The 288,358-nt window shown below is 42.4% G+C and overlaps 1 protein-coding gene across 1 annotated transcript; it reads left to right on the top strand.

The window, feature by feature from the left end:
- The first annotated feature begins 77,434 nt into the window (after positions 1 to 77,434).
- BRINP1 (BMP/retinoic acid inducible neural specific 1) lies at positions 77,435 to 224,111 on the top strand. The gene is made up of 8 exons (XM_047769258.1): positions 77,435 to 77,554; positions 77,639 to 77,760; positions 153,065 to 153,255; positions 162,478 to 162,647; positions 166,124 to 166,229; positions 189,263 to 189,499; positions 194,802 to 195,024; positions 222,538 to 224,111. Exons 1-8 carry the CDS (start codon positions 77,435 to 77,437, stop codon positions 223,676 to 223,678), a joined length of 2,310 nt encoding a protein of 769 aa, XP_047625214.1. The 3' UTR covers positions 223,679 to 224,111.
- Positions 224,112 to 288,358: the final 64,247 nt, after the last annotated feature.

The raw sequence follows: 288,358 nt of genomic DNA, 5'->3' as shown, positions 1-288,358 counted from the left end.
ACCTTACACCTGTCAAAATGGCCATCATTAACAAGTCAACAAGTAACAAATGCTGGAGAGGGTGTACAGAAAAGGGAATCCGCCTACACTGTTGGTGGGACTGTAAATTGATACAACCCTTATGGAAAAAAACATGGATGTAACTCAGAAAACTAATTATAGAACTACCACAGGACCCAGCAATCCCACTCTTGAGCATATATCTGGACAAAACTTTCCTTGAAAAAGACACATGCACCCGCCATGTTCATTGCAGCACTATTCACAATAGCCAAGACACGGAAACAACCCAAATGTCCATCGACAGATGATTGGATTAGGAACATGTAGTATATATACACAATGGAATACTATTCAGCCATAAAAAAGAACAAAATAATGCCATTTGCAGCAACATGGATGGAACTAGAGACTCTCATACTAGGTGAAGTACGTCAGAAAGAGAAAGATAAATGCCATATGATATCACATATCTGGAATCTAATATAAGGCAAAAATAAACCTTTCCACAGAAAAGAAACTCATGGACTTGGAGAACAGACTTGTGGTTGCCAAGGGGTAGGGGGAGGGAGTAGGATGGACTGGGAATCCGGGGTTAAGAGATGCAAACTATTGCATTTGGAATGTATAAGCAATGAAATCCTGCTGTATATCACTGGGAACTATATCTAGTCACTTGTGATGGAGCATGATGGAGGATAATGTGAGAAAAAGAATGTATATATGCATGTGTGACTGGGTCACTTTGCTATACAGTAGAAAATTGACAGAACATGGTAAACCAACTATAATAGAAAAAATAAAAATCATTAAAAAAAAAAAAAGAATTTAGAAGAATACAACCCGAATGCCTTCCATCTTGTGTGAAGTTCTACTTCACCAATAGCCTGTCTCCTCTCACACCATGGATGTGTCTCATCCACATTGTCCAGCCTATCTCCTCCCCTGCCTATTACCTGAGCTCTCTGCCCCCAGTCACATTGGGATTTTTATCTGGACTAAGTCCCTTCCTACCTCCAGGCCTTCTTAAAATGTTCTTCTATTAGCACTTCTGCAGCTGGCTCTTCCTAGTTTCTCAGGTCTTGGCTCAAAAAGCATCTTCTCAAATGGACCTGTTCTGGTAACCTGCCACTTTTTATCATGTTTTTCTGTTATTGTTTCTCTTGTTACTCTTTGTAATGTGCTTTTGATGTTAATTTATATAATGGTTTAGTGTCTAGAACTCCCCAATGAAGTGTAATTTCAGCCATAGAAATCTATGAGTAGTGGGGACCCCCCCACCCCCCTCCCCAAGAGGCTGCTCTCCTCAGATGCCTCAACCTTGCAGAAGAGAGAGTTTGGATTATTCAGTGGTTTTACTGCAGATGTCAGTGTTTAGGGTCCAAGAGTTATTTCTAAATCTATCATCTGTACTGGAAAATACTTTAAAGAGCAGCAACTGTTTCCGTGTCTCCTCCAGCTCACGGCTGGAGAAAATCATTGCTCAGTTGGTCAGATTGATAAGGAAATGTGAGGGGGAGGATTTCGAATCACTAACTTTTTCATCCAATTACTTGAGATTATTTTTGCCATTGGTATTCTCTCTGGGAGATTCTTCCTTAGCTCTTCTCTTTGTAGTTAATTTCTTCCTCCCTCTCTCTCTCCCTCCCTCCCTTCCTTCCTTCCTTTTTTTTTTTTTTTTTTGGCTGCACCCACATCATGTGGAAGATCCCAGGCCAGGGATCGAATCTGTCCCACAGCAGTGACCCGAGCCGCTGCAGTGACAACACTGGATCCTTAACCCACTTTTCCACAAGAGGACTCCATGCAGTTAATTTCTTTTAACTGTATGTATTGGAAAGGGAATTCTAAAATTAAAGGAAATCGATGTAAATTCCTTTCACTGTACCCTAGTTCTAAACCAAGATGCAGGCTGCTTTTTGGGAGAAGAAATGAGCTTGTGCTACATGACATTGGGAGAGAAGGAGATGGATGTCAGGAAATAGGAAGTATATCATTGTTTGATGTCAGAATTCCAAGTCCGTTTACATATATTGTCTCACCTAATCTTCAAATCAAGCTAGAATAGAGGTTATCATCTGTGTTTTCTGGATGAATGCTGTGGGGCACAACTACAATATACTAGATACACTATAGAAAGTATAGGCTTAGAGTTCCCGTCGTGGCACAGCGGAAATGAATCCCACTAGGAACCATGAGGTTGCGGGTTCCATCCCTGGCCTTTCTCAATGGGTTAAGGATCCGGCATTGCCGTGAGCTGTGGTGTAGGTTGCAGATGCGGCTCGGATCCTGTGTTGCTGTGGCTGTGGTGTAGGCCGGCAGCAGCAGCTCCAATTCAACCCCTAGCCTGGGAACTTCCATATGATGTGGGTGTGGCCCTAAAAAAAGAAAAAAAAGTATAGACTTAATTGGGAAGACTCTTGGGTTGCTATATGTACCATAAAGACGTGTGTGTGTGTGTGTGTGTGTGTGTGTGTGTGTGTGTGTGTGTGTGTGTTTCAACTTAAGGGTTGGTCTAATCTATCAGTAGGGACTATGAAGGGAACCAAAACTGTTAGGAAGGATTCTGAGGCTGTGTCAGAGTTTAACCTGAATGGGTGATGATTGAGTAATAGTATCTGTCAGGGGCATGGCCATGGCAGTAAAAGGGCAGAACACATGCCATATAATTTAAAACCTTAGCAAATTTCAAGTTCCAAAGTACTAGACATCTGTGTGATCTGGATTTTTTGAGTCTTTGAGACACTGGGATTCTATTTTTGACTCCTCCAATAATGAGCCGCTTGGTCTTCAAAAGGTCGTTTCCTTCTCAAAGGTCATTGTGTGTCTGTAAAATCTGAATATTGTAGTAGATAATTGATCAGGTTTTATCCAGCTGAAATCATCTTTGATTTTACAGGAAGTTTATAATGACTATATTCTCAGAACATGCATACTCTTATATCATGGCATATTCCATCCGGATATAACTGCACATTTTTTCTCCGCTTTTTCAGTCATAGAGGTTACTTAAATAAGACAGTTACTTGTACAAACAATGTAGCAATTTAAGATGCCAGTATTGATTTGTTTTGTGTAAGCTTTGAAGTATGGAATGGGTTTTCTCTAGCACCAATAGGGAAGTGTTCAGATTCTCATTTCTTATTTTTCATGGTGATAGTCATTGACCAACATGACACATTCTGTGCACTGGACATAGGCTAATGATAAAGAACGTGGCACAGTAGAGAGTCACAGAAGCCAATGCATGTGAAAAGAGGATTAAGAGACACTATAATACTTGAAGTTATGAGGAATTTTCCTTCTTCCTATAGCAAAAATAAAACATGCTCATCCAGGAAAGATTAAAACAGAGAAGAAACAGCTTGTACGTACAGTCCCTGATAGCAAAAACTATGTCTATCTTGCCAACCATTGTATCTCCAGTGATTTGTAGAATGTCTGGGACTAATTAATACATAGATTCTGAATAAATGAATAATTAAATGAATGCTGGTAGAAGAAAAAAATAAACACACCTACCTAATCCTGAACCACAGAGATAACCACCGTTAACATGAAGTGTAGCTCTGCCTAAACTTTTCACTGACAAACATATACATATTCATTTTTACAAGTCACCCGTCTCATAATAGGCACCAAGTTTAAGGTACAGTTCAATGAGTTTTGAGAAATGGATACCGTCATGCAACCACTACCACAGTCAAGATCAGAGCGTTTCCCTCATCCCCCACAAATCTCGTAGTCAATCTTTTCTCACTACTCCTGGTCCCTTGAAAGCCCGATCTGATATCCAACTAATCTGGAATCGCACAGTATGTAGCATTTCATGTTTGGCTTCTTTCACATGGCATAAAGGCTTTGTGCCTTTGCGATTCATCCATGTTGTGGTATATCATTAGTTTGTTCCGGATTCCTTTTTCAGTTACACCACAATTTGTTTATCCATTCACCAGTTGATGGTCGTTGAGCTTTCCAAGTCTGACTATTGTTACACAGCACTTAACAGTCCTGTACAAGTCTTTGGACATATGTTTTCCTTTCTGTCGCATAAATAACCTAGGGATGGAGATGCAGAGTTAAATTTTAACTTTATACAAAATTGCTGCCGATCTTCCAAAGCCATTGTATTATTTTGCATTCCCACCAGCAAAACTGTGTGAGAGCCAAACTTGCTGTTGTCTTTCTTAATTTTCGTCATTCTAAATGGGTATGTAGAAGTATCTCATTGTGGTTTTAAGCTGTATTTACCTTATAACTATTGATGCTGAGTAGTTTTCCCATGCTCATTTTAGCCATCTGTATATTGTATCTTAGCGAAATGTCTGTTCATATTTTTTTTCTTTCTTTTTCTAAAAATCTAGTTGTTGATCTTTTTGTAATAGACTTGAATGGGTCATTTATATATATTGATTATAAGTCCTCTATCAGGTGTATCACATATTTTTTCCCAGTGTGGAATTTGCCTTTTTGTTTTCATTATAGTGTCTTTCTTCTTTATTTCTTTTTTTTTTGTCTTTTTGTCTTTTTAGAGCTGCATCTGCAGCATATGAAAGTTCCCAGGCTAGGAGTCGAATCAGAGATACAGTTGCTGCCCTACACCACAGTCACAGCAACATGGGATCTGAGGTGCGTCTTCAACCTACACCACAGCTCATGGCAACACAGTATCCTTAGAGCACCGAGTGAGCCCAGTGATGGAACCTGCGTCCTCATGGATACTAGTAGGGTTAGTTAATGCTGAGCTACAGCAGGAACGCCCATTACAATGTCTTTTGATGAGCGAAGAATTTTAATTTTGATGAAACCCTATTTGAAAAGTCTTTATGGTTTCTCTTTTTGATGTCCTGTGAATGCAATTTTTCCCAAAACCAAGGTCACACAGATTTCCTTGTGTATTGTCCTCTAGAATTATTCTTTAGCTCTTACATTTAATTTTATGTTTCATTTTGAGTTAATTTTTGTGACTGGCATGAAGTAAGGGTTGAGGTTCATTTTGTAACACGTACATATCCAAATTGTGCCAACACCATTTATTCAAAAGGATACCTTTCCCCATTGAATTACCTTGGCTCTTTGGCAAAAATCAATTAACCAATTATGTCTGCATCCATTTTTGATATTCTAGTCTGTTCCATTGATTTATATGTTATACTTATGCCAAAACAGCCCTGTCTTAAGTCTGCAGCTTATAATATGCCTCCCTAAAGAAGAGTTTAAGTCTTTCAACTTCTTTCGTTTCCAGAATTGTCTTGCTTATTCTAGGTTTTTGATTATTTTTGATTTCCACCAAAAACTGCTTATTGGGATTTCTATGAATCTATTTATTAGTGTGGGGAGAATTGACAGCTTAAAAATATTGTCTTCTGATTTATGAGCATGATGTATGTCTCCATTTATCCACATCTTGAAATACTTTTCTTTTGGCAATATTTTCTGGTAGTCAGTGTACAGATATTTCCATGTTTCATTAAATTTATCTATAAATGCTCATGCTTTTTGATGCCATTATAAATTATAAATATATAAAAATATGTATATAAATTTCACTTCCTAATTTTTCATTACTGGCATATAGAAAACTATAAAAACTATTTTGGACATTTGTCCAGTATTATGAAATCTGCTAAACTCACTTATTAGTTCTAGTAGCTTTGTAATAGTTCTTTGGGATTTTGTACATAGATAATCATATTATCTGCAAATAAAGACAGCTTTACTTATTATTTTATAGTCTGTATTTCCTTTCATTTGTTTTGTCTTATTGTACACTCTAAGAGCTCCAGTACAATAATGCTTAGAAGGAATGTGAGTAAACATTTTTGCCTCGTTTCTGGCCTTACAAGGAATACATTCAGTCTTTCACCAATACATAAGCTGATAGCCATAGGATTTTTGTAAGTGCCCTCCATCAGATTAAGAATTTATTTTTCTTTTCTAGTTCGCTGAAAGTTTTTTTCTATCACTAATAAATATTGGATTTTTTCAAATGCTTGTTCTGCAGTGGTCAAGATAATACGAATTTTCCTGTTAGTCTATTAAGATGATAGATAACATTGATGGATTTGGGAATGTTGTTATACAATAAAGAATTTGTCTGATCACAACACTGAATCAGCTCTACTTCAATAAAAAAAAATTACCTGATTCCTGGGATGGAACTTTTAAACTTTTCCTTCGTAATTTCCCAATTGATAGGAACGTCCTGTTATTCACAGCAGGTGCCTAGGGATTTACTTGAATTTTTGCTAATGAGATGATCCACAATGAGTTCCTAGATAGTTTCAGGATGGACGTGGCTTTGATGGAAAGACACACCATGTTATTAAGGGGCCTGGGATTTTGAGCCAGATGATATCAGCCTGACTTCTGAGGAGAGAACAGGAGCTGGAGATTGAGTTCAATCACATGACCAATGATTCCATCAGTTATGCCTGTTGAATGAAACGCCAGTAAAAATTCTGGACACAAAAGTTCAGTTGTGCTTCCTGGTTAATTAACACATCAGTGTATGACAAGGGTGATGTGCCCTGACTCAATGGAGAGATGACATGAAAGCTCATGTTCAGCATCCTTCCAGACCTCAGCCTATAAGTCGCTTCCTTTGGCTGGTCCTGATTTGTATCCTTTATAATAAAACTGACATTAGAAAAGCACTTTCCTGAGTTCTGTGAGTCATTCTAATGAACTGTTGAACCCAAGGGGATAATGAAAACCCTTGAATCTGCAGCCAGTTAGTCAGAAGTACAGGTGGCCTGAGGACCCTGGAATTTATGGCAAGTGTCTGAAGTCATGGCAGTCTTGTTAGGGACTGTGCTTCTTACCTGTGCAGGCTCTGCTAATGCAGGTAGTTAGCATCAGAATTGCATTGTAATATGGCAAATGTTAAACCAACTTTTTATTCCTGAAAAAAATTTTCCACCTACTCATAAAGATTTATCCTTTTAAAATATCACTGAATTCATTTTGTTCATATTTTATTAAGGAACTTTTCATCTCTATTCACGAGAGATATTGTTCTATATTTTTCTTTTTCTGAGTCTTTTAATGGTTTTGATGTCAGGGTATGGCTGTATTCATAAAACACTTTGGGAAGTGCTATCTTTATCTATATTTATCTGAAGTTTGTGTGGGACTGGTATTATTTCTTCCTTAAATATTTGGTTGAAATCATCACTGAAATTATAGGGGCTTGGACTTTTATTTGTGGGAAAGTTTCCAAGTATGGATTCAAACACTTTAATACAGTGTTCTAGTTGTCTATTTTTTTTTCTTTTTACAGATGTACCTGTGGCATATGGAAGTTCCTGGGCTAGGGGTCACATTGGATCTGCAGCTGCTGGCCTATGTCACAGCAACAACAAAACCAGATCTGAACCGCATCTGTTACCTATGCCACAGCTTGCAGCAACACAGGATACTTAACCCACTCAAAGAGGCCAGGGATTGAACCTGCATCTTCATGGACTCTCTGTTGGGTTCTTAAACCACTGAGCCACAATGGGAACTCCTAGTTATCTATTTCTTCTTCAGTGAGCCTGTAGTTAGTGTCATTCTAGTACTTAAAATATTTCACCTTAGTTATCAAAATTTTTGTCACAAAGTTATTTGTGAGGTAATATTCTTTTATTATTGATTTAATATCTTCAGGGTCTATAATGATGTGCCCTTTTTCATTCTTGAATAGTGATAATTTATAGCTTTCTCCATTCCTATTAAATCTATCTAGAGTTCTGTCAAATTCTGCTCTTTTCAAAAAAATCAGATTTTTGTTTTATTAATTTTCTCAGTTATTTGCTTGCTTTCTATTTCTTTGATCTTCATTCCTAACCTGAGTGTTTCTTTATTTTTTCTACTTACATTAGATTTTCTTTGATCTTCTTTTTCTAGTTTTCATGTATTGTTTTTTATGTATTTTTTAGCTTTCATGTATTATACATTGATTTGAGACCTTCTTTTCTAAAATAAGTACATAATTGCATAAATTTCTGTCTAAGCACTGGTTTACCTGCCTTCCACAATTTTCTCTTGTTTTGTGTGTGTGCGTGTTTATCTTCACTCAATTCAGAAAGTTTTTTAACCTCCTCTGTGATTTCTTCTTGGACGCATGGATTATTCAGATGTGTCTAGTTTAATTTCAAATATTGAGGATTTTTTTAACATTTTGTTTTCTAATCTCTAGTTTAATTTCATTTTGGTCAGAGAAGGTACTCCGTAAGTTTTCAATCACTTTAAATTTATTTATACCTGGGGGGTTCCTAGAATGTTACCTAGAACCACATTTTTACTTGAAAGAATATGAATTCTGTTGCTATCCTGTGCTAATATTCCTTATAAAGCTACTTTATTTTTAATATAGATACTCCACATTTTTTTTTTCTGTTTAATGTTAGCACGGTATATTTCTTTCTGTTCTTTTACTTTAACCTTATATTTGACTTTATAGTTGAATGGTTGTAGGCATCAGACAGTTCAGTCTTGCTACTTGCTATGCAGTCTATTATGCCTTTTATTTGGAATTTGATTATTTATATTTAATTATTCATATGTATGCATATATAGCTTGTGTTATGCTATTTACTTTCTATTTGTGCCATCTGCTTTTTTGTTCACTTCCTCTTGCTTACTTTTCTGACTTTCTTTAATTGAGAATTTTCTATTATTTAACTTTGTCTCTATTTATTTACCAGTTAATCTTCTTTTTCATGTTTTTAGTAATTAGGCTCTAGGTTTCACGGTATATATTTTTAACTTAATACAGTCTATCTTCAAGTAATGCTATATCAAGTTACCTTGTATAAAATCTTTGTAACAGTATACTTTCTTTTCCTTATTCCGGCCTTCATGCTATTGTTTACATAAACTTTTACTCCTACATGTATTGCAAACTCCATAAAACACTGCTAACATGTTTCATTTTAAACAGACAGCTATATGTTAACAATACTTAAAATCATGAGAAAAAAGGACATACATGAAGATAATGTGAATTATTAATTTTAAAATGTATCTCCTATGGCAAAAATTATCACAACATTGTAAATAAACAACTTCAATTAAACTTTAAAAAATAAAAAAAGTCTCCTATGGTATGACCTTGAATTATAGAATTAATTTAGTATCATTACCTTCCCATTACTCATCTTCAAATTCATGACTTAGAAAAATATTAAAGGGCCTTTTAAAAACATTAGTCTTTTTTTTTTTTTTTTTTTAATGGCTACACCCACAGCATATGGAAGTTCCTGGGCTAAGGATTGAATCTGAGCTGCAGCTGTGACTTATGTGGCAGTTGTAGCAACACTGGATCCTTTAATCCACTGCACTGGGACTGGGGATAGAACTTGAACCTCTGCAGCAACCTGAGCAACCGAAGTCAGATTCTTAACCCACTGCACCACAGCAAGAACTCCTAAAACAGTGGTCTTGATAGTATTTGATTTTTCCAACATGTGGAAGTTCCTGGGCCAGGGATCAAACCTGTGCCACGGCAGGATCCTTAACTGCTTGGCCACCAATACCCTTGAAAGTACTTTGGATAATGCCCCCTAACAGTAAAAATATCATAAATACATACCTCTATATGTAGCACATTTATTGTAAATGTCATACTATGCTATGCCTATAGAGTATATTTGTAATCAAGCACCTACATAAGAAAAATAAACTCCAGGAGTTCCTGTCATGGCTTGGTGGTTAACGAACCCAACTAGTATCCATGAGAATGTGGGTTCAATATCCCTTGCCTATTCAGTGGGTTAAGGATCCAGCACTGCCATGAGCTGTGACATAGATCGCAGACGAGGCTCGGATCCCGAGTTGCTGTAGCTGTGGCTGTGGTGTAGGTCGGCAGCTACAGCTCTAATTCAACCATTAGCCTGAGGACCTCTGTATACTACGAGTGTGGCCCTAAAAAGACAAAAGACAAAAAAATAAATAAATTAAAAATAAATAAAAAAGAAAAACAAACTCCAAAGGATAAAAAATAGACATAGAATTCTAATATATTCTCAAAACCCGTAATGGATTATCTTTGCATCCCTAAGATATATGTTTATCTAAGTTGGAGGCCACTACTCTCAAATATAAAATAATATAAAATATGGCATGGACAGGCAAGATAATGGACTTATTGAACTGACATATAGCAAAGTTATCATTCCCATGAATATATAAGGAAACTGAGGCTTAGATGGGTAAGAGATCACATATAGCTTGAGAGGTGTCCAGTCTAAACGCAAGTCTCATTTTGAATGTAATTAGCTTTTCTTTCCACATCCCCTCCCCCACTGAAAAATAGTACATTATGCCTGAAATGTATGGACAGCATCATCAAGCAGCCTAATAACTGTCACTAACCCAACAATCCTTCATACCATGATTAAAACCTTAAATCCCAAAACAAAAGATGTTTTATTAAATTAATACTATTTATCAGTGAAAGAGCAAACATGTTAGACTACATAGATGACATTTAATCCTGTGTTTCCACATCATTTGGTTTTTGTTCTTTTTTTAAGGCTACACCTGTGACATGTGGAAGTTCCAGGCTCGGGGCTGAATCAGAGCTGTAGCTGCAGGCCTAGGCCACAACCACGGCACACCAGGCCCTAGCCACATCTGCAACCTATGCCGCAGCTTGTGGCAATGCCTGATCCTTAACCTGCCCCTGACCAAGGCCGGGGATAAACCCGCACTCGCAGGGACAAGGTTGGGTCCTTAACCTGCCGAGGCACACCAGGAACTTTTCTATATCATTGGATTTAAATTCTTTCATTTCAGGTATGAAAGCAAGGTCAGTGGGAATTAACTTTCCATTTCCAATTAATAAGGGGAGGTTTTGGGAGAAAAGTTGGCCTAAAAGAATGACATGGACTTGGGCTAGAAGGAGGGAGGAAGAGTATTTGGAGAACAGGCATCTTTAGTGGAAGTCCCAAATCCCAGATTCTATCCACCAAGTAATCATGTAGAGCAGACAGTGAAAGACTGGACTAGATTCAGTCACTGACCTGCAGATGAAATTCTCTGTTTTCCATTATCAACTTGGCCAGAAATCCACTCCCCCTGGAGCCACACTTAGCCGACTTGCTATCTCCCTCTACCCTGCCTGGTTCTTAAGCACAGATACAGGCATGGAGGTGGGCAAACCCAACGCTCTCTTCCCCAAAGGGCAACCTCTTTTTGTACAGCACGCAGCAGAATGCAGGAACCAGAAATGGTTGTAGTAACTAAAATAACAATATTAAATCCTGTTTGCAGTTCTGTGAGTGATGGGTAAAAGGAGATGAGAATAGAAGCTAAAGAATCAGAACTGAAAATCCTGAGCCCACTGGCTATAGTAAAGTAAATACATTCTAGAGTGGTGCCATTTGGTAAAGGAGAAAGGGCATGAGATTGGCAGTGGCAGGGACCTCGGTTTATGCCTCCAGTTCTACTGCATCCCGTGGCTAGATTTTTAGCACACCACCTCAACCTTTCGGCCTCAGTTACTTGACATTTCAAGGGAGAATGCAATTATTGATGTCATCATAGAGTTATTTTGGATATTAATATGAGCATAAATATGAGACTGCTTAGTTAGCATTTATTATTTACCTCTCCTTATTCTCCAGGGTTGGGACAAAGTGACTCTTCCTTCTTAAGATCTTATCATTCTATTACCTTCATCTAAAGTGACCACTTCCTCTCCCTAAATCCTTTGGAACCATTAGTAGCCCTCTAACAAAAAGTGGAATGAAGTGAGTGAAATTCATGAAGCATTTCACATATCAAAAATACCAGCATTTTAGCATGTAACTAATATAAACAATATTAAAGATATTTTTCCATTCCTTTCCCATGATCTCTTGATACACAGCGTGTATTTAACACTAAGAGCACATATCAGGCCAGACTAGCCATATTCAGGTTCTCATTAGCCACATGTGGCTACTCACTGCTACTTCTAAGAACTAGTCCAAGAGAAAACAGCTTTCCTCCTTTCTGTGGACTGCGTGCTTTCTACCCACGCCTGCTCCAACCTTTTTAGGGTCACACCTGTGGCATATGGAAGTTCCCAGGCTAGGGTCGAATCCGAGCTGCAACTGCTGGCTGACGCCACAGCAACATCAGATGTGAGGTGCATCTGCCTTCTATGCCTCAGCTTGCAGCAGTGCTGGATCCTTCACCCACTGAGTGAATCCGCATCCTCATGGATACTAGTCAGGCTCGTAATCTGCTGCGCTACACAGGAACTCCGACTGCATGCTTTTTCTAAGGGCACTCGAGAGTGGTCACAGCCATCCAGTGACCTGGGAAACACGGAATAAATACCAATTCAGTTTTGAGTTTTAATCATTTTAACTGTCTTTCCTAATAGCTGAGATTCCAGTATCAGATTGAAAGGGGGGGCTTGACCTCTAAAGGTCATGTTCACCCTGATTCAGTGTCCCGTGGATACTTTTAAAGGCATCCTCAGTTGTTCAGATAAACAAAGCTGGGAAAAGAGATTAGAAGCCCAGTGCTCTCCTTTGACACTCCGACAGTGTTCAAGGGCTGCAATGTTATTGGATTCCAAGAGTTCTGTTCGTGCTGCATGAATGCAGAAGTGCCCAAGTGTGTAAGACCCTTGCTCAGTCTACCATATCCTAAATTTGGCAGGCTCACTAAGGCATGGAGGATTAAGCAGCTGAAATTGGATGAGAATGGTAAGGGCCGTTAAAAAATATCATTAACAACAACAAAAATCAACGGCAAAAATCAAACAGAGACTTCCCCATTCACCTCTGTAATAATGTTTTATCTCAAGTCTTGAGACTAGACCAAAGATCTCTTAGAGGCAGACAATCTCAAGTGAATCTGTTAGTCCTGAAATTTCATAGCTATTAATGTGTGAAGAAAGTGCCCATGGATTTCTAAAAGCACAGAAAAGCTGAGAGGGGTCTGCATTCCCCTATGTTTCTGCAAAAGCCCATGGGAAGGGCCCAGACCTATGATCATTCAGTAGGCAGTGGGCACACACTGGTTCTCTCTAAGGTAGGTGGCATCTTCCCAGCAGACAGATGTTAGTGCAGTGAATTCTGGGTACAGTCAAATAGGATCGGCACTTAGAAAGGTACTTGTTTGCAGAGGAGAAATGCAGTTCACATTCCAGGAGAGACCCAGAGAGCAGCAGAATATCAAGGCAGTTCTCCAGCACACACAATCTGGTTTGAGCTTGTGATGAACAGGCATAACTATTTGAAAATAATGCATGCTGCAAGTGTTTGAAAATGGCATGGAAAAACACCTCCCTGCTTCCTCCCAGTTCACAAGCTTCATTCTGTGAAAACAGGAGGAGGAACAAGGAACCAGTCTGATTCTAGCTCATTGATCAAGGGATTTTGCAGCTAGTCTTGTCTGTGAAATATCCATGGGAAATGAAGGGTCCTTTGCTCAGGGAACCCCTTGGCTGCCTTCAGAGGAGATTTGCAGAGCAGGCAGGACACATCTTGGCTCACCCTAGGTGGCCTATCAGGGATTTGGGGAAACAGCTAGTGCTGGAGGCTTGCTGGGCCTTTTTCCAAGTCCTAGGTTCACTTCAACTTACAAGTATTAAGGTTTTTTTTTTTTTTTTTAACCAGAGTGAATGCTAAAAAGAAAAAAATGCCTCCTCTCACTCATATGCTTTACCTTTCCCACTGAACATGTCTTTTTAAAAAAAAAACAAAAACAAAAAAACGGTAACATTGTACATTCTAGGAGAATATTTTCCACTGTTTAACTGGTTCATGATCCAGGTTAATGCACCAAGCAGAAAACATTCCAATTGCTCACTATATGTTAGAACTTTTCATTGTTGGATGCAGAAACAAAAAGAGAAAAAAGAAAAAAGAGAATTGGGGAGTTCTCTTGTGGTGCAGCAGGTTAAGGAGCCAGCATTGTCACTGCAATGGCCTGGGTTGCTGCTGTGGCATGGCTTCCATATCTGGCCCAAGAACTTCTATAAACTGTGGGTGTGGCCAAAAAAAAAAAAAAGAAAAAAAAAGATTGATTTGGAATAGGTGTTGGTGAACATAGATGTACAGATGATTCATTCATTCACTCAATACCATTGGCTAAAGGCATGTTCTATGTCTGAGGATACCCAGGTTCTGGGTTTTAATTCTAAAACTACCATGAGGTCCTGGCAACTTTCTGAACCTTAATTCTCTTGCCAATGAGATAACACACAATCTGATTTCATCACACATTGGACTGAGAATCACATAATATTTTTCTTACTAAATTCTCTAAGCTAAAGATTTTGGGGCCAGTTTTACATATGAGTAAAATGAAACTCAGAGGAAAGAAATACTCTGGCTCCATTGGACTAATGGCAGAGGTGGGATTTGAACTCTAGTTTGCCTGGTTCCAAAGATGATAATTGGAAAAGCCTTTATAACCACACAGAACGGTTCTCCCTTAATTGTTTTATTAGGATAAAGCTAATTTCACGTATTAACCCGAGGTATCTCTATGGGAGATCGGGACCTTTGTGACTGCTTTTACCAGCCAGCTTTTGGAGATGGAATTGGAGTTGACCTTTTGGTTAGAGATGGTCTGGTAGGATCGAAAGTGGATCACTATCATCCTTGGGCCCAGTTTATCAGAGCAACTTATCAGACGAGATTCTGTTGCCATAGAGCTGAGGCTGGGCAGCAGGGTTTGTGCTGCACCTGGCCTTGGATCTATAGCTCCTGGATGTAATACAGAAGGTTGCCATATAACAGTTAGGTCCCATACACACCAGAGCCCATGGGACTCATAGGCAGGCAGACTTGGAAGGTGCTATTGAGATGTTTTCCTTCAGTCTTCTCAAAACTGAGGCCCGCAAGAGTTAAATAATTTCCTGAAGGTCTGTTTTAGTAGGGTTCTCCAGAGTGACAGGACTTATGCTATCTATCTATCTATCTATCTATCTATCTATCTATCTATCTATCTACCTATCATCTATCTATCCATTTATCATTCTACCTAAAATAGAATATAAATATATATTGTTATATTATTATAACTATATAAATATATAATATATATTTATGTTTTATTATATCTTTATATATAATATATAAACAATAAAATATAATATGTCTATGACATCATTCAGAAAAAGCTGATGCCCCAGTTGGAAGGCAGCTGTGCAAGAAGAATTCCCTCTGACTGAAGGGATGTGGAGGTCAGCTGTTTTGTTCTATTCATGTCTTCAACTGATTCTGGTCATCAGGACCCAAGTTTCTTCAGAGGAACCATCTTTGCCCCCTAATCCATCTGGTTGAGGGGATATTGTGTCATTTACTGAATTTGGAGCATAAGAGGTCCATAATGGGAACACAACCCTATCACAGCCAATTGGACCCAATCTTAGCACTTTGACTGGGACTGGGGGAGCAGCTAACACTTGTCTTCCAGCTACATGTTGAGAAATTCTGTCTAAGCACTTAGCCAACCCAGAGAAAGAACTGAGGGAAACAGGATGGGTCCCAGTGACATGGAGCCAAGCCCAACGTTCTATGTCTTTTTTTTTTTTTTTTTCAGTTACATGATCCAACAAATTTTCTTTCTTTTTTTTTTTTTTGCTTCAGCTGGTTTCTATGAGTCTCTTGTCATTTATAAGCAAGAGAGTGCTAATTGATACAGCAACTTTGATTAACTACTCCCGTTCAAAGCCTGTCTGAAGTTGCCGTAGCCCCCTGGAGTGTAGAGCGAAACTGCAAGTTGATTAGCATAGAGAAGTATATGGCTTGGTTGTATCATGGTCTGATTATTTAACAGTGTTATTATCAGCACAATCTAATACAGGCAAATGTCCTAGCAGAGAAGAACAATGATTAATTCATTAACCGTGGCTTTGTTTACCCTCTTGTTGTTTAATCAAACAGGCATTAATTTGTTTCTTGGGATACCTGCCCCTAGGAAAGCCTGCAGTGCCTGCATATCAATGACGGAGTTTGATATTTACAAATATGTCTGGATTCAATAAATATTGTATTTCACACAGGCAGCAGCAGGGACCCAGGCTCCATAAACCATTTTCTGTGCTGACATTTGTAACAGAATCCAGAGAATGGGAAACCTTGTGCAGTGTTTGACCGTCGGAGGAGGAAGGAAAAGCTATCCTCAAGCACAATTAGATAATTCTTTCTATTTAATGTTGCCATCAGACAGGTCTGCTTTTATCTCAAACCTCCTACAGAGGACCTTCACCTGTCACAGGGAGAGAATATTCAGGGCTGACACTTAGGCTTCATCTCTAGTGACAAATCTAATTGATTGGTATTTGTTGCCTAGAGGGCTGTGCTAAGAAGAGTTTGGGGATACTCTAGGAGAGGGTTCCATGATCAATTAACAATGGCTACCCCAGGCAAGAAGTGGACAAGGAGAAATACCAAGGAGACACCAAGACATCTTGAAACTCTAAGACTAGCTGGTGGTTTGATACAAAATAAAGATTAGCCACCGGAACTCAAAAAGCTAATTGCAGTAGAAGTCAGTTACAATCAGTGACTAAGGGATATTTTTGTCATAAAATAACAAGTTAACCATACCTTCTCAAAAACAGTAACCCTGAGCCAGAAAGAAAATGTGATTATATGCCACTGTAATACCATTACGGACTCAAGTAGATGAGACTTGCAGCAATCTTGTGTCACAGCTTCCAAAAGTGTAACCCAGCTTGGGTGAACACTGAAGAGCACAGCAACTAAGAACACACACTTACAGGGATGGGTTTCAAGCTAAAATTCTGCTCTTTCTAGGTGTGTGTCTTTTTTTTTTGGCGGGGGGGGGGGGAATGCTGCTCCCATGGCATGTGGAAGTTACCGGGCCAGGGGTTGAACTCACACCACAGCTATACCCAGAGAAATAACAGTGACAGTACTGGATCCTTAAAATGCTGAGCCACAATGGAACTCCCTAGCTATGTGTTCTTAAGCAAATCATTCCACCTCTTGGAGCCACAGCTTCTTCATCTGTGATAGTGGTGATTACCTGTGACTCACGGCTTTTTGGGGAAGTGCAAAAAAATTAATTTATTAAATTAAATAATATTTGTGAAAGCTCTTAGCAAACTGTCATAAGCATGAAACAAGTGGCAAACAAACAAACACACAAAACAATGGTGCTAGTGATATCATTTTGTCTAACCTTATCAGTGATGGTAATGTGGTAAAAATCTATTATGCATGGGGTATTTACAGTGTGGAAGTAGCATAAACAATTGGGGTATAAGGGAGTTTTCACCTTTCAAAAAACAAGCATATAGACAAAAGCTTTCTGCTCTGTGTCCTCTATTTCACTTTAACAGCGTCAAACTAGAAGTGGTAAGAAACCGCTGTTAAGTGCATTGAATTGTGAGCTCAATTGTATGATTTTAATTGCAGTCTGGTACTTATTAATTCTTTTCTCATTGGGGATGACAAACACAGCATCTACCTATTTGGGTTTTTGAGAAGATCACATGAAAAGTGTGGAAAGTAGCTGTGGAGACATGTCTGGCCTAAAGTAAGTGCTCAATAAATGCTGTTTTTAATAATGATTAATTCCTATTCTGAGGTATGACACCGCTAATCATGCTTTCAATTGATTGATACTGACTGCATGTCAGGCTTCATGATAAATCATTATCTTGTTTAGTTAATACGGTAATCTTATTGGGATAAACGTTACTCTCTAAGGAGACTATATGTTCCCAAGGGTAATAGTACACCCACTGCTATAGGCTAGATGTCTGACTCAGAGATGGTGCTCAATAAATAAGTTCTGGATAAATGACTGGATACCCATTTATTAATTGAAGACATTGAGACTCGAAGGGGTTAATGTTATGTGTATGGTGTTCTTGGCCAGGTGTATGATGTTCTGTGTGTCTTCTTGGGATGTGGTGATGCCAGGTTTAGTCCCAAATTGGTTTGACTCCTCAAATCTGTTTTTCATATGCACTATGCTTACTGACTTGAAAATACTTCATGTTTATTCACAAAAGAATGTCACCCAAAGGGGAGACCATCTTACTGAGAGCAAGCTGCGGGCCACAGGTGAACTCATATTCACATATCCCATGCACAGTAACCATGCTTCTTGAGATGGAATTAACTTCAAAATTATCCCATCGACAGGGCAAGGCGTAGAAAATAAGTTGCTGGATGAGACAGTGTTGCAAGCTGAGTGAGAGAGATTTCTCAATTTTCTAGCCTTGGAGATAATTCTTCAATGGAAATGAGCTAAGCCACCAGGGATTGAGAGGCAGTATAGGAATCCCCAAATATTAAGCACAAATGGTTATTGCCACTTGATCATGCCATGTCAGAGCTGACTGGAGAGGGGGTTTGGTCCAACTACCTAATTGATAGACTATATTAATTTTCCATTGCTGTGCAACAAAGTCCCACACATGCAGTGCCTTAAAAAACAGCTATTTGTTGTCTTATAGTTCCTGTAGTTCATAATGGCATAGAGGGACTTGCTTCTTCACTCAGGGTCTCATCAGACAGACATCAAGAGATCAGCTGAGGTTGTGAAGGCCATGTGGGGCTTAGTGTCCTTTTCTAAGCTCAGAAAGTATAGTCAGAATCCATTTTCCCTGTGGTTGTAGGACTGAGGTTCCTGGTAACCTGCTAGCTGTCAATCAGGGACACTCTCAACTCCTAGAGACCGTGCCCCTGTCCCTTGCTATATAGTGTAACTTAATCACTAGAGTGATAGTTTATCTTATTCACTGGTTATGCCCACACTCAAAGGAAAGGCAATTATACAAGGGCAAGGGTCTCTGGAAGGTCAACTATAGAAATTCTGCCTATCAAGTAAGTTCAGACCACATAGCCCAGGAGGACAAATAGACTTGATTTGTTTGGGGAACACAGCTTACTAGCGACAGAACTGAATTAATGGCCATTCTTCTGGCTTCAAGTTCATCTCTCTACTCTACTTCTGCTGTCTGTAAATCAAATGCTTCAAAGTTGTGTATCTAAAAGTCAATCACCTTGATTTATAATGCTATATTATTCAGTATACATTTGGTAGCAAGTGACAAAAACCCAAATCAAAGCAGCTTAAATAGAAAGGAGAGTTACTCAGAAACAGACTCACAGACATAGAGGACAGGCTTGTGGTTGCCAAGGGGGAGGGAGGAGGGAGTGGGATGAACTGGGAGTTTGGAAATAGTAGATGCAAACTATTACACTTAGAGAGTGGATAAGCATTGAGGTCCTACTGTGCAATACCAGGAACTATATCCATTCTCTTAGGATAGAACACAATGAAAGATAGTATGAGAAAAAGAATGTATATATACATACTATACACACACACACACACACACATAGTGACCCTTATGTATGTATGTGTGACCCAGTCGTGTGTGTGTGTGTGTGTGTGTGTGTGTGTGTGTGTGAGAGAGAGAGAGAGAGAGAGAGAGAGAGAGACTGGGTCACTATGCTGTACAGCATAAATTGGAAATTGGCGCAACACTGTAAATCAACTCTAATTAAAAAATAAAAAGAGGAGTTCCCATCGTGGCGCAGTGGTTAACGAATCTGACTAGGAACCATGAGGTTGCAGGTTCGATCCCTGCCCTTGCTCAGTGGGTTAACGATCCGGCGTTGCTGTGAGCTGTGGTGTAGGTCGCAGATGCGGCTCGGATCCTGCGTTGCTGTGGCTCTGGCGTAGGCTGGCAGCTACAGCTCCGATTCGACCCCTAGCCTGGGAACCTCCATATGCCGCAGGAGCGGCCCAAAGAAATGGCAAAAAGACAAAAAAATAAATAAATAAATAAAAAGAAAGGAGAGTTACTGGCTCATAATCTGTCTATAACTTCAGGAACCTCTGGGTCTATTTTGTGGGTAACTTTCCTCCACGTTACCTTCATTCTTCATCAGGACTCCTCGTCAGCATGGCAAAGGTAATCACTCCAGGCTTGGATTCTGCCAGCTAAGTATGTCCATTATTATTATTTTGGTTTTCGGAATGCTTTTAGTAATGGTTTCCATAAATGTTATGGGGCTGACTCTGTACCAATCTGTGTCAATACCCATCTTTGAACCAACTGCAGTGACCACTGGGATGGAATACCCTGAGCGGGCAGCCTTGGTTAGGTACCCTAGAGCTAGGGAAGTAGAATCAGCACAAAAGAACTGGTTTCCCAAAGGAAGATAAAGGTCCTTTAGCAGAGGAGGAAAATGGATGCCAGGCAGTCAAACGCTACCAATAGCCTATGTAGGGCTCCCCCTGGTGGAATGTGGCAGCGAGTGAGAGCGGGGGTAGGGCAGGCCTATTAAAAGGACGTGAGAACAGAAAAGGGAGTGGAACAGATTGATCATTAAAGTATCAAAACAGTGTTTAACAGAGAAATAAAGAGCTGCCTCAATGAGTTTAAATACCTGGGTTGAAGTTGTGAGTCCTTTGTTACAAAGTATTACCTTTTTGCAAGTCACACTAAGTCCTTGAGCCTGTTGCCTTTTCGGTGAAGTGGGGCTACCTGCGGTGCCTACCTCATTTTTCAGTCATTGCAAAAAATAAGGTTCCAAAAAACAAAGCAAAACAAAGGAGAGGCTCTCTGAGATTTCAAAAGGGCTTACATATGCTGAATTATTAATTCAAATAGAATACTGAAATTTGCAATAAGGTTTATGCTTTGAACCGGAACCAACAGTATAGTATGTTTCTGAATACTGTTTCTAAAACCTATTTTAAAAATTATATTCCACCAGGGTCACGGTGGGGGAAGCTCAGATCTAAGGGGGCTAAAACTTTGGCAATATGGAAGAAACAGGGAGTAGAGAGAGAGAAAGCTGGTCACGTCTAGCAAAACCAACCTGTACGTGCTCGTGTCCAAAGATGTTCAGTGTCGTGGCTGGGAGAGCCAGCTGATAGACCATGAAGGGTGCAACTCCTGGTCCAGGTGTTTGTAGTTGGTGGCATGGCTCCAGAACTGCAGTGCGTTTGCCGGAAGAACACAGTCATAGCTGAGGATACCAAGAACAAGAGGGAGTCACACACACAAATAAGCTTCATAAAAGGCAGAAAGGGAAGGCGTTCCCGCTGTGGCACGACAGGACTGGCAGCTTCTCTGGGGCATTGGGATGCAGGTTCGTTCCCTGGCCCCCACAGTGGGTTAAGGATCCGGAGTTGCCACAGGTGCAGGTTACAATGGATCTGATCCCTGGCCTGGGAACTCCATATGCCACAGGGTGGCCAGAAAAGAAAACAAAAAGGCAGAAAGTGAGGAGTATCAACAAACTTAAAGATTGAAGGTCTTAGGAAGAATTCCTGTTGATTCATTAAAGGTAAACTGGGCTCCTTGCATGCAAAGGGCTAGTAGCATGGTGACAGTGGGTTTGGTTTGTGCAGCAGAGTGACTGGGTTTGAATCCTGGCTCTGGCAGGTAGGTGATACTGAGCAATTAGTTTAACCTCTTCTGTTTTTCTCATATTAAAATGGGGGTTATAATCATAATGATAGTATTAATGGCAAAGGACTGTTGGAAAGATTAAATGAAATACTATTTGTGAAACTGTGAGGTTCCTAGGACATAGGGCATGGCTGATACACATTCACTGTACTTGTATATACCAAGGACTCATAAAAAAGTATCTTTTGTCCCTGAGTTTCAGTTCTAGCTCAGGAAACATATATTCAATGAATAATATCACCAATAATTGTTTAATTACAATGATGATATATGTTATGAAGGAGGCATTGAGGGATGTGAGAGAACTGATTATCTACCTTGGTTGGGAGACCAGGTAAGTGACTACCCTGACATATACAGGCTGAACAGGACTTTGCTAGCAATAGAAAGTGGCTTCTGACTGAGGGAACAGCAAGCACAAAGACCCAGGGATATAAAGGACCTGTGTAAGCTCTAGTAATTGGAAGGGGGTCGGTGTGGTTCGAGTGGAGGAGACATTCAATTAGGGTGAAAGATCATGTGTAAATTTGTACACATCATCTTAAATTATTTTATACAAATTGAAATGGTAGAGTGAAGTAAATATTTAAGGAAGGGTCAGATTTGGTTATGCAGAAGTGAAAGGTTGCTGGGGAAAAAAAAAGACATGGCAGTGGAGGGATCAGTCTAGCTAAGGGCACAGAGAGAGGGACACTGGGAACCAGATAATTAGGTATAAATAAGATAGTAAAGAATACAGGGGCCAGATGATGCGGAGGGCTCTGAAGTCTGTGCAGAAATGTTCTGACTTTGATATTTTGGTATGCAATAAATATCCTCCAGACTCTGGACAGGTAGAATGGTGGATAAGAGTTGTGTTTTAAGTATGTTGCACCAGCAGGTTTGGGAAAGGGTATGGATGGAAAAGGAAGTGGGGGAGAGAGAGAGAGGGACAGAAAAGAAGAAGAAGGAGGAGGAGGGGGAGGGGGGAGGGAGACAAGGGGGAGGAGGGAAGGAGGAAGAGGGGAAGGGGAGGGGAGGGGAGGGGGAGGAGGAGAAAAAGAGGGAGGGAAGGAGAGAGGGAGGGAGAATTTTAATTTTTATTCAATTAGAAGATATTCATAAAGGACATGGAAGGCTTGAATGTTGCTCATTCATGGTAATCACTCAGTAAATATTAGTTACTATCAATTCAACTGCCTTTCAAACAAAATAAAAATAATATGATAGGTACAAAATGTTATGCTGCCTATAGAGGCAAACTTTTCCTCCTCTTAGCTCTTGTAGCATCTCCTATGGACCCTGTACACACCAGTTACATTTTATGGTGTACTGTGACTGTTTAGGGGTAAGTCTGACATGGCAATGGATTTCTGACTCCTAGAAGACAGAAGACAGGGAAGATACTTATTTCTGCATCTTTCACATCACCTCACATTCAGTAGGCTCTTAACAAATGTGAACTTTTTTTTTCTGCATTTGTTCAGTCTATTCTGAACCCAAAGCAGCCCAGATTAAAGGATTTTAACCCCCTTGAGATTTGACAGGAGTAGTAAGCTTAAGCTTTTGATGCAACAGCAGGTGGCTCAGAGTCCTGCACAAACAGGGCCAAATCTTATCTTTATTGTAGGAAGGGGAAAGTGAAACTTCCATTTCAACCCAGAAAATTTATCTATAGTCCTTGTCTATTTGAAGAGAAAAGGCTGTTTACCTGTTTTCATTTTTTTTTTTTTAATTTCTCTGTTGGCTTCCCTTTTCCCATTTGTTAAGCTCAAATCTAAATGAAGCAACCTATCACATCTAAAGTCAGGTTGGAGACCATAAAAACCTATTCTATATGCCCTGAAGCTGGGGACCAGACATAGGCATCCATGAATGAGATTGGCAAAAAGAGATGCAATGAAATTTCATGCAGGATTTCGTGGGTATTTTTGAAAATGTATGTTTCACAAGAGAGAAGGTCCATAGGAATTGGGAGGTTCTCAAAATGGTCTATGACTTTAAAAATATAATTCAATGCTTATAAAACAAGCATGTTGCTAAGATGAAAAAGGAACCATCTCATTGTCTCATGAAATGTCCTTGGAAAAAGGTCTGCTAGTATTACCCAAGATATACAGACAGGAAGTTCCTTCTTAAGTCTACCCTAATCCTTTGGTGCCTCCTCCCCATGCAAGCCCTTGGTAAATTCAGTGGAAATAGCAAACAGCTGCTCACCAACACCCACCCCAAAGAAAGAACAAGACATTTCTCACATATCTCAAGCTGCCTTAAATGTTCTTTCTTTGGCAAAGGAGAAAAAAAAAGAAGTATATTTTTGGCCTCTAAACCTTTTCCCACCCGTGTGTATTTCTGCAGAAATGTTATCCATATGGTTCTGATTGCTTCCTCCATAAGTCATTAGGAATGCTTTGCACTGAGAACTTTTCTGATGACCAAAGAGTATTTGGAGACCTTTTAAAATGGCCCTCTTAGCCTTTTTTCATGGAAACGGGGAAGCTGAACTGAGCCAAATACAAATGAACTAAGACCTGGAAAGGTTGAAGTTTTACTCAAAACTCAGAAAGCATAAGGCTTGGGTGAATCTTAAATGTGTCCATGCAAAGTCTTCACCCCCTCCTCCAGGGACAAGAGCTGATAAATACTCCATTGGCACAGAGGATGCCATGATCTTAGCCATTTAAGTTGATATTTAGGGTTGGGGGCAGTGAGGTCAAATTCTAAGCTCTTTCAATCCCTCCAAAGCTTCCCCATTCTCCCCAGAGGACACAGTAAAGATTTTGATCATAGATTTCAGTGTGGGATTCCTGACTCCAAAACCTACTAGCTGTACCTTGGCATGTTGTAACTATCTTATACCTCACAACATTTTTTTAAAAATTATAAAATATTATATAGGGAAGCCCCAAATGAAATACCTGATGTACAGTAAAAGTTCAAAAAAATCTTTCACTCTTTTTTTTTTTCCTGTCTAAAGTAATTGGAACTGGGAAGGGTTCTAGGTTTCCTGAGGGAAATCTTGACTGTGTGAGGCACAGAAGGGGAAGAGAGGAAACTGTTCCATAGTGTTAAGTCCCCTCTTTCTAAGGCACCTGGGCCACAACCCATTTGGGGAGAATGATTAAGAAAGGAATGCGAAGAAGAATCAGTGCGCAGAAAAGAAACACACTCATAGACTTGGAGAACAGACTTGTGACTGCCAAAGGGCAGGGGGAGGGAGTGGGAGGGACTTGGAGTTTGGGGTTGGTAGATGCAAAGTATTGCATATGGAGGGGATAAGCAATGCTATCCTGCTTTAGAGCACAGGGAACTATATCTAGTCACTTGTGATGGAACATGATGCCGGAAAATGTGAGAAAAAGAATGTATATGTATGACTGGGTCACTTTACTGAACAGCAGAAATTGACAGGACATTGTAAATCAACCATAATAGAAAAAATGAAAATCTTAAAAAAAAAAAAAAAAAAGAATCAGTGTGTACCTTGGTCCTCCTCTGAAGCTGCCTAACTGTGTTTCAGACTGATTTTAGAACTCCCAGCAAGGCTTTTGTAGCCTAATGTCACTCAAGGAGGGATATTTGAGCTGGGGGATAATGGAGAAGCAGAGAGAAAGAGAGGAAAAAATAAAGGAATAGGTGGGGTAGAAAGAGAAAGAGAAAAGAAAAAAAAAAAAAAAGCAGAAGAGAAGAAGGAAGAAAAAAGCAGTAGGAACCTGGGTCTGCATACAGAGATGGATGGGAGAAGCATTGTGTGTGGTAAGGGTATTTCTTTGTGGTCAGATGAAAGGCAGAATTATCTCAGGAGCCACTGTCCAGGATCTGAACATGGGCCAGAAGCCGAGAGAAGGAGAAAACTCTCCAAGCAAAAAGGGAGAAGTTTCTTCCAGGCGCAGAAAAATCCCTCCCTTGGCCAGTGGCTGGAGAGCTGTCCGTGGTGCTGACTGCCCATCATTTGGAACAGAATGGAGAAGCGGAGAGATTTGAACTGGCTACTGCTCCCTCTTCTCCTCCTCCTCTCCTCAGTCTCGCATTGCTCAGACCCAGGCTCCTTCTCTTTTCATCTTCACCTTTCCTCTTTCTCCTTGCCAATTAAATGTTTGTCTGTTTGTTTGTTTTCTCAAGTCCTCAGTTCCTCACTCAAGGATTTCTCTTCCATTTTGTTTCAAGTTTCCTCTTCCTCTAATTAAGTCACTAGCCCCTAGATCCTTCTAGGTCTAATTATCACATCTCTCTCTTTTCACCCTTTGGATAATAATAACACTAGCAACAATAGCAATTGTAGTTACAGATTACACATTTTGAGCACTCAGTAGGTGCCAGGGAGTATTCCAAATGATCTTACATACATTAACTCACTTAAATTTTGCACCAACCATGTTAGATAGGTAGTTTTAGTATCCTATTAGATAGATGAGGAATTAAGGCTTACAAGGTAAGTGATTTGGCCAAGATCACATATCTATAGGATTCTAACCTGTCTTGAACCTGTGCTTTTACTGAATCTGTGTTCCTTTAAATTTCTCATCACTTTTTTTCTTATTGCTCCCTGCCCCTTCGTCTGGAACCTCCACTGATGCCCACCCTTGCCTAAGCTTCCAGGGACTAGGAACCTTCATCGCTGATTTGGTTTAAATTTTGAAAAAGGAAGCAAAGTAAGCAGACATGCAGAATATGCACTGTGTGAGTGTTTCGGCCTTCTTTTCTGCTTTAGGAAGAGGCCCCGTGTCAGCAACCCCAGCCTGCATCTCAGGCTAACGTGGGGGTCTTTGGTTCTCTACCCATACGCTCACCCCTTTCCTGCCTTTGGTGGTATTCAGAGAACTTTGTGTCCCCTCAGCTTCTCACTCCTACATCTGCCCACGTAGAGAAGCACTTGCTTAATTCTGGGCGGTTACGTGGGCTCATGCCTACACATACAGAGAAACAAACAATCTTAAGTACTCATAGAAGGAACGCAGATACAAACGTACCCACACAGGCACCTCCCCGAAAGAAAAAAAAAATGCTCCGATAGGAACGCACAGACAACACAAGCACCCGCATACCCAGAAACACTCAGATACCCGCGACGCACAGAGCTACAGACACGCTTTAGAGCATCATGATGCGGGGTCTGCGCACACGCACCACACAAAATCCCCTTGGGTGCTCAGTCTCGGAGACACGCCACCCTATCCCCGACCCACGAGACGCCCCACTGGCTCAACCTCAGCCCACCCAGGCTGCCCCTCCCTCCGAGGAGGCCTCCGTTTCCCCGTCCTCTCTCTTTTCCTCCTCCTCCGCCTAAAGATGTACAAAACACTCCTCAGAATAAACCCCCGGCTCCTGGCTCCTCCCGGCCCGCCCCCCGGCAGTCGCTCCCCCATTCATTTTCGCCCGTCGCCGGGTAAGTCCCTCCCCCCGCGTAGCCCTGCCTCCGCTGCTCCCCGCCCGGAGACCGCGGCGCACTTGGACTTCCCTCTCCATTCGCTACCCGCCTCGCTCCCGGGCCCCACGGCTGCGAACTGATCTGGCGCGGGGGGAGGAGGAAAGCGCAGGCGAGCGACGAGCGAGAGAGGGAGAAGGCGAGCGAGCGAGAGACCCGGAGAGAGAGCCAGAGAGCCGGGGGGCAGAGGGAGTAGTGACCGCCTTCCGGAGCCGGGATTCATGCCTGTCCTCGGGACCAGCGAAGGGGACTTTACGGCTGAGTATGAGCCAGGCTGCTAGGAGCCAGGTACCCCCACGCCTGCAGTCCCCGCGCCGTTCCCGGTATGCGAGCTGGACGCAGGGCTCTCCCAAGTTCCCTCCGAGCCGAATAAAAAGCGTCCGCCCGCAGCTCTCCGCCAAAGACGGACATTGACTCCAGGTAAGGCGGCGCCGGGCGCAGCGCCGGCAGCCCCGCTGCCCTTGGAGACCAACCGGGACCGCATTCGGGGCGCCCCCGGCCGCCCCGCCCCTCCCCCTCCCGACACCCTTCCGCGCCTCGCTCCGCCGCCCCGCCGACTGCAAGTCCTCTCAGGTTCCCGGGAGGTGGGGGCGAGGGGTGCTCTGTATTCTGGGGCGCAGAGGGTTAAATGCGGGTCTTAGTAAGTGGCGTGTGTGCTCCCCGCGCGCTCCCGACGTGTGTACCATGGTGGGAACTTGATGTGGTGCTAGTGTGTGTTTGCGTGTGCGGCGTCGTTTGCGTTCGATGCGTGTATTTGTGATATGTGTGTGTGTGTGTGTGTGTGTGTGTAGGGGAGGGGGTGAGGAGAGGTCCTATAACCTACTTAAGGCACGATGTGTGTGTGTGTGCATATTTGTATGTGTGTTTGTGTGTGTGTGCTTGTGTGTCTTTTTAATTAGGTCTCTCCAGCATACACGGAATGGGATCCTTATTATAGGATCACGTAGCCATCGGGAAACCCGCTGTGGACTCCTCTTGGGGCTCTGGGCTGGGGTTTGGGGAGGATTATGGGGATTGGGATGGTACCTTATTTAGCCCAATACTGGTACCCTTGAAGGAAGATTTCTCCAAATGATGGAGATCTGCTACACTTGGATTCACCGTTTAATGTGAAAGAGAATTGGCCCAACCTGGAGGCAGTGAGACACTGTCGCTTTAAATCCCACACTGGGCAGACTCAAGGATTCTGATGGGAATTTGGAGTCCCTGGGTAGTGGGTGACAGAAAGAAGTCAGTGGTGGACTCATCTGGGGCTTGGCAAGTCCAGGACAGAGTCTACGCTGCCTCTCCAGCTGTAATCACAACAGCATTACAGCATATCCTGCTTCTGGTGCTCTTGGGGAGGATCCGGGCAAGTTCACATGGAACCCCCTCAAGGGAAAGGAGAAAGAGTCCTCGGGGACTTGCTCATAGCTGCACGGAATTGCAGAAAAAATTTCATTTGGGGGGCAGCTCTGGATATGATGGAAGGAGATGGATGGGGCACTTCCCTAAGACAGATTCCTCGCTCCCTTCCTGGTTTCAGACAGGCTTGGGGAGTCCCAAGAGGATCTCTTCCTAAACTGTGCTTCTTCATGAATCCCCTAGACTTAGGAGGATAGTGGGAGAAGCAGAGAGGCTCTGTGTGTGTGTGTGTGTGTGTGTGTGTGTGTGTGTGTGTGTGTGTGTGATAAAAGACCTACAATTTGAGAGCTGGTTGTGGGTGGGGAACTCATGGCCAAATGTGGCGGTAATTGACTTAAACTGCTGTTGATTTGCACCTCACATCCTTTGCTTGGCTCCAATATACTGCCAAGGGCACACGGGGGTGGTGGGAAGAATCTCAGTAAGGAAGACAGTTCAGGTCAAGTCCCTCCTTCCTCTTTCCCCCACCTCCTAGGAGGCTCTCTAGGTAAGTCCCTTGGCCTCCCTGGCTAGGTCCTGCCAGGCTTGGACTCCAGGGCCAGCCATTGATTTGATTCCCGGATGCCTCTTAAAGGCTTGCCCTACTCAGCAAAAATGCTGAGTTTTACTGCTGTTAGCATGGCTTCCAGACTCGGCAGCTGTTACTTTCCCAAGGTAAGAGGCAGCTGTTCTTAGGCAGTGAGGCTCTGGTGGACAAGAGCTGAGACGTTGGGACCCAGCCTCTTGTCTACCTCCGCAGGAAGGGGCCACTGAAAAGGCCTTTTAGGGGAAAAAAGTAAAAACGTTCTTGTCTTAAAACAAAAATATGTGAATATGTCCATGTACATCTCTCTCTCTCTCTCTCTCTCTCTCTCTCTCTCTCTCTCTCTCTCACACACACACACACACACACACACACACACACACATTTATCTTCTGTGGAGAGATAAAAGCAAACGTGTTTGCAGAAACCTGCCCTGGCGGGTGGGTGACAATGCTACCTGCAGGCACTTGCAGACACACCATTCTCTGGCTGAAGGCTGATACCTCAGGCTGAATGAAGCCTTCACACAGTCACAAGAAATCTGCTTTGGGAACCTCATGTCAGAGCAGAGATCCCCATTCAATTGGGTAGGGTGTGTGAAGGCACAAGAGGAGACTCCATATGTTAGGAACTGCTCTCATTTTCTCTTTTTTTTTAAATTCGTAGACAATCGAAGCTGGAAGGAATATTAAAGAACAGACAGGCAGGACTCTGCAGCCAGAGAGGACATGAAAACTCCCCAGCATTGTCTAATGCGTTGGTGGGATGCCCAGGGCTAGAACCTATGATGCCTGACGTCATGATCAACGTTCTTTCCACCATACCACTCTGCCCAGGACTGTGTATTGCTCTCTGCCTTTACCCAGCCACCATGCTCCCATCCAGGATAATCACCTGCCTTCCCATCTCAAACTTCTCATTTCAGAGATGCATTTCAAAGCTGTTCTACCTAGAAACTTGACCTGGAGAGAAAGGGTCCAATGTCTTAATCACGCTCCCTATTAGATAGAGACAAATAGACAGACAGACAGGCATACACAGAACATACATCCTTTCTCCAGTACCTTCAGAGAATCACACACAGCCAGGGACCCAATACTGACCATAACTAGTCAACAGAAGCCAGAGAGCATGGGGACTATACCTGAGCTCCTTATGAAGAAATGCTTTGTGAGAGAGCCAAGTGTACACCTTCTAGCCAATACTTGAGACAAATTCATTTCTTGATGTTAATGAGACTCTTACAGATCCTATACAGTCATACCTATGGCTGTCACAGGAGCATGCACAAGCACACACGCAGCCATGCGCTCACATGCACACACACGGATTCAAAAGTCTTTTCTACATGCTATATTCCCCAGAAGAGAAATGCAACCTCCGCACCAAATTGCGACCCCCTATATAAAAGCATCACCCATGTGAAAACTGGGACACGTAGTCCCAGGGGATAGGAGATCTAAAGCCTTGTGAAAAATGTGCTCTTAAGAAATCACAACCAGGCCCACGCAGAAGTGTGCTCCCGGAGTCCTAGATGCTCATTTCGGGGTGCAGGAGAGTATGGAGAAAAAAAAAAAAAACATGGGGGTTTTAGGCCCATCTGCAATAGAGCCTTTCCACGCAGGCTTTTCCAGGGCTGGATGGCACTTTAGCTCCCAGAAGGGGGAGCTGTGACTCCATTTCAACTAAGGAGACACTGCTCAGAGATTCCAAATCTGCTCTTGGGCCCCTGTTGAGTTTAGACAGCCCAGCTCAGGCTGCAATGAATTTATTTGAAATGGTACGGGCGGGGACCTTAAAGACACTCTCCCCTGGTCAGTCCAAATAAAACATCTCCTTCTTAGTGCTTACAAGAGTTTATGCTTTTGACCAAAAGTCCTGTTTTTCTCTGGAAAGATCTTTGCCCCAGGGGTCTTCAGTTGTGGAAAGAGACAGTTTCTGATTGACATCCACTGGCTTGTCGCCTCCTGGGTACCTATCACCAGAACAGGCCACTAAAGTTATATATGTATCTCCCACTCTTCTCCTCCCCCTGTTTCCCCCTTGCTAAAATCTAAAAATTAACGAATTGGCCACTGAACTCCTGGTACTCAGGGCAGATGAGATGGGGGTCCTGTGTAGTGGACAAGCCTTCAAATGACATTCTTCAAATACCTCCCCTCATTTTCCATTCTCATGCCTTCTGCAAAGAGTACCTATGCCTTTCTCCATCTCCCAACATCAGTCTCACCTTTTTAAAACCCTACCTGTATTGCCACATCCAGCTCAAATGACCCTTCCAAGAAGTCTCCCCCCAAATCTTACTTTGTAATTAATCTCCTTTCACCCTGTTCTTTTGCATAATTTTGTCTGAAATTCTATTTTAGCTTGGATCTCTCTTTGCCCCGCTTTACAACTTTGCATGTGTGTGTCTCGCTGGCCCTCTTTAATATGGTCCAAGATCCTAGGAGCATCTGTTTATCCCCACAGACTGACTGAGAGGAGTTGTACTGGAAAAATGTTTGCTGTTAACATTGGAAGCCCTGTCTCAGCAGCAGCTGTAATTTCTCTCTTTCACTTTCTTTCTGATAACTGTTTCATATTTACGCAAAGCAATGAAGGCATGGCCTCAAAATTACACCACCTATACCAATAATGTAAGGACACCAATGATGATGCAGACAGGTAAATTTAGGTCTTACCCAGAAGTCAATATGACCCTGCTGGGTTCTAAGGTCTTTAGTGTTATTCTCATTTAATCTTCCCTCCCACCCAGGGAGGCATATACAACCCCTTTTACAGAAGAGGAAAGTGAAACTCAAGGTGACTAGGTCTTTTGCCCAAGGTCACAGGGCCAACAGAGCTAGAATTTGTCCTAAGTCCCCCTTGCTTCAGCGTCTCTGCCCTTTCCAGGGTACCACTGAGTTAATGGTAACCTTTGTGGATGGCCAACGGGATTGCGTTGTTCAGAAAATGTTAGGAATAGTCAGGGGCATATTATTAACTCTTTGAAATTGATGCTTCATGACATTCATCACAGGATCTCCGTGTTTGAAGATTTCACTATACCCTAACCTTTCTCCTTATTCAAGAATTAAGTACTCATTTTTAGTACTTTTAGCACCAGTGAACTCTTGGCCATGCAGGCCAATCTACATTGTCCTGGGAGAGCTTTGTTGGAATGTTTTCTCACCTTGACGCTAAATCTGTCTTCTGTCCGTACGTCTCTAAAATCATAGAACACAAGTGTAATTCTCTTCCAATCTTATCACCACAGGTATTCCCTTTCAGACTAGATGGGCCTAGGTTCACAGCCCTGTCTTCTGTAACATCCATTCAGCCCCCTCACCAAGCTGGATGTTGTCCTGTAGGCACTGTCCACTTCATGTCACTTATGGGGTGAGTCACAAAAGGGAGAAGGTGCCCTGAAACTGAGTGACGATTAAAAGCGGCATTCATTCATTTATTGATTCAACCAATATTTATGGGATGCCTACTATTTTTCAAGCATTGCCACAGCCCCGTGCTGTCAAATAGAACTTTCCGTGATGCTGGTTGTGCTCCCCCTTTCGTCCCGTATGGTTGCCGCTAACCACATGTGACTGTTGAGCCCTTAAAACATAGCTGGTGTTACTGATAAATGGGCTTTTCCTCTGATTAAATTTTATTCATTTTTATTTCAATTTAAATAGCTGTATGGGGATGGTGGCTACCGTACTGGACCACAGAGATCTAGGCATTAGAAATATAGCATGAACATGGTCCTGTTTTCATGAAGCTCTTAGTCTAGCAGGGAGAGATTGCTGATAAGGGAGTAACCAAAGAGATAAGCAAAAATAATTTCCTGTAATAGTAAATATCATCCAAGTAATCATTGGGAATGATAGGCTAGGAAGGAATATAGGTCATGTAACATTAGATAGGGTCATCCGAAGGGACTTGTCCTTGGAGGGAGTGCTATTAGAGCTGAGATGTAAATGACAAGGTGCCAGCCACTTGATTATGTGGGGAAAGAATATTGGGGGCAGGGAGGAGAAGGATGATGAAGTCACTAGGCAGGGTCAAGTTTAGCAAATCTAAGGGAGGGTGTGGCTGAAGCTTTTGGAGGAGAGAGACTGTTTTCAGATGATAATAAGATAGGAGGAGGTCTGATAACAAAGGCCTTGCACAAAGTGAGGGATGAGAAGTCACAACATCTGCCCTTTGGAATCTCCTTGCCTGGCAGCTCTCTCGGAGCTGAAGACAGTCTGGAGATGGACAGAATCTCATCATTACAGACTCTCTGTGGTTTTTCATCATGTCCATTTTTAATCAGTCATTTCAGTGAATTCTTCTAATCTTAATTTCTAGTTCTGCACTGAATGCTACACCTTCTGGAAGTATCCAAATCTAAAGGAAGGGAGAGGCACTGGAGAGGGGGCAGGGAATGGCTAGAAAGGGAGGAGGGGAGTGAATACCTGGGGAGAAGGTAATTGAAATGAAGTCTGGTGGAAACAGATGAAAGCTGGAATCAGTGTGGATCAGCAAATATTTATTGCATATCTTGTGTGGGAAAGGCCTTGAACAAAATGGCTTGGGGGTGGGGGGTGGGGTGATGAATCCTGCAAATCCACAAGTAATGACCATTCATGGGAGACTGATAATTGTCACTTCAGAATTTCCATGAGAGTTTGGGGAAGGGGGAAATTAGAGGAGGACAGAGAGGTGGTGATGGTGGGGAGGAAGGAGGCTGAGGGCCATGACTATAAGGTGTTGGAGATCAGAGACTATGTATCTTTTCATCTTATAGCTTCATGAATTCCAAGTTTTGTGTAGTCAGAGCTCCTGATTCTAGTCCTAGCTCCTACCACTGTGTCTCTGGACCATCTTAAGAATATACCTGCTCCTCCCCGGGCTTGACTTCTGCAAACTGAGAAGGACCGCAAGGTGGCCCACCTTCTCAAAGGGATTTACCCATCTCTATCGAAATGGCACATGACAGAGTTTTTGCAGAGGTAGAGAGAGAACCATACATGATGGCCACACTTCATCCTAAGATTTAGATGTCTTCTCAAAAATGAAAAAATCCCTAAGAAGTCACAGGGCACAGATTGTGACTCAAGACAGGGTAGCTGAGTGGGATGGATGTATCATTCTTGTAACTCTTAATATCAAAGTGGTTACATAGTAGCGTGAAACCCACTCTCCTTCTGGAACCTAGCAGCCTAGAAAGGCTGCCTAGAAATCCACAGACAGTCCTTGCTACTGAGGGGGCAAGAAAGACAATTAAGATAATGAAGCTGAGGAAAAGTGAAATTAATTTCTTTTTTGCATGTGAGGGTGCAGGGGATCTTTGTCTCTCAAAGGAACTACCTTTTGGAGATTGCAGGTGCCCTTAAGGAGAATAGATTGAATAAGACTGGGTGTGAGAAAGTTAAGGGTGGTAAATTACCAGGCCTGGCTGCTATCCATTGGAAAACATGCATAGGAAGAGAAAGCCTGGTGCAGACCTAAAATATATCATTCTGAACAAGTCTTGTTCCCAGTTTGCTGAGATTTTTTTTTTTCCCCACAGGGTGCAGAGTGGCAAACAGCACTGTTAGGGCCGTCTTGGGAACAGCTGAGAGACTGTATCCGCCCCCCCACCCAACATCCCCATCCCCCACCCCAGGATGAGGAGGTAGATTCATAAGGCAATTAACAAAAGCAACATGCAATCCGTTTTTGTGTGTAAATTGCAAAGATTGGAGCCCATCTGAACAGCTGGAACCCTTGGTAAGGGTTAACCCAGTACTAGCCCCAGGGGGTTTCTGAGATGTAATTTATCTAACCTTTCAAAGGTCCTACAAATGAACCAGTGGGAACCTGTCTGAGAAATAATAGACCCTGGGGGTAATGTGGAGCTGCTGAGTTACAGATGCCAGGCAGCGTCAGATGGAGGAAGGGCAGCCATCCAGGATGCCTTTGCCTTTTAGAGGACCCACAGTTCCAAGCGCCCAGTTCCTATGTAGAGGAATTTCTGGTGGGCAGTGGGATTCCAAGAAACCCCAGAAACCCCAAGATAAACCTCTGAAAACTGCGACATGACATCTGCCTTAAGTATGTTTCGGTTTATGAGGTAGTGGATAAACTCAATTTCTCGTGGCATTTGATGGGCTCTGAGTTTACAGGCATATCCTAGGGGAAGGACTCACAAGAAGCCTGAGCTGGCATTATTTAAAAGAAAAAAAAAAAAATCTGCACAAAGCACAGGAGCCATTAAAAAAAGAAAATCAGCACTTTGGTTTGTTTGGGACTGTCAGGAAAAATTGAAAATTAGATGACCCGGTGAGGTAGGGTGGGGGTGGGGGGAGGTAATCTGATTTTTCTGCTGGGACAAGTTTGGGAGGCACGACTCTTTGAGATGCAGCAGTCCTCATCAAATGCCATGGCCAGAGATGGCCGAGGCAAGGGAGGGTTGAGAGGGGTCATAAAAATTTTTATTCTGCATCCGTATCAACAGGATAGCATCATTCAAAGTCCAATGAAGGCTTTCAACTTATTCCTAAAAATATGAGTAGATCAGCCATGGTTTTACATGTTCTTTCTTCTTGTTTCTGGCAATGGGAATTAAACATCTAGGCAGAGTGCACATAGGAAAGAATTCGAGGAGTTCTGTAAGGGTCTTCACCCACAGTATTTAGAGATGGCAGAAATGTCACAATTTTAAAACCATTCTCGAAGTGGAACAGTGTTTGTGCCAAGCATGTCACAAGTTCTTTGTGCTGTAGTGGGTACTTGATGTAGAGATTGTTTTGCATATTCTCAACAGGCTCCTGCAGAAGCCTTATCATTCCCTGGTCTAGAGATGAGAAAACAAAGGCTCAGGGCTGTGATGCTGTACGTTCAAGGCCACACACTGAGTTGACCACATGTTAGGATGTGTAGTATTTCCCTTGAAAGTATAGTGGTTGAAAGCTTGGATGCCGGCATCTGAAGGCCAGCTCTGCCACTGGCTAGCTCTCTGACCTTGGCCAGATTACCTAATGTTCCTGGGCCAGTTTCCTCATCTGCAAAATGAGGATAAAAGTAGTCCCTTCTCACAGAGGTCTCATGACGTTTAATGAGTTTGTGTGATGGGTGCTTTGAACAATGCTTGGCAGATCATCAACACTATCTGAACATTAATTATTATTACTTTTTTATTACTACGCTATCTAGTTGCCTTAGATGAAATGTTACTCACCCCCCAGGTATGTTCCCCAACTGGAAATGTCCTATAGGAAAGAGATTATCGCCAGGTTCAAGGCCCTGCCTTGCAAACAAGCTTGCTCAATCATTTTTACCCATCCCATCCCCTAATATGGCAATGTCATCCCAGCTGTTAGGAGAGATGTTAAGAGTGTGGGAAAAGAGGAGTTCCTGTCATGGCTCAGTGGTAACGAACTTGACTAGTATCCATGAGGTCTCAGGTTCCATCCCTGGCTTCGGTCAGTGGGTTAAGGATCTGGCGTTGCTGCGAGCTGTGGTATAGGTCACAGACATAGCTCAGATCTCGCGTTGCTCTATCTGTGGTGTAGCCCATCAGCTACAGTTCCAATTTGACCCCTAGCCTGGGAACTTCCATGTGCTTCGGGTATAGCCCTAAAAAGACCAAAAAAAAAAAAAAAAGAGTGTGGGAAAAGGCACTGAAAGAACTGAAAGATGCAAAATGATTAATGATTGAGGGTAGATTTTTTATTCTTTATATCATCATGCCTCAGAAACCAGATATAGCCATATAATAATCAACCATCAGAGCTGAAAGTCCGCTTCAATATGGTCTGGGTAAACTTTCTCATTTTTCTTTACATATACACTTTTTCCTCTTTAGGATCAAACTGTATCTGAGCTGGTTGTGGCACCCTAGCCCTCTACAGCCCATGCCATCCTACCTCTTGATGCGGTATTCTAATCTATAAGGCCAGGGTATTCAGCAGTTGCCTATGGGGGAGCTACTGATTGACAGCAGGCGGCATCCCCTCCTGGGAACCATGCTTATCACCTGCTCCCCACCTCTCCTTGACACAACTCCCTTCTTCCCCATTTTTATCATTTATCTTACCAACTGCTTGCAATGTCTTAACATGTTTTATCTTATTCAGTCTTCACAGTCACATTCCAAAGGTGGAATTACTCTCCTCATTTTCCAGATAAGGACCTTAAGAGCTCAGAGGTGAATGGATTTGCTCCAAGATAACACAGTAAAGCGGTAGCATCAGATCTCAAACCCATATCTTCAGACACTAAACTTAAGGTTCTTCTACTGAACTGCCCTCCCTCCATTCACCTAGCAGCTTGGCAGCTTCCTAGAATCAAGGTGTATTCTTGCTATTTGGTTTCTATTCTTTAAGGCAAGGTCCATTGCTGAAAATCTTCAAGGGCTTTGGTCATGCAGACCCTGCCCTCAGTCCCAGGCTCATACCTAAATGAGAAAGACATCTGTCTTCTACGTTCCAGGAGATGTTATAAATGGCGCCACTGAAGGGAGGCTTCTTAAATCTCCTTAATAACCTGCATGTTGCTCTCTCTCCTTTATCTGTCAGCATCATGAATATCTTCCACTCTTCCCATGCTTTCTGGCTGCCAACCTCATAGCCTCTTAAAATAGCAATTTAACTTCACAATGCCTCTGCAGGAAACCTTAGCTTAGCATGTTTACTTTCACCCTTAAATTGTGGAAGTTCAAATGTTGCTGAGATCAGGACCAGTGGTCATATAATAAGCTACTTTCTATCTCTGGGCCAGAGCCAACAGCCAAGATCTTACTTTTCTTCAGAATAGAATCACCAAGGCCACCTCTGGTAACAGTAGAGGTTAAAAATTAGAGGTTTAAAAACAGGAGAGGTTTAAAATTAGCTCAGGAAACAGCAGGGTGGAAGTGGCATCAATTGTGACAACCAGATGTTTCAAGAGAAAAGTGGTAGATAGGTAGATGGATAGATGGATAGATAGATAAATGGATGGATGGATGGATAGGTAGATAGATAGATAGATAGATAGAATATATATCATATAAAATACATGTATATATAAAGAATACATATGTATATATAAGTTTTCTCTATATAGATAGGTATCTATATATAATCCTTCTTTACATGTGTGTGTGTCTGGGTGTGTATAAAGGAATATTGAATGTAGTCAAGAATAGATAGGAAGGAGAAGGGAACAGATGCAGGGGAAAATGTCCCAGGCAGAGTTCTCCATATCTATTAATAGAACATGAGCCCAGATGTGGTCATAAGATCCTCTGGTATCAGAATGTGATCTGGGGATGGGACTTCCGGCTACAAATGGGAGGGGTCACACTAAATATTTAGGTTCCCTGGTGATCAAGTAAATGAACACAGCAATGTGATGCCATGTAGCATCATCAAAATGTGTTTTGTTTTGTTTTGTTTTGAAATGCTAGTATCCAGTCTTGGCAAGAATGAAGGGAAAAAGACTCTCCTGTGGCATGGATGGAAATCTTTATTGAATGCAATCTTTTGTGAAATTCGACTTTCATTCTTTCATTTAAAAAATAAACCCTGTTTATCGAGCCCTTGTTCTGTGTAAGACATTGTTCTAGGAGCTGTAAATACAGCAGTGAACAAAATGGACTAAGCCCCTGCCTGCTTGGAGCTGACATTCTAGGGAGGAGGAGGAGACATGAATAAACAAGTGCACATGCAGAGTGTCACGTGGAGAGGAGTGTGACAGAGGTGGCGGGGGAGAGGGCATGTTGTTTTGTACAGATGGGCGATGGAGATGCTAACTGAGATGCTGACCTTGGGCGGAGGTCTGTAGGAAGTGGGGGGAGAGCCACGTGGACATCCAGAGAAGACTGCTCCAGCAAGAATCAAGTTCTGAGGTTGGACTATTTGGTGTGTTAGAGCAACAGTGAGGAGACCAGTGTGGCTGCAGTGAGGTGATTGAGGGGGAGGAAGGGAATGCCTTAGAGCAGGATCTGTTTCAGTTTACCACTGTCATTATCTCTGTCCCTATTTTTTAATATTTTTTATTTATATATTTTGGCTGCACCCGTACCTGTGGAAGTTCCTGGTCTAGGGATTGAACCTGGGCCCCAGCAGCAACCCAAGGTGCTACAGTGACAACACCGGGATCCTTAACCCATTGCACCACAATAGAACTCCCTGTCCCTATTTTTATTTTTATTTTTATTTCGTCTTTTTAGGGCCGCACCCGAGCATATGGAGGTTCCCAGGCTAGGGGTCTAATTGGAGCTGTAGCTGCCGGCCTACACCACAGCCACAGGAACGCCTGATCCGAGCCATGCCTGTGACCTATGCTGCAGCTCACAGCAATGCCAGATCCTTAACCCACTGATCAAGGCCAGGGATCGAACCTACAACCTCATGGTTCCTAGTTGGATTCGTTTCCGCTGCACCATGACAGGAACTCCCCTGTCCTTATTTTTAAAAGAAGGTGCAAGTGTTCCTGCTGTGGTCTGACAGGTTTAGCGGCCACTCTGGAGCCCTGGAATGGAAGTTTGATCCATGGCCAGCCCTGGCACAGTGGGTTGAGGATCTGGTGTTGTAGCAGCTGCAGGGTAGGTTGTAACTGTGCTTCTGATCTGATCCCTGACCCTGGAACTCCACATGCCTTGGGTTAGCCAAAAAAGGAAAAATTAAAAAAAGAAGGTATAAATCCTTGTGTTTTAAGAAATATCCCATCCTAAGGAGCAAATTAATTATTTGTGTGAGAAGAAGGAACTCTATTTGAGTGTTTGGGGAAAAAAAGAAACAACAAAACAAAGCATATCATGGAATATCTAGAGTCATTCAGAATGATGGTAGGGGGCACATTTATACGTTAGAAGGTGGGATAAAGGTAGGGAACATCGTCTGTAAAACAGGGCTAACAAGAGTACTTCCCTGATAGTTTGGCTCTTAAGAATGAATATCACGTGTATAAAGCACTTAGCAACATGCCTTGCATACAGTAAGCGCTCAATTAATGGTACTCATGATGACAGTTATTGACATCTACTAAGTTAAAAAGCATGTGATACAGAGTATGGTGCATGGCATGCTATTTTAAAAGCTGTACCCTAATATTCGAGTGGTTATCTGGGGATGATAAGCTGTGAGTGAATTTCAGTCTCTCCTCTATACTTAACCTGTATGGCCTAATATTTCTTTAACAAATGTGCATTACTTGGATGCTGAACATTTTAAGTAGTAGGATGTGGTAGATCAGTGAACAATTCTTGGGAGAAAAAAGACCTGAAGCAGAGACACGTGCTTTAATGCAGTTTGCTAAATTTGTTCTAAAGTCATTTGTTCCAAATCAAATTTAAATGGACTCAGTTTTTTTTTTTTTAATTCGTTTGCTTGACCTTGGCCTGAGCGATAATACTCATAAAAACCAAACATGTACAACTTAGAATAGATTTACAAGGAGATCCTGCTGAATAGCATTGAGAACTTTGTCTAGATACTCACGTTGCAGCAGAAGAAAGGCTGGGGGAAAAATGTAATTGTAATGTATATATGTAAGGATAACCTGACCCCCTTGCTGTACAGTGGGAAAATAATAATAATAAAAAAAACCAAACATGTGATAAGTACTTTCTACTTTGCAATGCACCCTAAACTAGTGATCATGCCCTTAAAAGAAAAGCTGGACCACCTTTGAATCACCTGGAATCATTGCACATACTTGTGGCCACGATTTTAAAAGGACAGGTTGAGTGGCTGCCACCTGGGAATCACAGGACTTTAGCTTTGTCTCTAAGATAAGAGTCACTTTTTAATTTGAGGGTAATCACATCCCTTCTCTGCATCTCAGTTTCCTCGGTTTTGAAATGAGGGCTTGAGATTCAGTCGGGGTCCCAAGCAACCCTCAGAGGCCCACCGTGGCAGCAGGAGGGCTTCAGCAGGTGGGACGGACTTCGTGTCCATCTTCACCTTGCTGTGCACCCAGAACAGTTCTACTTTATCTGCTTTGCTTTATTACTCTTGGACAAGAGCAGAGTAAGGGATGGCAAGGCTTTAAGAAATAATGACGTGATAGCACTGGTTTCAACGCTCAATGGTCTCTTTTTAAAGGGGACTTACAAATGGCAGAGTTTGTCCTAGATTAAGGCCTTGTCCCGAGCTCTTGGGAAGACTGGATGACTCTGACATATTCCCAAGGGCTTGGTGGGAAGCAAGGCATCCGTAAGACTGTACCTTAACCATCTTTGTAATCACCGCACATGACATATAATTGCCATCACCAAAGTAAATGAATTCAAGAAAGTTTGAGCTCTAGTCAAGGGAGCCTTCTATAGAAGCGAAATGGTTTTTTAAAAATGATTTTTGTTTTTTCCATTATAGTTGGTTTACAGTGTTCTGTCAATTTTCTACCGTACAGCAAAGTGACCCAGTCACACGTACATACATACATTCTTTTTCTCACATTATCATGCTCCATCATAAGTGACTAGATATAGTTCCCAGTGTTATACAGCAGGATCTCATTGCTTATCCACTCCAAAGGCAATAGTTTCCAGGAAATGGAGTGTGTTTATAGGAAACCTCAGGAGGGAAAATGTGCTAAGCCAAGTTGCCCAGGAAAGACTTGGCACAGGCGATGGCACAGGAGGGAAGGGTCTGTCCTCACAGATGAGGCAAGGGGGCATAGAGGAAATGGGAGGCACCAAGACACGACCCCAAGCATGTGTCTGTTTTTTTGTCACAGAACCATAGGATGTTAGAACTGAGCTACAAGGGACCTTAGTGGGATCCATCGTATCTGACCCTCCCTCTCTTTTTCAGATAAAGAAACTAAGGTTCTGACATGGGAAATGTCCTGACAGTGGGCTTATTAAACCTAAAACGCCTGACGCCTGACTCCCAGACAATAGTTTTGCTTCTGGCTGAACGTTTTCATGTTATTTTTTAGGGTGCGCAAACGCTTCTAAAACTCAGAGAAAACAGTGTTGTGTGGTCAAATAAATTTGGGAGTGGCTTCAAATGAGTTGCCCTCTCTGGGACGTCAAATTATGTATAAGCACATTCCAGGCTCTGACAAAGTCTTGGAATAGAGACTTTAAAATCTAATTCAAGCTTTTTCAAAATGTAAGCACATAGTTTCCACTTTCTATGTTTTTCACTTAATTCTTAATAATGTTCTATATTGCTTACTTAAGGAATCTCTACACTAGACAAACCTATCTCTCAGAAAAATAAGAATATGATGTGTATGGTAAATTTTTATTTTATTTTTATTTTTATTCATTTATTTGTTAGAAATTTTACGGCCACACCTGCCACACATGGAAGTTCCTGGGCCAGGGAGTGAATCCAAGCTGCAGCTGTGGCATAGGTTGCAGCTGTGGCAATGCCAGATCCTTTGACCTACTGCTCCAGGCCAGGGATCGAACCTGTGCCTCTGCAGTGACCAGAGCCACTGCACCACAGGGGAACTCCAGAAAATTTTATATAAGCAATTCTGGCAGTCCATATCATTTCAGAGATGATGGCCATATTAAGAAAATTATTATCAAAAAAGAGTAAGAAGGGAAGTTTCCCAGATTTAATGTTTCACCTTCCTCTCCCCCTTCCTCCTTCTCTCTCCCTCCCTTCTGCCTTCACCATCCTACTTTCCTGCTTTTTGTAAATCTTCCTTCTTATTTCCCTCCTGTATCCCTCTTTCAGCTTATTCTGACTTCCCCCTTTCCTTTTTTTTAAGAGTTGCAGTGTTTCAGATTTGGGACTGTCTTCAGTGAATTGGACTTTTTCCTGATCTGAAGTTCTGCTGGTTTGATAAGGAGACGGATGCACATCATGAGGTCACACAGAGTAGCTGGTGCTGAAACTGGAGCATCACGGCATGTTAGGGTGAAGAAAGATCTGTCTGTGTGAACCGTGAAGGTTGACCAGCCAGTTGCATCGCTGGAGGAAGGACATTCTAAGGAGAAAGTGGGAAATGAAATATTTCAGTCCGAGAGTACTCAGGGGTGAAGCTAGAAACGTAAGCTAGGGATGGAATTTATAAAACCTTCGAACCACTACTAAGTAGTCTTTATTGAAAACATTGCTGAAACTCTTAAGAAGAGGGTGGACTTGATCAGATCTGGGATTAAGAAAGATGAGGAGGAGGGTGAGAGGAGGGGGGAGGGAGAGTCTGGTGGCCCCATAGCAGGTCATCATAATTGTTCAGATGACAGATAGAAGGTATCCTTCCAGGCTAGGGCAGTGGCAAGGAAGTGGATGGATGGGGGACCTGGCAGAGGGAGGGATTAAGAAAGGATGACTTCCTCCAAGGTTGTGCCAGATCTAGGCTGCTCTCTCTAAATAGTGCTTCCAGAAACAGCAGGGTCTCAATTATCTCACCGTGGGCTGTGAAATTCTAAAAAAAGAAAAAAAAAATGTTCTCAAAACAAAATTAAGTTTAATTTGCCTTAATTGAAAAATAAACACATGCCATGTACAGCACTCTCAGAGGAGGAGAAAAAGCTAGAAAATGAAAGGAACAGTTGGGTGTGATAGGTCCTCAATTATTAGAAGTTCTGAAAGGAGGATCGGTATTGGTGGAGAACATTCATCCAGGGTTAAATTCAGGAATGGAGAGTGTAAGCCTTCCCTCTCTGCATTGGTTTTCTTCATCTCATCTCTCATGAGGTTATTATTTTTATTATTATTAAGAGTGTTATAATGGACGAGGATCTGCAAAAATACTGGATCATTGGAGTTCCTGTTGTGGCACAGTGGAAATGAATCTGACTAGGAACCATGAGGTTGCGGGTTCCATCCCTGGCCTCGCTAGGTGGGTTAAGGATCCGGCGTTGCCGTGAGCTGTGGCGCAGGTTGCAGATTCGGCTCGGATCCTGTGTTGCTGTGGCTCTGGCGTAGGCCAGTGGCTACAGCTCCAATTCAACCACTAGCTTGGGAACTTCCATATGCTGCAGGTGAGGCCCTAAAAAGACAAAAAAAAAAAAAAAAAGAATCATTGTGCTGTACACCCGAAACTAACACAATTGTACATCAGCTATACTTCAGGAGTTCCCGCTGTGGCACAGTGGGTTAAAAATCCAACTGCAGTGGCTTGGGTCACTGCAGAAGTTTGGGTTCAGTCCTGGCCTGGGAACTTTCATATGCTGCAGGTACAGCCATTAAAAAAATACTATATTTCAATTTTGTAAAAAAAAAAAAACACACACAAAAAAACAAAAAAACCCATTAGAAGGCAGTTGTGGAAGTAGTCCTGGATAGAGAGTCAGACAGTGGGCTTGATCCTTTTTGTTTTTTTTCATGTTATTTGAGTTGTTTCTTTTCTTGGCCTCAAGCTCCTCATCTGTAAAATGGGGAATGTAGTAATCCCTACATTATTGGATTCCTATGAGGTCTGTATACTTAATATACCTGGAAGTTCTAACATACTGTTAAGAGATGATGGAGAAGGAGGAGGAGAAGGGGAAGGAAGGCTGGAAGGAGACAACGGGAAAGAAGACAGAAGAAGAATACTACAGCCAGTCCGGTTGACATATTCACTCACACAGGATTTCTTAAGAGTCTTCTGTATTCCATGCTGGGGAATATAAGGGCAAGAAACAGCTCTGAGCTCTGCCTCTGCTGGCACCTCTGTTCTAGCAACTGGTGTTCTCACCCTCTAGGCCATAGAGTCAAGGAGGAAGACTGGGTGAAGGGAAGTGTTTGGAAAGCCTTGAGATGTGGTTTTCTTTGGTGTTTTTTTTGCTTGTTTTTTTTTTTTTTGTTTGTTTGTTTTGCTTTTTAAGGCCACACCTGCGATATATGTAGAAGTTCTGAGGCTAGGGGTCGAATTGAAGCTGCAGCTACCTACCTACACCACAGCCACAGCAGTGTGGGATGCGAGCCACATCTGCAACCTTTACCACAGCTCAGATCCTTAGCCAACTGAGCAAGGCCAGGGATTGAACCCACATCCTCATGGATACTAGTGGGGTTCATTTCCACTGAACTCCTGAGTGGGAACTCCTGAGATGTGTTTTTAAAGTCAGTTTTCTCAATTGGACATCCTTCTCTCTTTTCACCACCATTCTGCCTTCCCCCTTCAAGCACAGATGCTGTGACCCTGACACAGGTTCCACTTATCTCATGGGGAACATAGTCTGACAACCACATTCACATCCAGGTGATGGTGGCTTGAAACTGTAAGGCATAAGGGTCTGACTCTTATAAAATGGGCATCTCAGAATCATAGTGGTAGAGTCTTAGGATATAAAAACTGAGAGTCAGAATCTCATGGACTCAGGATGTGATATTTATGGAAGATAAAACCAACTCTTAGGATCACCAAATCTTAAAAATCATAGAATCATGAAAATAGAGGCTCTTGGAGGAGATTGGCGTTTTCTGGTTACCTGGTCCACCATCCTTCCTAGTTCATGGAAAACACTAATAGAGCATGAAAAATATGAATCTTCTTGAGGATCTTTAGATAGGAAAAAGTTGGCCATGAAGGAAATACAATGTTAAGTAACATGAATGGTAAATATATTGGTCAAGGGGCACCAATGGTGGAGACGGATGGAGTTTCTGAACAATATAAAAGTTCTTGGTGGAGTTCCCATTGAGGCGCAGTGGAAGCGAATTTGACTAGTATCCATGAGGATGCGGGTTCCATCCCTGGCATCTCTCAGTGGGTCAGGGATCCAGCATTGCTGTGAGCTGGGGTGTAGGTCTCAGATGTGACTTGGATCCCACGTTACTGTGGCTGTGGCAGAGGCTGGCAGCTGTAGCTCCTATTGGATCCCTAGCCTTGGAACTTCCAAATGCCACAGGTGTGGCCCTAAAAAGCAAAAAAAAAAAAAATCAAAAGTCCTTGGTGCTGGCGCTTGGGGTGGGGCGGGGGGGGAGGTGAGGGAAGCGATTGATACCCTAGGCAAAGAAGTTATAGAAAGCTTGAAGCAAAATAGGAATCAATGGCTTTGCTCACCGACCAGCCCTGCTGCAATTATTCCTGCCATTTTAGAAAATAGTCCCTTAAGTATCAGTCTTCTTTCTTAGGACTGTAAGCTCCATGAAAGTAGGCGTGATATATGGTTTTATATGAAAAAGGTTTCTAGAAAAGTGCTTTGCATGGCTGGACCCTGCAGGCTTCCTGTTTATTTTCCCCTCCTTAGCTTCCTCTTATTTACACATGGCCAATTATTGTTGATCCGTGTCCTTGCTTATGTTCCCTTCTGAAGTGCAGGCTTATGGGGCCAAGCCATTTCTTTAAAAAAAAAACAAAACAAAAAAACCTGGTACCTATTTTGTGTGTAGTAGTTGTTTCCTCCACATCCTCTCACGCAGGTACAGAAAGAACCTGGCTTAAGGAAGTGCACAGAGTGTAAGAGCTCTTTGCTTTAGAGCATGGAAGCTCTGTGTGTGTGTGCGTGCTGTTCCCATAAAAGGTGAGTTTGGATGTTTTGCACACGAGTGTGCCAGTGTACTTGAAGGTACTCATGGAGTCCCATGTGCATTCCTATATAATAAACTGGTGTGAAATGAAAATGCGCTGACGAATAGGTTAAAACTGTGCGTGACTCTATGATCCTTGACATCTGCGTGCTGAACATCTACCTTGGACCTGACGATGAAGTAAGTGCTCTCATAGATGCTAATATATTGGATTTTATGACTATGAAATAGGTGTGACCGTTTCTATTTTGAAGATATGACATCTAAGGCTCTTCAAAATGAGGTGATCAGGGCTGGTGTTTGAAATGGGGTCTCTCTATGAAAGCCTTTTATTTACATGTTTTTGTGTTTGCGTGTGCTTGGTGTGTGAGTTCAGGAGAGTGTGTGTGTACGCATTTGTTCATGGGCATGAAAGTATGTTTACATTTTTTTTCTTCTTTTTCATTTCTTTAACATACATTTCTTTTGTTAATTTTTGTTTTTTGGTAGTTTTTTTTTTTTTTTTTTGGTCTTCTTAGGGCTGCACCCACAGCATATGGGGAGGTTCCCAGGCTAGGGGTTGAATTGGAGTCTCAGCTTCTGGCCTACACCACAGCCATAGCAACCCCCAGATCTGAGCCACATCCACAAATTGTGCGGCGGCTTGCACCAATGCTGGATCTTTAACCCACTGAGCAAGGCCAGGGATTGAACCTGCATCCTCATATCCTCATGGATACTGGTTGAGGTCCTTTTTTCTTCTTTTTTTTTTTGGTGGTGGCAGTGGGGGGCACATTGTGGCATATAGAAGCTCAATGCCAGATCCTTCCTTAACCTACTGAGCGAGGCCAGGGATCGAACCCACATCCTCATGGATACTAGTTGGCTTCGTTATCACTGAGCCACAGTAGGAACTCCCTAGTTGTGTTCTTAACCCTCTGAGCCACAGGGGGAGCTCCTCTTTTGTTAATTTTTAAAAAACATTTATTAACGTATGGATGATTTACAGTGTTGTGATAACATACATTTCTTAATACTTGTGGGTGTCTCTCTACATATGCATATGTCTGTAGTAAATATGATGCATCGGCTGAAAGCATCATCATCCACCAGAGCACATCTATGTCTTTGGTTTTTGGGAGTCAGGGGAGTGTGGACTGTGGGAGCTGTAGGGGAAGAATATCCAAGAGACAGAGGATGGGTAACTTAGTATAAATTCATGCGCAGTGCTGACCTGACTGTGTGCTTTGTAGGGAGATTTCACTACAAGTTATTAACTCCTGAGATCTTTTTATTTATTTATTTATTTTTTTAATAAGCATATCCAGGAGTTCCTGTTGTGGCTCAGTGGTTAAATCTGACTAGGAACCATGAGGTTGGGGGTTCAATCCCTGGCCTTGCCCAGTGGGTCAAGGATACAGCATTGCTGTGAGCTGTGGTGTAGGTCGCAGACACGGCTCGGATCCCACATTGCTGTGGCTGTGGTGTAGACCAGTGGTTACAGCTCTGATTAGGCCCCTAGCCTGGGAACCTCCATATGCCACAGGTGTGGCCCTAGAAAAGACAAATAAATAAATAAATAAAGTTTTGTTTCAAAACCTATCCTAGATGTTAGTGGTGACCTAAAAATGTAAAGAAAAAAGAAAAAAATAAGTACATCCAGGCCCAACCCAGACCCACCAAATCAGATTTTCCTTGGCTGTACCATGATTTGACTATGTTGAAAAGTGTCCTCCAGCAGGTCTCAAGAGCATCCTTGTCTGACAACCTCTGCTCTGTGGCAGCCTGCATCCCACAGTGGTTCCCAAAGGCCAGGGTGTGTCTTTGGGGAGGCTGATTATCAGGCAGGATCCCAGCTTCTACAGCGTGGAGCTTCACTCAGAAGTCTGTGGTCTGGACTCAAGATGCTTTTTAAAAGCATCATGTGTGTCCATTTGAGGTGATCCTGAGACCCCAGTTAGTGAAATATGAAAGTAGGCTTTAAAGATGGAGATGGATATAAAAATATAAATATAAAATAAAAATATAAAAATAGGCTTTAAAGGAGATGGAGCCAAAGGAAGCAAATATCAGAGGGCATTCTTGATACAGAAACTTAAGGAGGGCAAAGAGAGAAAGAATTGGGAGGAGGAGTTCCCTTCGTGGTGCAGTGGAAATGAATCCGACTAGGAACCATGAGGTTGGGGGTTCGATCCCTGGCCTCACCCAGTGGGTCAAGGGTCTGGCCTTGCTGTGAGCTGTGGTGTAGGTCTCAGATACGGCTCGGATCTGGCATTGCTGTGGCTGTGGCTGTGGCTCTGGTGTAGGCAGGCGGCTACAGCTCCGATTAGACCGCGAGCCTGGGAACCTCCATATGCCGAAGGTGCGGCCCTAAAAAGACAAAAAAAAAAAGAATTGGGAGGAAAGAAATGCAGAAGTTGAGGAAGGTGGCAGAGTGCTCTTGGGGTGGTCATTTTAGAAGGTGCAGGAAAAGTTAAAACCTGCAGTGCCGGGGCCAGCTCAGCAGGATGGGGCTGAAGAACGGGTGCTGTGGAACTTAAGGAAAAATAGTTAACACAAAACAAGACACAGAGACATTTATCTTAGGTAAAGGTGGGAGCCGGGGAACTCAAGGTCTCAGGGACCAAGCGCGCCCTGCCTCAAGAAACCACACTGCTTTTATTCTCAGATCAAGTGAGGAGTGGCCATGGGTGGATGATACAGGGTTTGTTTAAAGCCACTTAGGTGGTAAAGGGTTAAGCTCTTACTCTGACCTCTAGGCACATAACAGTTCTTAAGCTTAAGTCACTTATGCCTTTAGGTCTTTGTTCTTAAGCTTAAGTCATTTACCAGCACTGTGACTGTTTTTCAAAGCAGGAAGATGGGATAAAGTAAGTCAAGAAGATGGGATAAAGTAAAGAAGGACAAGATGGAGTTTTCAAGGAAACATGTCTTGCAACACTGCAGGAATTATTTTCTGTGTGCGGCACTGACGTTGTTTCACCAAGAGGCTGCAGGAACTCTCTGAGGCAGGCCCTGTGTTTCTGTTTTGCAGATGATCTGACTGAGGTTCAGGCTGAAGTGATTTTTTTGAAGTCGCACTGGAACAGAGCTGGGGTTTGAACCCAGGTTTTCCTGTCACGTGTTGCCTCTCCCCATCCCTGCATCTCCCATCGCTGTTTCCTATGCTGGGGTTTTGCTCAGTCCCCGACCTGATCCCACATAAATCTCAAGCAGCCTGACCCCCAGCCAAGCCACATAAACATTCCAAATTCACTGCGCTGATGCTCCAAGGGGTTGAAATAGAACTTTGAAATTCTCCTTCACTTTTAATTAAAAAAAAGATTTAGGCCAACCCTGGGTTCCCAGTTCTATTTAACTGCGACTGCTTTTAACCGTTGCTGTATTTTTATTGTTGCAAATGTGACGCACCGATCCATCTTCCTTGTAATGCTTCTCGGTTTCTGCTCCATCTGTTGAAGAGAAAACATTTGCAGAAATCTCTCGGCTTCTCTCCAAGGGCTGAAACTTCACTGGTAGCAAGGAAGGCAGTGCAGGAAATGGACTTGGCCATCAGCGAAATCAGGAAATTGGCAAAATCTATTTTCCAGTATCTTTTCGATGATCATTTCCCCAAACTAAAGGTTCACCCGTGTGCCCAGTCAGTGCCATTATGTTCCCCTGTGTGCATCTAGGGGTTGGTGAGGCACCTCCCTCACACTTACAATAGAACTGTCAATTCTGTTCTAATTTTTATCTGTCTTCTCTTCTACGCTAGGCCCTATGCTGGGGTTTTTCTAATAATCTATCATTAGTTCTTAATAAGGACTATGTTTGGTGTACAAAGGGTTTTGGACTCATGTTGGATGATTGCGTTCAAGTCCTTGCTTTGCTATGGTTTAACCTGGCAGATCACTCCAACTCTCTGAGCCTGGATTTCCTGGGAAAGCCCCAGAATGTTGTAAGGATCAAATGGTTTAATTAAAGCCCAAACACTCTGCCAGTTGTGAGATGCTGCACTCATGCTATACATAACCAGTCATGCCACTAATTTGTCAGTTCATTCTGTTTGTTCATGCTTTCATTGACTCATATATGGGATGTTTGTTGAATGAATGCTGTGCACCAGGTCCTGCTTTGGTGTGAGTGATACTAACATGAATAAAGCAGAATCCACACCCTCCAAGTGCCTGCATGTAAGGCAACATAATAAGTGTTGGCACACAATTATGAATAGGCTGTCATTTCTGTTAAAGTGGAAAATCAAGAAGAGGCAGGAGGCCAGAGCACTGAGACTTCAAGTAAGTTTTAATGACCAACAGATTGGCTAGGAGCACCAAGAAAGAACCCGGGCTCTCCACGCTTAGGACACCCTTAGTTGTGTAGGAAAGGAGGTAGTTTCTTTTTCTTTTTTCTTTCTTTTTTTTTTGGTCTGTTTAGGGCTGCACCTGCGGCATATGGAGGTTCCCAGGCTAGGGGTATAATCAGAGCTGTAGCTGCCAGCCTATGCCACAGCCAAGGATCTGAGCCTCGTCTGCAATCTAGGCCACAGCTCATGGCAACGCCAGATCCTTAACCCACTGAGCGAGGCCAGGGATAGAACCTGCGTCCTCATAGATACTAGTCGGATTCTTTTCTGCTAAGCCACATGAGAACTCTGATAGTTTCTGCTTTTAGCACAGGTTTGTTCTTGTGCTGAGTCAATGGTCAAGGGTTGGAGGAGGCAATGTCCTTAGGCATGTGGGTAATGGCTTTGGGTAGGGGGTAGAGGGAAGTTGTAATGGAACATCCCATGAGGAATGACTGATTAACTGGTCTCCAGGGCAGCTCATTGTCCCAGGGGATCAGGCTTTTAGATTGTAAGTCCGATTAGAGTTTTGGCAGTGCCTAGCAATCATGTTCTATTCCCCAGGGAAGATTTTCCTCTTCCTCGGGGGTCCAGGGATTCTTCAAAGAGGGGATTACTTTGAATATTAAAGAATCAGGACTTTGTTAGGTTTGGGATGGGGAGAGAGTAAAAAGAACATTCTTGGTGGAGGGGTTAGCTAGGGAAAAAGTAACAGAGGTGAAACAGGTTGAGACTAGTGGAAAATATCTGTAGGGAATCTAGAAAGTAAAGGTGGAGATTCCGGACAGAGACATGGAGAGTAAGCTATGGGGAATAATGAGGTGAAGTGCCAGTAGCTGATAGGTGGCCTCTAGCAGTGGGAGGAAGCCATTAATAGATGGAATCAAGGAAGTAGCCCAGGGTGATACTGTGATTTGTAATAAGAAACATTTTTTGGTTGTCATCCCCCTTTCTGGCTCAGAGCTCTGAAAATCCTTGGAATTTCCTAAGTGATTGAAGCTATAAAAAGTGTTTTTTGTTATGTTAATGAGATACTTTTTCAAAGGCACCTAAAGGTGGGGGCAGGATGCCAGTCGAGCCAACCAGGAAATCACTTTTGGTCCCATCCCCCCCCCCCACTTCTGGGGGAGGGAGAAGGGGTAGAGGGTGCATTTATCACCAGTGGTCATTGATTTCATCAGTCATGCTTATGTAAAGAAGAGGCTTTTGGTGAGCTTTGGGGGTTGGTGAACTTGTGAAGCTTTGGGGAGAGTGGCTCCCCAAGAGGAAGCCCTGACCCCTTTCCCCTTCCTTGCCCTTTACATCTCTTCCAAGTGGCTGTTCCTAAGTTATATTTTCTTATAATAAGCTGACAATCTAGTGAGTAAACAGGTTTCCCGAGTTCTGTTTCACTGCTCTAGCAAATTAATCAATCCCCAGGAGAGGGTCATGGGGACCTCTGATCTATAGTCAATCAAAAGTATAGGTAATCACCTAGGCTTGAAGTTGACACCCTGAGTTAGACGGGGCCATTGGAATCTTGAATCTATAGGTCATTGATCAGAAGCATAGGTAACAACCTGGGCTCTTGAATGACATCTGAAGTCCGAGGAGGGGCTCACTGGGACCCCTAATCTATAATGATGGGTCAGAAACACAGGAGATAACCTGGGGTTGTCATTGGCATCTGAAGTGTGTGTGCTTGGGTTGGGGGACAGTCTCTGGGTAGATAGTGTCAGAACTGAGTTGAATCTGGGGACACCCAACTGGTGTCTGTGCCTGGCTTCTTCTTGGTGTGGGAACCACCCTCTATCCCCAACCCTGGTCACATTGAAATTGTTCTCAGAACACCAAAGACTCTATAATAATGATAGATACCTTTTACTGAGCACTTCATCATTTCATTGAATGCTCAAAACACTAAGATGCTGTGGAAGAGGTTCAGTTCAACTGATGTAGGAACTGAGGTTAAAAGAGTTGATAGGACTCATCTATGTAGACAGTGGTCCCCACAGCTTGCCAGATCTGCCTGCTTATAGCCTCTGCTCTTAATTGCCTCACTATCCAGATTAGCATTTTAGAAACATCTGATTGATTAGCTCTAGGAAGGAGCTGGTAAAGAGAGAGTGGCTGAACAAATAACAAATTGTGGTTACTCCAGAGGGTAAGAAAATCCCTTAGAACTCTCAGAAGTCACTCTGAGAGTAGAATTCCAGGCATCATTCCCAAATTTGTCAGGGAAGCACTTTGAAACAAGGAGGAAAATCTATGTGGGCAACTTTCTGGGGCACCCATGGATTGAGATATGAATATGGGAAGAAGTCAGGCCCTCTGGCTTCTGTTCTTTAACATCTTTCCCCTCAATTCCAGTGAATTCTTAGGAAATACCTAACATTTCTGGATAATGTCATGGCAAGATGCCTTCTTTGGCAATCCACCAGAGACAGAACCCCGAAGTGAAAAGGCCATAAAACAACCCATAAACTTTATTTTTTTCTCCTCTATAATTACATTTTTATAGCATTTTAAAATTCCTTGAAGGAAGAGCCATAGAATCACAAATTCTGTGTCTGAAATGTCTGAGATTTTTAGCCTCTTAATCTGTGAATGGCTACACCCGCTCCCTCGATTCCACCTTATTCCATTATTGCTAAAAACCTTTGCCTGTTGGCTTGTCTTTCATGTATATGACTTTCCCCGCCATTCTTCTTTGGTCATGACCTATAGGTTGATGGCTTTCCGTTGCTGGCCTACAATTTGGTATTTAATAGATGATGCCTTCTCTATTTTCTGTTGCTGGTTGAAATGTTCTTTCTCTTACAAAATGCTGGTAATAGAACTTGTGATTTCTTTTTTTTTCCACATTGAATGGATTTTATTTTACTTATTTTTTTAAATTAATTTTTTTATTTGTGATTTCTATTTCACTAAATACATTTAGCTAAATGTATACTTTCATATAAATGTATGATACATTTATATAAATAAGTGTATCATACATTTATACACTTATATAAATGTAAATACTTATACATTCATGTTGGTCCCCAAAATTGCTTTTATAAATTTGACTTGGCCATGGAACTGGAAAGGTTGATGTTGACACTATAGGTCCCATAGAATCTGCTTTTCATTCAATGTTTGACTGCAGAATCCTGTTATCATACCTTTGTATATTTCATCATCTCCCATTATACTTTAGTAATATCTTGCCTGTAAGAGGTCATTAAATGTTTGATATATAAGTGAAATTCCAGGTAATCAAAAATGTATTGAGTCCTTTTTCTGTGTAAACAGCTGCTTAACGTAATCAAGCATGGATAATTATAAAAATAAATTTCAGTCTGATACAAAGCTGACAGGTAAGACTTCAGAGTTGGGTAAGCTTAGTGGGTTAAGGGCTGAGGTTCTGGAACCAGACTGCCTGAGTGTGGGCCCATTAACTTGCTCTCTCAGGCAGTATACTTTACATGTACTGCCTCAGTTACCTATCTGTAAAGTGGGTATAATAAAAGCCTTGCAGAGTTGTGAAGATTGGCATGAGATTACCCAGGTAAAGATTTTAGAGCAGCGCCTGATACATAAAAAACACTCAGTAGATGTTAACTCTTATCATTAAAGCTCACTTTGTTAGAAATGATGCAGTAGGGAGGAGTTCCTTTGTGGCGCAGCAGATGAAGATTCTGATGCTGTCACAGTAATGGCTTGGGTTGCTGCTGTGGCCCAGTTGCAATCCCTGGTCTGGGAACTTCCACAGCCCACAAGCACAGCCAAAAATAAAATATATATATTAAAAAAAAAAAGTAATGATGGATTAGGGAGCCCAGATTGACCTGATTCAGGAGATCAGGGTACGTGTTCCTGTTCTAACAGCTTATTAGTTGAGTAAACTTGGAAGAGTCATGTAACCTTTTTGTATAAAACCAATTCAGAATAATTGGTAAGACTTTAGTAAGTTACTGAACATAGGATGGAGAAGTCGAGAAAGATCCCATGAAGAGGAACTTTAAAGGATGAGCAGAGTATTGCCATGAAGAAGGCAGTGAGATGGTGACTGAAACGTGGAAGTGGCCTTTGGAGCCCCCTAGTTTCCTCTTTCTGGAAAGTTCTCGCAGAATTAATAAGACAATTCTTTTTTATTAGGGTGGGGGGATAGTGAAACTATTACAGCTGATGGGACATTCTCTTTCATGGAGACACCTAGAAATAGAATTTCCATTCTCTCCCTAAATTCACAATGTTCATGAAGCCTTTTCTGATCCCAAGGGAGCTGATAAAAAGATGAAACTAAAGTTGAAAAAATGGAATGAAGGGAACTCAAGAATGTTGAATGTTAGGATGTGGTTCGGGGCTGAACTGTTATCAAGTATATTTAAGACGGGATCATGCTGGGGGGGTTTGCTGTATGACACGAATGGAATCAGATGTGTGCTCCTGAATATTCAATGAGGCAGAGGTTGTAGGTGCTTCTGGCTCTCTGGGCTCTCTTGGTGCCAGAGATTAGGCTGCCATCTGGATCATACCTACATCCAAGACGTGGCACGGATTCTTGCTGATTTTCAGAAGTTTGTCAACAATGTCTTTTGTTTATTTTCATACAGAGAAAAAAAATTAATGCTAGAGCATAAGGTTATGAGAGGAGACTGGTCATGTGGGGGTGGGGCAGGAAGTCTGAGGATTTTTTTTTTTTTCTGTGCATGGGGGATCTTGGTAAGCCACAGCAGGGACTGAGTTTTAAAAAAAAAAATCAGGCATGAGCAGAGGATTCTGAATGCATAATCTGTTTGAATGGCTCTGTTAGTAAAACAAAGGTGTTCGCACAATTGGATGGGAGCTGTGGCATTTGAGGCTGACTGCAAGGCCAGGAACTGGGAGGTGGAGGCAGGTGCACAAACTCAGAACTGGGTAAGCATTTTAACTAGAGGATCTTGGAAATCCATCTATCTGCTTACACATTCTTCCATTCATGCAACACGCATGTGTGAACAGGCTCCTTTTTGTACTAAAGGCTGTAGTTAAAAATGATGAAGTAAATATGTCTCTGCTCTGGAGGAGTTTAATCAATTGATAAATATACGTTATGTACCTCCAGTGTGCTGAGTGCTGGTGGTATAAAAGTGAACTAGATGGTATGGCTTTTACTTTTAAGGAGCTTACGATTTAGGAGAAAGATTAATGTTAAGCAAATACAGTATAAAATGAGCATAATGGAACGTGTGTGTGTGTAAATATATATGTATATTCCAAATAATAATAACGATGATAATAATGATGACGATAAGTACAATGTATATTTATTGAGCATTTACTATGTGTAAGGCACAGTACTAAAACATTTTATTATATGCGCTTCTCAAATGATTCTTCTTGCTACCCTCTGAAATAAAGTAGAGTACAGTTACTCTATAAATTTTACCAATGAGAAAACGGATTCAGGGATGTTAATTAGGTTGCCCGAGGAAACAAAAGAAGAGCAACAGAGTGGGAAACAGACTGAAGTCTTCTGACTCCAGCACCCTTCCTCTTCTTTCCATCCATTCCATCTCTCCCAGCACTTGATATGGGCATTGGAAGAAAGAGCAGGTAGCGTAGCTGATTGGAGAGGTGGTGTGGAGGCAGGGAAAATGCCTTAGCTGGGTGTCCTGGGTCTCGTGAGAGTTCCTTAGGCGAACACATCCAGGAAGGGCCTCTCCGGCTGTGAGAGCAACGTGGCCTCAGTCATCACAGACAATTGAGGAGGAATAATGAGCTCCAAGGAGATGGGTTGGGGGCAGTCAGGAGAAGGTGGAATTCTGCCACGAGGCACCTCCTTGGGCAGGAAACAGTGTCCCACATCTCGGTACAGCCGGCCCTCCGGATCTGCGGATGTGGCGCCCGCGGATGTAGCATGCGCAGTGTGACACCCACGGGTGCAAAACCCGCGATTCTAAAGGACCAGCTGTACTCTGCCATTTTAACTAAGCGGCTTGAGCGTCCATGGATGTTGCTATTCAGGGAGTGTCCTGGAACCAAGCACCCACGGTTACCAAGAGACAACTGTATCTGCCAAGGATCAGTTACTTCGCAGGGACTGAGAGAGGGAGAATTCACTGGCCTGATTAGCAACCCACCTACAGAGATAAAGAAGGAAGAGGCAGGTAGTAAATGTAGAAAGATGGGCTTCCAGGTTTAAGAACCCCTTTGAGGGACATGGGCAGCTTTCAAACAGGGTGCTGTGCAGGCGGAGTAAACATTTTGAAAGAGCCAGATCCGTCAAGTTAAATGCAAATGCAGTCAATGTGGTAAATGCTAGCAGATGAGTAGGGAGAAACGCTGCCTGGTGCCAGGCGGGGAGTGGAGCCGTTAAGTTCAGGGTTTATGACTTGAGGAACGTGACCCATATATAGCCGGCTTTCTCTTACTGATGTGTTTTTAATCGGATGTTCTTCTAAAATTCACCCTTCACTGACTCCATATCTCATTTCCCGAAGGCAGCGTGGAGCAATCTGTTTGCATCTGCACTTTATACAGCTGTGGATCCTTCTCCCGTCACACCTGGAGGGTCCCATCTTGGCCACAGCACAACAGCCCAAGTACCATTGTGCTGAATGATCTGGAGAAAGCTCAGCTTGACGTTGTGCCCTAATAACAGTAAGAAGCCCACTTCCTATGTTCCAGGCATGCCGCTGCTAACTGCTTTACATGCATTCACTGGTTTGATCCCCGCAGCAGCCCCGGAGCTTATGTTCATCTCTATTTTATAACTGTGTAAACTGAGGCAAAAAGAAATAAAGCAACTTGTTCAAGTTCTGTAGGTAATTAATGGCAAACCTCAGATTCGAACTGTGGATGCCATAATTCCAGAACGTAGTGCTTCGTCTCTCTAGTGTATTGTTTGTTGGCTGCTGTACATAGATTTTTCCAGCACAAGCTTAGGAGCAGTTTAGAGCCAGTGCTGTAATAAGAGTTACGCCTTCCAATAGGAATGGAAGTAATATCAGGCCATCTCTAACACCATTGAGTTAATTTGGCCCACACGTCACCTGTCACCCATGGGAGATTCTTATTGGACGTGTGTCTGGAAGTCTCCCAGGTGCTGAACATGCTAACCCAGATCTAGCTCCAGCCATGATACAAATGCAAGTAAAGGTCCCACTTTGCAGATCCATAAATGGGGATTCGATAGCTGATGTAATATTCCCAAGGTTAACTGTCATAGTTGGCCAATGAGGGCCTCAAATTTAGGCTGAACTGGCACCAAAGTCCTTGTTCTTACCAGAGATTTTTGCGCAGGCCATTTCCCTTCTCTTTGTGTCTGTTTATTTGTCCTAAAACAAAGGAATTGGATTAGTTCAATGTTTTGGAAATGTCAGTCTTTCAGGTACCACCTTAACACTTTCTGCTCTATTTTTGTTCCATCTTTGCTGCTTAATATCTTCCCTAAATTAATCCTCTTCTTTTTTTTAATTAAAAGATTTTTTTTGTTTGCTTTTAGGGTTGCACCCTCAGCATATGGAGGTTCCAAGGCTAGGGGTCCAATCAGAGCTGGAGCAGCTGGTCTACGCCACAGCTACAGCAACACCAGATCGGAGCCACGTCTGCAAGCTACACCACAGCTCACGGCAATGCCAGATCCCTAACCCACGGAGCGAGGCCAGGGATCAAACCTGCGTCCTCAAAGTTACTAGTCAGATTCGTTTCCACTGCGCCATGACGGGAACTCCCATACTACCACTAATTTCTTTTTAAAAAAATTGTATCCATTAAATAGACAGTAACTATACGAATAATACAATGAACACAAAAACAGTGGGATGATATTCTAGTTTATAGTCTAGGTTATATGTTCAGCTATGTTCTTGCCTGCCCAAGTCTCTAATCATTAGGCCTGCCTTCTTGTGGGCAAAATAAATATTTTAAAATGTTAGAGAGAAGCTAGAGACATAGTAATGTTGAAATGAGTCTTTCTCATTAACTTGAGAGAGACTTGAAAATGGGCATTTTTTTTCACTATATGAGTTAAAATTACTTTATGAAAAATTGTGTCTCTACTTAAAGCCATGTCTCTTATGGCCAGCATTTCATGCTGGCCTTGGGGAAACCATAGTATTTTTCCAGCTCTTACATTCTTTAATCCTAAGAATCTTTCAAAGCTCCTCCAATAATTAGCGATCCATTTTGAGAGACTTGATTGGTTGGTGAATTAGAAGGTAGCTAGACTGAATCTAGATGGAACTATGGAAGAAGGAAGTACAAAGAGAGCTCTCGCTATGTTATAGCTACCCTGAAACATCCAGAAGGGAGGTGAGAATTGGAGCCTCTGAAAAGCTCAGTGCTAGAAATTTGTTTCCGGAGCCACATCCCGCCGCTGCCGCCCCCCACCTCCGCCCAATTCTAACATTTTCAGTCTTTTATCATTTTGCTGTGAGGCCCATTCATTCCTCACTCCCCAGACTTTTCCTCGATTCTTACCTACTGTCTCTCTTTTTGCTGGACAGTGGAAAGGACTGACTTCAAGGTCAAGAGCCATGTCTAATGAGGGTTTGCCTTTTAACAAATCTGTCAGAGGAATAAACAAGAACCTCCATGAATCTACTCTGTCCCCATCATTGGTTGGACATTTGGCACATGTCATTCCACTTACCCCAACAAATTCAATGAATGAGGTAGGTGAGAGTCAGTGTCTCATTTGCACATCAGAAGATGAGATCTGGAGAGGACCATCAGTAACTCAGTTAAGTCCCTCAGCTTCCTGTAGAGTTGGACTGCCTCGAATTCTGTGCTTCCCCTTCTGGGGTGGTGAGGTGCTGGAGGTTTTGCTGGGTTGGCAAACAGGAGGTGTTTGGATTGGGGGCAGTGCCTGGACTCACCCTGCACACTGGGGGTGGGGCACTGTCACACCTTGCTGCTCAGCCTCTCTTTGTTCCCTGATAGACTGGTGATGCTAATGAGACCCTACTCTTGGATTTGAGCCCCTTGGGGGCCAATTAACTTCACTTTACTTCAGCTGCCAGGAACCTCAGCACTAAATCCAGATCAATTAACTCTTCCCAGGTGCCCAGTAGCATCTCTTCCTTCACTCATTTGAACTCTTCTTTGTTCCCTTTTTATTTTTAATTGTCCTGATTTATATCTTATTTAACTTTGTAATATTCCTTTAGCTGTGTCTGGGGGGAGTTGGGGTAAGGATTCTAGACAAATAAGTAAAATCACTTTAGTGTTATCTCGACAGAGAATGGCTCCTGGGTCCTCTTCTGAATGGAAAAGCTCAGGTTGTTCCTGAGAATGTGGCTTGGAGAGGTGAATCCTTTTTTGGAGGGCACTAGGGGCATGGCTGAATCTGGCCCATGATCTGTTTTTGCCAATAAAGTTTTATTGACACATGACCATGCACATAAAAAAAAATAGTCTGTGATTGTTTTCATGCTACAAAGGCAGATTTGAGTAATTGAAGTGTGGACGATATGATCCATCTACCTAAACTATTTACTACCTGACCTTTCAAAGAAAAAGTTTTGTATTCTTGTCCTAGTGGAAAAGAAGATTAGTAGGAGCTGCTGTCCCGGTAAACAGAGTAGCTAAAGTTTTCTTTGTTTTCCCCCTTCATTTAGTGCCTCATGTTTTCCTTTCCTCCCTCATTTCTTTTTCTTCGCCTTCCCTTTCTCTCCTTCCTTCCCCACCTCCCTCCCTTCCTGCCTGCCTACCTTCTTTCCTCCTTCTCCTCTTATTTTGAGCTGAAAAATCCTTTCTGGTCCAGGCTTTTCTATTTATGAAGAGAACACTGAACTCCAGAGACCAGAAGTGACCATCCAGATAAGGTGGCCAGAGAGCGGCTGTGATGTATCCACCACTTCCCAGCTGGTGCTTTTCTCCCTCATGTCTTTTACTATGTATTAGCATATGGTGGAGTTCCCATCGTGGCACAGTGGTTAACGAATCCGACTAGGAATCATGAGGTTGGGGGTTCGATCCCTGGCCTTGCTCAGTGGGTTAAGAATCTGGCGTTGCTGTGAGCTGTGGTGTGAGTAGCAGACGGTGGCTCGGATCCCGAGTTGCTGTGGCTCTGCATAAGCTGGTGGCTACAGCTCCAATTATACCCCAAGCCTGGGAACCTCCATATGCCATGGGAGTGGCCCTAGAAAAGGCAAAAAGACAAAAAAAAAAAAAAGAATATGGTTAGGAGCTAAGAGGAGATGAGAGGTATAAAAATATAGGAAAAGCATCTAACACAGTACCTGGCACATAATAAATGATCAGTAGGGCTTATCTGTTTTCTAGAAAAGGCCCAGTCTGATTGCAGAGGCAAAAAAAGAATGCCAGAAACTAGTCAGAGCCTTAGAGGTTGGTGTTTGTTTTTTGCTTGTGTGTTTGTGTGTGTGTGTTTTCTAATATACTCTTTTGGCACAGAATAAGATACTCTAATATACTCTTAAGGCTCCAGCATTGCTGCAGCTGCTCTGAGTGTTTGATCCCTAGTGCAGGAACTTCCACATGTCTTGGTTGTGGCCAAAAAAAAAAAAAAAAAAGAGGTTGGTGTTTTTTAAGGCAGCAACACATTGGCCTGGAGAGGCTTCTGATCCCCAACATCCCTCCCTGCATCTTGGCTGCCTCTGAGCCCCCTTTAAAAACTCCTACCTTAAGCCAAAATCCTTATTTCAAAAGTGGCAGAAATTGAGTCTCAGTGAGAAAGGAGTTAACTTGCCCAAGGCCACATAGTAAGGTGGGGCGAAAGCCAGAATTAGAACCCAGGTATCCTGGGTCCCCAAACACTCTTTCCACTGCAGGATTCTGTTGAGTAACCATGGAATGGGGGCAAATGATTTAAAGGACAAAAGAACAAGGTTTAGGATTTGAGAAAGGGCTGATGTAATCAGGAAAGACTTCCTGGAGGAGGCAAGGCTTAGGTGGGACAAAATGCATAGAGAAAATGTTCTGCACCAATAGGACTGCAGTGCATTGCCCAAAGTGTTAGGGAATTAGAGGTGTGGTTAACAGATCTGCACTGCTGTATAGAAAGCAAAAATGAGGTTAGGGCATTAGGTTAGTTCTAGTTAAGGGCGAGATTAATTAAGATATTTGGGCTTGATCCTGTAAACTCAGATGTACCTGTTAGCACATGGTTCTATGGAAATGGGATGGAGTGGCTTTCTTTTTAAAAGGAGGACTATGAGGGTGTTGTATTTGACCCTCACAGGTAAAGGGTAGGGGTGAGATCATCTGCAAGTGCTTAAAAATGGAGAGATGTCACATAAAAATCTGGATTTCCTTCTGACTTCTGAGAAATCAGGTGACTCTAGCAGTCTAGAGTCAGCATCCCTACCCAGAAGTAGTCTGCTGTCCTAGGCTGGTTCCCGTGCCTACCAGCCTACCATTTATCACTACGCCTCTTCCTTCCGTCCTTTCCTTCATTACTTCCACCTTCCCTCCTCCCCTCCTCCTTCCCTCCTTCCCTCCTTCCCCCTCCCCCCTCCTTCCCTCCCAGCTCGCTCCCTTTCCTTTTTTTCTCCCTGTCTTTCTTTCTTCCTACCTTCCTTTCTTTCTTTCTTTCTTTCTTTCTTTCTTTCTTTCTTTTCTTTCTTTCTTTCTTTCTTTCTTTCTTTCTTCCCTTCCTTCCTTCCTTCTTTCTTCCTTTCTTTCTCTCCTTCTTTCTCTCTCTCTTTCTTTCTCTCTTGGCTGCATCCCTGGCATGCAGAAATTCCAGGTCAGGGTATTTAGGGGTTGAACCCACGCTATAGCAGTGATCTGAGCCACAGCAGTGGCAATGCTGGATCCTTAACCACTAGGCTATCAGGAACTCTTACTATGCTCCCTTCTTACACTCTGTAGAGGATCACTGCTTTCCCTCACGTTTATGGTCTAGACTCTGTAGGCTTTTGAGTTTATATTCCCTGAAGATCTGGCAATGCACTAAAATCATTGTTGTGATGAAATCAATGTTAGAGGGTGTTTCTTTGCTCATCAAACATTTATTGAGCATCTCTTTCCTGCAAGGCTTTAGAAGGGAAGGATTGTATTCAGAAGATGAATTAGGAGGCTGGTCCAGTGGTTCAGACAAGAGAGGATGAAAATTGCTTAGGGATAGAGCCTTGCATCACAATGGGGAAGAGGTTGGACCCTTCTCCCTCAATCCTCATAGTCCTCCTTTTAAAAAGAAAGCCACTCCATCCCATTTCCATAGAACCAGTTACCTGTCCTTTTATACTTTTTCACCTGGCTTCTTTTATGTTACATTTATCTGGGAACTGGAGATTTGTCCTCCTTCCTTCTCATATTCTTTCTCTCTCTCTTTCTCAAATGAACACTTGTCAAATGAACACATCCCATATGGTCCTGGCTCCCTGTACTTCACCCCTCACATACAGAGTAGATGGTTCCAAACCTCCGAGGGTGGGGCTGTGCCTTCGCAGACCTGCCTGGAGGAGGTCTGACCAGGGCTGGCAGCATCAACCTCACCCTGCTGCCTTTTCCAATCAATACAACTGCTTCCTTTCCACCTCTGCATTTGGCTGCAGCATTCTTGTTCCCTCTGCTCCCCAGCACTGTCCACCTGCTCTCTCCTGCATTTTGCTCCCATCCTCAGAGCCCACCCCCTTCCAATCCCCTCTCCCCTGTGTTCCACAAAGGCTTCCATGTCTCTCCATCCCGCACACGCATTACAGGATGATTGCTTTCAGAGTAATGAGGAGCTGTATTTGAAAAGTCAGCTTCACTGGAAATGGTCCTAATGCCAAAGCAAAAACAAAACAAAATCTTACCCCCCACCTCAAAAAATCAATGCCTATAGGAATAGGAGAGGATGCTTGGAGAGTTAGTAAAAAGTGTGTGAAGGAGGAGGCAAGAAGATGTGGTCTTTATCCTTGGTTTCTGCCGTTAACTAGCTATGGGACCTTGGGCAAGCTTGGGTTTCCTTCTTCCTAAAATGCAGCAGTGGGACTTGATTCTCTTTAAGGACTGTTCTACCTAAAATAGGAGATCTACCTAAATAGGACATCTCTCATGGGTTCTTTTCAACCCGTACATGACACGTGATGCCAGAAGACACTGGTATACAAACCAGAAGGCTTTTGCCCATGTCTTTCAACCTTAGTATGAACTCCCTCTCTGGAGGGCAGGCAAGGCTTGGGTGAGACTCAGTGGAAGAACTTGCTGGTTGTCTAAGATTTTGGTGGTTCTTAAGAAAGCTCTTCTCCTTCCCTATGGATCATCAGGAATAAGGTGGACATCAGACCATGCCACGTTAAGATTCTGTACTCCCCAGAGATGGAAGCCTAGATCAAATGGCACATTTGGGTCCCTCCCCACCTTGGGAGAGTGTCCCTAATCTCATAGAATGTCCATTTTAAGTTTATGGATGTCAGTTACCTCATCCTCATGCATGACACCTGGGCACACAAAAAAGTGTCCAGTGAGGACCTGTTGAATGTGTGAAAGTGGCTGATATTTAATCATAGTATGTCATTGAATGCTTGAGTCAGAAGAGCCCTTAGGGATCATTTTAGCTCCCTCCACCCCACACCTGTTTTCTACCTGGACAAAGTGAGGTCCGTGGTCAGGATGAGCCTTGTCCTGGATCACACAGTGAATCAGAGGTCAAGCTGGGCTTGGAGCTCAGGCATCCTGGCTCCAAAACCAGTGCTTTTGCACCGACCAACACAGGGCATCCTGCATTGTGACTCGGCTCGGACAATGGTAGGTTAACCATTTCCAGAGACTCTTGTGAGTTTTGTATAAATTATCCGAGCCTTCTGGGGAAGGCCCAGTGGGAGCCTTCTCTCCTCCCCCCTGGGCTGGCTCCTTCTGTTGGTCTCTCTCAGGAGAACAGGATAATTTTCTCTCTGCTCTCCAGCAGCACACGGCCACCCCATCACTCATTCTAACAGACCCTGCTGAGCTCCCACAGTATATCTGGAAGCCATTTTCTGTTTGGAAGTCAGTGGCGGTCAGCCAGCATTTCAGTAATATTTGCTTTCCTAAGGCTTAGACAAATCAAATCCCTTTACTTCCTTAGACTCCATGCCTCTTGTCTGGCATATTTTTCCCCTCATCCAAGGCAAGTCAGAGACAAACATGGTAATATCTCTCCCCACCCTTCTCTCTTTCACCCCTTCCTTCCCTCCTTCTCTTCCCCCTCCCCCTTTTCCTTCACCCCTCCCCCTCTTCTTCTCTTCCTCATTTTCTTTCTCCTTCTCTTTCTCTCTGTATAAGTTCCTTCTTCACTTCCCCAGTATAGAATCAAAGCCCAAGACAATATTTGGAAGCAATCTAGGAAAACACCCAAGACGAACTTCTTGATTCTATAATTACAGAGACTAGATTCCAGAGATGTGAGGATAACAGGATATCAGTTACCCTGTCTGGCCTCTGCAGTGGAAGCAGCAATGGGCTAGAATGTAGGCACCTGACGTAGCCTAGTCCAATGTCAGTTAAACCTCCTAGCACCCTCTAATGTAGCCTCCATAAATAAGTCTGCTTCAAGCTTCAACTGTGCTGATGGTTCTGGGGCTGGGGTTGGATCTAGGACGGAGTGGAGCACCATGTGTGGGTTACATAGGATCGCTGCTTCAGCTCTCTTGGAACCCAGTTTCCTTGCCCAGGAAGCAAGTTACTTCTCCTGCAGATGACACAGTGTGGTTGTGGGGATCTAAAGAGGTAATGTACCCTCTCAGTTCTGGGAGGCTAGCTATAGGCCTTATTCCTGCTGCTTGCTATTATTAACCTTCTTCCTGGAACGGGAACGTTCAGTATTTCAAAGGCGCGTGTTTATTCTATCCTGAGCATTTGGGACATCCTGGCTAGGAAGCAGGCATGATATTTTGGGGCAAAGGATCTCTTTCAGGAGTTCTCCTCTTCATCTCCCTGCCCCCTGTGTGCTAGGCCCCAGGCCCAGCAGGGCCTCAGCCATCTTCTGGGACTGCCTTTAAAGCCTCCTCGCTTAGGGAGTGTACCTGCCAGAAATAGACCAGGCTTTTCCTTTAGAGTTGCAGGAAAATGGATCCTTTGGGTCAAAGGCCCCTTAATCTGCAAAACACAAGCTGTTTGCCTGACTTGGGGCCTCAGCAGACTTCCTAGGCTTGAAGGGGCTTTGGAATGGAAAATGGTTTGTGTTTTGAAGATTAAGGGCCCTTTCATCTAAAAGATGCAGTTTGTTGGTTTTTTTTTCTTTCCCCCTTCTTCTTTCCTCAAGCTCCCAATGAAACACCTTGTTCCTTTCTGGTTTAAAACCTGCCAGGCTCTCTTCTTATGCATAGATGGATTAGGTTACACTGCACATTCACAGCCTCTGAGAGGGAGGGAAGCTCAGTGAATACCCAGCGCCCCCCTCTTTCAGGACCAGGCCTCCTCTCTTACTCCCAATATGGGCCAATCATCCTTATAAACACATTAAAATCATCTGTTTTTTGTTTGTTTGTTTGTTTGTTTGTTTTTAAGACTACAGCTTCTAGGATTTCACCTTCAGAGTGTACGATGACGTCTGGAAGGGAAAAGTGCATTTTCAGAAGAGACTGCCTAGGATGTATGAACCACGTTACCTTAAAGTCCTGGCTTGGGGACCAGATTCCCCAGCCCAGTCACTGGCAGTGCAGTGTGGGGGTGAAGAGCCTAGGCATTTAAGACATCTGGAATTACATCTCAGTTCTGACTCCTACTATCCATGAAGTGACTTAGCACAAGTTGCTGAACCTCACTGACCCTCAATTTCCTTGTCTGCAAAGTGGGACTAGTAATATTAACTAACTAACTAGGAAATTAATTAATTTCCTGCAACTCTAAAGGAAACACCTGGTCTATTTCTGGCAGGTACACTCCCTAAGCGAGGAGGCTTTAAAGGCAGTTAGCTACTCTCCTCTTCACTCCCTACCCGCACCCCATCACCAGTGCAGTAGCTTTAAACGGCTGGCACTTATTATTAAACTCTTGCATCCATGAGTCAGCTAAGGGTCCATTGATCTAACCCAGGATCACTGATCCAGGCTGGGCTCTTCTTGCTCCTGCAGTTCAGCGGGGACTCAGCTCTCAGCTTGACTTGGCTGTGGCATGGTAGCTGGACAGCCTGTTCCCTATGGCTTTCGTCTTCCTTCTGAAACACCTGTCATATCCATTTTGTGGCAGTAGCAGGAACGCAAGAGGTTAAGTGGCATCCTGTAGGGTCTCTTGAGATATGGGCTCAGAATTAGCACCATTTCTGCCTCATTCTAATGACCAAAGGGACTTAGGAAGATGAGTGTGACTTAACAAAGATGAATGAGAATTCAAGGAGTGGGGAATAGACTCCACTCTTTTAGCAGAAGAGCTGGGAAACTCCACAAGGAAGTACTGATTATAGGGAGGGGTGATTTGGGGTCATTCAAGTAACCTACCCCATCTATCCCATTGGTGTTGGGGATGCCAACCGAAATAATGTCTGTGGCGTTCTTGATGGAGCTCCTGTTGCACACGAGATGTTTATAATTATTTTCGTCCTGATCATCAGTGTAGGAAGGACTCCAAAATGGTGGCTCGGGTGATTAAATCCAGATTTCCTAAATATAGCAACACAGACAGGAAAACAGATGCTCAGAAAGGTAATGAGGCTTTCTCAAAATCACACAGAGGGGACCAGTTGGGCCTTTAACAATCAGACAGTGCAGTGTTTTTTACTCGGGATCTGAAGGACAGTAGGAAGGCTCCTGATTCTAGCTCATGGTGACGCTCGACATTCTGACAATAGGGAGGCATTCTGTAGAGTCAGGCAATGGCCTCAGAGAACCCTGTTTGTGCCCCCATTCCCCATCCCTCTCCCCACCCCCGCCCCCGTACAGCACGGTGGGTCTTACACTTTACCTACTGTGCATGATATTCACTTGGAACATTTATTACAAGTGCATTTTTGTATTGAGAAATTGCTGTTATCTGGTAGGGCATTGTCTGTTGCTTGCAGTAGAGGACCAAACTCACACTGGATTAAGGTGTGTTTTTGTTTGTTTGTTTTGGCTTTTTAGGGCCACACCTGCGGCATTATGGAGATTCCCAGGCTAGGGGTCTAATCGGAGCTGCATCTGCCATCCTATGCCACAGCCACAGCCATGCCAGATTCAAGCCATGTCTGCGACCTACACCACAGCTCATGGCAACACTGGATCCTTAACCCAGTGAGCGAGGCCAGGGATGGAACCCTCAACCTCATGGTTCCCAGTCAGATTTGTTTCCACTGAACCACAAAAGGAACTCCTGGATTAAGATTTAAAAAAATAAACAAAAAAGCAAAACAAAATAATACAGTAGCCTCAAGACCATGGGTAAATTCCTGAACCTTTCTGGCCTCTGTTTCCTCTCCTGTTAAATGGGAATAATAATCATACCTTCTTTAGAGGCTGGTTTTGAGGGCTAAGTGATTATGTATGTCATATTAAAATGATTTACTAATGTTCCCTTGATGAATGCTAATGTCTCATTTCAGGAATGGAAGGGATATATCTCTGCTCTATCTATGTTAAAAGTGGCTGTGAGATCAAATGAGAGGTTGACCCCTCTGCAACATGAAGCTTTTCTGGAATGCAAGGATGGAATGGGGGGCACCTAAGAGAGGGGGTACTTCCAGTCTCCAAACTGACATACTTTTTAAAATCTGTAATTGCCTACCCAGCACCTGCTTAAATGCTCAGATATGTGTCCCCTGACTTCTTCTTTGGGTCCCATGATTGTCATGGACAGACAGCAATGGTAAGTTTTAATTCATTCTTTTAAAAGCACTGGATAAAAGAATGACGCCATTGCACAAGAACTCTCAGAGCCCCAGGAGTTTCTATCCAAATGGATCCACCAGGAACCTTTCATCTGCTTTCATTAATGACCTGTTGGAAACATTAAGCCAAGGGTCAGAGCTTTTGATGAGTAAATGCTGAAGTTTAGGTTCAAATGGAAACTTAAGTGTTTTATTTATTTGCTCCACTGAGTATTAAGAATAGATTAGACACAGGGAAGAATGAAGAGCCATTAACTCCACAGAGCACTTTATTTATTAAACAGTTATATTTGGAGCACCTGTGTAGTTCCAGCTGCCATCTTTGGCATCCCTTTCTGACTCCAGGATCTTCGGTACAGGGAGAGCAATCTTTTCTTACTCATCTTTGTATCCTATGCAGCATCCACTTTAGTCATTTGCACTCATTAGGTGGGTTTGGATGATTCCATGCCTTTTGCTTGAACTGATCCCACTACTTGAAATTCCTTCTTCTATTGTCTTTTTTTTTTTTTTTTGCCATTCAGCTGGAAATTTTGAACATTATAGCCCAAGAAAAATTGCAGCACCTCTGAGAAGTCTTCGTGAACTGGCTGTGTTTGAGTTACTTTTCCCCTGCTTTTGTTCCAACATCACTTTAGTCAGGTGTCTGATAAAACTCAATCCGTTGTTCTGCATTTTAGGGTATACAGATTTATCTACCTCACCAGCCTATAGCTTCCTAAAGCCTTGGACACTTTCTTTTCTTCGATTCCCAATGACTGGGGGAGAGTTTGCCCTTCTACCCCAATCCCAGATCCCATTCTATTCTTTCAATCAGTCCTAATTTCCTTTCTCTCCCATATTTTTCTTTTCCTCTTTAATTCTGTATCTGTCCTCTGAGTTCATAAATATCCTCACCTTTCCATTGACTCTTTGCTTCCCTTCCCAGTGGACTGAAAGGAGAAGCATCGACTACTGCTTTTTTGATCTTTCCTTCTCTGCCAAGTACTCTATATTCTGTGCCTCTATTATTCATGTCCCATGCATACCTGAATCTCTTTCAATGAACTTTCAGTTCCCATCAAGGCAGTGAAGACTGCTGATCACCTCTGTATCCTCAAGTTCAATAGAGAAATTTTAAGACCTTATCATGTTGGACCACTCTGTAGCTTTTTTGAACTTGAGACTCTTCTTAAACATGCCCGCTCCTGTGGCTTTGTTGGTGTTATTCTCTCATGATTCTCCTCCTCCCTGTTTACAGTCCCTTCTCCTCCTACTTCAGAGGATTCCTCCCTCTTCAGTCTGCCCATGAGCATGGCTCCATATTTGTTTGCATGACTCTTGTATCACACATGTTCCCTGGGTGTTCTTATCCAATTTCAGAGCTCTAACTACCACTAGTTCACATGGATTTACAAATCTCTACCTCTAGTCCAAGCCTCTCTTGATTTGTACTAAAGGATTCTATAGCCTACAGAAAATTCTGATTTAATGTACAACAGACACCTTGAACCCAACAGGTCCAAGTGGAATCTTGTTATTAATCACTCTAAATGCATTGATTTTTCACTCTCGTTTATTATCATGAATGACACCGTCATCAATCTAATCATCAAGCCAGACGTAGGCGTCATCAGAGACACTATTATTGCTTCACCCCATCCTCCCAGATAGTCACCACATCTTGCTAATTTTGCCTTTCCATCTTTTTGACTTCCTGTCTCTCAAATACATCTTGTTTAGACCTTATCTAGCCTAGACTATTAGAATAGCCTCTTCAATTTTATCCTTGCCCTTTCTTAAATTTATCCACTGCCCCACTGAAAATGAAACTCTAACATAAAACTCCTCTGTTTAAAAGCCTTCATTGGCTCACTGTGATTCCACAGGGCAAATCTTAGCTCTTGATAAGTTCAGTTGATTCATTCAATAGATATGAATGAATATATGATTGGTTCCATTTCCTAGGCATACATGGGGGGACAGAGGAAGAATCTATGTCTTTAAGAAACCGGCTCTGTATAAAGACACGATTATAGGGAATTCCCATTGTGGCTCAATGGGTTATGAACCCAACTAGTATCCATGAGGATGCGGGTTCAATCCCTGGCCTCACTCGGTGGGTTAGGGATCTGGTGTTGCCATGACCTGTGGTATAGGTCACAGATGAGGTTAGGATCTCACGTTGCCATGGCTGTGGTGTAGGCCAATAGCTGCAGCTCTGATTTGACTCTTAGCCAGGGAACGTCCATATGCTGCAGGTGTGGCCCTAAAAAGCAAAATGAAAAAGAAAAAAATTAATAAAGACATGATGATAAAAAAGGAACATCATTTAGCTCTTCTGCTTCATCTCCTGCCACTCCTTTCAAAATTGCCATTGTAGTGACTTTGAAATGTATGTAGATCTGATACTCACAACAACAACCTTCATTCCTTTTACGTGCTTCTTTCCTGGCCTGAAATGCAGACCCCACATTTAGCTACCTCACAAAGGCCCCTCTACGTCTCCTTGATGTCATTTCCAGGAAACATACTCAGAGACCCTAGCTTGGGGTTCCATGCCCCACAGAATGCTGTGGATATCCTTTTTTGCCCTGTTATGTGATATTTCAATGACCTCTTTCTGTATCCACTTCCTAGTCCGGGCTGTGAGAGCCAATTAAAATAGAAACTGAACAAATACATGTTATATTTTACCACACTGGCTTGGAAAAGACAGTCCAAAATGTGAATTTCACTTTCCCTTTGGAACGATCTCCTGCAGAGACTGATGACAATTTTGAAGGAACACTTAAAAGGCAGCTTCCCTGAATTTAGATCTTCACATTTCCAGCGTGGCCCTAAGCAGAATATTTAGGAAAGAAAAGATGCTATCCATAACTTGGATGGTTAATTACCCCCCAGATTTTGTATTTACGATCCTCCCCAAATCACTAAAATAAGTATTTCCGCATATTTTCTTTCAGATCATTACGGCCTTCCCCAGATTCAGCACATCCAGAGGTTTCACACCTCAACTAGACTTATCAGCCCTTCTCTTCATAAACATATTTACAGTCCATTTGTGGTTGTTCATGATTGTCAAAACAGGAAAACTACAGCTAAGGATGGTGTGGGTTTTTAACTTAGGATATTAAAGCCCTGCGTCATAGCATTTAGTTAGTATTGGTTTAGACTGGAGTTCAGACCTGCCATTTTAAAATAATTGGACATGGCAGAAAGAACCATGTGTTTTTAGAAGAGTCTCCATTTTATCATTTGCAGAATAGACCTAATGCTATATAGCTCGTAGGATAGGTCTGTGGATTTAATGCCATGGATATGTGAAACAATCTGGCATGTTATCTAGCACATGGGAAGAGTACAGTCATCATTCACTCCCCCTTGCTTATGCATTTAAAACATAAGGTGAAGTATGAGTAGTTCGCTGAAGGGGCACAGTGGGAATGGACATTGTAGGAAACAGGAACAGAATAAGCAAAGGCAGTGAAGCATGGTGATTTATCGTGTATTCAATCAGTGCAAGTGGGGAGAATCTAGAAAACAGGGTGATTTGAGGGTGGGATTGAAACGGACAGCACCAACGGCCTGAACCCAGCCAGAACACAGTTTGAGACTTGAACCCACGTGCCGGGACTTGAACCCATGGTTTTAAATTAGAGTCACTCACCCGGTGTCTGGACTCACTGGGGTTCAGATTCTTCATGCCTCCGTGCAGAAGGAATTCGGTAAGAGACAAAGTGATAGGCAAGGAATAGATTTATTAGAATAGGACGCTTGTGAGAGATGCAAGAGGCCAGGCAAGGAGGCTCTGCCCCTGGATCCAGTGGGCTACAGTGTTATCCTCCAAGGGGAGTGGGAGTCGGAAAAGACTGCCTCTTCCCCTTTCTCCCAGCAGTAGCTCCTCCTTAGTATCCAATAAGTTGTGTATTTAAATCAGCAGAAGGGCAGTTCGCAAACTCTTGCCTTTCTTTGGTCTGGATCTGAAAGCAGACCGCATCCCATCCCCCACCCAACAACCTCTGCTAGTCAAGCACCTCCACTAGTCAAGCAAGGCTGCCTTGTTCTGATGGCTTTTTTGAGCACTTTATCAACTTACAGGGATCTCCCGGCTTCCCCTAGATTTCCCTCTCCATCTTTCTTTGATCCTTTACTGGGACTTCTACAACTACCTGTGTCCACTCCATCCCTATCAGAATGTGGAAAAGTTAAGTAGAAAAGCTGAGTATACAGAAGATCTTGCTTACAAGAGGCAATAGGGAATTGTTGAATCGGTTTACTTAGGGGAGTGTCATGGTCACATCTGTATCTAGAAAGATCACTCTGGCAACTGGAGGTGGATGGAGGTGGTAGATATCCATGAAACAGGAAGACCAGTAGGAAGATGGTTATAATAATCGAAGTGCGAAAGCCACGTTTAAATGACATGTCAAGCGAGAATGTGTTTCCAAAGTAAAATGTATCACCTCTACAGTCTTCTGATCTACCGGCTGAGCTATCAAAGGGAGTTCCTGTTGTGGTGTAGTGGAAACAAACCCAACTAGTAACCATGAGGATGGGGGTTCCATCCCTGGCCTTGCTCGGTGGATCAAAGAATTCGGTATTGCATGAACTGTGATGTAGGTCACAGATGCGGCTCAGATCTGGCATTGCGGTGGCTGTGGTGCAGGCCTGCAGCTGTAGCTCCAGTTCAACCCCTAGCCTGGGAACTTCCACATGCCATGAGTGAGGCCCTAAAAAAAAAAAAAATTTATGAAAAAAAAACAATAAAGCGTATAAGGGGTGGGGGAAGTACAGGGTCACAATGGAGTCTACAGGGAAGAGAGGAGAAGGATAAAGTTGTCAAGAGAAGCAGGTGAATATGAAAACGAAGGAAATTGATGGGATGTGGAGATGGGCTGTGATGGTGGTGGTGGTGGTGGTGATGGAAATGGTTGAAGAGGGTGTGGAAGAGGAATTTTGGAGAAGTCCCAGCTTCTCACAGGCATGGTTTTGCAGACTGTGTGGCTCACTTGAATGGGGATGACCGTGAGAAGAGGAAATTGTAGAGAAGTGATGGTGGCTTTCCTTTGAGATACTTATTTTTGAAGAACGAGGGGATTTCTTAGAGATATTGATTATGTGATTGAAAATAAGAATAGAAAACCTTGGCATCTAATACAATGATACAGAAATGTATTTGTAAAACAGAAACAAACTCAACAGATTTCAAAATCAAACTTGTCACCATAGGGGAAACCATGTGCGTGGGGAGAGATCAATTAGGAGGATGGGAATAACATATAAACTGTATATAAAGTAGATAATTAACAAGGGCCTACAGTATAGCACAGGGTAATCTGCTCCAAGGTCTGTGATTACATATATGGGAAAAAAAGAATGGCTATATGTGTATGTATAACTGATACACTTTGCTGTGCACCTGAAACCAATACAGTATTTTAAGTCAACCGTACTCCAATAAAATTAAAAATAATGAAACTAAGATAAAATATTTAAAAAATAGAACATAAAACATCTCACATTATAACGAATACTCATTCTAGTGGTTTGTAGGCTTTTTGGGAACCCCACACATAATACCCAGTAAATTTTTTTGACTGTAAACTTCCCTGTGAATGTATGTATCTGAATTATTTATGCATATTACCTTCCCTAGCTGATCTCACAGCCCCCCCACCCCTTGCCCAGCCTTCACTTAGAGCAAGGGTCACCATTCCTCATTGTATATGTAAATATGTAAATTCCTCTTGTAATTAGTCCTCTTGATCATCTCGAATTGTTTGGGCCAGTTCTTGAAAAATACGATTTGACCCCTATTGTTTTCATGTGGCATTGTGATGTGGCTGGTCCCCAGCCATTGGCTTGCTCGTGGTGGTTTGAATTCTTATCATCTGTGTCATCCACCATTTGTTTTTAAGCCTCTTGCTTGTTTTGTTAGAATTGGTTTTCTTAAAATCAGATGACATAATTCTAACCTCCCCATCACTAGGTGCAGATAAATGCCAAGGCATCACAATTTACTGAAAGTGAAGGAAAGGGGGAACCCACCTTCTTCATGCAAATAGGGGTCATAATTCTTCGCTTCGGTGTCCTTGGACTTGTGACGGATATCCGGGCTGAGTGTCGAAAGTAGGTAATAAACACAATGCTAGAAGTTCTGATATTTTTTCCCTGCTTGTGTGCTCTGATAGCACATTCTAATTGAAGTTCATTGGGCTTTTACATTGAGTCGGGCACTGAAGTGTTTTAATCCCTGAAATCTTTACTTGGACCAAACAGGATTCATAGAAGAAGGTCAGGAATAAAAAGAAACAAACAAACCAACCCCCCCCCCCCGCCCAAAATACTTAATTCTGGTCTCACTCACGTTTGTCAGGTTCCCCCTGACATTTGCTGGAAAGTTAAGGCAAGTCCATGGATGTTTCCAAATGTTGAATGGGCAACATTTTTTTCATTTTTACATTTTTTCAAATTTTTAAAAATTACAGTTGATTTACAATGTTATATCAATTTCTGCCATACAGAAAAGTGACCCAGTCATACATATATACACATTTTTTTCTTATATTATCTTCCATCATGTTCTATCACAAGAGAATGGATATAGTTCCCTGTGCTATACAGTGGGACAGTTTTTCTGTTTACCTCAACTTCTCATATACTGTCTCAGTTCAGTAATTAAAGTGTCCAGTTCGGCATGTTACAAGAAATAAATGACATTTTATTTAAAGTGCAAATCACCTTTCCTCTAGTTTCTTCTGTGTTTCCCCCATGTATGATCTGTTCTGTCTCCTCCATCCTGCTAACCTTGATTTTGATTTCTTCAGGTGTAGGGTTTGGTCAAGGATGGGGAGATAGATAAGGAGGAAGTAAGAGTCTTCCTTGACTCCTATTTTTGGCAACTTAACACCAGTTCTTTGGGCTTAGGAGGTGTTTAGTGCTAACTTTTTAAACCTGCAGCAATGCAGCATTTGAGGGTTGCGTATCTTGAGTTTTCTTTCCTCCCTGAGATCTCTCACTTGTGATTCCTCTGATGAAAGAAAATGCATGTCTTTTTGGCTGGGTGCTGACCACTCCATCCTTAGACTCTTGGCAAACGTCAAGGCAATTCCAGTTTCCTCTTGCTCGTATCAACTGAAAAAAAGAAGGCATAACCTAAAAGTTGGGAATTAGGTTTTATTTGGCAGACAAAATTGAGGTCTTATGCCCTGGACAGATCTGAGAGTCTGCTCCTAAGAGCTAAGGGTGGAGCCAGAATGGATGAGAGTTTTTGCAACCAAGACCAGGTAGTTGCCCTTGAAGATTACTGTTAAAGAAAACCTTCCATCTCAAACTAGTAAATTTAGCACTTTTCTATATATGGGAAGGCTCAAGAGTCCAGGCTCATTAAAATCATTCCTTTGATATGCACCTCAGCTCTCAAGGAAGGTTATCTTGATCTTTCCCATCCTGAAACCCCTCAGGGTGCCAACACTGTTGTGGGGGAGGGAGTGGGCAGCTGCAGGGGCCTAGGGCTGGGCAGCTGGTGTTTGTCTCCATCCTGAGTTCCCTCAGGGCTCATTGTCAGTTAGGGGGCTGTGGTGGCTTGATGGCTGCAGCATCCTTTGTTTACTGATGTGGCAGGCAGCATTTTTCATTTTCCATTCACACTGGTCTGCCTTTCCCTCCAGTTCCAGAGGAGGGAACCTCTCCTGGCTTTCCCTTGCATGTGGTCCACTTCCATCCATGGGAGACATAGTCCCTTTTTTTTTTTTTAATAATGTTGAATAATCTTCATTTTTAATGTTTTAAATACATTTTTATTGAAGTGTAGTTCATTTGCAAAGGTGTGCTAGTTTCTGTTGTACAGCAAAGTGACTCAGTTGTATACATACATATATTCTTTTATTATGATTTTTATTCCTTTCCATGATGGTCTATCCCAGGAGATTGGATATAGTTCCCTGTGCTCCACAGTAGGACTTCCTTGTCTCACATTCCTTTTACACATGAGCTTAGCACTTACTTCCCAATTTGCAGCCTCTACTCTGCCACCAGTTTTCAGCCCTCTGTAGAATTCCCTCTTTAGAATTCTTTTTTTAGATTTCTTCAATATGAGTCAGACACCAATCTGCCATTTTCCTCCAAGCTCCTGGGACATGTTTCATGTTCTTGGTGGGGTCTTGTTGAAACCTGAGGCACAGGGCTTCTCCCTGACTGACCCCTTGAGCTGTGTGGGAGTGGCCAGGGGTTCACAGCAGGCTGTCAGTTCCCCCTCAGACTCCACTTGTGATCCCAGCATTTCATGCTATGTCATCCTGTGGGTGGGAGGTTAAGACTCTCAAAAAGTACTTTTTGTATTAGAGTATACTTGATTTACAGTGTTGTTCCTTTCAGGTACACACACAGCAAAGTAATTCAGTTATATGTGTACGTATATCCATCTTTTTTTCTGATTCTTTTCCATATAGGTTATTTTAGAATATTGAGTAGAAATCCTTGTGCTATGCAATAGGTCCTTGTTGATGACTTATTTTACGTATAGTAGTGTGTATATGTTAATCCCAAACTCCTAATTTATCCCCCCACTTTTCTCCTTTGATAACGATGTTTGTTTTCTAAGCCCACGAGTCTGTTTCTATTTTGTAAATAGACGCCTTTGTATCATTTTTTAAGATTCCACACATAAGTGATACCATGTGATAGTTGTCTTTCTCTGCCTGACCTACTTCACTTAGTATAGTGTTTGGGATTAGCAGAGGCAAACTGTTATATATAGAATGGATAAACAACAAGGAATTACTGTATAGCACAGGGAACTATAGTCAGTGTCCTGGGATAAACCATGATGGCAGGGTCATTTTACAGTAGAAATTAACACAATAGTAATCAACTATACTTCAATAAATTTTTAAAAACATGTAACTTGAAAAATAAAAAGTACCTTAACTTAAAACGTTTTTTTTACAACTTGCCTTTTGGCTCTCTTTTTTCTAAGTCCTGTATAGTGGACATGCACCTCTCTTGAGACTATAGTAGCTGTTGTCTTGGTCTATGGCTCACACGGAGACAAAAATAATTGTATTTAAAGTCCTATTTAATCCTGATCTGAGCGCTACAAGGTACTCCTCCTCCTGGGACTGCCAGGATTTTACACATGAGGAAACTGAGGCCAAGGGCTGTATTTCTGTGTTCAGGGTCGCCCAGCTTTGTAGGTTTGTAAGGCCCTGGGAGATGTCTTACCTGGAGATCCAGGTTTAGAAGTTGAAGCCTGGCTGAGTTCCTCGGGTTGACCCAGGTTCAGGAGGCAGGGATAGTGGATGATCTGGGCCATCACCCTCAGAGCCCTGAGGGGGGTGAGGGGGCGGGAGGCATTCCTTTCCACTCTCTGGCCCGGGAATGTGGGTGATGGTGACGGCCCAGCCAGCCATGCAGAAAGCTCCAGAGGAGGAGCTTGGCGAGCCCTGCGCTGGAAGTCCCTTCTCTTCTCTGTCTCTGGCGTGGGCTCCTCTGATGCAAGTAATTTACAGTGGCAACAATTAGGGAATGAGCTCTGCGTGGGATGAACCCGTTCCCTTAATGACACTGCAGGCTTATATATAGCACCATTCAGCTGAGGGCCCTGCGGGCACCCCGAGCCACAGCCCACGTCAGCAGCTCCTCGCTGACCAGAGCGTCTCAGAGCAGCCAGCCTGTGACTCCCGGAAGGTCACGGTCGGGTCAAGGTTGGTGCCCAGAAAGAACCAGCTTTTCTTTCACAGGCTCTAAAGCCCAGTAGAAGGAAGTTCCCTTTATGAAGGTTGGCAGAACAACAGTTCTGTCATGCATGGTGATGGACATCCAGGGCTGACTCTGGGATGGGAAGGTGGGGAGACACGGCCATGAGCATGGGAATTTTTATTTGAAATCTATTCATTGTCCGTTTCTTTGTTGATTTTGAAGGGAGGGGACAAGTGCTCAACTCTTCATAGTGGAGAAGGAATTGGGTTCCAAGATGTTAATAAAAACGAGGAGATGAATCATTGACCTTCCAAGGTGGTGTCGTAGAGCAGAAAAGGCTCATTCTACCCCTGCAGTGCCCAATAAAATAGAGTACCAGCCACATGTGTAATTTTAAGGTTTAAGCAGCCACATTAAAACAATTTAGAAATGGGTAAAATGAACTTTAATAATATATCTTATTTACCCCAGTGCATCCAAAATGGTACTGTTCCGACATGTAACCAATACAAAATACCAGCAAGGTTGTTTACGTTCTGTTCCTCTAAGTCTTTGAGATATGGTGGGCGTGTATTTTACACTTGGAGTACATCTGGATTTGGACAAGCCGCATGATAGCTGCATGTGTTCGGTGGCTCTCAACATGGACAGCGCCGCCTCCAATTCCAGCTCTGCCATTGGCCAGCCTTGTGGTGTTGATCCAGTTACTTATCCTTCCCAGGCCTCAGTTTCCATCCCCCCTGCCGCGTATAAATGGGGACCATAACCTCTTATGATATTTCGACACCATCACATGTGTAAAGCGACCAGTGCAGGTTTCTGGCACAGAGTAAATGCTCATTTAATGTGTGATCCATTCCTCAAACCAACCTGCGTCACAACTAAACTGCAAGCTTCCTTCAGGAGGTTGAAATCCAACTTGGCCTGGGACTACATCTAAATGCAAACCCATCTCTCTCCTTTCCTTCCACTGGCGTTTCTTTTTCCCCAAGGCCCAGCAATGTTCACTCCATCACTTTCTTCAGGTCTCTGCTCAAAGAAGACTTCATCTGAGAAGATTTTCCCAAACACCTTGTAGGTACAGTGACAGCCTCACTCTCAATCCTGACTTAGCAGCTTCCGTTTTCTTTAGCGCATTCTTCACCATCACACATATACTTCCTGCTCATTGGTTTGCTTCCCCCAGCCCCACAGAAGAGAAGCCCTATTCCCTGTTTAATGTCCCATTCAGTACCTTAGTGGATGAATGAATGAATTGACTGAACATCTACCATGCTTTGCCCTCAGTGTGTAGCACGGAAACAATACATAGTCTTTGCTTGATGAAGGATTCAGAGAGAGAACTGGGTGACTGAAGGCTGTACACGGGTCCTCAATTCTCTCTAAAACCTCTGCCTCCCTGCATGCCTACCTGAGCACACAGCCCATCACTCTGCCCTCTCCCTCGCCCCGGACTCATTTTATGCTTCTTGCTCTGCTGGAATTCTCTTTTGTCCATCTCTCCTTACTAAAACCTTACCTGCTATGTAAGGCCCTGCTGAAAACCCACCTCTCCTATGGGATCCTTTCCAGATCTCTTGGTTGAAAACATTCTCTCTGGCCTCTATTCTTCCATGGGAATTTTTTTCTTTCATTGTAGTATTTACAACAGCCTATTTCCTATTAGAATTCCTCAGGCATGGATGTGGCTTCCCTATGATATTTTGAGTCTCGAGAGGGTGGGATTTAATTTTAGCCAATGAAGTGAAGAGTGGGGATGTGGTGGAAGGTATCCATACCTTGTAATGAGATTTACATGGGTTAGAGTCCTGAATACTTGGGACTTTTGAGCTTGGGGAAGTTATTTAATATTGCTAAGTCTCGAGGTCCTCGTCTGTTAAATGGGAGAACCATACTCACCTCAGGGAAGAACCTTTGTTTACCTCTAATTTGTACTGGATGCTTTGGTTACGCTTAAAAGAACAGACATTTTTAGTTCCAATAGATGCTCCTTAATATCAGCCTAATGGCCTCTTATTAACCCAAGTCTCTAGTACAATTGGTGCTAATTTGCGCTCATTTACAGAATGGGAATCACAGTGTCTGTCGCAGTAGGTAACCTATATGCCAATCCTTGTTCTTGCTCAGCAAAATACCCATTTCTGTTCAAATGCACCCTATAGAAACCTTCCTTTTCATTCTTAGTGCTCTGTGGATTATTGTGATTTTCTAAGCCAACAGAGATAGATTGACCTCTTCCGTGAAGCGCTCATCTGTACTCACGGAGATGTTGATTGTACCATAGGCCACAACTCCAAAGAAGGTTCAGGAACAACTACATTATACCTACCACCCTGCCGCCGAGATAATGTGGCAGCACAGAAACCAGGAGCTGAGAGATAGGAGTCCAGCCCCGGTGGCCACTCAGGTCATGGTCTTGGACGAAGGAGTCAGATAAGGGCAAGGTTTTGCTTTTGCACCACGGACATTCTGGGTCCCCTATTCTTTGTTGTGGGGTTGCCCCGTGCACTGTAGGATGTTTAGCAGCCTCGTTGGTCTCTGCCCACTAGATGCCAGGAGCACCCCTGTTGTGACAGTCAATCCAGGGTGCCTCTGAGAGGGCAAAATGGCTGCCAGGAGGGAAATAAGCATTGCATTAGATCCTTCAAATTTCAGCTAATTCTAGGACTGAAGGCTGCGATCTCTCACTGTCTCACACACACACATGCTGCTGTGCAGTGTCTAGCCTTGTTTCGCTTTTGAAAGCTGCAATGTTCTGAATCCTGTTTCCTTTGCAAACAGGCTAACAGCCAGGCGTTCTCGCTGAGGCTCCCACCCCGCACCCACTCACAACAGAAGCCCTGCAGAAGGGCTGGATGGGTGACACGCTGTGATTTCAGTGTGTTGTAGCTCCCTGCCGGGATCTCTGAACAATCGCCTCCACCCCCCCGCTTGCCACTCAGGTGGGCTTCAGCAGACAGCTTTGGCAGCTGGAGCTGTTACAGTTCTGCACTCCACACGTAGGGCTTTGTTTTAGGCGCGGAACAGAACTTCAGGCCACTGCTTCTGCCAGCCCACCCCTCTGCTCACGTGCCTTTCGCCTTGGCCCCTGACAGCTGGGGCTTGTGGTGCCAAGCAGATTTCTGTAGCTACTCATTAAAAAAAAAAAAAAAAAAAACGGTGCAATTGGACCACAGAGGGAAAGAGCCAATTGGACCAGAAATTCACATCTCTCTTTGATCTTTCTCTTTCTTAGCTTGACTTCCTTCCCACTTTTCAACGGGAAGAGTGGACAAACAAGGGATCGTATTTCTTTATATTTCTACCTAGTTTTACACCCTTTGTCCTCGCTGCATTTTTAAATGGTAGAGATAAAAATCGCATCGAGAGAGAGGCCGTGAATGTTCAGAGCCACGCAGCTAGCCATGTGCAAAAACAGTCTTTTAAGGGTTCTTTCCAGTTGTAGGCTCACAACTCAATGAGCAAGACGGACACAGAACAAAGAAGTACAGTAAAAGATAGTAAATGCTAGCATAGGGCTATGTAAGTGAGCAATGAGAGCTGAGAGAAAGGAGCCGCTAACACTTTTGGGGAGGAATAGAAAAAGGAAATGATGTTTGGGGGACCTGACCTGAACTGGCCACTGAAGGATAAACAGTGGGTAAAAAACTTGGTGGGACAATGGAGACAGTAGGGGCAAAGATGCTCCCGGAGTTCCCATCATGGCTTAGTGGTTAATGAACCCGGTTAATATCCATGAGGACGTGGGTTTGATCCCTGGCCTTGCTCAGTGGAATAAGGATCCAGCGTTGCCGTGACCTGTGGTGTAGGTCGCAGATGTAGCTTAGATCTGGCGTTGCTATGGCTGTGGTATAGGCCAGCGGCTACAGCTCTGATTCGACCCCTAGCCTGTGAACCTCCATATGCTGTGGGTGCAGCCCTAAAAAGACAAAAGACAAAAAAAAAAAAAAAGCTCCCAGCAGGGAGTAGGTAGACCTCAACTGTATCAACATTTGTCATTATCTTTATCCTCATTATCACTGATGCCATTTCTTGAGCACTTCCTAAAACCGTCAGGCATCGCGTGGGCGTGGGACACGACGTAAATGGTGTCATTCCATTCTCACGCTAGTGCTGGGCGTAGGTGTGATCATTAGCCACATTTCACAGACCAGGAAACTGAGACTCAGAGAAGTGAAATTGCTTGCCTGAAATAATATGCTGTTTCTAACGGGTGGAACCTGCCTTCCAAGCTACCTTTCAATATACAGTAAGATAAGCTCTTCCAGAATAAGTGGGGATGGGGGCCATGGACAGCCCACTGTTAAAGCAGCAAGCACGAATAGTGATGTGATAACAAAACAAAATTTGTGGATTTTCCCAGAGCTGGGTATGGCCTTTTATGGTTCCTCTTCCCTCCTCCTCACAAGGAGCCCTGACCTAAGTTCCCCCTTAGCTTTAAGCGTTTCTCCAGCATGGTACCGCAGTGCCATACCGCCACCCACAAAAGAGGCAGGCAAGACCCTGCTAGTTCCTTGGCTTTTAGTTTCCCTTCTGAGGGCTCAGAGTCACTGACAGATGGATTTTCTGGTTACGTTTCCTTGGGGTAAAGCAGACATCTCACTGAGCGTTGTAGAAGTGGATTCTAATGAGCTCCACAAACTCTCCATCTGTAAGGTATCCAACCCAGACAGTCACGATCATAATGCATCCTAAGACTTCTGTGCTGTCACCTGCTGATGCAAAAGCAAAGCATCAGTGGGTCCATGTCTATGTGAGGGGGGGAGAGAAAGGAATTCTCCTTTCCTGAGTCCCTGTTATGACATTCAGGTTGTCCGTGAAGCTGGCAGGGGGGAACGAACAATGAAGTTCTACCTCCAGGTCCCTTCCTGGCTGTAAGAGATGCTCTTTTTGCATTCTTTCATTTCACTCTTTCTTTCAACACATATGGCTTGAATACCTATGATGTGCCAAGTGCCAAGACAGAGGTGCTTACATCCGCCCTCTGTTTTACAGATGAGGAAACTGCATCCCTGAGAGGTTAAGCTGTACGTGTTCACACATGTGCATACCACATGTGAACAGCAAAGCAGCAGTGTGAGCCTAGGTATCCATAGATGCCACGCTCTTAAACAGAAACGGCACTGGTTTTTGTAAACCCTGACACATGCTACTGATATAAAGTATGATGCTGAAGGGGTGTTAATATCCTTCTTAAATTGATCCTTTGTCTTTCTCTCTCTTCCTTTTATTTTGCTTCCCCCTCCACCCTTTCCCTTCTCTCTCTTTTGCTTCCTCCTTCTTTCTTTTTTTCTTTCTTTCTTTTTATTTTTTCCTTTTTTTTTAAAATTCTTTTCTCCATAGGACTCCACAGAATGGAGCAAGAATGAGAGGAAAAAGGCCGGCAGAAAAGCATGAACTGGAGGTTTGTTGAGCTCCTCTACTTCCTGTTTGTATGGGGCCGTATCTCAGTGCAGCCCTCCCACCAGGAACCAGCTGGGACAGACCAACATGTCTCCAAGGAATTTGATTGGCTTATTTCAGACAGGGGGCCTTTCCACCACGCCAGGAGCTATCTATCCTTTGTGGAAAGACACCGTCAAGGATTTACAACCAGATATAAAATATACAGGTAAGATCTGGGCTATGCTAGTCCTTGCCTTTCTTTCATTGAGTGCTTTTTGGATTTATACATTGGCACAGACCTTACCATACGGAGAAGTGTCTGGGCCAAGGTTGTTATGCATTTTTCCATTATCTGTCTATCTATCTATCTATCTATCTATCTATCTATCTATCTATCTATCTATCTATCTATCTTTATTACATTGCACAAGAGATTAACAATGACAAGCAGAATGCAAATGGTTAACATTTTTTGAGTACTTAACTGTTTGCTGGGCATGGCGTTTAGTATGTTGCATACACTATCTCATTTAAACCTTATAATACCATCAGATATAGCATCTATTTGTTTTCTCTACTTTATAGATGGAGTAACTGGGCTTCAGCTAGGTGGAATAACGTGTCTAAAGTCACATAGTCATTGAGTGGTAGGACTGGGATTCAAACCCGGGTTTATCTGCGTCAGTAGTCACAGATGGTATTTTAAGTCAATCACATCAGACATCAGCAATATTATTTTGCAGATGCTACTAATATACCACAGATGCCACCCAAACATATTCACACATTTGGAAACAAGTAGGGACACTGAAGGACCAACTCTTCTTGAGCAAGTCTAACTGGTCTTTGGCCTGTTGGGATCTTACTCAACCCCAGAGGACTTAGCCCAAAGCTCTTCCTCCTTGAAACCATCTTAGACTCTCCCCGCTTCCACTTGATCACCTTCTCTGATATTTGCACACCTCTTTGCACTTGTACCTCTTTAGCTGTCAATGATTTGGAATTAGAATGCCTTCTTGTATTTTCCTTCTCACCTGACTGGAACCCCCATGAGGCCAATGGCTTACATAGAAATTCATTTCTGGATGCTCAGAGTGATTTTTGTTCTGCCTTGTATCATAAGCGTGTGTGCGCACACACACACGCATACACACACGCACAATGTTGTGGACTTAAATCAATTGGAGAATGCAAAAACAAAACAAAACAAAAACAAAACCAAAAAACCTTTCTGGGGCTGTAGCCTTGTCTTCAAATCAAGGAAGAAAGGAAGCGCTAACACTTCTGAACCCATAACAGTAGGAGAGCGAGGAGGAAAGGTGAAGGAGGGAATTCTGACCTGCATCTGGGAAGCCATGAATCCAGGTCTAGGTCTTCTCTGGATTTGCTATGACAGTGGGCATGTCTCCTTTGCACATTGTGTAGCACTATGGACTGGGGATGGATGATTCATAAATTGACGGATGCTTCGTGAATTTGCTACCTGCTATAAAAGCCTGTGATTCTGTGCTGACTATACAAATCTGAGTTTGAAAGTTGACCCTCTAGTGATTGGCGCCTTGCAGTGGTTCCATGGGTGAACTTTTGGTACACCTCGAAGAGTGGTAAATAGAGAATTACCAGGGAAAGCTGCTCTGGGCAGGATGGATGATAAAAATACAAAGGAAAATGAATAGGGGGTGGGCAAGAAAAGGCGACTAAAGCACAAGAATGAGGAATATGGGGCATTCTTTCAAAAGAAAAGAATCACAGAATTCTAAAAATATGATTGGTGTAAGGGGCCACCTCTTGGGAGAACTATTCCTAAGGTACCCAAGAACAATAGTCATTTACTTAACATTTGGATCCTTAATATAGTTTCTGACCATTGCTCTTTGTGAATATGCATAAACCAAATATAGGTGCTCTTTGATTACTCAACAGAACATGCAGATACCTGTAGCCTCTGGTCCTGGCAAAGATGCAGGCTTGAGATGTCAGACTTAGGGGAACAGAAAAAGTAATAAAGATCTAGATATCATATTCTGTTTGTGTTTTGTCAGATAACAATATCCCCTTGGTTTCATATGTGGCTTTCTCTTCCATTTGAGCCTCCTGAGGACACTTGAAGGTTGGGGTGACCAGGGCTCCTATTTCCATTTTAAAAATCAGGAGAGAAGTGACTTGAACAAAGTTGCATAGCCAAGAAAAGGTGGTGCCTGGACGGGAAACAGTCTCATTATAAGTCCATAACCACACCAATGAATTTGACAAAACTAAAGGCACTTGTTGTTTACAAATATTTTCTAGCAACTGTCATGTGCCTGGCCCTGTGGCAGACACTGGAAAAAAGCCAGCATGAAGACAAGCAGTCATGGTATGGCATGGTGATGGCTAGAATGGAGTTTCATAAGGGAGCTCTCTTGTGCATGTCAGATGATTGTGATTTGTGTTTGTTGTTGAAATAGTGTGTATTTAAATGGAGACACAGGGTAGAACTGAAGATACAGAAAGGTTGACAGGAGTGACCTTTTTTTGAGCACTTAGCATGTGCCGCGGTGAGAGGGAGTTCAGTTCTCACGGCCTCCTCTGTGAGGTGAGCAATGCCTTGGCAGCTTGAAAGCTAAGACATGGGGTGGGTGAGTGCATAGCCTTAGCTCAGCCATCTGTAAGAAGTGGAGCTGGGGTCCAAACACTGATCCATCTGACCCCAAAATGCTCCTTTCAACCGCCGAGCAACACGTCCCCCATGCAGCCTGGCTTCCAAATATAGCGTGTTCCAGAGCTCTGAAAGGGCTCTTACAAACATTTTCCCTCCCGACCACTTGGTCAGAATTTTGGGGTTGGGTTTAGAAATGCTGGGAAGTGAAAGGTGGTAATGAGTTGGGGGGTGGGGACATCTGGGTCCCGAATCCAGCTCTCTGGGCACTGGTCTTGTGACATTAGGCAAGCTTCCTCTGCTCCCGAATCCCACTGTCCCAAAGCTAGCAAATGATAGCTTTGATGTAGATCAGAGTTTTTTCAGCCTGTGCTTTTTGAAATCTTTAGGATGGATTAAAGGATTCATAGAAGCCACAGTAGTAGAGGAAGAAGGGGAAAGTGAGAGGGGTTAATCAAGCAGGAGCCCCAGCCTTGCACAGCCCTTAGATAAGAGAAGGTTTGCATCTGTTTCTGTGTTCAGATTGAACTTACACTTTTCTTTGGATTCCACTGCAAAAACAAAGTTCGTAATCATCCAACAAGCTGATGTCTAAGACCCTTTTCAGCTGGAAAATTAAATGTAAGATTTAACTGAGGTCACATGGTTAATTAAATGATGGAGTTCGATCCAGAAGTCAGGCCTCTGTCATCTAGTTATTCCTTCCTTCCTTTATTTAATCCTCAAATAATTATTAAGCACCAGCTAGAGGCCCAGTGCTGTGTTTAAGGCAGAGGACACAATGGTGAGTAAAACAAATATGGTCCTTGTTCTCATAGGAGCACATTAATTAAAGACACACACACACACACACACACACACACACAAAGAAATGCTACAGAATAAAAAGTGCAGGATAGGCATAACTGGGAGATGATAGGCCTTGATTTGAAACTTACTATGTGCAAAGATAGGTGAGGATCCTGTTGTAATTCTCACCTGGACACATGTGCAAATAGGTACCCAGAGGCACAGGTGCTCATCCAGGCCAGGTTCAGACCAGGGCAAAAGCCCACTAAGATGTGCTCACTGGGGCAGTTGTCAAGTGACCCCCAGTGTGTCTCCCTGTGTGCTAACATGGACATAGCACATTAGAAACTGGACTTTTGTGCCCTGAAAGAAAGGCTTTACTACCAGCATGTGCCACATTGTCTGAAGCTAGCGAGCCAACCTTTCTGAAATGTCCTAGACCTCAAGCTTTGGCCAGTTTCCCCTGCCATGCCCACCCTAGAATCCAGGTTGGAACCCACGGTGATCAGGGAACTGCAGAAAGAGGAGGAGGAAGTCTGGTCTTCTTGCTTAAGTGAGTTAAGTCCATCTCCATCCTCATGCATATGCAGGCAGAGGAAGGCTTCCATGTCAATGGCGAGGAGAGCCTTTCACATTAAATCCCAGCAGAAGTCCTTTCTCATGTTGATTCACAGGCTGAGCTAGAGTCTGTATCCGGACAGTAGTTTGGGTGCAGGATGTTTGTGCTCTGTCTGCGCTGACATGGAGAGGCTGGGGGACTTTTCTGCTCTCAGATCTGCCAGGGTGCGATGGCCGCATCTTAAATCCTGGAGGCAGAGAACTTGGGGGCTGGTTCAGCTCGCCCACCTCCCTGATGTGTGATTTTGGTCAAGTAATAGAACTTCTTGGAGTGCCTGTTTTCTCATCTGTAGAATGGGAATGTTCCCTCAGATGGTCTCCAAGGTCCTTCTCTTCTCTGAAAACCTGTGATTCTGTGGAATGGTGTCCTTTGGAAATACAGCAGGTGGGACCGGAGAGGACTCTGAACTTGGAGTCTGGAGACTCGGTTCCGTTTCTTTTGGAGCCGCTTTCTAGCTTTCTCCTCCTGGGTAGATCTGTTGTTCATGCATCGTTCACTCATTTGTACATCTATTGCTTTGGAATTTAATGCCAGTCATATTCTGTGAGCTGTCTTCTGATTGGGTAATACAGGGATGACCAAAAGAAAACAGTAAAGCTTCCACACATACACCCCCACTGCCACCTGCAGTTATCCACCCCCTCCTTCACCAAGCTCAGAGTTGGGGGTGGAAGATTGAGGGAAAAAAGAGTGATTAAGCAAGTAATCATCATTCCAATGACAGGAAGGAGTAAGTAACTCCTCGGATGCTCCATAGTTTCCATTGTGGGAAGGCCTAGTGATGTCTGTCCTACCTTCAAAGTCAAAGGAGATCAACCTGGTGTGAGATGCTTTGTAAAATTTACATTTTCTTATATGTGGAGGTTCTTTTTTTCATTAAGCTTCTAAATCATCATTCTAATACAGTCATTTATTTTCACTTTCTGGTGAAATACATTGATCGTTAAATACTCACCTCCCTTCTGTGAAGGAAATACGAATGTTGTCCATATTACGAATGAGAAAATTAAGGCCACAAGAGGTTAAGGATACTGTCCACCTCACTCACCTGGGAAGCAGTGCAGCTCAGAATCAAAAGCAGGGCTCTGAGACCATCACAATAGGAGCCCTCAACTCTCTGGTGTTAGAACTCTTAGTTCTTAGTTACCTAGTTTATGACAAATACCAAGAGACGTCCTTTGACCATGGACAAGTTGCCACCTGAGACTTGGTTTTCTCATGTGTAAACTGGAGATCCTATTAAATGCCTTGTGCAGCTCTGGCGAGAAATAATTTAGGGATCAATGGGGGAGCGCTTGGAATTTTACAGGAGCTACATACATGCTGTTCCCTCCTTGACCTCGGACAGCTGATGGTATTGCTAGAAATGATTTCTTTTCTTCTCACGGTGATTTAAAAGTCAGTTTGGTCCAAAGGATGGTTTCTCTGTTCCTGCTGCCTTGCTGTGTTTTATTTTTCTATCCTTTCTGAGATCGTCAGTAGTTGCTGTGAATTTGGCAGTAATTTCAGAGGTGGATTTAAAAGGAGAATTGTGCTGTCCTTGGTAAGCTTTGGTTTTAGAGAGTCAGGGCAGGGCAGCGAACAGTATCCCTGTCCCCCACTGTTAATGGTCACTGTGCCATGAGCAGTGTGGTTTCATATTGAGTGGTCTTCCCTACAGGTTGTGGCACAAGAAGTTTGTGGCTTCTGGGCTCTTATTGGAACCTTAAATAAGAACCTGAAGGTTGAGTGTAAGTCAGATCCTGGGAAACCGAGTCTGATTGCCTAACCGTCTTGCATATTTATTTCAGAGTTACACAGATTTAATTCTAATCTGCCATCCTTCCTGTTTCACAAAAATATCTGTAGTAGGTTTGTGGCAAAGCTACTTCATTAAATGAATGGAGCTGGGACTGGATGGATGGTTCTCCTGAGATGAATGAGAAGTGGTCCTCTTTGAGAAATCTTTCAAGAGTATATATGGGTTTGCCAAATGCTGTGTCTTGGGGAGTTGATGAGCTATCAGGTAAACAGTTTCCTGCTTTCAAGGCGCTTCAAACATGTGGTGGTGAGGGAGAGGTCCCCCACTGCACCACTCAGGATGCTTGTGGTTGAACCTGAAAGGAAACCACTGACCTCTGGATTCCAGCTAGAATCTTGTTATATTTCTTTAAGGGTGGCTAAAATTAGTCAAAATCAGCATTTCTTAAAGTTGGAACTGGAGTTCAATGTGTTGTTAAAAGGCCCTTTCTGGAAAAACATAATCTCATGATCAAATAAATAATAGTATTAACAACAGCCTTAGTGATGAGCTCATGGCTAACACTGAAAGATTACTAAGTATCTAGGAGCTCCTGGTGTGGATCAGTGGGTTAAGAACCTGACATAGTGTCCGTGAGGATGCAGGATTCAGTCCCTGGCCTTGCTCAGGTGCCAAAAGCCATGGTGTAGGTTGCAGATGTGGCTTGGATCTGGTGTTGCTGTGGCTGTGGTGTAGGCTAGCAGCTGTAGCTCTGAATCGACCCCTAGTCTGGGAACTTCCATGTGCCACAGATGTGGCCATAGAAAGAAAATATAAATAAGTAAATAATAAAATAAAATAAAAAATACTTCAGAAAAATCAAAATGTTAAAAAAATATATTTAAAAAATATTATGGCGTTCCCATTGAGGCACAGTGGGAAACAAATCTGACCCATATCCATGAGGAGGCAGGTTCAGTCCCTGGCCTCGATCAGTGGGTCTGGTGTTGGCGTGAACTGTGGTGTAGGTTGCAGACATGGCTTGGATCCTGCAGGGCTGTGGCTGTGGTGTAGGCTGGCAGCTGTAACTCCAATTTGACTCCTCTCCTGGGAAGTTCCATATGCAAGGTGCGGCCCTAAAAAGAAAAAAAAAAAGATTACCAAGCATCTAGCATGGAAACACAGCATATAAATTATTCCAATGTATTAATCCTTATAATAATCCTCTGCCTTAGGAATTGCTATCTCTGTTCGCATAACTTATATAAGGAGGAAGAGCTCCTATGATAGGTAGGATGGGTCACAGGCCAGCAGAATCCAGAGCCTGCATGTTAAACCACGCCATGCTGCTTCCCAGATGACATAAATATATTTGTTTGGGAGACCAAAGTTATACAGGCCTCATGAACACAGGGCTTTTGGAGATCTGGGGCCAGAGATACTAGACTCATTAAACAATATTTAAGCAAACCTCTTGGACCCTACATCCTCTTTTTCTGGAAGAGATGGGAACTCTGGTGAGCAGGCTTAAAGAGGCACTGACTCCCCCTAGCTTTGGCAGCTTGTGTGTTGCTGCTGCTGCTTCTTTTTTTTTTTTTTTTTTTTTTTTTTGCTATTTCTTGGGCCGCTCCCGCGGCATACGGAGGTTCCCAGGCTAGGGGTTGAATCAGAGCTGTAGCCACCGGCCTACGCCAGAGCCACAGCAACGCGGGATCCGAGCCGCGTCTGCAACCTACACCACACAGCTCACGGCAACGCTGGATCGTTAACCCACTGAGCAAGGGCAGGGACCGAACCCGCAACCTCATGGTTCCTAGTCGGATTCGTTAACCACTGCGCCACGACGGGAACTCCTGCTTCTTTTTTTTTTTAATCTTGCGAATTTATTTTATTTTTTAAAAAGCAATAGAAATGAATAAATAAATAAATAAATAAACCAATGGGATCTAATCAAACTTGCTTCTACCTGCCAAGCTTTTGCTTTGAACACCTCAGTCTAATTCTACCTCCTGGTTTAGAGTGAAAATAAGTGGATTTAGTAGCTTCATTTTTCCTGTCCCAAGTCATAACCTTATATTTTCCCTCCCCCTTCTAATTTTTTTAAAATTTTACACTACTATTTCTTATTTCTAAATTTGGCATTCTACCCTGTGATATTGGGCCAGAAACGGAGGCCAGAGCCACAGTTGAAGGGGAAGGTGAAACCCGGAGTCAATATGCAAAGAAGTGGCTGCACAGCTGAATCGTCTACAAAGCTTTTAAAAAAATACCAATGCCTGGGTCCTTCTGCAGATATTTGGATTTGTAATTGGTTTAGTAGAGACATGAGAATCACCAGCCTAGGGCAGTGATTATCAATCAGGGGCAATTTTGCTTCTTTTTTTGTTGTTGTTGTTGTTGTTGTTGTTGTTGTTGCTATTTCTTGGGCGGCACCCGCGGCATATGGAGGTTCCCAGGCTAGGGGTCTAATCAGAGCTGTAGCCACCGGCCTACGCCAGAGCCACAGCAACGCGGGATCTGAGCCGCGTCTGCAACCTGCACCACAGCTCATGGCAACGCCGGATCATTAACCCACTGAGCAAGGGCAGGGACCGAACCCGCAACCTCATGGTTCCTAGTCGGATTCGTTAACCACTGTGCCACAACGGGAACTCCCAATTTTGCTTCTTAATGGGACATTGGAAATGTCCAGAGGGGGGCATTTTTGATTGTCACAGCTGGTTGCGGTGGGGTTGCTACTGGCATTTGGTGGGTAGGGCCAGAGATCAGGGAAACTGCTAATTATCCTATGATGCAGATTCAGCCTCTGTAGCAAAGAATTATCTGACTCACAATACCAGTAGCATTGGGCTTGAGAAACCTTGATTTAGAGCAAGTATTCTGGGGACAAAAAGAATAGAGGTGGTGGAAAGGATATTAGAAGAAATGGTTTTAGATTTTGGCTCTCATGAGTTTGAGCTGGAATGGTTGAAGTGTAAGCACCCCGGCAATGGCCAGGGTCCTCAAAAATCTGGCTGCAGGACCAAAGGGGAAGGGATTTTCTATGTTTTTAGCCATGACCTCAGACCAGGGTGCAGTTGATGCATTAAGGAAAGTAAATCCATTTTTTTCTTCCTGCTGTGGAGAAGTCACGTTTTAAGGGAAGATCGTTTTCTTATCCAGAAATAACTATCCTCTACCCCTCCGGGAGTTCTGGGAGATTGGGTGAGTTTCTCCTGTGACTAAAATATTCTGTAGGAGGTAAGATGTTCAGGCATTGTTGTTAGGTTCAGACACACAGGGCCTGAATCACTTAAAACCAGCTTGGACAGCGTGTGTTAACAGATACTTTTTTTTTTTTCTCCCTTTAAGTGCATGCCAAGTGGGCTCCAAAGAAGATGCAACCGGGACGATGTCCCATGTTTGTTGTTGTCAGTTTCAGCCACTTAGAGATTGGCATTACTGCTGAGAATCAATACCCTGTGCTCTTGCCCCCACCTTACCCCCCTTTTAATACAAATTTCTGATCAAGCCCTCCCTGAAGAGCAAGAAATAGGGAGGCATAGCCAGCAAACATCTCCTGGGCCACTTGGTGTCAATTCCAAGATAATCTTCTGTGTTGATTATTTAAAATTGATCTTTCACTTCCAAGACCAATAGCTTTATTGCCGCCAAATTGGTACCTTTGCAGTACTTTTCCTCTTTGCTCCTATTCCATTACTGAACCAACTTCTGTAAGCTGCTAACCTTAGTTTGCTTCAATCTCTGCAGAGCAATTGTCCAGCCTTAGTCGGGAACAATGTCTGAAAATGGACTGGCTTTTGCGTGTCTCCCTCCAAGGACAGACTGACACAGGGTCTTTAAAGTGACCTAAAATCTGGCGATTGCTATGACTGGGGAAATTGGGAGGAGAATGAAGACAAGCCTTTGGGGCTTTAGACTCTTGGCCAAGGAAGAAAGAGAGGGACCGGATCCATGATCTGGAGCACCTGCCACTCATTCATTCATTTGAAAAATGTTTACCAATCTCCCAGTGCCTACCAACTCATCTCTACAACAGTTCCCTGGAGATAGAGAGAGGAAGGACTCGATCCCTGACCTTAAGGAACTCAGGGCCTCTCGGGGAAGACTGACTGATGGGCAAATAACCACAAGACCATGTATTAAGTTCCCTGAGTGATCAGGGGGCTGTGTTTGTGGTGGGGGAGGGTCAGAGAAACAAACCTAGGGAGACATCTTAGAGGAAGGGCGTCTGGACTTGGTCTTCAAGGAGGATTAGGATTTTATGTGAAGGTAGTGGGGAGAAAAGCAGTCCAGGTAGATGGTATAGTGCCTGCAAAGGCAAAGGGACAGAAGAAGGCCTAGAACTTTAAGTCTGTGTGTGTGTGTGTGTGTGTGTGTATGCACACGCTGGGTGGGTGTGTATTTTGAGTAGTAGAGGAGTTTCCTCTTCTCCAGGGTTTCAGTTACTCATGGTCAACTGCTGTCCAAACATATTAAATGGAAAATTCTAGAAATAAACAACTCAAAAGGTTTAAACGGCAGACCCTCTGAGAAGCCTGATGAAATCTTGCACTGTCCAGCTTTGTCCCTCCAAGGACTGGAATCATCCCATTGTCCAGTGTATCCTCTCCCATTAGTCAGTAGCCATCTACTAGTTATCAGATCAACTGTCTTGGGATCTCAATACTTGTGCTCACGTGGCCCTTCTTTTACTTTGTTTTCCCCTAGGGCTGTACCTGTGGCATGTGGAAGTTCCCAAGCTAGCAGTCGAATTAGAGCTGCAGCTGCTGGCCTACAACACAGCCACAGCAACCTGGGATCCAAGCTGTATCCACGACCCACACCATAGCTTGTGGCACCATTGGATCCTTAACCCACTGAGCAAGGACAGGGATTAAACCTGCATCCTCGTTCATGGATACTAGCTGGGTTTGTTACAGCTGAGCCACAATGGGAACTCTGCCCTTGTTTTACTTAATAATGGCTCCAAAGTGCAAGAGTAGTGATGCTGGCATTTCAAATATGCCTTAGAGAAGCATCAAAGTGCTTCCTTTAAGTAAAAAGGTGATAGGTCTTGACTTAATAAGGAAAGAAAAAAAAAGAAAAGAAAACATATGCTGAGGTTGCTAAGACCTATGGTAAGAATGAGTCTTCTATCTGTGAAGGTGTAAAGAAGGAAAAAAAAAATTCATGCTAGGTTTGCTATCACACCTCAGGCTGCAAAAGTTATGGCTAAAATGCCTGGTAAGGGCTTAGTTAAGGTGGAAAATGTATTGCATTTATATCATAAGGTATTTAGAGAGAAAGAAAGGGGGCGGGGACCACTTTCATATAACTTTATTACGGTGTATGTTATAATTGTTCTAGTTTATTACTGGTTACTGTTGTTCATGTGTGTTAGCTACTGTTGTTAAGTGAATATATAACTTACTGTACCTAAGGTATATATCAAACTTTATCAAAGATAGGTATGTATAGAAAAAACATAGAGTATGTATAGCGTTTAGTGCTCTCCCTGGTTTCAGGCACCCCCTGGGGGTCTCCTTCACCTCCTCCATGAATAGGGGGTATTACTGTTGTGCTGCTAGGAAATAAGGCTGAATGGCAGCTTGGAGCCAGCAACGAAAGGAATTTAGGATGGCAAATCGATTTCAAGCACTCTTCAAACTCTCATCAATTTTCAGAGCACTAATACATAGCTTTATAGAACAGTGGGTTTTGTTTGTTTCATTTTTACATTTCACATGTCAACTTGTGAAAAAATACATTTTACATGGACACTCAATAAACCTAGAGATAAGAAGATAGGTTATTTAAAAGAAAACTTGGGGAGTTCCCGTCGTGGCGCAGTGGTTAACGAATCCGACTAGGAACCATGAGGTTGTGGGTTCGGTCCCTGCCCTTGCTCAGTGGGTTAACGATCTGGCGTTGCCATGAGCTGTGGTGTAGGTTGCAGACGCGGCTCGGATCCTGCGTTGCTGTGGCTCTGGCGTAGGCCGGTGGCTACAGCTCCAATTCGACCCCTAGCCTGGGAACCTCCATATGCCGCAGGAGCGGCCCAAGAAATAGCTAAAAAGACAAAAAAAAAAAAAAAAAAAAAGAAAAGAAAACTTGGAGTTTGCTGGTGGCCCAGTGGTTAAAGGATCTGGTGTATTCACTACTGTGGCTTAGGTCACTGCTGAAGCTTCGGTTTAATCCCTGGCCCCAAAACTTCCATACCCATACTGTGGGTGTGGCCAAAAAAAAAAAGAAAAGAAAAAAAAAGAAAGAAATGAAAACTCATGAAAAAAACTACTATTTAACCTTAGGACGTGATGCATCTTGATATTTTCTACGCTGTTCTATCTTAATATAATCTATTCCTTTCTGATCCATTTTATTTTTTCTTTCAAATGCTGCTGTCTACCAACTAAATTGATTTCAGCCTCCACTAATGGGGGCCTTGCAGTTGGAAAAACACTGACGTTGAGTCTATGTTGTGGTTACATTTTGACTCAGAGAAAGATTGCACCCTATTTGATAAGCAGAGTTTGCCATGGGTTCAGATTAAGAAGGTTAGAATCTGTGCCTTGTCTGATGGGGCAGTAGAAAAACAATGAAGGATTTGAAACATGAGAGTGTCACGGTCTGGTTAGGGGACCATTAACTGAAACTGCTCACCTTGGCCAGACATAGTAATAGTCTGATAATAGCTGCTTGCATGGGATGTCTTACAACTGGAGGCCTTGATAAGGAACATGCCGCTGCCCTGAAAACTATTCTTAACTAGATTTGGGAGGTGCCAATAGGAGGGAGGAGACAACCAGCCTCCTAGGATCCTTGGTGTTGGAGCCCATCTTGGCTGAGAAGTGGGTGGGCTACCAAGAAGGACTGTGGGCCCGACCAGGTACCGGCCGAGCAAGATGATTGGCCAGAGACAACCCCAAAACTAACCCCATTCCCATAAAACTGGAAACTGCAAGCCATGTGCAGAGCAGTTCTGGGTTCCCTTCCCCTGCTGCTCTCCGCCCTGGGTGCCTCCTTCCCAATAACGTCTCTGGCTTTGTCAACACATTTGTCACTTCAGGCGATTCCTTTCCAAGAGTCAGACAAGAGCTGAGCCCTGGAAGGGGTCCCCTTTCCTGCAACAGTCTGATGTACCTTTAGAAATGGCTCTGGCTGCAGTGTGAGGAATGCTTGGAGAGAAGTGAAAGAACAGGGTTAGGAATCTGTGGCAGTAATTCAAGGGGGCATCGGAGCCAAGAGAAAGGCAATAAAGATGGAGCTCATTAACTCCCAAGTACCACCCAGTTCCCTCAACAAATCTGCTGCGGACCTACCTGTCAAGCAGCCCTTTTCCTGGGCTGCATCCAGGTTTACCTGCCCCCGTTCCATTCTGGGCACCCTGTGGCAGCATGCATTCCTTTGTGTAGAGTTCTGACAGCTACTGGATACCTTTGCATCTCCTATGAAAGGAACCAGAATGCCCAGGTTTCTGCCTCCAGGCTATTTCTTTATCTCTCAAGGCTTTCCTTCTGGGCATGAGAATGACTGGGTCTCATTAGCCTTGGATTCCCAGACTGGCTTGGAGGAAGGCTTTGCATCCCACCCTTTATCTGCATCTGACTTGTCTTGGCAAACCCTGATGGAAACTTCCAGCTGCAAGTCAGTGTCTAAAGCCTCTGCGAACCCTAACACGGTCGCTAAAGCTTAGCAAATATTTATGCTCAGGTGGAACTTGGTTTGAATCCTAGCACTTCCCATCCATGAGATCCTGACATGTTACTTAAACTTTGTAACCTTGATTGCTCTACTTGCAAAATGGGGATACATTGCAAGGTTGCTAGGAAGATTTAAGAAGATAAGATATCTCATTTAGCAGAGAGCAAGTGCTTGCAGACCAGTAACTAAGGCATGTACGCATTTGTCATGTGTACCTGGCAATTCAACCATAAGAAACTCTGAGAAGGCTTGCGGGAGACCTCCAACTGCAAGAGGGGTCCCTGACTTATGTTAGGCTCTAGGAAGGCAGCTCCATTCTCATACTAAGAGAACCCTTAGGAGGAAGACACAGAAAGAGGACCGGAGAGAAGATTGCCAGTGCCTTGTGGCACGTGTCAGGAATCCAGAGCCCAATCCAATGGCAAATTTATCCTTAAGCGATTAGCATGCATTGATTCTGGTAAACAGCACACGTCCCATGATTTGCAAGCACCTAATTTATTAATTAGCCCAGGTGATGGGAGCAGTCTTCGGCGTCTCATCTTCCACTTTCCGATGCACAGGGCCTGCCAGGTTGCCTTTGATCTGTATCACTCAGGAGACGTTGGCCCCCAGGATGGTTTCTCACCTGAGCACCATCACAGTAGTCAGCAGCATCTCAGGATGGGGTGTTGTACCTGTGATGGGGTAACTCTGCATTTTCTCAAACCGCAGCTTTGTTGTTGACGGAAGGCCAGCAGCCCCCATCCCTGAGCACTTGTGATGGCCTCTCTGTGACTCTCTGTGACACCCAGCTTTTTATACCCCGTTGATGGGGGAGTGTGGTGTGTGTGAGAAAAAAAGAGGTGACCATACATGGTATGGAAGTCTCTGCACTGCTAAATGGTTTGGGGTTGTCTGATTTGGGAAGGAATTGAGCACCTCTGTGTGACCTCAGCAAGGCTGTGTTGAATTCCTACGACATGCAGGGACTGTGTTAGCCTCTGATGACACCAGAGCATTTCTGACCTCTGCCGTTGGGTGCACAGAATGTAGATGGGGAAAGAGATAAGCAACCACATTTACGCTATTACCGAAAGTGGGGTCCAGCTGCTCGCCACACTAAAGCCAATAAAGAGGCAAGGTTGGTGGAAAGTTTCCTTTATATCTGATGCCAGCAACTGGGAGTAGGAGTGGGAGGTAGACTCCTGTCCAGAGGTTGACTTCCCCCCTCCCACTGACAACCAGAGGGCAAGAGCTTTTATGGACAGAGGAAGGGGGCTGCAGGCAGAAACAGTCAGCTCTGACAGTCATCTTGCAATTGGTCCTGTGGTGGTCTGATCAGCATCATCTTGATTGCGTTAAATGCAGTTAATCTTCACTTCCAGGGTCAGTTTGTTCGCATTTCCTTGAGGCCAGTTCTTGGAATTGTGGCAGCTTATGCCATGGCTATCGTCTGGTCATGTTATCAACTTCTTCACCTGGTGGGGGTTTCAGTGTTTACCGACAGCTCCCAGGATGTGGCTCAAAATATTATCCACAGCTCTTGAAAAGGAACTAAAGGTTCTTGACTTTGCTTACTGGCTAAACTATTATTATTTGGTCTGGGTTTTTTGGGTTTTTTTTTGTCTTTTTGCCTTATCTAGGGCCGCACCCACAGCATATTGAGGTTCTCAGGCTAGGAGTTGAATTGGAGCTGTAGCTGCCAAGCCTATGCCAGAGCCACAGCAATGCGAGATCTGAGCCGTGTCTGCAACCTGCACCACAGCTTATGGCAACGCCAGATCCTTAACCCACTGAACAAGGCCAGGGATCGACCCCGCAACCTCATGGTTCTTAGTCGGATTCGTTAACCACTGAGCCACGACGGGAACTCCTATTTGGTCTGGTTTGACTGTTTTCCTTTGCTTCTTCATTTTCTCAGTACTCTGATTGAACTTATTTTTTTAATTTATTTTTATTAGGGTATAATTGATTTACAGTGTTGAGTCCATTTCTGCTGTACAGCATTGTGACCCAGTCATACAAATATATACATTCTTTTTCTCATGTTATCATCCATCATGTTCTATCCCAAGAGGCTGGATCTAGTTCCCTGTGCTGTACAGTAGGACCTCATTGCTTATTCATTCTAAATATAATAGTTTGCATCTACCAACCCCTAACTCTATCCATCCTGCTTCTTCCCTCCTCCCCCTTGGCTACCACAGGTCTGTTCTCCATGTCTGTGAGTCTGTTTCTGTTCTGTAGATAGGTTCATTTGTGCCATATTTTAGAGTCCACATATAATTGATATCATATAGTATTTCTCTTTCTCTTTCTTACTTACTTCACTTAGTATGAGTATCTCTATTTGCATCCATATGGAAATAACCGAAATGTCTATCAGCAAATGAATGGATTAAGAGGATTTGGTACACATATGGAATGGAACACTACTCAGCCATAAAAGAAAATAACCTTTTTTTTTTTTTTGTCTTTTTAGGGCCTCACCCACGGCACATGGAAATTCCCAGGGTAGCTGTAGCTGCCAGCCTGTGTCACAATCACTGTGATGCCAGATTCAAGCCACAACTGCCACCTACGTCACAGCTCATGGCAACGCCAGATCCTTAACCTATTGAGCAAGGCCAGGGATCAAACCCATATCCTCACCGATACTAGTCAGGTTCGTTAACCACTGAGCCATGACAGGAACTCCTAAACTTTTTTTTTTTTTTGATATCGCTTACTTTATTTTTTTAATTATTTCCCCAATAAATTTTTTTTTATCTACTGTACAGCACGGTGACCCAGTTACATATACATGTACACATTCCATTTTCACACATTATCATGCTCCATCATAAGTGACTAGATATAGTTCCCAGTGCCATGCAGCAGGATCTCATTGCTAATCCATTCCAAAGGCAATAGTTTGCATCCATTAACCCCAAGCTCCCAATCCACCCCACTCCCTCCCCCTTCCCCTTGGCAACCACAAGTCTATTTTCCAAGTCCATGATTTTCTTTTCTGTGGAAAGATTTGTTTGTGCCCTATATTAGATTCCAGATATAAATGATATCATATGGTATTTGTCTTTTTCTTTCTGACTTACTTCACTCAGGATGAGAGTCTCTAGTTCCATCCATGTTGCTGTAAATCTCATTATTTCATTCTTTTTTATGGCTGAGTATTATTCCATTGTGTATATATTCTACATCTTCCTGATCCAATCATCTGTCGATGGACATTTGGGTTGTTTCCATGTCTTGGCTATTGTGAATAGGACTGCAATGAACATGTGGGTGCGTGTGTCTTTTTCAAGGAAAGTTTTGTCTGAATATATGCCCAAAAGTGGGATTGCTGGGTCATATGGTAGTTCTATGTATAGATTCTTAAGGTATCTCCATACTGATCTCTATAGTGGTTATACCAGCTTCCATTCCCACCAACAGTGCAGGAGGGTTCCGTTTTTTCCATACTCCCTCCAGCCTTTGTTATTTGCAGACTTATTAATGATGGCCATTCTGACTGGTGTGAGGTGGTATCTCGTGGTAGTTTTGATTTGCATTTCTCTAATAATCAGTGATGTAAACTTATTTTTTGATTAAAGTTTTTCTACAGGCAAAAGGTAGGCAGAGGACATGGTGGAAGAAGGACCATAGGGTCCTGCTTTGTTTGAGGAATTTGGGGAAAGAAGTATAAAATGAAGTATTAGTGCAAAGGAAGGATGCTAAAATTGGTCTTGCAAGATTAAGAAAGGCTTTAAAGAAGAAGAGTTTTTTTGTTTTTGTTTTAATTTGAGATCTGGACTGTAGGAATTAGGCAAAGGAAGGTAGTTTGTGTGTACGTGTGTGGGTGTGGGTGTGTATGGGTGTGTGTATTGAGGGGGTATCCAGAAAGGGACAGACTTGTCCTGGGACCTGCATGTAATTCAGTATGAGTGATAGGGAAAATGTTAGCATGCAGGCCAGAGAAATAAGAAGGGGATCATGTCACAAAGCCCTGTGGATATTATAGAAAAGACTTTGCACTTCACCCCAACGTGATGGCTCCCACACTATCTCATTTCAAGGTGCTCTTAAAGTTTCAGTGATTTTATTTCCCTGGGCCAGAGAAATACTAATAATTCTTTTTATTGAGTAGTTAGATACAAACAACTTAATGAAGTATTTATGTTCCCCCAGTTTTAGTGGCCATTTGGGAAATAGCACATGCAGAAGGAAAAAGCAATATCGTAATTTTTTCCTGAAATATCCAGTTACAAATTCTCAACCCTTGCAGTTGGGTACAGCCACCCTCCTTTCCTGTTCCTTGTTCATTTTCCATAGTTTGATCATTGTGCCAACTATCCAAAACCCACCTTAATAAAGATATGTCATTATTGAAAGGAAGGTAGTATGTGTTTAATGTTGAGACTGTGAACTACCTGAGGCTAGTAGTTTTTGTGGTGCCCAGTAAAGATCAATATCCCTCATTTCCCTTGAATGTTAAAAACATCCTGCTGTGTTCCTGGGAGTTTGCTAGGGTACTCTCAGCATCTCAGCACACAATTTAGGTACCATATTCTAAGGACAGTGGTGGGTCTCTTTAGAGGATTTTGCCCAGGATTTTGTTCAGGTTGTCATCTTAGAAAGATCAGTCTAAAATGGAAAGGATGGATTGATGAGGAAGTTGGGAGAGGATGCAAAAATGTATGGCAGGGAAACGGAATGCTACCGTAATGACCCATGTGACAAAGGAGAATATTGATGGGGATTTAAGATATATTTTTTAAATTTTAAATAATTATAGATTAGCAAGAAGTCACAGAGACAGTATAGAGAGGTCCCACAGACCCTTCACCCAGTTTCTCCCAGTGGTTACATCTTAGACAATTATTGTGTAATATTCAACCCGAGAGGCTGACATTGGTACCCTGTGTTGTATAGTCTATGCCATTTTATCGCCTGTGTAGATTCATGCATCCACTGCCACAATGAGGACACAGAACAGTTTCATCCCCTCAAAAGTTTCCCTGGTGCTGTCTCCTTAGAGTCACACGTCTCCTTTTTTCCCTATCATCCCGAACCCCTGGCAGCCACCCATTCGTTTTCCATCTCTGTAATGGCATCAGTTTGAGAATGTCCCATACATGAAATCATCATTTGAGATACTTTAAGGAGACCGAAGACTCAGTATTTGAATGTGAAGGTTGAAAGAGAGAGAAGACCCAAGATGCAAAGAACTTGGTAAGCTCATGCCTTAAACAATGGATCACTCGATCTAGATTAAATAGGGAAAACAGAGGGGGACATGTTTAACTTGGCCACTTGGTGGGTGGTGGTAATTTTCATCAAGGTAAGGAGCCTGGGAAGGCAAGGGGATTGGAGGGGTTGTTTATGTCTAAAGATGATGAGTCAGCTTTGGAAATGTTGAATTTAATCTACCTGGAACATCCAAGGGGAGACGCGAGAGGCAGTTGTTTTATAAATGGTCCTGACCTTCAGCTTGGATCAAAACAAGTACAAGATTCAGAGTCATCAGGTTACCCGTGGTAACTGAAGACATTCCCTGGGGGTCTTCACTCCTGGAAGAACGCTGTTTAACCTGTGCAGAGAAAAGCATCGAGAAGTTGAGGACTGGCCAGTGGGAAGGAGGAGAATCAGGACAGTTGGCACCATGGAAGCGAAAATCAGTGTTTGAGAGGGAAGTTGCGGGTAATCGGAGGCCTTGGTTTCTGATATATCATGTAAGATAAGAACTGAAGGTAGTCCTTTATACTTAAAATCTTGACCTTGGCAAGAACTGCTTAAATAGAAGGTTGGAGACAGAAGTCAGGCTGCAGTGGGTTGAAAAATAAGTGGTAAGCAAGAGAATAGGGTGGTTTTCTTGTTTGTTTAAGAAGCATAGCTATGAAAGGCAGCAGGAAGGTGAAATAAAGAGAAGGGTTTTTGTTGTTTTTCTTTAGTTTCTAAGAGGGGTGTGACTATTAAGAGAGGAAGAGATTGATGTTGATGGGCTGAGAGGGGTTATTTTTGAGGAAGTGATTCCTGAGGAGGCAGGGAGGGATAGGGGAAAGTTTAAATGAAGGTAAAAGGAGGGATGCCTTTAAGCGGAAATAGGAAGAACAAAGAAGGGAAAAGGAAGTATGGGTATAAATCCGTTGATTTTACCCACCGTAACTTGAAGGGGCTTCCAGTGGTTTTTGTTCTCTTTGTGAAGTAGGATGTGAAACCAGATGCTGAGGAAAAGGGTACTCGGGCATATGCGAAAAATGTTTATAACGTGGAGAAAGAGTTAATCTGAAGAATGGTAGAAAGATTTGATCAAGGAACTAGAAAAGAATCACCAGGGAGCAGTTAGGGCTCCCGCCATGTTTGTCACCATCATTTCTAACAGTTTTCCTCCGTGCAGTTGGGATGGTATTCTCCAAACGAACTAAAAATTTGAGGTAGGATCATGGATAGTGGATCTGGGTTCCACCAGGGTGTAGGGTTTGCCAAGGGGATGAGATGCAAAGACAGTTGGTTTAAGGATTTACAGGTGTGGGCCAAAAGTAAACATAGGGATGGATCATGGGATCTCAGTCAATCCAAATGGAAGTGAAGAGATACAGGGAAAGGAGGAGTTCCCATCATGGCTCAGCAGAAATGAATCTGACTATGAGGTCGCAGGTTTGGTCCCTGGCCTCACTAGTGGGTTAAGGATCCAACAATGCCATGAGCTGTGATGTAGGTCACAGGTACGGCTTGGATCTCACATTGCTGTGGCTCCTCTACCTCTTCTTCCTTCAATGCGTAACAAACCATACAAGTGGTGTAGGCCAGCAGCTACAGCTCTGATTCAACCCCTAGCCTGGAAATTTTCATATGCCACAGGTGTGGCCCTAAAAATATTAAAAAAAAAAAAAGGTGTGGGGGAAGGATATTGCCATGGGCCCAGCCATCCTACAGAGGTAAGGAGCAGGTATTTCAATAGACAAGTCAGAGACTGCAATGTTGTAATATAATATATCAGACTTAGAGGGACTTTGGGAGATGACACGTTTTAGAAATAACTGTGGTTGGAAGTAGATGGCTGGGAGAGGGCGGAGTGAAGATTCTGGAGATGAATAGGTCAAAGGGCTGAGAGGCTTAGGAGTATTGGAGGTTAGGGATAAAGACAAGACGTGGTGTGATGGTACAGTCTGAAAATCACACACTGAAGTATTCAGTTAACCTGAGAGAATATGGTGGAAGTTGGTTATTCAGTACAACAAGGAAGAGAGGAAGGAAGAGGATGGGGTAGAGAATACAGGCAACAGAAGATTCGCATTGACATCTTTGTCCCCTCTCCATCAAAACTTTGAATAATGAGCTGCCCCCTCTGAGCCTCAATTTCCCCCTCCTTCAAAAGGAGCTTATCGCCTTTACCTCCCCACCAGAGATATAGAGTATGATGCTCAAAAGCGGAAGTGGGAATAAATGTGCTTGGTAAACCTTGCACCTCTGTGTAACTGTAGGCCCTATTGTTCCTGTTTAATGGCACCTAGGAACTGACTTTGGATTCCTTCCACTTATCTGATGGAAGATAGTGCTTCAGGATCTAATCATTGCATTTGAATAGCCTGATTTCAGAATATCATTTTAGGATAACAAAGTGAACGGCAGCTATAATATTGGAGACGGACTGCTAGCTGTCCTATCTTTTAGATATCCAGAGTAAATGTGCAAGAACAGTTGACCCAGACAAATTGACCGATGAAAGGATAACCTGTGCTTCAGCATAATGAGTTCAATATTCTTACCAAAAAAGCACTGGGGCACCCAGGCTCAGGATGCTTGTCAGCAAAAGGAAAATGTGGATGGTATTGCATTTGCTTTTAATCAGCACAGAATTCTCACTAACAGCTTCAGCTCAACCTGCTTTTCAATTTAGTAGTAGTGGTAGTAGTAAGGGCAAGGGAAAAGTCTGTTAAGAGAGCAGAGACTTCCAAAGAGACAATGTTCAGGAAGGGGAACCTCCTTAACATGTAAGCTCTCCCATCCTCGGTGTTACAAGTTGAGCTGCAGTGAGCAATGGGAGCAATTCCAAAACAGAATCCAGTTGGAATTCATTCCAGAACAACCAAGAACGATGTTGAAAAATAAACAAAGCACACATAGAATGGAACAAATAAACTCGTGTGACATGATGCTGAATGTATTAATAGTTGAATAACCAACAGCCTTATTAAGTAATTTGACCCACACAACAACCCTACGTGACAGCTACTACCTTTAACCTCCTCTTACATGTGAGGGAATGGAGGCTCACAGAAGTATTTTGCCCAAGGTCACACAGCTGGGAAGTCCCAGGCAGTCTGGTTCCAGACTCTGTGTTTGTCACCACCAGCTCTACAGATTGCTGGCGAGGTGAAGGGACAGCAGCCATGGGACTCAAGGAGCCTGGGTCCTACTCCACCTTGACACTGGGTCAGCTTGTACCTGGAGCAAATTTTCCTTTTCTGATATTCCACAATGGTCATGTCTCTTCTTTCTCTGTGTTCGCCCCCTTTTCTCTTTCCCTTTTCCATTCTTCTTTTTCCTGCGCCTCTTCCTATTCAAAAACACTTTCCCTGGGTAATGCTTTAAAATTCACAAGGAGCTTTCCCCTCTAAGGTAGATAATACTATCCCATCTTAAAGATGAGGTAGGCAAAGCTTTGATCAGCTAAATACCATGTCCAGTGCAATCAATAAATATACCTGGTAAGTGATGGAGTGACTGACTTGCATCCGAGCCTTCTGACACATCTTTCAATACTCATTTTAACTGTCCCATGGCTGCCTTTTTGTGTGATGAGCCCCGTCTTATCACTGGGACTCAGCGTAGGTACATCATTCCAGTTGATTGCAATGCTTTGTAAGAGAATGGAGAAGATTTTTGCAAACATGCAGTACTCCATCTGGTACACACAGAAAGATCCCAGAGGTGATATTTGAAAGGAGAAGTGAAGTATATGCCATTCTTACATGGTTCTGTGGGTCCCTCGACTTCTCAAAGATTTCAGAAAATTAACTCTCATTGAGTGGCATCCCTTGACTCCAGGAACAAAGTACTTTTTTCAGAGATTGTTTTCTTAAAATTAGCAGATTGATGCAGTATCGTTAAAAACACCCAACTCTCCACACTTCAGTGTAAAGAGTCTTTTGTCTCTTGCTGAAGGAGGATGGTGGAGAGAAGGTGCAGGGATGTACCTATTATGCCATTCTATTTTAGTCTACTCTATAATTCACTTCCTTTTTTTGGATCTTTTTCTTTTGCTAAATACCACCCACCTACCTCTGGGAGACAAGGCCAGGTGAAAGACATCTTCAGATGTCTCAACTTCCTCATCTGCTTGTCACTCACCGGGTTCTGGGTTTTCAGTACTAACTGGAAAGCCTGCATCTCAACAATAACTAGAGAAAGTGGCCCCTGGCCCTGGACAGATACCTATTGTGGCCAGGAGGCTTATGAACATATACATACAAAGGCTGCGCTGGGGATCAGAAGTTCCTTATAGGTTAGCTCCAGAGAGAGAATTAGTAGTAGTTACTAGAAGACAATCTTCCAGGTGAGACTTTTTTTCCGGTGGGGGGGGAGGCGGGAGGGGGCAGGTACACCCATGGCATACGGAGGTTCCCAGGTTAGGGGCCTAATTGGAGCTGAAGCTCTCGGCCTACACCATAGGCACAGCAATGCAGGATCCCAGCTGCGTGTGCAACCTACACCACGGCTCACGGCAACACCAGATCCTTAACCCACTGAGCAAGGCTGGGGATCGAACCGGCATCCTCATGGATGTCAGTCAGGTTCTCTAACCACTGAGACACGATGGGAACTCCTGGGTGAGACATTTTTAATGGTCAGAGTTGCATAATTACACCTCCAGGGAATACTTTCCTGTCCTTTGTCTGAGTGGAGAGAGCACCTTTTTCTAATTTTCATATGGAATCGGTTGTATGAATGGCGGCTCTGAGAGTCTGATCAACAATAGGGGACCCTCCTACTGTGTTGTGACATTTCCTCTAAGTCCCCTCTCTGGGGCTCTCCTCTTGCAGATGTCAGTCCCATGCTGCTCTTCCTTCCGCTCCCCCTGGATAATCACACTCACTCCCGTGTCTTCCATGATCCTACATTCCTGCAGCTCCCAAATATCTGTCTTCAGCTTTTCTCTCCTCCCCCAAACCCCAAAATTCTTTCACACAACTGCCAAAGGAACATTTCCCCTGGAATCCTCACTTTCTCCCTTTGTGCCGGTCTGCTTCTCTTCCTGTGTTCTCTGTCTCAAATAATGGCAGCATCATCCGTCAGAGGTCCATGTGAGAAGGAAGGTTGGACAGTATTCTAGAGTCATTTCTCTTCCTTACCCACTAATAATAATAGGAATAATAAGAGTATATAGTAACTGCCATATGTTATGGTAACTATTATTTGAGTGCTTACCATGTTTCAGACTCTATACTAACCATATTACATGAGTGATATCATGTAAGCCTTCTACTATCCCACAACTCTCGCCTCATATCATAAACAGAAGAGATAAGTAGCTTGCCCTAGATTAGGGTTAGTAGGTGGAGGGGCTAGGATTCAGGACTCCAGAATTTGTGTTCTTAATCTTGGTTATACTCCTTTCATATCTAATTACTCACCATTCTCCCTTTCTCTCAACTTGTATATGTCTTCCAATTCATGTACTTTTCCCTGTTCGAGCTTCCCTATCTTGTTTCCTATATCTATTGATGTGTTATAAATATGTAACATATCTATGTTCATTTGCATTTTATAAAAAAGAACTAGGAGTTCCCATCATGGTGCAGCAGAAACGAATCCAACCAGGAACGATGAGATTGCGGGTTCAATCCCTGGCCTCGCTCAGTGGGTCCAGGATCCAGTGTTGCCGTGAGCTGTGGTGTAGGCTGCAGACATGGCTTGGATCTGATGTTGGTGTGGCTGTGGTGTAGGCCGGTGGCTACAGCTCCGATTTGACCCCTAACCTGGGAACCTCCACATGCCATGGATGCAGCCCTAAAAAAAAAAAGACAAAAGACAAAAAAAATGTAGCATTCATTATTATACAAGCACAAACATAGATATTTTAAGATACAAAGGAATAAATAAGAACAGTTAAATTTAAAACAATTATTTTGATTTATTACTTAACAGTGTATTGTTAGCAGTTGTAGACGTGTAAACTCTAACATCAGTCTTTTTTAATCATTTTAAATTTGGGGAAAGAAATTGGCACATAATATTACTTCATATGATTTTTTTTTTTTTTACTTTGTGCTGTGATTGCTGGATCATATCTCCTGAGTAGAGGAGAAATACCAGCTCTGCTATTTTCTTTTCCTTGTTTTATCGCCCTTATCTTCAATTGGGAGTTTCTTTGCAGGGTACTTGCACAGCTATTTGTCCATTTTAGGAGGGTTGGCTTAGTTAAAACTAGATGAAGAATTAACAATCCCACCTGACCAGGCACAGGTAAACTGCAATAGGTTACAATGAGCTGAAAACAGAAAGATGAGCCAAGTCAACACTGCCCACCCTCTTGGTCAGATACATACATGTACAGCCTCTGACATCTGTCTTTTCCAGTATCAGATACTTAATAGATCTCTGCTGCCTGGGATGATTCATTTCAAGTTAAATTTTGTGTATGGTGTGAGGTAAGGGGACAATGTTTATTTTTTTCCAATATAAATATCCATTTTTCCCAACTCTATTTGTTGAAAACATATTACTTTCCCCATTAAACTGCATTGACATCTTTCTTAAAAATCAATTGACCATTTATGTGTGAATACTGTATTATATTTCTTGCACTAATATACTTTCCTGATTACTGGTTGGCATTTTGATTGGGATTTTGTTGAATATATATAAACTTGAAAAGAACTGGCATCTTAACAACATTAAGTCTTCCAATTTATGAATAAGGTTCACTGCTCCATTTATTTAGACAGTCAATTTTATTCAGTAATAAATTATAGTTACCAGGGTGTAGGTGTTATGAATACTTTAGTTCATGTTTTTGTTTTTGTTTTTGTTTTGTCTTTTTGTCATTTATAGGGCCGCCCCTGCGGCATATGGAGGTTCCCAGGCTAGCGGTCGAATCAGAGCTGTAGCCGCCGGACTACACCAGAGCCACAGCAATGCAGGATCTGAGCCGCATCTGCAACCTACACCACAGCTCGCGGCAACGCCAGATCCTTAACCCACTGAGCAAGGGCAGGGATCGAACCTGCAACCTCATGGTTCCTAGTCGGATTCGTTAACCACTGCACCACGATGGGAACTCCTAGTTCATGTTTTTGAGTGATATTGTAAATTAAGATCTAATTTTTATTTTACTTTTAAATATTTTTGTTACTCTGTTAGAAACATAATTGAATTTTGCATATTGTATTCTCCTTGCTACCTTCACGGATTTCTTCTAGTAGCTTTTTTTTTTTTTTTGTAGACTCCTCAGGATTTTCTACATACACTATCATACCATCTGTGAAGAGTTTTACGTCTTCCTTTCCAATCTGTGTGCCTTTTGTTTCTTTGTCTTCCCTTATTGCATTGGTGAGAACTTCTGGTAAAAGGCTGAGTAGAAGTGTTGAAAGCATAAATCTTTTCCTTGTTACTGATTTAGGGAAGGGAAATATTTAATCTGTGATGTTAGCTAAAGGTTTTTCTTGTTGATGTCTCTGTTTTTATCCTGTTTGAGGTATGTCTGCTCCATACTGTAAATTAATGTTTTTAACCAAGTTCAGGGAATTTTCAGCTATTATTCCATTAGATATTTTTTTCATCCATATTCTCTCTCTTCTTTCCCTTTGGGACTCTTACTATGTATGTCTTGGAGTATTGTTGCAGGTATATCTCTAAGGTGCCATTCATTTTCTTCAATCTTTTTTCTTTCTATTCATTTGGTAGTCTATTTTCTTACGCTCTATCCTCAAATGTACTGTTTTTTTCTGTGATCTCAACTATGCTATTCATCCTGTGTTATGAACTTTAAAATATTAATTGTTATGCTTTTCATCTCCAGAATTTTCAATTTTTGTGTATAGTTTCCACTCATCTGTTGTGTTTCTCTGTTTATTCATTGTTTTATTTCCTTTAATCATATACATATATGCATATACATTTATTTACTATTTTAAACACATTTATAATAGGCATTTAAAAGTAAATCCAATGTCAGGACTTATTTGAAGTCATTTTCTTTGGTCTGCCTCTTTTTTTTTTCTCTTTTTTTATGTATTTCCTTTTTTCTTTGCAAGTACGGTGACTTTGGGTTGAAAATTGGACATTGTAAATGATATGACAACATCTCTCAGGAGTATGTTGTATATTTTTGATTAGTTGTTGTTATTGTTGTTGTCCTAGTATGAACTTAACTTACCTGGACTTACTGCTGCAAAATTTATCTCAGCTATGGGATGCAGACACTGATACCTCTGCTTTGTTTTCATGACTTCCAGCTGCTGCTTTTTCAGCTTAGCCGCTGCATGTCTTGTCTATGCCTCTGCAAGTTTTGTGGTCAGCCAAACATTTGGGGAGAGATTATAATTCAATTTGAAGGCTTTCTCTCTTTGGTTTTCTTATTTCTCTGGATTCCCGCCACACCTTAAATTTTTAGCTACCTTACCTACCTTGGGTTTTGTCTTCTAAAGCTTTAACTGATAAAGATTCCACCTTTACCACCCAAAGTATGCCCATCTAGGGTATGTGCTCAGATTTTTAAAAGCAGCAAACATGCAGACCTTTTCCTGTGCAGTTCTCTAACTGATGGCAGATTCTTCTTCTGTCCTCTTCCTCCTCTTTCACCAGGTACCCTAGGGTTTCTCCTACCCATATGGAGTTTTGCCACAAGCAAGTGGTTTGGGCAGGGTTTTTAACTCAGAATTTAGTTTTCACTCTTTTTGCAGTTCTCTTGCTGCCAAGACTCTCCTTCATAATTTTCTTCCACTTTTTCCATTCCTGACCCTTGTTCCCTGCTACTCCAAGCCTGTGAGGTTGTAGATTTCCACCACTGTTTATTGCCTTGGGGTGAGGAAGCATCCTGAGGCCAGAAAGCCATAGACTTGCAGTTCTCACATATTCAAGTCATAGTTTTTCATGAATAAACTCTCGTATGGTTTCTCTCTGCTTTGGGGTGCTTTTCATTACCTCCAAATAGTTTTTGCTATTCTTGTTGTTGTTGTTTTACTTTTAAAACTTATCTGGATTTTATAACTGTTATCTGTAGGAGATTTTCTTGACCACTTCCCCCTGATGCTTTTCCCAAAAGTTCCTGATTTACCTGTTAAAGGCTCACTGTAGGATTGGTCAGTAGGGGATGCTAGAATGTAAAGTCTGGACCAATAAAGAGGGTATCAGAATCCCCTTGGCAAGAGATAGTAATGGTTTGGATGAGGGGATTGTGAAATGAGGTGTAATGGAGTTTGTGAAAACCATCCAATTCAGGAGGTTACAGATGAAGGGATTGTGCCAAGCCATGTGGTCTGTCAAGGATGGAAGACACCATAGTCTTCAGACTTATGTCAATGCATGGATTCTTCTATGTGTCTGAACTGATGAGAACCTAGAAAAGAATAACTATTGGGCTGCTCAGTACTCTTCAGGCATCATTTCTGCTGGTTGGGGCTCTGTAGGAGCTTAAATTCTTAAGGTGGGTTCTCAGCCAGCTTAAAGGGGGGTCTCAGACACATCTCTTCTCACTTTCCAAATATCAAATAGCTCATCAAACACTACTGTTTCCAATTTATCCTTTCTGCTCTCTTATTTCTATTCTCTACTACACACTGTCAGTTCTCGTAATCCCATAATTGTGATTGTCCCCTGATTATATCTCCCCCTTAGAGAGAACAGCCAAACTTACTGATTTCCTAAAATAAAGATCAGACCATACTATTTCTCTTCTCTATCATCTTGAATGGCTTCCAGTACCTACAGATTTAAAATTCAGATACTCTAGCTTCTTTTTCCAGTTACTGCCTTACTGTTTATTTCTTAACAAGGGCAAGGCCACACACAGTTATTTTTTACCCCCTTGAATTTCATTCACGCTGCCCTACCTCTGTGCCTTTTCTCATCCTATTTTTGTTCTTTCTCCTTCTTCTCCATCCTCTGCCTTTTGAAACTCTATTCAGACTTCAAGAATTGGTTTAAAGGACACCTCCTCTTGGTGCATTCACCTCTTTCCCTTGATTCAGATATTTTTATTGAGCACTTACTATGTGCCAGGCATTGTCTTATAGCCTAAGGCGATGAGGTTGAGTAAGAAGTCTTTCCTCACCTCTTACTAAAGACATCACCAGCAAATGGTGTGATCCCAGTTGAGATTTACCAATTCCCTCTTCCAAAGCATATAACTCGCAGCCTTTGTTTTACCTTTGATGCATAACTTATATTGGCACTCATTGGTTCTTGCTTAATGACTGCTGAAAGATATCTCACTTTCTGTATTGTAGCCAGTCCTATCCACTTCTCCTCAAGGAGTCTATTGGTTAATGAGGTCAAGACGCATGTTCTAGGTGTCTATTCTTTTTCCAGAGCATTTAGCATTATAGGTTGCATGCATCAGGTCACCAGTTTATGTCTAAGGTATGCAAAGTCAGCTAAAAAAAGGGGGGATGACAAGTAGTGAGTGGTGACTGTTGCCTCTTATATATCTGATATCCAAGAGCCACATACTGACAACATCATTCACAGTGAATTATTTCTAGATAGCGACTGTGAGGTTGAAGTTATTTGTCCTCCTGAAACGAATCTCTCTGGGTGAGATGAGAAGAGAGAAGGATGAGAGGAAGAAGTCCTTGCATGCAGACACACCAGACATTTAACAACCACCCCCACCATCTGTTCTGGTCTGAACATGTGATATATAAACCTTGGTCCAACAACAAGACATGTTCTTACTTAGCCTATAGTGAGTTTTTAAAAAGAAGGATGGGTCTCTGTCTTAAGAAAAAAAAAAAAAAGCAATTAACAAATAAGGAATATTTCAGAGAAAAATCCAAATAGCTGGTTTTTTTCTTGAAAAATTTAAAAAAAGTCTGGTAAATCTTCGCCATCATTTGTATAGGTCAACAATGGCTGGAATTGCATCACAGCTGCTGCCTTCAAATGTGGATGATAGTCAGGCTTTACCACCAAGACCATGTAGTAGAGAGAGATGCACTGGAGCATTACTTCCGTGGCCCTGGGAGCTTGTAAGATTTTCATCCCCTGGGTGATTGCTATCGCCTTATTCACATGTCTGTTTCTCAGATCTTCAGGGAACAAGTTCAGAGTAGCAGGCTCTGTATTCTGATGTACCCACTGGTCAGATTATCATAACAACTATTTCACCATAGAGATGTTCCTATCCCATTTAGGTGTATGTGGCTAAGCAAAGTTAATGGACTTGCCCCAGGAAACACAATGATGAGAAAAGCTAGGATTTAAATCTGGAGCTGTCTACTGCCAGAAGAGTATGTGGAATAAAAGTAACCCCCCCGCCCCCAAAAAATGTGAATTGTCTCCGAGTAGGGATAATGAGGAAATTTCATCCTGCAATGATATATTAAGGATGTTATTCAAGAGCCGTTCCTTGGAACAAGGTCTCTCTTGTGATGGAACACTCTCAAAAGAGAGAGCTTAAAGCACCATGTGAATTATTTAAAACTAAAGTGCTCTGTACTCTGTAAACTGAGCATTTAGAATAATCCAAGATTGGGTCCTCAGAGAAAAGAGAAAAATCAGATGAGATTTGTCAGGTGAGTTTCCCCCATCTCAATTTTCTCACTGCCTTTGATTTCCTCAAGGTGAAATCAACCAGTCTATTTGGCTATTTGGGGGAAAAAAAAAAACAAAGGCAACCACAGGATAGTACAATTCATGTGTTCAAAGACACTTTAGGCCTGGAAAAGGGTTTAAGAATCATCTAGCACTACATTTCTATTGAATAAACTGACATAAGAATGATTAGTTGACTTGGTCAAAATTATGCACGCATTAATGATGGCTAGAATTCCCTGCTCAGTGAGTTCTCTTTCTCCTCTTGTCTCTTGTAGCATGGCTGACTATCTCTGATCCTGCAAAATACCAAATGACACTCTTTTGGTGGCATTTAAAGTCTGAGCCTTGTGTTGTCAGGTGTCTTGTCTACCAGCTATATCAAAAGTTCCTATATGCAAAGGCTGTACTGTTTACTCTTTGTATTTCCAGTAAACAAACTTGTTTATCTTTGTTAAAAATGATGATGGTGGAGTTCCCTTGTGGCGTAGAGGGTTAAGGAACCAGCATTGTCACTGCAGTGGTTCATGTTGCTGCGGTGGTATGGATTCAGTCCCTGGCCCTAGGAACTTCCAGTTGCAGCAGGTGTGGCCAAAACAAAAGCAAAAAACCAAATGATGGTGGTGATGACACTTTTGATGCCTTCAGCTCTGCGAAGTGCCAAAGATCCATGATGACAATTTTGCTGGTGATGACAACAATCATATCTCCAGTTGGTTCCAGTGCTGATGTTTTAATGATGATGAAGCTATTGGGGTGATGATTTTGGAGGTGCTGCTAACTAGAAGAGAAGAAGTACTATTCTGCTTCCAGGTTGCTCAGCTTTTTGCCAAAAGAGAATGGAGAGTCAGGGAAGGAGGAAAAGTAAAGAGAAAGAGAGGATAGATAAATAGAAAGAAACTAGGAGTGGTGAAATGTAAAGAGTTTTGGAGCCAAAGGTCTGAACTTGAAGTTCCCTGGATGGTATTAATCCCTACATGCTAAGCTTTGGCCGTCAGATGAGTCATTAGATTAGGGTTTGTAGGATGGCCTCTGTAGTCAGAAAGATCTTAATTGAAATTGTACCTCTGCCACCTAGTTGCGTAGACCTTGGGTAAATCTGTTGCCTTCTCTGAGCGTCAGTGCTACCCTATCTATAAAATGGAGACATTCCGATTTCTTTTACCACTGGCGAGGGTTAAATGCACGTGACTGCCTGAAGTCAAATTCCTGGGGGCCTGACACATGTGTGCACTTCCCTCATTTGCTGGCTTCCTTCCCACTGTGGTCCTTGTTGCATTTTGAACGTGTCACTCCATTCAGCACCAGCCCCATGAGAACCAAGCTGGTCTTTCTCACTGGTTTGTTCCATGTCCTGATTTCAGTGATTCTCTAGAACTTTTTTTTTTTTTTCTTTTCCATGCCTGCAAGAACTTGATTAGTATGCGAAGGAGTGGCTGATCCACTCCCCGCTGCAGCAGGAGCCCAGCACAGAGCATAAGGCCTTGGGAACCAGGCGATGCATTTCTCCGCGGCAGGCGAAATGAACCTGGGACAAGCTAAGCTTTGCTTGTTTCAAAAACTCTGTCATAAATTAACGCAAAGATGCTCTTTTTCCTCACCAGCCAGAGGACGGGTGCGTTTCAGGCGGCAATTAATCTTGGCTGATCTATATTAAATATTTATCTGCTGAAATGAGCCCAGTATTGTAGTGGTATTTTTCATTATAGGACTTTATCATTTCCAAAGAGATTTCCATGCGCCGGCTCCCTTGTACGTATTAAACCCAAATTTCCTGTGGAATGACACATCTTTCTTGGCGGCGACCTTTTCTTTCTGTAACAAGCTACTGATATGTCGGAATTTACAGGGCGATAAACACTTTTATTGAGAAGGAGGGGAAGGAGCAATCCAGTATTTGCTTTCCTAATAAAAACCCAGGGACAGGGAATGTGGAAATTGCTGCCCGTTTTTCTGCAGCATCTGGCGAGGGGGCCAGAGTCTGAGATCTGCTTTGGAGAAAGCTCTGAGGAAGGGGGAGGGGAGGGAAGGAGTGGCTTTGCGTTTGAATCGGGTCTTTTACCTTGATTTCCATGATCTCAGTTGATCCAAACAAACAACCCAAGAAAAAACGAGCATCTCCAATTTTCGAAATGAGGCTCTGGAGGTCAGATTTTGTCCAGCACAGTTGGGATTGGGACTCTGATCTATAAATGGCCCCGTTTAGCACTCTTGCCTCTACCACACTGCCTCCTACAGGGAGAAGAGAAAAGTGCAGCTTCATTAGCTGTTGGCTCTGAATATGAAATTTGATAGCCAAGTGCCTGGGTAGGAGGGTTTGTTAAATCTGATGGTCAGCCTAGGTCTAAGCCATGCCTCTGGAAAGCACAGGCCTTTCCAAGGATAACTAGAAGAAAAAGAAGACTGATGGCAGACCTTGCCAACAGAGAACATTCAGATCAGCTCAGGATCTTAATTGAAAATGCGGATCTGGATCCAACATGTCTGGAGTGGGATCTGGGATTGTGAATTTCTCCGGAGCTCCCAGATGACACTGATACTGTTGGTCCCAGGACTACAGTTTGAGCAGTCTGGGGGTAAGGAACAGCCTAAGGAGAAAATAGGCGGGGTGATCACTTCTCATGACTTTGTAGCCCTTTGCTTTGGAGGATCGGAGAACAGGAAAGTGTTGTTTAATTTCACTCCCCCTCTTTTTAATCCTTAGGGCTAAGCTTGTGTCCCATGAAAGTAGTGGATACTTCTGTGATCTTTGGTTCAGTGATTCTTAAACTTAGACCTGCCTCATAATCACCTGGCAGACTTGCTCAGATTGCTGGACCCCACTCACAGAGTTTCTGAGTCAGTAGGTCTCGGGTAGGGCCAAGGGTCTTGCACTTCTGGGGGTTTGCAGAGGGTGCTGCTGCTGCTGCTGCTGCTAGTGGTCCAACCAGGGACTTCGAGGGCCACTATTTGGTTTCAATCCTTTCATTTTGCAACCTATCACAGGAGTCCCAGAGAGGGCAAATAGCTTCATCGCAGTTAGAGAGCCAGTGAGGGGCAGATTTCAGCCCCAAACTGTTAACTCCTAGTCTAGTGTCTTTTCTCCTTCTCCATAGCTCTGCATCGGCGGTCACATCCTATTATCAGTTTCTGTTCTGAAAAAGGTTGGAGAGGAATCAAAGAAGAGAAAGACCAATGCTATCACTTATACGTGGAATCTAAAGTCTGACACCAGTGAACTTGTCTACGAAATGGAAACAGATTTGCAGACTCAGAGAACAGACTTGTGATTGCCAAGGGGGAGCAGAGGAGGGGAGGGAAGAATTGGGAGTCTGGGATTAGTAGAGGCAAATTATTATATATAGACTGGACCAACAACAAGGTCCTACTGTACACACACTGGGAGCTCTAGTGAATATCCTGTGATAAACCATCATGGAAAAGAATATGGAAAAGAATGTGTATATATATATGTGTGTGTGTGTGTGTGTGTGTGTGTGTGTGTGTGTACGTACAATTGAACCACTCTGCTGTACAGCGAAAGTTAACACTGTATCGTAGATCAACCATACTGCAATAAAATACAATAGAGGACTCTAGGAAGTGATGGTCAGTGAGGAGGATGATGAATGGCTGTGATTAACACAACATTGAAGAGAAAAGAACCACCTTCTTCCCAGGGGCAGAGAGTTTTTTGGGGTTTTGTTTTGTTTTGCTTTCTCTTTTTGTCTGCGGTGCACATGGAAACACACAACCCGAAGAGCAATCTGTCACCTTGTCTGCTCTCTCCCCTGTGACCGGCTCTCACTCTCCACTTGATTTCACTCAATATGGGAAAAAAAAAAAATTATTTCTGGGCAAAACTAAATTTGGGGGATTTGAAAATAAAAGACTAACATTTTTGTGTCTCAGTTCCCTTTCATCATCCTTCCTCTTTCTTCTCAAGGTTATAGCTCCTGGGGTTGCTATTATTGAATTTTTAAGACTCTTCTGTGATGACACGTGGAGAGGGGTTTATTCCTGGCTGCATGCTTTCTTTGGTTTCTCTCCTTTTCTTCTGTTCCCCATTTTTCTTCTTCCTCCTCATTATTTGTCTGTCTTCCCTCCCTCCTTCCCTCTATTCTTCCTCCCGTCCCTACCTCCTTTCCTGGAATCACTGGATGTCAAAAGAGACCCTCAATCACCAAGGCCAATTTGTTTGTCTCCCAGTTAGAAAACCAAGGTCCAGAGAGCCTCAGCCCCATATTGCTGGGCCCTAGAGGAAAGGCCAGGGTCTCGGCATCACAAACCACAGGGCCAGGCTGGACCCAGGTGTCATGGTGCCTCCTCCTTGTGAATCTCAACTAGTTTGCCTCTCAGCACACACTGTTCCTGAGTGTAGCCTGCTCCTCAGCAGTGATGTCTCCTCTTCAGGGAAGAAGTCTCAGGCAAGGAACGAAGTGGGGGTGAGGTGAGGGAGCAAAAGGCCTCGGCAAAACTGTCCAAACCCTCCAGAGGATGTGGAAGCCATCACTTTCAGACCAGATGGATGGAAGTGTAAATCTGTGGTTTTGAGAATTCTGTATGTCTATGCCCTATGCTCTGTAATTCCTCTTTAATAATTGTCTTCAAGAAATATCTCAGTGTGGTTCCCATTGTGGCTCAGCCAGTTAAGAACCCAACTAGTATCCGTGATGATGCAGATTTGATCCCTGGCTTCATTCAGCGGGTTAAGGATCCTGTGTTGCCTTAGCAGACATGGCCAGGATCTGGTGTTGCTGTGGCTGTGGGGTAGGTCTGCAGCTGCAGCTCTGATTCAACCCCTCACCTGGGAACTTCCGTATGCTGCAGGTGCCCCCCCTAAAATAAAAAAAAAATACTCTAGTGTGTACGGAGGTGCACTGACAAGGGCATTTTCTGCAGCCCTGTTTGTTCTAGCTAAAAAAATACAAAAAATTGAAATGACCCTATATCTATCAATAAGGATTGTTCATATAAGTTAGAGGACATCCTTCTAATCCCACAAAGCCACTGAAAAGAACGTAGACAATCGATAAGTACTAATCTTATATCAGTATATCAAAAAAACAATATACTGTCATGAAGAACATAAAACAATTTGCATATATACACACAGTATGCAACTTTTGCTTGAAAAAAGTTTGTGTGTCAATAAGCATAGATGCCAGATTTAATAAAGCATAAGTAAAAGAAATAAAAGTACAAATATATACAGTGAACTAGTGGAACAATGAGTGATTTTAAAATCTCTTGCCCCAGTCTTCAAAGTCCCTGTCAATGCTGAGTAATGCCCACTGGCCCATAGAAAATCCCGCTCAGCCTTAATCAATCTCTCCTCTCTGTTTCTCTCTGTATCTTTCTCTCTCTCCCTGCCTCTTCCCTCCCTCCTTTGCTCCTCGTACAACTGCATAAGTGAGTTGGGATTTTTGGTTGTTTGTTTGGTTTTCTTTTTGGTTTTGGTTGTGTTTTACTTTGTTTTGTTTTGTTTTGGCTGTGCCCACAAGTGTGTGGAAGTTCCCAGGCCAGGGATCAAATCCGCATCACAGCAATGACCTGAGTCACTGCCCTGACAATGCTGGATCCTTAACCCACTGCACCATAAGAGTGAGTTTTGAAAGCTTACATCAACACTAAAATCCCACGGAGGTAGAAGGCTCCTGGTAGTTCTTTCGCAAAGCCAGGCTGATTGATTGCCGATTGCAGCCAGCTCCAACTTTCTGTCCCAAATGACAAATGAAGAGCTCTTAAAAACAGAATAAAACTCCCCATCTGAGGAGAAGTATCTTGGCCAGGCTGGGCATGAAAGGCAGTGAGCAATGAGGACTGTGTGTAATTCCTGACCTATCAGTAGCCTGTCTCATTTCTACCCCCACAGAACCAGTGTAAGCAGCACTGGCTGGGCTCCTTGGCTTGGCCCTCGAGGTCCCTCCATCATCCATCCCAAACCGCAGTTATCACCATCACCTCCCTTCCCTGTACCTCCATGCTGGTGGCCCTGAGTGTGTCCCTTTTTCCTAGACACACATCCTGTGGCTTCGCTTTTGTTTCTGCTGTAGGTCAAACCCCTAAGCAGTCTTCGGGACCTGGCCGAATCCTTACTCCTCTGGAAAATCTTCTTTCGTACACCCCTCCTCTTTCTGCATTGATTACTCCTCCTTTGCTCAGTTATTTGATGTGGTGTGGTCCTGCACTCAGTTGGGGCCAATACTTCACGCCAGAGTGTGCTTGAGGACAAGAATCATGTCTTTTTCTTGGTCTCATAAGTTCCTCCTCATGCAGAGTAGGTGTTCAATGAATGAAATAAAAGATGACTGGGGGAGGGGGGCGCTTAGGCAATGAGTTGACTCATGAGATTCTGGATCCAGTTAGGCTTCCTAAATAATTACTATGAAATCTCAATTGGGCTTAATTCAACTGCATTTCAAATATCTCGTCTGTTTCTCACTGTCTAAAACATTGCGTTTTTCCTCTCTTTATACGTTACCATGTATCCATTACTCTAACATTAATTTTCTAAACACTTGTCTGAGTCCCAAGAAGTCTCTCTTGAGATCATCTACCATTTTCCTTATGTTGGACATTTTATTTTATTGCCATCTTTTCAAAATTATATCCAAGGCTGTTATGATCCTCATTGTGCACATAACATTTTTCTTCGTTTGAATTATTTCCTTAGGATAGATTCCCAGGAGAAGGATTATTAGGTCAAAGCATATGAACACTCTTCTAAGCCTCATTAATTTTGACCCCACTAATTCAGAATTTGTGCTGATTTGGGCAGGTAGTGAGCTTTCTTTTATTCACTCTTTGAAAGGAAAATTGCTAAATCATAAATTGATAGGAGCACCATTTCCACGGTGTCATTGACAATCTTTCACGCAAACATTTTAAGCGTTTTTGTAGGCATGTTTTCTTGTCTATGGAATATAAATACGTTAATTATAATTTATTCTCAACAGCTCATTTGTGCAGGTTTCAATGATCAATGCTTGTTGAACTAATTTCCACCTTTTTTCTGCACCATTGATGTGAGTGAGATACTGGCTACCTCTTAAGAGTCCCCCACTGTTTTCAGTTGATACATATGTGTTAATTACCTGTTATCGCTGGATGTTATTTTAGATGCTGAAAACACTGCTAGATTAGACACAGCCCTTCTCTCTAGACCTTCAAGTCTCAGATGGCACAGTGGGTCGGGGGATGGTGGATGTGTGGATGGGGGTCCTGGTAGCCCCTCAGGGTGGCACCTCACAGGGCAGAATACCAGCAGTTAATCATAGAGCTAAGATCCGTTCTTACAAGGTGGGAGTTTACCAGCCCTGCCTTTAAATAAGGATGGATGTTTTAGTTACTCTATGGGCTAGGTGATTTGTTTTCAAATTTTAAATTACTCAGCCTTTTCCTTAATTCAGACTGAACTTTCCCCAAACAGCCTGAATGTGTGTTGCTTTATTTCTCTTCTCTGCAAAGAACATTAGGGAGTCCCTACAAAGATCAGAGCTAAGCTCGGCTCTGGGACTGCTTCCCTTTGAGCCCTGGCATATCAGTGTCTGTATCCGAACCTCAGTTTTCTCATCAATATGATGGAAAGAAAGAGTTATATCTGTTTCCTTCTTTGGGATGTTATGAGTATAAAAAAGTCAGTTGACTGAAAAATGCTTTCAATGTCAAAAAAAAGATGGAAGGTGAATGAATTTGTCTTATTCAATTACTCAGTTCTTACAGGACCTTCCTTAGCTGTTTAGGAATCCCTTATCCATCTCTTTGTTTGAAGCTCCCCATTGGAGGCGAGTTGAACATAATCTGTGGAAAATGAGAGAGTGGTTCCCGAATAAGCTCTATATGAAGCCAGAAAAAAAAAAAAAAAAGCCAAACAAGATCAGCAAACAGTCAGGGAGGCAGTGCTGGCTCTCACTATGTGAGGAATGGTTTGGCACACAGGAAGATTAGGCTCTAAATACAGCCGGTGCCCTTGGTACAGCAGGGCTACAGGAGGGGGTGAGGGGAAGCTGAGGGCTGGGTGGGGGGCGGTCCATGAGAGAACTGGAGTGGGAATTCAGGGGAGTCAGGGGTCCTGGAAGAGACATGAGACATCATCTAGTACAAACCCAGGGTGGATTGAAAGAAAATACAGAAGAAAACTCCAGAGAAGGCAAGGAACACGGGACAAGGTTTATCTACCTCGCAAGCAGTGGGGGGAGAAACAGTGGGCGGAGGTGCATGGGGTGCAGCTGAGGTTATTAGAGATGAGGACCAGTCCCCAGGAGGTGCTGGGCTGCCAGCTGCTGGAAAGTCCTACCCCCCTCCCCAGCTTTATTGAGATAAACTTGACAGCAAAAAAAATTGTCTATATTGAAGGCACACGACGTGATGTTTTTATATAGTATATGTGATGAAATGATTACACAATGACCAAGTAATTAATCCTCATATTAATCATCAAGTAATCACCTCCTATTGTTACCATTTTTTTCCCCTGCCCTCGGCATGTGGAAGTTCCCCAACCAGGGATCAAACCCACTGCAGTGACAACGCTGGATCCCTAACCCACTGCACACCACAAGAGAACTCTTTTTACAACTTATTTGAGTGTTTGTCTGGCAGTTAAGATGTACTGTCCTAGCAGATTTCAGATATAAACATAGTATTATTAACTCTTGTCAAATGGGCTGTGCGTTAGGTCCTCAGAATCTATTCATCATAAATCACTGAAACTGTATACCCTTCAGCTAACATCTCCCCATTTCCCCTGCCTTCGAGGCCCTGGCAACCCCCATTCTACTCTCTGCGTCTGTGACCTCTTTTGCAAATCTGTCCAAGAGGGGAATTGGGGAGTAAGGCAGGAGTGGGAAGGGGTGGGCTGTCTTTACAGTGAGAGTCAGAGAGCCTTTGTCACAGACAGCATACTTCCTGCCTTGAGAGAGTCCCAGTAGGCTTCTGGCAACCTTTCTCTTTTCCCAAAAAGTTAGAAACTTTTTTTCCTAGCTCAGGATGAAAGGCACCTAATTCTGGCCATCAGCATCACCCTTCCTTTGTATTAATCTGTACCACTCAGTTGGGACCATTTCAGTGGCTTTGGGCTTCTTCTCTAGTGTTGCCATGATAGGGTCTTCTCTTAGAATCGGGGGTATGCTGGTAGATGTCTAACAGCTGTTCCCAGTGTTTAACGACCACTAACAATGTGGACCCTTCCCCACTACAAAAACTCTGATGCATACATAGTGTTTGCCAGTTTCCATGGTGGGAATATTCTCCCCATCAAGCTATCAGCTTAAGGTCACTAAATGTAGATCTTAGGAGGAAGGCCACATGATCAGCTTTAATGAGTTGACATATGCAAATCAATGCCTGGAACTGCCTTCTCCGCTTCCTTGATGGAGGTTCCATTGCATCTAGTTTGTTGCAGAAGTTAATGCACTGGGGGAAAGGGAGAATGAAGGGAAAGAGAAAATGATATAAAAAGAAGGGGAAAGTAAAGACAGGGAACGACTCAAATGTCCTTTGGCAGGGTGAATGGATAAATAAACGGGTGTATCCACAGATAATTGGAAAAGAAATAAAGAAGGAAAAAAACATGTTTTTACAACTGCTTTGGAAACAATCGGGCAATATCTATTATCATTTATTGTTTTTTTTCACTTTTTAAAGTTTTATTAAAGTATAATTGATTTACAATGTTGTGATAATGTCTGCCGTACAACAGAGTGATTCAGTTATGCATGTACACACATCCATTTTCTTTCAGATTCTTTTCCCACGCAGATTATCACAGAATATTGGGTAGAGTTCTCTGTGCTATACAGCAGGTCCCGTTGGCCAATTATTCCATATATCTCAGTGTGCTAATTATATCATTTAATATGTGCAAATCCTCTGATCAGCAATGCCCTCTCTTAGTGTCTTTCCTAGCGACAACATACCCCCTTCTTCTAGGAGGTATGGATCAGGGAGTTCACTGCAAGATGGTTTGAAAAATGATAGTGAAAGTACTAGAAGCAGCTTAAAGATCCACTCGGTGGTTAATGCATAAATGCACTGCAGATTATTGATAGTACAGAACGCTCTGAGGCGATAAAAAGAATAAAGCACAATAATACTTATATCCGGAATGTAATATATGGCATAAATGAACATTTCCACAGAAAAGAAAATCATGGACATGGAGAACACACTTGTGGTTGCCAAGGGGGGTGGGGAGTGGGATGGATGGGGAGTTTGGGGTTAATAGTTGCAGACTATTGCCTTTGGAATGGATAAGCAATGAGATCCTGCTGTATAGCACTGGAAACTATTTCTAGTCACTTATGATGGAGCATAATAATGTGAGAAAAAAAGAATGTATACAGGTACGTGTAACTGGGTCACCATGCTGTACAGCAGAAAATTGACAGAACACTGTAAACCAGCTGTAATGGAAAAAATAAAAATTATTTTTAAAAAAGAATAAAACACAACTATTCACAACTATTTTTAGTGATATAAAAAGTTCTAAAGGAGAATTGTTGGGATAAAAATTCCAGTTACAAAACAATGCACAGGATAGTGTTCCCCACATGTATTAAGCACACACACACACACACACACACACACACACGATACTTATATTTTCCAAAAATGTATTTGTACACTTGTAAATGGAAAAAGAGAAATCAGGAAGTTTTTACCAAGATGATGGTGATTATCTATAATTAAAACTTTTTCAAAAAACAAAGAAACTGCATTCACGTATTGCTTGGATAATTAACCATAAATGAACTGTCATTAGGAAATATTATGATGGAAACTTGTGGACCTTGTTTTGGATGTGTTTAGGAAAGTACCCAATTAAGATGACTGTTGTAGATATTTCAGGAAAATGAGTCCTCGAGTAAAGATGTTTTATCTGACTGCCGCAAGGGATGGAACTTAAAAGAGAAGGAAGAAGAAGATAGCGAGGGAGAAAAGATAACTGATAAGAAGTAAAGGAGATAAGCAATAAAGAAAAAGTGAAAAGAAACAGAGAAACTGGAGGGGAGGGGAAGGGGTGAGAAGGCAAAGAGAAAAGGGCAGAAACCTGTGGGAGCTCGGACGGGGAGGATGGGAGAGAGGCTATGGCTCTGTTCTCCTCTGCGCAAGCTGGGGCTACCTGACACCCCTCCAAGCTAATAGGCTCGGTTTTGAAATACCTTACTCCCTGGATCCTACAGCATGTGGGCCATTGGTAGGATAGGCTCCATCAAGGGAATAGGTGCTCAGAGACTCACTAGTCTTGCCTTGGGATGAATGCATCTGGCAAAACCCAGTGAAAATAGCACTGCCGGTGTGACGGGGACTTGCTCCTGATGAGGCTGCAGAAGACCTCATGGTGTGGGGTGGACCTGACTACAAGAGCTCACTGTGCTGCCTTGGACCTGCCCAACAGATCCATTTCAGGGGTTCATTTCAGGATGGGGTTCTTTTCAGGATGCGTCTTGGAGGGTCCATCACATTAAGACTGTGTGAAACCTCCCCACCTCTCTTCTTAGCACCTTGGGGTCATTTAAATTCATCAATCAAAACAGAGTACTTATGTGGTGCTAGTGGATTCAGCACATGTTTCACGAGCAACTACTCTGTGCTGGACACTATGTAGTACAGAGAAAGGGGGGACAGAGATGAACAGAATGAGGCTAAACTCCTAAAGCAGCAAGTTCACAGTCTGGTGGGAGTCCTGACTATGTGCAGAACTCAAGGTAGGACAAGTGAGCACAAAAGAAAGAGATGATTTGATGTTAACTAATGTAATGCTTTCTCGTAGATTGGACGGTGTCCTATTCATTGGAAGTGGAACTCATATAACCCTAAAGTATGTATTAAAAGAAAAAAAGTTAAGCTAGCGTTATGAACCCCAATCATCCATTATCAGGAATCAAGTAATGAAGTAGTTGAGGTGCACAACTATGCAAGGTCCAAAGTTCACATCCAGCTCTAGGTTTACTTATTAGTGACCTTGGGCAAGTGATTTTTCTGTCTAAGCCTCCATTTCCTTGCATATAAATGCAGATAGACTTTAACTCACTGGGTTATTATCAGCATTAAATAATGTAATAACATACCTAGCACAGTGTATACTTTGTATGTGTGTATGTATATATATGCTACATAAATATCTTATAGATACATGTACATGTATGTATATGTACACAATATATATCGTGTATATATGCATATGTATTAGAGATATCTATACAATTTAATTAGAAGATCTTTCAAGGTAAGTGCCAAATTTATTCTCTGTGACCTGGAACCAGCCCTTGATGCTTTACAATTCTGACAAAATCACTTACCTCTCTGAAGCTGGTTTCCTAATTTGTGGAATGGGCATGCAATTGATTCTCACATGGGCTCTGGGGCTGACCTGTGAGGGTGGCAGGGCTGGGACTACCCCTCCCATTTTGCAGAAAAAGACTCAGGTGCACAGCAAGTCAGAGCGACTTTCTCAGGGCTGCCCAGAAAAAAGAATGTGTGTTGCTCCAGCTCTGTGCCTGGCCTCTTGCAAATCAAAGCCAGTGGGGTTCAAGCCAGTGAAATGAAATGAATCCAGACCAGCCCCTTGGCAGAAGCACATGAGCTCTCAAAGGTTTTCTGTAATCTCCACCAAATCCGTCTCTTAGTCGCTATGGTGGAGCCATTTAACTCTGTTTACTCTTCATTTTGTTTTTCCTACTCAAGTTTGCTTCTCCCTCATGTGCCTTCACATCTTTGTGTCCTGCTTTGTGGGGCTTGATCACTCAAGGCCCCAGAAGGGAAGCTGGCTTCTCCCTTCATCCTCATTTTCTGTGACGTGCTGTTTGTTTCACTGAGCTGGGGAACACCTGCTGTTAGGAGAACACAGGCAGTAGGTGGGAGGAGAGAAGAGGGCAGAGGTTTCCTTGGCTGGGCAGCCTGGGGGATGACTCAGGATAAACAGGATGTGGTTGATTCAGTAGAGAAAGGTTGCCAAGGGCATTCACTCTCCACTTTTAGCTCCCTGGCCTGCTACAATCTGTATCTGAGCCTGGGCATTTGAGTTTACATGTTGATAGTCAGCTTTAGCTCTGTGTCAGGACCTGAGAATACAGAGGTAGAGATGACTTGTCCTTGGGAAGCTCTTCATCCAGTAGGAAATGAGCAGTGGACAAATAGAATGAAATAATGGCAAAGAGATTTGGTCTAGCTGGGTGCCCTTGGGCAAGCAACATAACCTCTCTGAGCTTGATAGTTTTGCATCTTCATCTTGGTCTTTGAAAGAGTTGAGTGAGATGGTATTTAAAACATGCAGTTCAGGGCAGGTGATCAATAACTGGTATCTATAAATGAGTCCTAAGGAGGTCATTATAAAGGACCAACGAATTCAAGCTGGAGAGGCAGGGTAGATATTGGAGATCTGGAAGGTTCCTGGAGGAAATAGAGCTGGCTGTGGTGGGCCTTGTGGGATGACCTGGGTTCAGTGAGCCAGTGCTTGCCTGCCCTTCCCCCCATCCCTCCTCCATGCTGAGCTCAGTCCAGCCTCCATCCTGTGCTCACAGGGCTCCCCACCCCTGGAATTCCTTTATCCTTTTTCTTTCTCACTCAAATCCACACCAGTCCTCAAACCCAGCAAAGTCCTGTCCTTCCATTTGCCCAGCTTCTCTGATCTCATTTTGGATTCAGTTTAAGAATCAGCCAATGAGCTTCCTATGGAAAACAGTACGGAGGTTCCCTAAAAAAAATGTAGGCGTACCCATTGTGGCTCATCAGGGTAAGGGCCCAATGTTGTTTCTGTGGGGATGCAGGTTCAATCACTGGCTTCCCTTAGTGGGCTAAGGATCCACTGTTGCCCCAAGGTGTGGCATAGATCACAGATGTGGCTTGGATATGCTTTGTTGTAGCTGTGGCATAGGCCTTAGCTGCAGCTCCAGTTCAACTCCTGGCCCGGGAACTTCCATATGCTGCACATGCAGCCATTAAAAAACAAACAAACACTAAAAATAGAGTTACCACATGTTCTAGCAATCCCATTCCTGGGCATATACCCCAAGACAACTATTAATTTGAAAAAAAATACTTGCACCCCTGTGCCCATAGCTGTATGATTACAATAGCCAAAACATGGAAGCAACCTAAATGTCTCGAAAGATGAATGGATAAAGAAGACGTAGTACATAATATACACATAGGAATATTACTCGGCTGTAAAAAAGAATGAAATAATGCCACTTGCAGCAACATGGATGGACCTAGAGATTATCGTAAGTGAAGAAAGTCAGATGAAAACAAAAATAATGTGATATCACTTATACGTGGAGTCTTCAAAAATGATACAAATGAACCTATAAAAATACAAATAGAATCACAGTTGTAGAAAACAGATATATGGTTACCAAAGGGGAACAGGGGTGGGGGAGGGATAAATTAGGAGTTCGAGATTAGCAGATACACACTACTATATATAAAATAGGTAAACAACCAAGACCTACTATATTGCACAGGGAACTACATCCAATATCTTCTAGTAAACTATAATGGAAACCAATGTGAAAAGGAATAGATAGAGATAGGAGATGTAGTTACAGGTATAATCGAATCACTGTGCTGTAGACCAGAAACTAACACAACACAACATTGTAAGTCAGCCATACTTCAATTAAAATAATAATAATAATGATAATCCGTCCAGGTTCACACTCATTTGTCCTCTAGTTGGTGCAAAGAATCGTAGCATCTATTATCAAGGACTTCAGGAAAATAGTGTTCAAACCTTCTATTTTACAGCTGGGGAAACTGAGGCCCAGAGAGGAGAAACAAGCTTGCCCAAGTTCACAGAATTCTTTGATGATAGAAGCAGAAATGGGATCCTACTTTCATTCTGTTTTCCAGAGTTCTCTGAGTTTTATCTCCTTGCGTAGGTTATCAATGTCTGGAGGGACTGCTGTTTTCTACGCCCCTGCAATGGGTGCTGATAGCTGTGCTGGAGAGGCCGCCAGCCCCCTGGCCCCAGCTGTTGTGGGATTCCAGCACCGGCTGGGAGGGCACCAGGGGTTTTGTATGCACTTCTTTCCCAGGTCCACATTCTCTGACCTGACAACCACCTCCAAAGACAGAGAGACTACCCAACAAGGCTTATCTCACACTGCTCTCTATTTTACTTATAAACGTGAGTAAATACAACCTAAATGCAGACTACCCTGGGTTATTCAATGAAGAAGAGAGGGAGCTGGTATGGAGAAGCATCTGCTTCCGAGATGTGGCTGCGGGGGCCAGTTTGGCCACGGGGGAAGCTGGTCTTTGATGTTTGTTGCTAGAGCAAGAAATGAGGTGGAAAGAAAATGCCTGGAAGGAGCGAGTTTGGCACACACAGGGGCTGTGTCCCCTCCGGGCTGCCCTCAGAATCCGGGCTATGCCTGGGTAGCTGGCTTTCCCTCTCCTTGGAACTGGCTTGTGGGGACTTGCAGGTGGTGACCCTGAGGCATGTTCCAGAGCGTTCAGGGAGAGAATGGTTTCATCTGCTCCTGGAATTCAGCATCGACGCACTCGCTTCAACACGGATGCCCCAGATCAGCGCACCCAGCAAGACACCACTTTGAGTTGCTGTCTATCATCTACCGTCTGTCATCTGTCGATACACACACACACATGCACACACACATATACATGTATGTTTGATATGTTGCCAAGTGCAATATTATATATATGGTAGCTTTAAAAATAACATCCCCCAACTTTTCATTTTAAAATATATTTTTGAAATATTTCAAAAAGAGTAAATTCTGAAAAATTTCAAACAGGGAAAGGAAGATCAAGTATATACTCTTTTTAAAATTATTTATTTTTCTAGGTTTAAAAAAAAATTATGACCATGTCTGCTCCATGTGGAAGGTCCAGGGCCAGAGATCAAATCTGAGCGACAGCAGTTACCCAAGCTTCAGTGACAAGGCTGGATCCCCTACCTCCTGAGCCACAGGAGAACTCCTATTTGTTTTATTTTTTATTGAACTGTAGTCGATTTACAATATTGGGTTAGTTTCGAGTGTACCACAAAGTGATACACACACACACACACACACATATATACACACACACACATACATACATATGTATATACTTTGTTATTATTTTTCAGATTATTTTCTGCTATAGGTTAAGATATTGAATGTAGTCCCCTGTGTTACACAGTAAATCCTTTATGTTTATCTATTATATATATAGTGGTGTGTATCTGATAATCCCATTCTCCTAATTTATCCCTTCCCCCTCCCCTTCAGTAACCATACATTTGTTTTCTGCGTGTGTGAATCTATTTCTTCTTCGTATGTAGTCTTTACCTAGATTTGAATATCCTTCCCATTTTGCTACATCTGCTTTCTCTCTGTCTCTCTCTCTCTCCTTCTCTGAGATAACGCAAATGCAGACATCACACCAACCCCCCCCACAATACTTCAGCACACTTCTTCAAGGAATACGAGTGTGCATAAATAATAAATAAATAAATTTATTAATATAAATAATACATGCTCCTATAAATAATAAATGCATACATTTCGTATTAAATAAATTATTATGCTATTGAAACCCCTTAGAAAATTAACAATACTTCCATAATAACAATCTAATAAATAGTATATATCTATTCAAATGGCCTCAACATTCTCTAAGATTTTTCATTGCTATTTTTTCTTTCCAAGACCTGATCAAAGTTCACACATTGCTTTTTCTTTTTCTTTCTTTCTTTTTTTTTTTTTTGGTCTCGCCATCCTCTTTTAATATAAAATCATCCACCCCAGCCTTTATTTGTTATTTTTTAAAGGCATTGACTTTGTGAAGAATTCCAGTGTCTCCACTCTGGATCTATCTGATTGTTTCCTTGGGGTGTTGTTGCACCTACCCCTCTGTCCCCTGTAGTTCCTGTAAACTGGGGGTTGGATCTAGTCTCTTGATTATACACAGGATATGTCCTTTTGGCCGGGATACATCATGGGCGATGCTGTGAGTGTCCAGCGTGCATGGCCAGAGTTCTTCCATTTCATTCCCTGGCATCATCTCTCCTACTGAGTGTGGACTTCTGGACACAAATGCTTCAAGCATTTGGGTGTGCCTCCAGCAGCTCTCAGACTAACATGAGGGATTTCTATCCCAGAACAGGAAGCACTAGAGTTCCCAGGTTGTAAATCATTTTTGGCGTCTCTGTGACCCTGACCATCTCTCCTTGCTCACCCTCCAGTGCTGCGCATTCACGTCTACTGAACACACCATCTCCACTGGCGCTGCCTCCTGCAGAACATGTTTGCATCACCGTAGAAATGTCCAGGATGGATTCCCATTTGCCTCTCTCCTTAATTTAGGATGCATCATTTTCCATAAATGTGTATCCTGAGGGTCTTCACAGGCTAAGCTCCAAGGGTGATCAGTAAATAGAGAATGGCTGGTGGTTCCTGACATTCCAGAGCTTAGAGTTTAGTTTTCTCTATTGGATGGAGTTCCTTGAGAGGGATGGTTCGTCTTGGTAATCGTTAGGTCCCCAGCACTCAGCAGAGAACTTGCTGGGCAGGTCACATGGGCACCAGCTGGACCAGCCCAAGAAGTTCTTTGCTGTCCCCTCCCCTCTTCCAAGCTCCACCAAAGTCATGGACTTTGATTGGACCATGTGTTCCAGGGTAGAGGAGAGGTATTGATCAGCCTGTTCTGGGGAATGGTCTCTTTTGCTCCCTTTTGCTTTGCCCTGACCTTGAAATGAAATGGGAAGACTGGGTTCAGCAGAGTTCTCACCATGGCTCAGCAGTAACAAACCCAACTAGTATCTGTGGGCATGCAGGTTTGATCCCTGGGCTTTCCTCAAGCTGTGGTGCAGGTCACAGATGCTGCTCAGATCCCACATTGCCGTGGCCAGCCACTGCAGCTCTGATTTGACCCCTAGCCTGGGAACTTCCATATGCCTCAGGTGCAGCCCTAAGGGGGGGGGGGGGAAACTGGGTTCAGCTGCAGAGTAGAGCTGGGGAAAGGTGGCCATCAGATCAGCTTTGGTTCTAGGCTCTTCATGTTGATCTGACTCAAGAAATACTGTTCACAGGACCAGCTGAATTCACTCGGGTTGAGAATAGAAGCACTGCTGGTGACAAAGGCTGTGTTCCCTGGGAAGAGTTCTTGATCTAAGGGTTTGTAGGATTCATAGACTCCTGTGTCCCTGGCAAATACTATCTTCACACCACTTGCTTCATATCACCCTCAGCAGTTGATGATCACCAGCTGAATGAATGGATTCTCATCCATGAGTCTCTCCTCATGCTTTCTTCTGGAATCTGTCTCACTGGTGAGGGGTTCCTCTTCTCTCCCTCCTTCTCAGTGACATGGTTCATAAGGTTGTCCCGGCAACCCTCCCCTCCTGCCAAGTTGGTAGTACCCCCAGTTTCAAGTGTCCCTGGTCTTCGGGCCCACATTCAGCCTAAACCCTCCTGGGTCAGGCTTGGGTTTAGCTTCAGTTAATGCCTGAGAAAGACTGGACCTTAGCTTCCCACAATAATGCCACGCCCTGGCCTTTCAGAGGGATCTCCCTCCCCTCTCCCCCTCCCCCTTCCACTCTCCCTCCCTTCATCCCATCCTCCAGGTAAATAGTCTTAAGTAGCTATTGGAGAGTTTCTGCCACCAATTGAGACAAAATCCTTTTGCTAGCATCTCCCAAACTTTCCCTTTGATGGGCCATCTGTAACCAGAGAAAGCTCTTTCTAAATTGGCTTATTATGTGATTCTCCCCTTTATTACATTCTCCTCTGGATCAATCCCTTTGTGATCTTCCCAGTGTCCACTTTTCTAGTATTTTCTTCCACCGTGTTCATCCAGCCCTCCACCCTCCACCTCCCTGATCCCCTCCAAACTTTTCTTATTACTTTGTATACATCCTGCTCTCTCTCACCTCTGGGCTCTTCCCTCCACCTAAAGTATCCTTCTTTTCCCTCCACCTAAAGCATCTTTCTTTTCCTTATGCTTCTGGCTAAATATTTTTGCAGGCGTCATTTTCTATTTTACTTCTTCCAAGAAGTTTTCAGTTGAACCCTTAGAAGAGGTCAGATGCCACAACTATGTAATCCTATTACCCACTGTCCTTCCCCCACCAAAGACCTTATCATATTGTAACATAATTAATTGTCAAAACTATTTATTTCTTATAGTGGCTCTGTCTTCTGGATAGAGTGCAAACACTGCGAGGGAGGAATTCTGTCCATTTCTCCCAGGCATACGAACACCAGCCTCTAGCACAGTTCCTAGTGAAGAGTAGGCACATATTGGTTGATTGAAAAAGTCTTCACTCTGATCATTTCTGGAAGTGAATGCGGTGAATCAGTGAATCAGTACTATTTCCCACCCAAACCTTACTCTCAAATACAGATTTGCACACCTGCTTGCACACTGGACATCTCACCTGGATGTCAGGTAGGCATCTCAGATACATCAGGTCTAAATCTGTACTTCTGACTACCCTCCCCCCCCCATCACCAGCCAAATCTGTTGTACTCATAAGCTTTCCCATCTCAGTTTATGAAAGATTCCTATTTCCAGTTTCCAAAGCCAAAAACCATTCCCTCTACCTCCATTTCCCTTGTTCTCTTACACCTCTCATCTAATTCATGAGGAAATCCTAACCTTTACTGTCTTGAAAATGCAAACCCAGAATCTGACCATTGCTTATCCCTTTTCTGTTAGCCCTTGGTTTGAGCTACTCTCCTCTCTCTCCTGGATGATGGCAGAAGCCTCCTGTATAGCCCCACTGCTTCCACTTTTGTTCCACCATGTTCTTATCATCATTGAGTGGAATGTAGAGTAGCCCGTGTCACTCACTTGGCTCCATGACCTGCAATAGCTCCCCACTTATTTCAGGATAAAACACAACACCATCGCATCACAGTGGTCAGCAAGGTCTCACATGGTCAGGTCCCTCTCTCTGACATTACCTCCTGCTGTTCCCTGCCCATCACTCACTCCTCTACAGTCACCAGGTCTCCTGGTGTCTCCTTTGCTTGGAAATTTATGCAGTTCACTCCCTACCTTCTTCAGGTTTTTTCTCAATGACACTGACCCTGACCATCTTATGTGAAACTAGCCCCCTCCTGCCAGCCTGTCCTTACCTGTTCCACTCTCTCTCTTTTTCCATAGTATTTATCATTTTATATTTCACTTGCTTAAAACATTTACATTTTTTGTGTCTGTCTTTTTCTACTAGGAAAGAAGTTTCAAAGGGGAAACTTTTGCCCATTGCTATATCTCAAGTGCTTAGAATAGTATCTGGGCTCAGTAAATGTTTGCTGAGTGAATGTATGCATGCAGGCATGCATGAAAAATGGAATGGATGAATGGATAGTGTGGCAAAGTGGAGAGAGCAGAGTGTTCAAAGTCACATATCTATGGAGCTTCAGGTTCTACATTTTAAAAATAGAGCAAATAAAAATCTCTACACATAGGGCAGCCTTGAGGATTAAAGTCAGGTATTTGAAAGGCGCTTTGCAAACTTGAAGGCACTGTATAAATGTTAGCTTAAAAAAGGGTGGGGGAGGAAGATTTAAAAAAATGGAAAGAAACCTTGGAGTAGGAGTGGCCAGCAGGGGATTCTGTGGGCAAACTCCCACAATCCCAGTGCAAGTGCTGGACAGGATAAGACACTAGTAAATATGAAGTGGCAGAAACTTGGGCTAAAAATGCTTCATGCCCCTGAGGAAGGGCAGCATGAATCATTCCACAAGCATCTACAGGCATCTAGAAAATGGCAAGTCACTGCATTCAGAAAGAGTTGGGCTGTTATTGACAATCTCATAGTGTTAGTTGGGGACAGACCCCACTTGCAAAAGCATTGTTATCCGGGGGGTCATGGCAGGTTCGGGCACTTGGTGCTGGGAGTACAGAGTGGGAAGGACAATGATTACAAGACATGCTCACCTTTATGAGCACTTGGATGTGGCCAGCTCTTTACAGCCGTTGTCTCTAACAGGGAACTCGTGGAGGAAAGCTTTTTTTTTCTTCTTAATTTTTTAAAAAAATTAAAGTATAGTTGATTTATAATGTTATATCAGTTTCTGCTGTAAAACAAAGTGACTTAGCCACATATATATATACACACACATACACACACATATATATGTGGCTAAGTCACTATATGTACATATATATATATACACATACATATATACATACATATATATATATACACATACATATATACATACACCTACATATATATACACACACACACATATATACACACACATACATACACACATATATATATATATATGGCTAAGTCACTATATGTGTATCTATATATATACTCTTTTTTTCATATTATCTTCCGTTGTTCCATCACAGGTGATTGGATATAGTTCCCTGTGCTATATAGCAGGACCACAATTCCTATCTATTCTAAATGTAATAGTTTGCATCTACTAACTCCAAAATCCCAGCCCATCTCACTCCCTCCTTCCTCCCCGTTGGAAACCACAAGTCTATTTTCTGTGTTAGTGCATCTCTTTCTGTTCTTCGAACAGTGCGAATAACATTATTTCACTCTTTTTATGGCTGAGTCATATTCCATTGTGTATAAATTCCACATCTTCTTAACCCATTCATCTGTCGGTGGACATTTAGGTTGTTTCCATGTCTTGGCTATTGTGAATAGTTATGCTATGAACATATGGGTTCTTATAATCCCCGTTATGTAGAAAACAAGCCCAAAGAATTTACACGACAGATGCAAAGCCACCCAGCTGATCAGAAGCAGCATTGGAACTTGAATTCCTTTCTGATTTGATTTCTAGGCCTGTCCTCTTTCTGCTGCATGTGACTGTCTCTCACATTTTGCTTTGAGATAGAGGTGTTAGGGGATTTGCCATAAATGAAGTAGGATTTTATTTTGGTCTTAATGGGTAGGATTTGGACAAGTGAATTCTTGGTGTTTAACACATATTTATTAAGCACCTTAGTAAATGCTGGGGAGGGTTAATAGGCTCATGAAACAAACCATCCGATGGGCGTTCCCATTGTGGCTCAGCGGATTAAGAAGCTGACTAGTATCCACGAGGATGCAGGTTTGATCCCTGGCCTCCCTCAGTGGTTTAAGGATCCAGCTTTGCCACAAGCTGTAGCATAGTTCACAGATGCAGCTCGGATCTGGGGTTGCTGCGGCTGTAGCGTAGGCGGGCAGCCACAGCTCCGATTTGATCCCTTGCCCAGGAACTACATATGCAGCAGGTGCAGCCACTAAAATAAATAAAAGACAAACACCCCATGAATAAGACACTGTCCTTGTCCTCCTGCAGTTTATGTTGTAATGGAGAAAAGGGCTGAGGCCTGGAGAGTACATAGAGAAAGATGACCAAGGGTAAACAAATGGATAAAATAATTGCAGATAGTGACACAGTTTCCTAAATAAATAAAAACCAGTAATGAGATGGGGCGGGTTTAGCTTGGGTGGTCAAAGTTTGCCTCTCTGAGCTGGTGGCTTTGAGCTTTGAAAGATGAGGGAAGTGCACCCCCTGCAGGCTACAGGGCACTGAGGGCCAAAGCATCCAGGCCCATCTGAGGAGGGAGACGGGACCACAGAGATTAGCAGTGCAGCTGATGGGGGAGGAACGGTAGGAGATGATGCTGGAGCAGTAAGCAGAGATCAGTTTATATGAACTATGGTGGAGAGACTCAATTTCATGTTAATTAACTCAGGAGGTTTACTCAATTTCTTTCTCCTTGATCCTCCTTGTTCATTTGGATCATCTTCTCAGTACCTTGGGTGGATCCTTTCTCTTCCCAGCCCCTAGATATGGGAACCCTTGGGGTCCAGTCCGTGGGCTCTTTTCTTATGCCCATGTTTTGATGGTCTCATTTGTTCTTATAGAATCTATCCTGGCAGCACACATTTCCATTCCCAGCCTAGACCGCTCCCTGAACTCAGATTCATAAACCCACCGGTTTCACAGCCTTCTGAAGTGTGTCACATCAAAGTCAGAATTTTTGATTTCTCCTTTCAAACGTGCTCTTCTTCCAGTGTTTCTATTTTTGTCTAATGACATCACTATTGACCCAGTTATTTGCACTCCAAACCCAAAGCATCCATGTTTCTCCTCTTCTTTCACATCCCACATCAGCAAATCCAGTAGATTCAGCTATCTTGACCACTGCTTTCCTCGTCCAGGCCACTGTCAGTTTCCGTCTGGACCATTGCCATGGCCACCTTGTACCCCTGCTTGCAGCTGTGTCATCTCCCATCTTCAGCGCTTTTCCACAAAGCCGCCACCGTGATCTTTCTGAAACTTAACTCAAATCCTGTCACTGTCTCAGACTCCTCCACTGGCTTTTCATTACACTTCATACCAAATCCAAAGCCCTCATCATGGTCCACTAGATCCTACTCTCTCTGGCCCCTGCCACTGTTCCCTCCTTCCCCAAATTGGCCTTTGTGTCATTATTCAAATACGCTACACTCCCTGTCAGCATTTGGACATTTTGCAGTTGCTTTTCTCATTACCTGAAACAAATCTAAGTCGCCTCTACCTCATTTAGGTCCCCGGTCCACTTTCTCCTCATTAGAGAAGTTTCCACTGCCCCATATAAAAGTGAACCCTCTCTACCTGTGTCACTTTCTGTCTTCATATCTTGTCTCATTTTTCTAGGAGACTTAACCATGGTCTGGTATTTCATTGCATAGACATTGCTTTGTTTATTGACTGGCTCTCCTACTAGAATGTGAACTTGACAGTGTGCCTGTCCTTTTCACTGCTGCATCTCCTGCATTTAGAAGACTACCGTGAACCTAGTGGGTGCTCAGAAAATATTGATCGAGTGAATGAATAAATGGGAATTCAGGGAGCCACCTGAGCTTGAGGGAGACTTGGTCATTCTTTCCTCAGTGTTTTCAAAACCTACCCTGTGCCAGGTCTTGAGCTAAGTGCTAAGAAACAAGTTGGATTTTTTTTTTTTTCCCCTTCTAAGGCAGAATGCATCATGGAGTAGGGACAGAAAGAAGTAAACAGGCAATTGTAGCCCCGGGTAATACATATTTTGCTTGGAAAGTGTGAAGTGTTATCTGTTGTGAGTGAGGGAGAACCGGGTAAAGTAAGGGAATCATTTTTTTCCAGCAGAAAATAGTACATTAAGGTAGGAGAGCCTGGAGGTAAGAGTGGGTTTGTACACTTGATGGGGCTTAATAAAAAATAAAGCTCTGTACCTGCCAGGGCCAGGGAGAAATCTGGGATTAAGAAGAAGCTGGTGAATTAAGTAGGCAGGACAGGTCATGGAAGGCATTTTGCTCTGAATGAAGAAGTCTGGGCTGTGTTTAGGTAGTGGCTGGGGTGGTCACAGAAATGTCAGGAAGGGGGAGGGATAAATTAGGACTTTGGGATTAACAGATGCACACTACTATCTATTAAAATCGATAAACAACAAAGACCTACTGAATAGCTCAGGGAACTGTGTTCAATATCTTGTAATAACCTGTAATGGAAAAGAATTTGAAAAATAATATATATATTATGTATGTAAAATAATATACATATTATGTATGTAAATATGTATGTACCACTTTGCTGTATACCTGGGATCGTGTAAATCAACTGTACTTCAATTTAAAAAAAATAAAAATTTAAATTTAAATTAGGAAAGAAAAGGAAAATGAAAAATCAGAAAAAAAGTGAAGGTGGGTGATACTAGTTATAAATGGGTCCCCCGAACAGTTCGATTTGACTGGGGTAAGGCTAGGGTAATGGAAGAAGTGAGCTGGGAACTTCAGGTTTCACTCTGGTCATGAGGAGTCTTGCCTAGGAATCCAGAGAGTTTCCTTTGCATTTTGTAGACAGCGAGGGCCCACTGGATGGCCTCCCAACAAGGTGGAGGTGGCAGCATGAACCAGCCCACACTTGGAGAAGATAATTTGGGCTGTGATACTGAGCAAGAATTGTAGTTGTCAAAGTGGAAGCAGGGGAGTCAGGCGGGTGGGGTTTGCACCTCCGTGTGTCTTGGCTAAGAACCTCATTTTGTTCAGTCCCCTAAGAGTCCTTTCCTGCAGATCTCTGGACTTATTAGATGTGCTACTGATTGGAAAAGGGAAAAAAAAAAAATGAAAGCACTAAGGTGTTAAGGATTAATTCCAAAATTCCTCACTTCTGAGACGTTAGTCGCCACTTCTGCCCACGCCTGGAACAGAGCTCGGTAATAAATAGAAACAGGAAGTCACAGAAGACTTGGGCAATTTGGAAACAAAGTCCTAAGGTAACTTGCCAGACTCCAGGGGCTAAGTGTTGGCAGTGAAACAATCTGATTGTGGAGAATGCCTAGAAATAAAAGTTTCTTAAAGCTGGAAAGGAGAGAAAATCTATTCATAAACTTTTACTGTCTTGATTTATTTAAGAATTATTTAGTGGAGGGAGTTCCCATTACAATTCAGCGGGTTAAGAATCCGACCAGTACCCATGAGGATGCGAGTTTGATCCCTGGCCTTTCTCAGTGGGTTAAAGGATCCAGAGTTGCTGTGAGCTGAGGTGCAGGTCGAAGACACCGCTTGGAGCCTGTATTGCTGTGGCTGTGGTGTAGACCAGCAGCTGCAGCTGTAGCCTGGGACTCTAGCTGCAGACTCCTAGCCTGGGAACTTCCATATGCTGTGGGTGCAATCATAAAATACAAAACATAAAACAAAAAAGACACAAGAAAAGAATAATTTAGTGGACACTTTGTAAGTTCTAGGATTGTAATAATGCAAAATAAATATAGTCCCCACCCGATTTAGGTCCCTGTCCAGTGATGGGGGATGATATCAGAATCATCACCCATATCCATGATCGCCATTTGTTTTCAGTGGGCTGGGGGACCAGAGCTGGCTGAGGAAGATGGGCAGAGTTTCCCATAGAAGTGACCTTCCCAGGGTGGGAGAGGAGTTTCCTAGAAGGAAGCGGAGGGGAAGACAAAATATCCAAAGACGAGGAGACATCAGAAGCCCTTCCGTCCTGAGGGTCTCACTTTCACTTTATAGAGGGTCACCTGGGAGCTTGTTAGAAAGCCAGAGGCTAAAACTCTTTGCTAAGTGTGAGCGAGCTCTCGTGTCTGTATTTTAACACGGGTTCCCACCGAATTCTGATGCAGGTGGCTCGTGGACCCCATTTCACAAAGCACAGATAGGATCTGATAGTTTGCAAATTGGGTTCCTTAGCTTGGAGAAGGTGGTGGTGAGGGGAGAGACGTGGTTCTGTGACCATCCCCATTCCCACAGAAGCTCTCCTTCTATATCCAGTGGTCTATTTTGCAAACTGGTTACTGGAAAAATTTCCCAGGGAAAAATGCAAGTTCTTTGTCTGAATTATTCATTTCTGGAGTCCTAGCCCCTAAAATAGAGGCAGAGTCATGATAAACAAACAAAAACTTATTTGAAAGAATGAATTAATGAATCAAACGTTTCATATCTAGGAGTTCCCACTGTAGCTCAGAGGAAATGAATCTGACTAGTATCCATGAGGATGTGGGTTCAATCCCTGGCTTCATTTAGTGGGTTAAGGATCCGGCATTGCCGTGACCTGTGGTGTAGTTCACAGACACGGCTGGGATCTGGTATTGCTGTGGCTGTGGTATAGGCTGGCAGCTAGAGCTCCAGTTTGAACCCTAACCTAGGAACTTCATATGCCACACCTCTAGCCCTAAAAGCAAAAAAAAAAAAAAAAAAAAAAAAGAGTTTCATGTCTATACAAAAGTCTGGAGACCACTCATCCAATCCAGCTGTCCAGCAGTCCATTTTGTGGAGGGGAAAAGTGAAATCCAAATAGGAATTATTTCTTATCTAAGGTGGTCCAGCTTATTACCATAGAGTGGATGGTGGATTTATGATGCTTTTGCTCAAAGGCCAGTGCTCATTCTTCTAGACCCAAGGAAGCCAAAATGTCAGCAGTACCTTGCTGACAGTTCAGGAGGAAAGTAAGAAATGCAAGGCAGTTTAAGCATAGTTTATATAAATTCATAGACTCACAATTCATAATACGCAATCAGTTTGATAGACAGAATCTTGGGTTGCAAGTAACCATAAGCCACATCTGGGGCGCACATAGAGTGATGGAGAGAGTTAAAGCTGCATGGGCTTTTGAATCTGAGTTCTTCATCTGTAAAATGGGGATGATTATAATCACCTCCCAGGGTGCTTGTGCTTAATGCAAAGCCCCTGGCCCATATTAGGTGGCCAGTATATATTTATGCTTCAGCATATGGATCTGAAAAAGCAAGCATGTCCAGTGTTGGAAAAGAGGTATTATTTGTGGCTGAGTCTATGGATTTAGGTGGATAAACATCTGTGTATGAGAGAGAGGGGTGGGGCTCTTTTGGAAAATACCAAGTGAATTTGCAGAACGGTTGCTAGGCAGTGACTCCCTTAGGATGTGGCCATTAAAATGCCTTTCTGCCCAAGAAAAATAATGTTTGCCAGCCACTTATGGGGATACCAAAGAAGAGGACCTGAAGGATCATGTGATGGAGAGGAACCACTTTTAGGTGCTTTAGAAGAAAAAATCGTTACAATTTAGAGTCGGGGGGTAGCCATGGGATGGAGCAGGGAACTGTCATCCCTGTGTGTGTTTAAGAATATCATCTATCTTAGAGCTAAAAAAAAATTTAAGCAGGTGATATCTTCCATAACTACATCCATCCTGGTGCATATGTGAGACTAGCATAGCTGTCAGTGGTTACAAGAAAACATTTCCAGTTCACCTGGGTACTCAGAAGCCAGCATCTCTTGTTATTTCCCGAAACACTTAGGGTCTCCAGATTGTAGAGAGCCACAGCACTTTCCAAAGACTGTGTGGGTTCTGAATCCCTTCTCTAAGCATCTCTGTCAATCAGTTACTCAAAACTTGGTTCCAATATCTTCAGACAGGGACTCACTACTTCCCAAGGCAGCCTGTTCTATTCCTTTTCCGACAGAAAAAAAAAAGCTTGCTTTATTGGGTGGGACTTCGCCTTGCTGTCAATTCTTCCTGGTCATTGCGGTTCTAGCCATTGGAGCCAGGTTTCCATGGCATTACAGCTCTTCACAGTCCACCAACAAGGAAAATCGGTGCTCCCTTCTTTCTTATGATACTTGGGCAATCAAATACCCAGAGACCCCCCCACCAGATGCTATTTTTTTCATCATTGTGTATATTGAGTCAATTACCTTGTTTAATCATCAAATCGTAAGTTCCACTTGAAACATGTTTGTTTTCTTAACTCAGGTGTGATCTGGGCATTTAAAAAAATCATTTTTTTTCCAATTTGTGTATAAATAATGAGTTTGCTCTTTAGGCGTAAAGGTGCTTCAAGCAGGCTGTGTGGGAAACAGCCTTGTTTTCTAATTTTCTTTGGCCCAGTAGTTTTTAAGTATTTTTAGGGCAAAGGAATCTTTAAAGTGTGAGTGCACATGCACACACACACACACACACATGCAATTTATTGATCTATCCTTTTGAGTAGCTCAATCTATAAATTTTGATCTGGCTTTTTTATTATTTCCTTCAAATACGTTATTTGACTGGCCCGATCAATGGGTTGATTTAGAATCATCAAACACCTTTGTGTGGGGCCAGATAGTATATATTTTCTACTTTGTGAGCCCTGTGGTCTCTGTTGCAACTATTAAACTCTGACCTCATAGTTCCAAACCAGCCATGGCTAATATGTAAACAAATAAGTGTGATTGTGTTCCAATAAAAATGTATTTGCTAAACAATCACAGGGACAAAATTGATCTGTGGGGGACAAACTTTGTTTTGTCGATCCCCAAGTAAAATCATTCTTAAGGATTTTGGTACATTTCAGCTAAGTAAAGGATGGCAGTCAGTCCCCAATTCCTGATATGGGACCAGAAACGCAGTGAATGTGTGTGCTGAATGGACTGAAGAAAAAGCTATTTCTTAACTAGTTGAAAGTAGAGATAGGGAAGCTTTCTCTACAGGGAAACAAAAGAAAGACCTAGCTGGAATGGTGGACTGCGGTGGGGGGCTCTCAGAAAGCAGCATGCTTGCTAATCCTAATTTTTTTTTTTGGGGGGGGGCGTTGCACCCATATGAAAGTTTCCAGGCTAGGGGTCAAATCAGAGCTCTAGCTGCTGGCCTACGCCACAGCCACAGCAAGGCCAGATCCGAGCCTTGTCTGAGACTTAACACACCACAGCTCATGGCAATGCCGGATCGTTAACCCATTGAACAAGGCCAGGGATTGAACCCGCATCCTCATGGATACTAGTTAGGCTCATTACCACTGAGTCATAGTGGGAACTTCCCCTAAAATATTTTTATCAAGACAAAAATTGGCAATTAAATGCAATATAACTTGCTGGGGAAGAAGTTTCTCGTTTTTCTCCTAGAAAGACAAGCTATGGCCGATGGAGGTGAGTGGAGGTCTGGGCGTGCAAGACCTGGATTGTAAAACCAACTGCATGTCCCTAGAAAAAATTTCTCTTCCCTCTCAGAGTTTTCTGTGTTTCCTCCTAAAGATCCAAGGCAATACCAAGGCATTCTCTGTGGTCCCTTGGAGCTCTCAAATTTTGTGATCTGAAAAAGAAAGTTCATCTAATTGCAATGTTTAATGGGATTTATGATAATTGGAAAATAATTGCTGCTCCAAACTTTTATTAATCTATATTTAGTTATGAGTCATGCTTTCACAATAGATGCTTTGGAAATCAGCAGAGAGACAAATCGAGTAAACAGAATTTTAAATATTTTATTTATATGCCGTTTGTGTAATCCCTGGAGCCCATGGGCATATTAAGACCATTTAAAATATCCATTAAAAGTTATATGTTATGCGACAGACTCCCCTTTTAGAATGCCTTGCCAAAGGATAAATAGCTCACACTTATTGAGTAGCTACTACAGCCAGATTAATTGCATTCATTATGCTTAATCCTTCTAGCAACCCTGCGAGGTAAGTACCAGGACTCCTACTGCACTGATAAAGAAGCTCAGAGAGGCTGAGCCATCAGCAAGGATCACTCAGCTCATTGAATTGGTTTATGCTGTCAGGCCTTTCTGGCTGTAAACTTTGAGCTCCCCTGGTGCCCCAAAGTCAGGAAAGGACCTGTTCTGGGTCCCTTTTTCAGATACTCAGGGGATGGTCGTTTGCTTTATCTTGATATCCTATATTTCCTTCTTCTGCAGAGCTCCTGGCCAGGCAGTTTGGGGAGGTTAACACCTGCCCGCCACTGGCATGGTGACACCAGTGTGGGAAGAAGAGGGAAGGGGGGGTGCACAGGAAGATGCAGGGAAGAGCCTAGGCAGACAATCATGGGCTCTGAGTTTGTGTCCCACCTCTTGCACGGGAATGCCATGTGACCTTGACTGCCTTAGACCTCAATTTCCCCCACTTGTAATGGGGGATAGGACAGTGGGTCAGGACAGAGGACCCTCAGCCTGAGCTCAGAACCCCTGCTCTGTCCCCCTTGTTGATGGTCCTCAGACCTTGGCAAGTCCCTTTCTCTTTCTGGGTCTCAGTTTCTTCATTTGTGAAAAGACAGAAATGTCTTGGAGGGTTGTTCCAAAAGCCCTGCCACCCTGGTTTGGATTCTGTGTCTCAGTGAGGGAGCCTGGGTGATGGAGGGCATCTCAGGAAACTCTGGCTGCTCAGAGTAAAATGAAGCAAGTATGTTGCAAGCTGCTTTCTGCATGATGAATTCCCATACCCACCATGGTGGTCCTGCCCTTGGCAACAGTGCTCCCCGAGACTCCCACTTTCTTTTCCTGGAGACGGTCCATTTATATAAAAGCTGGACCATTCCAAGGGTGCTTGCGGTGTTTCTATTTTTCCCTTTCGAGTTTCCTCTCAGTGAGAAACATGTAACCCAATTCCAAGATGCTTCCCCTGGATTAGTTGACCCCCATTTCTCTGAACTTTATTCCCATAAAAGCCTTCAGAACTGCTACTGGGGTTGATTCAAGAATACATACACCATTACTTAAGCGAAGGCACTTTGGAAAATAGAAAGACTTACATACAAATTGTAAGCGAGGATTATTTTCTCTACAGTGAAGTCCAATGTCTTTACTTGTAATTAAAATAATGCTCTTCGTAATCATGTTTTCAGAGAAAGCTCTCTTTGTTTGGTGGTTGGTTGGTTGGTTGGTTTTCTGCTTTTCCTCTCCTCACCCTTCTAGAGTTAAATTACCCTGGAGATGCACTTGGATGCTGTGATTCCTCAACTGTCTTCTCACTTATGTTCTGGGTCATGGAGGCAGGCAGGGGATTTGTCCAGGACACCATACTTGTTAAGATGCATCATTTCCACTTCACATGTGCCCTTGGGTTCACCTTTCCCTGAGCTGGCTGGGGATTGTGTGGGGAGAAACTGGGAATAGCAGGCAAGAGAAGTGTGCTCTCTTTCTCTCTCTCTCTCTCTCTCTCTGTCTCTCAGCTCAACAATTTCATCTCCTCACCCCCCCCCCCTTCTCTATGATTCTCCTTGTTCATCTCTGGGGATAATTTTCTCCTAACTGTAATGGAAGCGGTCCCAGATTCCTGCCCTGCCCCCCTACCCCCCAGCCCCAGACTCTCAGAGGCTTATTTTTATTTCACTTCCAAATAAGTACAACCAATGGAACAAGCCATCCAGGAATAAACAAATGCAAACATCCTATAATTGTAATCAGTTATGCTTTTGGCAAACATTTATTGGGGATACAATGTCTGTAAAATATGCTAAAATGTATCCTTGGATTAAGTCAGATCACTGGAGAGCTTCCTGTTTACACAGTAATGTTTCATTCTCCTGGAGTTGCTTTATCAAATGGTGCTTTATCATAGAAGTTAGGCTGCACTGAGCCAATCCAACACTGTGTTTTGAGGAGGACATGACCCACCAGCATCAACCACATGCATCTCTTTATGAGAAACCATTGGAGATGTTTGTATATTATCATAACATTCAGGAAACATGTGTGTCTCCAGCAACTTTGAACAATAACTGCCCTTTTCTTCTTGGCTGTGTAGCTCTTTTGTCTATGGTTCCCTTTTTTCTTTGGCTGCAAGGAAGCTCAGAGACATTTGTTGTTCACTTCTATCAAGTGTTCTGGACTTTATAGAGTTTATTTTGCATGCTAATTTTAACCCCAATTTCATTTTATATTTCTCCCTTTATTTTTTCCATAGTTCTGCATTTTTAAGTCTATACAAATAATAGGTATGTTTTTGAAAAAACACCTCCAGTTGGTTCTGCTATGAGATCTAATTCAATTTTTTGAAAAAAGCTGCAAAATATGCTTCACAAAGAAGAGTCAAGCAACCTCTCACTTCTTTAGAGGCCATTAGTAACTTTGATTATCCAGAAGACAATGGAGGAAACTCGCATTTATCCAGCAATTACTAAGGACTCAGCACTGCTGGAGATGTTCTGCTCAGAACCCTGAGAAGTAGAAATTGTTATCCATTTTACACATGAGAAAACAAAAGAGAACAATTAAGGAGTAGAAATATCATTATAACTGTGCCCTATGCAAATAATAATAATGAAATATCCACAGACGCTTGTAATTGACCATAACCTGCTGCAATTTACAAAGAGGTTTTCCAACCATTATTTCATTTAACTTTCAGAACAAGTTGGGGAGATGCATGGTCTTAGTCTTCATCCCACAGAAGAAGAAATAGAGTGAGAGGGGATTTATAAACTGTCATTTCTTAAATGCAGACACACTACTTTTTTTTTTTTGTCTTTTTGTCTTTTGTTGTTGTTGTTGCTATTTCTTGGGACGCTCAGGCGGCATATGGAGGTTCCCAGGCTAGGGGTCGAATCGGAGCTGTAGCCACCGGCCTACGCCAGAGCCACAGCAACGCGGGATCCGAGCCGCGTCTGCAACCTACACCACAGCTCACGGCAACGCCAGATCGTTAACCCACTGAGCAAGGGCAGGTACCGAACCCGCAACCTCATGGTTCCTAGTCGGATTCGTTAACCACTGCGCCACGACGGGAACTCCAGACACACTACTTTTAATGAACTTCACAGAAATCAAATCCCACCCTGACGGTACTACCTCCCAATAATTTTAAAAAGAGCATGATTATTTCCTTTCTCTTCCACCCAACCATCCATCATCCACTATCCCTCAACTTCCCATCGGACTCCCTCCGGTAACCATGACGACAATGATAATATTGACAACTGTAACACTAACATTTTATTGAGGGTTATTATGTTCTGGATACTGTGTCCGTGATTTAGGATGATCCTAAACCCATCCCTCTCAGGTAGATAAGCTTCCCCTGGACTGCATCTACATTTTATGGAGTCTAAGCAGACTCGTCATGATTTCACAGCTAATTGATGGCGTAGACAGGCTTTAACCCAAGATTCCTATCTCCGGGGCCCAGGTTGAGAGATCCAGAGCTGAAGATCATCTAATACAATCAGTTTATTTCCAAGGAGAGTAAACACATACCTTCCCAAGGGCACAGAGCCAGTTCTCTTTCCTTATTCAGAGTCTTTCTTCCTCCCATGCAACCTTGTTCTCAGTGTGTCATTGAGCGAGTGCTGTGTGTGTGTGTGTGTGTGTATCTGTCTGTCTGTCTGTCTGTCTAGGAAAGCCTGGGGGCTAGCAAAGAGAATAAGAGAGGATTACTCTAAAGGCAGTGCTCGGCTCTAAAATGAGAGCCTTGGGCTTGCAGTTTTCTCTCTACCCTCATCCTCAATCCAGCAACCCTGGATCCAGGCTCCATCCATCCTCTGCCTCGGTCATCACCCATCCTCCCACCTCTAGTGGGATGGGCCTTGCTGCAGCCACCCCTTGCCTTTCATCCTTTTTTAATCTCAATCTAATTGGTTCACCCACCCTGCTGGGATGCTTAATTGGGCATGAGCACATCCTATGCCATCGTGAGTCCGTCTCCTCCAAGGGGAATTTGCTTGCTCTGTGGGCACCAAAGGAAAGCTATATTTTATGTTGTGCTCAATTCACTGAGAACTTACATGAAATTGTTCCTAGGCCAGCAGAGCAGTTAGGCATTATGACAAGCAAGGATATTTCTCTCTTTTATTTTCGTTTACTTTTTTTTTTTTAAGGTGGCATATTGCAGTGGAAAGGACATTGCATTGGAGTCATGAGCCCTAGGCTCTGATTTTAGCCCTGGTAATCATTTTCTGTGTGGTCTTGGCCAATATATTAATGCCTTTGAAATTCAGTTTTCGCATTCATAAACTGAGTGGGTTGGATTTGATGATGTCTATGAAAGGAGTCATAATGATGTTTTTAGAACAGGGGTTATACTCACTGTGGGGCAAATCAGGCCTGAAACCTGCCTTTGTAAATAAAGTTTTATTGGAACATGACCATGCTCATTCATTTGTTTATTATCTGTGACTGCTCACACCAAAAGGACAGAATTGAATAACTGCAACAAGTTCCTGCTGGCCCTTTACAGAAAATAGATTACCTACTCTTCTTTTATTTATTGATTGATTGATTGATTGATTGATTGATTGTCTTTCTTTTTTTTTTTTTTTTTGCTATTTCTCAGGCCGCTCCTGCGGCATATGGAGGTTCCCAGGCTAGGGGTCGAATCGGAGCTGTAGCCACCGGCCTACGCCAGAGCCACAGCAACGCGGGATCCGAGCCGCGTCTGCAACCTACACCACAGCTCACGGCAACGCCGGATCGTTAACCCACTGAGCAAGGGCAGGGACTGAACCCGCAACCTCATGGTTCCTAGTCGGATTCGTTAACCACTGCGCCGCGACGGGAACTCCTATAACACACTCTTGATTTATGTTTTAAAAGAAGAGTAGGAGTTCCCGTCGTGGCGCAGTGGTTAACGAATCCGACTAGGAACCATGAGGTTGCGGGTTCGGTCCCTGCCCTTGCTCAGTGGGTTAACGATCCGGCGTTGCCGTGAGCTGTGGTGTAGGTTGCAGACGCGGCTCAGATCCTGCGTTGCTGTGGCTCTGGCGTAGGCCGGTGGCTACAGCTCGATTGGACCCCTAGCCTGGGAACCTCCATATGCCGCAGGAGCGGCCTGAGAAATAGCAAAAAAAAAAAAAAAAAGACAAAAAAAAGAGTGTGTTATTGATCAAAACCTCCTTTTGACATTCCATATTAGTTAGAATTAAAAAATAAAAAGTCTTGGAGTTCCCCTCGTGGTACAGCAGAAACGAATCTGACTGGGAACCATGAGGTTGCGGCTCTGATCACTTGCTTTGCTCAGTGGGTTAAGGATCTGGTGTAGCCATGAACTGTGGTGTAGGTCGCAGACGTGCCTTGGATCTGGCATTGCTGTGCCTCTGGTGTAGGCTGGTGGCTATAGTTCTCATTCGACTCCTGGCCTGGGAACCTCCATATGCCTCAGGTGCAGCCCTAAAAAGAGAAAAAAAGACAAAAAATTTAAAAAAATAAAAAGTCTTCACAAAATTTAGAATGGCCTTTTGAGATTGGTACCAACCCCATGTTTTGATATTATTTTTTTCCTGTTATCTTCCCTTCCATGTCATCTTTTCCACTTATCTACTCATCTAAGCATGCCTCCTTGATGTTCCCCAAACCTGGCAAACATGGTCCCACCTCAGGACATTTGCATCTATTGTTCCTTCTCCCTTATTCTTCCAACAGGTGGCCACATGGTCTCTTCCTAATTCCCTTCAAGTCTCCCTAAATGTCATCAAACTAGGAAGGCCTTTTCTGATCACAACCTCATCCCTCTCCTGAGCATCCAAACCTGGGCATCCCAACCCGAGCATCCCAACCTCCGTCCTCTGCTTTATTTGCCCTCGCAGTACTTCTCTCCTTCCGACCTGTTAGACATTTGTCTCTTTATTATCTGTCTACTCTCACTAAAATGTAGGCTCCTTGGTGGCCTCATTTGTTTACTGCTATATACTCAGATCTGGAAAAATGATAAATGTTCACATTTTGAAAGTATAAATCAACTGTTTCAGTTCTAATGCTGTTTGAATCTACTTCTGAATATCTCCAGGTGCTGTGAAGACCTTTTGCTTAAGTGTATTTTGGTAAAGAGTATAAAATTGTGAAATCCTGTGACTGTTACATTCTTAGTGCCAACATCCCTATGATAGTCACGGAGTTGCATGAACTCATTCGTAGAACATTTTTAGTCTGTGTTGTTGACTGTTGAGAACAGAATCTATAGATAGAAATCTAATAACACAGTTTGACACACAAGACCCTTCATCATGTGGTCACAACAACCCCTCTTTCTTTACCTCTTATTTTTTATGTATCACAAGCATGTACAATACACACGAATGCACAAACACACACATCCCTCTCTCTCCAACTGTCTTGGCCTCTCTCGTTTCCCTCCATTTTTGCACACGGAGTTCATTCTTCCCAAAATATCTCGCCCTTATCTTTTTTTGGCTGAATGCTGTGTTCCTTCCAAGATTCAACTTGTATAGGCGAATTTTTGACATCCCCACAAACTCCCTAGTGCCTCCTCCAGATTGGGTTGGGAACTCTCCTATCTGATCTCTTTGTGACTAAAATAACTATTGCAAATAGCACATCACAGTTGAATGGCTTCCCTAAGTGTCCAGCTTTTTTTCAGTAAGACGGAACTGTCTGTGGTGCTGAACATGCAGTGCCTGGCAGGCGCAGCATGTCAAAGTAACATCCCCTACTTATGTATGTATGTATGTATGTATGTATTTTTAGGGCCACCCCTATGGCCCTGATTCTTAAGTCATTCTTTTAACATAGATATGGATCAGTAGAATATTAAAACTATAGTAAAACTAGTATTGATACAGTGGAATTATGCCACTCCCACCATCAAATTACAAGCCTATGACTTAATTCTTCCCTTCATTCCTTCCTTCCTCCCTCCTTTCTGTCCTTCCTTTCTCTCTCTCTCTTTCTTTCTTTCTTTCTTTCTTTCTTTCTTTCTTTCTTTCTTTCTTTCCTTCCTTCTTTCCTTCCTTCTTTCTTTCTCTCTTTCCTTTTCTCCCTCCCTCTCTTCTTTCTTTCTTTCTTTCTTTGAAGTTTACATGCAATTTAAGTTTTCTCCTTCCAGCTCTACCGCTAATGAGCTGTGTGACTTTTGACCTGTTACTTAACCTCTCTGAGCAAATGTATGTTAGTTTTGAGAAATGTAGACATAGTCAAATGCAAAAAATAGTAACCCATGATCATAAGTTATAAGTACACCTTATGTTGTAAGTATATAATGTTATATATCCCTATATATAATATAAAAATATAGAACTATGTATTTGTCTATTATACTGAAGTGGACATGTTTCTATGTTTATGTATATGTTTAAGTTGTAGGTATATTTTACAAATTTCAGGGATAGGATGATAAAGAAACACTCTTTCCTCCAAAATATGATTCTTCTTTTCTTTTATTGGTCATCTAATGCTGAGTAACAAAATACCGCACAAGTTAGTTACTTTATACAGCAATATGTATTATCTCAAAGTGGCTGGGGGTAGGGAATCTGTCTCCCCTTAGCTGGGTGCCCTTGCTCTTTCCCTGCTGTTGTCATTCCAAGGATCCCCTGGGAAGGATCTGCCTCCCAGATCATACACATGATTATTGTCAGAGTTTGATCACTTATGATGACTCAGTCCCTCAGAAACTACTGGCCAGAGGCTTCCCTCAGCTCCTTGCACTATAGGTCTCTCAATAGAGCATCTCACAACATGCCATCAAGAGAGAGACAGAGACAAAGAGACACTCAGAGAAAGAGAGATGGGGCAGGGCAGGGGGAGCACAAAATGGAGGTTGGCATATTTTGTAACCTAATCACCTTCACCTTGTGTATGTTAGAGGCAGGTCACTGGGTCCTGCCGAGCCTATGCTCAAGGGGAGGAGATTACGCAGGAGTATAACACCAGGGAGCAGTCATCTTTAGGACTTGTGTCACCAGCTACCTGCCACACCTATAGGATTCCTCTCTGGCTCTCACATCCCATATTCTGCCCTCATGTCTGGTCACCCCACTTGCTCCATTTCTGCCCCTTTCATACCCTCTTCTTCATACATCTCCCCTCCTGTTCAGCCCTTCCCATAACATGTTATACACCCCTCCCCCCACTCACTCTGCTCCTGTCCTTTCATCCATGTTGTTTGTTTTTTAACATTTCTGTTTATTTAAATTGCATGTAAACTTCAAAACTATAATTAGGATATGACCTCTTCACTGAAGCTTTCCCTAGAGACCTCAGAGATCGGTGTTCCTTCTGTATCCTGTAGTCTGTGGTTTACAATCGACTGGACACGTCTTTCCTGCCAGACTGTGAGCTTCTTAAGGACGTAAGATTGGGATGTGTCCTCTGCACACATGATATTTTGCATTTAGTGGACGCCCCGCAAGGCTCATTTAGTGCAGTTGATTGATTCAATACGTACCTACGGCATGCAGAGTACTGAGCTGACTTTATTTAGAATTCAAACTATGTGATGAATTATGGACGGAAATGTCTTCAGTAGGCACAGACCATAAGCTCTGAGGCTTGGAAATGTATTCCAGTTTGAAAGCCTTTTTTTTTTTTTTTTTTTTTTTTCCAGACACAGTTTTGTCAGGGGTCAGACTCCACCATTGAATTACTGAGACATATTCCAGCATGATCCCCTACCTCTTCTGCTTCTTCTTGCTCTGTGCCCTTCCTTCATTCGTCTCTCCCATCTTGTGGCAGGAGAGAGAGACCTTTTCATTAAACTCTCGTTCCCATCATTTATCTGGGCAGACCTTACAGTCCTCTTGGGCTGGTCTGTTTTCCTCAAGGGACCTGGGGCTTGTAACTCAGCCAGGTCAGAGAGCTGGTTGATCCTGGGGAACCTCTATCTTTGGTAGGAACAAAGGTCATGTTTAAAAGCAGAACAACCTGAGCCAAGGCCCTTTAAATGTCTACTTGTATTTGGTTTGCATGCTCCCTCTTCGTCATCCGTGAACCTTTAATAATTTACACTCCTGTGACTATACGAGGAAATAAAAGTTATAAAACTTTCACATTGGATCAGCGCCTGGCATTTTCCAAAGGTATTTTCACACCCTCTGTTTCATATAATGTGTGCACCAGCCATAGGAAGTAGATAACATTGATTGGATTTTATAAGTAAGGAAATGCAGATCCAGAGACGTGACATCCCAGGCCCAGGATCATGCCACAGTGTTGACAAGAGACAGAGAGAGACTTTGAGTTTGGATTTCAGAGTTCACTGCTCCTCAGTCTTGATTTTTCTCTGTCCTTAGTGAAGGCAAGAGTGGAAATTCCCTTACATGGCCTTCAAAAGATAGCTTAATTGCTTCCAAACAATAGTTGCTCAATGAAAGCATGTAAACCTTTTGAATGAAATGGAGCTCTGAGGTTAAGTGTTGGTTGTGGAATTGTCTTAGAACAGGTTTCAGGTTGTTCTGTGCCTTACGTCTTATCCATTGGTACGTACCATGGCCTTCCTTCCTTTTCTCTTTTTATTTATTCATCCAGCCAGCATACGTATGACTCCTACCATGTACCACGTGCCATGAACCTAAGATGCCATCTCTATCAGTCACAATGAGGGAGATGAATAAGAAAGTTGATGACAATGACTCTCAACCCTAATGCTCCGTAAGCATCGTGAGAACGTGACTGTTCTCACGATGGTCTGTCTGGTTCACTGCAGTTATCCCAGTGATGAGAACACTGCTCAGTACATATTTGCTCGGCCAACGAGGGCTGAGCACTCCCGATCTGTGTATCAGTCTGTAAATATCGAAAACAGTTGTGGGTGCTCTCTCACCTAGGGATAGATGTCTGGATGGGATGGTTGGGTGGACTTTGGCTTGGAGGGTGAGGTGGTAAGTTGAGAGTGTCACTCATCTCTTCTGCTCAGGGAGTTTGCCCGTTGGAAGGTGAGGAACACAGCCATCGAGAGGAGAGACCTGGTCCGTCACCCAGTGCCCCTCATGCCGGAGTTTCAAAGGAGCATCCGCCTGCTTGGCAGGAGACCCACCACTCAGCAGTTCATCGATACCATCATCAAAAAGTACGGCACCCACCTCCTCATCTCAGCTACCTTGGGAGGTAGGTCGACAGCTGCTGGGCCATAGCCTTGTCATGACTTGGGGAGGGAGGGGGAGGGCAGGATGCCCTAGAATCAAAGCCATCTTAACATCTCTGCCATCCTACATCACTCCAAAGCATGTACTGCCAGATAAGCCAGATTGTCTTGGTTGATTCCTTTCTCTGGGACAGTCTAACCTGAGGGTTTATTAAATTTTGTGGAAATACGGCTTCACCTTGGAAGTAGCTCAGTTCATCGGGAGTATTTAATATTATCGCGTTAGTTCCTTTGGAATGCAGTCTAATCTGGGGAAATAATTAAACATCAGATGTTGTTTAGAGAAGTGCCTTTGTTTATTTCAGTCTGTTTTCGAGATTGGTAACTTGAGGTTATCTACCTCACAACATGGGTTTGGAGTTGATTCATAGGAACACAGACTAATTGTACCCATCCCTCCCCATCATGTCCAGTTCATCTTTAAGGGAGTAAGGATCAGAGCGGAGAAGGAAAAAAATGCAAGGAAAATGGGAAGTGGTAGAGACTAGTGCGTTTAGATGCTTATGAGTCTTGCCCACGTACGTCATTTTATATTATGACATCAATTTTCTGCCACAATGACTGGGTCCATTGAATTTTGAGAAAGCCTCTTTGGTGATGGAGCATCATGCCATCTGCTCAGAGAGCGGCAGTGCTGCATTTAGATATGGCCTGTGTCAGCGAAACAAGATCTGTGTATTGAGAGAGGCAGGTGGATAGGCTCAGGCATAATGGTAACAGTTGATCCTCTCCTTCAGAGGAGGGGTGAGGGCTGCAAGCTGGGGAGGAGTAGAAACTTCGTGGAGGAGGTGGAAGTTTTAGCTCAGCAGGAGTTGTCTGGGTGGAAGGAGGGTGGTGAAGCTTTCTAGGCTGAGCACATAGTATGCATTGCAAAGAAGACAGGATTGAAAATGTGATGATGAGAGTGTGGGTGGAGAGATTGGTTGAGCAAATTCATTCATTCATACCTCCTCCTCAGCTACTCACATTAGTTTTCTCCTTGAGTATTTGCCCATAGCAGGCATTGTACATTGTCGTCAGTCCTCAAAAATAGCAAGTTAAGTTATATTATCTCCATTTCATAGATAAGGAAGCTGAGGCTCATCAGAAATGAGACTCATAGGAAATGACAAGACTAAGGGTTTTTTGTGTGTGTCATTTTAGGGCCCCACCCATGGCATATGGAGCTTCCCAGGCTAGGGGTCGAATCAGAGGTGTAGTTGCTTGCCTACACCACAGCCACAGCAATCCGGGATCCGAGCCGCATCGGCAACCTACACCACAGCTCACAGCAGTGCCAGATCCTTAATCCACTGAGCAAGGCCGGGGATCAAACTGACATCCTCATGGATACTTGTCGGGTTCCTTAACCACCAAACCACGACGGGAACTCCAAGACTAAGTTTTTAACTCAAGGTTTTCTGTTCAAAACGTCTGCATTTTTTTTTTTTGACCCAACATCCGTCATCTCTTTAACCACTTCATTCACCTGCCAACCCACCCAATCCAACAACCAACCAACCAGCGCGTATTCATAAACATTCACATGTTAAACTTTCTCTTAAAGTGCAAAAGAAATCACTTCTACACCGACTGTGACATTCATTTGTCCTCTTTTCTTTAGACTTCTCCCATCTCCCATTTCACTTGGAAAAAAACAAAAACACAAAAAACAATTACTGGGACAAATGCAGTTCTTCCATTAGGAACTGTGTTCTCTCCAAGTCTCCAGACATCCCACATAACAGAGACTTTTCTTTTGCAGTGAAATATATTTTTAATTTCTCCAAGGCAAGGTGGTGAATTATTCACAGAACCTTGTTGCTCTCCTGTTTTTACAGCACACCTTAAAATATGCTAAGCTTTGGATTGAGTTCCAGTATTGGACAGCAAGCCCTATATGTTCACCCGATCCTCAGTGTGGAGGGGTGGGGAGGGGGAAAGGAGGGAGGTTAGTGTTGACCCAACACCGTGTACCAGCCACCATGTGACACCCTTCTTACATCATCACTTCATTCATTCATTTGTGGGAAAGTATTTCTTAAGAGCCTGCCATGCAATGAGAGAGAAAGGAGGTGGTAAGTTGCAGGGCGTGGACCAGGGCAGGCTCTGCAGCTTGATTGCCTGGGTTTCCATCCTACCTCCTATTTGTCCTCAGGTTTGTGTCATCTTGGCAGTTTTCACAATACTCTCAGCCTCAGTTTCCTCTTTTATAAGTAAAAGTAATAGTAGTACATCTTCCATGCGTAGTATGAAGATCAAATAAAATGATGCATTGGGAGTTCCCGTCGTGGCGCAGTGGTTAACGAATCCGACTAGGAACCATGAGGTTGCGGGTTCGGTCCCTGCCCTTGCTCAGTGGGTTAATGATCTGGCGTTGCCGTGAGCTGTGGTGTAGGTTGCAGACGCGGCTCGGATCCTGCGTTGCTGTGGCTCTGGCGTAGGCCGGTGGCTACAGCTCCGATTAGACCCCTAACCTGGGAACCTCCATATGCCACGGAAGTGGCCCAAAGGAATAGCAAAAAGACAAAAAAAAAAAAGATGCATTAAAAGGGCTGAGTGCAGTGTCTGGTCCCTAACAAATGGGTGCTCTTGTTTTTGTTGTTATTGTTATTCTTACTATTATTATTATTATTATTATTATCATGTAGTGAGGCTAAAAAACTTGGGGAGTTGGCCTTAAAGCGCATTCCTCGCTCCCACTAGATGAATGGAAGACTCTGAGAAATTCACTTTCCTGTCTGCCTATCAGTTTTTCCATCTAAATAACAAGAAGGTGCGGAGAATTTGATTCATTATAATTCTTCCTAAGGAGAACACCGTATTCATTTAGAAGAAATGCTTTGATAAGCTGTTTGAGGTGTCAGGTGAGTTCCTGAGGGCATGCTCAAACAACAAAAGACGATCCTTAAACTGACACATATAGGACACATACATTTTTTTGTTTGACTCCCTGAGGGAGAGGGAAGAGGAAGGAGAGGGGATGAGAAGGAGGAAGTGGAGCCGGTGGGAGGGCGGCATCTAAGACATTTCCCTGGGATCCTCCCATGTTGGGTGAAATCTATGAAACTCAAGTACTTGGTGTGAGTGATTTTTTTTTATGGGTGCTGGTGAAGGAGAAAAAATGGAAGTCTGGAATGGCACACATAGATACAGGGATAGCAATTTCTCTTAGGCCCTCTGAAGACTCTATTTTGGACCAAAGGAAATACCTTGGAGGCTGAGTGTCCCGTGAGATGTATATGACTAAGCTTGTGCATGAGCACAGGGGTGCACACCTCCCTGCACAGATGGACGTGCACAGATGCCTGCCTCTGCTTGGGTGGAAGTTAAGCTGTATGCAGACATACATCCATATGCAATGCACACATACACACATGTGTATGGATGTCCTGTATACATACATGTGTGTGTGTAAGCTTGCCCACATATGCAAATGCATGTGTATTGCATGACTGTCCTTCTGGACGTGAGAGCTCACGCTTTATGTGCTTGTGGAAATGTTTGGGTGTCTACTTATCTCCCACCCTGTATTTTGGGAGCTGCTCTTGGCTAAGAGGAAGGCTGAGAATAAAGTCACAGGGGTTCAGCAGGAAAGGATGCAAGAGGCCCCAGAGGCCTCAAGTCCAGACATCCCCATCCCCTTTCTGCAAAGAGTGGCCCATATTGACTCAGAAGGTAAAATGGTCTGCACCCCCTCATCCTCCATCCCCTATGTGTCCGAGTCCCACTTGGCTCCCCTCTGAAGCAAGTGCTACAGAGAGTGAGGCAAAGCCCTCAGAGGACAGAGAGATGGAGGAAAGGCTTAGGTGGGGCAAAGTGGCAATTTGCAGGAATGCCCAGATGGGAGAGCAACTCTAAACAGAACATTCTCTTAATAAACAAGAAATTAAGTCCTAATAATGTAGCAAGCAGCCCATTAACCCCTCTTGATCTAAGGTTTGCGTCTGCCAGTTCTCAGTCCAGAGGGATCTGGACTATTTCACCTCCTCTTTCACAGGCCCCCTTGGAGAACCTGAGCCAACACTTGTAATATTTATTTCCTCTGCCTCCTGGCTTTAACTTCTGTCATATATTCACTTATTTAATCATTGACCTCTTCACCCCTCGATCAGTTCATCTGTCCATTTAATCATCTATCATCCATCCATCCATCAAATGATAACTGAACATTCATTCTTCATTTGGCTTGGAAGAAACATTGGGAACATTAAAAAAAAAAAAGAGAATCAGATAGCATCCTTGCTCCCCCAGGCCACCTCTCACCACCCCTGGAACTCAAAGTCTAAATGTATACAAAGTCATTTTTTTTTTTGGTCTTTTTAAGGCTGCACCCACAGCACATGGAGGTTCCCAGCCTAGGGGTCGAATTGGAGCTACAGCTGCCAGCCTACGCCACAGCCACAGCCACAGCAACTCAGGATCCATGTCACATCTTCAACCTACACCACAGTTCACAGCAAGGCCAGATCCTTAAACCCCTGAGTGAGGCCAGGGATCGAACCCACATCCTCATGGATACTAGTTGAGTTCGTTACCTCTGAGCCACAACAGGAACTCCTACAAAGTCATTTTTAAGCCACATCTATTCAGGTTGCTGCAGAGTCCCAAAGGCCAGTCAGTCATGTCCTACTGCATAACTGGTGAGCCTTCGTGGGAAGATGCAAACATGAGTTTCTTATTCTGAACTCCACTTAAGGCATGTAGAACCCAGAGATGAATTTTGATGATGAGGGATCTTCTCACTGGAAGATTTCAGGCTAACAGTGGAGGCAGCTGAATCACCCAACAAACACTGTACAGTTGGACCACTTCCATCTTTATCCATCCACTCAAATCATTTGCTAAGCACATAAGATAGGCCCATATTGGGCTGGACAATGACAATGAAATCTTGAAAGACTCTTAGATACTCACTCACTTCACAGAGCTTTTCCTCCAGTAAAGGAAACAAGGCTGATAAATAAGCAATCGTCAGGAAATGTTGGAGAAATAAAAGGCTTTGCGAACATGTGGTTAGAGGTCTTACGTTCATTTTGTTAAACAGTGGGGAATTCAAGGAAGGCCTCCCAGAGGAGGTGTTGTTTTAGGTGACACTGAGGGATGAATAGAAGTTAGCCAGGAGAGAAACTGAAAAGGAGAATCTCAACAATGAGAGAAAACAGGGAGTGTTTGTGCAGGATAGAGCCTAACTAGAGAGCAGCAAGGGGTGCAGCTGGAGAGACCGGATCATCAGTGTCCTAGGTCCCACATCATCAACAGGGATGCAGGAACCATTCTTTCCTTCCACATCATGCATTGCTTTATCCTTACTCTGCATCTAGTGTGTCTTTGTCTCCCTAGACCAGTGTTATCCAGTAGAAATATAACATGAGCCATACATATGAGTCACATAGCCATTAAAAGTTTTTTTTTTCCAATGACATTTTAATAGATTTTATTTTATTTTATTTTATTTGGCTGCACCTGCAGCATGTGGAAGTTATGGACCAGGGATAGAACCCACACTACAGCAGTGATAACTCAGAATCCTTAACTACTAGGCCACCAGGGAACTCCCACATTTTTAAAAGTGAAAGCAAAAGGGTAGAATCGAATCAATTTAGCAACATATTTCATTTAACGTATGTCCAAAATAATATCATTTCAACATGTAATATACAAATTGTCAATGAGATTTTTATTTTTCTCTGCAACAGTTATATTTTTATTTTTTTAATGGAAGTATAGTTGATTTAAAATATGGTATTAGTTTCAGGTATACAGCAGAGTGATTCAGTTATATATAAACGTCGGATTATTTTCCATTATAGGTCATTATAAGATGTTGAATAGTGTTCCCTGTGTCATACGGTAAATTGTTGTTACTTATCTATTTTATGTATAGTAGTCTGTATTTGCCCATCCCATACTCCTGATTTATCTCTTCCCCACTCTCCCTTCCCCTTTAGTAACCATACGTTTGTTTATTAAGTATAGTTGATTTACGGTGTTGTAATAATTTCTGCTGCACAACAAAGTGATGCTGATACCATGTTTCTTTTAAATGTCTATTGAGTCTGTTTCTGTTTTGTATATAGATTCATTTGTATTATTTTTGTAGCATCTACATGTAACATTTGTTTTTCTTTCTCTGATTTGCTTCACTTAGTATGATCATCTCTAGGTCTATCCAGGATTTCATTCTTTTTAATGATACATATATATATATGCTCACTTCACATCCTCTTAAACCAAACATCTGTTGATGAGCATTTTGGTTGTTTCCATGTTTTGGCTGTTGTAAATAGCGCTGCTGTGAACACTGGGGTACATGTATCTTTTCAAGTTAAAGTTTCATCTTTTCTGGATATATGCCCAGGAGTGAGATTGCTGGATCATATAGTAGCTCTATTTTTAGTTTTTGTGAGGAACCTCCCTACTGTTCTCCATAGTGGCTGCACTCATTTACATTCCCATCAACAGTGTAGGAGGGTTCCACTTTCTTCAGACTTTCTCCAGCATTTATTAATTACTGAGATATTTTACTTTTAAAAAAAAATTAAAAAAAAAACACATTTTCCAGATCTTGGAGCTCCTCTGCATAGTTTACAAGTATAGTACATTGCCTTTGGACCAGCCACGTTTGCAGGGCTCAGTAGCCATGCTTGGCTAGTGGCACCTGTCCTGAGAGGCATGGATGCCATCACTGGGTGACTGACTCTAGAATGGGAACACTGTCTTATTCATTGGTCACCCAGTGCAAGCATGCTGAGCTACATGGAGTGGACACACTAGAGAGTGATCGAGGAAGGTGATGACATGGTTCATGGGTGGGGATGTGGCTGGGGAAACCACATCAGGAAGGTGATGGCTGAGCAGGTTCTGAAGAGGGAAGAGGAGATGCCAGGTCAAGGACAGAGGGTAGGAAGAGGGGGTGACATTTGAATTGAGCGCAGAAGGCTGGATAAGATTTCAACAGTGAGACATTGCTGGGAGGGACACAGTGGCATTCCAGCTGAAAGAAAGAGAGTCTGAGGGAAGCCTGGGAGGAAAATTGGCAAGAATAAATTCTGGAGGCAGAAAGAATGGTTTGGCTGGAACACAGGGAGGGAGACAGTGCTGAGGAGACAGGCTGGAGGCTGCATGTGAAGGGCTCTGAATGACAATGAAAGCACATTCTAGAAGCTATCATGGAGGAATCCTAGGTAGCGGAATTAACCTCTAGGTCAGGAATGTTCCCACCTCCTCAGATGACACTGTTCTTCAGAAAGTAATTTTTTTTTTCTCCCTTCAACTCAAAAAAATCACCAGTGTTCTAAAGAAATGTGTCAGTTTTCTTAGACATCAGGCTTTTGTTCTCAGAAAGTTCTGGTAATGTTTTTTCTCTGACTAGTCTATTGTACTGGGTTTATTAGATGTTAGGGTAAATCTGATATTGTTGATATTTTGCCGTAATTGAATAATAGTGGTTAACAATTCCATGGGGCTTACTATGTGCCAGGCAGAGCTCAAGTTCTGCATGTAATTTACAATTTAATTCTATGATAGCCCTGTGATGTAAGTACAGTGAGTACCCCCAATTTTACAAATGAAGAAACTGAAGTACGGAGAGGGTTAGTATCTTGCTGAAGTAGCTAGTGCCAGTCCATTATTAAAAAAAAAAACAAAAAAAACAGTGTCTAAGAGTTCCTGTTGTGGCTCAGCAAGTTAGGAACCCAACAGAGTGTCCACGAGAATATGGGTTCGATCCCTGGCCTCACTCTGTGGGTTAAGGACCTGGTGTGGTTGCAACCTATGGCATAGTTCAAACATGCATCTTGAATCCCGAGGTGCTGTGGCTGTGGTGTAGGCCAGCAGCCGCAGCTCTGATTCAACCCCTAGCCTGGGAACCTCCATATGCCACAGCTACAGGCTTAAAAAAAAAGTGTGTGTGTATATATATGTGTGTGCATATATGTACGTGTGTATATATATGTGTGTGTGTATATATATATATATATATATATATATATATATATATATAGTCTAGACACTGCTTTTTACTGCGACACCAAATGATTTTTGATTGCTACAATGAACATACCGATATAAGGACTTAACATGTATTAAGTAATTTATTCTTAATTACCCTACCAAGGAGGTGCTATTCTTCTCCTAAATTTGTTCAGGAACAAACTGAGGAACAGAGAGGTGAAGACATGTCCCCAAGTCTACAGTTAGTTGAGAATGAAGGATCCCTCTCAGCTAACGTATAAGTATCAAATCTACTTGGATGGCATGTCTGGAGCTTCCTTCCTGAAGTTCTGGGAAAACATCTTGTTGTGCAAAACAAAAGGCGCCATGAGTTAGTACTGTTGGTAATCTATGCACGTATTTCTAAGGAAAACTTCTTGGAATATATTTTAAAAGCTTTTCTCTCTCTCTTTTCCACCCTATGCCTAACTTTCTTGTCATCTCCCCTCTCCCCCAGATATAACATAAGAAATATTGATTGAATGAATGAAAAAAAACTGATAGACTATTTACTGTCCACTATATGCCAAGCCCTGGGCTTTGCACAAAGGGTAAAGCAGAGGCTAATGTAGACACTGACTTCACAGAACTGACAGTTGAGTTTTTTCTCCCTAGAGAGACACATAGTTATCCCTATCTGACTATCTGTGTATGTCTAAACTATGTCTAAACCTCTCTCTCTGTCTTTCTATCCATCCATGCATGCATCCATCCATCCATCTGTCTAGGAAGGGGTAGTAGAAGTAGAAAGAGAGAAAGGGAAGGAAGCAGAAAGAGGGGAAAAGGAGAGGGGAGAAATGAGAGGAGGAAAAGGAAGAACTGCATGGTGATGAGGAAACAGAGGAGGAGAAAGGAATGGAAGGGACCATCTACGGCAAGTCCATCATTTTACAGAAAAGAATGAGCCTCAAAGAGAGGAAGTGTGATACTGGTGTTACAAGATGATGCTGGTGAGAATTATGAGATGGATTAGTAGGAGCTGGACTTGATGACTAAGAGTGTTTTCATGACCCTCGTCTTACTGGAACTTGGTGCTTACAGCCACCTCCGCACGTCTCACTTTCATTGTGCTCTTGATTTTCAGAGGCAGAAGGACATTTGGGCAAAATTAGTTGGAGTTTTGATGCTGTTTTCAGCATCCGAGCCCTGGAACCTTTCTACCCATCCCAGAGCTCGACAGGTTGCCTGAGCTTCTATCCTTTTCCCTGCAGGGGAGGAGGCCTTGACCATGTACATGGATAAAAGTCGCCTGGACAGGAAGTCAGGGAATGCCACTCAAAGTGTTGAAGCTCTGCACCAGCTTGCATCGTCCTACTTTGTCGACCGCGATGGCACCATGAGGAGGCTCCATGAGATCCAGATATCAACTGGAGCAATCAAGGTGAGGATGGCTTCGGATGGCAGGTTCCTAAGACAGCAGCACTGCAACACAGGCAGGCCTAAGGGAAGAAGAAATCTTGGCTTCATCCCATGGAGTTAACAGCATGCCCAGCTAACCACTATGACCAAGGTTGTCAAGTGCCCTGCAGTGCCCTGAACAGGGTCATTAAGGTGACCACAGGTACTGATTTCCTAGGGCAGCCCTGGCTATGGTCATGGCATAGTTCTAAGTAATACTCTGCTTTACTCTTAAAGCTCTGAATGGATGATTTCCAGGTGTTCTTTCTAGGTGAGAAAACTGAGCCTGCAGTGGGTGAATCATTTTCACAAGGTCACAGAGCTCCGAAGAGTCAGATTATGCCTGGGTTGGTAATAGGTTAACTAACACCTTCGTTTTTCATCTTCCTCTCCCCATTTTACAGATGGAAAAACTGAGGCCCAACTGGTTAAAGACTTATCTTAGGGTTACACACCTAGCCAGTACATGAAAAGGGACTAGACCCCTACTCTCTAGACCGGGGGTCAACAAATTATTTTTTGTAAAGAGCCAATGATAAATATTTTAGGCTTTGCAGGTCATACGACCTCTGTTGCTACAACTCAACTGTGCTGCTGTAGCACAAAATCAGCCACAGACAATGTGTAAAAAATGGGCACAGCTGTGTTCCAATAAAACTTTATTTATAAAAACAGACAGTCTGGCCGGCACTGACCCATGCTCATCTAGACCAACGCTATCCAATAGTTACTTCAAGATGATGGAAATACTCTGCATATTTGTTGGCCAAGACAGTAGCCACTGGATATATGGGGTTATGGAGCACTTGGCATGTGGCTACTGAGAAGCTAAATGTGTACCTTTTTTTTCCATTTTCTTTCCTTCTTTTTTTTTTTTTTTTTGTCTTTTTAGGGCCGCACCTGAAGCTTATGGAAGTTCTCGGGCTAGGGGTTGAATCCGAGCTGTTGAAGCCCGCCGTAGCCACAGCCACAGCAATGCCAGATCCGAGCAGCATCTGCAGTCTACACTACAGCTTATGGCAATGCCGGATCCTTAACCCACTGAGCAAGGCCAGGGATTGAACCTGCATCCTTATGGATGCTCCTCAGATTCAGACCACTCATGAAACTCCCCATTTTAATTTATTTAAATTTAAACAACCACATTGGAAAGAGCAGCTGGGGGCTTTGAGTCCAGTCCCTTAGAGCATAGGTGCTTAAACAAAACATCCCACTTTGCATGCAATAAATTCAGGGATTAGCTTTATAAGGAGACTGAGGGGGGACATTTTTGATAAAAAGGGATTCGTTCTTTGGAGGGTTTCAATGAAGATTTTTGGCATCTTATGTTTCCTTTAATCAGATTATACCTACATGTTACCTCTCCATTTTCAGTCTAATTTCTTCTGAATTAGATGCAGGCCTAGCCTTATATCAAGAATCTAAAAGGTATGCCCAGGGGGAAAGTGTGTATGTGTGAAGGGGTGGGAAGGTGCTGACGGGTGTTGCTGAAAGTCAGGCAAGTGAGTCAGAAATTGACCGAGGGAAGAGGAAGAAATGTGGGAGAGAGAGACGTGCTGAGAAGGGAGATAGGGAGGAGAGGAATAAATGAGATGGACAAACAAAAGAGCCAGCTTATCCCAGAAGAATCGCCTGTATTGGGGGGATTACGTTGTTAGGGAACTCAGCACAGAGAGAGACGGATCTTTATGAAGCCATCAGAGTCGGAGTGATGCAAAGGCCTGGTTTTCATTATCACCAAATGGGTCTCTCCCCCCTGGATGGGATGTGGAATTGGGATATTGAAGCTCCATCAGAAGATTATCCTCTTGTGCCCATCCTGAAAACGCAGTCTGCTTCCTTACGATGTCTTTCTCAGAGAAATTGCTGCACAGAGACCACTCGTGAAACAGGTCTTGCTGTAGCACCATCCTCAGTCCTCAGCCTTTTCTTTCTTTCTTTTTTTTTTTTTTTGTCTTTTGTCTTTTTAGGCCCACACCCATGGCGTATGGAGGTTCCCAGCCTAGGGGTCTAATCGGAGCTGTAGCTGCCGGCCTACGCACAGCCACAGCAACACCGGATCCTTAATCCACTGAGCAAGGCCAGGGATCAAACCCAAACCTCATGGTTCCTAGTCGGATTCATTTCCGCTGTGCCACAACGGGAACTCCTTCAGCCATTTCTTGATCCCACCTCAAGATGCAGCTGGATATACATGATCCCCCTGCCAGCTTTGTTTCAGATGAGCAGCCAACCCAGATGGGAAGGGTTGGCCCGTGGTTTCTGCCTCCTGCATATCTTTAGCAAAACCAATTGGGCTCTCACTGGACAATCACTATGTCATTATTCTGTACCCCAAAATAACAAATTATTTTTAAAAAGCAAAGCTTAATAACCTTCCATATATGTTCCATTTTCCAAGTGCTGAACCTTCAAACGTGTGATCCCTCTACTGTTAGTATAACTAACATTGCAGAGGTAGGGAAGTTGAGGCTTAGACAGAGAGTTACTGATCCAAGGCTCCACAGCTGGACAAGGCAGAGCTGGCATTTGGAGCTACTTGCGGCCATTTCCCAAGTCATCAGTCCCCATGACAATCAATGCCGTGTCTTTACAGCTGGACGCAAACATCAAAACAAGCCTACAAGAGATCACATTAAATAATGGAAAGTGAAGACTAGAAAGATGAAGAACCACTTTCCATGCTGCACCCTCCATATTTCAGAGTTACTTTTTTTGCATAGCTGTTCCCCTGGTGTCCACTACTGCAATCATTCCAAGCCAGTGTTTTACAAACACATCACCATAGGTTTGGGGTTGTTTCATTCTGCAGTGGAGCCAATTATGCTCTTTGCTGGTTTTTTTTTTTTTTTTTTTTGAAAATCAGTACCATTTTATTGTTTATGCTTAATGATAATGCATATGTACTCATCGATAATGCACAGTACAATTTACAGAGGCTTTTGGTCATAAGATGTCTATTATTGAGCATCTGCCAGGTGCCAGGCACTTATGCCCATCACGTTTAGTCTTACAACCTTCCTGGAAAGGATTTACTAGCTTCAGGTTGCAGAAGCTTGGAGAAGTGACTGCCTCAGGTCACCCAGCAAATAAATGGCCCAGCCAGGAGTTCACACTGATTCTCCTGATTCTAAAGCCCATGCTTTTGAAATACCTTATAATGTTTCCAATGATGAGTTCATATATTACTTGAAGTGACTCTGTGATAGAACAAAGCTGCCAGGGGTAGAACCTTGGTGATCCAGCTCCAGCCTGTGCTAGAGTGCCCCACTGTCCTGTTGTCTGCTTGGTGACAGTCAGGCATGGTCCCTGGCACAGGCATGGGGTGCAGGAAGTGGCCATTGGCTCAAACCAGAAGACATTCTTAGCTGCCTTAACTCTGCTGGGGGCTGACTCTGCAGGATCAGTCCCAGACAAGGGCATCGGTCTCATATCTGTCATCCTTGATGTCCATGCCAGGTCACAGAGACACGCACTGGGCCTCTGGGCTGTAACAGCTATGACAATCTGGACTCTGTGAGTTCCGTCCTTCTGCAAAGCACGGAGAGCAAACTGCACCTTCAAGGTAAGATGTCAGTGGAAACCATGGGACCAGAAAATAGCCTGGAGGAGGAGGGATGGGGCAAGGGTGTCAGGAGGCACGGTGTGGAGGGAAAATGAAGAAGAAGATGAAAGGCACAGAAACCAATGAAAACTGAAAATATGGAAATTAAGGCAGTTGTGATATGTTGTCTTTTTAAAATTTTTAACATATATGGAGCATTAAATTCATGGTTATTAATTAGTTTTCAGATACAAAGTATGGAAATGTGAGCTTTATCTGATTATTTTGATGAAAATGTCTAAACAGTGTTATTTATAGATGATCCAGATCTAATATATATTAAAGTTTCATATCATAGCTTCTGAATTTCCTACATTATTGTGTTTGATTCTCAATATATTTTGGCAGATGTTATTTGAATTCTAAGAACTATAGGGCATTTTACAGAATTTTTTTGGTTCTGTATAATCTTCTTTCTGCTTATTTGTTAATCATTTGTGGTCTTCAGTGTATTCATACACACACATACATTATTTGTGTGTGTGTGTGTGTGTGTGTGCTTTTAGCAGAGTTTGCAAATGAGAATGTTCAGTGCTGGCTGGAATATAGAGAGGTAGATACTATTAGGCATTGCTAGTAAAAACACAATAGTTATAAGGATTGATTTGTTGAAATATATAAACATTTATTATCTATTATATGTCAGGTCCATTATATGCTCTATATACACTTAAGACCTTAAAGACAATGTATTCTTTGAAGTAGTATTTTATCCTGATTAATTCATCATAAAGAGGGAAAATGACAAAGCTTTAAGTAGAGATAGTGCTGTTCTAAAAAGCATAATGCACAATAGCAAAAGAAAAACAATGTAAAGACCTCAATTTTCCACATGAGGAGACTAAATGAATTCTGTACCATCCATACAACATAATATTAGGCAGGTGATAAAATCTTGTTTACAAAGTGTTTCCAAGATCTGTGAAAAGGATTTGATATAATGTTAATTAAAAAATGGATGATTTCTGATTGAATGTATGGCGTGATCTTAATGTAAAAGGATAAGGAAAAATAACATTGCAAGGAATTATGCTGAGATGTTAAAAGAGGTTGCCCCTGGATGATTAGGTTAGAGATGATTTATTTTAGGCTTCCAGTTCCTTTTTCTAATCTTTCTACAATGATCATGTATTAACGTTATAGTCAGAAAAAAAAAAATGGCATGCTTTAACTTGAAGCAAACTAAGAATGTGACCTTCCAGAAAAGTATATGATAAAGGTGATTCTGAATGTCAGTGGGAGGAAAGTTGGGTTGAGATTGGCAGGTCGAGCTAAGCAGAGCCTAATATGACTTTTATATTCTGGTTCCTTGGCAACTCTTTGATTCATGCTCCTGTTAGAGAAGATGGTTGGAAAGTGGTTCAGGGAGGGCTTGATAGTGCCACTTGGGAGCAATGAATGAAAATCCAGCAGGGAAATTCAGGCCAAGAAAGTGGTTTAGTTTTCAAATGAAAGCCAACAAAATAAAACCTCAACTTTATGAAGAATAGCCCTACTCCCTTTAGTAGAGAAAGGAGTAGATGGATGGGTCTGATAAAGCTGGATAAGCAATGAATAAGAAAGACAGACCTAGCTTGGGTGCACCAGGATTTTCAACATCCTAGTTCCTGGGATGTCTAGAGTGACCTTGTGGAGTGAGAGTAGGGTTTGAATCCAGGAAGTACAGCTTCGTTCTACCTCTGATCATCCTGCTGTGCATGCAGGAGGTAGAGAGACCTGTGAGTTATAATCGGAGTAAGTTTAGGGGATTAACAGGATGTTGCTAGGAAGTTATTAAGATCTTTACATTTAGAAGCTGATTTACCGCAAAGCTAAGGAAGCTTAAGATCTAGCACTACCTCACTTTCTAAGTCCCCAACTTTTCTCATTCAAAATATTCACATTTACTTCTAATTTTGGATTCCTTTTCTCGATAAGCCCCTATAGCATAAGCCTCAATCCTCCAAAACTCTATCTTCCATTGGTGACATTACTAGAAGTATGTTATTCCCAAAAAAGGAGACGGCAGCTTTGTTCTATTCTAGATTAGTCAGAGCAATCTGACAGATTGGGTCCAAGTCTGGATCCAGTTTCAAGAGAGACTTCAAGAAACTGAAAGAGAATATCTTATGATAGATGACCAAAGAAGGTTGACTTGGAGCAAAAGAGCTTGTCTGCAGATACCTAAATGGCCATCTTGCAGAAAAGACAATCAAATTCAATAATGTGTATAAAATGGGCCAGACTTGATCTACTTGTGAGAAATTACAAGGACCCTGGCTTTTAACTGGGATAAACCTGGTCTCAGTTTAAACTCAGTATGAACTAGGTATTCTAATGTACATTCATGCCCAAACCTGGAACGTCTTGCTGAAATTGATAGTGACTCTCTGTTTTTTAGGGTTGTAAGTTGGTGACATTTGGTAGGGATATTACTGAAATTATTTAATCAGCATTACTTAGGGCTGGTGATTGAAATAGGTAGTCTTCATATCCTTCTCAATACTGGTTCTAGAGTTTTATGAAGATGCTGAGTCACTAAACCTTTATTGAGGCTGACCATGTGCTAAATCCTCTGCTAGATCCTGGGCGTATGAGCACAAACCAGTTCAACTCAATTGAGCAGATATTTTTTTAAGAACTCACATTGGCATTGAGCTAGGTATAAGAACATGCTGGAGAACAAGACACACATACTTTTGGCCCCAAGGAAATACACACTCTATCTAAGCACATGGGCTTAAACAGGTAATAATGTGCAATGAGTTCAAATGCAGAAAAAATATGAGGATTCTTTGATACTTGGTAGTGTGGGGACTTAACCTACTAGAGAGTCAGGGAAGTTTTCTTGCCAAAAAAAGATGCTTATGATGAGAATGAAGAAGAGGGAAAGGGCTTGGCTATGGAGAGGAGTCTTCATGAAGGGGTTTTCAAAGAAATGAAAAAGACCTTAGGAGATTAAAACAGAGACATCAGTGGTGAGAAAGGCAAAATCATCTTTCAAATCCTAGAAGGCTTCTGCAGCACATTAATGAATTGAACACTAATTTGAGAGTGGTGGGAACCATGGATGGGTTTAAAAAATGAAGTAGCAGAAAGAGATTGATGTTTTTGGAAGATCACTCTGGCTATTGTGTGCTCAGTTAATTAGAGAGGGGTAGATTGGAAATTGGTGACCTGTTAGTAAAGAGCTACTGCAGTAGTCAAGATGAGATGTCATAGATTTAGACCATGGAGGGAGCAGTTGGAAGAGAAATAGACCAATTTTGGAGTTACTTAGGAGGCGCCATGATCAGGTTTCAGTGGAAAGACCATGATAGATTTAGATATTTGGGTGAATGAAACATGGGGATAAGATAGAGAGGATGGAGAGGAAAATGCCTATGATTCAAGGTAGTGTGTAATATATTAGAGATAGTAAAAGCCATGCATACTATTATGGGGATTTGGAAGTGGAGGCAATTCATTTTATCTGTCTAGGTAGGGAGTCATAGAAAGGAGGAAAAATATTCTCTTGATGGAAGGTAAAACAAAAAAGCCTTCTTAAATATAAGACAGAAGATGATCTTATGATGTGGAGTAGGGTGATATTTATTCAGTAGCATACATAAAGCTCTAAGTATAAAGAAAAAGATTGATAAATTGGACTGCATTAATATTAAGAATTTCTGTTCATCTGATGATGCTATTCCTAGGATGAAAGTGCATGTTACAGAGTGGAAGGCAATATCTGTGATATATGTATCTGACAAGGAACTCTTGTTTTAAATATATAAATAACCTCTGAAAACAATAAGAAAAAGGCAGACAAGCCGGTAAGACAAGAAAATGGGTAAAAGACTTGAACAGACACTTCACAAACAGGGCTATGGAAGTGACAAGTAAACATTGGAAAAAATGATTAACTTTACTAGTCCTCAGAAAAGGCAAATTAAAACAGTTCAATGTCATAACACAGCAATTACTCTGGTTCAACTAAAAAATAAAATAAAATAACCTGACCATATCAAGGAGTGGCAGTGTGGAAGAGCGGGGACATACATGCATTGCCTCCAGAAGAATAAATCAGTACAATCACATTGGAAAACTCTTTTTGGCAGCTTCTAGTAAAAACTACTACGCCCTCACCCTATAACCCAAAAGTTACAACTAGGAATATGCCCAACAGGTACATGACCTACGGTCACCAAAAACATGAATGTTCTTAGGAGTTTTTCTCCCCCCAAGTGGAAAATGGTCCCAAATGCCCATCAACAAGAAAATGGATAAGCACCTTGTCATACATTCACATGATCAGCTACATACAGAAATAAGAAAGAGTAAACTACCCTTTCATGTAACATTATGGAAGAATCTCATAAATGTAACATTGAATAAAAAAAAAAAAACCTCAACAGGAAAAAGGAAACACTGTACAATTCCATTCTTATACAGCTTAGAAACAGTGAAACAAAGACATTATTTCAGAATTCAACAAATATATCATTTTAGAATTCCTTTGGGGAGGAGGAACGGGGACTGAAGAAGGATCAGAAAGGTTTCCAGAAGTCTTAGTAAAGTTGTGCTTCTTGATCTCAGTGGCCACACATGGTTGTTTTCTTTGAAGATTCATACAGCTGTACACACATGATTTATATGTATACCTTTCTGTGTATATAATATGCAGCTATTAAAAAATGTATTGAGGAGTTCCCGTCGTGGTTGAGTGGAAACGAATCTGACTCATATACATGAGGATGCAGCTTTATCCCTGGCCACGCTCAGTGGGTTAAAGATCTGGCATTGCTGTGAGCTGTGGTGTAGGTCACAGACATGGCTCGGATCCTGCGTTGCTGTGGCTGTGGCATAGGCCAGCGGCAACAGCTCTGATTTGCCCCCTAGCCTGGGAATCTCCATATGCCGTGGTTGCGGCCCTAAAAAGACAAAAAAAAATGTATTTAATAACTTGCTCTACCTTGACATCCTCTGCAAAGTGAAAACATGAATAAAACAGAGACATAAAAGAGCAGGAGGTGGTCCAGTCCAGCTAGAAGCTAAGCTGCATGGACTGAGGGTAGAGGAACCAGAAATAATAGATACCATTTATTAAGAACTTCCTTGTGAGCCAGGGACCTGTGTTCATTTATTTTTATTATATATATTTGTTTACTTTTAATTTTAAAACATTTATTTTAACATATTCATATTATATAATTGGATTTATACATTTTTAATCTTTATAGCATTCCTATGAGGAAGGCATAACTGAAGTCCCTATTTTATAGGTGAGGAACGTGGGGCTAAGCAAAGTTACTTAATAAGTGATGGAGTTGGAATTTTAACCCAGACAGTCGGATTTCAGAGTTTTTCCTTATCAAAATGGGTTGCTTTGTATTCCTCAAATAGAGCCTCTGAATGAAATGTTCCTGTTGTGGCTCAGTGGGTTAAGAACTCAACTAGTGTCCATGAGGATGTGGGTTTGATCCCTGGCCTCCCTCAGTGGGTTAAGGATCCAGCAGTGCTGCAAGCTGCCCTGGCCTGGGAGCTTCCCTATGCCGCAGGTGTAGCCTTAAAAAGACAAACTAAAGCCTCTGAATGAAGCTGGGAGGGAAGATTCTGCAGAGGCTTAGTTTGGTAGGTGGAGAATCCTACGAATGGCACTTCGATGACATTCACTGTGTGGGCTTTCATAAGATGTTCACAAAGCAGGGCAAAGGTGGAGGGAACCAGGAAAAACAAAGAGGAGGACTGGAGGAGACTCGAAAGGAAAAAAAGGATCATGGAAATGAACAGAGACTATGAGTAGTCAAAGCAGCAACCGCCGAACTAGTGCAGTAACGCTAATGGCATAATGATAACTTCTTATTTTTATGCTTCTCTCTCCAAGGAAGCCCATTGAGTGTTTTACCGACATTGCCATGTGATTTAATCCAGGATCCATTTGGTAAGATGGATGTACAGCCAGCAGATCTCTGCCTCCATAGCTCACTGACTGGAAGGGGAGGCAGAGAAAATATTTTGCTGAAATCTGGGGATAACCCAGAAGTGTAGTCATTCATACATTCCCTTATTCATGTCATAATATTTACTGAGCTGTACCTCAGATACTGTTATAAGAACTCGATGTAGAGCCGTGACTAAGCCAAGTCTCAGTCCTTTTGGAGTTTACTTTGAGTGCGTTGGGGGGAGCAGATAATAAACAAGAAAATACAGAAATATGTTTCCTTTAGAGTCGAAGAGATAGAGAGGGAATAGGTCATGGAGAAAGTTGTAGACCATGCAAACAGACTTTAGATTTTACTCTGAATGAAATGAGAAGCCTTTGCAAGTGTGGGCAGTGGAGTAACTGTACTGGACCTATGTTTTAAATAAATCAATCTATGACAGTCTGTGTGGAAAAGACTTGTAGAGGGCATGACCACAAACAAGGAGCTCAGCTTGGAGGCCGTTGTGTTGATCAAGGTGAGAGAAAATGGCAATGAGGGTTGTGAGAAGTGATTGGATTATGGATATATTTTTACGTTAGTGCTGACCTTGTTTGGCAATGGACTGATAAAATGCTTGTGAGACAGAGAAGCAGAGATGGATCCCAGAGTTTCCCCCAGAGCAACTGCAATGATGGACTTGCCTTACTGCTATGGTGGATAAAGGATCCATTTTGATGGGACATGAGGAATTGGATTTGAACCTACATGGGTTTGAACCCAGGCTTAAGAAGTCTATTATATATATGAATATGTAGGTTGAGTGGACATTTGAAAAGTCAGGGAGAGAACTGAGATATCACTTAGCGTCGAGATGAATTTAATGATGTGAGACTGGCCAAAATCATCTTGGGATAGAGTGTCGATGGAGAAAAGAAGGAATCTAGTTATTGAGCCATGAAATTGACTATCAAAAAGTTAGGATGATGGAATAATAATGAGGAACAAGGAATGGAAGCTAAGAAGAGTTCAGGGAGGTGGGAAGAAGGCCAAAGAGTGACGCATCCTGGAAGTCAAGTAAAGAATGCTTTTCAGGGATTCCCGTCATGGCTTAGTGGCAATGAACCCAACTAGTTCCGAGGTGATAGAACTTTTATACGTTGATGGGAGTTATTCTTCAGAAAGGGAAACGTTGATTCTGTGAGCAAAAGAGGGATCATTTTAGGGCCATAGTTGGGCAGGGAAGAGTGACTAGGATCTTATTTATGACTGGCGTCATTCTCCTTAGATAAGGGGTCCTGCAAATCCATACACAGTGAAGGGAAAGAGACCATATGGGCCCAAACATGGGTACCATTCACAATTGTGGTAATGAGACCACTTCCTCAAACTTGACTTTGGATCACTTTTCATAGACTTGTTACAAGATATTTTCAGACTCTCATATATCTGAAGTGAGAATGTTTCTTTCAACTGATGGTGTGTCATAGTTTAATTGGCAGGGTATTTTTTTCCCTTAGTGTATGCAAAGCAATGATATGTTTTTCGATAAATGGCATCTTAGATTCAATGAAATATATTTTTTTCTCAGTGAAAATGAGTGAGGTCACTAGCCCACTCTCTGTTTCCAAAAGAAAAAGATGGACAGGGTACTATAAAGATCTTGAAAAGATGCTAGGCAGTGAGTGAGGGGAATCCGAGCCATGTCTGCAACCTACACCGCAGCTCATGGCAACACCAGATCCTTAACCCACTGAGTGAGGCCAGGGATTGAACCCATGTCCTCACGGATACTAGTCAGGTTCATTACCACTGAGCCACAATGGGAACTCCCTTTCTTTTCTTTTCTTTTTTTCCCCCCTTGTCTCTTGAAATTTCAGCCCCTTCTAGACCAGTGTCCATCTCCTGTCCCTCAGGCGCTCAGAATGTCTTCATGCCCTAAGACATGAGCTCCCTTTTCTCTTTTATTGAGTTCAGTCCATCTTTCCAGCCTCAACACAAATATCCATCCCTTCACCATAAATCTGTCATTTTTCTCCCCCTTTTGGTTCACCTCCTCCCATCACCATTTCTCTCTTCCCTGTGTTGCTGGCATGATTGTAGGCCAGCCTTCTTGATTCTGATCACGCCTGCTGATCCAGCCCCATTGAAGTAGCCAGTGTGCTCTTCTTAAAATCAAATCAAGGATTTCCTGCTGTGGCACAGTGCTTTAAGGCTCTGGCGTTGTCTCTGAGGCAGCATTCAATTCCCCTGGAATGTCCATATGCCAAAAAAGAAAAAAAAAAATCAGATTGAATACTGTTGCTTCTCTGCTTAAAATCCTTCACCAGCTCTGATTTTGATATAAGGTATGGGCCTTGGCACCAGGCTATTCGTAATCAAACCCTCGCCTGTCTTCTTGGCTTTGCCATGCTCCACCATCCAATACATCCCCATATCCTCAATCCAGGCCTATGGAATTTCATACATTTGACTACAGGCATCTTTTGTTGTTGTTGTGTTTTTGTTTGTTTATTTGTTTATTTATTTATTTGCACCTTTGTGCATCATCTCTCAGATTCCTGGACTTTCACCTCCCCCAGGAAAGCTTCTCTTACTGCTTCTGCCCAGATCGTTAGGCACTCTGCCCACCTTCCTCCCTAGGATTTGTCAACCGATAATATAATCATCCTGCTGCTAATCTGACTCCCTAGCTGGAGTATAAATTCCCTATTGGTAGGGGCCATCTCTATCTCTAGCATGATATATAGAACCTGGTACCTAGACAGTGATCAGAAAATGTTTGTTAAATAGATTTATAAATGAATGGATAGATAATTGAATGAATAAATCATCCAGCCTATAGTAAGCTCTACTTTCTCTGAATTCTTAGCAATTCTCATTCAGCATCACACAGATCCAGTTCAACCTAATGACAACGTCCTGAGGGCCTACTCTATGCCAGGAGCCCTCTGGCATGGCTAGCATTCTTCAAAGTGCACGTGCCTTTTCTGTTGCATTGGACATTACATCGTTCAGGCAAGAGTCATGCCCCTTACTTCTCTAAATGCCACCTCTCCTGAGAAGCCTCTTTTGAGACTTCATATGATAAGGCATTTTTTTTCCAACCTCATCTTGCAACATGTAGATTTGTGTTTGGGTTTTCTCTCTCCTATTGGATTTGATTATAGGCTTCTTTAAGGAAGGGATTTTGCCAACTTTGTATTTCTTCATATTCAACCCAGCACCATGGACCCTGGAACTCAATATATACCTGCTGGACTGAATTTTTGCAAAGGATTGGTGTTGCAGAAACAAGAGAAAGAGGAGAACAGGGAGGCTGGGGGAAAGGGAGAAGAGGAAGGGAAACAGGAGCAGGAAGAAAGGGAGAGGAGGAGGAGTAAAGGATGGAGGTGAGGGAGAGGAAGAGAAGGAGGGGCTAGAGGAGGACATAGAGGGAGAGCAGCGGCAGGATGAGGAAGAGAAGCAGTATAATCCCTTGGCTCAGTAGCCAGGCATCATAAATGGAGTGATGGTGATTATTTTCAAGATCAGCTTGCAACAAGCCCTAGAAAGAGGAACAGAGTATGTCGAACTGATTAAAACTCACATTATTTTGAGCCATTACTCCTTCATAGGCTTACATCCATGAGCCAATTTATCCCTCCCACCAATTAAGAGAGAGAGATTATGTTTCCCCATGGCACTGATGAAAAAACTGAGGCCCAAAGAGGTAAAATCACTTTCCCAAGGTCCCCCGCTTTTGGTTCCCAACTGCCTGGGCTCCAAGATTACTTTTCTCAGAGAGCTTTGCGTCAGCACAGCACGTTCTAGATGTGGGTAGAATGGGACTAAGTCCGTGCCCAGCTGCAGAGGTAGAGGATGAGGGGAAGCAACATGATTAGGTCTCCTTTCTGTCACATCCAGCACGGGCACCCCAGGTGGCTTCGTGACCCCACAGGGGATGCTGCATGATTGTTGCCAGGGCTTGCGCTCATCAGCAGCTTTGGGCTGGATCCCTATTAGGAATTAGCCCAGGGTCACAGGCAATGGTTCCTCCGTGACTAAGGCCCTTCTTATGGATCAGCAGGGGCCTAGGAAGCCCTGATGGGAAAGTGCACTTTGGCCTTCCTGCAGCTCTGTCTGTAAGGCCTGTTGAATAAAAGAGCAGTGCCTTCGTGACAGATGGGATCGCTGACTGCCACCCAGCTGCTTGCATCCAAATATTGCTTTTCCTTTATGAGCCAAGGAGCACCGACTTCTCATCCTTCTCTCCTGAGAAGAAGGAGTTCCTCTTATGAAGGGGATTGGAGATGTCAGTTAAAGTCAGAAAACAGAACGAGGAAGATCTGAAGAGCAGAGGTGAGAGTGATAAGCCCATGGACGAGTTAAGTCTCTGAGCTTCTCTAACCTGCAAAAGGGGAATAAAAACACTCTGCCTCAGAGCCATGGCTCTGCCTTTATTTGGAAAATATGTAGAAAGCACCTGACCTAAACCCCAAGAGCCTTGATTTAGAATAGCTGTGATTTATTGGATAATTCTCATTGCCAAGTATAGGGCTCACTCCTTTATATCAATGTCTCACGGAAACCTCAGCACAGACCCATTTTCCAGATTCCAACATTGAGGCTCATAGAAGTAACTCCCTTGCAGTTGGCAGAGCAAGAATTTGAACCCAGGCCCACCCAACGCCAGCACTCTTAAACTGTGTACCATATTGTTTCTCAACCTGGAACATATATCATAATCATGATTTTCCTTAGAGCAGGTAGTTATGGAGCCCTTTCTACTTGCTTATAGGTTTTGCTATTTACTTTAGAAAGTCTGTGATTTTTCCCCAAAAGACTTGCCAACATGTGGATGTGCGTAGGTGTGCCATTTTCATAGCCATTCTCATACTCTCAAAAGAATCCAGAACCAAAAAATATCAGATACCTTTATTATAACAGACAACTTCTAAGACTTTGCAACATTCCAGGTGTAGATGACTATAAAAAGACTGCCTCTGACACAAAGAAATCTGGAATGATTTGGTGACTCCAGACTCAGACTTGTTGGTGCTGGTTAGGTATGAGCGGATGTGGAGGGAAGGATATCAGAGGATTTATCCTTTGGTGTGAGGTCCCATGGGGCCTATACCTTTCAATGACCATGTGCCCAAGTGTGCAGCATGGAAATCCTGATTGATCTCTGATCAATGTGATGATCTAATGTACTTTAACCACCATGTCCCACTCAATTTCTTGTTGATCTCATTGATTGCACAGAAACTAAGGTACCAGGATGGTCAAAACCTAAATAAATCGCCCATGGAAATTAATTCATTGACGCTCTTTAAACCCAGGGCTTGTTTATTTTTTTTAAGATTATGAAATCAACCTTTCTACTCCCCCACCCCCCACGCCCACAACACACAGTTCTTCTTAGGCACAATTAAATCTTCCTGGGCACTGTAAATAAATGTAGCACTTTCAATGCACTTTTACTATATTCTAGATGCATTTTATCTTATGTATACAATCATTCATGTTTGCTGCTAAATTACAATTAAGATCCCTGAAAGCAAAATAGATATCCTTTTTTATTTCTTCATTATTCAATGATTTCAGTGTTCATAGTATATGCTCAATAAATATTTACTCATTTAAACTTATTTGGATTGTCAAAGCAATTTGCTTGAGTCTTAGTGGTTATTGTGATAAAATATATGTAACATGGAGTTCCTCCTGTGGCTCAGAGGGTTAGGAATCCAACTGCAGTGGCTTGGGTCTCTGTGGGGGCGTGGGTTCGATCCCCAGCCCAGGAATTTCCATATACCACATATACACATACACAAAACGTTTAATATTTTAACCATTTTAAAATGTACAGTTCAGTGGCACTGAATATATTCACAGTGTTGTGCAACTATCTAGTTCCAGAATTTTTTCACCACGCCCAGTGGAAATGTCATGTCCATTAAGCACTCATTCCCCATTTTCCATTCCCCCCAGTCTCTGGAAACTACTAATCTGCCTTCTGTCCCTATGGATTTACCTGTTCTGGACATGCCATGCAATTGGAATTATACAATATGTTTTTTTGAGTGTGTCTGACATTTTTCATATAACTAAATGTTTTTAAGATGCATCCACGTTATGGCATGTTAACAGCACTTCATTCTTGAATGGCTAAGCTAATAATCCATTGTGTGGATAGACCACAGTTTATCCATTCATAGGTTGATGGACATTTAGGCTATCTCCATCTTTTCGTTTACATTGTTTCTATGAATTCTGGGTTCAAGTTTTTATTTCAATGCCTGTCTGCAATTCTTTTGGAGTATATACCTGAAGAGTGGAATTGCTGGATCATAGGGCAATTAAATTAAAAAAAAAAAAGAAAAGAGCTTTGGTGCAAAAATAAGTTGGTTTTGTGGTAGATTTGTGCATCATTCTTGTCCCCTGAAAGGATTATGTATACCAGTGCATTGCCATGTTACTGACAATGCTGTCCCGTGAGAGGTGTATATACACTGCACCCAGTTGATATTGGATTTGGTCATATGATTCACTCTGGCCAGTGGAATGTCAGAGAACAAAAAGCTTGCCTCATCTTAGAAGGTGCTTGAGGAGGCATTGCCTGGCTTAGCTTTTACACTTCTGTTATGAGAATGACATATACCCGAGAGAGGCCACCCTTTCAGCCTAAATCCAGAAGATATCTGGAGCACAGCCAAAGCCCAGCCAACATGAAACATGTGCAAAGAAATACTCTTGTGTTTGTAAGCCACTGGGATTTGGGAGCTATTTGATACCATAGAGAAACTTAACAAAAGCTCTGTAAGACTGATACACTTCATTAAACAACATAAACTACACTTATTTACTGCAAGACTTCTCAGTGCCTTAACTGGGTTACTGTGTATGATGCATCTCAAGAGCTGGATTAAATACACAGAGTTTCATGAATGTGTCTGATCTTAGTTACATTTGCAGGTCTATGATTCTATGTCCTACAACTTGGCAAATGCTGGACTATCATATCATTTGGGTTCAATCCTGCCCACAATAACTTTTCCACATGACTTTACTCTTACAAAAGTAGACAGCTTTTCTTTAATCCTTCTGCTGAAACGTGTATATTTTATTTAAATTGTACATTTATGAATTTTGTTCTCTCACCCAGTTCAAGCCCCTTGAGGTGAGAAACCATCTCATCTGTTTTCCATATCTCTAGCATCTAGTACATTGCCTGCCTCCTCAATAAAGTGGGTTGAAAGATCTTTCCTAAGAGTGGCACATTGAACAGTTTTGTTTTCATTTACGTTTGCGCTTGAGGCCATGAAAAGAATGCAAAGACAGGAGTTCTCTGGTGTCCTAGTGGGTTAAATATCTGGCATTGTCACTGCTATAGCTCAGATTCAATCCCTGGCCTGGGAACTTCTGTATGCCGTGAGCATGGCCAAAAAAAATATATATATATATTTAAATTCCTAAGAATGCAAAGACATATAAAAAGCAGTTATAGTTCTCAAGAGTCATAATATGTAGCAATAGATCCACCAAAATGTGTCCTGAAATTAGTGGTCAAGTCTTACTTAGTGCCATTTTTCTCTTAGGATGTTTTTTCGATCTGCGTATTTTTTTTTTTCCACTCAGATGTTTCTGAGCACCTGTCTCTTTCATTATTGAGCTGAAGTTAAAATACCTTCAGGTTTCAAGCTATGATGTTGGGAAAGATGACACAGGTCCTGCTCATGAGTTACGGCCCCAGAGATGGGGAGTGTGCTGAGCACAGAACAGAGAACCACAGTCCTCCCTGAAGCACGTTCTCTCTAAATTCACCTTCATTCAAACTCGTTTACTGGGTACCATGGATGCGCGGGATGACAAGGAAATGGGAGAAGGATGGAGCCCTGCCTCTTGCATTCAAGGAGCTCCCAGACCAGGAGGAACATGAATATAGACACATAATATGGTGTGATACCTGTTCTGTTAGAATCTGGAAGAAGTGCCTTCTGCAGGGAGGCCTCAGATGGCCAAAGGCTTCCAGGGAAAGCAAGACAGAGTGAGGATAGGAAATGACATTAGTTGGACCACCATGTCCTCAAAGTCTCACATGTGTTACATAATTGACTTTGTTTTCTAATTCATTGAGGTCCAATTTATGTACAGGATAATTCACCCTTTTGAGGTGAAGAGTTTTGTGACTGTGACAAGCATATCCAATCATGCAATCAAGATACCTTCACAATCAAGATAAAAAAAAAATTGTTCATTTAGCTTTTACACCAACCCTACAAAGGAAGCTTTAATGAGGAAACTGAGAATCAGAGAAGTTAAGCCTCTTAGTCTTAACTTCCCAAGGTCATGCTGTTAAGAAGAGCGGGAGCCAGAATTGGAACAGAGGGAATTTGTTGCACTGGGGGACAGAGGTTGTGGTGGTGCAGGTTGTGGCAAGAAAGGGGAGATGTGTTAGAAAAGAATCTGCAGACATCCATTGATCTAGGGATCAGGTGACACAGGGTCTTAGAGGTGGCCTTTGGTTTTTATCAGGAATTCTACGAAGACGCTCAGATTTACCTTGAATCAACTTCTTAATAGCTTCAAGGGGATCTTCATGTCGAAATTTTATGAAATTGAATTTTAAAAGTATGTTGGAGGAAAAAAACGTATGTTGGCCTCCTTACAGGTGATTTCATAATTGAGACCATATTCTCATTTTCAAAGTTAAATGGTCATTTAGAAGTCTCCCTGTCCCCTGATTCCTTTTGTCATTTTAAATCCTCCTCTAATTGTCTTTCTCCCTCACTGAAAACTAAGTTCCATGAAAGCAAGGATTTTGTTTCTAGTTTCTTGCCTTTTCTCCAGCGCCTAAAAGAGTGTCTGGCACAGAATAGATGCCTAATTGATCTTTGCTTAATAATTAAAATAAGACCAGCACAGAATAGACTCAGAAAATCAAGGTTGGAAGAATCTTCATGATCAACTAGTACAGGAGCTGGCCAACTTTCTCTGTAAAAAGCCAGATGGTAAATGTTTTAGGCTTTGTGGGTCACGCACAGTCTCCGTTCCAACTCTTCAACTCTTCCATTGTAATGTGAAGGCAGCTGTAAACAATACTTAAGTTTGTGCAACTGTGTTCCAATAAAATTTATTTGTGAAAGTAGGCTGCAGGTCAGTTTGGCTCATGGGCCACAGTTTGTATCTGTTCGTATAGGCTTGGTTACACTGTACTAAGAAACAATCCCAGAATCCCAGTGGCCAGCAAATGAAAAAAAAATGCTTATTTTTTACTGGTGGTACATCGTGGTCGCAAGTCGATTGTGATTCAGCTTCATGGAATGAAGAAAGGCAACTCTCTGGAGAAAAGCGGTGGCCTCTAGGTAGAACTTGGTTATTCCTGGGATGATGGGGAAAGAGACATTGATGAACCCGTTTGTCAGTTCTCACAGCTTCATTTTTTGAAGTTGCATATATCACTTTTGCTCACGTGTCATGGGGACCCCTGTGAGCTCAGAGGATGGGGATGTGTAATTTTTTCAAAGGGAGGACACTGCAGGGAGGGACACTGAATATGCATCCATGGGCTCTGTGGAATATTCTTTAAGTGTCAACATTCACATTCCGTTTTTATGCCAATGATGAGGTGTCCTGGACCTGCCAAGGCAACCTCTTTCATCCCTCAGAGCCTCTGATAATTGCAAACGTTCTCATTTTATTGTGCTGAATTTCATTGACCTGTATCTTTCCTCTAAGAGTTCCCAGTCAACCCCTTAAGATCCTGCTGGAGAGATGATACTTGAGAAAACATAAGGTTACTCCTTCCAGAAGGGGGAGCCAGAACCCATCCACTTTTCCCCCCTGGTAGCTGCCTTTCTTCATTTCCCAGAGTGCATATGACCCATCTTGGAGACAGGGCTGAACTTCTGAATGAGATCATAGCCTTTTCGCCCTTTCTGCATAGTTTCACCCGGTGAATTATCGTCTTATTTCCATTCCACTCCAATGAGCTGTCAGCGATGGATACTGTAATTCACGGCAGTAGAAACACAAACAGATGGGTAATTGACCTGCATGCCTTCATTACACTGGAGTTCAGAATGGCTGCTGGAGCCATAAAGTCCTTTTATCTGCCAGTCTGAAATCCCTGGGCTTTCACAGAAAGGGGGTCAGGCTGACTTTTTGCAAAAGGTGCAGTCCTCGTGGTTGCTTTCCCCACCTCGTGCTTTTCAGAAATGGACAGAAGTTGACAAGCTGAACTTGGCCAGTTCAAGACAACAGCTGGGACTCTGATGGGGCTTAGAGATATCTACAGGGGGCCATATTCAGATGTAAGAATAGGATAGAAAAATACTTATACTCAACCAAAATAGAACTTGTATTTCCCCCTCTTCCTCTTAGCACTGTAAGAAAATGTGCATTTAATATTTAATGAAATAGGTCAGAAAAGAGCAAATCCATCAAAAATATTACTATATTAGATAATTAGAATATAGAATAAAATAAAACAAAGCTGAAAAAAAAACAGGAAGATATAGGGTCCTTGCCTTGAACAAGACTTATATTGATCCAAGATAGGCACACATGGAACCATCTCTGCTCAAGGCATGCCCGCTCCATGGAACATTGGAGTTGCCCTTCATTACTTATTAAGACTATGCTCTTATTTCAAGACTCTACCCCCATCCCACACACATCATAGCCTTCCATAATTATTGCCTCCAAGTGTATTTTCTTTCATCTTCATAATAGATCACTGCCTAATTCAATATTTGAAAGATGTTTATTTGACACTGACTGTTTACCAGCCATGATACTGCTTTGTGTGTTTTAATCGTCAGATAAAACCTCCGTCTCTTGGATCCTGTGCTTTAGTTTTGAATCTCCAGATAGCCCCTCTGTGTCCTTAGAAGATGGAAATATCTCCTCTAATAATTCCTCACATGTTCCTTGTTGAAAGAAGGAGAAAGAGGCTAGGTATTCCTATCAGCAAAAAGCAGGATTAGAGTCAGATGAAGGTTGGACCATAATCTCCAGATTTTAGGAGCTCCTGGGCTTTGTGTCCTCTGTTCCAGACATTAAATGCTCCCTGGCTCACTGAGCCATCACCTGAATCAGGTGCCCATTGTAAACAGCAGTACTGACAGAAACAGGGTCCTTCACAGTCTCCAGGGATCCAGTGTAGGTTGACCCTGTGAAAGTTCTGTTACTTTAGTGCCCCCAAAGGTTGCAATTCAACAGCACAGTGAGTCTTCTTTTTCTGAATCTCAGGTTTACTCCCTGCCTGTAATAGGCAAGGACCCTTGATCTTTGTTGTTCTAATGAGTTGATAGATCTCTGCTCCATGTCTTTCTTCCTTCCAGAGGTGTGACCTTCTCAGAGGCACCAGAACTCTTTCTTCTCTAGGGATCTTGGAAGTAAACAAACAAACCCCAAAAAAGGTGAACCTTAACAAGAAAGAAAGGCGAAGGCCACATTGGTTCTTAGTTGGAAGAGTAGTATTGACTGAGGCTTTGGCACAGGCTATTTCCACTTTCTGGACTCCTTCCTGTGGATCCCCTGACTCTGTTAAACCATCGGGTCTCAGCCTAACTGCTGCTTCCTCCAGGAGGGCATCTTGGACCACCTCCCCTCCATGCTGGGCTAGGTGTTCTTCTGTGTTCCCTGAGCAGCCATGTGCTTCTGGATGAGTCCTGGTCTCCCTTCATCCAAGCAGCTTGTTTTACAGGCCTGTCTCCTACTCAGCTGTGAGGTCAGTGAGGGCAGGGGGGGTGCCTGCTTTATCCACCCTCATATCCATGGCACAGCACCTGGCACACGGTTGGGCTTAAGTAAGAGGTGTAGGGGAAAAGGGAAGAGAGACAGGAAGGTGAGAAGAAAAGGACTTATGGAAGGGGGGAGGAGAGGAAGGAAGGAAGAAAGGATGGATAGTTCATTGAAGCACAGTCAATGGAATCATAATAAGGACCTGCAATGATGGCTTATAACTCTGTGAAGACAAAATGTACTCTTGGCATGTTTCCTCCTAGCCCAAACAGGGCCACTCAGGAAGGACTTTTCCAAGGAGGGCTTAAGTTTGGTCCACATAATGGATTATGTAGTAATAGAGTGTGAATGGAGGAACCTAACATTTACTGAAGACTTAATTACATTGATGTCTTAGTCTGCTTGGGCTGCTATAACAAAATACCCTAGAATGGGTTGTTTGAACAAGAGACATTTATTTCTTACTGTTCTGGAGGCTGAACAGGCAAGGCAATGACTGATTCAGCATCTGGGAAAGACACACTCCTGGCTTGTAGACAGCTGCTTTCTCGCTGTGTACCAATGTGGCTTTTTCTCAGTGTGTGCTTAGGGAGGGAAAGCCGGGGGGGAGGAAGGGGCGGGGAGACTTCCCATCTCTTCCTCTTCCTATGAGGGCCCCAACTTCATGACCTAATTTAAACCTAATCATCTCCCAAAGGCCCCACCTCCTAATATGATTAAGTGGAGGGAGGGAAGGGGGAAATTGGGGGCAGGGGGGAACATAAACCTTCAGCTATAGCAGCCAGCTGTTTGCTGAAGTGCTGTTTCTACCTTTTCTCCCCTCATCTACTCCTCACAACAGCCCTGGAAGGGGGTTATCGGGATTTTTTTGTTTGTTTGTTTGTTTTTGCCTTTTTAGGACCACACTCATGGCCTATGGAAGTTCCCAGGTTAGGAGTTGAATCAGAGTTGCAGCTGCCAGCCTACACAACAGCCATAGCAATGCCAGATCCAAGCTGTATCTGTGACCTACACAACTGCTCATTGGATCCCTAACCCAAGGAGCAAGGCCAGGCATTGAACCCATGTCCTCATGGACACTAGTCAGGTTCGTTACGGTTGAGCCAGGTGGGAACTCTGGTTATTGAGATTTGAACTTTACCGGCAAGAAAACTTGTGTTCCGGAGAGACAAAACCATCCCTGGAGGCCACTCTGTGCTGGAGGTGCCTGAGGGACCCTAGGCCAGGCCTTTGTCTCTGTTCCCACACCATCCAGCTAGAGGTGAGAAAAGGCCCTTAGGTGCTTCAGAACCCAGCTACCATTCCTGGATTTGAGTCCTGAATTTTTTACTTTAGTTGAGGAGCCATGGACATATGTCCTCAATTCTAACAGCCTCAAAGTTCTCAGGGACAACTTTCTTTTCAGTTGGGATGGAAAAGTCGATGGTTCTTTCATTCAACGAAGGAAGGTCTGAAACCTGCATGGGGCTTGGCCTTAACTGACACTTGGGGGGCCATCGTGAACAGACATGGCCTCTGTCCCCGTAAAGCCCGCTCTCTAATGGGGGAGATGGAAGGAAAGTGAAGGCAAATGAATAAGATCATTTCATTCGGAAACTAATTTATGATGAGAATAGAAGAGGCATTTGAACTTGGGTGGTCTGAGCAAGTCTGGATGGCAGGATGGGACAGTCAGGCAGAGATCTAGGAAAGGAATATTATTCTAGGTTCAGAGAGGGATGAGTGTAGAAAGAACTAGATAGGCACAAAGGAGGGACTGAAAAGCAGCAGGATGCCTGGTGTGTTCTGAAAAGAAGAGAGAACTGGGAGGTAAGAAGGAAGAGGCAAGGATATAGAAATATACTCCGATGTGGCAGAGAGAAGACAAGCCCCCAGCACACAAAGACCATATGTAGAATACAGAAAGTATTGTTAGGTCTATGGGTTGAAGGTGAGGCGAGAGGGAGAAGGGAAGAAGCTGAGACAAAGATCAGGGAAAGAGAAGGCAGGTGACGTGGATGTTTCCACGTGGACAATGCCCACTCCGTGACATATTCCAGTTTAAAGTAGAACCAGACTTTTGTTTTGTTTTGTTTTGAAGTATAATGAGATGGGGGAGAACATAACATATCCCATATGTCTAGCGTGGGTGAGTTGGTGTGCAAATGTAACTTTCCACTCTTGCCTTCCTGGGTGTTGGGAGGCAAAATTTATAGGCTTGGCACTAATGGTGGCCTTTCTCTCGCTCTTTCTCATTTTCTCGGTTTTCCTTTCCGTGTGTGTGTGTGTGTGTGTGTGTGTGTGTGTGTGTGTGTGTGTGTCTTTGGGAATGGTGGAGAGAGACGATTCCACCCCAGCCGGCAGCTGTATATCTTTCAAGCAGTGGTTCCCCAGGCCAAATCCCCCTCCAAGTTATTTATGGCTCCCATTGAAGCCCGTGGGGCTCAGGCGCCCATGTAGAAGGTGCCCAGCAATGGGCCCCTTTGTTGGACCCAGGTCACTGGGCAAGGACACTGGCGGTGACTGCTCTGTGAACCTCCGCTCCCGGAGAAATGGTTATGTAACTTTAAACAGTAATGACATTTTGCAGAAAAGTGCTTTTTAATTGCTACGTCTTCATTATTCTCTTTCAAATCTGCCCAGGAGATTCCGCCTCAGAGACAGCTTGGCATGTGCTGGGTTTCCATTTTTAAAGAGCAACCAGTTTTGTGTTTCAGCTGCTCCCAGAAACCCCCCAACCCCAAACTTCATCTGTTTTCAATTGCATGAAATGGGGTAGGTAAGACTGCCTTTTGTATCCTTGCCAGACGGAGGAATGATTTGACGCAATTTTCTAAAAATGCTCTTCCCAAATTCCTTTTGGGTTGGGACTAAGAATAGAATATTTTATCCCCTACAAAAGGGAGAAAGAAAATGATGAGCAAGCTTGAAAAATAGGACTGAGAATATAGTCTATAGAGTTTCTTTAAGCAACTGAAACTTAACCCCAATCCATAGACTCAGATGCCTATAGGGGATTGGGATCGGCTAAAAATACATCTTGCTCTGGAAGCAAAAATGGCAATACAGATAAAATGACTCAATAATGCATACTCTGAAAAAATCGTCGACTTGGTGTAGAAGGACGTTACTGCTTGATTTGGTTTGCTTGACCTTTAGGAATCTGTATCATACAAGAGCCCTTCTAAGCAATGATTCAAATCCGTTTGGACTCTTTGCTCATTGGGGTGGAACTCGCCCAGCCTTGCGCTGGAACATCTCCCAGCCTGGACACCTCTGTCTGTTAGAAAACCTTCCGCCTTCCATGCATATTGACAGAGGATCTATCTTTCTAATTAGCGCTCCCACCAGCGTTGGTGCAACAGGCACAGAATCCCAACCCCTCCTCCTTGTAGAAGCTCTCCAAGGACCTAAACACTGCTCTCGGGATATGTTCTTCTTCTGATTAAATACTCACAGCTATTGTTCCTTTATTTATCCTGAAATTTGGGTTGAAACTTAAAAAAAAAAAAAAGCACACACACACTTTCATCAGAGGAATGGCATCATCACTATTGTCATCCAAAATGGGAATAAATCACATTTATTGTTTGCTTGCTATGTGTCAGGAATTGTTCTAGACAATTCTCAAGACTTCTTTCACTTGGTCCTTTCAGCAACCCTCTAATGTCGGTATAAAAAGCATCTCTGTTTTAGAGACGAGGAGGCGGAGCCTTGGAGAGGTTGAATAGGATGACGTCAGTAGTTAAGTGGAGGAACTTGACTCTAGCAGTGCCCAGCTCTTAACTACTGGATCATGGATTCCTACCAGAAGACATGCTGGAGGCCCAGTCTCCTTTTCCACACGGCCCCTCTGAAAATAGTCTTTTTTAGCTGCCGTATGAAGAAAGGTAGAAACGATGAGGCTTTTTTTTTTTTTAAAGTAATTTGAAAGCCAGAGAAAGATAAAAATCTAGAAACGCAACTGTGAAATAGAGAGCGAGAGAAATGCTGAGTTTATTCAGCAAATCCCTGATGAGGAGGATTAGGGATGTCCCTGAAGCATGAATGAGAAAAAAAGTTAATCCAAATATCACAGTTCTCTTTTGCACAGTGGGTAGTAAAACCATTACCCCAATATAGGCATTGCTGGCTAAAACTGTCAGCACCTCCAAAAGAAGGGGAGAAGAATGTCCCAGGTGAAAGTGCTTGCGCGAATCAATTTAGCCCAGCGTTGTCTTTTTGTTTCGGGGCACCATCAGCAGTGGCCTACTGTGCTGACATTTCATAGGTACAAGAGCAGCACGCCTGCCCAGATAAGTCCTTCTCCATCATGGGTCCTCAAGATTAGGACTTGGATTAGTCAAGTGTGGAGAAAAGATCATGCATTGTGGTCCAGAGAATTCCTCCTATAAACATGAGCTACTCATTTCCTTTTGGTAGGTTTTGCCTGCCTCATTAAGCAAAGAAGAGAAAATTAATTGGACGCCATTCTCCACTGATGTTGGGGTGTGTGTGATACAGTGGTCCTCTTAAATTCTATAACTTTATTTTATATCTTCTTACCCTGGAAAACTACCAAAGTATCCCTGTTAGTCATAGAGGAAATCCAAGTTCCTTCGCACGTAATAAAGACGTGCCTTTTGCCCTCTGGCATCTGCCCTTTTCTAAAACCTATTCTCCTCCAGCACTGCACCTCCACCCATCCAAATTCATGTCCTTCATCAGCAATTCCCACTTTCGAATGTGCTACCTGATCTTTTTTACATTACAATCTCATATTCACTTTTCAACCAGCCCAAATATTACCTCCTCTCAAAGTTTGCCCTGCTAACCCAGCAATCTTATTTGCAGGCTTCTGCTATCTTGTTGCCTCATAAGGCCAGTTTTGCTCTGGGTCTATACAGCTGTGTTAGTTATGATGACGTGTGTCCATGCCCACCCCTGCTGCTTATATTGCAAACTCTCCAAGGGCAAAGATCATGTCTTTTTCATCTCGATAGACCTCATGCCTAGCTCAGGACTTGGGCTTCATAAATAGGGTTTATAAATATTAGAAGGAAAGAAATGAAGGAAATAAGGAAAAATAAACAATAATCTTGTGCTTTCAATAAGGATTTTCTCCCCAAATGGAAAAAGTATATTAACAGATCTGGCTCCAGCCTCAGTCCTAATATCACGGAATAGAGTTTATGCAGTGCTGGGATGGCCAAGGTCACAACCTGAGAAGTTTAAGTAGAAGCAAGGCAACTGGAGGCCTCGCCAATTATGCCCTGCGTGCATCTAGGCAGGCCCAGAAATCGTGCGATTACAACACACAAGGAGCAAGCCAGCAGCTTCAGGTTTCCACCCATCACCTCTCGGAACTGTTAATGAAACACCTTTTCTAACCTTTTTTCCCCCCTTCTCACTATTCTCAATCAGGTCTTCAGATCATCTTCCCTCAGTATCTGCAAGAGAAGTTTGTCCAGTCAGCCTTGAGCTACATCATGTGCAACGGTGAGGGGGAGTACGTGTGCCAGGACAGCCAGTGTAGATGCCAGTGTGCAGAGGAGTTCCCGCAGTGCAACTGCCCCATCACCGACATCCAGATCATGGAGTACACGCTGGCCAACATGGCCAAGTCTTGGGCCGAAGCTTACAAGGACTTGGAGAATTCAGGTAGAGAGCCTCACGGTACTACTGCATGCATGGCCTCGTGCCAAGTCTAGAGAAGGAAATAAACTGGAGTTAGGATGGCTGGCGGAATATTCAGTGACACCTCCCGGGTCCCCGGCCTCTCACTTTGGGGGGGTCCAGCCATTCTAGTAGCGGTCAACAAGTAGGCACTCAATAAATCTCCACTGAGTGGAGTAGTGAATAGCATAATCAGGTTTGTGGTTCTGTGATGTATTGCTTCTGTGGTACCCAGAAGACAGAGGGGATTATGCCACGCAGCACATAGGAAGCCCCTGAAGAGAGAAGTCATAGGTAGTTATACTGATTCTTGAATGTGTGTGTGTCTATCTGTCTAAATAAATGAACACACGTATATGTACAAATATGTCTGTATATATGCATATATATGTACGTAGGTATGTAGATACTTATGCAGATATTCAAAGAATTCTCAGACTTTCACAGCTGGAAGTCACTTTTCAGGTCACTTGGCTGTGTCCTGCTTTTCATGGTTAAGAAAAGTGAACAGGGGAGGAAAGTTAGCCACCCAAGGCCATACAGTAGTTGAGGTGCAGAGTTGGATTTTTCCTCCTGGGGTATAGGGTACGTGGGAAATCCAGGCATGTACCCTATAACTATGCAGGTAATTGTGACCTGCTTATCATAGGTGTGTCAGGAGTGAGGCGCTCCTGGGAGCAGATCGCATGGCTTTGGAGGTCAGTGTAGCCAGGAGGGGCTGCCTCAGGGAAGAGCAGACTTCTAAGAGCAGACACCTGAGTGTGTGCAGAGATCACAAGTTGAGTGCAGGTCAACCAGCAGGGGGCGCCTGAGAGAGAGATGGCTGCAATGTGGGTTAGGAGGATGCTATAGGTAATAAAAATGGGAAATGGGCAGAGAAGTTGAGCTATTTAGAAGGAAAAATTAGCAGGGCTTGATGTTAGATTGGCTATGAGAGTTGAGGGGTATTAAGGTGAGCTCCAGGGACCCCTTAGGTATGCTCGTTAGACGATTTTTTTTTTTTGTCTTTTTGCTATTTCTTGGGCCGCTCCTGTGGCATATGGAGGTTCCCAGGCTAGGGGTCGAATCGGAGCTGTAGTCTCCGGCCTACGCCAGAGCCACAGCAATGCGGGATCTGAGCCGCGTCTGCAACCTGCACCACAGCTCACGGCAACGCTGGATCCTTAACCCACTGAGCAAGTGCAGGGACCGAACCCGCAACCTCATGGTTCCTAGTCGGATTCGCTAACCACTGCGCCGCGATGGGAACTCCTCGTTAGACGATTTTGATGGATATCAGTACAGTTCATGGAGCTAGAACACCCTAGAAAGTTTGGAAAAAAAGACTGCATGCTCAGTTGTGGACATGAAAAGCTTGGGAACCCTTGAGACTTCCAAGAAGAAATACCAAGTAGATATTTGGCATTTAATGTGTGTTCAGATATCTGTTAAATAAATGGACATATGTATAGAGCATTTCTGTTTCTGATACCACTTTACATTCCTTAAATCTATTCCAACAAGCACATGAAAGTCAGTCGTGCTGATCCTGTGTTACAGAGGAGGGAGGGTGCCAAGACCCCATGTCTTCCCCACAGTTACATAGTTAGTAAATGACAGCTTTGGAAGTGGAATGCCTGATTCTAAACCCCGTACTCACCACGGCTTTTGCAACTTCTTAATTCTTCTTTACCCCCCAGGCCTCAGTTCCCTCATCTGATAAATGAGAGGACATGTTTGTGTTTTTAATATTTGAATGTATTTAAATCTTTAGCCAAGAAACCCTTTGATCACACAAAATTGTACCTTGGAGCCACTGGGTACCACAGATAAAAGCTGAGCTTTAGAGCGCACTATGTCTGGAAATCAGGGGTTTCCTTGAACTCCAAGCCCCCGACCAGCTCTGTAAGCACACAACGCATCCCTGATTCTACTCTCACGGGGTCACTGAGTGAAACGTCGGAGGCCTTAGGGACGTGCACTCATTAGTCCTTTTACTTTATTTTATTTTTATTTTTCTTAAATGAGAGTTGCAACACTTATTTTAGGTCCCCACTCTCTCTCTCTCTCTCTTTTTTTTTGTCTTTTTTGCCACACTCACAGCATACCAATACTGCAGTAGTGACCAGAGCCACAGCAGTGAAAACTGCAGGAGCCTTAACCCACCAGACCATCAGAGGATTCCCTCATTAGTCCACTTAAAATCCTGGGAACTCACCAAGGAGGAGACGTTCATGATTGAGATGTAGGAGGATGATGATTTGGCCTCAAACAAAAGAAGCATGTGACAAAATGCCTTTGCAAAAAGAAGCAAGGGATTGCTAAAAAAGCAGAGAGGGGTGTAGGCTGCAGTAGGCATCTGTAGTACAGAATCTTTATTCCCAAGGAAGGGAAACCACTTTGAGTGGGTAGGTGGGTGGATGAGGAAATGCAGAAAGCAGAGATGCTGCGGAGTAAGCTGACAAGGCCACAGAAATGATTCCCGTGCCACAGTTTCTCCCCACAAAGGCACACGTTCCCTCTCTCTGTCCCACTCTTAGCCTTTGGAGTGTTTGTACCCATGAAGACCAACCCATCCCACCACATATATGTTATGTGGCTTGCATGTTTTCTTTCCTTTCTTTCGCAGCCCATGCCCTTAACGGCTCAGCACGAGGTAATTTGGAGGAATCAATGACTGGCTCAAGGTCAAAGTCACCGATTCCTTCATGGCTCAAGTGTTGGTGGTCAAATAGGATGTAGCTGACACACAGAAAGGGAGGTCTATGCCTACTTTATTGGGAAGGAACCCTTCTACCTTTAGTCAAGAAAATCAGATCCTGTACTTTTATATGAGATATTCCTACCTGGCCCAAATGCTGGCTTGTTGAAGGTCAACAGAGCCCTGTCCTTTGAGGTCAACAGAGCCCTCTACAGGATGCGTTGCATGGCGGGAGGCTTAGACGGCCAACATAGCACAGTGTCACTAGGGCCCTTCCTCTGCCACCATCCAGCCCACTGAATAAATCCAGTAGTGAAGGCATGTGTTATCCTTCCCATCTCACACGGCCATCCCCTGAGCACTTTCTGGATATTGAAAACTATTTAGTCAGAACCCGCCCTCTGTTACCCTCTCATGATTTGGATTAGATGCTATTATTGATAGATGGGGAAACTGGGGTGTTGAGAGAATAATGGTTAGACCACCATTCAAAGGTCAAGCATAGATTTGAACTCATGCATGTCTAACTATCTACGAGTTTCCTGAGGCCTTTGAGGAGTCAGAGACTCCTGTTTCAGCACCTTCCTATAAAATCTATTAAAAATATATAGTTTTTTTTTTTCTCCCAATTCACTGATCCTCTTCATGTGTGGAGAGGAAGTGTTTGGAGCCTGTCTAGAGTTTGAATTCTCTCACTCACTGGCTGTGTGACCTTGGCAAGTCGTTTAACTTCTCTGTGCCCTAGTTTCTATGAAAGGGGGACATTAAAATCACCCACCTGCTATGTTGTCTATAAAAATCACTTTTGGAGTTCCTGTCGTGGCACAGTGGTTAACGAATCCACCTAGGAACCATGAGGTTGCGGGTTCGGTCCCTGCCCTTGCTCAGTGGATTAACAATCCGGCGTTGCCGTGAGCTGTGGTGTAGGTTGTAGACGCCGCTCAGATCCCGTGTTGCTGTGGCTCTGGCATAGGCTGGTGGCTACAGCTCCGATTCGACCCCTAGCCTGGGAATCTCCATATGCCGCAGAAGTGGCCCAAGAAATAGCAAAAAAAAAAAAGAAAGAAAAATCACCTTTACGTGTTAGTAGTTTAAGACTGAACTTAATGAACTGAATGTCTAATGTGCTTAGAATTTCCTTGTAGTTTTATAACATGAAATGAAAGTATTAAGCTTCAGAGATAGATGATAGATTGATTGACTGATAGATAGATCGATAGATGACAGATCATAGATGATAAATAAATGATTGATAGATAAATGATAGATGATAGATAGGTAGATAGATAGACAGATATTCCAACCATTTAGCCTCATTTCCCTGCAAAATGATCAACCTCTTAATTCTTTAATTTTCCTAATAGTTGAGGGGAGTTGAGTAGGGGGTAAGTATTAGATGTGAAAACAAAAGTTCAGTTTTAGTCCTGCCTCTTGTTCCTCATGGGCTGTCCTACCTTTGAAAAATCATTTTCCCACTTGAGGCTTCAGTTTCTCCAAATGTAGAACAAGAAGCTGACCTAGATAAGCTCTAAGGCTATGTCAACCCATAACACGTGCAGAGGTACTGAAATTCTGCATCTCAAACCACCTAGGAGACCCAAGAGTTTGTCCCCATCTCTTCAGCTGGAGTTTCCCAAACTGTGACCTGATGTAAACTGGTCCACACACACAGCTTCCAAGGAGAGTGGATCACGCAGTTGTGGGGGGATGTCCTTGTTAACTTCGTCAACCCTACAATTACATCAAAGAGAATGTTTCAGTTGGTGCTAACATCTATTTATTTATTTGTTTTGCTTTCTAGGGCCTCACCCATGCACATGGAAGTTCCCAGGCTAGGGGGCTAATCAGAGCTGCAGCTGTTGGCCTACACCACAGCCACAGCAATGTGGGATCCGAACCACGTCTGTGACCTCCACCACAGCTCATGGCAATGGCAGATCCTTAACCCACTGAGCGAGACCAGGGATCGAACCTGCAGCCCCGTGGACACTGGTCAGATTCATAACTGCTAAGCCATAACGGGAGCTCCAGTTGGTGCTAATATCCCTTAACATCTCTCTGTAACTTGCTACTTTTCCTAAATCGCAAAGCAAGAGAAGGCCCAGGAGTGTAGTCATTTAGCTCGCAGCTGTATTTGGCTAGAATGTACTCATATTGTTTTCATCATCTTTAGTTTTACAGCTTTAGTTCTATAGCTCCCATTCTGCTGAAGGTGTGGGATAGTGTAGATTTTCTATGTAGACTGGATAAAACTTTGGTTTAATCGAGTTGAAGACACTATTCCGTAAATTTAAGTGATATGTGGATGTCATTATCAAGTTGGCATTCAAATGACAGAAGTTTGGGCAGCCCTGTCTGAAGCAAGGATGCAGGATGCAGGTTCACTCCTGCAGCAGCAAAGTGAAGACCCGTTGTTGAAAGCACAGTAGCCTCCTCACTGCCTACTAGGAGTCGCACAGGCCAGGGACACGTCATAGGCTCCTAACAAGTTGGCTTTATGGCAGATTTGCTTTACTGGTGGCTGGGAAGGGGCCTATACACCTGAGGCAGCTTCAGAGGGGGGCCATCGTGCTCAGCCCATCTCTCTCGGCCTTTGTCTCTTGCTAGATGAGTTTAAATCATTCATGAAGCGTCTCCCCAGCAACCACTTCCTGACCATCGGGAGCATCCATCAGCACTGGGGCAACGACTGGGACCTGCAGAACCGCTACAAGCTCCTGCAGAGCGCCACGGAGGCCCAGAGGCAGAAGATCCAGCGCACGGCCCGCAAGCTCTTCGGCCTCAGCGTCCGCTGCCGCCACAATCCCAACCACCAGCTGCCTCGAGAGAGGTAAGTGCGGCCCCACATACCATCTCTGCAGGCTCAGGCCCAGGGCAGAGGCACCTGCAGTGCAGAAGCTGTATTTGGAGCCCATGGCCTTGCATGGTCCAGAACCACACTTGTCCAGATTGTTCCTGGTTTCTCCCTTAATGGCTCTGGCTGCACTGGATTTCTCCCTGCTGCCTGAAAATACTCTGAACGTTCAGCCTCTGTGGTTTGTCGGATCCATCTGACTGAGGAAGGAAATTAGCAATAGCCCTGTCTGCTAGGTGACATTATTCTGGTTGCTTAAAATGTATTATCTAATTTTAAAATTACTTGGCAAAGCCGATCTTGGCATCCCCGTCTTAATGGTGAAGAAACTGGGTTAATGAATGAATCCAACGACGTATTTATTGAGGGTTTCTGACTAGGGCTGGTAGTGGAATGAAACAAAGGGGGCACCCACCTTGGACACTGTGAGAAGGCCCTCCCTCCCTGGTCCTGCAAGGGCAGAGCACTCGCCTGAGAGCAAGTGTCTCCTTCAGTGCCCACCTGCCTTAGTTGCCTTATCCTGGCCCAGCCCAACACTCCATGTCCCAGGCACTCAGATGAAGGATGGGGAACATAAGGGTGAAGGAGACAGACGGGGCTGGTGCCTCATAGCACTTAGGCTTTATCTGCTTTCGATGGGACCCACAGGAAAGGAACTAGAATTCAAATCCAAGTTCCTCGGACTCCCTTCTCCCAGGGCATTTATGGATCTGCATCTGGGGCTCTTCTACAGTGGTGCCTCTGGGGTTTGCAGGGTTTCATAATGGCCTCCCGGGAGAGCAAGAAGGCAGGGATGGGGTCTGATTACCTTGCTTCTGCCAGAGTGGCTGGGCTTTCATCTGTTTCACATTTGCGGGTTCCACAGTCAACTTTAACTCAGTGAAAACAGATCCACTTTTAAAAGGACTGAGACTGAGACTAAGTCACCTTCACTTAACAAATTCTAGGTCGGCCCCATATTTTATATGTGGTTGATCCTGCCATTGTTAAAGATCAGAAAGCTGAAGCTCAGAGGGAGTCAAGGAATTGGTCCAAAACCACAGTGAAAGTTAGTAGTTCTCTGAAAGAATGCCACTTGCAGCAACATGGATGCTAACTAGAGATTCTCATATACTAAGTGAAGTAAGTCAGAAAGAGAAAGACAAATACCATATGATATCACTTATATGTGGCACAAATGAATCTATCTACAAAAGTAGAAGCAGACTCACAAACATGGAGTACAGAATTGTAGTTGCCAAGGGGGAGGGAGGAAGCAGGAGGACGACAGGGAGTTTCAGGTTAGTAGTTGAAAATTATTACATTTAGAATGAATAAGCAATGAGGTCCTACTATACAGCACAGGGAACTATACCCAGTCTCTTGATGGAAGATAATGTAAGAAAGGGAATGTATGTATGTGGATGACTGAGTCCCTTTGCTGTACAGCAAAAGTGGGCACAACATTGTAAATCGACTATACTTTAATTTTTAAAAATGGTGAAAAAAAAAAAAAGGGGGAGAAGAAAGTCAGTAGTTCTCCGTGGGTGGTTTTGTCACTAGGGAACATTTAGAAAGGTCTGAAGACATTTTCAAGTGTCATAATGCATGCGAGGAGGGTGCTACTGCAGCCCCCACAACAGAGAGTGATGTGGCTGCGTAAGTCAGCAGGGCTAGGCTTGGAAACCCTGATAGAAGACAAAGAGGCAAGATGTCCTCTGACTCTAAATACTGTTCTTAACCACCCTGCTCTACAGTCACTCAAAATCTAAAAAAGCACTATACTTTTCTAAACAATCTCCCTCCATCCCAACTGCTCCCATCCCAGCCCCTGTTTTCTTCTCGTTTCTCTAGACTCAGATCAAATGCTGCCTCCTTCAGGAAGTCTCTCCTGGTTGCACTAGCTGATACAGAGGGCCTCTTAAGTTCCCATTAACCTGAAACCTGCATGTTAGTCAGCAGATTTTCTTCTGTTTCCCCATAACGAAACTCTCTCTTTGTGCGTCTGTCTGTACTTGCCGCCGTTCTCCCCGTTCCCTCCTACTCAGAGCCCTGGCTTTGCATCGTGATCATTATTTTGGAAATCGAATGGAATTTCTGCCGATGGTGGCTTACTTGTTGCAATGCTGCAGTTAACTAGGGGCTAGGAAAGGGGTGCAGTCACCAAATGGCTTCCTGTCATCTGGGAGAGACGCTTGAACCGCCACCGTGAGTGAGGGTCTGGAGTGGACTCCACTGAGACCCATAGGCACGTGACCTGCGTGGGGCCCTGGGGGCAACCGGGAAGTGAATGCAGTAACAGTGCTTTGAAGGACGTCTCTCAGCAGAGGTAGGAGGAGGGGGGTTCTGTGGGCAGTCAGGAAGAACTCCCCCATAGGTTAGCTTGCTAGGGCTGCCATAGCAAAGGACCACAGACCAAGTGGTTTAAACAGCGGAAATGTATATTCTCATAGTTCTGGTGGCTACAGATCTCAGATCGGGGTGTTGGTTTCTCCTGAGGCCTCTCTTCTTGGCTTATAGGTGGCCATCCTCTCCTTGTGTCTTCATAGGGTCTTCTCTCTGTGTGTATCTGTGTCCTAACCTTCTTTTCTTATAAGGTCACCTCAATGACCTCATTTTAACTCAATTACCTCTTTAAAGACCTTATCTCCAAATAGAATCACATTCAGAGTTACTGGGGCAAGGATGTGAACATATGGATTTTGGGGGTATATAATTCAGCCTAGATCCCCTAAGAGGTGGCTGTTGATCAGATCTTTAAGTAAAGAAACCATGCATCCCCAAGACTGACCACATGGGAGGCAGAGCTGGGAAGGATAACATTTAACAGTTGCCAGACTTGAAATGAATGCATCTGTCAGTTCTGCTGGCTGTCACCCCAGAGAATGAAAGTCCAGAAGCCCTAAAACACAGGGAAGACACAAGTATGAAAGGTGAGAGAAGCATCCAGGGTGCAGAGCACAGAGCCCCATCAGGCGTGCCAGGTCCTGGGGAGGCTTAGGAGGGCTCTGGAGGGGAGAGGAACTGGACAGGCATTAGAAGGGAGGAAGGAGGGACAGAATCAGATAATGGGAAGAACAGGGAAAGGAATCAGAGGGGTGGATGAAATCACCCTCTGCCATCAGCAAGCTGTGTGACCTTGAGCAAGTTGCTTCACTATTCTGAGCGTGATGTCCACATCTGCGAGCAAGTTGCTCTTCCTCTGCAAGCTGATAGGTGTAGACAGCTAGATATGTCCTGTCACTGCTGCGACCTGCAGAGAAAGAGCTTGCCTTCTCACCTCCTGAGTTGAGAAAACTTGCCCTAATCAGTACATCCCTCCTCCGCACACCTGGAGAGGATGCATGGCATTCCACCTTGGCAAGTCACTCGGTTACGTCCATGGGTGTAACCCGGGACACTGGGGGGGCGGGGTCACAGAAATGCAGCTCCATGCTGGTTCTTCTGAAGCCTGCCCAGGAGCACTGAACCTCCTTGCTGCCTGGGGGCTGCTTTCTGCCATCAGAACCGGAGGCTGTAATGAGCCTTTCTCATACCAGTAGACAGGGCACCTCCCTGCCATGAAGCAGTGTCAGGCAGACGTGCTAACACTGGGACCTTGGGCCCCCCAAGCTGAGCAGGCTGGAAGTAGCAAATGAACCGCTCACTCTTCTCTGATTTGTCTGTGTACTGGGCTCCGTGGGAGCTGAGCCCAACCAAGCAGGTGCCGTCACTTGTGTCAAGAAAGGTGGCATTGTTGAGGTGGGGTAGGAGAGAGAATGAGCCAAGGCTTTAGTAGCTCACAGACTGGGTCCAAATCCTGGCTCCATCTTTTACTAGCCATGAGGCTTTATGTAAGTCCCAACACCTCATTTGCAACGTGGGATAATAACACTAGCCTTCGAGTTAAGTATGAGGATTAAGATTTGAAAATTCTGAAAGCCTGACTCAGTTAAAAGAGAGGAGGTGGGGGCATATTACTTAGTACAGGTTTCCCCTGCTATCTGAAAGCCGTGTTTCCACCTTTCATAAGTTGAAATGACATAAAGCAAAGAAGCAGTGATCTTTTCTCATAAAAGCTAAAAATTCGGATTTCTTTTGGTTAGCGAAAACTTTTTTTTTTTTTGTCTTTTGGCCTTTTCTAGGGCCGCTCCCACAACATATGGAGGTTCCCAGGATAGGAGTCTAATCAGAGCTGTAGCCACCAGCCTACACCAGAGCCACAGCAACTCGGGATCTGAGCTGCATCTGCGACCTACACCACAGGTCACGGCAATGCCGGATCCTTAACCCACTGAGCAAGGCCAGGGATTGAACCTGCAACCTCATGCTTTCTTGTCGGATTCATTAACCACTGTGGAAAACGTATCTTTTATAAGTCTTTTGTAAAAGCAAAGTAGCATAAAGCAATCTTTCGGAAAGTGGGGGATACCTGTATATGTATTCTGAAGGTCAGACAGTGTTCTAAGCATTTCATATGATTTAATCATTTACCCGTTACTGCAACAGTTTGAACTAGGTACTTACTATCTTACTATTTCTATTCTACACATAAGGGAGCTGAGGTACAGAGTTTAATAATGGGTAATAAGTGTTATTTTCTTGTTAAACTTCAAAGAGGCATTTACCTAGAAAATTTAGTGAGGAGTCAAATACAGATAATTTGAGCTTGGTTTCAAGGCAGGTTGGAACCTTAGTATTGGACTGGAAGGCTGGTTAATTATTCTGGTTATTAGTGGTTGCCAGGGCTTTTTTGGTTATCAATTGCTGCCAAACAAGTCACTCCTGAGACTTACTGGCTTAAAACAACACTTTATTATTACCAGTGCTCAGGAGTCTATAAATTGGGCACATTTGGGGCTCCCACAGATTGGCTGGGCTGAGATTACCTGGGAGCTTGACTGGACTGGACATTCAAATGGCTCACTCCCAGAGTTGACAGGTGATTCTGGCTCTACACGTGCCCTCTTCATGTGGCCTGGGCTTCTGGAAACATGATAGCATCCTGAGACTAAAAGGAAGCCATGAGACGTCTCACCACTTCACTTTGGGAAGTCAGAGAGCTTCACTTCCATCATATTCTCTTGGCCAAAAGTTCAGCCCAACTTCAAGGGTGTGAATCCTGGAAGGTGTGGGTCATTGAGCGGAGAGAGGTTTTTTTTTTTTTTTTTGAGATTAAGTACCACAGTATAATTGAGTATAATTGGAACTAGAGGTGACAATCTTGTATGAAGGGCAAATAAGATGAATGATAGCAATCTAACAATCACTAAACAATGACAAACACTAAATGAGCAGCTATTGTAAGGCAATCGAGCTGGCTAAGTATAAAGACTGCATCAGACCAGACCGCCTTAGTTCAAATTCCAGCTTTAGTGCCTACTTACCTTATAACCCTGGGGAAGTTACTACCACATTTGAGCCTCAATTTTCTCACTTGTAAAATGAGTGCCAATCTCATAAGGCTGTTTGGAGGATTAAGTGCTTTAACCCACATAAAATGTTTAGGACAAGGCCTGGCCCATGGAAAATGCTCAGTACATGTTAAGCTCTTGGTCTCACTGTTATTTTTACCAGGCACTGGTTTTTGCATATAAATTGCTAATCCCACAGTAATAGTCAGTGAGTCTGAGAGCTTGATGATAATGATGACACATATCTTTTTCATCTAATCTTCTCACTATCTCTATGAAGTTGACATGATTGGATTTGTTTTATAGATGAGGGGACTGACGAGGTAGAGATGGAATTAACTTATCCAAGGTCCCAGGGCAGATAAGTGGCAAGATTGGAATGGCCTTGCTCACTCCACTGGCGGTCAAGAGCCCCTAAGCAGGCTCTAGGCAGTGAGCGGAAGCAGGAGAGATGGCTGTGCTTGGGTGGGGCACCTTGGGTTGAGTGCACCATGATGCTAAAGGCAAAATGAGCTCATCAAGGTCATGGGGGTGATGACAGACCAGGATAAGAGATTTCTAAGCCCTAATGTAGTGTGCTGAGATTCACATAATGTCACTAAATTAAAGAACCCTGAGTCAAACCCTCTTACACTGTTTGTGGGCATGTAAATTGGTACAACCACTATGGAGCCCAGTATGGAGGCTCCTCAGAAAACTGAATATAGAACTACCACATGATTCAGAAATTCCACTCCTGGGCATATATCCAGACAAAATCACAATTCAAAAAGATATATGCATCCATATGTTCCTAGCAGCACTCTTCACAATAGCCAAGACATGGAGACCCCCTAAATGTCCATCAACAGATAAATGAATTAAGAAGATATGGTACATATATACAGTGGTACACCATTCAGCCATAAAAAAGAATGAAATAATGCCATTTGCAGCAACATGGATGCAACTAGAGATTTTCATACTAAATGAAGTCAGAAAGAGAAAGACAAATAACATATCACTTATATATGGAATCTAAAATATGGCACAAATGAACTTATCTACAAAACAGAAGCAGACTCACAGACATGGAGAACAGACTTGTGGTTGCCAAGGGGGAGAGAGGAGACAGTGGGATGGACTGGGAGTTTGGGGTTGGTAGATGCAAACCATTACATTTAGAATGGATCAACAATGAAGTCCTACTGTGTAGCACAGGAACTATATTCAATCACTTGGGATAGATCATGATGGAAGATAATATTATAAAGGGAATGTGTGTATACATGTATGTACATATATACATATATATGACCGGGTCAATTTGCTGTACAGCAGAAATGGGCACATTGTAAATCAGCTATACTTTAATAAAAAAATTCAACTAAAAAAACAAAAAGAACTCAATCAACTCTGGAGCCCAGACAGACACATCAGACACATGCCCTGTAAGTAGAGAGAAAACGAGACTCAGTGCAGGTCAACTCAGCAACCATTCCTTGAGAATTCACTGTGGCGGGGGGGAGGGGAGGGTTCTGGATGCACCAGGATAAATAAGACCCATCCTACACCATGGGTTATTGCTTGTTGGGATGAGGGTAGCAAGATTAGTTCCAGACCACACCTGCCCTTGGGTAATTCAACACCCAACCAATATCTGTTGGGTGCCCATCCTGTATGAGGTTATTCGGTGGGGGGCGGGGGGGTCCCAGGGATACTGAGGTGGATTTCTTTTAGCCTGTGCATGAGCTGGCCCTAACATCAGACCATGGTTCTCCAATTGGGCAGATCGAGAATAAAGGCGGGAATGCACGGGGGAGAGTCCTGTGGATTGTTTCACTACCAGGAGATCCTTACGTTATACAGTGAAAAAGGGGGAAAGACTGGGAGGTGGGCTTTGAGCTTGGTCACTACTGTTACTAGATTTTCTGAACCTTGGTTTTCTTTTCCTTTTTGCTTTTTTTTAGGGCTGCACCTGTGGCACATGGAAGTTTCCAGGCTAGGGGGTTGAATTGGAGCTGCAGCTGCCAGCCTACACCACAGCCACAACACCACCACATCTGAGCCAGGTCTGCAACCTTCACTACAGCTCACAGCAATGCCAGATCCTTAACTCACTGAATGGGGCCAGAGATCGAACCCATGTTCTCAAGGATACTAGTCGAGTTTGTTACCACTGAGCCATAATAGAAACTCGGTTTTCTCATCTGTAAAATAGGCATAATTTCTTCCTCCAGCATCCGAGGGTTGCTATCTGATTGTGTGTCTGAGATTGTGTGTCTGGCAGTGCTTTGAAAGGGGGCTTTGCAAGCAGGGTTAGCAGGAAGAGAATGGGATTGAGTGTAGGTCTAACGCAACACTAAATGCCCAAGGAAATGTCTTACACACTATTTTCTCTTTTTCATAATTTAAATTTTTTGTAGGCACTCAGTAGAGGTTTATTGAATGAAAGATTCTTTAAATTCTATACTGCTTTACAATTTTCAAAAGTTTCACAAGTGATTTCACATAATATTTTTACCTCATTTAATCATCGTGACAACTCATCTGGCAGCAATAGCTCATCCCTTTTGTGAATGAGGAAGTTAAGGCACGGAGAGGCAAACTGACTTGCTGAAGATTATACAGCAGGTAAGAGGTAGGATTCAAACCCAGGCAGAGTCCTTTCCTGTAAGATGATGCAAGGTGTTCAGATCGCCTGCCTGAACGACAATCTGCCATGTGATAGAAATTACCTTTCATGGCAAAGGAAGGAAGAAAGGAGGAAAGGAAGGGGAAAGAAAAGAGAGAGAGAGAAAAAAAAAAGGGGGGGTAGGGGAGAAGCGCAAAATCAGCTTGAGCAGTGAATTCTGCTGGCTGTGCAATTCCATGACTGTTTATACACTACCTGGTCTCTGTGCCAGACCTGGGAAGCACTTAGACACAAGAAGAGGGATCTTTGACGTCAAAGCATCATAATCGAGCCTCAGGAGGTGCTTGTGAAAAGGATACTCATTTGAACTGAAGATCTGAGTTCAAGTCCTGGCTGGGTCCTGTGTGAGCCTGACTAAATCCACAGTGGGCTGTAGCAGATATTCCAGAATGAGAACAATGGGTGCAAAAAAAATGAACCTCGCAGGGACAAGTCCAGGCAGAGTAGGGAACAACTGCGCTTCACCTATAACCAGAGCAGCTCTTTATCCATTTTTTGTTGTTGAGATTCTGAATTAAACTACACTTGAGAAAATAAGACAAATCATTTTTTCCTTTTTATGGCCACACCTGTGGCACAGGGATGTTCCCGGGCTAGGGGTCAATTCGGAACTATAGCCATGGTCTATGCCACAGCTCGCAATAATGCCAGATCCTTAACCCCACTGATTGAGACAGGGATTAAACCTGCATCCTTATGGAGACTACATCATGTCCTTAACCTACTGAGCCACAACAGGAAAACCCCCCCCTTTTTTTTCTTTTTTCTTTTTTATGAAACAATTTGGAAAAAAACTGGAACTCAGTTATCTCTAAGGTCCTTCCCAACTCCTAGGAGAGAAGTCACACACAGAGAAAGAGAGAGTAACAATTCAACTTCCAAATATTGATATAAGAACTGGTAATTGAATCTTTGAGCTGTACTGCTTTTTTATGATGCTTTTTCATCCATTTTAATGAGTAGCCTATAGTTCAAGCTAAGATCTTGGATTGCCCCAAATGATGACGGCCCTTTAGCTAAGTCTCCCAGACTCTACTCAAATCACTTTCCAATCTGTGTTCCACAAAACAGTTAGAATTATTACTTAAGAAGCAAATTCCATCTTGTCACATCTCTGCTTAAAACCTCTGGTGGCTAATCCCTGCTCTTAGGAAAAGGAGCGAACTCTTAAGAAGACCTACCTGTCTGCTGTGATCTGGCCCCTGCCTACCTTGCATGCTGTGTTTCACACCTCTTCTTGGCTCTCTCAGCTACAGCCCACGAAGCTCCTTTCTGTCCTCTAAGCGTGTACACCCTTCCCATCTCACAGGCTTCACACAGGCTGGTCCCTCTGCCTGCAAGGTGCCTTCTTCCTTCCTTCCCTGTCATTGCATCTCTACCTCCTTCAGATCTCAGCTCCAAAGGCTGTGTTCCTTGCACTGAAAGGCTTTATTGGGACGTTTTACATACTTGCCTTTGGAATCTGATTCCCCAAATGAAGCCCAGGTCTCAGTTTGCCATGATGCTTTTGTTTATTTATGAACACCTGTCTCTCCCCTGAGACCATCAGCTCCATGCAAGCATCTGGACTCAGGCTTTTCACCACTTTAAGAGCATAACTTCCTGGAACAGTAATGGGCACAAAGGAGCTCTTCCAAAAGACGTGCTCGATGAATGGACAAATAAATTATTTTTTACTAGCAATGGGGTCCCAAAGACATGTTGAGACAATATTTTTATTTTTATTTTATTTTATTATTTCCCCAATACATTATTTTTTTTCTACTGTACAGCATGGCAACCCAGTTAAACATACATGTATACATTCTTTTTTCTCACATTATCATGCTCTATCATAAGTGACTAGACATAGTTCCCAGTGCTACACAGCAGAATTTCATTGCTTATCCATTCCAAAGACAATATTAAATTGTGTCCCATTGCCATGTAAAAATCTACAGATTTTTTTTCACATATTGTATATGATTAGACTGTCCTCCTTATTCAAAGAGGAAGGAAATAACGCCAAAGAGGGTTATGTGACATGTCCAAGGTCACTCAGGGAATGTCTGAACAGAGTATGATTAAAATTCAGGCCCTTGGACTGTGACAGTTGAGGCAGTATGACAAAACGGTAACTGCAATCGGAGATTGTCTTGAATTGACCTGTATCCAAATTCTGAAAGTATTTGCTGTTGAGAGAGACTATTACCTTGGGAATTGCACCCTAGCAGGAAAAAAAAAAAAAGACGCTTCTCAGAGGTTATTAAATCCAGTGAGATACAGAAAATTTCTTAGAACTGAGTAGGTGCTTAATAACCGAATGATTTGATACTTGTCCCCACATCTTGTCCTGATTTTTCTAGCGGTTATAGTATCATGAAGCAAAGCAGATCCTTGGAACTTTAACTCGAGGGCAGGTGGTATAATTATTGGCATTTTCCGATGACTCCCGGCCTCCGGGTTATTTTTACTTCTCATATCCACATGGCCTTGACCCAGCAGTCCAGGCTTTAGCCAAGCACAATATAATTATGCATTGTGGAGATGAAAATCTCTTGGGGACAAGTCACCTCAGGCTCCAATCCTGGGGCCACAGCTTCTGAGCCCAGGTCAGCTTTTAACCAACTTCCTGCTCCAGACGGTGTTTAATTGGAATCTACGGAAAGATTCTGGCTACTAAGATAATCATTATCTCTATTATCAGGACTCGTTACATCCACCCCATTTTGATTCTTCTCTCTGAACTCTATACTTACTTGCCTCTGGATTTAATCTCCCTAGACTCCTGCAGTGGGGCAAAGGGATGTGACTTCTTATATTTTATTGAACTGAAGTCGGTTTCAGTTTATTAGACTGATAGTCCCCGATCTCCCACTTATTAGAAACGTGACCTCAAAAAAAAAAAAAAATCACTAAACCTACCCGAGTTAGTTAGTTTCCTCATCTATATGATCAGGACCATGAAAAAAGCTACCCTACGGGGTCGATGTCTCAGTCATTTTATACGATATATGTAAAAACTCTTCATAACCTGTAAAATGCACAGATACAATGTTAACACGATCAAGGGCACTGTCGTCGCTATAGATTCTAGATGTTTGATGAAGACACTGTGACTGCTTCTAAGAAACCGATGTTTTCATTGGAGAAGGTAAAGCAGGAGCCCCACAAAATGTAACAACATAGTAGAGCAACGGTGGGATTTCTGATACTTAGGACTTCAGACTCTGGAGTCTGACAGGCCAAGGTGTGGACTGCCATTTACCAACAACGTAACCTTGGTACGGAATTAAGGTGGTTGAGCCTCATTTGTCCAATGGATAGGATGGAGATAAAATTAGTACCTACCATCAGAAGACCAATAAATGAACATATATGGCACTTTTTGCATGTAGTTACGAAGTCAAGCACAAGGCTCCTTATTAGGCAAATTTACCAACCATTAATTTCTCGACCAATTGAAAAAAGTGAAATAGAGAATCGGAACGTAGAATGTATGCAGTACTGTACATATGAAACTGACAGCACTGACGGCCTAAACCTAGCCAGAACACAGATTGGGACTTGAACCCACATGCTGGGACTTGAACCCAGGCTAAAGCCAGCTTGGGACTTGAACCCAGCCAAAACCCAGATTAGGACTTGAACCCACGGTTTTAAATTAGAATCACGCACCCTACGTCTGGACTCACTGAGCTTCAGGTTCTTCATGCCTCCGCACAGAAGGAACTCAGCAGGAGACAAAGTGATAGGCAAGAAATAGATTTATTAGGATAGGACGCCTGTGAGAGATGCAAGCGGACAGGCAAGGAAGCTCTGCCCCGCGCACGGATCCAGTGGGCTACAGTTTTATCCTCCAAGGGGAGTCGGGGTTGGAAAGCCCCACCTCTTCCTTTCTGGCAGCAGTAGCTTCTCCTTAGAATCAGGTAAGTTGTGTATTCAAATCAGCTGAAGGGAGATCTTCAAACCCTTGCCCTTGGTCTGAATCTGAATGCAGGCCTCATCCCACAACCAATGACCGGAGGTAATTTTCACACCTCCATTAGTCAAGGCAGCCTGCCTTATTCTGATCACTTTCTTGAACTTACAATGGTCTCCCAACATCCCCCAGGTTTCTTTCTTTATCTATGATCCCCTACTGGGGCTTCTACAACCACCTGTGCTCACTCCATTCCTATCACATAGATGAATACAACTTATTTTAACTTGAAATATATAAATACATGTTTCTTGGCCAGCCTTTTGAAGCAAGCCCAAAATCTTTGAGGGGGTTGGTATATTCCACTTGGCATTTTCTTGGCGTTCTTGCATAAATCACACCAGTAATTGTATAATATTTCCAATTTTGGTTTATTCAAAATGGAGCAATAGTTTAAAGACTCTTGAGAAGCAATCTAAATGTTTGTAGATTTTTATGAGTTCTCCTAATCTTTTTCAGGTACTTCCCCTTTATTTAAATTGATGGCAGTTCTTTCGTGAACTGGTCTTTATCCAATTCTCCCGCAGAATTCAGATGAGTTCCCACAGAAGAAGACAGCTCACATTTCATTGATTTATTGGACTTTTCATTCCAGGATCTCATAATAGCAAATACAACTGGCACAAGCAGGTTTGGTAACAAACAAAACCGACTCTCTGAAAGTAAACCTGTTACTTGGAGGGACCAGATGCACATGGGCTTTGTAGGAGCCCAACTAACCAGCCACAAGCATTCAGTACACCAAAAACATCACACACCACACTGACTGGATGGAAGAAAGAGGGTCAGTTCTTTGCCAAGTCACATGCAGGTCAATTACATGAGCTTGTCCTGAGACAGAAGCTCTTATTCCTACTAACTCGCCACTATAATAATAAATAATGATAATAATAAACATATAATGGCTATTTATTATGTACCAGGAACAGCTTTAAATGCTACACCTAATTTACTCATTGCATCCCTACAAAAACCCTATAAAATAGATTCTGTTTTGCTTCCCACTGTATAAACATAGAATTTGAATTGCAGTAAAGTGAGAGGGAAATACATTCCTGTCGGAAAGACTACAAGAATCCCCTTTTCTCTTTGCCTGAACTGTTCTATTCATCCTTTAAATTTCAGATCCAATCCCCATTTCTTAGTGATGCTTGTCCCGACAGTAGGGCTGGATTGCCCTGTCAAAAGTATGTCCTAACTGCATCCCACATGGAAATTTTTTCTAACCACTTAGGCACATTTGTGATTGTGAGATTAATCCCAGACTTCCCCTACTTGCCCATAAGTGCTGTGAGAGCAGGGATTCTGTTTTTTGTGTTCACTAGTTATCACCACCACCCCCGCCACCCCCATGGTGATAGATCAAGTGCCTGGCATATAATGACACAGTATTTCCTGAACTGAAATGAGGGAGCATTTGAGATGGAAGCTGAAGGATGAGCGTGCTTTGAACTTGAGGTGGACAGAATGGTTCTCCAAAGAAACTACGTATACCTATGAAAATTGGATGCTAGACTAATTTCATCCAGAAATAGGAAATCAGAAATCAGAGAGACTGCATAAATCAGGTTTGAGCACATGGACTCTGGAACCAGACCAGTCTGGTGTAAAATCTTGGTGGGTTGCATGTTCAGGGTGTCTGGGGCCCTAAGTATCCTCAGCTGTAAAATGAGGATCATAATGGTATGTTCCCCCCAGAGTTATTGTGAGTGAAGACCACTATATATATATAGTGTTCTTAGAATATAGTAAATGATCAACAAATATAAGCTCTTAGTGCAGTTCTCCTTGTTTTGATTGAATAAGATTAGACCAGGAGTTTGAAATGAAATTACGGAGGGATTGAATACCTAGCCATCAAGCATGTATATCATCATTTAGGTGATGAGCAGCCATTGGAAACAAATATTAGGGATACACTTAAGGAGTGTTCTCTGGTAACCTTTGGAAATAAGAGCTGGAGAATCAATGGAACCTCTCTCCCAGGTGGAAAAGGATTCAGTGTTTCTTTTCTGTGTTGACATGAGCTTTATCACAGATCTACAGATTAGAGCAGTGGTTCTCAAACTGGCATGGGCATCTCAATCCCCAGGACGGCTTTGGGAACACAGATGGCCAGACCCCACCCCCAGGGATTCTGTATTCAGTACGTCTGGGACAGGTCCCAGGTCCTAGATGATACTCATATTGCTGGTCTAGGCACCAAAATGACCTTGGATTAGAAGCCTTTCTTCACTGCTGTAAATATGGCCTTACATCACTAGATGTGCACTTGGTTGAAACCAAGCAAAAATTAGTCTCCCTAAGGGATGGATAGGATATTGTGAGGAGGTAAATGGTGTGTGTGTGTGTGTGTGTGTGTGTGTGTGTGTGTGTGGTGGGAGGAAGTGGTATCTGTGGCTGAATATGTTTAGGAAATGTTGAGTTAAAAAAAAAATAAAACCCACTAAATATGGAGTTCCCATTATGGCTGAACGGAAACAAATCTGTCTGGCACCCATGAGGATGCTGGTTCGAACCCTGGCCTCGCTCAGTGGGTTAAGGACCTGGTATTGCCGTGAGCTGCAGTGTAGTTCATAGATGTGGCTCAGATCTGGTTTGCTGTGGCTGTGGCTGTGGCCAGTGGCTACGGCTCCAATTCCACCCCTAGCCTAGCAACTTCCATATGCTGCAGGTGTGGCTCTAAAAAGACAAAGCAAAACAAATAACGACAACAAAAAGACAATAAATAGACCTGTTCCTTGCATGGCCAGGCACTAAACCTTTCTCTGCTCAAAATACAAAACAACAACAACAACAACAAAAAAACCCAAACCAAAAGAATAAAAAAAAAAACCCAAACTAAATAGAGAAGTGGTCATGTGCATATTTTTAAAAATCTTGTTGGCCATAGAACCATCCTTTTGATTTTTTTTTTTTTAAGAGGTTGGGTTTCTTAGCACACAGCCTTGGGAAAGAATGATTTACTCCAGGTTTAGAGGTGACGACCCAGATTACTTGGTGTGGTACCCAAGGGTTGTGATTTCCTGACAGTAGAGATCCTCATCCTTTGGCCAAACTTCGCTGAGTTGAGTTTCTAACACCTTCTGCTTAAACAGATGCTAATGGCCCTGTATCCCAGCAGGTACCCGTCCTGCTGTGAGGTGGCGTGACTGCTAACCAGCAGCGGCCAAAATAGCAGCAGGAAGGTACTCAGTCTCTGGTATAATTAGGGAATAAATTTACCCCACTTGGCTTAGGGACATTCCTACCTCTAAAAAGTAAACTATTACTAAGACAAATACCTTATGCATAAGACAGATACCTTATGCATAGATTATTTTATTTTGCAAAGGGCTCTCGAAGCAATGATCTTAACTGATTCTTATAATAAGCGATGGGGGGTGTGTGTGTAGCTAGAACAAGGATTGGACTCCTCATTTATAGGTGAGAAAACTAAAGTTTACAGAAATTAATTACTGGCCCCACATTATGAAATAATATTCCCTCTTCTGCTGCCATCCTATATAGGCAAAACCCCTTGTTAAGAATATGTACATTAATACATATATGGAATCTTCATTTATTTATCCATTTATTTCTCCATTCAGCAAATATTTTACAATTACCCACAAAGTGCCAGGCATTATACAAGGGGTGCTGGTGGAGTAGTGAATGAGACAGAGGCACCTGTCTATAGGGATCTTGAGATCTAGCAAATAAGATAAAACCGGCACAGGATTGGGCCCGCACCCAGATTTACCTTAGCAATCTGAGATTCAGCAAGGTTAAACGGCCCAAAATTCCAGAATCAGAAAATGTCATAGGTCTCAGGGAACCTAAAAGGCCATCTAATCTATTCCCGTCATTTGATTAAAGAGTAAAATGAAACAGAGGGGGGAGTGTCTTGGCCAGAGTAACTACATAGGTTTTGTTTTGCAGAATTCAGTTCTTCATGGTTGTAGGACTTAGGATCACTCTTTCCTTGCTGGTGCTTGACCAGAGTTCACTCTTAGCTTTTAGAGGCCATTGTCTAGGCCTGGTATATATATGGACCGCTCCATCTTCAAAGGAACAAAGGGCAACAAGTCTTTCTAGTGCTTCAGTTACCTCTGAATTCTCTTCCTTCCACACCCAGAGAAAGCTCTGCTGCTTTTAAAGGGCACCTCTTGGTCAGATTAGGTTCCCTAGCTGACCTCTTTGTCTTTGTATCAACTGTGCCAAATAATGGAACATAGTCATAGGTGTGGTATCTTACTCCACTGGTCCTGGGGTTCGAGTCTGGAATCTTAGGGAAGGAAGAGACATTTTTAGAGTTCTGCCTAGGTCAGTTCTATAGCTTGGTAGTAGCAGATTGTGAAAGAAATACCCTGAATTCTCTCTGGGGGTTCATAGTATACAGTAGTTGGAATAGCCATCATTGTCTTAACAAACTGACCCAAATTTAGGTCCTTAAAGCACCAATCGTTTATTATGCTCATGAGCTACAGGTCAAAAATTTATACCAGAATTGGCTGGGCAATTCTTCTGTTCCACATGGAGTTACTTGAAGCAACTCAGTATTCAGCTGGCCACTGGGCTGGTGGTTCTAAGAAAACTTCCCTCACATGTCCGATGCCTTAGCAGAGGTGGCCCGAAAGATGGGCTCAGCTGTGGTCTCTCTCTCCAGCAGGATGTTCAGATTCCTTATAAGTGGTCTCAGAGCTGCAAGAGGAAGTTTCTCAAGAAACAAAGAGTAGAAGCTGCTAGTCTCTTGAGAGCTGAGTCTCTTATCCAAGTGAATTGTCCTGCCTTATTGTATGGATCAAAGGAGTGGTGGAACCTGCCCAGATTCAAGGGAGGGAAGAGAGATCTCCTGTCACAGGAGGAGTGTCAGGGGATCCATGGCCACCTGTCACCCATTGTGTACTTTTTATTTGTTCATGTTTCCAGTGTGATGCATTATAGTACAGAGGGGAGTGCACTCTTCAGAGACCTTGGGAAGAAACATTTTGTAATACAAAATTACCCTTTGGAACCTTGGTCAATCAAGACCAAGGTGGTTTAATGGATTTATCTTGTGGTGTACTCCCCTTGTGACGTGCTTCAATTTTGGTACGTATTTGATTGCTCTTGTGGTTGGGTTTTGTTTTCTGAGAAGCTGGTTAAAGGGAAAGGGTATTCCATAATATCATTTTTATTATTTGGTGAGTATACTGGAAGTGGGAAGGAAGGGGATTCTGCCCATTGCTGAATATTCCAATTATGGATTCATCTCAAGCATGCACTCTTGGAATGGGGAAATAACCACAGGAAATAGGAAATAACCACTGGACCCACTGAGAGAAGAATAGGGTAACATTTTGTGTTTTCTAGAACTACTATCAGTTAGTTTCTGAGCCAGTATCCAGTAATCCTTGAAAAGCATGATTACTTCCTTTCCCCCAGTGTGTAAGTCACCCAAGTAAAAAGCTGTTGGCCCCTTTGGGGGAGGGTGGGGAAAGATGAACAGTACCCATCTGTGGCTGTGTGCAGGGTCCTTCCTCAAGGGGAAGATTCTAGTTCGGGGCTTCCAGGTACAAGTTGTGTGACCTCAGGCAAGTCACGTAAACTCTGTTTCCCATGGACCAAGCCTTGGCTAAGCATCCTTTCCCATTCTGAAAATCGGCCATGCCAAACACACAGACAGCTCCCCCTCCTGGAATAAATTGCTATGTTGACAGTCCCTGACCTACTGATTGGGGGTGGGGAGGCTGGGGGGTAGAAAATTTATGATGAAAACCTATTCTGAGGGTATACTAAACTGTCCTATTGAAGAATAGGTACAAGACCACAGATAACCCTAGGCTAGCTCTGGGCATCCTGCTGTCAGTCACGGCAGCCTAGAGGTACCCTCCCGATCATGGGGCAATGAAGCATTTAACTAAGGATATCTTTTGCATTTCTTTTCTATTTATGGGAGTAAGAATGCAGTGAGGCCAAACACCAGGGCAACCAAGATGCACAGTCAGGGTGAGGGACAGGGAGAGGCATGCAGACAGCTGAGCTTCACCACGAGTGATATGTGGGATTTGTTCAACCCAGCACAACCAGGGATGTCTTCGTTCCCATCTCTGCTTGTCATTCTGCATTTGTAGCAAGGAGGGCAATTGACTCACCCGGCTGACGCAAGGCAAGAAAATAAGCATCTCCAGACCCTTTTTGTTGTTTTCAGTTGGTTTTTTTTTTTTTCCTCCCTGGGGCTAAGAAGTGGCTTCCTGTTCAGAATAGAATCCAGAGGATTGAGTCAGAAATAGAACTAAGTTCTTACAATTTCAGTGGGTAGCTCTTACTTATCCCCCCTCAGAGCCATTTCCCAATGCTCCTCCTCACCTCCACCCTCCAAAGCCACCAACAAACTCACACCTGGGTGAAGTGTAGTCCTGCTGATGTGACAACTCATTGGTGACCTTCAGGAATTCCTGTCACCTTTCTAAGCCTAGTTTTTCATACCTTTAAAATGAGATCCATGATGCCCTCTCAACCCAGCCTATGACACAGAAAAGTGGTAAAGATCGGAATTAGAGTACCAAACAGAAGAACTTTAGAAAGTTTGAAAGTGATATAAAAATGTAACATATTTCTGCCTTCCTTGTGTTATTCTGATTTTTTTTAAAAGGATGATTTTGGAGGTAAACATTTTGGGGAAGTAGTGGAGATATTATAGCAAGTGAAAAGATTGTTAAGTGAACAGCAAGATGGATTTTCAACAAACTGAATTCCCACATGTAACCAGCATCCAGATCAGAAACACAGGGTGTTATCAGCACTACAGAAACCCCGTGTCCTCTTCTGGGTACCATCAGTCTTCTCTTCAAGGGAATTACCCCTTTGGTGGCTATACCCACTGTAGCTCATTTTTCCGCTCTCTTTCTATACAGTGCGCACTGTTTGATATCTGGCTTTTCCCACCTTTCATTCTTCTATGAGCTTCCTCTATATTGTTTTGTGAGGTTTTGGCACATTTATTCTCAAGAATATTCCATTATGTATAAAAGTCTGTTCCACTGCGGATGGTCTCAAGTTGGGGATATGACAGTGTAGACAGTCTTACACACATCTTTGGGTGAACTTCTATGTGCATTTTTGCCAGGTATCTACTGGGTGTAGAATTGCTCACCTCGTAGCAACTTCAGTAGATCCTTCTGCTTTTCCAGACTTGCTCAATGAACCAGGGATCCTTCTTGCAGGTAGCATAGGAGAGTTTCAATTGTCCCACTTGCTGGGGAATGCTTAGTGTTTCTCATCCTTTTTATTTGTATCTTAGCATCCTCCTGCAGTAGAATCCCATTTTAATTGGTGTGGTCCTGATGACTAAAGAAGTGGAGCTTCATGTGCTTATTGGCCTTTTGAATATCCTCTTTGATGATGTGCCTGCCTGTTCATATCATCATATCATTTGCTTACTTTTCCTTTTGGTTATTTTTCACTCTGGGACAAATCACATTTATTAAACAATTTAGTGGAACCTTCTCAAGAAAAATACAAATTGTGATAAAAGACACCCAGGAAGGAGTGATAAACTTCAGGCAGCATGAAATGCCTTTGAGAAGCCCAGCATCCAGCCAGTGTAGGAGTTATTTATGTATTACAAATACAATCTTTGATTGGGTAGAGGTATTGGCAAATGTATGTTCTAACTAAAGTGTGTCTTTCTGCTCTTTGAGTGGTATCTTTTGATGGGTATGTTTTAATCTTAATATATCTATTAATCAACATATTTTTTTTCCTTTATGGTGAGCTGTGTTAAGAAATCTTTGCCTACTTCAGTCTCATAATGACGCTTCTCTATGTTTCTTCTAAAAAAGTGTTTTGTTGATGTTACTATTATTTTGCTTTTCACATTTAGATCTGTAATCCATCTGTTAATGATTCTGGGATGTAGAAGAGATTAAGTGTCAAGAAGAGATTGATTATTGCTGCTTTAATATCAATATTCAGCTGCCCCAACAACATTTATTGCATTTTTTCCCTGGATTTTTAAATCTAGGCTTATTTCAAAGGGACCGTTTTCTTTGTGAGCTCCAGAGGAACAGGAAAGTTGGTTTCATGAGAGACAATGTGTACCTGTGTCAGAAGCAGTGTCTTATCTGATCTTCAAAACAATCCTGCAAGTCATGTATTATTATGCCATCCTGTAGTGGAGAAAACTGAAGCTTAGAAAGGACAAGCAATTAGTTCAAGGTTAAGTAGTGAGTAGCAGAACTATGATTCAATACCCCATCTTTTCTAACCCCAAGGCTGACATCTAGCTCTGTCTTAAAGCATCATGGGGACAGCAGTCATCAGAACTGTGGCCGGTGAGTGACCAGGGAGACTAGGATATTAAGCTATAATCACCTGGGTTGTTCTAGTAACTGAGAGGAGTATTTGCACCTGGAACATTTATAAAACACAATTATTTTTTGCCCTCAGTAATAATAATGGTTAATAGTCATAGCTTCTTTTCTCCCCGAGCTTTGCATATCTGATTCTAATTCTGAAGATAACGTGGAAGGTAGATATTACCTCCCCCATTTGACAGAGAAAGAAGCTGAGAATCAAAGAGGTGATGTGGTTTATCCAAGGTCCAAGAACAAGGTCAAATATCCAAGGCGAAATAGTGGTCCCGCAGGTCCAGCATTGACTTAACTAACTCCCACAACCATTAACTGGCTCACTCCACCTCACTGCCCAGATCATTGATGTAGTGAGACCATTATTGTACTTCGGGGTGAAGCCCATCAGACCTGATTAGCCCCTTCTCATTTTCTTGCCTTCTCCTCTGTGCCTGTCAATCTGCCTGACGACCGCCCAGGAAGAATAAACTACTCTTGCAGCCCTCCATCTGGGAGCTCCCTGCTGCTTTCAGCCTGTCAGCCCTAAAGAGGCTTCTGGATCCTTCCTTCCTTTGCCTCTAGCACATCCAGGCCCTGAAGCAAAATGCTGAATTTGAATATGTAGCTGATGTTACCTGTCGCCTCATTCCATACACAGAACTGTGTAATTGCAGAAATTGTTTCATAATCCTCCTCAATTAGGCTCCTGACAACCTAATTTTAAAGGCCCCGTTGGATTTTCACTTGGCTGCTGTTCTCCATTCTCCTTCTACCCTCTCCCTCCACCCTCCACAAAGAAGATCTGCTACAGTCCACAATTCCAGACCAGAAAGCATCTCTGTTGTGGCGAGGGACCACAACATTTCTCTTTGGGATTTTTCCTCTATTGCCATAGGCTGTTCGGTAAGGCTCTGACATCATGTGCAGAACTGAGAGAAGGCGGGCAAGCAGGCTACTGAGGCAATGGTGGAAACTCAAAGAGGGCAATGGTGAAAAGCTAGAAATGAATCTGCGGAAAAGGATGAACACAGAGTGGGGTCTGCTGGTCAGCTCTGATTCACACTAGAAGGTCCATAACCCAGGGCTTCTTTCAGTAAAACCCCAAGCATTCCGACACCACTGATGCTTTCATCTCTTATCTGAACTCTTCCTCTAGCACACACAGAGTCAGACACACCCCAAAACAGTGCATCATCAGAAACCTAAAAACCACTGTTTGTCTGCCCAGTTTCATCGTAATCTCTGGTGGGCAGAGTATACATTCTGTGGAGTCTCATGAAACCACTCAAACACCCATGACAATGTCAAAGAAATGGCAAGAAAGAAAGAAGCACAATGCATAAATAAAAGAATGATTTAGAACACTGCTTTCCTTTTAAAAAAAAAAAATTTCTTCTCCCCATTTAAATAAACACCTCTGGTAGGCAAATGGGCGTTATGGATTATACTTTTCTATTTTAGCCTGGATCTATCCCTCACACCACCCTTCTCCTTGGCACTGGATTTGTGTGATCTTCCCTAAAATGCCACTGGCCTGGCACTGCCATCCTGTTTTAGGCAAAACCTCCAATTAAAATCAGCGGGAAGTTTGCTTGAATTAGGAATCCCAGCCTGGGCTCCCCACCTGGCTAGTTCTGAAGGGGAGCTGTGCGCCTTTGAAAGCACGATGGGAAGCCCTGGGTGGCATAGCCTATGTCCTCCAAGTGACGAGCAGCTCCAGCTGTGTCACCAGGAGGCCTGTCAGGTCGCCAGAAAATCCTGGCTGAGGCAAAGACAGAGCCTGCGGGGGGGAGAGGAGGTGTCTCCGTGGCCTGGAGCCTCACTTCTCCTCCACTCTAGGTTTGAGAGGGTGGGAAAAGTAAAGAGGGGAATAGAGGGAATACTGGGTTTGGATGCAGAAATCCTGAGCTCTGGCCTGCTATGTCCCTGCTGTGTGACCATGGGAAAGTCACAGTACCTCTCTGGTCTCCCATGCCCTTTCAGTAGAACAAAAATCACAAATGAGTCCTAGCTCAGGGGGCTAATGAGAGGATAAAGGCTGACTGCCCTGATAGAGAAAGCACTCAAGAAACACTGCAACTCTACCTAAACAACTAAGTTTCACTGTTTAGATATAAACCTGAGGGAGATGAGCTGAATATTTCCAAGGTTTCTTTCCTCTTGATTTTCTGATGCTATGGTCCAAACGGCATCCTGAGCAGCCTCTGGAGAAGGCTACCAATCGGGCCCCAGCTTTAGGAATAAAAATGCAACTTCCCGCCCTCTCCTCCTCCTTTCAGTCCCCCATCAGAATGAACTGAACTCCCATCCAGCAGAAAGAGTTCAGCTTTGGCTGCAAAGGGAAGATGCTTTGGCTCCCCAGGGACAGAGAAAAGCATCTTAAAACATGGTCCTCACTGCTGCACATGGGCTGCCTTGCAGTGGGGGCTGTGTCAGCCCTCCCTGAGACACCCCCGCCCTCCCCGCCACCTCTCTGAGCTGGCCTATTAAGCCGCTCCTCTGTTGCCAGGGTTGAGGCAGGCTGTCACCAGCTAGCCTGGGAAATGGTATTTATAGATCACGGTCCCTCCTACCCCTGGGCCCCAGCCTCTCCCTGAGATCTTGTCGGTGAGCTCCAATTATCTGTGAATGGAGGAGAGGGATCCTGGCAGGTCCAGGGGAAGCAAGGAGTGTGATAATAGGCCCTTCGCACGCTCCAACTTTTAGTGTTTTCCATGATTTCAATTTATTTCTCTTCTCATGGGCTGCTTCCTTCTTGCGGGCTTTGTCGTTATGCTTTTACACCGAGGTGCCCAGCAGAAAGGGCACTGACGCTGCAGTCAGAGAGCTTGGTATTTGAATGTGGAGGAAGCTTGTGATGTCAGACAAGTTATCCCACTTCTCAGGGCCTCGCTTTCTTCATCTGTGATACAGACCGTGTTATCCACGCTGTTCTGGGAAAGCTCCAGTACAATGCCTGGTACACAGGCTGTCCCTTGACAGCCATTGACTCTCTTGGCTGGTTTAAGGTGCCGCCTGCCATCAAGCATGGCAGAGTTTCTGAATGTCAGTGATGACTACCCAGGGCCCTGGCTGGAGATGGAGAAGGTGTAGGAGCTTGATCTGACTGAAGTGGATTCCTCCTTATTAGGAGTTGCTTGTGCTAAGGACAAGCATGCAAAAAACTGAGATAAGCTTGCTTCATTTGTTTTGTTTTTTTCTTCTCGTTTTGGTCTTCTCTTCAAAAATGAAGTACTGGGAGTTCCTGTTGTGGCTCAGCAGGTTATAAACCCAACTAGCATCCATGAGCATGCAGGTTCAATCCCTGGCCTCACTCAGTGGGTTAAGGATCTGGCATTGCCCTGAGCCGTGGTGTAGGTTGCAGATGTGGATTGGATCCCGAGTTGCTGTGGCTGTGTTGTAGGCCAGCAGCTGCAGCTCTGATTCAACCCCTAGCCTGGAAACTTCCATATGCCACAGGTACGGCCCTAAAAACACACACAAAAAAGGACTAAAATCTAAAGACTTTTCCCTGACCTTGGAAATTGGGCTCACTTGTAGCACTGCTTCCCCAGTCTGACCCCCCACACACACTACACCAGAAAAAGACCCATCCAGCGTCTGCATTCCCTGATTTTGTGAAAATGACATATGAAGGCTTGGCTGGGTTTCTTCCTTTCTATCTTACCCACTCTAATTCCATTCCATCACCTTTTCCCTCTCCAGTTCCCTCCTCCTCCACTGCTTCCATCTGCTCATCTGCATCAGGCTCCTTAGTTTCCCCACCATCCCGAGACCCGGACACCCTTCCTCACGCTCCACCTCTCTCCTCTCCCGCATTATCCCTTTCCTCTTGCCCTGGGCCTCACACTCCCTGCCTGCCCCCTCCCCACGCTCTGCCTGGTTCTGAGTCCTCCCGCTGTATCATTAATGCCTTCTTTGATACAGCCCACAACCTCATGATTATTCTGAGGTCAGGAGATGCAGGTGCCAGGCAGCTCTCTGATGCGCCTCAGAGGGCCTCTGTCCCCAATCCCTCCTGCTCGACAGGCCTGGAATCCTAATTTGCCACTCGGCCCTCCGCTTCTTGCAGCATCACCGGGAACTTTCATCTTATCCTTTCCCCCCACCAAGGATGCTGAGAGTTCAGCCACAATGAGGCATTGATTCAAGGAGTGGGGGGCTGTGGTCCTGACAAAGGGTCCCAATGATGAGACACGAGAAAGGGGGCGCTCTACGGGGTTATAGAATGCCTTGCAGATGGGAACAGAGGAGCTGTAAATGGGGTACTGTCCTGGCCCTTGGAGAGGGAGTGACGGGGCAAGTGTGGGCCATTTGAAAGAGGCATTTTGAAATGACGCTCTCGTCAGATGGAACCACGCAATCAGAGACATGTGGCGGGCCCCTGCGGCTCACAAAAATATCAGATGACTCATAGCCAATATTCAGTCCATGTTCTGGTTGGGGAGGTGGGAGCCGCATGGCTCATTATCATTCTAGCTTCGTTTCCTGAAGGCTGGGCCCGCTGCTGTTCTCCAGGCTGTAATAGGATTGGGCTCACGAAGCAGAGAAGCAGAGACCAGGGAGGCCTGGAGCTGTGTGGGTGGAAGGTATTGAAAACTAATACTGCAGTTCAGGAGGGAGAAGAGAAGTTGATTTTTGTTTGTTTTTTTTGGGGGGGTTTTTTTCCAATGAAAAATGTCAATTTTGTCTGTTCGTTCATTCGTTCAGCATTCATTCATTCCTTCCGCAAACATTTATGTAGAGCCAGGCTCTGGGCTAGATGCTCAGGGAAGAAGGGAGCCCCCACTCCAGCCTTAGAGCCTGCAAGGGAAAATGAACCCCCCAAACAGAGGTCTTAATACAGTGTTTTGAGGAGTTTCCATCATGGCTCAGTGGTTAATAAATCTGACTAGGAACCATGAGGTTGTGGGTTCGATCCCTGGCCTCGCTCAGTGGGTTAAGGATCCGGCGTTGCCATGAGCTGTGGTGTAGGTCACAGACACGGCTTGGATCCTGCATTGTTGCGGCTGTGGCATAGGCCGGCAGCTACAGCTCTGATTGGACCCCTAGCCCGGGAACCTCCATATGCTGAGGGTACAGCCCTAAAAAGACAAAAAAAAAAAAAATAGTGTTTTGAATGGTGTGAGGGAAGTTTCATTGCCAAATTGCTCTGCGGATTTAAAAGGCAGAGCAGTTTCCAGGGCCCTCTCATTATTCCTCCATTTTTTTGCTCAGCTGATAAGCACCTCATTTAAAGCACAGCATTCTGGGATGCTGTTTCAACAGTATCCATTTTCAAATGTCCCACGAAAACCAAAGGGTTTCCCTCCAACCCCAGAGAGATAGTGAAATCCCTGAGAGTGTCTCAATACCTTCAAAGGAAGAGCTTATTCTCCGGGATGAGAGTTCCTAGTATGATTACGTTTTTAATAATTGGTCTACGCCAGGCTCTATGCTAAATGCTTTAAATATATCCTCTCATTCTATCCTCTCCCTTGCTGCCTAAGATGGGCTCTATTATTCTCCTTTTAGCTATGGGTACTGAGGCTCCAAGACTCCGAGTGGCTTGTTCCTGGGTACAGACCTGAGCTTTGAACTCAGTTCGGCTTGGGCCAACGCGCATGCTTTTCAATATTAGTCTGTACTGCCTACCTCACGGCTTGTGACGATGACTCAGCAGTGGCAAGGATAAAATAGATGGGCTGCTAGCACTTTCTGCCACAGAAACTACAATACAAGGGGGCTTCTGTTTCCAGTTTTCTCAGACGGGATCAGGAACTACTGCCACCATCTTCTCATCACCATCAACCGGGGCACATTCCAACCTTAAGAATGGCCTCCTTGACTCTTAAAAAAAAAAAAAAAAACCCATCTCTACAAGCCAGGAGATTTCTCTACTCACTCATTGCATGGTTTCTCTATTCTCTTGCCACGTCTAGAAAATGGAGCTGAGAGTCCCTTTGCAGGAATAACAAGAACTAACTTTTATTGAGTCCTTAATACCTACCATGTCTGAGGCTAAAGCTTCACATAAAAATTCATGCAATCCTCCGCACAGCCCGGTGTGGGAGAAATGACGAGGAAGGTGATGGAAACTGCCCAGCATTCCCTCAGCTCAGAAGTGGACGAGCCAGGATTTGAAGCACACTCTGACTGACCTCAAGTCCCAAGCTATATTCAGGGTGTGGTTGTGAGGCTCCGGTGAGAAAACGGGAGTGAACGTACCCTGCGCAGGGTAAAAAGTGCCAGACATATGTAAGGGATTATTCCTAGCATGGAAGATGGCCAAGAGGAGACATGCCCAGAAATGAGGAAAGATGAGAAGCTGCTAAGCTGCCTATCTTACCTCTTTTTGCCGTTTCTTGCTGTTGCTTCCAACCTGATCAGTATCTATTTTCACACAATGTTTCAGCGGCTGGAATCTGGGAAACAGGCTTGGGTATCGTTTTTAAGCGTGCTGAGTGTTAGACCTGACTCTTGGTACATCAATTAAAAAAAAGGAGTATTGAGGGGCAGCGGGACCCGGAGATACGAGTTGTGATGGAACTTTCACTGAATTGAGAGTTTGGAGCTCTGGAAAAATAAGGGAAATAACATCTTTCTTAGATGTTTTGAAAAGCCACTGTGAGAGCATGTAAGATCATCAGTATGGAAGCACCACATGCTCTCTAGAGTAATGTAAAATATAATTTGTTTTTGTTGAAATTGTTGAGATGTTATATAACTTCATGGGAGGAATCTGTGAAAAGGGTTGAAACATCTGAGGCAGGTTAAAAAGAAACAACCCCTCACTCAGTTCTTCTACATTGTCTTTTTTTTTTTTTTTTATCTATTGCTATCCGGCAGGGGTTTTTGGGTTTATACACTTTAATTTTCTGAATTACACTTATTTGGGATGAGTGAATAATAGAATCCTAGAACTGGAAGGACCTCAAAGAATGTTTACTCCAACCTCTTTCACTTTACAGTTGAGGACACCGAGCACTAGAGTACAACCTGATATAGCCAGTCTGTGGCTTGTTACAAGGAATTACAATGTAGCCCTTATCATTAACATTCAGTGTCCTTCCTATTATAACTGTTCTACTCAGTCTTCTCATTCTTTGGGCAGCTCCACTTTGCATTAGCAGTTGGATAAACCCACCCATAGTGGCTAACATTCTCCATTTCCCCTCTGTTTCCCAGGACAATTCAGCAGTGGCTTGCAAGGGTCCAGTCGCTTCTCTACTGCAATGAGAATGGGTTTTGGGGGACCTTCCTGGAGAGCCAAAGGAGCTGCGTGTGCCACGGTAGCACCACGCTGTGCCAGCGCCCCATCCCCTGCATCATCGGAGGGAACAACAGCTGCGCCATGTGCAGCCTGGCCAACATCTCGCTCTGCGGCTCCTGCAACAAGGGCTACAAGCTGTACCGAGGCCGCTGCGAACCCCAGAACGTGGACTCGGAGAGGAGTGAGCAGTTCATCAGCTTCGAGACCGACCTGGACTTCCAGGACCTGGAGCTGAAGTACCTGTTGCAGAAGATGGACTCGCGCCTCTACGTCCACACCACCTTCATCAGCAACGAGATCCGTCTCGACACCTTCTTTGACCCCCGGTGGCGTAAGCGCATGTCCCTCACTCTCAAGAGCAACAAGAACCGCATGGACTTCATCCACATGGTGATCGGCATGTCCATGCGTATCTGCCAGATGCGCAACAGCAGCCTGGACCCCATGTTCTTTGTCTACGTCAACCCCTTCAGCGGGAGCCACTCGGAGGGCTGGAACATGCCCTTTGGGGAATTCGGCTACCCGCGTTGGGAGAAGATCCGCCTCCAGAACAGCCAGTGCTACAACTGGACGCTCCTGCTGGGCAACCGGTGGAAAACGTTTTTCGAGACAGTCCACATCTACCTACGCAGTCGGACTCGGCTACCCACCCTCCTGCGGAATGAGACTGGCCAGGGCCCCGTGGACCTGTCCGACCCCTCCAAGAGGCAGTTCTACATCAAGATCTCGGATGTGCAGGTGTTTGGGTACAGCCTGAGGTTCAACGCCGACCTCCTTCGCAGCGCGGTGCAGCAGGTCAACCAGTCCTACACACAAGGCGGCCAGTTCTACTCCTCCTCGTCCGTGATGCTCCTCTTGTTGGATATTCGGGACCGAATCAACCGCCTGGCCCCGCCTGTGGCCCCAGGGAAACCCCAGCTGGACTTGTTCTCGTGTATGCTGAAACACCGCCTGAAACTGACCAACAGCGAGATCATCAGGGTGAACCACGCCTTGGACCTCTACAACACCGAGATCCTCAAACAGTCGGATCAGATGACAGCCAAACTCTGTTAACCTGGACCCTTTGCCATGGACGTTCCCTTTTGTTGTACAAACCTAACAGAAGCAAGCAAAGCAAAACAAACAACAATTTGTAAAATGTAATTAATATTCAAAGGAAAGGAGGAAAGTCTTCGTTCGTGGGAAACCGAAAACGTTCTAGCAACTGTATCAATGTTGGGCATGTTTGTTATTTCTATACTCTGTCATGAAGAAGGGTCTCCGCCTTGGGAGGAGCTCGGAGGGAGTGGCTTCTTAGGCTGTATTGAGGGGGAGATGGGGGAGAGCATATGCAATGAATTGTAAAGATCTCTGCTGTGCAGGTGCTAAGATGAAACACGAAACAGAAAGAGAGTTATATGTAATGTACAACCGACACTGCCATTTTTCCTTGTGGGAGGAAATGGACACAGATAAAGAAGATATTTCTTCGGTTATGATTTCTTCCCTCTTTATGCTTAGTTCCTTGTGGTTCTTTCGACTCTTTCGCACACTGGGGAGGGGACGCAGTGACAACGATGTCTTACCCAGATAGTGTCTTTTACGCTGAATAAATGGAAGCTAATTGAAGCTGGACACCTGGAGGGACTGGGGGGTGGGGGTGGTGAGAGGCATTCACATAATCACAGGATGTTAAAGACTAGAAGGAGCCTTCGATGTCAGCTTGTTGGTCTCCTTGATTTAGTTTGGGAGACAGCCTCACAGAGAAATGGCCTGCCCCTGGCTACACATGGTTACTGCCTGAATAGGGACTAGTACTCCTGCCTTCTGACTCCCTTGGCAGAGCTCCTTCTAAATCATGCTGGCCACTTTTGTGTTTATGCCTCCAACTAAATTGCCAAGGGATGAAGTATTTTTCAGTCTCAGGTTGTTTTCATAGTTTGCTTTTTTTTTTTTGTAATCAAAAAATCCCTTTCACCTGCTTTCTTCACAAAGAAATGGTGCCAGACTTCTTTGAAATTCTTTGCCTATTAAATTTTAGTTTGAATAAAAGTCAATAACCAAAATAAAATAGGGTAGGCTTTAATCCTGCATTGGTCTATCTGGACCACTTCTCCAAGGAGGAAATCCTTTCACTCAGCAAGTGTGTGCATGCAAACCCCCACCCCCCACAAATACACTAATACAGTCACTTTGTGGGCATCTCTGAAAGCTGAGAAGCCTTGTGTGGGACTCGGGGTTGACATCGAAAGAAGAGATGCAAGAAAGAAAACTCATTTCAGGAGTGCCCGCTTTAGCACAACTGGATCAGTGGGTGTCTCTGCAGTGCCAGGGCCAAGTAGGTTAAAGGATCCCACATGGTCACAGCTGTAGCTAGGTCACAACTGTGGCCCAGGAATTCCATATGCCACAAGGCGGCAAAAAAAAAAAAAAAAAAAAAAAGAAAAGAAAGAAAGAAGGAAGGAAGAAAGGAAGAAAGAAAACAAACAAAAAACCTCATTTCAAAGTGCTCCTGTAGAGGATTGGGGCGGTTGGCATTTCTTAGTCTCTTTTTGCTAAGGTAGTACTTGCTGCTTTGAGCTTCCAAATCTTCATTTACATACCGGCAGAGAAACAGGATCACAGATTTCAGGGTTGGAAGAGAAAATAGATCTCCTCTGTTCTCAAGGTCTGCCCAGTGCAATTCTTTCTCTTTATCATCTTTGGGAGATCACCCCTGTTTGCTAGCTGGACCCTTCCAGGGGCAGGAAGTGAAGGCGCTCTAGCTTTCGCATTCTGTGAATTCCTCTTTTATTGAAGGGGGCGCAATAGTGCTCATTCCAGCTTGTGTTGTAAAGCAGATCTAAGTATTAGATGGTTCTTCTTTACTGGCTTCTGCGTACCTTCCATTCACTGGTTCCTGTTCTAGAGGGTGAATTTCTTTCTCATGTCAATGCTTTCATAGATAAAATACAGAAACAATCTCAGGGGTCACGAGAGTCTGTGATATGACTCAAAGAGAACACTACCACCCCCATTTAGTTTATTTTAAGATGAAAGGAAAGGGCACCAATGAATAAGAGGTTAAGAATCATTCAGTTTATTTAAGTGCCTGTGTGTGTAGAGGGATAGGAATTATTCTTTTTTTTTTTTTAATAGTGGTAAATTCCAAATTTAATGTTCCAGTTTTTAGTATGCATTAGCATATATTTTGATACCAAATTTAACACTTAGCATGCATTTCACACCAACACAGTTATGTGGACCTGAGGTTTTGAGAGGATTCGATGTTCATTCGGGTTGGAAATTTGTCATGCCAGAGCTCACATAGCAGCTCTTTATCGAGAATAAGATTTTGCAGAGGAGCAGAAAATCACCCAACACCTCTTCAACACCCAGATGATGAGTGGGGCACGCCAGAAAAATGAAATGTGTAGGGAAATGGTCCATTGTTTTGTGCCACTCACAAAGTAATGCAAAAGACATAGGAACCACTTTAAAAATAAAACATCAGTTACAGTATACCACAATGAGTGCTATTGTGGGGCCAGACACAGAGAAAGGAGCACTGAAGAACTTTTGAACTTGTCCATGGGGTTGGACATGTTCATTCTCACTGCTGAAAATGAAGAGGGCTTGGGCAAATAAAAAGGAGCAGAAAGGCCAAAAGAGCAGAGAATGCAAAAGCACAAAGGAGCATATATCCATGAGTATTTGACGGTCAGTTAGAATCATGAAAATAATAGCATTAAAGAGTATCATTTTAAATGGTAATTCTACTAAGGAAAGTGAGGATTTTGACTCTACATGAGAAGTTGAAATAATAATCATTATGACCTAAAGAATTAATTTAAGACTGATCGTCTCTTGATTGTTTCCCTTCCTTTCCCTTTCATCTCTACCTTCCAAGAAGTTCCAAAGACGTATAATGTAATAACCCCTTATATTTACACAGCCCTTTAGAGATATGTGCTCTTCATATGCACTTGTTACCTAACCCTCATCCCAATTCTTTTAGAGCCATCAACCTGAGCTTTTCTCCAGACTTCACCAACTGTATGTGTGTGTGGGTGTGTGCGCGCGTGCACACACGTGCACACAGTGTGTAGTAGGAAAGATTTCTTTTCTTTACCTTGACAATGTTAATTACATTCCTTCATGTTACAAAGAGAATACAGCAATGTCTAATGATTGGAAAGGTCAGGGAAATGGATTTTCAAGGACAGATAGAGATTCAGACATCAAAATATTTATTCAAAGGTAAAAGGAAAATACTTTGCTATAAAAGGACACAAAGTTCTGTGAATTTCTGAGTGTCTCCTGCTTGGGTCCAGCTCTTTGAGCTAACAAGGTTCCCCTCTAGCTGTGGAAAAGAGAAGTCTGACGTCTTCAAGTGAGATTTTAATTCAATTAGTGTCTTACCAATTTGATGCAGCAACCAAGGACCTATGGTGTCTGATTAATATGCTGATGCTAAGGCAAAAGAGTGAACAGAATGCCCATTTGGATAAGCCTGGCAGCAAAGCGTGACATTGCCATGGAAACCACAGAAGGCCATTAATTAGCTATCAAATAAAATCATTGGAAAATTCTGGACCCTGGCATAGCTGCCCCCTTCAAAGAGGAGGGCAAGAAGAGTTCACACTAACAGCAAGGCTTCCTTCATTGATTGAAATTATAGTTGCACAGAGAAGACTACATGTCACAAAGTGGAAGAAAGACTGGTAAGTAAAACAAATTGACACAATAGAAGGAAAGAGGCTTTGGGATTATCCAACTCCAAGAATATATTTTTAAATGTATTTTGTTGGGTTTGTCTGTATTGGTAAAATCATCTCAACGACAATGAGAATAGGAATTTTTTCCTATTCTCTATTTTACGGAAAGAAAGTGAGAAGAATAATATGGATCCTCTAGGTGGTGATAAATGATTGGGGAAGCTATCATAGAGTCAAAATTGAGGAGTGATTAATCCCTAAAATAATAGAGGGAAATTGTGTAAATTTCAAATTAATGGGGGGAATTTTTTTTAAGTTAAAAAGAAAGCAGAAAAGGAGAGAAAAGAATCATAAAAAATAGCTGAATACATAAACAAACATTAATAACAAAACTTACTAGACATATAATCACAATAAATGTACTTGGGCAAAACTGGTCAGTAAAAAGACAGAGGTGGTCAAACTACAAGTTATACATTTTAAAAATAATGGGGGAAAAGGTTAATTTAAAAAAGCTGGATAAAGCTATCCTAGACTAATACTAACTGAAAGGAAGCTGATGTTGTAGTGTTAATAGCAGTAAGCAAAGCACATTATTAGGATTAAAGATGGTCAATCCAGAAAGTGGGGAGACGAGTGGACATATAGTACCATAGACTCTAGGTAAATGTGTAATAACACATTGAATGGAGGTATAAAACTTCAACTTTGAGATGAGGAGTTGTAGCCAAAGTTATTCTACAAAACTTGAACATGGACCGTGATTTACAGTTCCTTTTTCACTATCTCAAAATAAAAGATGGTTCAGTCCAATCTCCTAACCAAGACAAGAATCAGCTCCATGACATTTAAACTAATAAACTAAGAAGGTACAGAAGTTCACATGCAAAGATTCTCTCCCCTCCCCCTTTTCTTTTCTATGTCACCAAAATCCCATATATAGGCATTTTTCCAATTGAAGATCAATGCAAATCTTTGGCTGGTTATAATGAGTTCAGTCTGAGCAGAGACCACTCTCATTCTGAGAACAAGAGTAGTACCAGTGAGTCTAGCTCTGCTACCCTAGAATCTTAGATGGAAGAGGTTGCCTGAGTGAACTCTCCTTTCCTGATATCCCTATGTCTCCAAATCATTATCAGGGCCTGAAGTTACAAGTGTACAGTCATTTCTCACTTTTCAGTATTTGGATCTAGTGGTAAGCATTCTGCATCAAAGCATATGGTACTTTCTCTAACCACTTTGGTTTGGAACCCTCTTCCCTCTCAATAACTCACAAGTCAAGATGGATGCAAGGGATGGAATGGGATAATTTGAAACCAATGGGCAGGAAATCACCTCAAAAGTCATTCAATTACTTTTAGGGGAATTACAGATCTTTTTGAGAAATGTGAAAGCTCTGGACTCTTTCCCAATAAAAATGTACTCTCACATAGACTTTTGAATAATATTTCACAGATCCCTTAAGAATGTTTCTTAAACATTCTAGAATGCTACAAATCTTCAGTAAATACCCCTGACCTAGTCTAGACCCTTTGTTTTATGAAATTTAAAACTTCAGCTTTCAGAAGTGAGGAGTTGTACCCAAAGCTGTCCTAAAAGCTTTGAACACAAAGCATGAGTTTAGCTCCCTTTTCACTAACTCAGGGAAGGCAATTTTTAACATAGAAATAAACACTTTGATGGAAATGGCAGTTATGATCACATTAATAAAACCCAGCATATACTAAATCCCAAATTTATTAAGTGGAGACATTCTGCGTAAGTACCAACTAAAAGAAAGAGGTCTCCAAACCAGAAAGCAATGCACTTGGTTGCAGGATGAGCAGACATGCCTTGGTAAGTACTGTATCATCAGTGGAGAGAGAGTCTGGTTTGCGGAACCTGGTACAAAGTGCATGACATTTGCAGGACAGTGTATTTGTCCTACTCAATTCAGTATGCTCTACCAAAAATGCAAGAGATGGAGTAGCTTAGATAACAAACCTTTATCTATCACAATTCTGGAGGCTGGGGATTCCAAGGTCAATGCACCCACAGATTTAGTGTGGTGAGAACCCACCTCCTGGTTCACAAAGGGCTGTCTCCCCACTGTATCCTCAAAAGGCATTAGGGGCAAGAGAACTCACTGGGGGTCTCTTTTAAAGGGCATAAATCCCACAAATGAGGATTCCACCCTCATGACCTAATCATCTCCCTACCTCCCAATACCATCACCTTGGGAGTTAGAATGTCAACATACCAATCTGGGGAGGACATAAACATATAGTCTACAATAGTGTTAAATCATTTTTTTTTAAAGCTGCATTAAATAGCTTGGAATAAACAAATGAGCTTCACAAGTCACAGGATGACTTTCTCTCATTTGAGCATCTGATCTCCACTCCCAAACGTCCTCGCTTGGTAGGTGTCCACCAAAACTGCACTGGCTCCACTCCAGGGCCAGTATTTTTCCCTAAGAACGAAAAAGGACCCTCTCCACAGTGAAGACTCCATAGCCTCGATAAAACTTCTATATGGAGCCATTTATGCCAGCAGAAAACAGCTTTGATAAAAACTTTAAATAAAAGCTTCAGAGCTGATTGATAAGGAGAAAAAGGGGTACAGAAGCTGCAGGTCTACATTTTCTTATTGATGTCGCTGGGAATGGCTATGCTCTCCTGTCAAGTGAGCTCTCCCTGCAAGCTATAACCAGGCATTGAAGACTCTGACTCTGGCTTACACCAATGAGGAAATTGCAATGTTCTTATAAATTAGAGGATGATTATAAACACTGCCAAGGGATTGTTAATTATATGGTATTAATTGCATAATGTGTAATTATAAATTAATAATAATGTCACCTCGTATTTTGTTAGTGAGCAAAAGGATGCTGGGCTTAAAGCCTAGGCCCAGGAGCTGGGTTTTCCTGAATTACACCTACAGAACTCAGATTAGAACTCAGATCCCCCAGTTACCAGGTGAGTGATCTAACCATTACCGTCATCATAGTTTCTGACATGAGAAAACAACTGGCAGCAGAGTGCTGTGGCTAAAAGTGCAGCCTAGAGACAGAGGAAAATAACTAGGGCTCATCCACTTAACTGCCTATGCGGCTTGACTGAGATAGTTAACCTCTCTGTGCTTCAATTTTTCCTTCTGTAAAAATGAGACTCTAACATGGTTGTTATGAGAATGAAATACATTGAAGAGCTTAGAACAGTGACCGGCATATAAGAAGCCCATCTGTTTGTTAAATAAGGGACAGAAATAAAAATAGACTTTAGATAGACAGACATGCAATTTCATATTCTTAATAAAGATAGCTAATCTCCATTGGGCTCACTTTATAGGCCAACCCCCCCCCAGGAAGAATTTGAAGGCCAGTTACTCGCTTAACTTCACTGTAACCTAATGAGGTGGGTCTAATGACCACTTCAGTTTACCCGTGAAGAAACAAGTCTTAGAAGGATAAAATAAAACTGTGCATGGCCACATAGCTAGTGATAGAATTTTGATTTGTTGGTCTCCAAAAACATTACACAATTTTCCCAATAACTGCAAATACATGGCCTGACAAAGTTATTTATAAGAATAATCCAGAATTAAAAAGGCATCTGGTACCACTCTTTTACTGCAGAATCATTCAGTCCCTCTGTGAGCCAGAGTCAAGCTCTAAGTGTACTGACCCCTGGAATCACAGAGATTCAGCAGGGACCCAGGAGGAATGAGCTGCCTAGCACAGATTTTCCATCCAGAAGAGCAGAAGAGAAGGATCTGGCTCAGAGCCCAGAGACACATCCTACTCCTGCTCAGACACCTCAGGGAAGCCTACTGGCTCCAGATAGGGCTACTATCTCTCTGGGCAAAGTGCTATGGATTTGTGCACTGCTTTTCTCTGGGAAAGAGCAGGGCTAAGGCGGTGATATGTACACAGGGAGCAGGAGGTGACAGCCATGGTCTGTTCTCCACACCTGGCCTGCGAAGAGGAGGCTTTTGATCTCCACCTGGGCCAATTCCTACATTTCCACATGGTGGGTAGAGCTGGAACCAGTCTAATCCAAGCTCCTGAAATCTATCCCTGGCCTATCTAGTGTAGACCCACAGAGCTGGACAAGATCTTCAGGATAATTGGGGAGGATGAAGAATTTCTGTAGACAGTGGGTAAGGTTCTGTGAAGACATCTTCCTCGTTCCTTGTTCAGCTTCCGGCTGTCATCCCACTTTCTCAAACTATTCGCATCTCCCCCATCCCAGAAGTCCCAGAATTGTTATTCTTGGCCATAATATACAAACCAGTTTTCTTTCTCCTATAGTGGCATGAAGACTTCATTGACTGAAAGGCAGGGTGAATAAACTGTGTTGTGATTAAAGAATATTAAAAGTTTACCCCCCAAAATCACTTATTTTTTAAAAAATAGCCACACCTGTGACATATGGAAGTTCCCGTGTTAGGGGCTGAAGCGGGGCTGCAGCTGCAGGCCTATACCACAGCCATGGCAACACTGGATCCAACCTATGTCACAGTTTGTGGCAATACCGGATTCTTAACCCACTGAACAAGGCCGGGATTCGAACCCACATCCTCACAGGCACTATGTTGGATTCTTAACCCACTGAGCCCCCATGGGAAGTCCAAAAAAAACCCTCACTTCTACATGTGCTTTTTCAAGCCATATCTATGGAAAGGGGGATAAAAATGCCTATTTCACCTTTTAACCTCGTAAGGCCAATCATGGCCTTAGGAAATGGGACTCAACACATATTTACTGGAGAGGGAAAGAAATGTTTACTGCTTTTCTGTGATATTCCAAGTACCTAACACATATCTAATTCAATCTTTATAAATCCCTAAGAAAGAGTTGTTATTCTTTACATCACACAAGTGAGGAAATAGAGCACCAAAAAGGTTGGTTAACTTAAGTTCAGTTTCACGGTTTGTTATTATTATTTGTTTTTTTTAATTGAAGTATAGTTGTCTACAATGTTGTGTTAGTCTCAGGTGTATATAGATATATATTTTTTGCTATATATATATAGCAAAATGATTCAGTTATACATATGTGTATTTTTTCAGATTTTTTTCCATTATAGGTTATTAGAGAATATTGAATACAGTCCTGTACTATACAGTACATTCTTATCAATTGCCTATTTTATATATAGTAGTGTATATTTAAACCTCCTAATTTAGTTTGTTTTCTATGTCTGTGGGTCTATTTGTAGCCATTATAAAAAGTCTACAAACGATAAATACTGCAGAGGTGGGGAGAAAAGGGAACTCCCTTACACTGTTGGTAGGAATGTAAATTGGTACAACAAATACGGAGAACAGTATGGAGGTTCCTTAAAAAAACTGAAAATAGAACTACCATATGATCATGCAATCCCATTCCTGAGCATATATCTGGAAAACCATAATTCAAATAGATACATGCACCCTTATGTTCATTGCAGTACTATTTACAACAGGCAACCTACATGTCCAGAGGAATGGATAAAGATGTAATGTATTTTGTAATCTACTCGAGCTACTCAATAAAAATTTAGTCAACATTTCAATATTCTGTAATAACCTACATGAGAAAAATAATGGCATACATAACTGATACACTTTAATGTACACCTGAAACTAATACAATATTGTAAGTCAATTATACTCCAATAAAATTTTAAAATGAAGTAAAATTAAACTAAAAAAAGGAGTTCCCATCACGGCTTAGTGGAAATGAGTCTGACTAGTATCCTTGAGGACACAGGTTTGATCCCTGGCCTTGCTCAGTGGTTAAGGCTCTGACATTGCTGTGAGCTGTGGTGTAGGTGGCAGACGCAGCTTGGATTCCACGTTGCTGTGGCTCTGGAGCTCTGATTCAATCCCTAGCCTGGGAACCTCCATGTGCCATGGGTGCAACCCTCAAAAAGACGACAAATAAAATAAAATTTAAAAAGATGCTGTATATTTATACAACGGAATATCACTCAGCTATAAAAAAGAATGAAATAATGCCATTTGCAGCAACATGGATGGACTTAGAGATTATCATACTGTGTGAAGTAAGCCAAAGACAAATGTCATATGATAGTGCTTATATGTGGAATCCAAAAAAAAAAAAAAGATACTATTTACTCTTTTAACACAAAATGAAGCAATAAGTGGAGTGGTTAGCAGCATGGGATCTGGGGCCTGAAGAGGTTCAATTCTTAGTTCCCTTTACAAAGTATGTGACCTCGGAAAGTTATTTAACCTCTGTGGAGTTTCTTCACCTGTCATTTGGGAGAATAAGAACTCCCAGTTCATCCAGTTGCCATGAGGATGTTTCTTTTGTCAGATTTCCACCCTTCACATGAGTCAGTGCAGGTAAGGGGCTGCCTGAACTCCCTCGGTACGTGGTAAGCTCTCAATAAAAGTCAGCTTTCATTATTCCTTTGGGCAAGGCATGGATCAAGACCAGGGCTTGAAATCATGGCCCCATTATGCCCTTTGGCTTCCCTGTTGGGTATGTGTCTTCTTTGCGATCATCTATAGCACAGGAACTGGGTGGAAGAGCTAGACAAATCCCTCACTTTCAAAAGTTCACAAGCAACACACAGAGGGAAGGGAGCATCGAAGAAGATATCATTTTTCAGTGATAAAAATGGAATCAGGGAAAAAGAGAATGAAAGACTGAGTTTGTAAGAGAAGTAATGAAGGGAAGAAGTGACTGTTCCCAGTGTCCTCTCTGACAAAGCCTGGTACAGCCTCACCCCATTTCCAGGCAAGCAGGGAGGTTGCTTAGCAACCCAGCCAGGAAGAGCAGAGGGAGCTCTGTGCTGGTACATTAAGGGCTGCTACTGCAGTCCTGACAAGGACCAAACTTTTGCTTAAAACCCTGCCTACAGCACAAGGGACACCTGCAAATTGGAAGCACCTGGGAGGAGAGTTTTCTGGGAGGTTCAGTTGAACAGGAGGCTGGCAAAGGGGGAAACAGACTAAATTAATGGAAAAATACAGAGCGCATATTTTAAAAAATCTCTTTCAAATCAGCAGAAACTTTAGGTGCTAAGAAAAATTTGGCCTTGAGGAGTTGGCTTCACTGAATGTTGATGTGGCAGTTGAGGCCAACAGGACATGCCCAGTTCCCAGCTTGTGAGGGCCACCTCTTCCTACAGTTGCATCTACTTGATTACCCCTCCAAATTCAGAATCCAAGGAAGACATGGAGAGACTATTATTCCTAGGCTGCAGAGATTGAGAGTGTCAGAGGTCAACTCTATATTCATTCATTCAACAGATATTTTTCAAAGTTTGCCATTTAGGGAGGAAGATAGATGCTCATTTTCAAGTGTGATACATGTTAAGGAATGGGATGCTATGGGAGTAGCATAAGATGTATAAGATGTATGGGAGTATGTATAAGATGAATGCATAAGATGCTATGGGAATATACAGTCTGGACTCCTAACCAAGATTGTACAGGGAAAGAGGAAAGCCATGGAAAGCACCAGAAGATCTGATGTTTAGTGAGAGTCTCGAATGATAAATAAGAGTTGAACAAAGAGGAAGGGAATTCTATGCGGAGTAACAGTCCATACAATAGTCTAGTTCAGGTGGAGATGAAAGAGAGAAAAGGGGGAAGGGGAAAGGGGGAAGGGAGAGGGGAAAGGCAGTGAGAGAGAGAGGAGCGAGGAACAGAAGAGAAGAGAGGGGAATGGATTGGGGATGGGGAGGGGGAGGGCGAGTTGCAGAAGGTAAGAGTACTATATAGTCATATGATGAAAGGATTGCAACTCTTAGGAGGATTTTGGACTTTATCCTAAGAGAAACTGGCAGACATTGCAGAATTTCAAGCATGACAACATGTGATCAGAGGTACGAACATCCTGGGATAGCCCTTCTGCTATCCCACGTTATGCTGGAAACCCTGTACATGGTCCCTGGTCTAGTCTCTTGAACCCTTGACTTGACCTTCTGCCTAGTTTCCCCTGGCCCAGAAGCAAGAAGAGCCTGCATTCTTTGCAGGGGGAAGGTGGAGGGACCTATCACCACCTTTTCCCCTAATGCATAGAGTTTTGCTCTTGAACCTGAATTCATGTATCACCCCCTTCTGACTTTGCCTCCTCTAAGACTCTCATCCACAGGGCCTGCCCTCCTGCCCCTCCTCACATGTCATTAGGTCTGACCCTGATGCTGTTTGATTGGACTGGCTTTATATCACTCACTATTGTTTTCTTCATCCTACCAATACGGCTAAAGTCAATGGCCATCATCCCATAACCTGCAGCAGCTATATCTGAATCAACTGCTACTTGCCCAGGAACTGATCAACTCCAAGGAACTTGTCTCATATAAAATTCTGTTCAGTCTAATGATGATGCAAGAAATCCATCTGACTAACTTGCCTCTTTAGAATAATGGTTAAGGGCACAAAATCTGGAGTCAATTTCCCTTGAGGGTGAACCCTGGTCCACACCAAGCCTTAGCTGTGTGGCTAAGTCTTGGTTCATCTCTCTGAGGCTGGTTTCATGATCCTCATGTGAACCTATTAACACTCTCCGGGGCAATTATGAAGATTAAAAAAGACCATGGAGATAAACTACCTGGACTAGCACTTTATACATAGTAGGAACAAACCAAATACTCATTCCTCTCTACTCTTCCTCCAAAAGTGCATTATCCGCTTACATTTCTGTTTTTGATCCTTACCATGATCCCCTAAGAGTGGAGGATTAAAGAAGATGACGTGTATAAAGCATCAGATATATAGCAAACACGAGATAAATATTAGCTATTATTACTATCATGACTGAAGCAGAATATCCTGATTAAGAGATTAACTGTCTTGTTTTCATGAATACAGGCTCATGGCAAACGAACAGAAGTGACAATCCATCATGACTCCTTTTGATAATTCACACATACCACCACAAAATGTAGCATTTGTCCTTCAAGACTCTTCTGATCCTTTGAGAAAGGTGAGCAAGAGTACTATGTAGTCATATGATGAAAGGTCTTGCAACTCTTAGAAGGATTTTGGACTTTATCCTAAGAGCAGTTGGCAGCCATTGAGAAAGGGGAGCGAGAAACCAGCTCCTTTGGTTTCAGAGGTTGTCCTGCAGAAGAGGCCATCTGGGGAGGTCAGTGGACTGCCCATACTGCACAGCTGCCTGGGGACCGTTCTCATCTTAGTCTAGAAGAATGGCCTCTTGTGCGGTGGTTGACAGTGATGATGGCTGTTATGTGTGGGTGACACTCCTTCAAATTCATATGCTGATGTTCTAGCCCCCAGCCTCTCGGGATGTGCGTATTTGGAGATAAAGAGGTGCTGAAGTTGAAATGAGGTTATTAGGGTGGGCCTAATCCAAACTGACTGTCTCTATCAGAAGAAAAACTTTGGACACACAAAGAGGCGCCAGTGATGTGTGTCCACAGAAGAAAGACCCTGTGAGGACACAGGGAAAAGTGGCCATCTACAGGCCAAGGAGAGAGGCCTCAGAAGAAACCATATCTGCTGACTCCTTGCTCTTGGACTTCTAGCCTCCAGAACCGTGAGAAAATAAATGTCTGCGGTCTAAGCTACCTGGTCTGTGATATTTAGTTATGGCAGCCCCAGCAGACTCATACAGTGGCCCATCAGAGAATCAGGCTTCAGTCACCATGGAGTAGGTGGAGAGAGAAAGGCACTTGAATCAGAAGAGAGAACAGGTTTGGGGGAGGAGGCATGGTAGGGTGGAATTTCTGAGAGTGGGACTGGATTTTGCTTCCCCATGGGAGCCAGATCTTGGAGGCAACTGCTGGCCAAGGTAGCTTGGAGAGTGGACACTGGGTGAGTGGCTTTGCGTGAAGTACCCAGGTTGCCTTGTGAAGATGCTGAGGTGTGAGACTGTTCCATGAGTGTCCTCAGGGTGACTCTCTGCAGGAAAAGCATGCAGGGCTCCTCCACACATCTCCAGATAGTAGCTGCCAGCTAGCAGTCAGCAGACACCAAGGGTGAGGCTTCTGCCTCATTCTCCTGGGACTGTATGTGTGCTGGATTAAAGCAACATCCAAGAGAGGGTTGGAAGGAAGTATGCACTTGTATACACGAGTGCAATGGCCATCCTGCTAGTCAGGTAGATAATAACTCAGAAACATATATTTATAACATATCTTTATGTTTTTATTTTTCTTGAAAAAGAAAAAAAAATAAGTAACATTACTCACATCTGTATGCAATGGAATAAACCAGTAGTTACAATGTATAAGGAGGCAGAATAGCTATGAAGAAGCATTAGCAAAGGGGGTGTATTTGTCTTGATCTCTGTTGCGTCTCAGGTACTAGTACAGTACCTGGCATCAGATATGTGCTCAGTATTTATTGCATAAAAAAATAGACAATCCCCATGCTATTTTCTTTCTTTCAGACATGCAGCAAGGCCCACTGTGGTAAAAGGGCCCTAGCCAAGGTCACATGGCAAGTCATCAGCAAACACAAGATGTCTCAGTGGGTTTGAGCGTCTGGAACAAAGTATCTTAAACTGAGCAGCTTACACAGCAAACATTTCTTTCTCATAGTTCTGGGGGCTGAGAAGTCCAAGATCAAGGGGCCATGGATTCAGTGCCTGGTTAGAGAGTCTTCTTCTGGGTTGACAGATGGCTATCTTGTTGTATCTTCACATGAAGGAGAGTGAGAGCTCAGACTCTTTTCATAAGGACATCCACCCCATCTGGGAGCTCCACCTTATGACCTCATCTAAACTTGTTACCTCCCCGAGACCTCACCTCTCAATACATCACATTGAGTTATATGGTTTCAAGATAGGAATTGAGGTTTGGAGGGTGGGGTGGGGGTGAGGATGTAAACATTTAGTCCACAATACCAGGTGGGAATGAAGACTTTGATTCCAGTGCTTTGCTCCAAGACTATGTAGATACTTAACCTCCTTTCTCCAGAAGCATCTGGTTCAGGATTCCGCCTGGGACAGAATGATCTAGTATGACAAATCCTCTTTCCCCCTGTCCCCTTGAGAAGGGAATTTGCCATCTACTGTGATCATCAAGCTGGCAACATCAATCTGGATGTATGTTAATGACACTGACCTAAATCTGTCACAGTGCAAGGAACCCTTCCTAGCAGCTGAGATTTGCTGCCATATAACGGCTTTATTGTACATGGAACTCTCTAATAAGCTGATTAAAAAATAAATTTTTTGAAGCCGTGATATGTACTTTTCAGACATCTGATAAGAAGCAACGTGAATGGGAACATCATGCTGAGGTTAAAAACTAACAACCCTGTTCTAGTAGAAGACGCTCATGCTTTGATCCAGATGCATTTCTCACAGTTGCCAGAGCAAAGGTCTGGAGTGATGATATTCTCATTTAAAGCTTTTCTTGGTTTAGGTTGATGCCAGTTCAGCATGTGAGGGATAAAGTCTTGGGTAAGCAGTGGGCCTCCCCAGGATGGGTTGATTTCCAACTGTGCCTCTATCAAGCAGGACCATTTTATTACTCATGTGCCTGGTGTTGAACTATAGGTTCAAACCTCTAATTCTCTGAAAGATTCTGAAAGAAAGACAGGTGTAGCCACCCTCCTTTCACAGAAGAGGAAACTGAGTCTCAGCAAATGTCTTTGGCTTTGGGACTTTGGAAGACTGAATTCACACCAGCTCTCATACCCAAGCTCCTGTGATTGAAATCATTCATCCTATCTTTCGTCTAGCATTGGGCCCCTGTTAGGTACTTGGTACCATACTTAGTTGGCCTTGAAAGCAAAAGGGTGGATGCTCTTCAGTTAGAAGGTTTTCAAGCATATGCACCCTGAGGTATATGGAATGACTGGCCAACAAGGACTGGCTCTACCCAATGTTATGTCATAATCTATATGGGAAAAGAATCTGAAAGAGAATGGATGTGTGTACAGGTATAACTGAATCACTTTGTTGTATAGCAGAAATTATCACAACGTTGCAAATCAACTATACTTCAATAACACTTTAAAATATAAAAAATCTAAATTATTCAAATAATAACAGTAAAACTAAAAAAAAAGCATTTTCACAATATTCTTCAGTGTAACAATCTTCTAGTTGAAATATAAACCACATTCTTATCAGTACTTTTCCTTTATACTAAGAAAGCTAACCTCACAGATGAGTGTAGCACTTTATGATTGACCTTTATGCAAGAAAGGATTAACTTAGCTACTTGGGTTGCTCAGACCTTGCAAATTTCTAAGGCCTATCTTCAAGACTGGCTCTTGGCCAACTGCTGAGAGATGAGCTTTAAGTTCTTGGAATATTCTGCCTGATCAGAGTGTTTCTGTCTGCCTGGGGCCTTGAGCTGAGCCACCAGCTTGACCAGATAGTTCATGCTAACAAATGTGAGTTAGGGTGAATGTCTGTTTTTGCTCTGAAGATATCCAGTCAGAGTAGCTGAGGTCAGTCACATGGACACTGTGTGTCTACATAACTGATCCCAGTAATATCCTAGATGCCAAGGCTTATGGGAGCTTTCCTGGGTGGGAACACTTCACCCACAGGGTCACACATCATTGCTGGGAGAGTTAAACGTGTCCATGCAACTCCATAGGAAGCAGGTGCCTGGAAGCTTGCACTGGTTTCCCTTGGACTTCATCCTGTGCACCTTTGCCTTTGCTGATATTTTTATGTACCTTTTTTTTTTCCGTCTTTTTAGGGCTGCCCCCATGGCATATGGAGGTTCTCAGGCTAGGGGTCAAATTGGAGCTGTAGCTGCCAGCCTACACCACAGCCACAGCAATGCTGGATCTGAGCCATGTCTGCAACCTACAACACAGCTCATGACAACACTGGATCCTTAACCCACTGAGCAAGGCCAGGGATCAAACCTCTGTCCTCTTTGGATGCTTGTCAGATTTGTTTCCTCTGAGACACAGTGGGAGCTCTGCCTTTGCTGAATCTAATCTGCATCCTTTTGCTGTAATAAATTATAAAGCGAGTATAATAACTCCTGAGTCCTGGTGAGTTCTTCTAGTGGCTCACTGAGCCTTCGGGTCATCTTGGGCAACCCTGAAACACCATGGACTTCTCCACAGACTATCTCTTTATTCCTCATCACACTTCACAGAGCAACTGCACTGGCATAACCATTGTGTGAATGAGAAAGCTCAGGCTCCCTGAAGTCAAGGGCTTTCTAGATGATGTTTTTGGGGGCCCAATGTCATGTGCATTCTAAACCAGTGGAGATTGAGAGTGGTTAAGCAGTTAAAAATCTAAATATCAGCAGCCACAGTGATAAAGCAAAGATGGAAGCATGTCTTAGATGTGCAGGACAACATAAACCCTAGAAATACAGATATGCCCAGCTAATCACAGACAGCACTAAATAACACAGGTCTTTCCCCTTGAAGATAAAGCTTCCATCCCAAGGGTATGGCATGTCAGTATTGGGGGGACACTCTGCCCTTCTAGATTCCTCCTGCTGGTCTAAGAATTAAGTTGATATGGGACAGATTAACAAATGAAAAACAAATTTAGGGAGTTCCCATTGTGGCTCAGAAGGTTATGAATCCTATTAGTACCCATGAGGATGCAGGTTCGATCCCTGGCCTCGCTCAGTGGGTTAAGGATCTGGCATTGCCATGAGCTGTGGTGAAGGTCACAGATGCAGCTTGGATCCTTTGTTGCTGTGGCTGTGGTGCAGGGCGGCAGCTGAGCCTCTGATTCAACCCCTAGGCTGGGAACTTCCATATGCCTCATGTGCAGCCCTAAAAAACAAACAAACAAAAAAACCAAAACCAAAAAAAGAAAGAAAAAAGAAAAACAAACTTAGTCATGTATGTTCCAGAACCCCATAAGAATATGAAACCTCTGCTGTACAGGCAATTGAGGCTTGTATGCCATCCTGGGCCAAGGAGAATGAGATAGTCTGGGATTTCAAGGGAGAGAGAGAAAATTCACAGGGAGATAGGAAGAACAACTGCCTAGGAAGCAATATTTGGCGTTCCTTCTGTGGCACAACAGGATCAGCAGCATAGGTTAAGGATCCAGAGTTGTGGCAGTTGTGGCTCAGGTTGCAACTCTAGCTCAGATCTGACCCGTGGCCTGGTAACTCCATATGCTGTGGGGCGACCAAAAAAGATAAGAAAAACAGAAAGAAAACAAATGTTTGCCTTACCAGGTAGAGACGTCTTTCCGCTATAAAAAGAAGTCATCTTTGGTAATAGCTCTCTTACTTGTACAGGCTCCCTATCTAAATTCTTTTAGGCAGTTGAGGGAAAGGTGAAAACAAAAACTTCCTGGTTCTTCTGTTTCTCAAAAAAAAAAAAAAAAAAAAAAAAAAAAAAAAACCAGCCCCAAGCAATCTTCATGCCAACAGCACACTGGACTGGCAAATTTTGCTCCTCTACACCAGGGAGAAGACCAGTGCACTACATTCCAAGTAGGCAGATCTTGGGAAGAAAGGTCACTCTTTCTTCCAAACACAACTGTTAGAACACTCAGTCCACTTTTATGTGAGGAGGAAGTGAGGAGAGGGACAGTGGTCCAGAGTATACTACTAGTTAATGGATGCCTATCTGTCCGGAATCAGTGAGTCAGGGAAAGAAAGTGTCTAGCAGGTTGCAGGAAGTAAGAGATGCTACCAGGGCTAGAATTCCCAGTGGTCCGGGAGACCAGAACACATCCTCCCAACACCATCCGATCTTGACTTCACTGCAAACACGGTGCTTTGGATTGTTGACTTACAGCTCTCAGGGTCTCAGTGGTGTAGGGTACTGCAGATGTTTAAAACGCAAAAAAAGCCCTAAGTAACCTTCACTGAATTTAATTAACGCCACCCATTTAAGGAAAACAACTCCCCCGCCCCCTTTCAGATTCGGGACTATTTCCCAAAGCCTGATACTTAAGATAAGCCTAAGCCTTTAATTGTGCTCAAATTGCTTCATATATCAGAACACAGCCAGATATTCAGACCTGGCTGTGCCAACCGCTTCCTAGGCTTATTTCATCTCTCTCCCCTTTTATGAACTCAAAAAGCTGTTCTGAGACGCACGGGTCTGTCCCAGTTTCATTCTTTCATTTTTTCATTAAACAAACATTCATTAAGCATTAACTATGTGTCAGATGCTATTCTATTTTCTGGGGATACAACAACTAAGTATATGCCTCCAAGGGTTTATTGTATTTTCAGTTTTAGGAAGTGGAGCATGGTCACCAATAACGGGAACACAGATCCTAAGAACAAGGATAGAAGTATTTCGAGACAAAGTCAGTTATAAATGAGGGAGTGGCCTGTCTCTGGGTTAGTCATTCTTATTTGCATGGAAAAACATGTACGCTTGTTCTGCCTTCCCTTGAACTCCGCTTTCTCGCCCCAGCCTTCGTTGGTTTCCTTTTTGGCTCTGCTCCCTCACATCCACTCATGATTTGGCCACTGTGTTCGGTATCTAGATCCCTCACTAGTCATGATGGTTTGAACCAGATGCTCCACTCAAGACCAGTCTGGTGTTCAATCTGTACCAAATCCAAGTGCGGTTCAGTTCAGATTTGGGCTGGGCTTGCCTTGCATCCTGCTTGAGCGTTTTGCTGCACGGCTCTTGCTAACCAAACCCAAATTGACTTCCAGAGACCTCGAGCCTGTGAGTACTTTGGAAGGCAAGCCCCATGTCCTGGAATTGCTTATCCAAGCTGAAATATGATCCACTCACCTACTGGTTGTGGGGTGAGATTTAAAGCCTTAATGGTGTCTCATTGATTTCTTAAGGTACGTTCGGAAGTTGCAGCTCTGCCCTTGCATATTTTAATTGTTGCTGTTTTGTTCTTGCATCCAGAGGTGATTTTATCAGGGGGAACACATGTTTGAAGAAGCTGAATTAAATACAGGCAAATCTCATTAATTCAGACTCCACTAATTCAGGCTGGACTGCAACATAACTTGGTGTTATCTAGAAGTAAAAAGATTTTCTACATAAATTAACAGTGGGAATAAGACTGCAGGAGGAGGAGAAGGTTCCACCTGTTTAAAAGACAGTGTTTCTAAACATCTTCAGGGATTCCAGAAGGGCCATCAACATATAAACAATTTCCTTTGTGTTTGTTCATTAAAGCTGAAGGCTTTTTCTTCAAAGAATAATTTACTATTTGACAAACGTTTCCTTTAGTTTGTTCTTCTGTTGAGTTGGGAAACAGTAAGACTAAACATCTTTTATAATATTCACCAATCCACTCCCCTCCATAATGCTAAATATATTATAGACATTTTGTACTAAACATAAATATATGTGCATTAAAAATACAATGGAGACACTTTAAAATGGCATATTCATGGTCGGGTAAGATTCGAGGTAATTTTTTTATTTTCTGCTTCATATTTATAAGTATTTTCTGTAATGAACTCATTTTTATCATCAACATCAAAATGTTAAAAATATCATTAACATTTTCTAATATTTAACAGGTCTTTTCCTCCAAATGGTTTTTAAGGAAAGAAAGTGTAATCAGAGCCAGCATTTATGGATAAAAAGGCTTGGTGGGTAGAGAGATCGGCTTAGTCATCACAAGGCCAAAATTTATCTTTTGCCACCCTTGTTGGAGGCGACTCAGTCCTGAAATCAGTTTTGAATATGAAGAGAGCCAAGACTATTTCTTTCTTTGTATCAGCAGCCACCTCTTATTCCACGGGCAGAATTGTGCTGGCCAAGGAGGACAAGTAGAGGCTGTCTTTGTGTGTGTTCTCCAGGAGTTCAGAGGGGTCATGGTCAAACAAAGGCAGCTCTCACCCAGCATAGCAGACAATGTGACCAAGGCCTTATAAGCCATAACGAGTGCTAACTACCCCCGATCAAGCTCTGCCGACTACTTCTGGTTACAGTGCAATCACTGCAGCTGTACTGAATATTTCATTTGTGCCAGGTAATTTTCCATGCATTTTCCAGATAGAATTTACTTTCTTTTGCTACAGATAATCACAGATGGATGCTCGGGGATCTCAAATACATTGCCCAGGTTCCCACAGCTGATACGTGATACAGGTAATATTCAAGCCCAGTCAACCAACACAAATCTCCCGCCCTGAGTACCATGCAGCACAGTGTGCGGCAAACCTAAAATCCAGGCTGCATTCTGATTATCTCAGATATCTTTCGAGGCAGTGCAGTGAGTACTCTAAAGAGCCCCTAGCATTTGTTTATTCTTGAATTTCAATGTTTAATTCCTAAAATAAGCATGGGTTTGGGTTGACCAGATAGCTCCCTTTGAGATTGGTACACATTTTTAGGCTCAGAGGAAGTATGTCTTATAGAAAGAACAGTGAGCTAGGGGCCAGACATTTTGAATTTCAGGTCCTGCTCTGCTACTAATTAAAAGTACAGTCTTGAGCTTTGTGGCTAATCTCGCTAAGCCTCAATTTTCTCTGAAATGGGTAAGTGTTACAATATCTCAGGAAGTTTTCTTTTTATTAATATAATTTCTCATTGATAGAATCTTCATGTTTAATTGTTCCCCCCATGTATAAACATACAATAGAATTCTCTGTTTTACATGGCACAGAAAAACTTTTAGAGGTCTCCCTTGGTATCCACAGGGGATTGGTTCTAGGATCTACCAGGAACACCACAGTACACAGATGTTCAAGTCTCATAGTTGGTCCTCTGTATCCACAGTTCCACGATTCCAGATTCAACCAACTGCAGATGAAGTATTTATTGAGAAAAGTGTGTATAAATAGACACATGAAGTTCAAACCCATGTTGCTGAAGGTTCAACTGTATTTAATATGGGTTTCAGGAGGACTTTCTGGAAGAACGAATGCCCTTTTAAGCAAGGAGTAGCCCTACTCAAGACCAGTCCACAATTAGGCAGGTGTTTGTAATTTATCTTTCTCCCATCCTAACTTTCTAAAGTCAAATCTGAGCTCAGATATTTAATTAATTAATTTATTGATTTAATTTTTAATTTAATTTTTAAAATTAAAAAAATTTTTTTTTACTGCTGCACATGAAGCCTATGGAAGTTCCCAGGCTAGGGGTTGAATCAGAACTGCAGCTGCAGGCCTATGCCATAGCCACAGCAAAACTGGATCTGAAATGCATCTGTGACCTATGCTGCAGCTTGTAGCAACGCTGGATACTTAACCCACTGAGTGAGGCCAGGGATCAAACCCACATCCTCATGAAGACTATGTCAGGTTCTTATCCCATTAAGCTACAATGGAACTACTGAGCTCAGATATTTTAATATTGATAGAATAATGCCTTGATGAAACACCATTTAGGAAGCTTGTCCTAAGTGAAAGAGTCTCAAAATCTTGGTGTCATAAAATATAATTGTGTTTCTTTCATACCCTAATCCAGTATGGGTTGGAAGGTTCTTCCTGGTGGCTCTTCTTTAGGAAAACTTGAAAATCCAGAACGCTTTCTTTTTGTAATGTTTCTGTCTTAAAGATGTGGCCTCTGGGAAAGAAAAGAGGAAGGATCTTACTGAAGAGTTTAGGAGCCAGGACTGGATATGCTGTGTATTTCTTTAGTCTACAGTATATTGCCCTGAAAGTGTCTCATGGTTTCAGCCTACTGCAAGTCTTTCTGTGTGCTCAGGAAGAGGAAATGGATCCTGTGGATGTTGTGACTTCTCTTCCGTAAGCAGGGCTGAAATGGAGCTTCAGTATGTCCAGAGCCTATCCTATGGTACAGCAATATCAGTACTGTGGACCCAAACACCCCCCAGGAAGCAACTTATCAACCAGAGTACAGTGTTTATGTGCAGGGTTTGTTTTTGTTGCTGTTTTGCCTTTTGTCTTAGGGGCTCCATTCATTTTCAGTTACTTGGGATGGCATTTTCCTCCCCACCACCCCCTTCACTGGAGCTGTTTGATACATTTGTAATTCGATTCTCTTGTCACCATCACAATATGCCTTCTTCCTCCTAAATTGTTTTTTTTTTTTTTTTACTTTGTATATATTAAGCTTTGCTCTTTGTGCTGTAAAGTTCCATTGGTTTGACTAATGCAGAAAGTTGTGTATTCGCCATCACAGTATAGGTCAGAATAGACTCACCTTTCTAAAAATCCCCTGTGTTTAACCTGTTCAATCCTCCCTCTTCCACTCTCCCTCTAGCAACTCCTCATCTTATTGTCTCTATAGATTTACCTTTTCCTGAACGTCGTATCACTGAAATTACACAGTATGAAGCCTTCTGAGACCTCATTTTTTTCACTTAGCAGTATGTGTTTAAAGCTAATCTACGTCTTTGATGGCTTAACTGCTTATTTCTTTTAATGACTCCATTTTATGGGTATACCATAATTTGTTTATCCACTCCCCCACTGAAGAACATCTGAAATGTTCCCAAGCTGTGTTGATTATAATATGGTTGCTATAAACATTCACATGCAGATTTTATATGGACTTAGGTTTTCATGCCAGCTGAGAAAAAAAATCTAGGTGCACACATGGTGGATTGCATGGTAAGACTGTATCTGGCTTGGTAAGAAACTATCTTCCAAAACAGCTTTACCGTTTGTATTCACAGAGCAATAAAGGAGAATTCCTGTTGCTCTGTAGTCTTACTAGCAGCCATTCCAATAGGTGTGTAATGGTTAGGGATCCTTTTAAAACGCCACCTCTTCTGAGATCACGGTGGAACTAGCCAGGCAATGGCTCTGCAGATCCTCAGAGCAGAGGCATTATTTCTATGCAGGGATGTAGGAGTGGCTGGTAAGATGATATGAGGCAAGGGGAAAGAGATGACTTTCCCTGTGATGAGTGGATAAGCAACTGCATGATAACGTCCTCACTCCATAGAATCTGAGAGATTAGTTAGTGAAAACTCTGACCTGACCCATCTCTTAGGAACCGCAGCCTTGCCCTTTGCAGTGGTCTTTTCCGAATTCATCTCCTGCACACCTCTTTAGAACACGTTCTGCTGAGTCATCTCTGTGATCTTTTTCTCAGGGCATGATTACCACAATAAAGATAAACAGGTCTATGGAGTTTCTACAGTGGCTCAACAGGATTGGTGGGTGGCGTCTTTGCAGTGCCAGGATGCAGGTTCAACCCCCAGCCTGGCACAGTGGGTTACAGGATCTGGTGTTGCTGCAGCTGCAGCCTCAGTTACAACTGGAGTGCGGATCTGATCCTGGGCCCAGCCAGGAACTCCATATGCCGCAGGGCAGCCAAAAAAGAAATCATAAACAGATCTAAATCGTCACTTAGAAAACCATAATCAGGAGTTCCCGTCGTGGCGCAGTGGTTAACGAATCCGACTAGGAACCATGAGGTGCCGGGTTCGATCCCTGCCCTTGCTCAGTGGGTTAACGATCCGGCGTTGCCGTGAGCTGTGGTGTAGGTTGCAGACGCGGCTCGGATCCCGCGTTGCTGTGGCTCTGGCGTAGGCCGGTGGCTACAGCTCCGATTCGACCCCTAGCCTGGGAACCTCCATATGCCGCGGGAGCGGCCCAAGAAATAGCAACAACAACAACAACAATAACAACAACAAAAAAAGACAAAAAAAAAAAAAAAGAAAACCACGATCATATAGGGCTTCCAGGATAGCACAAGAGACTAATTCATGCAGAAACAGAGGAATTGATCACTCACCCCGAGAGGAAGATCCCAGGGAAGAGGACATAGCGAATCATTAGAGGAGAATAAACAAACCATAATAGAAATTAAATCACCATGAGAAGTAGAAAAAAAAGTAGAGTTAAAACTTCAATGAGCACCCAAAAAGAAGTTCTTGAGGACAGGTTTAGGAGAATAATATAAAATAATATAAAAAAGAATAAATGTGATTGGAAGGAAAAATATAACATGGAATATTGAAGAGAGCAAACACACGGATGATTAATGTTCCTGAAAAAGAAAATGAATTAGACCAAAAAACTCAATATTTTTAACACTGTAACAAAAATGCTGAATTGAAGAAATACCTACACATACAAAGTAAAAGGGTTTGTTAAAATCCTGGGAAAGTTGATTTAACAGACAGACAGACAAAATGATACCAAAGGTGAGACAGAGCTATGTAGGTTACTTGATTTCAAAGATGAAAAATGGCCCCTAAAGGCATTCTAACACCCACAGAATTCCCTCCAGAGAGAGGAAAAGGAGCAGACGGGCTTCTGTTTTTCTCTAGGCAACATTCAATGCTAGCAGACAGTGAAGCAATGTGTACAAGCAATGTCTACCCTGATCCAAAGGAAAGGAAGTGTGACTCAAGAATTTCCCACCATGCCAAATCAGTGTTCAAGCATAAAAGAAACCGAAAGCCATTTTTATACATGGTAGAATTCAAGAGGAAATGTCACCATGAGTCCTTCTTAAAAAACAAAACAAAACAAAAAAAACCTGGTCATAAAATCCAGTCTACCAAGAAATGAAGCAAAATAAAATGCATAGGAAGGAGGAACTATTAAAGCACTGATTTTATTTTAATGAAGAACTAAGATTAAGGAATGGTGAGAGTGTTGGTTACTATGCAAAATGTAACTGCTATAAACCATGAGAGTGTGTGTGTGTGTGTGTGTATGAAATATATATATATAATATATATATATATACTACTATATATGGAAATGAAATGAAAACATGATAGATGGAAATGAGTGTGTGTCTACATGGACATGTTATTTTCTTGCTTTTCACTCTGGTGGGAGGAGACAATAAATATTAACTCACATTGTTAAATTGAGGAAAACATATTTAGACATATTATTACTAACTATAAATGTAACAAATAGACTTTTTTTGTCAAAAGCCTTCCCACTTATCAGAAGGAAGTCAGAACTACAGAATGAATCAAAGAGGCATATGTCCACAAGCAGAACAAAGAAAATCTAAAGGACCTAAAAAGAAATGAACGTAAAATAAAATGATAGAATTAAAATGGAAATCAGATATATTATTTAGTTGCAATGGCATAAACCCACAAATTATTCAAAAAGCCCATCATATTTATTCAGAGGACCACATGGAGTTCGAAGCTATAAAAAAATAGCGCATTTGAAAGACGATAAAATATTGAATAAAATCATATTATTAAAACAAAAGTAAATCAGGGAGAAAGTTGTAAGCATAAGATAAAATTAAAGTCAGAGTAAAATAAATAAGTAAGAAAAGAATAGCACTTTCTAATGATAATTAATGAAGAACTCAGGGCCATGGATTTTTATATTCTTAATATCACAACATTGATAGTAAGGAGAAATGTAAAAAATGGTAAAATTAGTATGTGAAAACAACACTGGTAGCTGTTTTAAACTGAACTCTCAGCATAAGGAAGACATATCAAGTAGAAGAAAAAAAATAGATGAGATCTTACCTACATAACATAACCAAGGAGAAGGGTATTTTTTTTAATTTTTAAAAATTTTATTAAAGGCTAGTTGATTTACAATGTTGTGCCAATTGCTAATGTACAGCAAAGTGACCCAGTCATACATACAAAACACACACACACACACACACACACACACACACAGACACTCTCATTCTTTTTCTCATTTTATCATCCATCATGTTCTATCCTAAGAGACTGGATATAGTTCACTGTGCATATAATAGGATCTCATTGCTTATCCATTCTAAATGTAAAATTACTTTTAAAATTTTATTGATTTATACTTGATTAACAATGTTGTATTAATTTCTGCTGTATAGCAAAGTGCTCAGTTATACATATACATAAATATATTCTTTTTTAAATATTCTTTTCCATTGTGGTTTATCATAGGATATTGAATATAGTTCCCTTTGCTATATATTGTCCTTGTTGTTTGTCCATCCCATACATAACAGTTTGTCTCTGCTAATCCCAAACTCCCAACCCTTCCCTCCCCAACCTTGTCAGCCACAAGTCTTCTCCCTATGTCTGTGAATCTGTTTCTGTTTTGTAAATATGTTGATCTGTGTTGCATTTTGGAGTTCACATTTATGTGATATCATATTGTATTTGTCTTTCTCTTTCTGACTCACTTCACTTAGTATTATAATCACTAGGTTCATACATGTTGCCACAAATGGCATTATTTCATCCTTTTTAATGGCTGAGTAATGTTCCATTGTGTGTGTGTGTGTGTGTGTGTGTGTGTGTGTGTGTGTATACAACTTCTTTATCCATTCATCTGCTGATAAACATTTAGGTTGTTACCATTTAGGCTGTTGCTATGTCTTGGTTATTGTAAATGGTGCTACTATGAACATACAGGTGCATGTATCTTTTTGAATTATAGTTTTGTCCAGATAAGTGCCCAGGAGTATTTTTAGTTTTTTTGAGGAACTCTATTTTTGGTTTTTGAGGAACCTCTGTACTGTTTTCCACAGTGGCTCCACCAATTTACATTCCCACCAACAGTGTAGAAGTGTTCCTTTTTCTCCACACCCTCTCCAGAATTTGTTATTTGTAGGCTTTTTAATGGTGGCTACTCTGACTGGTGTGAGGTGATACCTCATTGTAGTTTTGATTTACATTTCTCTAATAATTAGAGATGATAAGCATCTTTTCATGTGCCTACTGGCCATCTGTATGTCTTCTTTGGAGAAATATCTATTTAGATCTTCTTCCCATTTTTCATTTGGGTTGTTTTGTTGTTGTTATTGTTGAGTTGTATGAACTGTTTATATATTTTGGAAATTAAGCCCTTGTTGGTCACATCTTTTTAAAATATTTTCTCCCAGTCTGTGGGTTGTTTTTTCATTTTTAAAAATGGTTTCCTTTGCTGTGCAAAAGTTTTTAACTTTGATGAGACCCTATTTGTTTATTTTTTCTTTTCTTTCTATTGCCTTAGGAAACTGACCTAAGAAAACACTGATAGGATTTAGAGACAGGTATTATTAATTTTATGCCAGAGGACAGCAAATACTTATTCTTTACAAATGCCCATGGAGTGTTTGCATATCTCAATGTCGCATTTGTTTAAAGTTTCAGTAATTGATCCAGTGTAGAAATGGAAAGATTATATTTTATGATCATGATAAAATTATAATAAGATTGTGAGAACAGGAACAAAATCAGAAACTGTACCCACCCCACCCTCTTCTTTGAGTGACCCCTCGAACAAAGAGAAAAGTATAGGCAAAACTGCTAAATATCTAGAAAATAATAATAGTGAAAATGCCATGACTAGTCCTTATGTAATACAATTATAATTATACTCACAGAACAATTCATAGCTGTATGCACACTATTATACAGAAAAGCATAAATATAAGTGAATTAATCATCCAATTTAAAAAGGTTGGAAAATGCAGAATTAAATAAAAGGAAGGCAAAAGGTGTGGAATAATGAATGAAAACTAAAATTAGTGATTTCGAAACAGAACACAATCAAATTAATAAATAAAATAAAAGGTGGTTGCTTTGGGAACAAAAATTGATTATGCATTAACTATACTTTAAAAAATGTGTATGTTTGTGTGTGTGGAGGCAGGGGGTGGGAGGAGGTGACTGGGAAGAGAAAATATTGATACAAAAATAAGACAATTAGGACAAAAAAGAAAAATGCAGAGGTTTTCCTGCTCTGATTGTTGACATAAAAACTCTAAAGTCTTAGTAAATTCATGAATTCACAGATTAACACATTAAAACCAAGTGGATTTTTCCTTGTAGGAAGGAAAGGACTATTCTAGATTAAGTATTAAAATGATATTATTTAGTATGTTAATAAATCAAAGGAGAAAAACTTGGAACATTGTTATCTTAAAACCCAAACAAATGAATGATAAAATTTATCTATACCTGATTTTTTGATGCTTAACAAAATATGAAATCAATATAAAGGATTCTTCCTTAACCTTATTTCAAACAAATACAACCCTAACAATCCCAACGAATATATTAATATATAAATTTTGAACTTGAAAGTACAACTCAAAAACTCATCTGGAAAATAAGCAAGAAGACATTACCAGACCTATTTTGAACAAGAAGAGAAAATGAGAGGCCTAGCACTATCAGATATTAAAACATATCACAAAGATATAGTAATTAGAACTATGTGTTACCATAGAAAGAACAGATTAACACATTAATGGAACACAATAATAATTCTCCAAGTAGGCCCAAATGTATATTGAACAAATGGATTATTATAGAGTTTCAAATGTAAGGGAGAAAAATGATTTATTGAATAATTTTCTTGGACAACAGACTAGCCATTTGGTATGAGCAAAGGAGTGAAAACTAAATCCCAATCTTATTTTTCACACCAGAATAAACTTTAGATTGATCAGAGATTTAAGCTGAAGTATAAAACTGTGAAGAACAAAAAATATAATTAAAAAAATCTTGAAGTGGAAAGCCTTAATGTATTTGACTTAAACCCACAAACTACCAAAAAGCAGATTATTAACTATACATATTGCATATTTCTGTGCAATCTTTAGAATCATAATCTTTTTTTTTTAAAAAAAGAAACATAAGAATTTGATATGCAACACAGGGAAAATAGCTAATCCCCACAAAATATAAGAAACTCTCACCAATTAGTAAGAAAAAACTATTGCCCAATGTGAAACTGGAAAGGACATAAAAAAGCTATTTATAGAAAAATGCACTCATGTACAGACAAACGGATAGTGGGTAAACATATATGAAAAGAAGATCACCATAATTTCTCATAATTAATGGGAAGCAAATTGAAATAATTACATACTATTTTTATTTATCCTTTTGACAAAGATCAAAAAGTGTTAGCAAGTATATAGGAAAACAGACATGCTCAGGTACTCCTGATATATATACGTATGTATATATTTAATTTGGCTACCTCAATTCAAATTATACATGTACAGATTATATTACCCAGCAATTTATTCATTTATTTGCTTTTTAGGGCCACACCTGCGGCATATGGAAGTTCCCAGGCTAGGGGTTGAATCAGCTACAGCTGCCGGCCACAGCCACAGCCACAGCAATGCTGGATCCAAGGTGCATTTTTAACCTACACCCCAGCTCATAGCAATGCCAGATTCCCCACCAATTGAGTGAGGCCAGGGGTTGAATCTGCATCCTCATGGATACTAGTCAGATTCATTTCTGCTGTGCCACAACGGGAACTCCTACCCAACAATTTAATCCATAAGAATTTATTCTACAGATACTCTTGGCCACATATGCATAAGAATTTTCTCTGAATATCCAAAAAGGATGAATCAAATTAATGAGGGCAGATCCGCACAATGGTATATTTTATAGCCATTTAAAATATTGAGGATTTTCTTATGTGCAATTATAGAAGGATTTTTTCTTTTTTTTTTTGGTCTTTTCTAGGGCCGTACCTGTGGCATATGAAGGTTTCCCAGGCTAGGGATCTAATTGGAGCTGTAGCCACCGGCCTAAGCCACAGCCACAGAAATGCCAGGTCTGAGACCTATACACAGTTCACGGCAATGCAAGATCCTTAACCAACTGAGAGAGGGCAGGGATAGAACCCGCAACCTCATGGTTCCTAGTTGGATTCATTAACCACTGAGCCATGACGGGAACTCCTATAGAAGGATCTTTAATTCAGATTTAAAGAAAAATAACAAAATCAATGCACAGAACAGTATATAGCATGACCTCATCTATATTTAACAAATTAAAGTTTAAACACACATGCGTGCTTGTGGTTCCACCACTTCTGGAAATAATCACACACATACAAAGTAACCAGTTCACTGTAGTGTTCTTTGGGGTATAGAAATAAGGCTGACTTTTCAGGGAGACTTGTTTTTCATTATATGACCATTTCAAACTATTAAGGTTTTTACCATATGCATGCATTACTTTTATAATGAAAGTTTTAAAAGAGACAAAATAGTCATATTTTTCTATGACTAAGTGAGAGCTTGACAACAATAATACTTGTAAAAAATATTTTATGGCCCATGTGAATCAATGTACACATTTATGAAATATATTTTATCTTTAATAAAAGGGACTAATAGATGAAATACAAAATATTATATGGTGGTTGAAAGAGGAATCTGTGGAGGCCTGCAGGCCTTAGTTAGGGTTCCTGCCCTGTTATTAAAATAAGCAAGAGATCCGTATTCATCCACTCAGCAAAGCAACTACGCTCTAGGCAGGCTGCTTACTTTTCCGTGAGCCTCAATTTCACATTAGGATGGGGATAATAATAATAACAGTAGTAGTAATAGTGATAATTACATTAATACCTATCTCACAACACTATTAGAAGGATTAAATAAGCAAATGACCATAAAGCTCTTAGCACAGTTCCTGACATAGCAATTACTTAAAAATATATTAGCTATAATAGAAAAGAGCAGAAAAAATGCCAGCTATCCTCTCGCTCTGAGATTACTCATGAAGACATTATTGAGAGAAAGAGAGGCATGAGGCGAGATGAAAAAGCCATGTAAAAATATAGACATGTATTTATTTTCTAAACACAATGTGAGATTCACATTATTTGGAAACCAGCATTTGCTTCTTGGCAATACATTGCTAATATCATCTCTATCAGTAAGCAGAATTCCATGTCCCATGGCCATGCCTTAGTCTAAGCTACTGCATTTTCTTGCCTGAACCTTTGCAGCAAACCCCAATCTGTCTCCCTGCCTCCATTCTTTCCCAGGTTCATGTTTCTTAACTTCACACAATTCCCCTTTGCCCCCAGGGTCTGACCCCATCTGGAACAATAAGCTTCTCGTATAATCTGATCCTTGTTTATTTGTGTGGATTTCTCTCTCATCACACTCTTCCATGAACTTAGTGCTCTGGTCACCCCTCACTTAGCAAAGTACCCAAACATGTGCCTTCAAAAAGCAGAATGGGTTATTCCCTAGGGACCCAGCGGGTTTGGTCCCTGGCCAGGGAACTAACTTCCACATGCCTTGAGCTCAGCCAAAAAAAAAGAGAGAGAGAGAGAATTATAGAAGATAGGGATGGAAAGCATGAAAACTTTGGGCACAGACAGGTCTGTGTTCTTAATCTGGGTTCCAGCACCCACTGTGGTGTGGCCATAGGAAATACACTTGACCTTATTTGCTAATAAAATTTGCTTTTGATGAGACCCAACTTTTCTTGTTTAACCATCAGAATCACTTTTGGGTTTACAAGCCAGAACACAGCAGTAATTAACAAAAAGTACAGTGTTCCCCACATGGCATTAACTGGCTGGCTCCCCCCCCCCCCCGCCCCCGTAAAACAGCTGGAAGCTTTCTCACATCTGGATGTTTTATTTCCACTATAAGCACCTTAGTTCCCCTGGTAACTCTTACCTTGATTATTACAAAAGCCTCCTAACTGGTCTCCAAATCTCCATTTGGCCTTTCTTCCTATCTCTTCTTTCAGAATCACTTTCTACGCATTTCTCTGGCCAGGTTGCTCTGCAATTCAAAGCGCCTTCCCATCACCCCCAGGCTAAGCGGCTCTCTTCAGTGAGGCATCCACTCAGCCCCGTGGTATCCCATTTCCCTACCTTTGCCTGTTTCTAACATTCTCTAGACCTTTCTCATCCCTGTGCCTGTGCTCCAAGGGTTAACCTGCATCCAGAATGTCCTTCCTCTGAAGACTGACTTTTGGGCTATCATTTTCCCTTCATGCTCAAATTGTCAATACTTCCCTGGAACTTTCTTCGATGCAATTGACCTTTTTTTTTTTTTTTTTTTCCACTTTTTAATATTTGCCAAACACCATTTGGGTCTTTCCCACATATATGTATAATACATCCTGCCTTTTGAAAAATCTCCTTTCCTCCAGTAGATTGGGAGCTCCTTGTGAACAAGGGCTATAACATTCATCTTTGTACTTCTGTCACCTGGAACCAGAGTTGGAACAGGATGGTAATTTAAAAGAATGCTCATTAAACAAAGTGAGGGAATAAATGGCCTGCAAGCATGAATTCACCTCTAACTCACCACGAACATTGTGTGGTTGGAATGCAGTTTAATAATGATTTTAGTGCTCTTTTATTGTATAGAGGGTATAATAGTAATCAAATATACCATTTTTTGAAACACTGACTTTATGCCGGGCAATCTACTTGACATTTTATATCTATTATCACATTTCATCTCAACAACCCAGCTAGACCCATTTCCGGATCTCTGTTTCACAGATGAGAAAACTGAGATTCAGAAAGAATTAAAACATGACCTCCTTGACTCTGACACTTATATACGTTCCCATTATATTATATAACCTACAGAAATGTAGTTCCCTTTTTATGGCATAACAATGATAGGACAGCTACTGTGTCTGGCCCCTTACATCCATTTCTTCTTATCAATATGTTCACTGGAGGACATAGAATTCCAGAGATTATATGATTTTCTCATGGACATTCACTAAGTGAAGGAACAAAAGTGAAAGCTCATACCTGTCTGGCTCAAAAACTTCTCTGTCATCGATTAGACTGTACAGCTGCCTTCAGAGACTTGCCATCAACTATTTATTCCCCCCAATGAGATATAATTTGTTAGGTGGGTTCATGAGGTTCATGGGGGAGCAAGTTAAGATATAAAGTATACCAGGTCACCAGGGCATCGGCACGCCTCTGGTACAGTTTGGACTTATTCCTATAGGTAAGGGAGAGGCATTAAATAATTACAGCATGAGGATCATACACATTGGAGCGATACCCGCTGGGAAGCATTTTACCCACAAAAGGAGTTGCTGCCTAAGGTAGGGAGGATGGAAGCGAGGATGGCTGAGTCAAGAAGTATTTGGAAAATAAAAAAATTAAAAAAGTAAAAAAGGAAACATTAAACAAAAGAAGTGTTTGGGAGGTTATCCATTTCACAAGTTTAGCAATTGCCTCTTGAGCGAACTTCATGAAACAAGGTGAAGTTCATTGCAGTTTCCAATATAACTGTTAAAACAAAAGTGAAATTTGTGGTTAGTATTGCCCACAGGGCTAAAGCTGATTGTGTTATCATCAGTGGTGATGGGAGGCCCTCCAACAAGAGAAAGGATCGTTTTGCTTCAGCACATTTAAAAGATGTTTAAAAGATACCAAGGGATAGCACTCACATGGGCATACGAGAGTCGCTCTTCCCTTTATAAAAGGATCAATAGCTGTTCCACTAGCAATGGCTACAGAGCACCTTTTAAAAGTAATAATTGTGGAAGGGCTGAATCCTTCATAATAAAATCTTTAAAACCTTTATAAAATTTCTCGGTAAAGCCGTTTTCCTGGGGAGACCTATAATTATCAAAAGGCAAGAGAAGAGCATGAGCCCATTTCACATAAACATGGGCAGTATCAGCCTCAGCCGGGAAAGCCGAGGATAGAGAAATAAAACCCAGATGAGAAGATGAACCAGGATCAATTTTTCTTCCCAGTGTATTTTATTGTATACAAACGATAAAACATAAACAGCTTTTTATTTCCCATCAGACCCTGACTTTTTTTTTTTTTTTCCTAAAAAGGCTGGCTAAGACTGAATCTCAAATTCTTTCATTCAAATATACATGCCATATTTACCCTTCTTGCAGGCTGCTGCAGAAAAGTTTTTATGTGCTGCTTCTCATTTTTTTTCTTGAATTTTAAATTTGGACATGTAGGTACCACTCAGAATTTTCTTTGATCTCTTAAAAGTCATGGTGGCAGGGATTATTATAGCCCCTCCAATCTCTGTGCAACACACAGGAGTATTCTTTGTTGCTCAAAAAGCAAAGAAAAGAGAATTTGGTTAAAATCAAGTTCACCCCCACCATTCTAAGCAATACTCTTATTTTTAGCACACTTTTCAAGGCTCTACTTCCAAGCAAGTCCCTGGGCTTGGACAAGCCTCCTTGATTCATAAATGAGGGACAGGCGAAGAAACATGAGGTCAGAAGACCAGAACTCCAGGTGGCCTGGGCACTCCTTTTCATCACCTGGTTTTCAGTTTCTGTAGCTCTAAAAATGACCAGAGCTTGGAGACCAAATAATTTGAATCTCTTTTTACAATCCTGTTCAATCTATCAACTGCTTCAGTTGCTTCCTGGATTCTGAGGTGGGCTCCAGGCTCAGGAGGAGAGTATTCTGATTCATTAATGATGTCAGCAGGAGTGCAGGTTGTGGTCACTACAGCACGAGAGTCAATTTTTGATATTTCTGGTATATGATCCTTTTAGTTCTTGTATGATTCTTGTTCCCTGTCAAAAGGAGAAGAAAGGCTGAAACTCAGTCTAGGCCTACAGATTCAAAGGTTGTGGGAAAGTAGATTCAGTATTCCAGAGTAAGATGACCGAACAAGGATTAAAAACAGAAATTAATCTACAGGCATATTATTGATCATAAGAGATCCAGGGAGATGAACAAAGAGATAAATATTATGTGCAGACATATAAATGGGCTAAAAATCAAGATAAGATCTGGTTTCTTCCATTGGTTTCTCACTAGGGTGATACTAGGGGTACTGCTGTGAATAAAGAATCAGGAAAAATATAAATTCCTGGTATCTTTGAATCAAGAATTCTATAACATTACCACTTTAGCAAATAAGAGATATTTCACCGCCTTCAGAAAACACTCAGTAAAGAAACAGCACATCAAACTAGGGACACCCCCCTCCCCCACATAACACATGGAAATATTTGGAGATATTTTTCATTGACATGATTGGAGGGGGTGGAGGGGGTTACTGACATCTAGAAGGTAGAGACCCGAAAAGCTGGGAAACATCCTACAACACACAGGACATCCCTGTGCAACAAAGAATTGTCCAGCCTGAGATGTCAGTAGCGCCCACACAGAGAAATCCCGTATCAAAGGAATGGATGGAAGAACAATGACCGAAAGCTCCCCCACCCCTACATGTACTCTACCATGCTGGAGACCCCAAGGTTCACCAACATATGTGACCTCCCCTTTTTCTCTAACCTATGCCTAGACCATGACTCCTCCTGTTCCTTTAGATTCAGGTGTGGCCCAGTGACTGTTGGGCTCGATGAGATGTGAATGGAGATATGACCCTTCTGGGATGAGTCCATTAATAAATTCCTCTCTCTCTTCTTCTTCTTGTATCAGCTTAACGGAGACCTCTCTTATGACCTAGAGGAGAAAGAAGACACAAAAGGAAGGGAATCTGGATCCTTGAATGTACAGAACAGAGCATGCCCTCGAACCCTGATTCTCCACATCGGATTGTATTGTGAAGGAAAACGAACTTTAAACTTTCATTTCATTAAGCCTTGGAAAGTTGCCGATTGTATGTTGTAGGAATTAGCTTACTTTGAATAACACACCTGAAATCGGACTCCTTGGACTGGGGGTTATCTCCTAGCAAGAGAAGCAGATCAGAATTTTCCAACCTCTGTTTATCCATCTCTTGGTCTCTCCATCTCTGTCTCTCTTTCTCACTCAACTGTGTTGCACATGGATACATGTTTTATTAAATTCTCTCTTATGGCCTCTGTTTCAAGTTTCGGCTTCCCTGTATTTAGGAACTCATAGCTGTTGACCATCTATATTAGTAGCTATGATATCACAAAAGCTGGAAAAGGGGGATGCACATCCTTTTTATATCTCAGAGTTTCTGGGATCCCTGAAGCATCATGACCCCATAACAGAATTTAGGGTCCTTGAATTATTTTAAATTCAGAAGAAGAAACATATAAATCATTATGCTAGGGTCTATAGGTCATAAAAAGTGTTATATACAATGCCTGTCTTCAAGCAATTTATATTCTTGCAAAATAAATGAAAAAAAAATACAGAGGAAGTAAGATAAACACATTATACAAATGCAGGCAAACCTTGTGGATATTACAGGTTTGGTTTGAGACAATTGAATAAAGTGAATATTGCAATAAAGCAAGTCACAAAAGTTCTTTTTTTTTTTTTTTTGGTTTCCCAGTACATTTAAAGCTATGCTTACATTATATGCACTGTAGTCTACTAAGTGTAGTCTAAAAATATTTACAAATCTTAATTAAAATACCTTATTGCTTAAAAAGGCTAACCATTGGAGTTCCCATCATGGCGCAGCGGAAAAGAATCCGAGTAGGAACCATGAGGTTGCGGGTTCGATCCCTGGCCTTGCTCAGTGGGTTAAGGATCCGGCGTTGCCATGAGCTGTGGTGTAGACTGTGGATGTGGCTTGGCTCCTGTGTTGCTGTGGCTCTGGTGCAGGCTGGCAGCTACAGCTTCGATTAGACCCCTAGCCTGGGAACCTCCATATGCCACCAGTGCCACCCTAAAAAAAAAGACAAAAGGCAAAAAAAAAAAAAAGCTAACCATCATCTCAGCCTTTGGTAAGTGTATTCCTTTTGTTAGTTGAAGGTTTTATCTCACTGTTGATGGCTGTGGTGTTTGCTAAATGTTGGGGTAGTTCTGGCAATTTTTAAAAATAAGACAATAGTGAGGTTTGGTGTATTGACTGATTTTTTTCCTTTCAAGAACTGTTTTTTTGTAGCAGGAAGTGCTGTTTGATAGCATTTTACTCACAGGAAAAGTTCATTCAAAATTGGAGGTGATCCTCTCAAACCTTGCTGCTGCTTTATCAACCAGGTTTATGGAATATTCTAAATCTTTCATTGTCATTTTAACAATCGTCACAGCATCTTCCCCAGAAGTGGATTCCATCTCAAGAAACCACTTTCTTTGCTTATCCATACGAAGGAGCTCCCCATCCATCAACAGCTTATATTTACAACAAATATAATAATAATGAAAAAGCCTGAAATATTGCAAGAATTACCAAAATGTGACATGGAGAGGCAAAATGAGCAAACAGTGTTGGAAAAAGGGTACTGCTACACTGCTCCATGCAGGGTTCTCACAAACTTTCAATCTGTAAAAATGCAGTATCTCTGAAGTATTATGAAATGAGGCCTGCCTGTAAATACATTCCTTAGAAGTTCAAGAGAGAATTCCAAAATTCAGGATTCTGAAGAGACTTCAGAAAAGGATGCACTGAAGCAATGTCCTTTCAGATGGGTTTCACAAGTGGGTAGGATTTTGAAAGCTGGCCATAGGCTAAGGAATGAGGCCACTGAATGCCAGCTATTCTATGGGGCAACTGGAAGTCCCATTGGTCAGCGTCTAGGGCAGCATCATACAATAGAAATGCAGTGAGCCACCAAGCCAGTTTTAGTTTTTCAAGTAGCCCCATTAAAAAAAAGCAAAAAGAGGAGTTCCCGCTATGGTGCAGTGGGACTGGTGGCATCTCTGGAATGCTGTGATGCAGGTTTGATTCCTGGCCGCGAGCAGTGTGTTGAGGGATCCAGGGTTGCTACAGCAGCACAGCGGGTCACAGCTACAGCTGGGATCTGATCCCTGGCCTGGGAACTCCATATACCACAGGGTGGCCAAAAAAGAAAATAAAAAGTAAAAAGAAACAGGTGAAACTAATTTTCACAATATATTTTAACTCAATATATCCAAAATACTATTATTTCAACATATAACAGATATAAAAATATTAACATTTTACATCTTTAATCCTAAGTCTTTTGAGTGCATTCTGCATTTACCGCACATCTCAATTTGAATTATTCACATTGCAAGTGCTCACTAGCCCCAGGTGACTGGTGATTACCGTATTGGACAACTTGGGACTAGAGACCATGTAGGGTAAAGGGCCTGGACTTTGTTCTTCTTGAAATCACCTCCACTGCCAAGAGTGCACTCATTTGCCCGGTAGCACTCAGTGCACTCTTTTGGGAAGACCTGCTTCTAAATGCTTGCATGCAAGACACAGGTTGATGAAGCTTCGAAGACAGATGTTTCTGTTGTGATGTAGAAGAGGCTGATTACAATGGAAGACAGTCATAATTGGTGACCCTTATCACCTTTTTTCAACCTCAGTCTCTAATATGTGGTCATTTCAATGCCTATTTTTCTGTCTCCTTAACTACAGGGGATGTATTGCAGCAAAATCACCCAAATCCTGGGGCATGAGGTCTTGTCATTCTCAAACTCTTGCCAGCAACATCACCATCTGGATCTCTGGAAGAAATTCTGTTGCCCAACAGCTGCTTTGGATGACTTTAGAACTTTTAGAACTCTGGTGTAATTATTTATTAAAACCTATGTCTGCATTTTCTTTTTTCTGATTTTCAGTTTTGGTTCTGCCACCATTTTTTTTTCCCTTTTGTTCTCAGTGCTTGTCTAGCCACCCTTGTCTTCTGAAATTCTCTGTCACTCCTCTTTTTCAGGTTCTCACTGCTCACTTGATTTTAGTAACCTTCAAAATGACATCCGGTTGGACGTCTCCACTCCCTCCATCCACTTTCCCACTGTTGCTTGAGTGGTATTTCCAAAAATAAATTGGGGTGTGCTTTTCTTCAAAAGATCACCAGTGCTACTACGGAAGTCTCAAATTAGTTGCCAGAGAGCTGCTTTGGACTCTTAATGAGGTTTTGTTTTATTTAGTCACGAGCTGCATTTAATAATAAACAGAAAAAAAAAATACTTTGAGCAGCCCTGTTGAGTTCACCTCAAAACCACAACTCTTAGAAACTCCTGCCTGGAGCACTCAGCCTCCTTTATGTGAATCTGAAGCCTCTGATGGCTCTGTGTCCAGACTTCTCACATTCATCGCTGTCGGGGAACTGATCTCAGAATACCTTTTACAGACTTGTATTAAATCAGATTTCTTTGGTGACATGCTTCTTATACTTACTGTTTCTAAATTGGAAGGAGTAAAGGCTAAAAAAGTTTCTAATGTCTATATACCAGGCACTGTGCTTCACATGTAAGGCTTACTTTAGTTCTCAACACAACCCAGTGAGACAGAGAATTAGGAACCTACAGCAATGATCTTGATCATAGCATCATAGACTGATACATGGCAGAATAGGATTCCAACTCTGAGCATTGTTAGATTTTTCTAGAGTTAAGTTAAGCACTCAACTGTATTTTGACACCTCTACAGTGTCACTCATGGCCTTTGGTCAATATGGAGAGCCCGTCACCCTATCCTCCGGGTAGCAATGCCTTTCTCATACCACCAGACACAGACCGAATGCTGCCTAACTCACTGATGAAGCCTCTCTGGCAGGTCCTGATAGATCCTTCCTATTTCCTCTGTCCTACAACAGAGAGATTTGGTAAATGCTTCCATAATACCGTCTTTAAGATTGGTAGCTGTCTGAGTCAGTAGTCCACCTGCTGGCTCTTAGTGAGTCACTCGCTTTCTTTGCATCTCAATTTCCTTTTCTGAAAAGGGAGATTCTAATAGTATTTATTCCTGAATGTTGTGGTGAGAAAGAAATGCCCATGGGATAATACGTGTACAAACTTTAGACGAGAACCCAAGCAATGATCAATGCTGGTTAGCAAGCGAGCTATTATTATTATTATTTGACAAAGTAAAAAGGAATTTACATTGGACATTTCTATACTCCCAGTTCCTAGGATCACATCTTTTACCCAGGAAATTTCCTGTAAGTGCCTGGTGAGCTGAATCATAGTGAAGTGCTGTTTCCTCCACCTCTCCTGGATTCTGCTCGGCAGAGCTTCCTATAGTTACCAGCATTCTGCTTCTTTGACCTCACATGAACTCTGTGTTTTAGAATTCTTTGTTTTAGAATATCTCTATCCACTCACTATGAATCTGCTGTTTTTTCAGCTTATTCTTTTCTTTCCCCCCTTTCTTTTTTAACTCCCTTTGCTCTGTTTCTATTCTAGGGGGTAAAAACAAAGTAAGAGATAAGAGAGGTTAGTTTCCATTTATATGTAGCTTATTTTCTAGTAGATGAGCAAACAATATATAGTGCTACTATATATACAATATATATATTATATTAGCTATATATATTATATATATATAAGCTATATATATATAATAGCTCACTCTGAAAAAATCAAACACTGTAATATAATAAAGAATATAGATAAGTTGGGGGAGATGCCTTTTTAATAAGGAACAAGTTTTCTCTGATGAGACCTGTATGATGGAAGAAATCAATCAAAGAGCCAGGCAAGAGTGTTTCCACATAAAAGAGATAGCCTATAAAATGCCCTAAATTTGAAATAGGTTTGGAGTTTACCAAAATTATTAAGAAGAGGTTGTCGCAGACAGACACATGAGGGTGGGCAGTTCATATATGGTCATGTTATAGATGGAAATGTGGAATATTTTGAGACTTTTGTGTTTCCATTGGAGATTTTAATACCTACGGTGACATGATTCAATTTGTATTTTAAAGGGATCGCTTTTGTTTAAATACAGTGAAAAGAGGGTAGGAAGACAGGAGGGGATGCTGGAAGAACAGTTAGAAGCCATTGAAGAATTCCAGGTGATGGTGATGGTGTGAATTATGATGGGACTTGTCTGAATTTAAGATATATTAAAATATCATAGAACTCTTCAAATATTAATGAAAGTAGAGAGACTAGAAAAATAAATTTGTACGTAGCCATCGTACAGTTGAGCAATGTACTATGATTTTCTCTTTCTTTCTCCTGTCCTTCTTTCCTTCTTTCCCTCTCTCTCCTTCTCCCCTCCCTCCTTTCCTTCCTTCCTTCCTTCCTTTCTTTTTCTCTTTCTTCTTCTCTCTCATTCCCTCCTCACTTCAGGGCTTGGCAAGCTGTTTCTGTAAAACCTAGATAGTATTTTCAGCTTTTTTTTTTTTTTGTCTTTTTGCTATTTCTTGGGCCGCTCCCGTGGCATATGGAGGTTCCCAGGCTAGGGGTCGAATCGGAGCTGTAGCTGCCAGCCTACACCACAGCCACAGCAACACAGGATCCGAGCCTCGTCTGTGACCTACACCACAGCTCATGGCAACGCCGGATCGTTAACCCACTGAGCAAGGGCAGGGACCGAACCCGCAACCTCATGGTTCCTAGTCGGATTCGTTAACCACTGCGCCACGACGGGAACTCCGGAACTCCGTATTTTCAGCTTTGAAGGCAGAAATTGCTGTTACGATGATGATTCAATTCTGCCATTGTGATACAAAAGCATCCCTAGACAATATATAAATGATGGGAGGAGTGAGTTCTAATAAAACTTTATTTAAAAAGCAGGTGGGTGTTGCATTAACTGTGAGCCACAGTTTTTTCACCCCTGCTTGGAGTTCAAGGAAGCTAATATCAAACACCTTATCATGTTTACCACCAATTAATTCAGTATCTCTACCACATCAGGACCATCTCCTCCTCTTCCTCCTCTCTCTCCTCACTGTTGTTTTTGTTACTATATTATTATCATCACACATGACAGAATCATGACTTCTTGTTGTTATCAAATACCTAATCTGTGTTCTATTTCCCCACTACATAAAAAGTTCCTATTTTCTTTTCCTAAATTAGAATCCAAATAAGATTTTCACATTGAATGAGGTTATTGTTTTTCAAGTCTATAATAGTTTACTGTTTATTTAAAAGAGTTAATAAACTTTTGAGGTATAATTTACACAAAGCCTAAGTGTACACCTCAATAAATCTTACATACTTGTATAAAAACCTTATACATTATAAGCCAGAAAATTTTGAGCCATATGTTCCTTCCTCATCAGTATCTTCCACAAATAACCACAATTCTATCCCTTGTAGTACAGACTGGTTTGGGCTGACTTTGAATTAACTTATAAAATAAAACTCTTCCCTCTCCTAGGAAATGTATAATATATACATATTTTAAATTATACCCTTAGTCACGGAGACTTGCCCATGTTCTGTATGTGTCTGGTTGTACATTCGGAGTGTCATTATGCATGTTCCTCTCTCCGCTGTATTTCCTAAGATCTGAAAGTTATACTAGAAGATTGAGTCTATTCCAGTTCATAGATTGGGATTGGGACTTGGTATTGCATCTCAGGGGACACACGGTCTGGTGGTCACTCCTTAAAAGACATTAAGATTGATCCTTGCATTCTGGTGCTAGTTTCTGACTTACTCTTTATGAAGTTTCTCACCAACTTCTTATCTAGTAGATTTAATAGCCATAGATGTGTGGTGCCTTGATCCGTATTGCTTCATTAGAGTAGAGGATGCTTCAGAGAACCAGTGGCCTGGCTGTTAGATGGGAGTCATTGTGGGTGGGGGGTGCAGGGGCAGAGACTTCTAAGCTGAGCCACTGGGTGAATGTTGGTACCATTAACTGATTAGGGGATGACAGGGCTTTGAGGGGGGAAAAATCAAGATTTTGATTTTGGAGGTGTTACATTGAGATGTCTATTTATTCAGGTTGATTTATTGAGTTTAATAGATGAATGTCAAACTCAAGAGGAACTATGACTAAGTAAGTCTTCAGTGATCTTTGAAGCCTTGGGATAAAAATGCAATCCCTGAGGATTGATGCAAATAGTGAAGAGACCACAAATGAAGACTCTACGTGACTGCTACATCATCTACAAAACATTTTAATATTCAAGGTACAAAGTCTGAGAAAACTCTAGATGAATCCTGTGATTTTACTGCTGGAGAAAGTAAGGTCTAAAATGGCAAAGAAATATAACACTTGGATTCGATGCAGAGGATATGGAGTCAGAGCAATCCTGCATGGCCATCACTGCAGGACCCTGACTAGTATGTAGTTGTTCTGAGTCTCACTCTTCTCGTGAGACAGCAATGCTCACACCTAGTAAAACAGCTAATGCTCCTTTGGTTGGTCATTTCCAAGCTGTATTTTAGGATTCAGTATAGGTCTCTTACCTCCAGAGAAGCTTTCTATAACTTTCTCTAGCCTCCCTGCCACTGACTTGGGCTCCCCTGGCATCTTGGTGTACCTCATTCTCAGCCTCTCTAACCCTCATTGCAACTGTCTATTGTGAATTACTCCCCCTCAAGACTGAAAGTGCCTTCAGGGCTTGGTCAGCACCTAACACACTCTTGAAAATCAAGGACCTAGTGGTTTGTCTGGCATAGAAGAGGCACTCAGTAAATAATGACAGAAGGATGAAAGGAAGAAACGACAAATGAAGAAAGAACTGGAAGGAAGGAAAGAAGGAAGGGAGGGAGGAGGCATATGGAAATCTCTCTTATTAGATGGAGTTTCTTAAGACTAGGGACATTTTCTTATGAATTTCTGTATCTCTAGCTTTTACCATGCAGTAATAATGAAAATAACTATACTAATTACATAAAACTCCCTAAATTATTAGTCATTATTATTAGCTAATAATTTATTTTATACACTATTTAATTATTATAGTCATTATTATTATATATAATATTTTATTTTATTTTGTACACAATATTACAATTCGGTACTTTTTCTAAACAGAATTTTTTCCAGATGGTTAAAATAAGACCCAAAGAGGCGAAGTCACATGTTCCTGGTCATAGGGTAAAAATATCAGAACTAGAATTTCTTCCAAAACACCTTCTTTGGGTCAAAACTGGAAAATCTTTGTGGAATGAACGAAGGAAGTTGCAGGTCAAGTGACTGGAAGAGAGTAACTGCTCCATAAATGTTAATTAATAACATTAATTTTCTATTCATTCCCAGGGGAGACCTCCCCCATTAGCAGCCTATATTGATCTTGCAGTTGTTCAAACTCATATTTTACTCACTAAATAGTTTGGACATTTCTGTCTCATCTTTTAGACTCAATAGTAAGCACCCTGTATGCTGGGACAGCACCTAAAAACACTGCTATGTCTGTTACTAATTCAGCTCTAGTACTGCTAAACAGTAGGTGCTCCATAAATGCTTCTGAATAGACTGGTTGCTTTTTAATCTAGAGGCAGCTTTGCGCAGAAGAGGGAACATTAGATTTACTGGCAAAGGTTCTAGTCCTGGTTTCATTACCAGCTGCACATGGGGAGGGGCGCCACAGGAAAGCCCCTGAAACGCTCCTTGCTTTGACTTCCCCCCAAAAAAGATAAAACTGGGATGGTCATCTCTGTTCCCATAACTCTCAGGGGTACAGTGAGGTTCAAATAGGATAATGCAAAGCATAAACTGCAGTGTGCAGACAAGGTTTTTATTATCCCAGTTATATTATATTCCTCTCTGTCTACTTGCTGCATATTACCACCCTCTCATTTAGGTGAACATTCATTATTCACCAAATGATTTTCCCTAAATCAATAATATAAACAAAGAAAACAAGATGATCTAGTAAAAAAGGCTCAGGAAATTGACTCTCAGTACTGCGTGTTCAGTATTGTCTTGGAAAGGTAGGCTGATATAATATACCACTAAGTCTCTAAGTCAGAGAAGAATTTACCAGAAAGCTTGCAAGTAAATGCATTTTCTACAATTCACTCTAGCGCAGCAATTCTCAGGAGATAACACCATTAATACGCTATTTCAAATTAAGAAACATATGCTTTTTCTTCTCTTAAAAAAAAAAAGCAAGGGAACATGGCCCATTTTCTTTCCTTTACAAAAACAAAAGCTTTCAAAATGATAAAAATTGCCTCTGCTTGATAAAACAGCCATCTGCATCTGATTTAGTTAAGCATTATTCTTGTGTATTTTTATATTATTATTATTGCTGGTTGGAGGAAAAAAAATGCATAACCACAAACAGGGGTCTTTGGAAAGGTCACACAAGTTCTAGTTCAATGATCCCTGAAACTTTGCCTCACCTTCAGCTTGACCCTAAAACTGAATCTTAACCCTAAATAGACGGAGTTGAAGTAATGCTTGAGGAAATATTTCTAATTATTTATGTATTATATCTTGCCTTCTCTCTCCCCTACTTTTATGATGTTGGTGGAGAAGAGATATTAAGAAACTTTATAATGAAGAATAGCTATTGCATTTGGCATTTATATGACCCTCTATCATTATAATCATTTTTATTAGTTATTTCTCTTGTCAATTCTGGGAGAGAGATTGGATCGGCTTGGTATTCAGGGTGGGTGAGCTCCCACATGCTGTTAACTCCAATATGATGGTCATAAACACCAAATGGCATGCCATATGAGACAGGCACAGGGCGGGTTTCCCAAATATGCAATTAAGATAACTGGAGATGACATTACCTACCCAAATGTTACCACAGCTTCAGAATTAATCTCACAGAGATGGTTCCTTTGAGCTCAGGACAAAGGAAACTGGAGAGAAGTTTCCTTGATAATGCTCTTGCATGGGCTGTGCTGACATTACCAGCTGAAATCTGAAGATAAAAGCTGCTGTGAGGCAAGGGGGCTGGGCACAGTTCTGGCTATTCGTATTGATGCTTGGCTCGTGTGGCGGAAAATGGTGAAGATCAGTACATTAGGCAAAGAGTTAGAAGATTAGAAGACACAGATTTCAAAGCCCTGCTCTACAATCTACAAACTTCATGACTTGGATCTTGTCTCTTACATATTTGGTTTTCCTTCTGATCACCTGTAAAATGGGTACGCTAGCTTTAGCCTCTCAGAATTACACTGGGAAGAAGGTGGGGCTGGCGGAACAGGGCAAGCTGGACACAGAGTTATCAGAGAGCACTGAAAGCAGGAGAAGTAGCACGAGTAAAGTCATAGTGGGGGAATGTCCCGATGTGTATGAGGCAGAGGTGCAGCTGGGGGGAACCTGGTAGGCATGTGGGCCAGCCGTGACAGCTCAGCTGGAACCACATCACCGAAGGACGGGGTGCTATGCCAGGGCCTTTGCAATGATGAGCTGAGAAGTTACGGCTTAGCTTCTTTTTTATTGTAGTTCCTTATTAGTTTGTTCATTTGGGGGAGCAGAGAAGTGAAATGTTAAGTGGCCTGAGAAAATAAAAGTAATCCAATTAAGTCAAATGGATTGGAAGCGGGGGAGAGGCAGAGCAGGGAGACCAGTGGGGAGACTTCTGAAAAATACAGCTCAACTCAATGCAATCAGAAGGCAGTGGGGAGCTACAGGGGATAGTGTCGGAATTCTGCATGCAGCCCTTGTCTGCATGATGGATATATACAGGCGGTGTGTGTTATTGGTTATAATTTCCTCTGCTGGACTGTCCTTTGCAATTTGGAGATGACCCCTCTGATGGTGATTACTGTGTGGTGTGCAGCTGTGGCTGAAGAAAGTGACTGGAGGGAGCAGGATTTATCATATGAGCAGAAGGCAGCCTTGTGGCGATGAGTCTGTAAGGCAGATTCAGGCTTTCATTCAATAACCTCCTCCCCTTTCCTTTCAAAGCTCCCCTCCTGCCTTCTCCTGCTTCCTGTGTCCAGTATTCTTGTCCTCATGAAGGGACAAATCCTAGCAGCTTAGACCTCCAAGGGATGAGCTCATAAAAGAAGAGTGACATAGATATTGGCAGCCATTGGACTAGAAAATAGTGAGTTCAGAGTGGCAGGGGGTTGGGGTTCAAATTGTGTTTTATATCACAGCTGCTGCATGAAAGCAATCGTTTCCAACCTTAGGCAAGAATAAAGTGTCTCTTGGTTTCAGCTTCCCTATTTGTAAAATGGATAAACAAATGCATCCATTTCATGTATTACAGCGGATTAAATAAGATAATGCACATAGGAGATTCAGCACCATGCCTGAAAGACAAGCAAAAGTAACTATTCTAACGAGGATGGAGAATGTTACTGGTTACCGTACTTCACATTTCCTCCCTCTCCGTCCCCTCTCTATCTTATAATGGCATCAACTGCCTTAAAATAGGTTGCCCTCCTTAAATGTTATCTATCCAGTTTGGATAGTAAAGAGATACCATACTAGAAAAGCAGCATGGTTAGTGTGAGGTAAAATTAAGGTGATTGCTGGGTGACAGTTAGCCACATCAGACTCTACTTTCTGACTCTTAAGATGCAACTATCAGAGAGATTAGTTAGAACATGTCATTGTCTGGGCAAACCATGATACAAAACCTTGTAAGTAAAGCATACATTCAAACATAAAATAACTTCAAAGGTTGATTCCTCAAAGGGAAAATATGTGCACGGAAGGAGTCATCGATTAAAGCAGAACTGGGGTTGATTCTCAAACATTAGGGTCCACTGGTCTATAGCAGTAGTTTTCAAGCTGGGGGGAACGTGACCTCCAAGGAGACTATGTGTCTAGATATTTTGGGTTGTCACAACCGGAGAGGGGTGCTACTGTCATCTAGTGAGCCAGGGATGCTGCTCCTTCAATGCCCAGGATAGATTCTCAGGACACAGAATTATTTGGCCTCAAAATGTCAATAGTGCAAAGGTTAGGAAATTTTTGTCCAAGCCACTCATAATAACTTCTTTTAGCCACTGATGAGTTCAGGAGTCCAGCCACAAGCCAATGAGTGTATCACATTCCGTCGGTGCTTACTTTTCATCTTGGGGTAAACATGCGTTCTAAACTGGCTAAAAGGGAGTTCCCATCGCGGCTCAGTGGTTAATGAATCCGACTAGGAACCATGAGGTTATGGGTTCAATCCCTGGCCTCGCGCGGTGGGTCAAGGACCCGGCATTGGCCTGAGCTGTGGTGTAGGTCGCAGACGTGGCTTGGATCCTGAGTTACTATGGCTCTGGCGTAGGCCAGCGGCTACAGCTCCGATTAGACCCCTAGCCTGGGAACCTCCATATGTCACGGGTGCAGCCCTAGAAAAGACCAAAATAAATAAATAAATAAACTGGCTAAAGGAAGAACATATTTCAGGTTTGGGGCTCTCTTTTCCCTGCTCGATGTGAATAAGGAAATGCAATGCCCCACTTGCTGCTAGTCACCATCCTGTGAACTTTAGAGGAATAAAGCTTCTGAAAAAGTATGTATTCCAAAGACAGAAGAGAGATGAAGATAACTTAGCTTCTTGAAGACATTGAATCAATTCACCTTCAAATCGACCCCAGTTCTAGAAATTTCATGATCTAAGATAATAAATACCAACTTGTATATGTTAGTTTACATCAGACATTTTTTTCTTTTTTACTTGCCAACATAATTAAACCAACTAAAACCCTGAACAAGTGATCTCACAATTACCCACAAGATTTACCCTGTTTTATGGGTTCTCTTGCTTGGAATGCAATATTTACCAAGCCATATTTTTCTCCACTTTAATGCTCTGGCCTACCAGGCAATAGACAGTGCTCCTTCCTTCAGCTTATTATTAAAAGAGCTTAGACCAGTTAGGATTAAAAACAACAATAACAACAAACCAGCAACAAAAAAATCTTAAAAGTACCAAGCAATAATGAAAGGAACTTAAACACAAAAGAGAAAAAAAGCTATAATTTTCAAATGAAAGTTGTTAGAAAGTCCCTAGCCCCAAAGGTTGTCATAATTCAACTCAATGAAATACTACTCAGGCATAAAAAAGAATGAAATAATGCCATTTGCAGCAACAATGGGTGGAACTAGAGACTCTCATACTGATTGAAGTCAGAAAGAGAAAGACAAATATCATATGATGTCACTCATATCTGTTATCTAATATACAGCACAAATGAATCTTTCCACAGAAAAGAAAATCATGGACTTGGAGAATAGACTTGGGGTTGCCCTGAGGAGGGGGAGGGAGTGGGATGGATTAGGAGCTTGGGGTTAATAGATGCAAACTACTGCTTTTGGAATGGATTAACAATGAGATCCTGCTGTGTAGCACTGAGAACTATGTCTAGATACTTATAACGGAGCATGATAATGGGAGAAAAAAGTATGTATACATGTATGTGTAACTGGGTCTCCATGCTGTACAGTGGAAAAAAAAATGTGTTGAGAAAATAACAATAAAAAAAAAAGTATTAAGTATCTGTTAAGAAACACTGAGAACTCTGTTGAGAGCTGAGGGTACCTTCATAGAAAAGGCAGAATTCTTTCTTTATAAGGAGCTTTCAGTCTTGGGTAGGAGGATGGCTGCATAAGGATATAAGGAGAGTATGGAGAGATGGGTCCAGTAATAGTACAGGGAGTGAGGAAGAGAAGCAGCCCAGAGGAAGGAGGGATTCAGCTGGTCATTTTCCTAGTTTCTCCCCTTGCATCTCCTGCTCTGTGTCTAAGTGAACAGTTCTGTCTTACAATTCACCTCCCAGCCACTTTGACCAAGAGATAAATTTATTCCACCCAGGTATCACTCATTCCTTTGTTCCTTTGTCTTTTGAGAGATATAGTAGATAGATAATGACCCCAGATGCCAGGAAATGCTCAGGGAAGAACACCAGTACAACACTCACATGGGCAAGGAAGGATAACCAGAGAAGCCAGGCTCTACTTTCCTTACGCGTCAGTGCAAAACAACAGATGATGATGCAGTGTAAGGAAATATGATCCATGGAGTTCCTGGTGACTCAGCGGGTTAAGGATCCAGCATTGTCACTTCTGTGGCGCAGGTTCTATCCCTGGCCTGGGAATTTCTGCATGCTGTGGATGCAGCCAAAAAAAAAAAAAAATTTGGCTGGAGTAACAAAAATCACACAATCACAGATGTAGGAGAGTTACCCCCTCATAGACCCACATGAGGGGCACATGGTAGAAATGCAGAGAGGTGAATTTAATGCAACAGGAATAAATATTTTTAGGGAAGAATCAATAGCATTTAATGGCATGAGCATGAAAAAGAGGGTAGAGTGAAAACAAATCTGGCATTTGAATAGCAGAGAACTTCAGAGTATGTCACCAAGAAGGATGAGCAGGGGAGAGAGGTTAGAAAGAGCTGTTTTAAGAGAATCATAACAAATTTGTTCTCAGTTGTATCGCCTTCAAATGTCTACTTGGATTGCAGCCTACTTTGGAAGTGTTGTCACATTCCAGGACTCATTGAAGGAAGAACACACAAGAACAGATGTAAGAAGAGAAACTTCAAAAAAGAAAGAAAAAAAAATTTTTTTCCAAACTCTATCTACAAGTGGTCAAAGGATGCAGTGAGTTTATAGTCTCTCTGGTCTCCAACCCCCAACCATTTCTCACAAGCATAAAAAAATAGGCCAATTTGTCACTGTGTCTGCATAATATCAGGATAAGAGGGTACCGTTCTCTTCCTTTAGCAGAGGTCACTGCAAAGAGTGTCTCCAGGATTGTCTGAAGGAAAACAAATGAGCAGGCCCCAAAATTGGAGGCGTGGTGCTCTGCCGTGGCGGGGGAAATGCCGAGATGATGATTTTGGAAAATTGCATCGGGTTTATCCAACACAGGACTGTTTTAATCACGGCACCAAGGGACCTGCTTCAAGGGCGGATGGATAATGCATGTTTCGGAGAGGCTGATAGGGAGGTAGTACAGATCCTCAAACGTCTTGAGCAAGCCATTAAACGAGCCAGCAAATGTCCTTGCCCATCTGCTGGGGGGTGTGGGGCTCAGAGTTTCAGAGGAAACTTCAAGGTTTCCCGGTGGGCTCAAAGGAGCACTTGGGGAGGCAGACTCTAGGAGGACTCTTGAGAGAAAGAGGAGCCATGTTCTGCAAATTCAAGTGCAATCAGGACTTAATGTCCCCCTCCCCCCTCCCCCCCATCCACTGGGAGTAACCAGAAGATTGATAGGCAGTCAAACACACACACTGACCTTGCTGGATTCTCATCCCCAAACTGCCAGAGTCTTTTTTTGTTACTGACTCAAGAGCCAAGGATTTAGGGAGGACAAGGGGGTGGGGGCTGGGGCTTATATTTATTATCAGCCTTGTGAATTTAATGCAACAGGAAGAAGTTTCGGCATTGAATTTTCCCGGTTCGCATCCCAGCCATGCTATGAATTACCTGGGCAACCAAATCACTTAAGCTCTCTGAGTCTGGCTCTTCTCTTGCAAAGTGAGAATAAATGTTCCTGTCTGAAGACCCTTGCAAACCTAAAATGTCATGTACAATGATCAGTTGCTGTGACACTGATTCTTCTTTTATATTTGGTCTTAGTTTTGTTGTTTGTTTGTTTTGTCGTTTTACGAAAGGGGTTGCTCTGTGACCACAGAAATGTCACATCACCTCCCAGGGTCTTAGTTCCCTTCTTTGTTAAATGAAGTAGTTCTTTGATTAATGATGTGCATGAGCAATATTTAAGGAGCTCTCACAATTTGTCAAAACCGTTCTAAACATCATACATGCACTTACACAAAAATTAGCATATGTCATAGGTATGTCCCCATTCTGAGGTTCTTATCCCAGGTCACACTGTTGGGTGGAGCTGAGACGTGATTTCAGATGTTGCAACTTCAGGGTTACCTTTCTACCTTCTCTAGGACCTTACCTAGTAATACATGGTATTGGAATAATACGGGGCCCAGCACCGGTCATTTACTGGTCCATTTCTTAGCTCTATATCTTACCCTCCAAAAAAGCCTTATAATTAGTTTGAGCAGAGAAGCCCTATTGCCACTGTCAGCTTCTTTGGTGTTTATACCTGCAAGGCTAGACAGAGAATTGCTTCAACTGGAGGTAAAGAAAACAATGTTTCTAGAGAAAGTTCTGAGGAGGAAGCCATAGAGCCACAGATTGTATTGAAGACAGAAGAGACAAGAGAGCCAACAAGATCACTTCTTAGATTTCATGGTAGTGAAACTGAGACACCGAGATGGGGGTCTGGCCCCCTCACACAGTGAGACAGCAGCAGAGTGAGGTCTGGAGCCCCGCTGATTCTAGGCTAGTGCTCGCTCACTCTCTTCCACGATGCGCTGAGCATTGGACTTGGACACACTGAATATGCACTGAGTCCCTGGTGAGGTCTTTTATGCACATGGAAGGAAAACACAATAATCAAAATACAATATACTTTCACTTACAGGTTAGAAAAAAGAACGACTTTGAATATGACAGAGAACTTCTTTTTTTTTTTTTGCTATTCTTTGGGCCGCTCCCGCGGCATATGGAGGTTCCCAGGCTAGGGGTCGAATCGGAGCTGTAGCCGCCAGTCTATGCCAGAGCCACAGCAACGCGGGATCCGAGCCGCGTCTGCAACCTACACCACAGCTCTCGGCAATGCCGGATCGTTAACCTGCTGAGCAAGGGTAGGGACCGAACCCGCAACCTCATGGTTCCTAGTCGGATTCGTTAACCACTGCGCCACGACAGGAACTCCAAGACAGAGAACTTCTGTTGAAGAAAACCCTTGGTTAATTGCTGAGGTTGGGATACAGCAGGTATTTAATCACTGCTTCTTGAGTTTGAGGGAGCATCTTGGATAGCAGACATAGGACTCTTTTATTATCACCTGACTGTTCCTTCCAGCTCAGGTGCCTAGCTGAGTCTATGCTTTAAGGACATAACTTGCTGTCTTCATTATTTGTGAATCAGCAAATATCAAACTCTATTTGATGAGGAACTTGAATCAAAAAGGCTGTATTGAGGCCCAATGACCCTGCTCTTGAAAGGAAGCTCTAACACAATTCCTGGCTCACAGCAACCTTCCACAAACATTTGCTATTAGTATTGCTGCTTGGAAAGTTCATAATGGCCTTTGGGTAATGGTGAAATCACAGAGATATGCCAAAGACATGTGGATGTTAAAAGAGTAATTATTCAACATGTTGAAGGCAAGTTCAAAGTAGACCTCATAGAGAGGAAATGCTGAATAGGGTTTTGAAGGGTGAGTAGGAGCAAGAAAAACTACTCTGGTGGAGCAAACTGGAGAAGGAGAAAGCATGGCGCTTGGATTATTCAGAACATTCAAGGACCTGCGAATAGGCCACCAGTCATTGAACAGAAGCATATGAAAGTGTCTGTGATTGCAAAGTGTTGAGCAGAAATGAGGCTAGGAAGTGGCTGATTCCTGGATTATTTTATACCAAATTCAGCAGCTTGGATTTTAGGCTGAAACCAACAAAGAACTCTCACTGTATTTTGAACGGGAAAGTAAAGTGGTGAAATTTGTAATTTTAGAAGGATAGTTTTTAGCAGCACAGATACTAGAAAGGGAGAGAAGAATTTGGAGGCTTTTGAAATAACATAGATATGATCCAGCCATCCCATTTTTAGGTATGTATCCAAAAGAAATAAAAACAGGGTGCCAAAGAGATAGCAGCACTCCCATGCTCATTGCCACAGTTATTTCCAATTGCCAAGATATGGGAACAACCTAAGCGCCCATTAAGGATGAATGAATAAAGAAGACGTGCTTTTTATACAATGGAGTTATGTATAAAGCTGTAATTATTCAGCCATGAGAAAGATGGAAATCTTTCCATTTGTGACATCAGGGATGGACCCTGAGGGCCATATGCGAAGTGAGATAAGCCAGACAGGAAAGACAAATACTGCATGGCATCACTTATATGTAGAAGCTAAGAGGAACAGTAGAAAATAGGAGAAAGTGGCTGCTGGGGCTGGCGGTGGGGAAGATAGGGAGAGGTGGGTAGGGGTGTGTAAATTTGCAGTGGCCAAATGAATAAGGTCTGGGGCTCTGACGTATAACATCCGAGTGGCTACTGTTGACAATCCTGTGTTATATAATTGAAATTTCCTAGGAGAATGGAACTTAAATGTGCTCACAGAAAAAGATAAATGTGTGAAGAGATGGATGCATTAATTACCGAGATGGGGGGGCGGGGGTGTGGAATCCTTTCCCAATGTGTAGATATATCAAATTATCATGATGTACACTTTAAATATCTTACAATTTTGTTTGTCAGGTCTACCTCAATGAAGCTGAAACTTAAAGAATTGTCCTTGGAACAGACTTCAAAAAGCACATAATTTAACAGTTTATCTTGGGCCCGCTTGAATGCGGTGGATAGCATCTTGAACACTTAACCATTGAAATCTAAAGATAATAAACAATAGAGAGATTCAAAATTTAAAAAAAGAAATAGCATAGACAAAGGATAATAATAGAATGGATAAACACTTAGATCCTATGGCATAGCACAAGGAACTGTATTCAATATCCTGTGATAAATCATAGTACAAAAGATTATGGAAAAGAATATATATATGCCTGTGTATATATATACATACATATATGAATCACTTTGCTATACAGCAGAAATTAATACATTATAAATCAACTATACTTCAATAAAATAAGTTTAAAAAAAAAGATAATAGAAACCCGATGAACTGGTAGAAGAGGTAAGGCATAGAGAGAAATTGAAGAAACAAACTCGACAGGGCTTGGGGAGAGTTTGGGGTAGAAGCTGAGGGGGCGAAAGTGGGCACTTCTCCCCATGATGTGATGAAACCTGTATCCTAGCACAGCTCCTCACCCTCTTCGGTGGACCCATCCCTTCCAGAGCAAGCATTTAAGTGTCCCTTCTTTTCGGGGGCGGGGGCGGGGGGGGGGGGGGGGCCAAGAAGCTGTCAAAGCAGATTGTTCTCTTCCAGAGTCAGCTAAGAATGGGGATCCTGGCCAAAATCCTCCTCCTGCACCTCTCAACCCTGTTGTGTTTCTTACTTGAGCTATTTGTCTTTGCCGAGCGAGCATGACCCTCTGTTACTATAACCCAAGTATGAAAAAGAGACGCTTTTATTTTTCCCCGTGTTATTTTGTACTGCTTGGGTGACACCTCAAGGAAGAAAAGAGACAGAAAGCAACAACAAACGGCATCCGTGATGAAAGGGGAGAGGCTGGGCTTCCATTCCTCATCCTCACATTTTTGCAACCAGCCACATAAAAGGAGCCGCAAGATGTGTGGTAACAGCAGTGCAGAACTTATCCACTGTCTATACTCACTGTGTCCATTTCTTAGAGTGACTTTTTTTTCTTCTTTCCTCTTTTTATTTTTTTTTAATCTCCTCACCTGGCAACAAATATATGTTTATAAAAGCATGCTTCAAGGTCAATAACTTTTATGACTCCTTTTAACACATGGTACCTCCACGGGGATCATTTAACCTGTCAACTAAACCTCTCTATAATACACACTCGACCCACTTTTCCCTCAAAAACCTCCACTTCCTCTCCTCAGGTATGGAAAGCCCATACCAAATGCAATTACCTGTAATTCTCAGGATGGGTCTGCTCTTTTCCATGTCGTCTCTCTTAGCCCAGAATAGCCTTTCCCTAAGTCCCCTCCTGACTCTCAGCTCCTGCCTCACTTGACCTCGTTTTCATGCTGTAAGGACCCCAGGGTCCCTCCCTCCCTCTTCAGGACCTTTCCTCTACCCCTTCCCCCACCTCCCCTGAACCTAGTTATAATGTAGGTATCAGCCCAGGTGTCACTCCACCAAGGAAGCACGCTTTCTCTGAACCTCTTTCACCACCGTCACGGAAAGATCTCAAGTCACACTGAACTTTCTTACTGAATAATAGCTACAGCAATTTGTATTGACACATACATGGGATCACTGGATTTGTGTCTATATCCTCCCTAAACTAGAGCCCCCATAATGCTCACCATTGTCTCCTCAAGGACTAGCACAGTGCCTGGTACACAGTAGGATCTCAAGAATTACATACTGAATAAACAAAGCACTAGACGAATGAATGGATTAACAAATGAACATGAATGTCTTATTCATCCCTTCAGGATCACATCTAATGCTGTCTCCCCTATGAGGTCCTTATCTTATGGCTTGAAACAAAAGTGCTGGAAGTGATTTCTTTGTTGTTTGATTATGTAGAACTTTGTTTCTGTACCTTCCTTGTGGAATTTTTGGAGGCTGGCTTCCACGGCAAGAAGGGTGCAATTTTCTGAATTCCTGATTCATGGCAGAAACTAAAGGAAAAGCTTCTCTTAAAAAACAAACAAACAAACAAACAAAAAACAGGTTTCCCTTTTATATTCAGGGGTTAGACAAAGATTTGGCTTCTGAAAGCTTTTCTGGCCTTATGCATTAAACAGAGCTCTCTAAAGCATCTGAGAGGTATGCTCAGACTCTGCCTACCTATTTAGATGCTTCAATTTAAAGATAAGGGATCTGTGATCCCTAGAAAGGAAATAAGTCATCAGCAAGTTAATGGCAGAGTTTGGTTACAACCCAGGTCTCCAGACTGCCAGCTTCATCTTTTCTTATTCTATTCTAGGTTTATTATCATTTAAAAACAAATAGATATGGCTGAGAGAAAAGAACTTACCTATTTTCCTCAATTGGAACACATTCTTAAAATGGGACAGACCTAGACATTATTTATCTTGGATGGTAGATTCTAAGTTCAATACACCAAACCTTCTTGCCCAAAACTGGCAGGGTGGTTCTCTACAGAGTTGCAAAGAATCACTAAATTAGCCACATCCATCACACACTGACATGTTCCTGGGCTGACACAACACCAAGAACAAGAAGCCCCAAATTAGGTGTCATTAATAACCAAAAATGATTGCACGAAGCAGAATATTAATGGAAAGACTCACAGTTTTAGAGCTTAAAATTGCTTTGGAATAAGTACATATTTTAGTTGAATCTATGTATGTGGAAGAGGTGGTAATTGAAGCTGTCTTAGGTTTAATCCATTTTAGCACGACAGCATGGTGCTTTGGGAAGAGGTTTCTGGCTCTATCGCAAACTTGCTATATAAACCTGGGCAAGTCCACTCTGCCCTCAGCTTCATCATTTGTAAAATGAAACTCTGGGGTTGGCCTAATAACTAGTTTCTTCATAAATAACCCAGTCTTTGCAGTTCATCTGAGTACACAGTCAGAAAAGACCTGCAAGGTGAAAGGCACTGTGCTAGGTATTTTAGACACAGAGGTGAACAAAGCCAGGATTCCTGATTTTAGGTGTTCGGAGGCTGAAGGACAGGGCTGGTATATAAATAGCCAATATAAATGAGTGAAGTAGAAAACAAGAGAAAACTCAAATAAGCCACATTAGGAAGCAAAAATAATTTATAACATGGACGGAGAGGAATCATTTATTTTTTCATTTGTTTTGATTAATGTTTTTGTTGACATATAGTTGATCTATAATATATTAGTTTCAGGTGTACAACATAGTGATTCTATATTTTTAAAGATTATAATCCATTTAAAATATCATAAAATGTGTAACATTCTTTCTGCTGTACAATATCTCCTTGTAGTTTATTTGTTTTATACATAATAGTTTGTACCTTTTAATCCTATACCCATATCTTGCCCCTTTCTTTTTCCCTCTTCCCACTGATAATCACTAGTTTGTTCTCTATCTATATCTGTCTTTATTTTGTTATATTCATTCATTTATTTTTCAGATTCCACATATAAGTGAAAATATGCAATATTTGTCTTTGTCTAATTTATTTAAAAAAAAAAAACCCTCCAGGTCCATCCATTTTGCTGCAAATGGCAATATTTCATTCTTCTTTTTAATGGTTGAGTAATGTTCCATTCTTTACCCATTCATCTCTTGTTTATATATCTTGGCAATTGTATGTAATGCTGCTATGAACATTAGGGTCCACAGACCTTTTCAAATCAGTGCTTTGTTTTCCTTTGGATATATATCTAAGAGTGGAACTGCTGATCCCATGGTAGTACTATTTTTAGTTTTTGGCCACAGGGTATAGCAGCCTGATGTGGGATCTCAGTTTCCAGACCAGGGATAGAACCTGGGCCACAGTGGTGAAAGCACCAACTCCTAACCATTAGACCACAAGGGAACTCCCCATTTTTAATTTTTTTATGAAACTCTATACTATTGCCCACAGGGGCTGCACCAATTTACATTCTTACCAACAGTGTGCACAAGGGTTTCATTTTCTGATAGGAGTCATTTAAATGGATAAAAGAATATGATGTGGAGTTCCTGTTGCAGCTCAGTGGTTAAAGAATCCGACTAGGAACGATGAGGTTGCGGGTTCGATCTCTGGCCTTGCTCACTGGGTTAAGAATCTGGCATTGCTGTGGCTGTGGTGTAGGCTGGTGGCTACAGCTCTGATTAGACCCCTAGCCTGGGAACCTCCAAATGCCATGGGTGCAGCCCTAGAAAAGACAAAAAAATAAATAAATAAATAATATGATGTGCACCTTTGCTAATACACTTTAAAATATCTAGAAAATTACTTTCTAAGTAAGTATAAATTATCAAGATAGATAGAAGCATGTGTTGAAAGTCTAAAATGCACAGTGATCATGAAAATGAAGTGAAAATCTTCCATGTAATACAGAAACAATACAGAGCCCAGAGTGTCTAATGGAAAGATTTTTAAATCTTGAAGAAACACAATTTCTATGTAACTTTAATAGTTCTTAAGCACATAAAAAAGAAGGGATGCTTTTGAATTTATTTGTCTAATTTGGAATAAACACCGTACTTATTCCAAAATGTGAGATAGCACCTAATTTTACCTGCACATAAATGGAAGCTGGCATGAGGAAAATACTATTAAATCAGGACCATGACTTCTAGTAATGGCCACATGATGAGAGTAGGTGATTTCTTATACAGATAACAATAATAAAAACTGGACAAAATCATTAAAAAAATTTTTGAAGACACTGCAGAATAACAAAGAGCAGGTCACAACTGGATAAGTGCTTAAATTTCAGATGGCTATTGCACCCAAAGAACTGGGATGCTGGGACTTTCTTACCTAAGAGTGCTTCCCAAACCACATAGATCTCTGGTGGCAAAGAAGTGGAAGCCTCGCATAGTATTAGAGGGCAGGCACGGGAGCTTTAAAAGAAGAAGAAAATTCAGGGACACCCTTGATTCATCGGAATCACAGAGAGTGAGCCCCACTTAAAATCTAAGTATAAAGTCTGCACCAAACTTTGATCACTGAGTTAAGTAGATATGGGAGATACCCTGAACACGTTTCTAAAAAAGCAATAGCTTGAAGCGAAAAGACAGAACCAAGGTATATCAGTCGATGTGCACCACGGGGGACGGAATTCAATTGGAGTCCAGCCAAGTTAACTGCCTACTAGACCTCATACAACTGATTCTAGAATCCTCATAACATAATATATGCAATGTTCAGCTTTCAACCCCAAATTACCAAATATACAAAGAACCAGAAATTACGACTGTTACGTAAGAAAACAAACTCGTAAAACTCAGTCAATGGAAATTGACACTCAGTGTGTCCAGCTAGTGGATTTAACAGGCAAAGAAACCAAAGCAACTCATGCAAATGTTTTCAGAGATTTAAAGGCAAATAAGTTCAAAAATTAAAAGAAAATATGGTATTTGAGTGAATAGAAAGGAAATGCTAGCAGAGAAACAGAACCAACGAAAAATAATCTTTAAAATTCTAGATCTGAAAAGGGTAACAACTGAGATGAAAAAAAAAAAATTACCAGCTCATTCAATAGTAGATTTGAGATGGCAGAAGAAAAGATTGCTGAACTGAAAGAAAGATTTCTAAAAATTTCTTTTTTGTTTTGTTTTGCCTTTTCTTGGGCCACTCCCGAGGCACATGGAGGTTCCCAGGCTAGGGGTCTAATTGGAGCAGTAGCTGCCAGCCTAAGCCAGAGCTACAGCAACACGGGATCCGAACTGAGTCTATGACCTACACCACAGCTCACAGCAATGCCAGATCCTTAACCCACTGAGCAAGGCCAGGGATTGAACCCGCAACCTCGTGGTTCCCAGTTGGATTCATTAACCACTGCACCACAATGGGAACTCCAGATTTCTAGAAATTTCTTAGCCAATGTAACAGAAAGGAGAAATACTGAAAAAAATACATAAATGGCCACAGAGACCTATGGTCAATAGTGACCAATCCAACATCTGGAATCCCAGAATGAGAAGATAAAATGTGGCACAAATATTTAAAGATTTAATGGTCAATGTTCCCCTTAATTTGTTGAAAATATTATTAATTTATAGATCCCAGAAGCTCAACAACCTTCAAGGAGGATATGGATTAAAAAAAAAATAAGCTAGTAAAACTGCTGAAGGCCCAAAATAATAGAAACAAATTAAAAGCATCTACATAAAACCAATACATTAAAGGCAGGGACACAACAATAAAATTAACATCTGAATGAAAGCCAGATACTGGATTTAAACATTTAAAGTATTGAAAGAATTAAAAAAAAACAAAAAACTAAAGGTATTATAAGGATATTTCCAGATAAACAAATCTGACAGAATCAATTCATTGCTGTCAGACACAACTTAAAGAAATGTCAGAGGAAGTCTTTTAGGCTGAAAAAAAGTAAAATCAGATAGTGACTTGTATATACAGGAAGGAATGAAGAACACTGGAAATGGAAATACATATTATATCACACACACACACACACACACACTCTCACACAGTCATCCCTTCTCTTGATAAGGCAGAGAATCAGTTCCAGGAGCCCCTGCATATACCAAAATCTATGGATACTCAAGTCTCATTAATTGGCCCTCTGAATGCCACTGATTTAACCAGCCAGACTATGTAGTACTGTACATATTTAAAAACATATATATTTTAAAGAAATTCATGTATAAGTGGATCCACTCAGTTCAAACTCACATCATTAATGGGTCAACAGTATATGTATGTCATTTATATATGTCATTTTTCCTATGTCCATTAAAACCATCCAAGAATTAGGTACTTAGATGGGTTTAGATGTGATAGATTATTTAAAGGAAATGTTTGTGAAGCAGTAACAAGGGGAGCACTTTAGTAGCAGAAAGCCTTCGGACTACAGTATAGGTCCCAACACCTGTGAATAGAGGGAATGTAGATTTCTGAGGGAATCTCAGCCAGACTGCCTGTCAGAGTGATTCCACAGGGAGCGGCAAGGCACCAACACCAGCATCTCCAGCTTGCTCAGTCATTGGCTATGAGCAGCCTGGGGGAAGCAGGACCTGAGTTCATAGGAGAAGCACCTGGAAGTGTCAGTTATCTGTGTTACCCTCAGAATGTACTCTTGAAGGAGGTCTAATCATTGCATCTCCACAGTCATGGTTCTTGATTCCTTTAAAGATATGTGGCTCTTTAAAGCAAAAATTATGCCACAAGTGTTGTGGTAAATAATGTATCTATGTAATAGACATAGATACATGTAGATATGGGTGTATATAGATGTTCTTACATAAATATCTACATATAGATACAAATAGGTAATTACCTGTGTCTACCAAGTGATCTGTTTATCTATCTGTGTATAAGATAACACATATGGCAAAATAATACAAAGGATGGAAGGGAAGTAATTGAAAGTTTGCTGTAGCTAGAATCATCTATTTTTGTTTTAACCAGAAGAAATTCAGTATTAATTTTAAGTAGAAAGTGGTTATTCAAATATGCACATTATAATTCTCAGATCAAACAAAAATAATAATGCAAGGAAATGTAGCCAAAAATTCAGTTGTGGAATTCAAATGGTGTCAGGCCAACTTGAATTTTAATTTCAGTTCTACTAGACAATAAACAATATATGTCTCAGTTTTCTCAACCAAAACATGTATGTAATAATGATACCTTTTCCATAAAGTGGTTTGAAAAAAGAAATCAGATATATTTTCTGAAGGTATTAAGCACCGTATGTTGAAAAATTATGTTGGTCATGATCAGTAAATGGTAGTGTTAAGATAATAATAGTGTTAAATGTAATAATAACAGTAAGAATAATATTGATATGAACCAAAATAATTTAAAAATCAAGTAGAAGTAGCGTGGTAGAGGAGCAGGCTGACGGATTATTGTTAAGTGTTCATAAACTGATCTGAGCGTACATATGAATCAATATTTAATACTAGTAGCATTTCAAATCAATTGGGATTGAAAGAATTGTATCATAAATCATTTTCAGATTCAAAGGCAGACAGCGAAAAGAAATAAAATTGTTGTGAGGCACACATGACAGACAAAGAGTGATATAAAAAAAAAAACCTTTTATGAACCAATGAGGAAAAAAAGATACTGAAGTGGTAAGTGAATCAGAGGACTCAATTAATAAAATTATTATAGATATATGTTTAATATGCAAAGGAAAATATATTGTACTTCAAAGAGGGATTATGCTAGCTCAACAAGATACTTTTTGTATATTAAATTGCCTATCAAATATCCTATATGGTTATATTACTTTGTTGAAGAAATGTACATTTTTTTTTTGCCTTCAGGAGTGCAAATAAATAAGTTCTTTTTAGAAAGCCATTTGGAAATGTGTATCCAAAGGCTTAGACTTGTACATCTTCGTTGATCCAGAAATTCTTCCCATTGAAATTCATCAGACAGAAGTAATGGTGATCACACTCCAAGATTTAGCCATAAAGAGAGTAATTGCCTTCTTGTTTGTAATGTAAAATTTTTGGACATAACTGTAGTTCAAATAAGAGGAACTACTTTTCGGCATTGGCAATGATATTAGAAAATAATTTTAAAGGCAGGAGGTAATTTTTGCAGTATACCCTTCCATTTCAGAAAGCCAATTTCAAAACATTGTGGATAGTAAGTATGATTATATTTTTTTTGCAAAATAAACACTTATATACACTTGGCGAAAACAGGCAGAGTTTTCCAAAATGTTAACAATAGTTGCATCAGAGTGCCAACATTGTGGATAATTTTATTTTTTTTTTCACTCTGCTTATCTAACTATTTTCTAAAGGGTTTTCAAGGTGTATATATTACTTCATAATAAAAAGACAGTTATAATATTTCAATGCAATCTATGTAGAGGCAACAGTTCCCATAGGTGCTCCAACAATAAAAAGGAGGGAGTAATAAAGCCTCTTTGCAAGGATAAAGGTTATCTTCGAGCTTGACCAGTTACAAAAAAAGAAAAAAAGCCAAGAGGCATACAAAAATTGTGAAGACTCAACAGCAGACAAGGAAAACAGTATATGAAAAGAAGAAGGAGTTTTAAGCCATGTCATAGACAATGGACAAAAACTAAATGTGGAAAGTAGTTAGATCTCTACCTTTTAGTTGGTCGGGTTGGGGGTGAAGTTGGAGCCATCAGCAGAAGTCAGATCATGCTAGGTAGGTACATCACATCATGCTAAGGAGCTCAGACTTCAACCTGTAAAGGATGGAGAACCACTGAATTAACAGAGAGCATGATCAAATCTGGGTGTTAGAATCGTCCCTCTGGCAGCATTGCAGGGAGAGGAAATGGAGGTCAGATACCTAAGGTGCCCTTGCCATCGTCCAGGCAGGGATGAGGGCTTGCAATACCACAGTGACTGAGGATAGTCAGAGGAAAGTGAGTTGGAGAGAAATGGAATTAATAGGACTTGGTGACTATCAAGATGTGGAAAGTGAAAGTGAGAAAACCATCAAGGAACCCAATCCCTAATACATTATTAGGAACATAAGACATATATAGATGAAGCCATTTTGCTTTATTTTGACTATATGCTTTTTACTTACTAATTAGACATGGAAATTTATATATACACACACATTTAATTTAAAACATTTGTGTCTTTTACAATTAACCCAAACAAACCAAAACAAGTAACAAAGAGACTTAGAATAAATAGAAGAGTGAGGAGTGAGAAGCACTAAGAAACATAAAATTAACAAAGAAAATAAAAAACAGTTCAAGCTTCTTTAGGTACCAAGTGAAACCTTTCAGCCAAAAGAAAAAATATTGGCTCTATGACTCAGACTATTAAGTTGGTTTGTGTGATACAGATTCTGGTCTTCACAGAGAAAGATGTTTTTCCCCATACATATGTAGTACTTTTCCATATTGAAGAATGCAACTTGATTTCATCTGTTCTTTGTCCCTTTTGTATTTAAAGTTCTTTCCATGATTTTGCTGTTTGTTAATAGCATAACTATAGCATTAAATAAGTCACTGTAGTCGTGACTTTTTTGTGCCAGTGTGGTAAGTGTGGGCAGTACGGCACCTTGGGCGGGACAGAATGAACAATTTTTCAAGTCATGAGAGCTTTTCTCAGTGCCTACAGCACCCACTTCTATCACGGCTCTTGACATGACATACAGTAAGTAATTGCTTTCATCAGATGAGGCAGGGGCCTTGTTAGGTAGGGGGATGGATGGATGGAGAGAGAAAGAGGGAGAGAGATGAATCAATAGTTGTGAGAATTATGAATTCATTCATTCAGCAAGTGTTTAGTGAGCACCTACTGTGTGCCAAAGAGAACCATGATCCAATTCCTAATGTAATTGAATACACACATTTTCCTGTCTCCCAGGCCAGTACCTAACAGGCCATGGTAATTAGCAGGAGCTCAAAAAATCGGCAGTCATCTAAATGTGAGCTAGATTTTGGTCTTAATCATTTGACCCTGCACCTGTTGCTTTTACCCATGAGCCTTCTGTTCCCATATGCAAAATGCATCTGTGAGGAGGGTAGAGGAAGGAAGAAAGGTAGTATCCAGGAAGACTTTTTAGAAGGGAAATGGAGGTGGGAGGCAGCTCTTCCTATCTCTAGTCTGATAGTCTGATCATGGCCTGGCCGCAGAGTTATCAAGTACATGTATCAGATAATGATAATATGGGGAGGGGCTTGGGGGTGGAAGGGGTTTTTTTTCATGAGAGAATCCAAATGCTTGGTGATTGAGAGCACTGGGAATGCAGTCATCTAACTCAAAATTTTGATGCTAAAAGTTGTCTCACTAACCACTCAACTTTGGTCCAACTACATAACCTCTTCCTCTATAAAGTGGAGATAACAGTAACTACCATTTATTGGCGAGGTACACTATTCCAGGCACTC

This window comes from Phacochoerus africanus, chromosome 2 (assembly GCF_016906955.1).
Source record: "Phacochoerus africanus isolate WHEZ1 chromosome 2, ROS_Pafr_v1, whole genome shotgun sequence".
Taxonomy (NCBI): Eukaryota; Metazoa; Chordata; class Mammalia; order Artiodactyla; family Suidae; genus Phacochoerus; species Phacochoerus africanus.
The sequence above is the reverse complement of the archived record's forward strand: the minus strand, read 5'-3'. Positions and strand labels throughout refer to the sequence as shown.

Excerpts from the sequence above, each read along its gene's own strand:
- BRINP1 (XM_047769258.1), top strand. The coding sequence starts at position 77,435 with ATGTGGGTGATGGTGACGGCCCAGCCAGCCATGCAGAAAGCTCCAGAG. Across the intron at positions 153,256-162,477 it reads CATCTCAGCTACCTTGGGAG|GGGAGGAGGCCTTGACCATG; the intron begins GTAGGTCGACAG and ends TTTTCCCTGCAG. Across the intron at positions 195,025-222,537 it reads CACCAGCTGCCTCGAGAGAG|GACAATTCAGCAGTGGCTTG; the intron begins GTAAGTGCGGCC and ends TCTGTTTCCCAG.